Here is a 254082-nt window from a genome sequence, read left to right on the forward strand (position 1 = left end):
CTCTTCTGCCTGGAGACAAGCCAACTGAAGCAACCACACAGCTGTTTCCCAATAAGGCCACATCAGAAACCCACATAAAAACTACATCTGGTTACATTTTCCTGGAGAAATAAACTCCTTTTGTTCCTCAGGCTTCCTGACCCTCAAGATTCTTTCCAGAGGGTTCAAATTACACAAGTAACTACATTCTTTTAAGTCTTCGCATTCTCTTCCTAATTAAAACATCTCTCAGACTTATCAAAGCAGAGATACTATCATTCGAGGCCAGCCACCTAGCAATTCCTTGCTTAATCACAGAGAAAGCCAGGGAAAGGGAAAGAAAAAGAAGAAAAGGAAAGGAGAAAAAGGAGAAAAGGAAAGAAGAAAAAGAAGAGGCAGAGACAGGTTCCATCGTTTACACCCAGATCAGATCTGTTTTGTCAGGCTTTTTCTAAGCTCCCCTATCCTTGATGGCCATCACACTACTTTACAAAGCTGTCACCATATGTGAGAGATTTGGCTTCAGGGGGAAAATGATCAGGATGAAAGAATTACTTCTCTTCAACCAACCTCCTGAATCATTCATGCTCCCCACCTGAATCACAGTCAGCTGCAGGATCTGTCACATTCTGGGTTTAAGCCATGTATGGTCTAACATTTACCCCATGGCCAATCAAAATATTCTATTAACCCCCTACAAATACACAGAGGCAAAAACCAAAGCACCAATTTCTTGTGGAGCTCAGCACCTTGCCGAGTGCCGTTGCTCCAGCTGGAAGCTGTGCAGCCTTCTCTACAGCAAGGAGTCACTTTAGTTCTTATTTTTCAAAAGCTGTATCATAGGATCACAAGATGCCAGGATGTTAGGGGTTGGAAGGGACCTCCGGAGATCTTCCTGTCCAACCCCCGCTGCCAGAGCAGAACCAGAAGAGGTTGCACAGGAACACATACAGACAGGGTTGGAAAGGTTCCAGCCACCTCCCTGGGCAACCTGTTCCAGCATTCCACTACTCTCATGGTAAAGTATTTCATTCTCTAAATTAGCATTTTCATCCCAACCTAAACTAAGGCTAATTAAGATGTTTTATAACTGACATTTATGTGTCTCGACAGGTGATTTATGCCCTGAGGCTTCCATGTTGGTGCTGGATGCATTGCTTCTGCCAGCGATCCCACCAAGGCAGAGTGAGGGCAGCACCTCTTCAGCTACCCACACTTTCACTGCAGTAATGGGATTACAATGAGGATTAGTTCAGAGATGAAATAAAGTGTTCATTTAAAGCCATCAAAAATAGTTACTTTGCTGTCAGATTATTAATCACCTGCCATAATATTCTTAGATGTGATTATCCAAAGCGTCTTTCTGTGCAGTCAGAACGCCCTTCTGTCAGACACCACAGCTACAGGCAAGCGGCAGCCACAAAAGCGCTGCCACCGCACAGAAACACTGCCACCTCTTGATGCTCGCAGTCAGACAGCTGCCAGGCCTCTGCTCAAAACCAGAACTCCTCTTCTAAACCTTAACGAGTGACTTTCTCTAATGACTTTCTCGTGTTAGGGGTAAGGGCTCAGAACGTTCAGCTAATGCAGGATAATTCATTAAGCTACAGTAACCTGCTTTGGAGCCTGAGCTCTGCTGAACCAGATCTCTTTTTCTTTCAGGCACATGATTTTTGTGTTTGATTGTGTGCTAGTTTGAAGCAGGCTAGAATGTTTTGGTGAGAAGAATTAGATTACAGGCTGTGAAAAGAAAACAATGGTGACAGCTACTTCACTCATAGGCTCACTGAGATGAATAAGAACAAGAATGCAAACACAGACAACAGAGTCACTCTCTGTCTCTCCGGGACTCAGTCTCTTTCTCTAACCTTACCTGCCATCTGTGTGGCTAATCCTTCTGCTTCCTAACCCCCATGGCCAACCCTGCAAGCTACTTTGAGTGTAAGGCAAAGTCCTGGGTAAGGTAAAGGGGTGAGAGGAATGTGGCAGGGTGGCTGGGAGCCCCTCCTGGGCACTCTGGTTTCTGGCAGGGCTGCTGTGTTTCTGTATTACTTCTAACTCGTACATTTCTGTAGATATTGTGACTACCTGCTTGTGTCTTGTGCTGAGCTGTAACTATAAAGCTTCATTCAATTTCCAGAGATGCTGAGTCTGGTCTGGGTGATTTTCCAAAGTGTGTGGGGGCAGGCAACACCCAAACCATCACACATTGCTTTAACACCAGTGGTGTCAGCAGTTTCTCCTGATACCAAGACACAAAAAGAGGCTGAGCCTTGGAGACCACAAAAAGATGCAACATGAAATGCTATGAAGCCTAACACATTTTCTTCATGCACAGGTTGTTGCTAAGCCTTCCATAAGAACACAGAGCTAAGATCAAGTGTCAGGTCCTGCACCTGCGTCACAATAACCCAGTGGTGAGCTACCGACCTGTGGATGTGTGGTTAGAAAGCTGCAACTTAGAGAGGGTCCAGGGGATGCTGTTTGGCCATTGATTAAATATGAGACATCAGAGCCCAGGGGGCCAAGAAAGCCAAAGGCATCCTGGCTTGGATCAGAAGGAGGATGGGCAGCAGGGACAGGAGGGGATCATCCCCCTGTGCTCAGCACTGCTGAGGCCACACCTCAAGCATTGTCTTCTGCTGATGAAGAGGAGGCTGAGGGCAGAGCTCATTGTTCTCCTGGGTGGCAAGGGACAGGCGCAGAGGAAATGGTTCCAAGCTGCAACAGAAGAGGTTGAGGCTGGATGCCAGGAAATATTTCTTCCCAGAGAGGGCTCTCAGCCATGGAATGTTCTGCCCAGGGCAGTGCTGCAGTCCCCATTGCTGGAGGTGTTCCAGCAGCCTGTGGAGCTGTGCTTAGGGACCTGGTTTGGTGTTGCCTCTGCAGTGCTGGGTAGAAGGTTGGACTGGAGGAGCTTGGAGGTCTCTTTCAAATGGATATTTTCCATGGTTCTATGAGACGTGCTGGTGCCTCAAGGAGCAATGAGTACAGTGACTCCGTGCTCAAGTCTTCCTGATAAAATCCTTCACCTCCAGACAGGCAGGGGCTGTGTGATAGCACTCACCGTGACTCTATGGGGACTGTTAAACACATGTATCTGCAGAAAACTCCAGCATCTCACTCACTGGAGATGAAAATTTTCTATCATACTCTTTGTGAGTCAGGTAATTGTTTTTTTCACCCCCCTGATTAATACCCGAAGGCTCTTGGCAACCTGAGCTCGTTGAGGATGTCCTTGCTTACTGCAGAGGAGGCTGGACTAAATGACCTTTGAGAGTCTCTTCAAACTAGATGATTCTGTGATTGTGTGATCACAGGAAGGGCAAGAGTACATTTTAAGCCTGGGCTGGTTAATTTTTATTACTGTTTTTCAAGGCATCTGGTCCTGCTGCTGAGGCATCCATGTTCAGCAACAGCACAGAGGGAAGGCGTAAGCAGATACTGAAAATTCTAGTTCAGTGGGAGTAAGAAATTGTGTCAGTGGAACAAATGACTTGTTCCAAATTTCTGGTTAAGACATATAATAGAAAATGTCACAAATATAAACACACCAAAAGAATAAGTTAGAAATACAAGAAAGACAATATCTATCTTAAAATGGTGTGTCCTTGAAAAAGAGAATAAGGCAAAAATACTCATTCCCTTCAGGTAAGACTTGCACCCCATCAGACAAAGGCTACGTTGAGCTCCATCTCCCAGCGGTAAACCCAAGGGAACCTGTCAGATTCTGCTCCTGGAGGACTTGATATTTCTGATGGCCCTCTCTGGGCCCTCTCTCTGCTGGAAACAGATATCAACTAATGCCCACAATACCTTGTAACAGGCCCTGGATTCCTTGAGATTCTGGTTTCCAGACATTTCCAAACTCGCAAGCCCTGGGGTGACATGGCTAGGTTGGAATGCTGTTTTCAGGAGGAGACCACTGCCCCTCCACTTGCAAAGCAGCTCCAACAGCCCCTCAGAACCCTGCAACATGGGCAGGGGGCTTTGAGAAGGGACTGGCTGATGCTGTAAAAAATGGTGCTGCTCATCCTCTGCCTTAGCAAGCTAAATGCTGACGAGCAGCAGTGCCATTATTGCAGGTCTGTTGTTAGTCAAACTGGTAAGTGAACATCTTGTGGAGTTCTGCTTCCCTTCGCTTTGAGCACCTCCAACACATTGGAGTTTGTCTCTTCTGCCCCTCCATGATTTCAGGCATCATGAAATGATTTCACAGGTTGAAGCTGACAGCAGTTGCCTAACTGGAAAAGAATATTTAGCTCTATAAGCAGAAAAGGGTTGGGATACTGAAAAAAATCTTTGGGCTGGGGCATAATGACTGCCAGTGAAGTTGTTAAATTAAATGTAGAAACAAATTGTGTTTGCTTTTATTACTGGGGAAGTCAAGACTGGGAGAAATGGTCTGGAAACAACAGGTTATCTGTGTGCTCAAGTCAAAACCAGCATGAGGGCAGTGGAACAGCGGAACAGGTTGCCAGGGAAGTGGGTGGGATCCCATGCCTGGAGATATTCAAGGTGCTCTGGGCAACCAGATCTAGTTGAGGATGTCCCTGATGATGCAGAGGGGGTTGGACTGAATGACCTCTGGAGGTCCCTCCCAACCCAGACCATCCTGTGATGGTATGAAAAGTAGTTCAGCACAAGGTATCAGGCCCCAAAAAGGGCTCAGTGGGTGAAATTCAGAAACTGCAGCACACAGAGGGTAAGAGCAATGAGTGGTCTCTGCTGGTGATCAGAACCATGCACTCGTACCACAGCAGGTCTCTCACTAGCACCTCTCTAGACAGCATCTCCTGGTCAGATTAAACACCCTTCCATCTCCCGGGGTCTCCCTACTAGGGTGGGTAAAACAGAGCAGCATTCTTTCAGAAATCCCAGGTTGCTGTCATTTCACGTTTCACTCCTCCTGCTCCTGTCCTACAGCATCAAGGAGAACCAGAACCTCATCTTGCCTGCAGCACTTGGCTGTGGTGTGTGGAGAATAAATCTTTGAAGAGTGACTGAAGGAGCTGACACTGCTTAGTTTGAAGAGGAGCCTAAGGGGAGACCTCCTGGCTCTCTACAGATCCCTGAAAGGACCTTTTGGAGAGGTTGGTGCTGGTCTCATCTCACAGGTCATTAGGGTGAGCGCCCAAACACAGATACGATACAGGCTGGGTGGCGAATGGCTGAGAGCAGCCCTGAGGAAAAGGCCCTGGGGGTCTGGGCTAATGCAAGGGAGGGGATTCTGCCCCTTGGCTCTGCTCTCCTCAGACCCCACCTGCAGTCCTGGGTGCAGTTCTGGAGCCCCCAGCACAAGCAGCACATGGAAGTGTTGGAGCCAGTGCAGAGGAGGCCACCAAGATGCTCACAGGGCTGCAGCAGCTCTGCTCTGAGGACAGGCTGAGAGAGTTTGGGCTCTGAAGCCTGGAGAAGAGAAGGCTTGGAGGAGACCTTGGAGTGGCCTTCCAGGATCTGAAGGGGTCACCAGGAGGGCTGGGAAGGGACTGTTGACAGGGGTTTGTGATGACAGTACGAGGAGGAATGGGATTGAACTGGCAGAGGGGAGATTGAAACTGGATGTCAGGAAGAAGTTCTCTACAGTGAGGGTGGTGAGACACTGGCACAGGTTGCCCAGGAAGGTTGTGGCTGCTCCCTCCCTGGAGGTGTTAAGGCCAGGTTGGATGAGGCCTTGAGTGACCTGTTTTTGTTTGGTTGGGGGGGGGGGTTGGAACTGGATGAGCTTTGAGGTCCCTTCCAACCTAAACCATTCTATGATTCTACAATTCTATGATTCTATAACAGAACAAGAGGCAATGGCCTCAAGCTGCAGCAGGGCAGGTTTAGAGTGGACATGAGGAAGGATTTTTCCCATCCAGAGTGGTGAGGCACTGGAATGTGCTGCCCAGGGAGGTGGTGGAGTGCCCAAGCCTGGCTGTGTTTCAAGGTGGCTTTGATGTGGTGCTTGGGGATATGGTTTAGGCTGCACCTTGCAGAGCAGGTTCTGGGCTGGACCTGGTGATCCTGAGGGGCTTTGCAGCCTGAAGGTTGCTGTGGTTCTGTGATTCCCCACAGGCACCACCCTGGTTATGAGCCTGCCCCAGGAAGGGTGCAGCCCCATACATGTGTTTTGTAGGGCAGTCTGGAGCAGAGGAGCACAGACTGTCACACACCATGCAGGGTACATGTTAGCAGTACTCCTAGAGCACACCTCCAGGTCTGGCTTCCCCCAGCCTCTGCTGGCATGGTGCAAGACAGCGCCGCAAGGGGAGATGAAGCTCAGCGCAGCCAGGAGATCCCCTTCAGGAGCACGCTCATGGCTCCAGCTGAAACCTTCCCCTAGATGATCCCAGGGATGTTTTCAAAGGGGAAATGAATTAGAACTGCTCCAGTTAGTCTCTGTGAATGATGCAGATACTACACTTCGCAGTAATTGATGAATAATTTGTTCACAAGCACTTTCTCCATTGTCTGACCCCTCCTGCAATGCAATGAATGTGACTTGGCAACACATTTACTGTGCAGCTTCTACAGAAATACAGCAATTCAAAATGTATTTCCTCACTGCTGGATCAGCAGATCAGCAGATAACACCAAGCTGGGGCAGTGTGGATCTGCTGGAAGGCAGGAAGGCACTTCAGAGAGCCCTGGCCAGCCTGGGTCCATGGGCTGAGGCCAGCAGGATGAGGTTTAACAAGGCCAAGTGCAGGCTCCTACACCTTGGCTACAACAACCCCATGCAGTGCTACAGGCTGGGGGTGAGTGGCTGGAGGGAGCCTGGCAGAGAGGGACCTGGCAGTGCTGGGTGACAGCAGCTGGGCATGAGCCAGCAGGGTGCCCAGCTGGCACAGAAGGCCAATGGCATCCTGGCTTGTGTCAGGAGCAGTGTGGCCAGCAGCACAGGGAGGTCTTTCTGCCTTGTGCTGGCACTGGGGAGCTGTTGGAGAATTCTTGTTAGCTGAGGACACAGAAATGATAATCATGAGCAACTGTGCTAAGAAACGGCCTTGGGACACTGCTAGCCCAGGAAATCAAACTGTAAGCAAGTGAGCACCCCACACACAGCTGCAGTGGGCAGAGGTAGATAGCCAAAGGGGCTGGAGTAGGCGGTCTGGAGGGCTGACCCTTAGAATGTTGTGGTATGCTGACCTATCTATGCCTTACAAGTAACCCTGTACCCTCTGACTAACCAATCTTGGTGGAGCAGCCTCTTGCTAGAATGCAAGTAAGTCACTGTATCACGGAAATAGAGTGGATTTGACCATCTAACCACATTGGTGAGCAAAGAGTCATTGTACCCAGGGGGTCCACCAACAGGGAGCCTCACCTCCAGCACTGTGTGCAGCTCTGAGCCCTCACTGCAAGAGAGATCTTGAGGTGCTGGAGCAGGGCCAGAGGACAGCAATGAGACTGGGGAGGGGGCTGGAGGGGAAGGCTGCTGAGGAGAGGCTGAGGGAGCTGGGGGTGGTCAGCCTGGAGAAGAGAAGGCTCCAGGGGGTCCTGATAGCAACTTTCCAGTACGTGCAGGGGCTAAAAGAAGGCTGCAGAGAGACTGTTTGCAAAGGCTTGCAGAGACAGGATGAGAGCAATGGCTTCAAACTAGAGCAGAGCAGATTGAGATTGGATGTGAGCAACAAGTTCTGCACCAGGAGGGTGGTGGAACACTGGCACAGGTTGCCCAGGTTGATGGTTGTGGCTCCATCTCTGGAGATACTGAAGGTGAGGCTGGAGAGGGCTCTGGGCGACCTGCTCTAGTTGAGGATGTCTCTGCTGAGTGCAGAGGGGATTTTCTGAGGTCACTTCCAGCCTGTACTATTCTATGACTCTGTGACTCTTTTGCTGCAGTACTCAGAGCACATCAATGCAGCAGCTTCGTTCTCTGGTCAGTTCTTCAGGATTCTGTTACCCTTTACTTGCCCCTTCTTACTGAAAACTGAAATACTAGAAAATTTCTTCTGCTAAATTTGCTTGACCAAAGTGACACTGCAAGGCAGGAGCCTCCTGCAATTTACAATTACACTGACAGCTGATTTGATTTTATTTTTCTGGCAGAGGACAGCACATTTGACATAAATATTTAACTAAAAACTCTATCCCTATAAACATGAAGAGTGGCAATTTTGAGCCTCTTCTACATTTAACTAAACAAACTGCTTGTTGGGCTGGCATTGGTGGGCTTGTGATTTTCCATCTTCCTAAAATCCATCAACCATCTGGGACAAGGAACATCATCAAAGGCATTCATGCTCTTCTCAGTCCCCTTTTCAGCACTGCTACATGTGGATGCAGTGGAGCTTCCCCAGGCTGCAGCAGCCTGTTTGGTGGCTTGCTGCTCTCTGCTGGGAAAGGCAGCCCAAGAACATCCATGCACTCTGTAATTTAATACCACAGCTGCAGGTTGAAGCACCTCAGGCTGCACCTCTGGGGAAGGGTATAAAGAGATAAAGCAGAGTGTACACCGGGAATGAGTTCATCTCCTTCATCCAGAGAGTAAATGTTGACTGAGACAAGAACTTTATCCTGCAGGGATCATATATATTCTTTGTCTTTCTTGTACCTATTCCATGCTCTGTCATCAAAAGAAAATCCTAATCATTCCCTTTCCATATTTTGAGCTTGGGCCCAGCTGTGCAGCCTGTCCAGATCCCTCTGGATGGATCCTTCTCTCCAGCTGTCAGCCACACCACACAGCCTGGTGGCATTAGCAGACTTGCTGAGGGTGCACTCAATTCACTCTTAGGATGCTCTTCTCCCAGTATCATTTGCCGTCAACTACAAATTGCCATCTGTTTTCTGGAGTTCCTACTCCCTGTGTTGGCTTGGCATGGCATCCCTTGGAAAACAGGTTTTAAGAATTACAGTATTTAGAGAATCACAGAATCCCAGAATGCTAGGGGCTGGAAGGGTCCAGAGCAGGATCACCTATACCAGATCACACAGGAACACATCCAGGTGGATTTTGAATATCACCAGAGAGGGACAGTCCACAACTTCCTACATGCTCAATCTGATATAGTTTCCTTCTATTTCCCCAAGGAAGAGGAAGAGAAAGAGGAAGGAAAAGGAAAAGGAATGGTTCCTGCTGCACTCCAAGGAATTACTTGTTCTCTTTCCCTGCTTGGTGGCTACTCAGTGGTCAGCGTCAGGACAGCGATGGTCTCTCCTTCTTTTTAGGGAGATGGGCGCTACCCAAAGCAGTGGGAGCAAAGCCTTTGCCCATGTCCAAAAGCACCAAGGTGAGAAAAGCAGGTCTTCAAAGTCCCTCTGGATTTTCACACACACAGAGAATTACTTAGGCTGGAATAGATCTCTGAGATCATTACCAAGTCCAGCTTATGACCTAACATCCCCACCTTGACCAGACCATGGCACCGCATGCCACAGCCAAGCTTGCCTTAAACGCTTCCAGGGATGGTGACTCTACAGCCTCCCTGGGCAGTTCCAGTGCATCAGGAACAGTGTGGCCAGTAGGACAAGGGAGGTTATTCTTCCCCTGTACTCAGCACTGGTCAGACCACACCTTGAGTACTGTGTCCAGTTCTGGGCCCCTCAATTCAAGAAAGATGTTGAGGTGCTGGAACATGTCCAGAGAAGGGCAACAAAGCTGGTGAGGGGCCTGGAGCACAAATCCTATGAGGAGAAGTTGAGGGAGCTGGGCCTGTTTAGCCTAGAGAAGAGGAGGCTCAGGGGTGATCTTATTACTGTCTACAACTCCCTGAAGGGGCATTGTAGCCAGGTGGGGGGTGGCCTCTTCTCCCAGGCAACCAGCAATAGAACAAGGGGACACAGTCTCAAGTTGTGCCAGGGGAGGTATAGGCTGGATGTTAGGAAGAAGTTCTTCACAGAGAGAGTGATTGGCATTGGAATGGGCTGCCCAGGGAGGTGGTGGAGGCACCGTCCCTGGGGGTCTTCAAGAAAAGCCTGGATGAGGCACTTAGTGCCATGGTCTGGTTGATCGGTAAGGGCTGGGTGATAGGTTGGACTGGATGAGCTTGGAAGTCTCTTCCAACCTGGTTGATTCTATGATTCTATGATCCCATTGCAGTATCTAATTTCCCTTTCCAGCAGGAAGTGCTTCCTAACATCCAACCTAACCTTCCTTCCCCTGGTGCAAAACAAATAAAACCCAAAAAAATCCAAACCAAAACCAACCAATCCAAAAACCCAAACCAAACCAAAACCCATAAAAGCCCCCCAAAAAAACCCAAAGCAAAGTATCAGCATCACTTAATATTAATTTACATACTTAAAGAAGGAATCAGGTAACAGGCCCAGGACATAACCAAAACATGAAGCTTAACAAAATCCATGGCAAAGTTAGTCTCTGCCAGTGAAACCCAAATAAAGCTCCCATTTTCACAGAACCACAGATTACTGAGGCTGGAAGAGACCTCTGAGATCACTACCAAGTCCAGCCTATGACCTGACACCACCATATCCACCAGACCATGGCACTGAGTGCCACAGCCAAGCTTGCCTTAAACACTTCCATGGGCAGCGACTCCACCACCTCCCTGGGCAGCCCATTCCAGTCTCTAATTCTCCTTTCCAGCAGGAAGTGCTTCCTAACACTGACTCCCCTGGCACAGCTTCAGGCCATGCCCTCTCCTCCAGGCACAAGTTGCCTGGGAGCAGAGGCTGACCCCCACCTTAGTACAGCTTCCCTTCAGGTAGCTGCAGAGTGAGCTAAGGTCCCCCCTGAGCCTCCTCTTCTCCAGGCTGGCCACCCCCAGCTCCCTCAGCCTCTCCTCAGCAGCCTTCCCCTCCAGCCCCCTCCTCTCTCTCATTGCTTTCCTTGGGACCAGCTCCAGCACCTCAAGATCAGTGAGGGTCCAGAGCTGCACACAGTGCTGGAGGTGAGGCTCCCCAGTGCCAGCACAGGGCAGAAAGACCTCCCTGTGCTGCTGGCCACACTGCTCCTGACACAAGCCAGGATGCCATTGGCCTTCTGTGCCAGCTGGGCACCCTGCTGGCTCATGCCCAGCTGCTGTCACCCAGCACTGCCAGGTCCCTCTCTGCCAGGCTCCCTCCAGCCACTCACCCCCAGCCTGCAGCACTGCATGGGGTTGTTGTGCCCAAAGTGTAGGAGCCTGCACTTGGCCTTGTTAAACCTCATCCTGCTGGCCTCAGCCCATGGACCCAGGCTGGCCAGGGCTCTCTGAAGTGCCTTCCTACCTTCCAGCAGATCCACACTGCCCCAGTTTGTTGTCATTGCCAATTTACTAACAAACACCAGACTCCATCTTCTCATCCAGGTCATCAGTAAAGATGTTGAACAGAACTGGGCCCTGTGCTGATCCCTAGGGGGGACACCACTGCTCACCGGACACCAGCTGGATGCTGCCCCGTTCACAGCCACTCTCTGTGCCCACTCATCCAGCTACGTGCAATTCCCCAGGCCCCGTGGTCTGGCAGTTTCCTCTCTCCTTCTGCCTGCTGGGCATTTTGCTTCAGTGATGGCAGCAAGCAGCAGGAAGCCTCATGTCATAGATGGCATTGAAGAAGCTGTCGCGGAGGGGACTCTGCCACCGACGCCGACCGTGGCAGAGGGGAGACATTAATTGGTGTGAGAGGATATTCTACCAAAATACATATTTATTCACTTCAGCATCCTGAACTCTGCCACCCCCAACCACTGTATTTAATATTAATATGGATCTACCCGGTTATGAAGGTACAGGAATATATCAAACAGTAACTTGTCAACAAGCAGCAAACATTCAAACTTTTAAACAGAGAGAGGACCTTCCCCACAGATTAATACCGCTTGGGGTCAATATGCTGCTTGCCCAGCAGCTGGGCTGAAGCTCCTTCTGCTCTATGGCAGGAGGCAACAGAAATTACAGAGGCATTGAAGCATTTACTTACAATTCTTATTAATTATCAATCCCCCTCTGGGGTTGCATCACAGCCTGTGCCAGTGTCCAAACTTCAGTTAAGGCCATTCTCCAGTGCACGTTGGGCCTGCTCTGCCAAACCCATAAACCATTGGTGTGAACAGGCTGGATTGGAGCATTTTGGAGACTTCCTCTAGGGCAGGCTTTAGGAATGCAAACATGGAGGAGGATTTGTGCTTCAGGCTACCTCCTCTGAACACAGCAACTTCCAAGTTCTTTTTAAAAATACTGCCACAGGCTCCTCTTAAGTTGATGAGAATCACAGAATTTTAGAAATTGGAAGGGACCTTCAGAGATACAATCCCCCTCCAAAAGCAGCATTGCCCAGGGTAGTCCACACAGGAATGCATCCAGATGGGCTCTGAAAGACTCCAGAGAAGGAGACTCCACAGCCTCTCTGGGCAGCCTGCTCCAAGGCTCTGTCACCCTCGCTACAGAGAAGTTTCTCCTCATGTTGAGGTGAAACCTTCTCTATTCCAGTTTGTATCCATTGCTCCTTGGCTTAATGCTGTGGACCATCCAAAAGAGCTTGGCCCCCTCCACTTGACTCCCACCCCTCAGATACCAATAGACACTGATCATATCTCCTCTCAACCTTCTCTTCTCCAGACTAAACAGACCCAGGACTCTCAATTTCTGTTCCTAGAGGAGGTACTCAAGTCCCCCTGTCATCCTCCTGGCTTCCTGTTGGACTGTCTCCAGCACGTCCCTGTCTTTCTTGAACTGGGGAGACCAAAACTGCACACAGTATTCCAGGTGTGGTCTCACCAGGGCAGAGCAGAGTAGGGGAAGAACTTTCCTAGACCTGCAGGACACACTTTCCTTGATGCACCTCAGGATGCCATTTGCCCTCTTGGCCACAAGGGCCAAGAGCATTCTGCATTGTGTATTACACTTAATCTGATCAGGTAGGAGGGGGGGAAAGCCAGCTGTGCTCCCAGTGGCTTTAAATATGTCCTTTTAAATGGAAGACAGTTTATGCTAATGTAGTTTGGCATGAGATAGAGCACATTGAAACAGCCATTGTGACACAATGATATTGTTTCAGCCCCCTTGTTATGGAGACACTTTACACAACAAAAAAAAAAACTAAGCAAAACCTGTGATTGCCAAATTGTCATTTACTGACTCTGAAAAGTGTTAAGGAATTAAAGCAGCAGAGATTAAAGATAACCCACCAAGGAAATGAGCCCTAAAATCTGTATCACCGTGTATTTGGGTGCAATTTCGTTTTGAGGGACTTTATACTTAAATATATATGTATCTACACATAATTTTTTAAATCACAGCAATCCTTTGAAATACAAAAATATATACTGGGAAACCAGGATGGGATTATGTCTCCTGGCCATAGCTTTCATGCACCCTTAGTAAATTTGAATGCACCCTTAGTAAATTTGTAGTGGCCACTAAGCTGCATGGCTGTGTCCATCTGCCAGAGTGTAGGGAGGCTTTGCAGCAGGATCTGGATAGGTCAGACCCATGGGCCAAGGCTGAACATGAGCCAGCAGTGCCTAGGGGGCCAAGAAAGACAAAAGCATCCTGGCTTGGATCAGGAGCAGGATGGGCAGCAGGGACAGGAGGGATCATTCCCCTGTGCTCAGCACTGCTGAGGCCACACCTAAAGTGCTGTGCTCAGCTCTGGGCCCCTCACTCCAGAAAGGACACTGAGGGGCTGCAGCCTGTCCAGAGCAGAGCAGTGAGGCTGGAGAAGGGCCTGGAGCAGCTGGGCTGTGAGCAGGGGCTGAGGGAGCTGGGGGTGTTGAGGCTGCAGAAGAGGAGGCTGAGGGCAGAGCTCATTGTTCTCTACAGCTCCCTGCAGGGAGATTGGAGTGAGGAGGGGGCAGGAGTCTCTTGGTGGCAAGGGACAGGAGCAGAGGAAATGGTTCCTGTCGTGGTAGGCCTGATAGACCCAAAACAGGCTTATACATGTACTGGCCTGGAAAGGCTTGTCTTGCCTCTGTGGTAAACCAGGTACACCTACTTAGCTTGTGCCTGCCTCGTGCAGGGCCTGTGCTTTCCTCAGATTTGGGTAAAGCAAGCCTATAGTTTTGCTTAATATGGACAGGTTTGGCTAACTGCCATTCTGATTGGCTATTCTGTGTCCCAGGGCCCATCAGTCTCGGCCCACACTGATAAAAGAGATGCACAGGTGAACAACATGCTCTGCTGTGCTCTGCCATTCTATTTGTGCCTGCTGTTGCCTGCTGCTGCCTGCTGCCATTGCTTACTGCCTTATTGTTTGCTGGTAAACTCCACTGTCATGAGTTTACCAGGAACAGACTCTAAATGTCTGCACGTGACCATCCTGCATAGCCAGCATGACATCCTGCCTGCACCTGAAAGTCTCCTGCTGAAATGAGAAGTCCTGGAGATGCAAAGATCATCCAGAGGAGCCAGCAGACAAGGTCAGAGGTTGTCTGCCTCCTTTCCCCAGAAGCCTGGGAAGAATCAAGTCTCAGTAGCTGACAAGACAGAGTTCCGTAAAAGCTTTTGGGCACTGTCTGGGTCTGTGGCTGGTCCTGCAAGTCAGGTAATAACAATTTGTGACTAAATGCTTAAGAGCCTCTTTGTAATTCTCCATTGCCTTCTGCCATAAGCAGAAAGAGCTCCATGAGCCCATCTAGTAGGCAAGCGGCACAGCGACCGCCAGCACCATTTAGCCACAGAAATCTTTGCTTCCAGTTCAATTAATGTTTATATATTTTGCTGGTTATTACTAGGTCTAGTTATTATCTGTAAAATGTTTCCATGTCCATATGAAGAGCTCATTATTATTAAAATCAGTGGTGGGGGGTGGCAGAGTTCTGAATATCAAAATTAATAAACAATATTAATTTTGGAAAAATATCATCTGACATTGATTAATTTCCCCTTCATAACAGTTCCATCTGCCCAGAGCAGGTTTGGTCTGGGTGCTAGGAAATATTTCTTCCCAGAGAGGGTTCTCAACCATGGAATGTTCTGCCCACGGCAGTGCTGCAGTCACCCTTGCTGGCAGTGTTTCAGCAGCCTGTGGAGCTGTGCTTAGGGACATGGTTTAGTCTTGCCCTGCAGTGCTGGATCTAGGGTTGGACTGGGTGAGCTTGGAGGTCTCTTCCAGCCAGATGTTTTCTCTGATTCTGAGATTCTGTGACTGTATTTTGCAAAGTAGACCTTACCTCATATAAACATCACTTTGAATCAATGGTCCCAGCTGACTAACTGAACCTTGCAAAAGGTCCCTAGGGCTAGACTGCAATAGTGAAAGCTGCCCTGGTTACAATGCTTGGACATAGCAAGGTCAGTGGCATTCAGGAGGGTTTTGCAGCTCTATTATTACTATTCCTGCTTGGTGGCATCTGTCACTTGACTTTGAGAAAACTAAGTTGAGATTGTATTTTGTTGTTGCTTTCATACTTTTCCTTCCTGTTAGTTTTTGAGCCACAAGACTTGTGTCACTTTAGTCTACCTGATGTCAATTGGGGCACTCCTCTTAAGATAGCTGTTGTTAAGTGTAGAACATTTGGTCCCTTTTCTACACTCTCAGCCATACCCAAACCCTCACTAATTTCTTCAAAGCAAAACTATGCCAAGACTCTAAAAGCTGTGCATAGCACAGTTGACAGGTTAATGCTATGGAGGCTACAGGCTGAAGAATAACACCCATGATTTGTATTGCTACATGTTTTTATCCAGTGCAAAATGGCTCACTGGACCTTATCTTCCATAGCCCAAAGTCCAGCAGGCTTCACTAAAAGCAAATCATGCCTGAATACTTTGGTGGTCTTCTAAGACAGAGTACTAGTTGGCATGGGAAAAGCTACTGACATCATTTACCTGGACTTGTACAAAGCATTTGACCCTGTCTCACATGACATCCTTGTCTCTAAGATGGAGAGATGTGGACTTGATGGATGGACCACTTGGTGGATCAGGAACTGGCTAGAAGATTGCACTCAGAGAATTGTATTTAGCAGCTCAATGTCCACATGGAGACCAGTGGCAGTGGAGCTCCTCAGGCTCTGCTGTGGGCCCAGTGCTGCTCAGCAACATGGACAATGGCTGAGTGCACCCTCAGCAGGTTTGCTGATCACACCAAGCTTGTGCTGTGCTGTGCTGTGTTGCACTCACTGGAGGGCAGGGATGGCATCCAAGGGGGCCTTGACAGGCTGGAGAAATGGCCCAGTGCCAACTGCAGGAGGTTCAAGTCACAGTGCAAGGTCCTGCAGCTGGGTTAGGAAAATCCCAGGCACAAATACAAACTGAATATAGAATGGGCTGAGAGCAGCCCTGAAGATAAAGACTTGGAGATGTTGATAGATAAGTAGTTCCCCAGGAGCCAGCAGTGCCCTCAGGCAGCCCAGCAGACAGCTGAGTGCTGGGATGCATCAGGAGGAGTGTGGGCAGCAGGGCAAGAGAGGGGATTCTGCCTCTTGGCTCTGCCCACCGTGAATCCTGCCTTCATTTCTGGTGTCCCTAGCAGAAGAAGGACACTAAGGTGTTGGAGTGAGTATAGAGGAGGCCACAGAGATGATCCAGGAGCTGGAGCACCTCTGCAGTGAGGACAGGATGAGGGAGCTGGGGGTGTTCAGCCTGGAGAAGAGAAGACTCCAGGGGGACCTTAGAGCTGCCTGCCAGTGTCTGAAGAGATCATACAGAAAAGCTGCAGAAGGACTCTTTACAACAGTGTCCTCCCACGGGACAAAGGGAAATGGATTGAAATTGAAGGAGAAGAGGTTTGGATTGGATCTGAGGATTAAATTCTTCACTAGGAGGGTGGCAAGGCTCTGGAATGGATTGTCCAGAGAGGCTGTGGATGCCCCCGCCTGGAGATGCTGAAGGGCACGTTGGATGAGGCCTTGAGTAAGCTGAGCTAGCTGAGAGGTGTCCCTGCCATGGCAGGGGGTTGGGTTAGATGATCTCTGAGGTCTCTTCCAGCCCAAGGAGCTCTATGATTCCATGCAATGGAGATTACAAAGAGCAGGAATAAAAGGCTCCCTTCCTGGAAAAGCATGGCACTTGCTTCGCACTAACCAGCACAGAGTGCACAACATCTGCCTGACAGCTCATTGAATGCTATTGATTAGGCTGTTACAGAAGCAATTCACCTTCAAAAGTCATGAACATCTAGAACAGTTCAAACCTCCTCAGAAATGATTACAGGAGTTACATTCACTCCCAGTTGGAAATTCAAATTGGACATAACTCTTGAACACCTGTAATTATCTTTATGGAAGTGGAAGTTCCCATTGGCATTTTATATCAGACAGGAATTACAGAATACAGGGAGCAAAACCTGAAAATAGACAGGCTCCACTTCAAAAGCAATACTTACATTTGAAGTGATGACAACAATTTGCTACAGCAACACAGGAATGTGATGAGGTTGTCTCTGCTCTGAGTGAAGATTGGGTGCTGGAAGGTGTCCAGAGAAGGGCCAGGAGGATGATCAGAGGGTTGGAGCTGCTCTGCTACGAGGACAGGCTGAGAGTGTTGGGGCTGTTCAGTCCAGAGAGGAGAAGGCTCTGAGGAGACCTTATTGTGGCCTTGCAGTGTCTGAGGGGTGCTACACTAAAGCTGGGGAGGGACTTTTCAGGGTGTCAGGTAGGGATAGAATTGGGCAGGATGGATCCAAGCTAGAGGAGGGGAGGTTGAGACTGGATGTTAAGAAGTTCGTCAGTATGAGGGTGATGAGACACTGGCACAGGTTGCTGAGTGAGGTGGTGGAAGCCTCATCCCTGGAGATGTTTAAGGCCAGACTGGATGTGGCTCTGGGCAACCTGATACAGTGTGAGGTGAATCAGTTCTGTGATATCCCTTCCAAGCCTGACAATTCTATGATTCTATGACTTTCCCCAGGACCTGTGGTAGCACACACATAGGAGAGGAGCCAAAGAGGAGCTATTTGATTATATTTTTCACTTTCTGTTACACAAGATGTGAACAACTGCAGTGACTCCTCCTGCCATTACTGTTAACCAAATTTGCATTTGTTCTTATCATAACCAGTCCACATTTAGATTCTTCATCACAGGGAAAAACAAAGCAAAGCAAAACAAAACAAACAAAAAAACTAGGAGAGGAAGAGCTGATGAATGGACTGCAGCACTGCCTGAGGAGGAGAGGCTGAGAGGGGATCTGAGCAATGTCTATCAAGAGCTGAGGGCTGGGGGTCAGGAAGGAAGGGACAGGGACAGCCTCTGCTCACTTGTGCCCTGCCATAGGACAAGGGCCAAGGGATGCAAACTGCAGCACAGCAAGTTCCAGCTCAACAGGAGCAACAACTTCTTTGGTGTGAGGGTGCCAGAGCCCTGGCACAGGCTGCCCAGAGAGGTTGTGGAGTGTCCTTCTGTGGAGGCTTTTCAGCCCTGTCTGGATGTGTTCCTGTGTGACCTGTGCTGGATTCTCTGGTGCTGCTGTGGCAGGGGGGTTGGGATGGAAGATCTCCAGAGGTCTCTTCTAACCCCTAACATCCTGGGATCTTGTGAAAACTGGATCTTGATCAGCCAGGAAGCTACCCAATGGAAAAGGAGAGCTAAGGGTTTGGAGGAGAGTTCCCCAGCAGACAAATCTCAGCTGAGCTATTCATGCCCTTGGCTAAAAAGGTGGGTTTGCTCTGAACAAGAGCCAGGGCTCAGATGAAAACACCAGTGCTGGATTCAAGATTAAGATGTAAATTCGGTGTGTGAATATCATACTGTCATCCATGATTCAAAAAGCATCCAGGAGAGCAGGAATCAAACCAAGAAAAGGTATGAGGAGTAATTGTATCATTAAGTATTCTTTATGTGTCCAGTAAGGCACTGAAGTTTTGTTTCTGCTGAGAGGAGAAGAGGCTGATGCTCCACTGGTTGATGTCTCAGTACAAAGGAAGCAGAGAATCCTCCTTTGCAGATAAAAGAGACAAAGCTCTAATGAAGACATGCTTTAAAAACAAAAAGAACCCCCTCCCAGACTAATAGCCTGAAGGCATCTTAACTGAAAGGTCTGGAATGAAAACCGATCTGTGTAATTAATGCTGAGCTCTAATCGTTAACAGCAATTACATAACAAAAACCGTCTCAAGGCAAAGATTCATGCGCTAGGAAATTAGTTACGGCAGAAAAAAAGATCACACAATAATTAAAGAGCTGAACATATTTGCTTCTGGAACAGCATGTAGCACATTTAAGCAAGTGCAAATGCAGGAGGATAGACTTCAGTTGTGGCACAGGTGAACCATCTGGGCTGGTGATGTCTGTGGTGCTGAATTCCGACATGATCGGTGGTGTTCGCTGCTATGGTTTGCTTCTCTGCCCATGCTGAAGCTAGAAGGTGCTATCTGTCGTCCTGTTCTTGTGGCTGGTTTGACCTGGCTGGGCACTGAGTCAGCATCTCGGCTCTGGAGGTCCCCTCCAAGCCCTGGCATCCTGTGCCCCCTGATCTGGTGAGCAGCAGGAGCCGCAGCACAAGGTTTCTTCTGAAGCAGCATGAGAAGCCCTCAGAGGAAGTCAGCAAGTAGCAAGCTCAGAGTGTGTGAGGGGAGGAAAGTCCTTCAAACACTGCAGGAGGCTGCAGACACGGCAGGCAGCTTATTTCCTCTGAAAATAAACCCCACGGGGGTGAAACAGCTCTTTCAGCAATACTTCTTGGAGGTGACTCTGCTTGTGGAAGCTGAGAGATGGAAGAATGGTCTCAAAGAAGATGAGGCTGTGATGAGGCCACTGTGTAGTGTGAGATGGAGGCCTGCCTCTGCTCCTGTGAACAGATGGGAGAGACGTGGTAGCTCAGAGCACCTCCGAAATGCTGCAGAGGAACTTCAGCACGCTGAGTCCTTGAGCAACCTGCTCCTAATGGAAGGTGTCCCTGCCCACTGCAGGGGGTTGGAACTCGATGATCTTCAAGGCCTCTTCCAACCCACACCATTCTATGGATCTATAAGATACTGCAATACACAGAGATTCCAAAAGTGCTGAAATATTCACACCATGGATGCAAGAGGAACTATAATGGCTCTGAGCTGGAAATTGGAGCTGCAAATGCCAGAGAACAGCCTGAAAGCTTAGAAAGCAGGGAACAATTGCCTCATCCTTAAGGTCTTGCCCATTGCACTGACCACAGCTGCACACAAGACAAAGTCCTTTCAAGGCACCCTTTTACTTGGAGACTTTGAGACTGAGTTTTGGTTTTTGCTTTCCCCTCCATTTTTGTGCTCACCCTGGGCCTGCTTGCAAGGCTCAGTGGCATGGTTACAGGCCAGATGTATGGCATTTCATGGCAAACACTGAGGCCATTTGCCTTGTCAGTGCCACACTTCTATACGAATTACACCTCGAGCCCTCTGCGTTTCGCTGCTGCAAAGCTGAGACATGTACAACAAATGGGAAAGGCAACCTGGAGCACTGCATCCAGTTTGGGGCTCCCCAGTTCAAGAGGGACAATCCAGCAGAGGGCTACAAGGATGCTGAAGGGACTGCAGCACTGCCTGAGGCAGGCTGCCCAGAGAGGTTGTGGAGTGTCCTTCTGTGGAGCCTTTGCAGCCCTGTCTGGATGTGTTCCTGTGTGACCTGTGCTGGATTCTCTGGTGCTGCTGTGGCAGGGGGGTTGGGCTGGGAGATCTCCAGAGGTCCCTTCCAACCCCTAACATCCTGGGATCCTGTGTACCTCTGCCTCCACAGCTGCAGTGGGCTCCACTCTCCTGGCAGGGCTGCAATTGCTGATTGCCTACAGCTAAAACAATTTCATCTCTCTTCCACCATAACAGATTGTACAAGAGAGAGATGAAATTGTTTTAGCTGTAGGCACTTGGCTGCCTGAGCTTTTCTTAGAGGAGACCACCTATTGTTGTGGTAGGCCTGCTGGGCCCAAAACAGGCCTATCCATGCCCAAACCAGCCCTATCCATGCCCTGCCCTGCCTAGGCATGTTCTCCTGCTCCACCAGAGAGGCAAGTGCAGGAAATGGGCACAAAAGGTCCTGCAGCCACTGGGTCTGGCCTGCCCAGGGTCCTGTGGTGTAAGGCACACACTTGGCTTGTGCCTGCCTGGTGCAAGGCCTGTGCTGTTCCCAAATTAGGGACAAGTGAGCCTGTGGCTTTGCCTAACATGGTTTGGTTTGGCTAACTGCGTCCTGCTTGGCCCACATTGATAAAAGGAGATATGCAGGTGAACAACCTGCTCTGCTCCCCTGCTCTGTGCCTGCTCTCTCTGCTGTGCCCAGCCCTGCTGCCATTGCACACTGCCTTACTGCTGCCTGCTAAACTCCACTGCTGCCAGTCACCAGGAGCAGACCCTGGATGTCTGCACATGATCAGCCTGTGTGTCCAGCTGACACCATGCTGAGACTGCACACATCTGCCTCTGCACCTGCAGCTCCTGCCTAGAACCCCTGGACACATACACAGATGGTCCAGAAGCAGCCAGGAGACAAGGGCAGAGATTGGCTGCGTCCTGTCCCCAGGAGCTGGGAAGATTCAAGCCTCAGCATCCAACGAGGCAGAGTCCCCTGAGAGCATTTGGGCACTGTCTGGGCAGTGGCCAGCCCCCACCAGGGTAATAATAACAATCTGTGAGTAAATGCTCAGTGTCTCTTTGTGATTCTCTGCTGCCTTCTGCCACAGAGCAGAGAGAGCTCCTTGGGCCCAGCTGCTGGGCAAGCGGCGCACTGGCCACAAGCGGCACTGACCATGGAACCTTCTCTTCCAGTTCAGGGAATGTTTCTGTATTTTGCTGGTTATTGCTAGATCTGGATAGTAGCCACAGAATGTTCCATGACCGCGTAGGAACCAAAATGTCATTAAAATTAGTGGTTGGGGGTGGCAGAGTTCTGAGTGTCCAAATTAATAAACAACAGTAATTTTGGGAAATATCTTCTCACATCAATTAATTTCCCCTCCCCAGCACCTATCTGCTAGTACAGCAACCTGCGTTTCCAGATAGCCAGTGTTCCCTTGCTTTCCCCTCTGCTCCCAGCACCTTTGTTCTCAGGCATCTTTCTTCCTCCAAGAAAAAAGATTGAGCTGTCCAGAAGCAAACAAAACAAATAGATCATTTTCTTGTCTGACACGGATCTCTGCGGCATGCAAAGCTTACACCCCTGCTGACTGGTGGTCCCTAGACATCAAACTGCTGTGTCTCCAGGAGATGCAATATTTGAAGTTATCAAGAAATTGCTGCGCTGCTGTGGCTGATACACTGCACACAAAGCAGTCACCTCCACCCAGCCAAATGCATCACTCTGGATTAGCTTCCTTACTCCCTTCACAGCTCTAAAGTCGCTTGCTCTGTTTATGTCATTTGGCCAGAACTGTTTGTCTCAGCTCACTATGCAAAGCAAAAACCCTTCCTCATCCTCCCTCTCTGGTCATATTCTCTCAATCTCCCCCCTTCCCCCCAGAAAAGCCAGGGCAGAATTGTGCAGAGTCCATCTCCTCCCTTCTGCCTCCCGCTCCCTGCTTGCAGCACAAAAGCTTTCCTTTGTCAGATTTGTTGGCCTATGACTGACAAGCAATTACAATAAGTAATTTCATTTCAGTGGAAGATAATAAAATGTGATACCATAACTACCCACAAAGCCTCCAAAGTATTCATGTTCACTCTAATAACCTGGTGAGATGCTGTTAATCTTGACAGAGGCTGCCCAGCAGGTTCTGGGGAGCTGAATCTTCATATTCTTTCACTGTTTGATGATCCTTCCATAGGGAAAGCTCCAAGCTGTTAAAACGCAACGGCCCTGCTCTATTTTTTAATTACATTTTGTTTATTAGAGGCACAATCAGATGCATAACTAATCCTGGAGCCTGCCCTACCTCACCAAAGAGGGAAAGAGAGGTCTGACTCATTTAGGCTCTCGCAGTCTCGGATGCGTGGAGCAGCTTCCCCCTGGGAAGTGGAGGCGTTGAAGGGGAATGTGCGGCAGAGGGGGAGCTGTTGTTTTCAAAGCAGATGAGTTTAGCTGATATTTCCCTCCCCTGCCCAGGGACCCCCTTCGACACAAGTAGTCTTTGTTTTCAGATTTCCCTACTAAAGCTAAGATGTGCCAAGGAAGGATGGACGATGCTGATTTGCCATTTGAAATTCAGGCTGCCTGTCCCCTCTGGACCAGAGCACTCAAGAGCTGTGCAGGGGTGAGGGAACAGATGTGCCTGGTGCCAAAGAATTATGAGTCCCCTCCCTTAGAAAAACTGCCTTTGCCAGCACTGCAGAAACAATATTCACTTTGCTTCAGATGCCAGCCCTAGGTGCACATCTGTACTGGAGGAGGAATAAGAAGAGAGGAGGTGACGTCAGAAAGCAGAGCAGTATCCCAGCGGTGAAATGCTGCTGCTCACACCTCTCAGAAAGCCTGGATCCTCCTCAGGACATACATCACCTCAGTGCACAAGCGACCTGTGGCCTCCTGTTCCTGAGCAAGCAGAATCCCACCCAGCAGCCAGAAAAAAGGCAGAACTATCCCTCAGCATCCTGTCAGCACTGCAGAGGGGACGATTTAGTGCACACAACTTGCTGAGTCCGCAGAGGAGCTCATAACTAGGGCATGGCAATCTGAACTGTGACCTTCACAGAGACAAACTTGACCTCCCTGAACTCTGCAGAGAGTACAGCAGGGCGAGAAGGAGCAGAGTTCAGGCAGAGAGGTTCTGGCAGCATCAATGGTGCTTTTATTGACAGCCCTACTTCAACATTTCTGTGGCCACAAACACACCCCAGTGGAGGTGAAAGGGCAGAGATCTCTGCTGGAGACTGAAGTGTGAGTGAGGATGCTTCTTTTGAAGAGGGAAAGCCAGAGCTTTCCCAGCTGAAAGTAAAAGAGCTAAAAGGCTGCTGCTAAAACTTCCAGGTCTGTCTGGGAAGCAGACTCTAGCTCCAAAATGAAGTGGAGGGCCAGCACGTTCCTCATTAAAATCCACCTGGCTGCTGCTCAAGAGTCTCTTGTTCTTGTTAAATCCACAGCTGGAATTAGATTGTTTTCCAAGGTCTGGAGAAGTGACTGAAATGCTCAGAAATGTCATTTCCTCTGACGGAAATAACAACTGTGACAGGACTGAGTTCAGAAGATAACCTGCAGATCTTTATCCCAGAGCAGGTGGGCTCCAGGTTGGAAGGGGCCTTCAAAGGTCACCCAGTCCAACCCCCTTGACATCAACAGGGACATCCTCAGCTAGATCAGGTTGCCCAAAGCCCTGTCCAGCATCACCTTGAATGTCTCCAGGGTTGTGGCCTCAACCACCTCCCTGGGCAACCTGTTTCAGTGCTCAGCCACCATCATTGTGAAGAACTTGTTCCTAACATCCAATTTAAATCTGCTTTGCTCTAATTTCAAGCCATTGACACTTACTCTTTGGAAAGGAAACTGTATATGGCCCACATCTCATTCCTTCCCAAACCAAGAGGTGGGAAAGGTCTGAGCAGCAGTTCAGACTTCTGTTCTTCATTCAATGTATATCCAGGTCCAACTGAATTTCAAGGGAACTCAGTAGTCATTCTGGGGAAAGGTCCTCAGAAACAAATGGCAGAGAGGTGTCAGAGAGGTCGATTCTCTGCCTTCCTGTCATTTCTTTACAGCCAAATAAAGTTTTAGCAGAAAGGAGGAGTAATGTATATATCAAAGAGAGCTGAGCTGAGTTTTCCTCCAAACGTGGTTCAAAGCAAACCTATGAGATGTTCCTGATTCGTCTGGAAATCTACTTACTGTGTTCAGCTCTGGGTACCTCACTCCAGGAAGGACACTGAGGGGCTGCAGCCTGTCCAGAGCAGGGCAGTGAGGCTGGAGAAGGGCCTGGAGCAGCTGTGAGGGCTGTGAGCAGGGGCTGAGGGAGCTGGGGGTGTTGAGGCTGCAGAAGAGGAGGCTGAGGGCAGAGCTCATTGCTCTCTGCAGCTCCCTGCAGGGAGGTTGGAGTGAGGAGGGGGCAGCCTCTGCTCCTGGGTGGCAAGGGACAGGAGCAGAGGAAATGGTTCCAAGCTGCCCCAGGGGAGGTTCAGGCTGAATGCCAGGAAATATTTCTTCCCAGAGAGGGCTCTCAGCCATGGAATGTTCTGCCCAGGGCAGTGCTGCAGTCCCCATGGCTGGAGGTGTTTGAGCAGCCTGTGGAGCTGTGCTTAGGGACATGGTTTGGTGTTGCCCCTGCAGTGCAGGGTGGAAGGTTGGACTGGAGGAGCTCAGAGGTCTCGTCCAGCTGGATGTTTTCTGTGATTCTGTTTCATCCTTAAACATGCCTCCCTTTATTCCAGAGAGCCTTCTAAGTTTGTAGAATGAAAATGAGAAAACAATTAAAATTCTGTATTTCTGCAATATTGAAGCCACGAAAAATATAATCCCAGGCTTTCACTTCCCCACCTTCCCCCAGGCCATCCCCCCAGAAAAAACCAAGAGGTGCTGTAAGAGCAAGCTAAGTGCAGCCTGACTTACCTGGGTTCAGAGGTATGCTCCAAACCACTAAAAGAGCCTCTTGCATACAGTAGGAAGGTCAGAGCACAAAGCTGTGCTCTCGGCAGGGAAGAGAGCCAAGAGAACAGTTCGCTATTTAAATAGCTGATCAAACAAAATCTAATTAGGGCTCACTTGGCCCCTTTCCCAGAGTTCATAAACCCACAGAAGGAATCTCCTCTGGGGGCACTCCAGCCTGACACGTGCCTTCTTTAAATCAGGCCATTTAAACAGCTGACCTTTCTCACTGCCAGCTTCTGCTCCTGCACACTCCCACAGCTCTGGCTGGAGCTAACCTTTCGCACTGCTGCCGGCCTGCTTGTGCTGTGTCTTCCTCACCTTCATACATAGCAGGGCCCAAATTAAATAAAGCAGCACGACAGCAGAATGAGGAGCTGCAGGAAACCCTTTGGTGCATTTTTGTTCCTCAGGTCCCATTTGCTGAGTAACAGCTTGCAGGGCTGGGTGACTGCAGCTCCCTCACTGGAACATACCAGACTGTAAAAGGCAGTGTGCTGCAGAGGGAAGCACTGCACAGGTCTCATCTGCTGGGTGTTTGCTCTGTTCTCATCAAGCTCTCATTCTGTGCAACTCCAGCAGCCTGATGTGCTCTCTGCTGGACTGGACCCAGTACTCCACTGTTCTGCTAAGCCTTAGGAACAGGCTTTTTTCAGCAAATTAAATCACTTGGGCATGAGCCCACCCTAACCTGTTTCACAGCTTCCAGACAGGTGGCTTGTATTGCATTAACCCATTGCCCAGGTAGCGTTGGCTTTCCGTGTCAGCACTGACCATGTGGATGCATGATCCTGTGCTGTGGGGCACAGGGAGCCCCTTCTTTGTGCAGAACAAATTACACCTGAAGAGAACCTGCAGGCTCATAGCCATGAACAGCAAGAGCAGGAATAGAGGAAGAGTGGGATGAAGAAGCTTTAATTGCATTTCTCTCTGGAAAAAAAACCCAACAGAACACTAAGATCTGATTCAAAACATTTGAAGTCCTACAGGATCCCAGGATGTTAGGGGTTGGAAGGAACCTCTGGAGATCTTCCAGTCCAACCTCCCTGCCACAGCAGCACCAGAGAATCCAGCACAGGTCACACAGGAACACATCCAGACAGGGCTGCAAAGGCTCCACAGAAGGACACTCCACAACCTCTCTGGGCAGCCTGTGCCAGAGCTCTGGCACCCTCACACCAAAGAAGTTGTTGCTCCTGTTGGGCTGGAACTTGCTGTGCTGCAGTTTGCATCCCTTGGCCTGTGTCCTGTGGCAGGGCACAAGTGAGCAGAGGCTGTCCCTGTCCCTTCCTTCCTGCCCCCCAACCCTCAGCTCTTGACAGACATTGCTCGGATCCCCTCTCAGCCTTCTCCTGTGCAGCCTAAGCAGCCCCAGGGCTCTCAGCCTCTCCTCCTCAGGCAGTGCTTCAGAAGATACCTTCAGCATCCTTGTGGCCCTCTGTTGGATTGAATACAGTAGATCCCTGTCCCTCCTGAACTGGGAAGCCCAGAATTGGATGCAGTACTCCAAGTGGGGCCTCAGAAGGGCACAGTGCAGTTGTAGGAGATCATGCCTTGATCTGTTGGGCATATTCTCAATGCATCTCAGGATCCTATTGGCGTTCTTGGCCACAAGGGCACACTGCTGTCCCAAAGTCAGTGCGAGTTGTTGCACTGCTTAAAGGAAGCCTTGCATCAGAGGTTGATTTGGGAAGAAAGAGGAAAACTGTAGCTTTTCAGAGCTTTCACTGAAGTGGAACAGTGACTCAAGCAAAGAAGCTAGAGTTAATGAAAGAACAAGCTATGATGCACTGCTAAGGCAGACGTGCACTTACACAAGATAAACTAGGCATGTACACTCACACAATGTGCTGTGCAGGAGGAGCATTCCTTCCAGACAGTTTGGATGCTTTTGCTTTATTCTGATGCCTGTCAAAGTTTATTTGCAGGAGAGCAATATAAATTCAGAAAGTGACTTCCCAGCTACACACACTGAGAGGACATCCACCTGGTTAAGTCCAAAGGTTAGTCAGTCATCACCTCCTTGTTATTTACAGTGCTGCATATATTGACCAATACATATATATATATATATAAAATATACTGATTTTAATCTGATTGGACAGTGTACACACTCTGCACACATGGCTGCTTTTCACCCTTCAGAGGAACACCAATGTCAAACACTTCCAGAAGAGCAGAATGCGCAAAATCCAAAAGGAACAGACCTGTTCCAGCAGTGCTGCATGAAGTTGATGGAGAGGAGTTTGTGGCTTTTGTATCAGAGACCCTGGTAAATGGCTCAGGAGTCTTTATTATCTGCATTACAGGACCTGTGAGATGGAAGGCTGTGAACATAATGCACAGAAATGTGGTGGATCTGCCCAAGGTCAAGCAATAACTCAGAGCAGGCCTGCTGCATGTCAGGACCAGAATGGTCACATGAAAACTGACCTCTCTGGCTGGCAGTGTCGCATTCACTTAGCCTTACTTTCAGAGAATTACAGCCCCACACTGGAAAGAGTGGATGGAAGATGGAAAGAAGGAAACTCAATTTCAGTGGCTTGCTGGGGAAACCTAGCTGGGAAAACCTGGCCTCAGGACCTGTGAGCAGACAACATCGTATGCCAAAATTATTTGCAGCTCTGTCTTTCTGCAACTCAGATGACTCAGATGCATCACCAATAGTAATGTTTTCTCTATAATCAACATCTCCTATATTCCCAGGAGGATTTTTGTCTATATTCTCTCCCTTGTTATCCTTTATAAGGGAAGGATTTTCCTGAAACCACTAATAATAACCTCAAAACTCAGATGTTCTTAAGGACACTTATCTCCTCCAAGGCTACAGGAGACTGATTTCCCTGAGGAAAAGGGACCATCCTGAACATCAACATGCCCAAATAGTCTGTTTGGGACCATCCTGATTTTCCTAAATTTCCATGGGCCCATTCTCCCTGAAGTTTCACATGTCTTGGCACCCTGTGGCACTAGAAGGAGAAAAGCTGGTAACAGAATTGTGGAAGAATCAAAGGCTACAACCCACTTCCAGTTCAAGCCAAACCTCAGCCAGGCTCCTGCTCTCACTGCAGGGCAGTTATTGCTTTGCACTTCATCCTTTTCAGGCAGCTTACAAACCTGCTTGAAATATCTGTCGTTGTCCTGAGCCAGTCTTCAGTATCACAGAATCACAGAAAACATCTGGTTGGAAGAGCCCTCTGAGCTCCTCCAATCCAACCTTCCACCCAGCACTGCAGGGGCAACACCAAACCATGTCCCATGGCTCCACAGACTGCTGAAACACCTCTAGGGATGGTGGCTGCAGCACTGCCCTGGACAGAACACTCCATGGCTGAGAGCCCTCTCTGGGAAGAAATATTTCCTAGCATCCAGCCTGAACCTCCCCTGGGGCAGCTTGGGACAGAAAGAAATAAAGACACATTGATTCTGCCTTCATAGAATCATAGAGTGGTCTGGGTTGGAAGGGACCTCCAAAGCTCATCCAGTCCAACTCCTCTGCACTCAGCAGGGACATCCTCGTCTAGAGCAGGTTGCCCAGAGCCCTCTCCAGCCTCACCTTGACTGTCCCCAGGGATGGGGCCTCAACCACCTCCCCGGGTGGAGGTACCCATCTCTGCCGCTCTTTTCTCCCCAGGAAATGGCAATTTTTCCAATCCCAGACAATGACAAACTGCCAAAGTGTCATTCAGCACATCTGGCAGAGCATCCCAGCACAGCAGCACTCCTCCTCCTGGCAGTGCAGGTCAATCTATTCGCAAAGTGGAGAGCACTTCCTTCTCCTAGGCCTTTAGCAGCATTATCTCTGCCGTCACAAGCTCAGGAGCAGAACTTGTGCCTAAGCAGAGCTGCAGCGCCTGCTGCTGCGGTTTTTTTGGCCTGTGTGATTTGCTTTAAAGCTCCCTTACATAACACTGCCTCCTCCCAGCCACACAGGCTCCTTCATGTATATGTATTTAGTATAAAGCATTTGAATTAGTGTTCCCAGCTTGTTTACTTTGAAGGGCTGAGTGCCCCCTCAGGAAGACATATTGATCCTGAAGGAGGCCTTTCTCTGATGAACACAGCTTCCTGCAATATTTATGGCATCTGAGGCCCTTTCTTCACTCTTGATCTTTTGAAAAGAGATCCCAAAGGATGGTGACAAAGCTCCAAGAGTGGAGGAGGGAGAAGAAGTACAAGAGGGGTCCCTTTGCTTCAAGTGCAACATCAGAAGGTAAACAGGAAGGTGATCAAGGGCTGCAGTCATTTCCAAGCTAAGCATTTTGACTGCATATTAGCGAGTGCGAGGGGGAAAAAAATGATCCCACTTTATAGAGAGTGCTGGGATGGGAAGCAAAATGATCTGCAGCTTTCACAGCTTCCCAGCTCAAATCTGCTGATTTAGGCCATATCAGCTGTGAGTCTGGGGCCGGCCAAAAGAACTCATGTGAGCAGAAGCATTGAAAGTAGCCTCTTCATGATCTAATATTTGCCATCTCTCTAATTAGGCCACACCACCAAATTCATTATGAGAAAGAAACTAGTAAAAGCCTTTTGCAGAAACCTGAGTTCCTTGTGCATTTCCTACCACTCTGTAGTAAATGTTTCCTCCACGTGATGTGGTTCCTTAATCCACATCTTCCTTTAGAAAGCCATCAGAGCTCAGTGATATGTCTCCTTTACAATGACCTATGTTTGTTTAAGAAGCAAAACAAACCCAATTTGAAATATTGACTACACGTGTTTGGAAATGCTGGAGATCATCTCCCTTCCAAAGAGTAGGTAAAAGCAGTACACCAGGAGGAGGAGGTTTACTAACCATAGCAAGCAGATAACCAGCATTATTGATCTTAGAGGACTTAAAGCATGTGAATTGCTAGATTTGGGGTTGATCCTGATTTTTTTTTTACTTACATTAGTATCAAACCTCAGAATGCAGCTGAAGCAGTACAAAGGTTTCTGCTAAGCAAGTATACCTTCCCTGTACAGTGTCCAAAGGAAATACTACTTCTGTATGGCGTAAGGAAGTTATTCAAGAAATCAAAATATGGAAGTGTGTGCAAAGCCTCTGACAGAGGCAAAGTGGAAATGCTAACCTTCCAATTTTTCCGAGTCATTGGAATCAGGTTTCAAAAGGCTGGGGACAGGTGAGTTTACTGGATGAGGCACTTAGCTGCATTCTGCTTCCTCGCCACCGAAAGGGGTCATTACTCTTCTGGTTGCAATCACCAAGTGCGTGCCCAGGCTGATCCTCATTCTCAGCTAAGCCCATATTGCTGCACTACAGAGGGTGGACAATACACAGGCAGACCTTGCCCAGACTCCATCAAGCAGCTAATGTTCCTATCCCTATCAGTCATTTAATGGGCAGGAAACATCCAGAGTCTTGTGGGTCAGCTTCCTGTAGCAGGAGAAATTGGTGGTGTTAGCTGCAGCAGCAGCCCAAATTCACTTCACACTAGGACTATAAACAATCCATAGGGCAGTGGTGGCTGGGAACAGCTGGCAGGGCCACAGCTTCCCTCTGGAGGCACCACCACTCTCAATGACAAAAGAATACAAGCCAAACAAGACAAGCAGTTTTGCTGCTGAGATGGTGCCCACTCCCCGGGTGAGCTGCCTTCGTGCTTTTAGCTTGCTTTATCACATGCCATGTACAACCATAGGGCTAAACCACCTACACATACAAGTTCTCTATACACAGATGTATGTATGCATGCACTGAAAAAGGACAGGTGGCTGGACAAGGTGTGCTGCGCTGTTACCAGGCACTCCCTCCACTTTCAGCTCCCACATGGGAAGCAGGAGCACAGAAAATGAGTAAAAACCTCTCTCTTTCTCTTGGTTTTGGAGGATGTGCTGTGATATTCTGCAAAACAGGCAATAAGCAAAGTCATTTGCACTGCTCTGTTGAATGGATGAGGTCTGTGAAGCTGCTAGCTCTGAGCTGCGCCTTCCTCCTCCCTTGATTGAGAATTTGTTCTGTCGGGAAAATCTACACTAATGTCAGAAACCAAGGCTGAGCCACTGCTGGGAAAAGATGAGGCCAGAAGCCAGGGTTACCCTGTAAAAGGTGCACCTCTCAATCAAAGGGCTTTGTTGCACCCAGGTGAAAGGAAATGGATGGAAGGTTTGACCAAACCAAACAATTCATAGGTATAAAGTGATACAAAAAGCAAAGATTCACCAAAAAAAAAAAAAAAAAAAAAAAAAAAAAAGATTATCTTCAAAACAGGTCTGGGAACTTTGACTCCTCAAAAGTGTCCTGGAGATTTTCAAAACCTACCTGGATGTATTCCTGTGTGGACTACCCTGGGTGGTACTGCTTTGGCAGGGGGATTGGACTAGATAATATCTGGAGGTCCATTCCAACCTCTAACATTCTGTGATTCTGTGACCTGTACCTGACTCTTCCTTGCAGGAACAGAGGATGCAGATGGGATGTCCAAAGAGGGATGATGAGAAGGTGCAGGAGAAAGAAGCTGATGATGGCACATGTGCTTTTGTTTGCACCTTTCCCACCCAATACCATGGAGATGTATCTGCCTCCTGCATTGAGATGAGCTACTAACAGAGGCCTTCTCCCCACAGACAACTCATTGCCCCAAGATATTTTGGTGGCCAAGGGCAAAAACTGTCTAAGAAGCTGTTACAAACCCCCATGAGTCAGTCCTTTGAGTGACTGCAGCCTGGATGCAGTCAGCCTGGCTGTAGTTTACATCCTCAGCTACAAACCTCAGGGTGAGTCCTATTAAGGAAACGCCTCTGCGTAGCAACCAGAGCTGTCAGCTGTCTCAGGTGTCCTGCAGTGGCCTGAAACTCGACATTTCCACGGTTCCCCTTATCATCACCTCTACCAAGAGCAGGCTGTAACCCAAGCCCTCTATCTGAAAGGTCTCTCTCAGCTGGGCAAAATAATCTATAGATCTGTGGCTCTAAATAGAGGGGTGAAGAGTAAAGACCAGAAGCTGGATAGGCAAAGTCTGATGCCTGTCAGAGTCAGAACTGGCACTCTCTTTGATTTTGGCAGAGCTGGGATTTCTGAATCCGTTTTGTTTCCATGTCAATGTGAAGGGGAGGGTTATGTGCAGTCAGGATTTCTACCTGAAATAAAAAATTCAAATAACCAATTTCAAGTTAGCTTTTTTTTTTTAGCCACGTGCTGCAGCTTGTCATCAAAAGGCGTCTTGCAGATGTATAAAGCACTTCCCTGACTCAGTCAGGTGGAAGATGGAAGTCGGAGCACTTATGTCATCAAAATATGTTTTAAGGGGAGATCAGGAAACTGAGCCATGGCAAAGGCCCAACAGGAGAGGTGGGAAAAGTAGTATTTACCAAGTAGTTCAGTGCTGGAGAGATAAATGGGCATTTGAGCTCATTTTACTACTTAGTGCTATTAGTTAAATGGAATTAGACTGTCAAATCCAGCTCTGTAAAATGGAAGGGGAATGCAAGAGGGCAAGAAGGAGAATGAGCACACAGGGGACAAATCACTGTCACTCACAAAGGAGTGCCTGGCAGACTAAGAATTAAGTTCACTCCTCAGGGCAAGCCATCCTTGGCTGTTATAAATACATTTTAATGCCCCTGTCAGAGCATGGAAAGAGCGAGCCAGTCTTCCCCGGCACAGTGTCAGGTGCTTTCTGTCATTGAGAGAGCCTGGAAGAGCCACGTTTAGATTGCAGTTTTGTCACTTCTCCCTCTAGCAGTGCCAAAGCAGCCTCTCCGCTGCTCTGTTGGACTCGTCCGTCACACTCTGGGCTGTATTGCAAGCTCTTCGTTTAACAGGAGGCTTGGCTTTTCCTCGGGGGACGGACGTGGCAGGAGGGCTCTGACCACACTTGAGTGGCAGAGGAGAGCAGAGGTGATGGACAACCTGCAAGAGGCCTTGCTGAAGATCACATCAGGCACATCAGCAGCTGTTGCTTGCCAGCAGAGCCACTCCCAGAAGGGTGAGGTGAGGTCAAATCTCAAGTCCTGAGCAAAACGTGACAATGTCTGCAGCCCCAGTGTGTGGTGTTACCTCCTCTTTGCCCTTAGTGCAGGTGCTACTGGCTTCCCTAAGCCGCAGTCTGGCTACAAACAATTCCAGGGGCACTGTGAGCTAGGCTGAAGCTAGTTTTCTTTGCTACCGTTTTGCTTGTCATTCCTGAAGGGCTCTGCAGCACTTCCTTCAGAAATCAATGCTAGGAGGGGACTTTTCCACTTGCTCTCAGCCAGCTGTGCAGGGCTACTGCTGCCAGCCCCAAACACCACCTCTGGCAAAAGCAGAGCCATTGCTGGGGCTCCTGCCAGGCTCCAAAATGAAGACTGGCTCTTTTTGAGATGAGCAGCTCTCAGATACGGTTCCATCAACCCAAGAGGAGTGAAATCACATCCTATCTCCTAAATGAACTTTGGATTTCTGCTGCTTTTCATTTGCCTCTGAAATATGAGTTTGCCCCCAAGTTTGACAATAATTCCAGAACAGGTAGGAAATATACAGTGTTTAGCACAGAGGAGACCAAGCATACAGGGGCAGAATAGGATCTGGCCATGAATAAGCAATCCAGATGGGAGACTTTGGAATGGGAGCTCATTTCACATAGTGATGAATGAGTTACTGCAAGGCAGCTCATGGCCACTGCCCATTGGAGGAGCCAGGCTTACAGGGAAAGACATGCTTCACATTTTCCCTTTGGGCGTGAGGTAGGAATTTGTTCTCTTCCTAGCATCAGGCCAGTGGATGACATGGTGTATTTCTCCCCACTTCCTCCAACTGCAGCAGTGCAACAGCTTGCAAGGCTTTGCTCTAGCCAGAACATTGAAACAAAACAAAACCCCAACAAAAGCAGCAAGCCTTTAAGAGTCAGTGAAAACAGTATTGCTGCACTGTTATAACTGGAGAGTCTGACCCATTTACTACTCAAATGACCACAAGCAGGAAGTGGCAAATATCACTTTTACTGCCAGAGAAAAGCCACAGCCAGCAGAGCCCATTCCTTGGCAGGTAGGTGTTCTGAAGTCCCTCGCAGTCACTGCTGAGGAGGATAAAAATGAGCTTACTACTCTTGCATTGCTATTTCTGTTTGGCTGATGCAAATTTCTGACCTTGGTCTCAAATGGTACAAACTGGCATCACCTGCTTGAAGCCCACGACAGAGATGGATAACTGCACCAGCTACTGACCTGATCTGCAGTGATGCCCAGGAGCAAAGGGCAGAAGCAGCCTTTTGAAACAGAGAGGCTTTGTTTCTGTGATTTGTTTCATTCTCATTTTAGGTCTAAATAGCTCTTGTTTGCCTGCAGTAGTTCATGTGCAGTACTGTGCCAAGCTGCCACAGAATATCTGGGGAAGAGATGTTTCACTCAGCTCAGCAGCCCTTAAAGGAAGCGCCTGCTGTCCGACACGTGGGTGCTCATCACCCATTGATGTGTGGGTCTGTCTGAGGGCAGACTTCGCTTCAGTGCCTACCCCTGCAAGAGTGAGGCTTGATCAGCATGGATGTGACAGCAGTTCTTTAAGAGCCAGAGTGGGCTACCATGTTTCTGGGAGCACATGCCTGCGATGTACAGCCTCACAGCCAGCAGCACCACAGCCGATTACTTAATCCATCATTTGCCACCAGGGCAACGCAGTTCCTAAGGCACAAGGGTGAAAATCTCAGTTGAGTGAAACCTGGGCATTATTTCTAGAAGGAACTGCTTCAGAGAGTATACTCTGCTTGCTAAATTTCTCCTGGGAGCCAAGTTGCATCCCCAAAGCCTGAGTCCCAGTCCTGTACATGCAGCCAAGGATTTCCACCGTCAGAAATGCCACACCACTAACTCCCCTTCTGCATGTTGATCAGGTGCAGAGACCAGCAGTGATCCTCAACAGTCAGCCTTACCCTCCTGAGCTCAGGGACACAGCACTGGGACCAAACCACCCTGTCACAAAAGGCAGACTTCCCTGTTCTCTCCCACGTGCCATTTTACTGCCCTTACAGTTGGAGTTTTGTTCAAACAAGCATAATGGCATAACCACCTAAGTCATTTCAGACTGCTTCTCCACGCTCTGGGATTATAACCAGCAGCAGGAAGAGAAGAGCTTTCTAGGTGCATACTGTCGCTCTGAGAACTCTGCCCACAGGGCTCCATGGGGTCTTTTTCAAGGTTCCACTGTTCTGCTCAGAGATTGTTGGTAGCCGGATTGAGAAGTGACTGTCTCCTCTTCATTGGTGAGGGCTGGGTAGCTTCACTGAGTCCAGGTCTTTTGTCTAAGCTAAACCTGAGGTGGTGCCACCTGATCATCAGCTTGACACTGGGCTCCATGCAAATAATACCACATGCAAAGCCCACACAAGTTATGCAAAGTTATTGTTTTCCAACTCCTTCCCACTGTGTTGGTTTCATTCTCCAACTTCCAGTCCACAGCTACCTAGTTCTCTCCAGGAGCTTCTGCGGGAGCATGCATGCCAAGGGTGCTGGGAGAACAAACACAGCTCGTCGCATGGCTGTCACTGCAAAATGTTGTCACAGAATCATAGAAAGGTTTGGGTTGGAAGGGACCTTAAAGATCAGCTAAATACCCCCTGCCATGGGCAAGGACACCTCCTTCAAGACCCTATCCAACTTGGCTTTGAATAATTCCAGGCTTGGAGCCCCCACAGCTTTTCTGGGCAAGCTGTCCCAGTGCTTCACCACCCTCACATGGAAAAATTTCTTCCTAATGTCCAATCTAAATCTAGCTCCTTCCAACTGGAAGCCATTACCCTTCCTTCTGTCACTCCATGCCTCTGCAAAACATCCTTCTCCAGCTGCCCTTTAAGGCCTCCTTCAAATATTGTAAGGCTGCTCTAAGGTCTCCTGTGTGTTCCTTCTCAGCACCTCACCCCTGCCCTTGCTTTCTGAGAGCTGGCTGCCTGGGGCTGCTACAGCCTCCTTATCACACACAAAGTGGCACCGTTGTCACCACACCCAATGCCCTAATTTTCTAAGCTAGAACTTAACCTCCTCTATATGCAGGTGAAGAAATCTGCCACACATCTCTCCCAGGGCTTGCAGCCACAGGGTGCAGACCTCTGTTAGCCTACTCCTGACCCTGGCACCACACCCAGCCCCACCCAAAGAGGTGCTAGCCTACTCCTGACCCCTGGCACCACACCCAGCCCCACCCAAAGAGGTGCTAGCCTACTCCTGACCCCTGGCACCACACCCAGCCCCATCCAAAGAGGTGCTAGCCTACTCCTGACCCCTGGCACCACACCCAGCCCCATCCAAAGAGGTGCTAGCCTACTCCTGACCCCTGGCACTACACCCAGCCCCATCCAAAGAGGCTCCACTAACTCATTAATAATGTTTCATTACATTTTCAAATGTGTGGGTCACATGAGAGAGCTGAAGGGTTAGTAGGTTACACATCCTTAGCAATGTGTCATCAGCAGTGCTTCTACCCTGCCCACAAAACATCATCAAAATCCCAAAAGCATCAAAATCTTCTTCACATAAGTAGAGTCATAAAATCACAGAATGGGCTGGGTTGGAAAGGACCTCCAAAGCTCATCCAGTCCAATCCCTCTGCACTCATCAGGGACATCTACAGCAGGTTGCCCACAGCCCTGTCCAGTCTCACCTTCAATATCTCCAGGCATGGAGCCACAACCACCTCCCTGGCTAAACCCTCCTGGTGCAGAACATGTTCCCTGCATCCAATCTCAATCTGCTCTGCTCTAGTTTGAAGCCATTGCCCTCATCCTGTCCCTGCAGGCCTTTGCCAACAGTCTTTCTGCAGCCTTCTTGTAGCCCCCTTCAGGTACTGGCAGGTTGCTATTAGGTGTCCCTGGACCCTTCTCCTCTTTAGGCTGAACACCCCTAGCTCCCTTAGCCTGTCCTCATAACAGAGCTGCTCCAGCCCCCTGACCATTTTTGTGGCCCCTCTGGACCTGCTCCATCAGGTCCATGTCCTTCCTGTGTTAAGGGCTCCAGAGCTGGACACAGCACTGCAAATGAGGTCTCAGCAGAGCAGAGCAGAGGGGCAGGATCCCCTCTCTTCATCTCTGGCCACACTGCCTTGGATGCAGCCCAGGCTGCAAGCTCACACTGTCTGCTCCTGTCCAGCTTCTCCTCCACTAGCACCTCCAAATCCTTTTCCTCAGGACTGCTTTGTATCACCTGCTCCCCCAGCCTGTATTGACAGTCAGGGATGTCCCAGCCCAGGTACAGGACCCTGCACTTGGTCTTGTTGAACCTCATGAGGTTCACCTGGGCACAGATCTCCAGCCCATCCAAATCCCTCTGGATGCCATCCTGCCCCTCTGGCGTGTTGACAGCACCACTCAGCTTGGTGGCATTTGCGCACTTGCTGCTGATGCCTCAATTCCCCTGTCTGTAGCACTGACAGAGATATTACCAGTTCCAGTAAGCAATCTGCTAAGTGGGAGCAGGCTCAGCTAGATCCTCAGCACTTCCCACTGAGGAGGGGGGAAGGCTGATTATTCCCATGGACACAGGATCAGTTGTCCTACAATATTCCCTGCCTTACAAATGTTCACTGGGATGGTGGAGACCAAGAACTCCAGATTTCAGGATGGAAACATAGGATGAAGGGGAGAAAGGGAGAGAAAACACATCCAGGCCTGGCTCTATCCTTATGTTTCAGCGTATCAGTGTGCTTCACACTGGAGGCATACAGAAGATGTGCCTGGGCACATGTGCTTTTCCAGCAGCTCTTGTGTAAGATGGACAGCTCCAGCTCCTGGCTCAGTCCCTGGGCCATTAACAGAGTCCTTGAAAGGGCTCATCCTTTTTATTCTTTGTGGCGGTGCTGTTGCTGCTGAAGAATCCCCTGTGAAGGTGATCCCTGCCTGTGTGAGAGGAGGGGGAAGGAGAACATCTTGATTCTGTCGGGTTTAGCCTGCAGCCATTTTAGGGATGGCTGCCAACAACTAGATTGCAGGCTCGGGGCTTAGAAAAAGCACAGCCTACTGGCTCGTTTAAAGGGACGCTAATGTTTGTCCCTGGATCCCCCATTCTGGGCACTCTTTGATAGCCAAATCTCTGCCCTTTCCCTGGAGAGAGCCAGGGATGCCAGTGAGGTGGCATGCCTGCTCTCAAGGAAGTGTGCCCTTTGTCTCTGCCTGGGCTGGGGGCTTGGTGAGATTTCCCATATGAAATCGGAAAGCAAATTAAAGAGTTGAGATTCCAAACTAGAAACCTCTGCAGCTTTGGGGTACTGACATGCACCAGGCAGCACTGAAAGCAGCTGGGCTCCTGTGCTGGGCACTGGGGCACACGACTCGTGGTAAAGAATGCAAGCTTTAGGGAGAACTACTGACTGAGACCACCACCACCACCACCACAACCATCCTAACAGCATCTTATACATAGTGATGAAAATAGTAAGTACAAACACTAATAAAACACACACATCACTATTCCTAACAATTGTGAACATAGTAATTATCATCATAATACATAAAATTGCACTATACCCACATAAGACTATATTGAATAATAACAGCATCACCATGACATGATATTTATACAACTATATATGTAGTGTATGTTGTATATAATATGTAATAATATTTATTGTTATTGTTATTCCGAGGTGCAGAAGATATAACTGAAAAGCAAAGTCCTTTAAGGAAATACATTATAAGGGTCAGTATCCAAAATCATCAGAAGAAAGGAGCCTACAGTCTGTAAGTGCTTGTAATGAAATAATGAAATGCAAAAACTGCAGCTGCTTTTGTTAGAAAATATTGATGAGGTTTTCTGAGAGTGCCCAGCAGCTGCAGCTAGGGCAGCACACCTCAGCAGACACAGAATCCCGCTCCAGTCACTATCTTTGCCCAAGAAATGCAGTTGTTCAGTCCTGCAGAGGACCTGCTGGCCAGGGCTGTAGACTCTCCGTCATGCAAGTCTGACAGATTACGCTAGCTCTGAATCAGAGCTTGTGACTCCCTCAGTGACCCAGCTCTGTGCTGGGGAGCAGAGACATGGCTCAGGAAAGTTCTCCATGGGACAGCAACATGCCCTTGTGACCAAGGAGGCCAATGGGATCCTAGGTGACATCAAGAAAAGTGTGCCCAGCAGATCCAGGGAGGTTCTCCTCTCTCTCCACTCTGCCTTTCTGAAGCCTCATCTCGAATATTGCACCAAGTTCTGGGCTCCCCAGTTCAAGAGGGACAGGGATCTGCTGGGAAGAGTCCAAAACAGGGCTACAAGGATGCTGAAGGGATCTTCTGAAGCACTGCCTGAGGAGGAGAGGCTGAGAGTCCTGGGGCTGCTTAGGTTGCAGAGGAGAAGGCTGTGAGGGAATCTGAACAATGTCTATCAAGAGCTGAGGGCTGGGGGGCAGGAAGGAAGGGACAGGGACAGCCTCTGCTCACTTGTGCCCTGCCATAGGACAAGGGCCAAGGGATGCAAACTGTAGCACAGCAAGTTCCAGCTCAACAGGAGCAACAACTTCTTTGGTGTGAGGGTGCCAGAGCCCTGGCACAGGCTGCCCAGAGAGGTTGTGGAGTGTCCTTCTGTGGAGGCTTTTCAGCCCTGTGTGGATGTGTTCCTGTGTGACCTGTGCTGGATTCTCTGGTGCTGGCTGTAGCAGTGGAATTGGACTGGAAGATCTCCAGAGGTCCCTTCCAAACCCTGTTGTCCCCTGGTCATCATCAACTGGTGCTGCCTTCCAGCTTTAAGGGAGCTCAGCTGCAGCACTAGACCCAGCTGCTAATTATGGCTGAGAAAAGGTATAAGGCTGAGGGGCATTCAAAAGCAAAGCATAGAAATAAAAAATTACAGCATTGCAATAAAAATAAACATCTAAAAAAGGTTCAGATTGCTGCTCCATGCTAACGCAAGTCTGGAGAGTAGCTAGGGTTTATGAGCCAGTGTTTGGTTCAGAGATGCAGTTGTTGCAGCAGCTCTCTCATCTGTTTTTCAGAACAGAACACATAAACTTATCTACAGTTTATCTATTGCCTTGTGACTTGGAGTTTTCTTCACTGCTTTTCTCTTTGCCTCAGGCAATTGTATGATGCTAAAGATTGTGCCAGCTTGATACTGGTACACCCCAACCACAGTGCCATTACTCTGAACTCTCAACAATAAGCTTGGGCATTGTTTGCTGCACAGTGCTCATCAGCTCATACCAGTGTGGGTCAGGGACATGCTTGGGTGACAGAAATTACCCTTAAACTCTCTCAGCTATCTGGGGAAGGAGGACTAGACGTAAGAGGAAAGTGCAAGAAAGCAAATGTGTCACTTTCCCCATCAAGTGACTTAGAGTGCAACAGCTACTGCCCTGCTGCTTTCTTATGCTGATGTTACATCTTCTGTGGGATAAGAGTTTATCCCTAGTTGCCTAATAAGCAATATTTTTAATCTGTGAGCTACTCTTTCTCATTTGAGAGACAAAAGAGATAGAAAACAGAAGCTCCAGGGTGAGAGCTCCGTAGGTTCTCATCATTGCCATGTTGCGCTCTTCATAGCAAAGTGCCCACTGATTCCTGATCTATGTCTGTTTGCTTCTGGTGCATAGCAGTGCCTGCATGCCTGTGCAGTCCAGGAAGTGCAGGCTGAGGAAATGCAAGAGCATACTCAACTGCATAGTAAGGTTATCTGGAAGGAACATTCATTTTGGCCAAGAAAAACATGGCAGCTAATACAGATTATGCAATGACTTCTAATGTTCACACGGGGAAAGTCACGCTTTAAGTTCTAGGGTCTGTCCAAAATTCTTGGCAGTAAATGTGGGCTGGTAAACTCCACTGCTATGAGTTTGCCACGAGCAGACCCTGGATGCTTGTGTGGTCAGCGTGACATCATGCTGAGACTGCATGATATCCTGCCTCTGCACCTGAAAGTCCTGCTTAGAAGTCCTGGACATACAGAGATTGTCCGGAGGAGCCAGGAGACAAGGTCAGAGGTTGCCTGCCTCCTTTCCCCAGAAGCCTGGGAAGTACCAAGTCTCAACAGCTGATAACACAGAGTCCTCTGAAAGTGTTTGGGTCTGTGGCTGGCCCCCACAAGTGGGTAATAACAATCATTTGTGAGTAAATGCTTCAAAGCCTCTTTGTAATTCTCCACTGCCTTCTGCCATGAGCAGAAAGAGCTCCTTGAGCCCAGCTGCTGGGCAAGTGGCACAGCGACTGCCAGCGGCGTTTGGCCGCGGAACCTTCTCTTCCAGTCCAGTCAGTGCTGATGTGTTGTGCTGGTCATTGCTAGATCTGGATACTGCCCATAGAATGTTTCTATCTTTGTGCAAGAACCGAAGCAGTATGAAAATCAGTGGTGGGGGATGGCAAAGTTCTTTACAGCAACATTAATGAGCAGTATTCAGTTTGGAAAAATATTACCTCGCATCAATTAATTTCCCCTTTGCAAGAGCCTTGCACACTGGTGTGAGAGTCTGAATCCTCTCTCTTGGTCATCAACGAAGATAGAGATTGCATCATCCCTCCTTAATCAACAAAGATAAAGAAGATTGCATCATTGCTCCTTAATCTTGTTACTTCTGGGACTCAGACTCTGTGCTTGGCCCAAAAGCTCAGAGATGCAAATCAACAGACAACACCTTTGAAACTCCTGGACCTCACCCTCGACTGCCCAGGAAGCCCACATCTTATCTCAGCTACCCCCAAGGGCTGTGTATGCAGGGTGTGGACAGGTGTAGCCGAGAGAGGGTGGAGGCCCTCCCCCCCCCCCCCCCCCCCCCCCCCGGCGACGCTGGACCCCTGTGAATGCTTGAGTGTCGCGGACGGGAAAGTTTGTTTGGGGGGGAGATTTGGAGGAAATGATATACGAGGCTGATGTTTATAAAAGGTATAAATGATTTAATATTCTATACACTAGAAATCCCCTTCCCCAAACTAATTTACAATTATCCCACGTAAGTTCTTTCTATGCGGTTTGTGAATTAAATCACAGAATGATTATGTACAAGAAATCAGGAATTTAGCAACAGTTGATAAAAGAATTTAGAAAGAGAGTTTGTGGCTTGAAAATGCCAGGATTTAGGGAGAGAGTCTGTGATTTTTTTAGAGAGTTCACTGAAGCTTGAGAGATTATTCAGCCTTTAAATTAAGTTCTTGTCAGTTACTCACTGTTCAAGTGTAGTTCAGAAAAGTTTCAAAGTCTTTATGGATTTTAAGGCGCCGTTGTCCGAGGCTCCGCGGGTCCGGTCGAGCTGAGTGCTGACTCCCAGGGCTCGTAAGGATCAGGCCCTTGCCTGGAACGGTGCTGTCTGGAGCTGGTTATTGCGGTGTGAATGCCGCGGGTGTGTGATCAGCGATCAGGGTATCGAGCAAAAGAGGCGCAAGTAGAGCAGGGTAGAGAGCGAGGGGCTCAGTTAAGTTAAGTTGCAAGGGGTGCAAGGGGGTATTTTTTATAGTGTTTCAGAAGAGGTGTGTTCTGCCAACTCAGGCAGACTTGCCTTAGCTTTACAGATTGGTACAAAGTTATAATCAACTTATACAATTGGCTAATTCTCACCAAAAACAACTTATGGAATCACCCAGGGGTCAGCCCCCAGCAGATGTTTGTCGGGTGGTCACCATGTCTGAGAATTCGAACCTTTTTTCCAAAACATAGCCATGTTTATGTCTTTTGTTTCTCTGAGGGAGAGATTCTCCCAAGGCCTGGACGTCTGCTGGTACAGCAGCTACAGCAGTGCAAGCAGACAGAAAATATTGTTGTGACTTTTTCGACAGAAGGCCTCTGAGCCACAATTGTGTGTATAAATGAAAATTCTGCAATAGGGCAAAAGGGCTCTGATCCCTTCCATGACAGTGAGAATGCATAGGAAGATGCCTTGGGGGGCTGCAGCTGGACACTGATCAGAAAACTTTATAAAAAGGCAGGAGAAATGCCTGCCAAAGTGTGGTATTCCCATCGGACCACCCGTGGCATCCCCATCAGACCAAGAGTGGCACCTCCACTGGACCACCGAGGGCAGACCATCACCAGACCACTGAGGCTGCACAGCACCTGAAGAACCTCTGACAAACTCCACAGAAGATCATCCCTAGGCCACGCACCCGTCTCTCTCCCTCCCCTTCATCTGCGGCTGAGGGTAATATGATCACAGCCTTTCTCCCTTCCCTGCTCCTTCTCTCCTCCATCGATCTCTTTATCTCTCTCTCTCCCCCTTCTCCCCTCTCTCCCTCTGTTTTGCCCAACCTTATCCTTTAATAAACAGTTTCATGGTGATATATGCTCTCGTTTGCACCTTAATTTCACAACACGGAATCCATAAGAACTGGTCTTGCTCCTCTGGACAGAGATACTGTTCATCTCTGCTCCTCCGGACCTTGACAACTGGGGCAGACCACAAGCATGTTAGCCCCTGTTAATGCTGGGCTTTCTCCTACAGCTTGCTTGTAGAAGGCTGGCAGCCCCAGACAGAGAATTGTATAATACTAGAATTATAAGGGCTGGAAGGGACCTCAAGGATCATCCAATTCCAATTCTGTACCATGATCAGGGACAGTTCCCACTAGATCAGGTTGTCCAGAATCACACCCAGCCTGGCCTTAAAAACGTCCAGGGATGAGGCTTCCATCACCTTCCTCAACAACTTGTTCCAGTGTTTCACCACCCTCATGGGGAAGAACTTCTTCCTAATATCTAATCTCAGTCTACCCACTTCTAGTTTTGCTTCATTTCCCCGAGTCCTACCCCTACCTGACATCCTAAAAAGACCCTCAGTAGCTTTCTTGTAGCCCACTTCAGATATTGGAAGGCCACAATAAGGTCTCCTGAGAGCGTTCTCCTCTCCAGACCAACCAACCCCAGCTCTCTCAGCCTGCCCTCAGCAAAGCAGCTTCAGCCTTCTGATCGTCCTCTTGGCCCTAGGCACCTGTGCATAGCCACAGTGGACAGGGAGAGTGGAGGTGAGGAGAGAATAAAACCATCCTATGTCTGCCACCAATCATGTCATATGCAGAAGTGTGAGGTTTTATTATCCGTGTCATTGGCTCAACCTGCCTTAAAAGCAGAGTTTAACAGACACCATTTCATACAGGCTCACTATCTCCTGGCAGATGAAAAAAAAGAGGAGGGGACACTAAAGTATTAGTTATTTACTTATTTGGTAGAAATTAATTTAAAAGAAGTCAGAAGATAATTCCCAATAGAACCATAACCTAGGAGCAAGCAGGAGCAAGCAGGTAAAGCCAAGTGAAGTCCTGTGGTGGAAAAGGTGGGTTTGAAACAAATGTTTAGATAGTGAACTTCCTTTGTCTGGCTCTGAAGTAAGGGAAATGGCAGAAGTTCTTCCAAAAGCAGCAGCCATGGATATTTGTAGCACAGAGAAACAAGGCCCCCTGTGCTTGTGCTCATCTGAGCACTGTGTTTTGCTCAGATATGGAGAGAGCAGCTCCTCTGTCCTCCTGACCTGCACAACCCATCAGTGCCTCTGCAGCCCTGGGATCCTCGAGGGTTTCTATCACACCTCATTCTCCATGGCACCAGTTAGCACTTCAAATGCACTATCAGGGATGAAAAATGGAAAAGCAAATTGAGTTTGCTAGGGCTGCTCATGGCAGCCTAAAGGCAAGAGAAAAAGAAGGGAAGAGAAAACCATTACTGACCTTCCCCCATTGCCAGGACTCTTACTGGGGGAGTTAGGAGACAAGATGTCTCTTTCAGCTTCCTTGGGAAAGCAGGAGTTAAGGGGGAGATTGAGAACCAGCGCTGCTGCCAGACATGATGTGGAGAGGAGCTTCCTGCTACATCTGGGTTGGCTTCAATTCTGTGCTGCCTTGCCAGTGCTAGCCATATTTCCTTCCTGCAGATATAGAGCCAAGCCAGGGGAGATGGAGTCACATTAAATCACTGTGTGATTTCTGTGGCTTGCACAGATGGTCTGGGGGATGGGAGTGAAAATGTCCCATCGAACCCCCCAGGTCTCCGACTGGTTGGGAGCCTTGCACAGCTTTGGAAGCCTTGCCGTGGTGCCTGTGGCAAAAGCTGGAGCACCAGAGGAGTGGGAACAATGAAACACAAAGAGACTCTCATTGGGGTACACCAACCTTGGCCCAGCCTTTCCAAGGCCATTTGCATTGGTCAACCACCTGCCTCAATCACCTATACACAGAACCACTTACAAATGCATCAAAGAATCCCCTTTGCTTTCTGAAGCTGCTTCTGCCACTCTGTAAGGGCACATACCCATTTCCACTCCCTCTTCTCTTCCAACCTCACCTCATAAAGTGCTATTAAATACATCTGACACTGCCAGGAAAAGAAAAAGAAAAGCACATCCCAACCCCCTGCACCTCTCTCCTCTGCTCCAAAGAGCAATTAAATGCTGTTACCCTTCAGCTGGCTCACTCAGGCACAACGGTCACTGCCAGCCTCTGTAGCTGTTATCGAGCCGTCACTGGTGTGGTGGCTCTGAGCTGCTGTCACTGAGACACAAGCACTTCTTGAGGAAGCCTGTAACAGGTTTGCTTCATCTTCACTCCTTATCATCTGCTGGGATCACAGCATCACAGAATTATCAGAGCTGGAAGGGAATCAAGGATCATCCAGTTCCAATCCCCCTACTATGGGCAGGGACACCTTGCACTTGATCAGGTTGCCCAGAGCCACATCCAGCCTGCCCCTAAAAACCTCCAGGGATGAGGCTTTCACCAACACCCTCAGCAACCTGTACCAGTGTCTCACCACCCTCATGGGGAAGAGCTTGTTCCTATCATCCAATCTTAATCTCCCCTCCTCTAACTTGGATTCATTCCCCCCAGTCCTATCACTACCTGACACCTTAAGAAGTCCCTCCCCAGCTTTCTTGTAGCCCCCTTCAGATACTGGAAGGCCACAATAAGGTCTCCTCAGAGCCTTCTCCATTCCAGACTGAACACTCCCAACTCTCTCAGCCCTCTGATCACCCTCATGGCCTTTCTCTGGACACATGGATGACACAAGCTGTTTTCTTGATCCAGATGGAAGCAAAGCACATTCCTGCAGGCACCTAACACCCAAGGCCATCCATAGGCTTGTGGTATCACCAGGCTCCAGCAGCAAAAAGTCCAGCCCAGCAAGGGGGCACGGCTGTGATCTGACAGAAGCAGGCTGCACATGTGGCACTGCTTTCCTTCTGCTTCAGTTAGTGAAGCAGTTTTACCCTGCTTGCTTTGCAGCTAAGTTTAGGGTAGCATTTTGAATTTCCTTAGACTCCTTTGGCCTTTCAAAGGGTTTGCAGCAGGCCTTGTAGCAGTGTCTTCTTTATTAGCCTCTGAACCGCTGTCAGCTTCCATCTGCTGGTCACACAAACACATTTCGACACTTCAGCAGCACCTTATCACGACTCAGACTTCCTGATGGAAGCCAAAACTGCCTTGCAATAAAAACAAAGCCAGCAGCACTACACATCTGACAGAGAACAACGAAAAATGATCTCTACTCTGTCCTAGTAAGGCCTCACCTGTAATATTGCCTGGTACAGGCTGCCCAGAGAGGTTGTGGAGTGTCCTTCTGTGGAGCCTTTGCAGCCCTGTCTGGATGTGTTCCTATGTGACCTGTGCTGGATTCTCTGGTGCTGCTGTGGCAGGGGGGTTGGGCTGGAAGATCTCCATAGGTCCCTTCCAACCCCTAACATCCTGGGATCTTGTGAAAACTGGATCTTGGTCAACCAGGGACCTACCCAAAGGAATAGGTGAGCTAAGGGTTTGGGGGAGCATCCCCAGCAGGCCTTTTCATACCACTGTCTATTAAGGTAGCTTTGCTCTGAGCCACAAGCCACACAGAGATGTGCAGCACTTCAGGAATATGGAAAAGAAAAGGAGAATCAGGTCTGCCCCATCTTGTTTCAGGCAAACTTATCTCAGAGGGTCAGGCTGGTTGGCCCATGGGTCGTAACTAGGAAAAACTGCATCCTTCCCAATAAGAAATTCCCTCTCTGCTGCTCTCCAGCCTCTACGAAGGATTCAGCAAGCAAACGACAGAGGGAAGACAGACATCACTTCTCCACAACCTGCAGCCCTTAGGCTGTACCAAAGCATGTATCAAACAACAGTGACATCTGAAGATTAGCAGTGGCTTCTGAAAGCCTCGCAGTCTATTTTTGGAAGGCAATTCCTTCCCTTAAAGGGTCTTGTTTAAATGAAAATATAAGCAGCATTTTTTCCTGCCTTCTGTTGGTACTTGTGACAGAATGATTGCAAGCTCTCAGTTACTCGGTTTGGTGTGCTAATCCCCTTGGAGACAACATGCTGAAGTCCCTGTGAAACCAGGCTCTTAATGAGATGGTTGAAAATAGTGATCAGGCTCCAAGTGAAATGCCTACCCTCTGGCTGTCTGGGATTACCGACTCTAAAGGAGAAGTGGAGGGTTTTATCTATTGCATTTATTCACAAATCCACATCAGCTTTTGGTCCTGACTTCAACCACCTGTAAGCAGGAGGCTTCACAGAGCTACACTTAGCTGTCACAGCTGAGCCCATAGGTCAGTGTGGCTCAAGCTCTACCATAGAATCACAGAATCACAGAGTGGTCTGGGTTGGAAAGGACCTCCAGAGGTCATCCAGTCCCCAACCCTCTCTGCACTCAGCAGGGGCAGCCTCAACTAGATCAGGTTGCCCAGAGCCCTCTCCAGCCTCACCTTCAATATCTCCAGGGATGGGGCCTCAATCACCACCCTGAGCAACCTGTTCCAGTGTTCTACTACCCTCATGGTGCAGAACTTGTTCCCAACTTCAAGCAAGGGGGTGGATGGACTTGTGAATGCAGACATGAACAACTTGGCAGACCTGTGCCTCCTGGTACTGGACATTTCCTCCCATTAAGTACTCTTGCGGTCAATTCAGATGGTGATGGCAAGTTTACAGACAAATGCCTGCTGCTGAATGAGGGCATCCTCCCCACATTTTCCATGCTGATGTTTTCTACATTGAGATTTTTCCCTCGTTGGAGTAACTCTGACCACAGCTTCAGAGGAACAGTAAGCTTCTGCACAATACCAAAGTCTTCTGATGGAGCAGGTCCAGAGAAGGCCACCAAAATAATCAGGGGGTTGGGGCAGCTCTGCTACAAGAACAGGCTGAAGGAGCTGGGAGTGTTCAGCCTGGAGAAGACAAGGCTCCAGGGACACCTAATAGTGACCTTCCAGTGTCTGAAGTAGGCTACAAGAAGGCTGCAGAGAGACTGTTTGCAAAGGCCTGCAGGGACAGGATGAGGGCAATGGCTGCAAACTAGAGCAGAGCAGATTGAGATTGCATGTGAGGAACAAGTTCTGCACCATAAGGGTGCTGAAACACTGCAACAGGTGGCCCAGGGAGATGGCTGTGGCTCCATGCCTGGAGATAATTGAAGATGAGTCTGGACAGGGCTGTGGGCAACTTACTCTTTGTCGTGGAGGGGTTTCTCTTATTCCTCCTCTGTTAGGGGGAGGTGAGAAATTAATTTGAGGTGGTATTAATTTTTTATAAAATTATTTATTAAAATTATTACTTACAAATCTGTACCACCCCCAACCACTGTGTAATCAAGATCGTTGTACAAGTTTATGAAAACAGCTTGGGATATATTTACAGGGATTGGGTTATTAAATGGAAATATCAAATTATCAACAACTATAGACAGAGAGAAAGATTCCTTTAGGCTTAATGCCTCTTAACAACTATACTGTTTGCCCAGCAAGGGTTGAAACTGTGTCTGCTCTTCAGACAGATGTAACTTATTTTACAAAGGAATTAAAGCTTTCTTAAGTATTAATCATTAGTCACCCTTCCGGGATTGTGTCACAGTGTGCCCAGTATTCGGATCTTGGTGAAGCTGGAATCTGTCCTGGCTTGCAGGGAATGATAATTGTTCCCAGTCTCTGGGGTAAACAGGATTTCTCTGACCTTCTCTCCTGGTGAAATGGTCTCTGCCTCGGTGCTGCTGCTTCTGGATGCTGTGTGTCCAGGGACGGTCAGCTGGCAGGATTTCCAGGTGCAGGAGAAGGATTCGTCCGTGCAGCTTCTGACACGGTCGTCTGTACAGCTGGCAGGCTGTGTTTGTAGGTTAGCAGACAGTCTGGAAGGGTCTGCTGAGCCTGGATCTTTCCAGACTTACAGGACAGCTGGCAAGAAGTGTGACGGGCTGCAGGGAGACTTGAGCTCTGTAGATAAATGCAGGATAGCAGCCAGTGTGTATGGCTGCTCTAGGCTTAGGCAGGGGGCTCTCAGCTCCCCATATGTGTACCAAATGCAGGCGTGCAGGCACTCTGCTGCTCAAAGGGTACGCAGACAGCTTAACTGCGCCCTGAGATCAATGCAAAAGGGCTGAGCCTCAGTACTGTTTGTAAGTGAGTGAGGCCTGACTCTGTGTCTAGGCTGTGCAAGCAGGTCAGGGCAGCAGGGTGCTGCTATATGGATCAGAGAGCTGAGTCTGAACCTCTAAGTCTCAACCTCTGAACACTCTGAACATTCTGAACACTCTGAACACATGGTGCTCCTTTGCACTCCTCTTTATAGACTCTGAGCCGAGATTCATGGCCCTTTTGGCCATCTAAAGTGACCAATCAGGCTGGCAGTAAGCCAAACCTTACCTTAACAGGCAGTAGCTGTTTCCCTGGACCCTCCCAATTAGGGGATCACCTGGGCAGACCCCAGGGATACACGGGCTGGGCGTGTGTGTGTTACACAACCTGTTTACTGCCATAGGTCCCTGGCAAAAAAAACATGTCCAGGCATGTAGAGGCATAGAGAGGCCTCAGTTTTGGGGCTGCTGCCCCTCCACCACACTCTTGTTGAGACTGTCCCTGCTGAGTTCAAGGGGGTTGGATTGGATGACCCTTGGAGGTGCCTTCAAACCCAGAGCATTCTGTGATTCTATGATTCTGTGATACTAGCTCCCTGTAGGCAGAATACACTTAGTGCCATCAGTAGAAGAGCTGTTGGCACTGGTGGAAGCAGATGGGAACCAAATCTAGCAAGAGGGTCATAGCCCAGATTCTTCAAGAGAAGGACTTTATCAACAAGCTTTCATAGCATGCCAGAGAGAAAGAAAGGGGAAAAAACTAATGAAAAACCTACAATGGGTCTACATGGTGGAAAAATATTGCTCCTATCTCCTTACCATGAGGTATGACCAGAAAGAAACACAAGTAAGAAGCTACATGGTCTCTAGGAGAAGTTGTGACAAGATAAGGCAAGCCAAGGAGTCTCCATCAGAAGCTGAAGGGAAGTGAAGAGTGAGAGGCAAAGATCTGCCTTTCAACTCTTTATGTCTATCCCCACCAGCCAAGGTCTTCTGAGGACATTTTCTTCCTGGGGAGACTCCACTATTCAGACTAGCAGCACAAGAGAAAGCCCACAGTGCAATTCCTCTACAAAGCAGGGTGTTGCCTGTTCCCACAAAGGACATCTGCTACATCTCCTGCACCTGGTGGGCTTGCACTCTCCTCACAGTTCTCCTTCTATGGAAGTGAGAACCACCACCAAGTATATAACCATGACATTTCAAGGCATAAATAAGAACCTAAAGCAATAGGACCAATTTCCCCATGAAACGTATATTGCCACCATGAAGCTGAGATGAAGGCCTGGGCCTGGATGTATTGTTGACAGGAATCCATTTCCAGAGGCATCAATTATTTACAAGTGCAATAAATCATTTACAGAGTGCTGTAAATTTCAAACGGGGTTGAGCAAACACAAGGCTTCATCATTACCCACTGCTCTCACAGGCAGAGCTGGGCTGGCAGAGGTGCCTCTCTTAAACAGGATTGATGGGAAGTGTTGTACTCAGGGTACTGTACTCTGACTAAAGGTTTAAACTTTATAAAATAGAGGGTAAATCAAGGTTAAATCTCATGCAGCCTCTTCCAGGGCTGCGGTGTTAACTGGCAGTGATACTTGAAGCAAGCAATTTATAGCCTGCTTGGAGATGCCTGCAGGGGAGGTCCAGACACACCTTTTCTGTGATGGAGATGTGTGTGGACAGAAAAGGTTCTGACACTCCTGCTCCATGGTATCTTCTGCCTGACATCAGAGGGTCACTGTGCTGAGCCACTGTGTGGTGAATCTCAAATCTCTTAGGAGGGTACAGCCCTGACCAGCAAGACTCTGTGCACCAGTAGTAAGACTGGGATTTTCTCTTAACATCTCTACAAACCAGGCTTAGGACATACCTTGCGAACAATGTCATGTCAAGTTCTCATAAGGCACTCAGTGAGCTGCCAAATAGGAGTGAGCTTCAGCCAAGTCCGTTGCAAACCACACAGTGGAATGCTGCAGTCAGTTAACACCAGCACAGGTCTTGCTCACACCCTCTGAGCGCTGCCCAGCTGAAGTTTGAGCCATCTGATTGGACTCGCTGCCGGGAGCAACTTCTGCAGTAGAAGAAGCAGTCTGTTGGACTTTGGGAGCTTCTACAGCTTGGCTGTGATCCTGCAGATCTCTTCCTTACAAATAAATCAATAGATAAATGGCGCAGACACAGGAGAGCGGCAAAAGCAGCATGCCTGCTTAACTGGTTTGCCATTCAGGATATATTTTCTGTACCAAACTGTTCCTTTGAGCCCTGTGCTTCACTTTCCCCCTTTCTGGACTCGTAATAGGCTGCCATTTTCTCTGAAGCTTGAGAGCTGCTGATTCCTTTGTCTGAGACAGTCACCGTTAGGCATTTGGGCTGAGCCCTGCCAAGGTTTTATTCACTGCAAGACCCACAGAGGGATTTTAAGCTTTGCAGCAAGCCACAAAGGCCTTGTTGATAGTTTAGCCAAAACTTGGGCTCTCTGTCACCCACTAGCATCAGCCCAGAGTGACTCAACCAAGATAAAGGGTGATGTGGGACCCTGAAGATCCAGCCTTGTGTCTGCGAGAACAGAGCCTGACCCCCAGGTCGGAGAGGCCATCTGGCCCGAGGAGGTGCAAGCTTGATTTCTCTTCACAGGGGCATCAATGGCAAGGCAGCAAAGCAGGGTCACCATGTTTGGAAGCAATGAAAGCTGTGATCTGATGTCACAGGACTTAGCCTTGATGATGAGACCACTGAGCCAGCAGTGATTTTCCCATATAAACTTACCTTGAAAGATCCCCAGTATGCAGGCAGTGGTTTGGAGAGACCTGCTGAGACATTCTGGATGCCATATCTCATCTTTCTGTGCCATTTTAAGAGCTGTGCTATAAGCCAAATCTCCACAGAATATTAAAAAGATAAAAGGATTTAGAAATATTTCACCTTTAAATTCACTGCTAACCCTTTACAGAATTCCTGCTGCAGTTGAATGCGGTCAGTAGGTCATTTCCACAGCTCTGAGGAATGTTCATCCAGTTGTGTGATCTCCCAATTGCACATGTAGCCTTCTCTGAGGACTATGTATGGCATGTAGCACAGCCATGCCTGGTCCTCAACCTGCCCACTGGGCTCAGCCCTTGAGATCACTGCAGGTAATGAGCTGCTGAGAAAGAAACATGAGGAAGAGCAGCAGGTGTGCAAGCTGCTGTGATGAACAGAGGCTGCTGCAGGCACCAGGAATTTGCACTTTTTCTCTCATGTCTCGAGCCGCTTTTGTGGAAGGGATGTTTGTTTGTGATTCCCAGAATGAAACTAAGAAGGAACCAAGTAGCTGATTTGGGAAAAAAACACTTGAATTTTATTTGGCTTGGTGTGTGCAGGGGGAAAGTTAGAAATACAGAAAAAGAGGGGAAAGGCAAGAGACAGTGAAAGCAAAGGTAGTGACCACCGTGGATCCAGGTGATGGCTCGCCAACCACAGAACAGTCAGGGCTGGAAGGGACCTCAAGGATCAGCCAGTTCCAACTCCTCTGCCTCTGCCATGGGCAGGCACATCTGACACTTGATCAGGTTGACCAGAGCCACATCCAGCCTGGCCTTAAAAACTTCCAGAGATGAGGCTTCCACCACCTCCCTGGGCAGCCTGTGCCAGTGTCTCATCACCCTCATGGTGAAAAAACTTCTTCCTAAAATCTAATCTCAGTCTCCCCTCCTCTAGCTTGGATCCATTCACACCCCCCACCCCCAACCCCCCCCCCCCCCCCCGCCCCGCCCCCTCCTATCACTACCTGATATCCCAAAAAGTTCCTCCCCAGCTTTCTTGTAGCCTCCTTCAGATACTGGAAGGCCACAATAAGGTCTCCTGGAAGCCTTCTCTTCTACAGACTGAACAGCCCCAACTCTTTTTGCTGGTCCCCACAGCAGAGTAGCTGCAGCCCTCTGATCATCCTTGCAGCTCTTCTCTGGACACCTTCCAGCACTTCCAGATCTTATCCTGCAGGTCTTCATGCGTGGGGAAGCTTCAAACTTCCCTATTACCCTTGAGGTTTTATGCATTTCCGTAGTTCCCCATTCATGGCTGCAGCAAGTTTGACTGGTGTCAGCACTGCTCCCACCATCAGCTACCTGCTTAGTTAGGTCTGGTCTCACAGTAAGCTGTGTGCTGTTTTGGCTCTAAACAGCTGTGTCATCTTCAAGGTTCTTCTCTCACAAAAGACCCACAAAACTTGTCACAATGAGCCCCAGCTTCCATCTGAGTGCTCCTGAGAGCAGAACATGTGGCCTTGTCCAGTTATCAGCTGCTGTAGTCACAGAGTTTATGGTCTTGTAGATCAGTAGGGATTCCAGTGGTGTGAAAACACCTGGGGACAAACAATGCTGAGGCAGGCAGAGGAAGGCAAACCTCACTCCTTACATCTTTTTGCCTAATGTTTGCCATGTTTAACTTCCAGCCAGGCTGTCAATAAGCATTGTGCATGTGGTTCCCTGGCAAGGCAGTCCAGTCTGAGCCAAGGAGCTCTCCCCTGTCACTGATTCCAGCCAAAAAGAGCAGGCTGTCCTAGCAGGGACAAGAAGCAGTGTCTGCAGGGGCTCTGGAACTTTCCCTGCAAAGGGCAACAAATTATTTCCACTAGAAAAGGGCAGAAGGATAACCAACTTTCTGTCCAATCCACATGAAGCTATTTGAAAGACATTTGAGGTTTCTCCTTGCTTTTGTTTTGGTTCTGCTTAATTTTGCCAGCAAGTTTCCTTACTGAGATGTTTCTAAGCTGAGGTACAAATTTGTCTAGCTGCCCATCCTGGAGTCCTGGATACCCCAAAATTCCTCTGTCTGTGGTTTGAATGGGAGAAGAAAGGCATGAAAACCCTGTTCCCCCACACACACACACCCTGCAGGTGTGGAGGGGGGGGGTGCAGGGGGCCCTTCGTGCATGAGGGGTGCCCGCACAGTGCCTGCACTGGGATCAGGCTAGGATTGGCTGTGCTCTTTGCGCCCAGGCAGTGGTACCTCTGCTCTGTGTCTAGGGAGGGTATAAATATTGGGGTGCCTGCCTTAGAGTTCTCCCCTGCCTGAATAGTTCCTGCAGAAGGACAAGCTCCTGAGGGACAGGACTGTCCCTGTTTTGGGCAGCTTCCCATCCTAAGCCCCCCCTTTATGCAGCTTGATAGGCCTAAGGAGCCTCAGATGGCTTTTGAAAGAGAGCAGTGGACAAGCACCTGGGTCCCCCTCTCTCTCAGCCAGCCTGGCTCACCTGTGAGTGAGCTTTTGGCTCAGCCTGATTAATAGTGAGGGATGCTATGTTTAGTAGCTTAGCATTCTCCAACTCCTGGCTTCCAAAATAGTCAACTTTACCTACAGTATCGTTGTAGATCTTCTCAATCTATCTGAATCTGCTAATTAAAACTAAATTAACTTCTGTACATAGATTTGGGGGTGGGAGTTGGGAAAATAAAATAACTCTATTTTCCTGTATACTCCTGACTCAGCTGCAGTAATTCCCTGCCTCCACAGCACTGCCCTAAAGCAAAGTCCAGGCACATCAGTATTCTTCTAAGGGATGTTTCACTTTCCATGTGTCCACAGCTGAGTGCATCTGCATGTGCAAATCTGCATGTTCCTACTTAGTATAGTAAGCACAAGAATAAACACAAAGCACATCTAGAATAAATCTTAAATAATTCTGAATAAGTCTAAAATAAATCTAAAAATAAATCTAATCTAGAATTAAATCAGTCTAGATAAAGCTAAACTGAATCTAACCAAACTTAAAATAAATATCAAATACAATCTAATTAAATCTAGAATAAATCCAAATGTGTCTAAATAAATCTAGAATCATGTAAATAAATCTACATAAATATAAGATGAATCTAAAATAAATCTAAATGCAAGAATAACTTTTGATATCTATAATACACCTAGAACAAATGTCCATGAGATCTAGAATAACTCTAAACAGCTCCAGAATAAATCTAAAGGTAGAATGCAGCTGAATAAATCCATAATACATTTAAATAACTCTAGACAAGATCTAAATAAATCCAGGGTATCTCCAGAATTACTCCAAAGGTGCCAAGCCCTTGTCAGCAGACAGAAGCCACCTCACCACTTGTCCTTGCAGGAGTAGCACTACATTGTGTTTCCATGCCCATTGCTGCCTGTGGGCAGGCACTGCTCTAGCTCAGCCTTCCCTGGTTGTTCTCTGCTTCCACTTTTCACACTGGGTCTAAAGGCTACAGAATCAAACAGCTGCACAACCTTTGAAATTTGGCCAATTATCACTGTCTCCTGGGTGGCCTGTTGTCAATTGGATTGCAGCAGGGGCAGTTCTGGGAGTGCTTTGCCTCACTTTTGAAGCATCCCAATCTGCAGCCTTGTTGATTCTACCTAGCTGACAGTTTCAGCCTCTCCAAACAGATGAAAAGCAGCAATCTTTTTAGAGAACAATAGGAAAATGCAGTCCCTCTACTGAGCTGCTGGTAGGTGCCTAAGCATGCAGGAATCTGAAAAGCTTGGTGAAAGGCTTTCAACATTTGTCTCTGGTTCCCCAAACGGGTTTGTCATTTGCCCACAAGATACCATCTTGTCAAACACCTGCTCTTGACCGGCGTCACCTGGCACAGGACGGGATGGTGGAAAGAAGTAGTAGTGACTTCTTGGGTGTAAGTTGTGCAGCTCATTCAGCTTCTGTGGTACCTCACTCCAAGAAGGACACTGAGGGGCTGCAGCCTGTCCAGAGCAGGGCAGTGAGGCTGGAGAAGGGCCTGGAGCAGCTGTGAGGGCTGTGAGCAGGGGCTGAGGGAGCTGGGGGTGTTGAGGCTGCAGAAGAGGAGGCTGAGGGCAGAGCTCATTGCTCTCTGCAGCTCCCTGCAGGGAGGTTGGAGTGAGGAGGGGGCAGCCTCTGCTCCTGGGTGGCAAGGGACAGGAGCAGAGGAAATGGTTCCAAGCTGCCCCAGGGGAGGTTGAGGCTGGATGCTAGGAAATATTTCTTCCCAGAGAGGGTTCTCAGCCATGGAATGTTCTGCCCAGGGCAGTGCTGCAGTCCCCATAGCTGGAGCTGTTCCAACAGCCTGTAGAGCTGTGCTTAGGGACATAGTTTGGTGTTGCCCTGCAGTGCTGGGTGGAAGGTTGGACTGGAGCAGCTCAGAGGTCTCTTCCAGCTGGATGTTTTCTGTGATTCTGTGTGCTCCACTTTCCCTGAGATCTCCTCATGTCACAGAGCTTAGGAAAGCCTGCAGGAAAGCAGGAACAAGGGCATCCTTGCTCCTTTCCCTGTCAGCCTCAGTACAGGAGGTCAGATGCACACAGTCACCAGAGCTGTTGAGAAAGGAAAGCAGGGCTTTATCCAGCAGGAGCCCTTGCTTTGGAGGTCAGTACTTGGCAATAGCAGCCGCTAGTACCAACAGCCACACTCAGTACCATGCCACCTGCCAGATATCCTGGGGTCAGAAGTACCTTTTGGGAATGCAACGCATTTGAGCAGTACAGAATGTATAGAATGTTGGAAATGCAACCAACCAACATACCCCATTGCAGTATGCCTGCATACACAACTTGCAGTAGCCTGCCAGCTTCTGACAACCTCTCTATTGCTCCCCGGTACTTATCTGTCCTGGATCCCCAGGCTGCAGTTTAAATGACCCAAAACATCTTAAAAGTCAGCAATGCAGAGCTATGGCAGAAGTGAGCCACTGGTCCTCACAATCACTTGCAGCTGACAACCCACCAGGTACAATCTGGGCCGTATTTCTTTTTTGCTGCCCTATCTAAATGCAAACCCCCTAGTTTCCCACAAAGCCTTTGAAACTATGTCCCTTCTAGCTTGTGCCAAAATCTGATACTTAGACAATGCCTTCTATCCACTGCATTTAGTGGGAAACCCTAAGGCAGAAAGAAGCAAACCAAAGCTCTAGAGACTGGAAATTTTCCAGTGCAGGCTTTTGTGGCTCCCACCCATCTGCACTAGCACAATTGCTGGCCCATGTTTGGCTCTGTGGTAAACTCAACTGCAGTTAGCAGAAATAGGGGAGGGGGAAAAGATCTAGTTGTGTTTCTCTGAGGGAGCGGTCATTAGGAAAGCATAATCTGGATATGTTATGTAAAGTGTGGCTGAATGGGCTCTATTTACAATAAGAAAAAATTGCCAGACAGTGATCAGAACATCAGCTGATGAAAAGGCTTCACTTGAGCAGCGTGCAAAGCCAATAATCCAGGAGGAAGTGGCTGTTTCATAGCTAGGAATTTTAAGCAGAGATAGTTCTGGTGCAGGGATTTCAAATCTAAGCAGGCCACCAGTTTCAAAATTTCTCAGTAGTCCCCAAAACTTGTCTGAAGTTTGGAGTAGCAGACAGAGAAGGCTGCTGCACCCACAAGCCAGGTTCTCACCTCATCTGTACTTCTTGCAGACCCATGGTGTTTACAGTAGTGCATCCCCTGCCCTTTGGCATGGAGCCTTTTCACACAGACAAAGTCCTGTCTTCAAACACTCATGACCCAGCAGGTCATACACATCTGTGTGAGGGATTATGCAACATTAATAATCTGTATTAATGTTGCTATCCAGGTGATGATGGTTAATAGCTATGAAAACTGTTTATTAACATTAAAACTTGCCAGGAAACAGGTTCAAAAATGCACAGGTTGGAAATCTATACAGGCAGGGCACAGGCAAAACCAGAGCACTTATTTCTTACAGTAGCAAATGCAAGCATTATCCTGGAAGAGGCTTTCACACAGTATAAATCAGACAGTACCCACAGCACATGCAACTCGGTCTTGCCGGCCGCTGAGACTTGATTCTTCCCAGACTTCTGGGGAAAGGAGGCCTACAATCTCTGACCCTGTCTGCTGGCTGTTCTGGATGATCTGTACATCTCCAGGACTTCTCATCTTGGCAGGAGACTTTCAGGTGCAGGCAGGTCATCTTGTGATGTGCAGTCGCAGCACTATGTCTGGCTGGCTATGCAAGCCAATCACATGCAGGCATTTGGAGCCTGTTCCTGGTAAGCTCTGCAGGCAGATTCCGGATGCAAAACGAGGCGGCAGCAGTCCCTGTGCTACCTGCTTATCCCTTTCATCAATATCCAGCCTGAGACTAATGAGGCATTGGGCATACATTAGCCAATCAGAATAACACTTTGCCAGGCTTCATCACATTAGGCGAGGCCAGGGCTTTTGCCCTCCCCTCCCACACTTGCTTCCCCCAGCACAGAAGGAGAGAGGGCAGGGGAACATGTCTGGGTATGGATAAGCCCATGTTTGCTCTATTAAGCCTACCACTACAATCTGAATTCCTAATAGACTGGTCTGGGTTGGAAAGGATCTCCAAAGGTCATCCAGTCCAACCCCCTCTGCACTTAGCAGGGACATCCTCAACTACATTACCCAGAGCTCTGTCTAGCCTCATCTTGAATATCTCCAAGGATAGGGCTTCAAGCACTTCCCTGGGTGACCTGCTGCAGAATTGCACTACCTTCATGGGGCAGACCACACAGTTTGTCCCATTAAGCCACTGTCAGTTATGGTACTTCTGTAACAGCTTGCAAAGGCCCCAGGGCAGTGGATCAGCCAGAGCTGTATTCCACTCGCTGAAAAAGATTGTGCAGCATACATTGGAGGCTTTACCTCCAGTGCCCCTCTTCACTGTATATAGCCCATTCAGCAGCATTTTTCCTTAACTCAACACTTTCTAGAAAGAGGCACCATTTTTCTTAGCACAATCTTTGTGAAGGTGGAAAGGTGTCTCATAGACAGAGACAAAAATATTGACCCACCTGAGGTGCTTCATCTGACAGCTTTGAGATCTTACAGGGAGAACTCTGTAGAGATCTGGAGCTGCCCAGTGGAGCTAGGCACATGCTTTGTTTTCTGCCGTTGGATCATTCATGAACTATAAACCCCCAAACCACCTCAAATGTGTTCCTCCCACAAAAGCACAGAGGGATCTAGCCAAACAATCACCTCCTTACAAGATTTTGCCACAGTTTGTAATTGATGTGAGAACAGAAAGTAGCTGCACCTCCAACAGTTTGCAGCTCATCACCTTCCAGCACTGCATGTGACTGCTGTGTTTATCATGCAGCAGATGTCCTTCCCAGGAGGCTCTTCCAAGCTCCCATGAATATGCCTAAGCTTGTGGTGACCATAGGATTCCCATTCATCTTCTCTTCTTCAGGCAGATCTTTACAGACTACCTCACAAAGAATCAGACCTTTCCATCTTAATCATCCTTAAAATTAAACTCCTGATCAGTCTTGTTGCCTTTTGCTGAGCCTCCCTTCATTCACAGAACTGTCAGGGCTGTGTGGTGGAGGGGCAGCAGCCCCAAAACAGAGGCCCCCCTATGCCTCTACATGCCTGGACATGTTTTTCTGCCAGGACCCATGGCAGTAAACAGGTTGTGTAACACACACACACCCCCCAGCCCGTGTATCCCTGGGGTCCGCCCAGGTGATCCCCATATTTGGGAGAGTCCAGGCAAACAGCTCCTGCCTATTAAGGTAAGGTTTGGCTTACTGCCAGCCTGATTGGTCACTTTGGATGGCCAAAAGGGCCACGAATCTCTGCCCACAGTCTATAAAGAGGGGTGCAAAGAAGCACCACGTGTTCAGAGTGTTCAGTGGTTCAGACTTAGCTGTTCAGACTCAGCTGTTCAGACTCAGCTCTCTGATCCACATGCAGCTCTGACCTGCTTGCAAGGTCTAGACACAGGATCTGGCCCTCACTTACTTGCATATTCACTGAGGCTCAGCCCTCTTGCATTGATCTCAACTGGCAGTTAACCTGCCTGTGAATCTTTGGAAGCAGAGCACTCTCACGCCTGCACTTGATACATATATGGGGAGCCAATAGTCCCTAAGCCGAGAGCAGCTGTACATACTGGCCTGCTATCTCGATTTATCTGCGGAGATCAATCTCCCTGCAGCCTGGCACATTGCATGCCCTCTGCCATAGCCTGGAGAATCAGGTCAGCAGACCTTCCAGATTGTCTGCCATCCCACGAACACAGCCTGCTAGCTGTGAGAAGACCATGCCAGAAGCTGCACGGACAAATCCTCCTCCTGCACCTGGGAATCGTGCCAGCTGACCATCCCTGGACATGCAGCATCCAGAAGAAGCAGCAGCATCGAGGCAGAGACCACTTCACACCAGGAGAGAAGGCCAGAGAAATCCTGTTAGAGAAATCCCAGAGGCTGGGAACACTTATCATTCCCCTGCAAGCCGGGAAGAAGCCAGCCTCACAAAGACCCAAATACTGGGCACTCTGTGACACAATCCTGAGAGGGTGATTATTAATATTTAAGGGCAACACATCTGAATAAGCTTTGATCCCTTTGTAATATAAGTTATCTCTGCCTTAGAGCAGACACACAGCTTTCAGCGCCTGCTGGGCAAACAGCACAGCTCCTAAGCAGGCATTAAGCCTAAGGGAAATTTCTCTCTGTCTTTAGTTGATGATTTGATTCAAATCCCTGTACATAAATATATCATATCCTAATTGTTTTCATAAATTTGCACTAGAACTTATTAATCAGTGGTTGGGGGTGGCACGAGTTTGTAAATATTAATTTTTAATAAATAACTTTATAAAAATTAACACTGCCTCAAATTAATTTCTCACCTCCCCCTAATAAGGGAGGAATAGAGAAATCCCCCCCCCAACAGGCTGGAAGGGACCTCAAGGATCTACCAGTTCCAACCCCCTGCCCTGGGCAGGAACACCTCACGCTAGATCAGCTGCCCAGAGCCACATCCAGCCTGGCCTTAAAAACTCCCAGGGATGAGGCTTCCACCACCTCACTCAGCAACCTGTGCCAGTGTCTCACCACCTTCATGCTGAAGAACTTCTTCCTAACATCCAGTCTCAATCTCCCCTCCTCTAGCTTGGATCCACACCCCCTCAGTCCTATCACTACCTGACACCTTAACAAGTCCCTCCCCAGCTTTCTTTTAGCCCCTTTCAGACACTGCAAGGCCACAATAAGGTCTCCTCAGAGCCTTCACCTCTCCAGACTGAGAAATCCCAACTGCCTCAGCCTGTCCTCATGGGAGAGCAGCTCCAGCCCTTTGATCATCCTCGTGGCCCTTCTCTTGACAGCACCTCCAGACCTTTCCTGTCCCAGGGGCTCCAGAGCTGGGCACAGTGCTCCAGGTGTGGTCTCAGCAGAGCGGAGCAGAGGGGCAGAATCCCCTCCCTGGCCCTGCTGCCCACACTGCTCTGGATGCAGCCCAGGCTCCAGGGATGCAAACTGCAGCACAGCAAGTTCCACCTCACCAGGAGCAACAACTTCTTTGGTGTGAGGGTGCCAGAGCCCTGGCACAGGCTGCCCAGAGAGGTTGTGGAGTGTCCTTCTGTGGAGCCTTTGCAGCCCTGTCTGGATGTGTTCCTGTGAGACCTGTGCTGGATTCTCTGCTGTGTCAGAGGCGCTGGACTGGAAGATCTCCAGAGGTCACTTCCAACCCCAGACTCCTGTCCAGCCTCACCTCAAATATCTCCAAGGATGGGGCCACAACCACCTCCCAGGGCAAGCTGTACCAGTGTTCCACTATCCTCATGGTGCTTGTTCCCCACATCCAATCTCAATCTGCTCTGCTCCAGTTTGCAGCCATTGTCCTCATCCTGTCCCTGCAGGCCTTTGCCAACAGTCTCTCTGCAGCCTTCTTGTAGCCCCTTCAGGTACTGGCAGGTTGCTATTAAGTCTCCCTGGAGCCTTCTCTTCTCCAGACTGAACACCCCCAGCTCCCTCAGCCTGTCCTCATAGCAGAGCTGCTCCAACCCCCTGAGCATTTTGGTGGCCTCCTCTGGACCTGCTCCATCAGGCCATGTTCCTGTGTTAAGGGCTTGGTGTAACACCACACAAGAAAGCCAAGGTAGAGCTTGGTGGTGTTAGAATGGAACTTAGAAAACCTGTGCTGAAATCTGCACAAGGAGCTGGCTGCATGAGGCAGGGTGGGGAGCCTCTCCTTTTTTGCCTCCTGTCCCTACGTCCACCAAATACACCAAAATCCAAGCAAGGTTACAAAGTCGAAAGGGACGTCGCCAGCTGTGAGACCTCAGCAGCCTGAGGTGCTCCAAGGAGACCCGTGGGGAAGGTACATGAATTTTCCTCCCAGGCACAAACACCCACAATTCAGGACTATCAATCTGCTTCCAACAAGCCACAAATGACTTGATGAGGCCAGCAGTGTAACAGTTTGAAGTACCTGCTGCCAAGCTGGCTCCTCACTACCTGGCTGTAAATCTGGACCTGACATATGCACAGGCTATGTTTTCTAGCTTTCTGGCTCCCTGTCCTTTGTTCTGTAATCCCAGAATGATTGCAATTAAGGAATATTCTCTCATCAAAATGCCTCTCAGCACACCAGCTTGTAAACACCCATAATAAGTATGGCTAATAAAATAGAGTTTATTACCCAACCTTGTACAGTATTTTTACAGCCTTTTCCACTCATCATTGAGAAAAATAAATCCTTCACAGCTGTGCTGGAGCTGGCATTGCTGCCAGCCTCCCTTGGTCAACCTGTAATGAGGTGAGTAATTAAAGTCCTTACAGGAGCAGCGGGGTTTTTTATTGCCTGCCACGGTCCTGTCCTCTGCTTCACTGACTGACTCAGAGAGGAGCTGCCACAAATGTCCTTTCCAAAATAGACCAGCAGCGAAACTTGGTCTTCTTGTGATATAAAACAGGAAAATGCAGAATTGCAGCTGCTTGAGTGTCCTTGTTTCCTGCTGCAGGATGCTGAGGGTGACCCCGCAAAAGCATGGTGCTCGGGGGCGTGCAAGGGCTACCTGTGAGTCACTGGTGCTAAAATGGCATCGACCCAATACCTGTAAGCAAGTAGAGCGTGGGGGGGAAGCCATCTCTCTGTAGATTTCCAGGATCAATTAGTGTGGAGTGATGGTAGACAAGTGATGATCTGTTTGGGATTTAAGGGTCTTTTGCTCCCATTTATGCCACGATCTCCTTGTTCTCAGTCCCCATTGAACCACAAAATAGGAACATTGTGAAAAGCTTAAACCAGTGAGTCAAAACAGTAATGCTTTGCTTAGTGGAAAAGCCAGGCAGGGTTTTCTCTGGCACAAAATGCTGTTCCAGCTGTAGCAGAGCCCTTTTTGTTGCTGTTTTTTTCAAAGGCAATCGGTGAAGTCAATTATGATGATATATGGAGTTACTTTCCATGAGATAAACATAAAACCAAATGCCTGGCAGTAAACACAAACCTCCCAAGTATGCCTCCTCCTTCTGTCCTTTTATCTCTTTTTATTGCCACATTCAGAAGTATAAATTGGTAATTTATGAGAAATGTGTGGTTACATTTACCACTGTGGCACTGTTTGCTACTCCTTTTTCCTGTGAAGAGACTCTGGGTTTTGGAACTTCCTGCTCTATGGGTTTGGAGAAGGAAGGAAGGAAGGAAGGAAGGAAGGAAGGAAGGAAGGAAGGAAGGAAGGAAGGAAGGAAGGAAGGAAGGAAGGAAGGAAGGAAGGAAGGAAGGAAGGAGAAAGGAAAACAACTCAAGGCCTGAAATAAATCCATGGCAAGGAATACTATTTCTTTGTGCAAATACTTTTCCCCACCAGGTCCTGCTGTGGCACTCCAGCATTACAGCCTGGAGCAGATATCACAGCTAAAGAGATGTGTCCAGGGCACCTGAGATTCAGGCAGACAAGACTCTCAGCAGCTTCAGCCTGGGGTCTCTATCCAGAGTAACAACAATCCCTGTGACCCCAGGTGTGAATGTAGACTATTGACCTGCTTAAGGCAGCAATGCCATCAAAGGAATGACCTCTCAGCATCACCCAAGCTGCTCGTCTGCACTTACTATTGGGTGTACACCACCTGGAACTGCAGATAATCCTTCAGATAACGGTAGCAGTCATCTACCCAGAGCAAGGTTTGCAGGGAAGATGAGTTGCTGTTAGTGGCACAATTTACACACCTGAGGGGAAAAAAATAATTCCTTCCTACTATTCTAAAATAACACATGTGCTTAGGAGGCACCTGAGAAAACTGCTGAGGAGCTCAACACCCAGCTTGCCCCAGCTGTTTCCTTCCAGAGAAGGGTAACACAAATCATGGCATCCTAATTGACCTCATTCATGTTGATAAAGATGTAAAGGTGAGTGCCCAGAGGCTGGAGCCAGGCTCTGATCTGTGATGCCTAGAGACAGGACAAGGGGCGACAGTGAAAGTTGAGGCATAGGAAGTCCCATGGAACCATGAGGAGAATTTTGTGAGTGTGAGTGTGTGACAGAACCCTGGAACAAGTTGCCCAGTGGGGTTGTGGAGTCTACTTCTCTGGAGATACTCAAAACCCACCTGGATGTGTTCCTGTGTGATCTGGTCTAGGTGATCCGGCTCTGGCAGGGGAGTTGGATTGGAAGAGCTTTTGAGATCCCTTCCAGCCCCTCACATTCTGTGATTCTGTGACTCTGTGATTCTAGAGGAAGGAGCTCAAGGCTGTAATCACTTCCAGCTGGGCACAAAGTGGTTTATGGTGCTGCAAATAACCAAATGCTGTAAAAATCTATTTTACCTGTAGCATCTTTGAAGGTCCACTACAGAGCATAACACCCTGGGCTTCCCAATGCTCTTCTTTACCAAACACCTAATGACAGATCAGCTGCTGAACTGAGGAAGTGTGGGCATTCCTTACTATCATTAAAATATTTATATGAAACCCTTCTTATTGATATGTATATGCATATGTAAAGCAATTCAGCTGGACTGGAAACTGTCCCCATAAGTTATCAGTGGATATGCTACTTCCACTCCAATCTCTCCAGCTTCCTGCTGTGTTCCAGAGCTGGACAGACATTGCTAACTTTCCCTGGGACAGATAACTAAACTAAATCCATTCAGTTCCAGAAATGACTACAACTGAGAGAGTCTATGCAAAACTCTCAATGTTTCTAAGACAGAGCCTAGTACTCTATAATTTCGCTCACCACAAGGGTAGAAAAATGAGAGCAGCATGTTGCATTGAGACAAAACAGCTCCTTGTCACCAAGGCATTCTCTGAAGTACTCTAATCCAAAGAGTGGCTGTCAATGGCTCCATGGCCAAGTGGAGGCCACGGACAAGCAGAGTCCCTCAGGGATCAGTCCTGGCACCAGTCTTGTTCAACATCTTTGTGGGTGCCATGGACAGAGGCACTGAGTGCAGCCTCAGCAAGTTTGCTGCCCACACTAAGCTGTGTGGTGCAGCAGCCAGGCTGGAGGGCAGGGATCCATACAGAGGGACCTGGACAGGCTGCAGAGGTGGGCACAAGCTGTTGTGGAGGCAGGAATTAATGTGTGGCTGAGTCGGGAATTTTATACAAAATAGTTATTTTATTTTCCCAAAACCCACCCCCAAAACTATATATACAAAGATTAATTTAGTTTAATTAGCAGATTCAGTCGCATGAGAATTACCTACAGGGATACTATCAATAATCTGACTATTTTGGAAGTCAGAAGTTGGAAAAGGCTGTAGCTATTAGTTAATAGCGATTTCTTACTAAAGTTGAGCCAAAATAACTCAGGGTCAGGCTGGATTCCTGGTGAGGTTTGTCTCTCTCCTTCTCCTGCAGAAGCTGTTGGAGAGTCGTTAAGAGGTATTCAGCTCTTACAAAGGTGTCAATGGGGAAGCAATCCTTTGAAGCTTTCTGTATTCACCTTAGGCGAGGGGGGGGAGGGGAGTCTCAGGCAGACACGAACGTCCAAGGCAGGGACGGACTTCAAGGCGGGAACCCCCAAAGGCAGGAAGACCCCAATATTTATACCTTCTTTAGACAAAAGGCAGAGTTATCACACCTTAGGCACGAAAGTGCACAGCCAATCCCAGTCCGATTCCACCGCGGGCACTGCATAGGCACTCCTCATGCGGGCAGGACCCCTTTGCTCACCCCCTCCACGGCTGCAGGGCAGGCAAGGGGGGGGGAACCAGGCGGCTTTCCCTCTTTCTCCAAAGTCCGGGCAGGAGAGGAATTTAGGGGTACAGGACTCCAGGACACAAGCCAACATCAGGAGGTTCAACAAGACCAAGTGCAAGGTCCTGTATCTGGGTCGAGGCAATCCCAAGCACAAATCCAGACTGGGCAGTAAGTGGCTGGAGAGCAGCCCTGAGGAGAGGGACTTGGGAGTGCTGCTGGACAAGAAGCTCAACATGAGCCAGCAGTGCGCACTTGCAGCCCAGAGAGCAACCAGAGCCTGGGCTTCAGCAAGAAAATTGTCGTCAGCAGGGCCAGGGAGGTGATTCTCCCCCTCTGCTCTGCTCTGCTCTGCTGAGACCCCACCTGGAGTACTGCATCCAATTCTGGAGCCCCCATTACAAGAGGGATGTGGAGATGCTGGAGAGTGTCCAGAGCAGGGCCAGGAGGATGCTCAGAGGGCTGCAGCAGCTCTGCTGTGAGCACGGACTGAAAGAGTTGGGGGTGTTGAGTCTGGAGAAGAGGAGGCTCCCAGGTGACCTTCCTGTAGCATTCCAGGATCTGAAGGGGGCCTCCAAAAAAGCTGGGGAGGGACTTTTTAGGCTCTGAGGGAGTGACAGGACTGGGGGGAATGGAGCAAAGCTGGAGGTGGGGAGATTCAGGCTGGATGTGAGGAGGAATTTGTTGAGCATGAGTGTGGTGAGAGGCTGGAATGGGTTGCCCAGGGAGGTGGTTGAGGCCCCATGGCTGGAGGTGTTTAAGGCCAGGCTGGATGAGGCTCTGAGCAGCCTGATCTAGGGTAGGGTGTCCCTGAGCATGGCAGTGGGGTGGCTGGAACTGGCTCATCCTTGTGGTCCCTTCCAACTCTGACTGATTCTATGATTCTATCTTCTATAGAAGAGGAAGGGGATAATGCAGAGGGAGAGGACAAGGCACAAAATGCAGAATAAGAAGAAGGGACCACAGAGCAGAGGGTGATGCAGAAAGGATAAAGCAGGTAGAATAATACGATGCAGAGGAAGGAGATGCCCTTTGCCCTCTTCACAGGGGTTCTTCTCCCTCGTCCTCTTCAGTGCACTCCTCCTCTGCAGGAAAAGGGCACAATGTAGAATAGGAAGGGTATGATGCGTAAGGGGATGAGTGGTGAGAAGGGGTTGACACAAAAGGACAATGCAGAAGAAGAGGGCAAAGCAGGCAGAAGAACAGAATGCAGAAGAAGCAAACCCCCTTCTTCTGCATCGAAATTTTCTGCCTTGTCCTTCGACAGAACACAGAGGGAGCAGTGCAGAAGAAGGCAGGCTGGTACATAAGGGGGCAGCGCAGCTGAAGTGATGAGGTGTCAGAGGACAGTGCTGTAGGAGAGGGGGATAATACAGAAGAAGAAGAAGGGAATGATGTAGGAGAGGACCATAAACAAAGGGACAAGGCTTCTGCTGCTGAAGAGGAAGAGGGCAGTGTCCCCTTCTGCTGCAGAAGAATGGGACAACACAGAAGGTGGTCACAAAATCACATTAGCCCATCGCCTCCTGCCAGAGCAGGGTCACCCAGAGCAGGTCACACAGGAACACATCCAGGCAGGTCTTGAATATCTCCAGAGAGGAGACTCCACAACTCCCCTGGGCAGCCTGTTCCAGTGCTCTGTCACCCTCAGAGGGGGAAAAAAACCCTCATGTTTCCACGGAACTTGCTATGCCTCAACTTCCACCATTGCCCCTGTCCTGTCCCTGGCCATCACCCAGCAGAGGTTGGGTTGGTATGGACATTTCAAGATCATAATCTAGTCTAGCTTCCTGCCATGGTCAGAGACATCTTTAACTAGAACAGGCTGCTCAGAGCCCCATCCTACCTGACCTAGAATGGTTCCAGAGGAGGAGCATCTCCCACCACTCTGGAAGTGTCTAAGGGCATGTATGACCATGAGGATGGTGAGATTCTAGCCAATGGTGCAAGGATACCACAAGGACTGAGGGCTTGTTGCCAAGAAAGCAGCAGCTAACTTGGTGTCCTTGATTCTAGGGCTGATGTCACAGAGCTTCTGGTGCCAGGGGCTGGCCTTGGTGAGGGCACAACGTAGAATCATAGAATGGCTTGGGTTGGAAGGGATCTCAAAGCTCATCCAGTTCCAGCCCCATGCCATAGGCAGGGACACCTCCCCAAGAACAGGTTACTCAAGGCCCCATCCAACCTCACCTTGAGCAGCTCCAGGGAGGGAGCAGCCACAGCCTGTGTCAGTGTCTCACCACCCTCACTGTAGGAGTTCTTCCCAACATCCAGTTTCAGTCTCCCCTCTGCCAGTTCAATCCCATTCCTCCTCATCCTGTCATTACAAGACCTTGTCAATAGTCCCTTTCCAGCCCTCCTGGAGACCACTTCAGATCCAGAAGGCCACTTCAAGGTCTCCTCCAAGCCTTCTCCAGGCTGCACAGCCCCAACTCTCTCAGCCTGTCCTCAGAGCAGAGCTGCTGCAGTCTTCTGAGCATCTTGGTGGCCTCCTCTGGACTGGCTCAAACAGTTCCATGTCCTTCTTATTCCGGGGGCTCCAGAACTGCCCCCAGGACTGCAGGTGGGGTCTCAGGAGAGCAGAGCCAAGGGGCAGAATCCCCTCCCTTGCCCTGCTGCCCACACTGCTCTGGCTGCAGCCCAGCACAGGGCTGCTGTCTGGGCTGCACTCACTGCAGGCTCCTGTGGAGCTTTGCATCAGCCCAGACCCCCAGGGCCTGTTCCTCAGGGCTGCTCTCAGCCATTCCCCACCCAGCCTGGTGCTGTGCTTGGGATTGCACCCACTCAGGTGCAGGATCTTACACTTAGCCTGGGCACACTTCTGCAGCCTGCCCAGGTCCCTCTGGATGGATCCCTGCCCTCTAGCAAGTCGACTCTGCCACACAGCTTGGTGCCATCTGCAAAATTGCAGTAAATTGCTCTATGTTGCTGACAAAGATGTTCAATAGGACTGGTGCCAGCATCATGGAATAGTTTGAGTGGGAAGGGACTTACCTCAAAAAGTGGTCTAGTCCAAACTGCTGCAGTCCACAGGGACATGCTGAACTAGATCAGGCTGATCAAAATGCCATAAGGATCTCGGATGTCCCCAGGGATATGGCTTCCAATATCTTTCTGGGCCACCTGTTCCAGTGTTCCAACACCCTCATGGTAAAGAACTTCTTACCAATCCCCAAAGCTTCCCCTAACATCCAAAACGTCTTCCTGATGTGCAAAATTTCTTCCTTATGTCAAAAAATTATTCTTCAAGCAAAAATGACTTTCCAATGCCCAAGGATCTTAACCCAAGGAGGTACATGGAGCCCCAGAGAGCAAAGTTTCCCCAGAGGGGGATGGAGGCTTAACTTTCAGATGTGCAGCAGAAAGCTATTTCCAAAACAATTCCTGTGCAGCTCTCTGCTTTAATGCACAGCTCTGAAAATCAAACCAGAGTGGAAGTGGTTTTCTCCACCTTCTTCTTTGGCAAACTCAACATTTCTGGACACACACTGGGAGAAGCCCTTCTGTTTAGTCAGTGCTGATCTGTTGATCTTGTGTCCAAAGAACCACAGAAAACATCTAGTTGGAAGAGCCCTCCAAGCTCCTCCAGTCCAACCTTCCACCCAGCACTGCAGGGCAACACCAAACCATGTCCCTAAGCACAGCTCCACAGGCTGCTCAAACACCTCCAGCCATGGGGACTGCAGCACTGCCCTGGGCAGAACATTCCATGGCTGAGAGCCCTCTCTGGGAAGAAATATTTCCTAGCATCCAGCCTCAACCTCCCCTGCTACAGCTTGAAACCATTTCCTCTGCTCCTGTCCCTTGCCACCCAGGAGCAGAGGTTGCCCCCTCCTTGCTCCAACCTCCCTGCAGGGAGCTGCAGAGAGCAATGAGCTCTGCCCTCAGCCTCCTCTTTTGCAGCCTCAACACCCCCAGCTCCCTCAGCCCCTGCTCACAGCTCAACTGTTCCAGGCCCTTCTCCAGCCTCGCTGCCCTGCTCTGGACAGGCTGCAGCCCCTCAATGTCCTTCCTGGAGTGAGTGGACCAGAGCTGAGCACAGCACTGGAGGTGTGGCCTCAGCAGTGCTGAGCACAGGGGCTGATCCCCTCCTGTCCCTGCTGCCCGCCCTGCTCCTGATCCAAGCCAAGATGCCGTTGGTTTTCTTGGCCACCTGGGCACTGCTGCCTCATGTTCAGTCGATTGCCAACCAGAACTCCTAGGTCCCTCTCTGAGTTGCAGCTTTGTAGTCATACCTCAGAGTGAACAGCTGTTGAGAGGAATTTTCCTCTGAAAAGGAATGCCAGAGAAAAGGATTATGGTAAATGAAGGAATTCTGACAAAAAGCCCCTCCCAGTTTAAAGCCTGTAGTGAGCACCAAAGCTAGTGTGGAAGCAATTAATTCTCATCACTTATGAGACAATAAAAGTTAATTACTAGCTCTTTCAAACCTAAACCCCCAGCAATTATTGTTAATAGGCTTTTCTTGATGATAGATAGTGAACAGAATTTGTTGAGGCTCATTTTCCTTCAGGCAAGTTCTTTAAATATCAGCCTTTAGGCTGGCTTGGCTTACACTAGTGCCAGAAACAGAGCTGCTGTGCTCAGTTCAGATCCCTGAGGAATTCTTGGATATGCTTTTATACAATGGGCATTCTCCTCTCTGCTGAGGTTTTTCATCTCAGAGCAGCTGGATGTCTGCAGCTTCATTTCAGGTTCATGCTCATAAGAACAGAAACTGCAACCGGTTGTTTTCTTACACATTTATGTAGGTGCCATGTGAGACCTCTAGCTGAGCTGTAACAGTGCTGCTAACCCAGATCACAGCACAACCTGATGCCTCCTGCTCCATGCTGGCGTGCTTGTGTTCCACATTCACTCCTTTCCTGCACCAGGTGCTGCTGCAATGTCACACAGAGAATGAACTAGTGGCCCTCCAGGCTGGTCACAACTCACCCCATCTGAAGTGCGTGAGAGGAGCATGAGGATGGAGAAGAGCCATAGTAGTATTTCTCATTGTGATGCTACACTCGTCTGTTCCTCTCACAGCTAGCTAGAGAGCATGGCTGTCACAACACCTCCCGGCCCTTTCAAAGCCTAGCAGTCTCTGAGGCTATTGTTCCTACCAGCAATGACTTGAAAGCATTCCTGATGAATCTGGAATTTGCCAGGGACCATCAAGTGTCAGCCCTTCTTCCCCGTACTGCCTGTGCCCTTTGCCCTCCGTGCCTAAGTGCCCTTAGCAGTCATATTTTTCTCTGCCTGTTTTGCGCTCTGTTGGGATCACAGAATCACAGAATGCTCCGGGCTGGAAGGGACCTCCAAAGCACATCCAGTCCAACCCTCTCTGCACTCAGCAGGGACATCCTCAACTAGTTCAGGTTGCCCACAGCCTTGTCCAGCCTCACCTTGAATATCTCCAGAGATGGGGCCACAACCACTTCCCTGGGCAGCCTGTGCCAGCGTTCCACTACCCTCACCGTGCAGAACTTGTTCCTAACCAGAGGCGAATGGCACTGCTATACTATATGTTACTGATGCCCCTGAGAACATGGGCATATACCTCACCCTCTCCACCACTCCAGGACTTCTTTGATTACCTGTCCCAAGCTCAAACAGCCATGTTTTGTTGTCCATGCTACTGCTGAGGCTTGGGTATCCAAATGAGGTATAAATGACACAGCACTGCTGAGACTTCGATTTCAGGAGCAGGCTAAGCTGCAAAGTAGATAAATGTTGATGTCTTTACAGCTGTTGGAAGAGCACTACAAAAGCCTTCAGTGTTTATTTTAGGGTATAATAGGCACTGGGCCTTGCTGGCAGTAAGCACACACTATTTATTCGCTTTCAGCTGGCCGCAGCAACACGTTTCAAATTTGACTAAAGACTCAGCTTTGACTCTCTCAGCAAAGGTCACATTTTAACTGCTTGACCTCCAACATTCTGTTTCCTGTGAAGCATGAAAGGCAGCAAACACTTCAACCCATGCCCCACCATGCTTAGTCAGAACGTAACCCACTTTTCTCAGACATGTTCCAAGGGCTTCTATCCTAAGGGGATGGATTGTAAAGCCTTTCCAAGACAGTGAATAGCAGAGGGCGTTTTAAGCTATAATGAGGTCTCATTACTACAAGAGATCTTGAAGGACAAGAGCTTGGCAGCATTTAGCAGTGCTCAGGAAGTCAGACAAAAGAGCAAGATTGTCTCTAGCTGGAAGAGCAAGTGTTTTTCCTGAGAAGGCATCTGGCTCTCTATGATCGGCAATCTCGGGCAATCACTCACACCAGAGGCAGTGTGAAATCAGAACAGCAACAGCATGCTGGTTCTGCACTGGTGTAAGCAACTCTGCAGAGGCTGACAAAAAACATACCCGTAGAACTTAAAAACCTTCACTTTAGGGGAATAAAAAAGATTGACCTTTAATAACAACAAACTTTCCCTGGGAGAACAAACCGTGCCAAAACTCTTGGCACTCCTTGCAGCTCCCTGCAAAACAGCTGCACTTGCTACTCTTGGATACTCTTAAAATGATGCAGAGCGTTCATCCGAGATGATGGCAGCCTCGGAACACTAGCACAACTCCCTAGCAATTGTTCATCTCTCCCCCAAAGTCTGTAATCATAAAACTTGAACTTCATTTGCAACAAAGGCTTCTGTCTCTCCATCTTGTCTTTACAAACTTCCATCAACTCCAAGAGTTGTGCAGTGCTAGACACTGAGATGCAGAAGGAAGAAAACCAGAGGCTTTGGGTATGTTGTAGCATAGCAGCTCCCCACGTCCCGCAGATGGCTACAGCAGCAGCATTTGCATATGCTCCAAACGGCATGGCAGAGCCTCCTGTCCTCGCAGAGATGACAACAGCACTAATTACATCAGCTGAAAGCTTCCCAAGGGCCAGGGCTGTACTGATTATGATTTGGTGTTCTAAATACCACAAAGAGCCAGAGGTGGTCTCTCCTTTTACCAGTCCATCTTGGCTGCCGAGTGAGCCCACCCTCCTGCAGTGGCTGCTCACATCTGACTGGGCTAGAGGCAGCAGCAGCGTGCCGAGCGGCGGGTACCGCACACACACTGCAGATGTGAGGCTTAGGATGCTACTGACCTGCAACTCCTCCTCTGCTTTCATGGATGACTGCATAACACAGAAAGGCACTCAGCTGCCAGACAGACTCCTTTGATGCAGGCACAGAGAACCAAAGCACAAATAGGCTTATAAACCTGGAGGACACAAACTACACTTGGTATGTGGGGGAAGTTCCCAAGAGATGCCTTTCAGGCTGCTGGCAATAAGAAAACCAATAACCTGTAAGCCAAGCAAGGCTGATTTTTCTACACACTGCCAAGAGCTCTCCCTGATCATACCTACTTGGCTACTTTCCAGGACTTTCAGAAACCTGCTTTTTACTGTTTCAGAGCAAAGAGGGTTTTTTAAAAGCTCTTCACAATTTCCCACACACTTATCTAAAGCATATGCTTCCATCTGCCTCTGTTTTAAGATCTCTGCTAAAAAAGAAGAAACATCAGGACCAGACAATCCAGCACAGGTCACACAGGAACACATCCAGACAGGGCTGCAAAGGCTCCACAGAAGGACACTCCACAACCTCTCTGGGCAGCCTGTGCCAGGGCTCTGGCACCCTCACAGCAAAGAAGTTGTTGCTCCTGTTGAGCTGGAACTTGCTGTGCTGCAGTTTCCATCCCTTGCCCCTTGTCCTGTGGCAGGGCACAAGTGAGCAGAGGCTGTCCCTGTCCCTTCCTTCCTGCCCCCCAGCCCTCAACTCTTGACAGACATTGCTCAGATCCCCTCTCAGCCTTCTCCTCTGCAGCCTAAGCAGCCCCAGGGCTCTCAGCCTCTCCTCCTCAGGCAGTGCTGCAGTCCCTCCAGCATCCCTGTAGCCCTGCCTTGGATTCTCTCCAGTAGATCCCTGTCCCTCTTGAACTGGGGAGCCCAGAACTTGGTGCAATATTCCAGGTGGGCCCTCAGCAGGGCAGAGTTGAGGGGAAGGAGACCCTCCCTGGATTTTCAGGACACACTCTTGGTAAGCTGAGCCTCCCGGGATCCCATTGGCCTTCTTGGCCACAGGAGCACATTGCTGCCCATGAAAACTAACCTGTTGTCCACCAGCACTCCCAGCCCATCTTCACTTTTATGTTCTCCTCTTCTGGTTTTCAACATGCCAAACTATCACTGCTTTTTTCCTGCTAACCTCTGCGAGGGACTGAGCAATCTCCAAGTAATTTAAATTGTGTTAGCTGCAGAAGGATAAATCCAGGAAGATGACCATCTGGATAAAGAGTTCGACTTCAACGTTCAGCAGTGACTGGCGGGAAATGGGGCCTCTGGTGCTCCCAGGACATGATACACTTGGAGAGTCTGGCTCCAGAGTGGTTCAGCAGACTCACTACTGAGGAATACAGATAGTGTCTCTGTTACTAAAAGTTAGATCCCTCCCTATTCCATCATGGCTCTTGCCGCCTTTTCTTCTGCTTATCTCCGAAGCTGTGCTTTGTCTCTTGTACCTTCAAGTGTCTCTTTATCAATCCTCTTTCACAACAGCAAAAATGAATGAGATTTCTTGGCTGCTTGTAGATTGGCAAATCTCTTGCTCCGAACAGCCTTCTCTTTCATCTGTCATTGCCACCTTCCCTGAGATTAATATGAACAAGACATTTATAAGGCAAAACCTTTTGAAAGCAGAGATGAACATGGTACAAAGAATACCACTTGTAACTTCCTTCTTTTTTCCTTTCTCCCTTTTAAGACCTGCATCAATGCCAACAACTGTAGATACTAAAAAATCTTTTCCTACAGTGTGCACCTTCATTACCAAGGCTACTGAGGAAGAAACTCAACCCACACTCAGTGTTTGCACAAGGTAAGCTGGCAGATGATTTTCTTGGCTCCTTTGGAGTTAAAAGTTTCATCTTGCATCAGTCAGTTCAAAACCAATGTTTTTCTTCAGTCGGGGAAGGGGAGGAGACATAAAAAGGAGCTGAAGGAAAAGGCTACTAAGGAGACAGAGTATATATAGATAGGTCTGATTAAATGCGGAAGGACATTTGTGCCACTTACTTGAGAGGAGTGGGGAAGGGACCAGTATTTAGCCCCAGCAGCAAAACATTAACACTGCTATGTATTTACAGAGTTCTCAGCATATATTCAGCCCTGTTGTGTTTTTCTGCTCAATTCTATTCTGATTACATGAGAGTCTGTGGACACCAAAGAAGCAGTGGCTTAAGTACCTGCAGCTGCTGCAATAAGGAATGACAGGAGTGTAAAGATATCTGTACATGGGTACAGACACACACACCCCCAGGGTGCAAAGTGGTTAGCACGGCTTTAGAAAGATTAATTAAAAGCAGTAGAGTTTTTCCCCCCATTTTCAGCAACTAGCAGCCCCCTGTTTAAAGTTCCTGTCGTTTGATGTCTCTTAGCCTGCTGCTCTATCACTTGGCTCCTCACTTTTACGTTTCACACTCCTCTCTTGGGAAATCAGGGCTTCTCCTTCCTCTGATGTACGCATGCAGCTGAAGAGAAAGCATTCACTTCATCCTGCTGCTCTCTCACCTCCAAGGCATGCAGCAGCTCTGCATTAACTGAGGCAGATGGGCTTTTGTTTTTTACAAAATACAAGAAAGATCTGGAGGTGCTGGAACATCTCCAGAGAAGGGCCACGAGGATGATCTAGCTGTGGGGACAAGCTGAGAGTTGGGGTTGTTCAGTCTGGAGAGGAGAAGGCTCTGAGGAGACCTTATTGTGGTCTTCCAGTCTGAAGTGGGCTACAAGAAAGCTAGAGAGGGACATTTTAGGGTGTCAGGTAGTGATAGGACTGGGGGGGATGGATCCAAGCTAGAGGCAGGGAGATTGAGGTTGGATGTTAGGAAGAAGTTTTTCCTCATGAGGATTGTGAGACACTGGCACAGGTTGCCCAGGGAGGTGGTGGAAGCTTCATCCTTGGAAGTTTTTATGGCCAGGGTGGATGTGGCTGTGGGTAGCTGATCTGGTGTGAGGTGTCCCTGCCCATGGCGTGGGGCTTGGAACTGGCTCATCCTTGAGGTCCCTGACAATTGTGTGATTCTGTGTGCTGCACTGCCTGTCAGACACAGGAATGATGGAGCACTAACAGACTGGTGCTCATCAGTGCCTTCAAAAATAAAAAGGCTTGTAGAAAGAAAGGGCAGAACCCAGGGCACATAAAATGTAAGGAGCAGCTGTCACAGCCTGAGACTTTTATTTTATTTTCAGGTCACAAGAGAAATGGCAAAATAGAAGATGAGGAAGCTAAGAATGTAGGTGTTTAAAGAAGTTGCTTTCTTCATTACCAGAAGTAAAAGCGGGGTGGGAAAGAATGAGGTGACACCAGATGCTAATGAGACTTTTGCCCCTGAATGAAGGTGCAGGCTGTGTTTAGAGTGCTGCTTCATTAACCTCCCTTAGTCACCCAATGGGTGAATACTTGGTGGCTTCAGGCTTTTATTGAGCTTTGGTTGCTTCTGTTTGTTTATTTGGTTGTGTTATTTTCTTTTTAGGAGCATCTCTGCTCCAGAAGTGCAAAGCTCTGCCTGTGTACAGCAGGCAGGGTTGTATTAAGCATAGAATTTCATCCTGGAGAAATGCTCATACCAAGAGTATTTGGGATGTTAGCTGGGTCAGAAATAAAGTCCATGCCTGGTTCAAAGTTTGACCTTGATTTAGTGTCAGTTGTTCAGAGAGTCCCACGGTGCCAAAAGGCCACACCCTTGCACTCTCCTCCCATCCCCTTGCACTTCTCAGTTGCAGCTCTTATCATATTTTACATCCTTCTTACTTTAGCATCCACTTTAAAAGCACATGCCTATTATCTCTCTCTCCCCATTAAAAGCTCCTTGAAACCCAAGGAACTTCAGAGTGTGTGCAAGAAGCAGCCTGGGTTTGCTCATCTCCTCAATGCAGCCCAAAGGGTACTGCTTTCGGTGTTGATGGCTTCAGGAAAAGCACTGCTGGGTGGCACTGAGTTCCAGCACCATGGCACTGGGTGGCAGCAGCAGTTCTTGGCAGGGCCTGCAGGCACTATGGGATACATAAGAGGTGAGTAACTACAAGCTAGCAGTCCTGGGTCTGGCACCTCAGGCAAATGGAGCATGGCTGGGGCAAAATTCTCTTTCTTAGCTTATTCTAGCAAGTAACAGAGAAGTTGTCCACCTTTGAATCCTAACTCCATGGTGTGCTGTGCACATATTGAAACATGGGGGTAAAAAAGACAGTCACACACGTTACTTAGCTGGAAAATGCTCAGAGGTAGGAACTGGAAATGCTGCAGGGTGCAGTGCCACTGGCCATAGGGCTGCTGAAGTCCTTTGCCATAAGGACACCAAGTGATCACCTGCACCATGTGGCATAGTAGGTGTCTGCTCCAAGATCAGAGGCTGCAGGTATTGTCAGGGTCGCTTAATTGGGAGAGGTAAATCACTTCAACACTTTCACCTTGTTTTGAAAGGATCCTACTTTAATACCCACAATAATGGTAGAAAATGTCAGACAGCAGCACACAAAAGTCCTGGAGGAGTTCTTCACTTCTGAAGGCAGACAGGGAGCTGAGGGAGAGCCTTCAGGGTACAAGGACAGCCACCCAGACTCAGAATGCGGGATCAGATTTATGCACATAAGTTGGACACAATTCATACAGCCCACATCCATTCAGCCATCTTCTCCCAAGACAGGCATCCATGTTTCCATAGGGTGGATCAATCAGGAGTATATTTAATTCTTATAGAAAGTCATAAAATCTTCTATAATCAGCAATGAAAAGAGAAAGCTACATGCTTTTCCATGGAAATACGGGGCCCAGCTCTAGTAGTCAAGCAGGGGAAGAGCTGGGAGGACAGAACTCCCAAGGAATGTGTCTCTAAGGAGAAGCAGCCTTGGTCAGGCAAAGCAGGAACAACCCCTTTGTACCTCATTTCATCTCCTCTGCTATCACAGTGTCTGGGTCTACCCATCTAGTAAATAACTTATCCTAGATGGAAATGGGGTGAAGATCATGGAGAGAATGGGAAAAGGACAGCTTTCCACTATGACATTAAAGCATTGGCTAGGAATTAGTGTGAGCTGGAAAAACAATCAGTGCAGATGCTATAAAACACACAGATGGACGATGTGAGAGCCACTCGCTCTTGTGGTCCAGGGAACAGCAAGACTGCAGGTTGGAGACAGTTCTTCTATGCAGTGCTTCCATTGTCAGACTGCCTGTAGTGGAAGAGACTCTTGGACTCCAATTTCCCACAGTATTTGATAGCTTCAGCAAAAAGCTTTGTCACCTGCCAAGACAAAGCAAAGGGCAACTGAGCATGGAGAAGCGTTCTCCAGCAGGCTGAATAACAGAGCAGACTCCACACTTCTACGCTGGCGCCTTGAAACTGCCCTATGCAGAATCATAGAATCATAGAATCATAGAATCAACCAGGTTGGAAGAGACCTCCAAGATCATCGAGTCCAACCTATCACCCAGCCCTAGCCAGTCAACTAGACCATGGCACTGAGTGCCTCATCCAGTCTTTTCTTGAAGACCCCCAGGGACGGTGCCTCCACCACCTCCCTGGGCAGCCCATTCCAATGCCAATCACTCTCTCTGTGAAGAACTTCTTCCTAACATCCAGCCTATACCTACCCTGGCACAACTTGAGACTGTGTCCCCTTGTTCTATTGCTGGTTACCTGGGAGAAGAGGCCAACCCCCACCTGGCTACAATGCCCCTTCAGGGAGTTGTAGACAGTAATAAGATCACCCCTGAGCCTCCTCTTCTCCAGGCTAAACAGGCCCAGCTCCCTCAACCTCTCCTCATAGGATTTGTGTTCCAGGCCCCTCACCAGCTTTGTTGCCCTTCTCTGGACATGTTCCAGCACCTCAACATCTTTCTTGAATTGAGGGGCCCAGAACTGGACACAGGTCCAGTCCTTGAGTCCATCCAAATCAGAATCAATTTCAAGGTGCTTGCAGGGACGTTGGCTCCAGCTCTTGCAGCATGCCTGTCCAGCTGGAGAGAATTAGAGTTGCTGGGCTTCTGTGGCAGGACAGCTCTGCCCCACAGGAGCTGCCCTTTCCCCCTGCAGCCTGAGCCTTTAAGAGAATACATGGTTGGTTTCCTCTCTCAGACTCAGAAATTAAAACTCCGCTGTCAGCAGAGTTTGAGGAAATGCATTAAAGAAGTCTGGCAATAAATTTTGGCTGGGGACCCCTGTTCTGGCTGTCACTGTGCTTCACCAAGAGACCACAGGTAGGTCTTTAACTTCCTATTCTACAAACTGCCAGTCTGGCATTCTCTCTGCTCTCCACTCACCAGTCACAGCAGAACACTTTGCATATCTGGACAGCAGTTCAAGTCACTGAGTTCCACGTCAGCACCCAGTGAAATCAACTGGAATCTGGATGCTGTGCTTAATGAGACCCATATGAGGCTCCTTTTTGGCAGCTGAAGCACTTGCATATGAAGCCAAAGCACTGATGGCAGCGAGAGTCTCAGTTTACATCACCGAGTATCTCTTCCCCTATCAGTATGTGAAAGGGGTTTGTCAGGAGCCATAAATGCACAGTGACTGGCAGCTGGGGACTACAACAGGACAGGCAGCAATTCCACATGGATGGAGCTTTAGAACTGGACTGCCCTGAGGACCATTCAAGAAAGCCCAGCTACAATCTGCTGTAAAATTTAAGGACCGTGCCAGAAAAAAAGGTCCCACTAAAAAAACTCATCCCATGCATAACTGAAAAGCGTTACAGGCAACCCTGCACAAGAAGTTTGCTCCAAAGCAAAAAAATGATACAGCAACAATGCCAGCTGCAGTGCAGGGCCTAAGGGTTTCTTCTTCTTTTTGTTTTCCTATGAGCAACGTTATTTTCACAGAATAACAGAATGACTCAGATTGGAAGTGACCTTAGAGCTCACCTACTCCAACCTCCCCACCATGAGCAGGGACATCCTCCAGCCAGACTCAGCTGCTCAAGTCCTCATCCAGCCTGGCCTTCAACACCCCCACGGAGAAGGCAGCCACAACATCCCTGGGCAGCCTGTTCCAGAGTCTCACCACCCTCCTACTGAAGAGCTTCTTTCCAAGATCCAGTCTAACCCTGCTCTCCCTCAACCTCGAACCATTCTCCCTTGTCCTGTCTCTAGATACCCTGATGGAAAGTCCCTCTGAAGCATTCCTTACATCCAAACGATTGTGTCACCTTGATTTTTCAGGCACATCCTGTTTTCTCAGAGGTAATGAGGACCCAGGAACACTAGAATTGAAGATCACAAGTGCTGGAAAAGTCTGAGGAGGAAAGAGAAGATGGAAAGTACCTGGAAGTTAGTGAGCAGAGCAATGCCACTGTCAACAGCCATCCTGCGGATCACATAATTGTCATGGGCAAACTTGGTGTTGCTGTTAGGCAGGTTAATCACCAGGTCGATTTTCCCATCCTTCACCAGCCTGGAGAGACAAAGCAGTATCACAGTGTCATGGTGTCTGAAAGTCTGATGGATTGCACAGGCATGCAGGGAAACAATATCCCACACTTCTGCTTGAGTGTAACACAGAATCACTGAGTTGTCAGGGCTGGAAGGGACCTCAAGGATCATCCAGCTCCAGACTTGGACACAGTGCTCCAGGTGGGGTCTCAGCAGGGCAGCGCAGAGGGGCAGGATCCCTTCCCTCACCCTGCTGCCCAGGCTCTGGTTGTTCTCTGGGCTGCAAGTGCACACCTTACTTCTAAAGGAAGGAGAGTTAAGGTGCTAAAGAACTTGGGCTAGATGTCTGTTCTATTCAGCAATTCAAAGCAATATTCAGCCTTCATACAGCTGAGTATGATTCTGTTAAAGGCATGACTGACTGTCATTAAAGGCTAAATACTCAGCTGCCACTATCCTTGCATGGAAATGTACCATGGAGCAACACATCCATGTCATATCAAAAGGCACTGTTCAGTGGAGGGTGTTCATTAATGAAGCTGAAACGTCCCTGATGTGGCAATTCCGGACAGAATCAGCTAACACAAACATTTGAGATTGAGTCCAAAGTCCCATTCAATCACTATCATTGACCTCAACAGGGCCAGCAATCTGTGCCTTGCTGTCCTGGATTGGAACACAAGTTTGACAAGGTATTGCTCTTACTTCCTGACCGGAGGCAAGCTCGGACACTGGCTTTCCTTTGATGGCCATGCCACAGGTGCTGCTGGGATACCATTAGCATTGAGCCACTCTGCGGTTCCTTCTGTGGCATACAGCTGTTAAGGAGGAAAGAAAATTCTTTACTGTGTGCTTCCTAATACCAAAACTTCTCCTCTAATTCACATGACTCTGACCTGACTCACAGCCTGGCTCTTAGAGGTGATTTTGGAGGGCCTTTTTCATCCCAAGAGACATGTCTCTCTCCATACAGAGACACACAGGGAGCAGCAGGAATACCCCAACTTTCTGTTATCTGTGATTTGCTGAGTCTAGGATCACCAGTGAGTAGTAGGAACATACCCAGAAGCAGTTCAGTGGCTTAGGGAAACCCACATCTCTTGGACTTTCAGTGGTGTTTAAATTCAATCACTTATAAACTTTTCATTTGCCCTTTTCCATTTCTTTTTCTTGCCCAGCATTCAGCTTTGAAATGCAGAACTGTAAATCCAGGAGTCACACAGGAAAGCAGCACTGAAATACTTCACACTAAAAAGCTCCTGCCAGTCTCCTGAGCCTGAGTCACCAGCTGCGTTTGGGTGGGAATTACGCAGAAGAGCTACAAATATCACATACTTCACAGCATCACAGAACTGTCAGGGCTGGAAGTGACCTCAAGGATCAGCCAGTTCCAACCCCCCTGCCATGGGCAGGGACGTCTCACACTAGATCAGGTTGCCCACAGTCACATTCAGCCTGGCCTGAAAAACTTCCAGGGATAAGGTTTCCACTACCTCCCTGGGCAACCTGTGCCAGTGTCTCACCACCCTCGTAGAGAAGAACCTCTTCCTAAATCTGCCCTCTTCTAGCTTGGATCTGTTCCCTCCAGTCTTATCACTACCTGACACCCTCAGAAGTCCCTCCCCAGATTTCTTGTAGGCCCCTTCAGATACTGCAAGGACACAATAAGTTCTCCTCAGAGCCTTCTATTCACCAAACTGAACAATCCCAGCTCCCAGCCTGTCCTCATAGGGGAGCATCTCCAGCTCCTGTGGCCCTTCTATCTCCAGCATGTTTCCTGTCTGCAGCTTGAGAATATCACTGATACACCATGAGGACCTTCTCCACACTGTTGTGGAGGGCCTGTAGGCCCAAAAGCAGACTTATGTATTCCTGCTCTGCCTGGACATGTCTCTCTGCCTGCACCAGGGGTAAACAAGCACAAAGGGGCACAACAGACCAGGGCATAAAGTCAGTTGCCCAGGACACCTGATTGTATAAGTCCCCACATGCCAAGCTCATGCCTGCCTGGTGCTGGGCCCACATGATTCCCACACCTGGAGTCCAGGCCTGTGGGTTTTACCTAGTGTGGTAAGGTTTGGCTGGCTGCCAACCTGATTGGTCATTCGAGTGGCCAGTGAGGCCATTAACTCTCAACCCACATTTGATAATCTATCTAGGGGTGCACAGGCTCATGTGCAGTCTGCCCCACATTACTTGCGGCTCTGCCACATGCTTGCTTGCCTGCCTGCGTACTTCCTTGCAGCTGTATGCCTGCCTTTGTGTGAGTGCCTGGTGTGCACATTGCCGTGGGGAGCCAGGAGCAGACCTACTTGTCTGCGTTCGATCGGCCTGAGGAGCAAGCATTGGACCCGTGCTCAGATTGCATGGAATCCTGCTTCTGCACCTGCAGATCCTGCCTGCGTACCCCTGGAGAGAGCAGCCAGCAGGAGCCAGCAGCAAGGTCAGAGACTGCCATTTCCCCTGATGCCACAGGACTCCAGCCTTAAAAGGTCCACAGGCAGAGACCCTGAAGAATTGGACACTAGGCACAGGCTGACACAGCCCCAGAGGGTGATTGATAAGAACTGTGAGTAGATGCCTCTGCAATTTCTATTACCTCTGCCATAAAGCAGAGAGCAGCTTTCAGCTCAGCTTTGCTGGGCAAATAGTGTCAGACCCCAGGCGGCATTGAGCCATGGGGGAAAATTCTCGCTCTGTTAATAGTTTGAATGTTTGCTGGTTATTAATAAGTTTCTGTAGATAGGTATTCCCATAATGTCTTCATAATCGTGCAAAGAACAATTTAATATTAGAGTTCAGTGGTTGGGGGTGGCGAGAGTTGAAAATATTGGAGTTTAATAAGTATATTTTTATAAATATCCTCTCACATTAATTCATTTCTCCCCTCCGCCTAATCGGCACAGGTACTGGGAATCCCCCTCCGTGACACACACAAAGGTCTTCCTTTTCCTTCCCTCCTGTCACACATGGCCTCCTGTGCTGGAATTTGTTTCTTGGAGGACCCAGGGGAATTTATGACAAAATGCAGGCTGAGGTTAGAGCCAGAGCTGTTCTTGCCCTCCTACCAGACCCACAGAAACATAGATTAGCAGGAGCTGGAAGGGACTCTGGAGATCATTGAGTCCAACCCCTCTCCCAGAGCAGGACCACCAAGGGCAGGTCACACAGGAACATGTCCTCGTGAGTTTCCAAAGTCTCCAGAGAAGGAGACTCCACAGCCTCTGGGCAGCCTGCTCCAGGGCTCTGGCACCCTCACAGGAAAGAAGTTCTTCCTCAAGTTGAAGTGGAATTTGCTGCCTTCCAGTTTCTGTTTGTTGCTCCTCATCCTATCACAGGTCACCATGTGTTCAGTTAAACAACCGTCAGGACTTTTGGTTGGGTGATACCTGCTGGCTTCATGGATCTCTCTGCTAAAGATCCCTGTTGTGCTTCCAAAATGTCCTTTTTTCTCTATCTCCAGGTAAGCTGCAGTGTCCTACACTCTTGTAGCAGGCTAAGTATGTTTCAGACCTTGAAAACTCTTCAGCTTGAAATAACTGAACACACCTACCTGAAAACCTTCCTTGTGCAGTATTTCTGCTACGCTGAGGAACCTGGGCCGGAAAGACTTCTGGAAGGAAGAAATGTATGAGATTCAGCATCAAAGCTTGCATTTAGGAGCAGACTTTTGTTGGGCAACACAAACGCACACACTGCAAACTCCTCCTGTGCTGACCACTGCTTGTGTGCACACAGCAGCATCCTAATGTGCATGTACAGTGCTGCTCCAGGAAAGCTATCTGCATCCTGAAGCCTAGCTCACAGAATCACAGAATATGTATCAAGGTTGGAAGGGACCTCAAGGGTCAGTCAGTTCCAACCACCCTGCCATGGGCAGGGACACCTCACGCTAGATCAGCTGCCCAGAGCCACACCCAGCCTGGCCTTAAAAACTTCCAGGGATGAGGCTTCCACCATCTCACTCAGCAACCTGTGCCACTGTCTCACCACCCTCATGGGGAAGAACTTCTTCCTGACATCCAATCTCAATCTCCCCTCCTCCAGCTTGGATCCATTCCCCCCCCAGGCCTTTCACTACTTGACACTTTAACAAGTCCCTTTCCATCTTTCTTGTAGCCCACTTCAGACACCGCAAGGCCACAATAAGGTCTCAGAGCCTTCTCCTCTCTGGACTGAACAGCCCCAACTCTCTCAGCCTGTCCTCATGGGAGAGCAGCTCCAGCCCTCTGGTCATCCTAGTGGCCCTTCTCTGGACACCTTCCAGTTACTCACACCTAAGACATATTTCATCATAGCACCAGGATAAATATTCAAGTCCAACTTTTCATTCAAAGTCAGGATTGACAGCACTCTGAGCAGCCTGAACTAGTTGGGGATGTCTCTGCTTGCTGCAGGGACGTTAAGTTAGATGTCCTCTAGAGATAGCTTCCAAGCCAGTTCAATCTATGGTTTTATGATTCCTATACTAAGCTCAACTTCCACTACAGATGCACTACTGCCTGCAAACTAGCTGAGCAATTGCATCTCAGACACACCAACTAGAGTCTCTTCCACTCTTAAACACCTTTACACTCATGTTTAAAGAGTCGGCCTTCTCTTCTGGCAGAGAACACCCACCTTTGGGCTGCCTTTGGATGTCCTGTTTGCAAACTGACATGAAGAAGAGCCTGTCTGTGTGGGAGTTTGTTTCTAACTCCCATGGGCATATGGCTATGGAAAGCACAAACGTACTCAGGAGACCACTATGCCCTCTTCCTGTGAGGACCTGAATGGCCAGGTACTTAGGGCACCTTGAAAAACTCACATGGTACATAGACAAATCCAACAAAATTTAGAGAACCTTGAACAAGCCATTTTGGAGCAAGAGGTGAGCAAAAATGTGATCCCAGCCCAACTGCTTTCAGGGTGCTGAAGGTGCAGCAACACAAACATCAGATGCAACACAGCAGGAGCAGGGAGGGGATTGTCCCCTTGGACTCTGCCCTGCTGAGGACACACCTCGAGGGCTGTGTTCAGTTTTGGGCACCTCAGTACAAGAGAGACATGGAGGTGCTGGAGGCAGTGCAGAGGAGGGCAAGGAAGCTGTGAAGGGCCTGCAGAATACATCTGATGAGGAGAGGCTGAAGGAGCTGGGGATGGTTAGTGTGAAACAGAGGAGGCTTTGGGGAGACCTCCTGGCTCTGAACAGCTCCCTGAAAGGCCCTTGTGGAGAGGTTGGTGCTGGTCTCTTCTCACAGGGCATTAGCCAGAGAACAAGAGGCAATGGCCCCAAGCTGCAGCAGGGCAGGTTTAGACTGGATATGAGGAAGGATTTTTTCCCAGCCAGAGTGGTGAGACACTGGAATGTGCTGCCCAGGGAGGTGGTGGAGTGCCCAAGCCTGGCTGTGTTTCAAGGTGGTTTGGCTGTGGTGCTTGGGGATATGGTTTAGGCTGCACCTTGTAGAGCAGGGTTCCGGGTTGGACTTGGTGATCCTGAGGGGCTTTGCAGCCTGAGTGTTGCTGTGATTCTGTGACACATTCTTCTCACTGCTACGGTAAGGCCAAACCTTGCCTGTCTATCCACTTCATGTAAGATTACTGCAAGCTCCCTTGCCCCTGCTGGAACTACTGATGCCTTAACCTTCATGGGTGAGAGAGTAATGTTCTGGAAGGTGAATGATCTCCTGTGAAGAAAAGGAGTCAATGGTTGGTCTTTTTCAGGCACTCTGGAAGGAAGGTCATTGTGCAAACCATCTCATTCTGTACAGTAACTGGAAAACATAAATATACAATGTGATAGATTTGGCAGCTTCCCAGGTTCTGTCTTCTGGTGAAGGGGGATTGGTTTTCACACCAGTATTATAAACTTCTATCAAACATGTCCTGAACACTCGTGACACATAAAACAGCCTCTCTATGAAAAGAAATCACTGCTGTCAGCTTGCATCGGAGCAGCCTCAGATTTACAGGCTGGCTGAAAGGACTCGTGTGAACAACCATCAGTTACTAAAGGTGAAAAGTACAAGCAGATTTATTTAGTGGAAGATATTTATTGTAGGAGAATTGTGTCCTTTTTTCCTTTACGGGCAAAGTTCCATTTCTCACAACCTCTCTCTCCTGTTTGCCTTGCTATTTGTAAAGGGCTACATCCCCAGCTGATTCAATACAGCTCCTCCAGTCCTCACTAAGATCCATCTCAAAACAAAGCCAGCTGATCTCCTGTGATAATCTCGAGTTCTTTGTCCAAATCCACTGTGGAGGATGCAGAAATTCTCGTACATAAGGAATAAAGCAGAAGGTTACCTTGAAGCAAGAGACTGGGAGTGCTGGGATTCAAAACTAAAATCCTCCAGTGCGGCTTTCCGCGTGGCATGGCCACCAGCACAGATGTCAGGCAGATGCGCTCCAGCTAGGAGACAGCACTGAATAGCCCAATCAGGGCAGGACATAAAATGAGCTTCTCAGTTCCTCTTGCAGAAATTAGAAATGATTTAACAGCAGACTAAGGGTTTCGGCGGCGTAGACTCCTCTGAGTTGTGCCAAGAAAGAGGCCAGGCGCTGGGCCCACAGGAACCGGCAGAGAAGGGTTTGCCAAGAAAGCCATGCTCCATGCCCTGCGAGCGCGGCAGGCCTTCGAAACCCTGTGCCATGTCAGAGAGTGCTCACAGCTGAAGGACACTCCAGTAGGCTTCTGCTCCCTGCTGCCACCCAAGCGGCCTCGTGCTGTCTTGCTGATGTCAAGGAGTGCTCCCCTGTCTGCCCCTGAAGATGCCCACTTCACCAGCAACATTCCTGCATGGCCCCAGTAACAGTACCTCTGGAACTGCGACCTCTAAGCACACCAACATGGCAGCTTCTCATCAAGGGCACGACCTGAGCATACTGGCACCTGTGTGGACTGCAGGTAGCAGCATGGACATTTGACTCTGGGTTTGCAAAATACTCCAGAGTGAAACGTTGGCAAGAAGGAAAGATTTCCCTCTACTACTGTTAACTACCTCCACTTGACTTCCACCTTCAGGAAGCTTGCCTCCTTGCACCTCAACCTGATTAAGCACAAAGCTGTAGTACACTAAATAATCTAAATATGTTGAGTCTAGATGCTTCCAAGGAAGCAGAACTGAAGATCATTTGGCTTCTTCATTCTCTCTCTGCAAGATCTAAAAGTCCAACCTGAAAATCACAGCAAGCTGCTAGTCATGACACAGCAAAGCCTCTGCCAGCAAGGTTTGCTCTGAGCTCTGCACCCACTGCAGAGGAAACACAGCACCTTACTTGAGACAACCAAGTGGGCTTCTGACAGGAATAAGGCCCAGTGCACCACAACAGCTTGCAAAACCCATCCCATTTTAGAAGGAAGTTCTTCACAGAGAGAGTGATTTCCCATTGGAATGGGCTGCCCAGGGAGGTCCTTGAGGCCTTCAAGAAAAGACTGGATGAGGCACTCGGTGCCATGGTCTGGTTGACTGGATAGGGCTGGGTGCTAGGTTGGACTGGATGATCTTGGAGGTCTCTTCCAACCTGGTTGGTTCTATGATTCTATGATTCTATGATTCCAGAAGGAGCAAGGAGCAGGCTCTGTGTTTTCTCTGGACTGATCATCTATGGGCATTGCTCCCCACAGGAAGGTGGCTTCTAAGTCTGGACCCAGGACTCAGCTTGTAGCAGTCCTGGGGTTTACCCCCAGCAAAGTTCTGCAGCCTGGGAGAAACCAGCAGAAGCCATAGGGGAGGAAAAAAGCCAGGGCCCTCTGGCTGGGGAGGGACCTCCACCTCATCACCATTTCGCAGCAAGGGCATTTAAACATTATGTGACCAGAGAGAGACACAACCTGGTATCTGTCCTTCAGAGCCTGCAATTCCCTTCAGAGGGTATGCCGCCAGCTCTGCCAGTTTGGAGCAGATGAGCTCATGATTACGATTAAAAGAAGAACAATTCTACTGGTGCCGATGGCCCAGCCCTGATGCTGCAGCCCTCTGAGCATTTGTGTGGCCCTCCTCTGGCTCCAACAGTTCCATGTCCTTGTGTTGGGGACTCCAGAACTGCACACAGGACTCCAGGTGGAGAATCCCCTCCTTTGCTCTGCTGCCCACACTGCTCTTGCTGCAACCCAGTACAGGGTTGCTGTCTGGGCTGCATTCACACTGCAGGCTCATGTTGAGCTTTGCATCAACCCAGCCCCCAGGACCATATCCTGAAGAACCACATCCAAATCATCACACAGCCAGGCTTGGGCACTCCACCACCTCCCTGGGCAGCACATTCCTGTGTCTCACCACTCTGGCTGGGAAAAAATCCTTCCTCATATCCAGTCTAAACCTGCCCTGCTGCAGCTTGGGGCCATTGCCTCTTGTTCTCTGGCTAATGCCCTGTGAGAAGAGACCAGCACCAACCTCTCCACAAGGTGCTTTCAGGGAGCTGTTCAGAGCCAGGAGGTCTCCCCAAAGCCTCCTCTGTTTCACACTAACCATCCCCAGCTCCTTCAGTCTCTCCTCATCAGATGTATTCTGCAGGCCCTTCACAGCTTCCTTGCCCTCCTCTGCACTGCCTCCAGCACCTCCATGTCTCTCTTGTACTGAGGTGCCCAAAAGTGGACACAGCCCTCGAGGTGTGTCCTCAGCAGGGCAGAGTCCAAGGGGACAATCCCCTCCCTGCTGCTGCTGGACACAGCATTTCTGACCCCAGCCAGGATGCCATTGGCTTTCTTGGCCCCTGGGCACACTGCTGGCTCACATTCAGCTGCTTGTCCATTACAACCCCCAGGTCCCTTTCTGCAGGCAGCTTTCCAGCCACACTGCCCCAAGCCTGCAGTGCTGCCTGGGGCTGTTGTGGCCCAAGTGCAGGGCCTGGCACTTGGCCTTGTTGAAGCTCATCCTGTTAACGTTGGTCGTGGATCCAATCTATCCAAGCCCCTCTGCAGAGCCTCCCTGTCCCGGTGCAGATCAGCACTGCCACCTCACTTGGTGTCACCTGGGCACTCACTACTGGCACACTGTGTCTGCACCAAGGGCATCAATAAAGATGTGAAACAGAAGTGGTCCCAGCAGTCACCCTGAGGAACACCACTGGTGCCTGCCTGCCAGCTGGGTTTTGCTCCACAGATCAGCAGAGATTCTGGACCAGCTGACCACAGTTTCATCCTGAACTTTAGAACTTTTTCTAGAATGCAAGCAAAGACTTTTCTGCTAATTTGAGGTAACTTGGATCAAAAGCTTCACTCCACAGATGTGTGCACACATCGCTATATCTGAGGGTAATCAGTAATTAGTGTTAGCAGAAGTCATGTTCCTTTCTTGGCACTTTCCAAACTCTTCCTTCGCATCCTCTGCTGGCAGAGGTAGCACAACACATTTTGTACATTCCTGTTTTCTGAGAGGAAAACGAATCCATTCATTCTGATTTTATGATTCTGTTTTATGTGCTTGGTGAAATCATGTAGGACACAAGCTTATTGCAAGGATGGCATCTGGTTGTCTTTATGGAGCCCACGACCATTCTAGCTGCAGTGGAAATGTCTATGTCTTTTTGAGAAACACAGGCATGTCTCAAAGTTTACAACTCTGTCTGTGATAAAGAAGAAACACATTTTGACTTTCTAACTAGCTGCCTTTCCATCCTGGAATGCAAATCCTCCTAGTGACACAGACCTGTGAATGGTGCAGGGCTCTTACCAAGGCAAACCTATCAGGAACTCCCTCACAAAATGTTGTCTGCAAATCCTGTTGCACTTAGGGACGTTTCCATAAAGACACCATAAAAAATTTCTGTCCCATACAGCAACTGTGAGGGATGCTGTCAGCCATGGAACACCACACCTGCAGAATATGCCCCTAAGAGCAGGGAGCTCTGGCAAGATTACTACAGAAGCATCACCACACAAATGTTACATTGATTTTTTCCTTCCTGAGGTACTCACTTATCCTGGGAGCCGATTAGAGCTGCGTGGTATGTGACAACGTTGGCCATGAACTGTCAAACAGGGACAGGAATAATGGTCGCCATGTCTCTAGGCAGCCAGAAAAGCAGGCTGCAGGGTGAAGACTGTTGGTCTTCCCTTCCCCTGCTGCCTCCCATCATGACTCCAATGAGGACAAGAACGTGACCATGCCACACTTGGTGGAGATCTCAATGCCTGACAGTACTACACCAATAATTAGCCCTCAAAGACCTTAAACTCATCATGCTTTCTGCCCTGGCAGATGCCACTGCAGCTCTGCCTGCAGTGAAATGTGTGTGCCTGTGGGTCCAGCTGTGCAGCGTGGAAACCATTTCAGTGCCTCGGGACAGCACAGTGGAACTGGTCTGCAAAGGGCAAAGAGGCAGTGTACAAATTAATGGCATTTACATGGCAGGATTAAAAAGCAGCATCCATAGGACTCCCATTTCAGAAGGAGCAGGAGCAGATTTTCTCTGGACTGATCATCCATGGACATTGCTCTCTGCAGGAAGGTGGCTTCTAAGTCTTATCCCAAGGCTCTGCTTGTAGAAATCCTGGGATTTGCCCCCAGCAAACTTCTGCAGATCAGTAGAAACCACCAGAAACCAGAGGGGAGGAAAAACAGGCTAGCCACAGGGAATCCAGTAAAGATCTCTCCAGGTCTTTGCTCCTCACTGTCTTGCTCCACTTCAAAATGGATTGCAGAGGGACTTTTTTAAACCACAAAGACACATGAATGAAAACAAGGCAACAGTTACAGAGTTTCTCTCAGTATTTCTCAGCTTCCATTTGTAGGACTCACCTGGATTCCAATCAAAATTCCTTCCTTAGGGAACATAAACCCTGTGGCCAGCATAGCCTTCTGGAAGGCAGAGTACATATCCTCACCAAAGCATGCAACCTGGGAAAAGGCACAAAGCAGGCAGCATGAGGCTGAAGAATGAAAACCAATCCAAAATATTGCTTTAAAAAGAAACAGGAATGAAATCAAATCAGCTCTTTTGGCTTCTTTGTGCAGAATCAGGCTTCCTTTGCATGGAGCCTGCAGGCACAAGAAAGAAAAGAGAAAACAACCAGAAAATCCTTGCAGACAGATCTCATGCCTTTAGTGAGGCAATAGCCAACACTTCAGCTTCAAACAGCACACCAAGGAGTAACAACAATTGATTCTGCTGAGTTACAGGAATGTTGTGCACAGCCTCTGCTCTGGAAGGTGTCCAGAGAAGGGCCATGAGGGTGATCAGAGGGCTGGAGCTCCTCTCTCATGAGGACAGGCTGAGAGAATTGGAATTATTCAGTCAGGAGAAGAGAAAGCTCTGAGGAGATCTTATTGTGGCCTTCCAGTACCTGAAAGGGGCTTCAAGAAAGCTGCGGAGGGACTTTGGAGACTGTCAGGTGGTGATAAGACTTGGGGGGAATGGATCCAAGCTAGAGGAGGAGAGATTGAGATTGGATGTTAGGAAGAGGTTCTTCCTCATGAGGGTGGTGAGAGCCTGGCACAGGTTGCTGAGTGAGGTGGTGGAAGCCTCATCCCTGGAAGTTTTTAAGGCCAGGCTGGATGTGGCTCTGGGCTGATCAAATGTGAGGTGTCTCCTCCCATGGCAGGGTGGTTGGAACTGGCTGATTCTTGAGGTTCCTTCCAATCCTGACAATTCTGTGACTCTGGCCTAACATTTATGAGTGCACTGGAAATTGTTGAGCATTATGCAATGCTTACAGACCAGGGAGTGTCCTGCACACAGGCATCTTCACTGCACGTGTGGTAAACTGCAGTTAGACAGTACCTGTCCTGGTACATCCTGCTGGCATTCCTTGTGGACACAGGACATCCACAGACATAGGAAATTCAAGGAAAACGAGAGTGTGTGCTTAGGAAACCAGCCAGCAGTCACAGCAATTCAGCATCATTTGTTTTATGTAAAGAAGAATGTAATAAAGAAATCACTACAAATCATTTAGCAGCTCTCCACCACTCAGCACTGCCTGCAGCACCTTACAGACTGCCACACAGTAACGACGCACTCAGACAGTGCTTCCTGACAAGGTCTTGCTGGTGACAGAGCGGAGGGGGAGAGGCAAGGACAGGACTTTTTTCGTGTGGGGGGAAGGGAACTGGTAAACTCCACACTTGTTGAAAGAACAGAAGTAGAAACTCATCAGAATTTTCTTATTCAAGTCACAAATCTGCACTCATGTAAGATGGGGCTGTGAGTGAGAAGCTGGACATGAGCTGACAATGCCCAGTTGCAGCCCAGAAGGCAAATCACATCCTGGGCTGCATCAGAAGAAGCCTGGCCACCAGGTTGTGCCAGGTGATTCTGCCACTCTGCTGGGGTGAAGCCTCACCGGCAGTGCTGTGTCCAGCAATGGGATCCCGGCACAAGAGAGACATAGACCTGTGGGAGCTGGTTCAGAGGAGGCCCACGAAGATGATCAGAGGGCTGGAGCACCTCTCCTCTAAAGACAGACTGAGAGAGCTGGGGCTGTTCAGCCTGGAGAAGAGAAGGTGCCAGGGGGCCTTTATTGTTGTGTTTCAATATCTGAAGGGGACCTGCAGGAAGGCTGGGGAGGGACTGTTCAGAAGGGCTTGCGGTGACAGGACGAGGGCAATGGTTTGGAAGGGGAGAAGGGGAGATTTAAGTTGGACATGAGGAAGAAGTTCTCTACAGAGAGAGTGGAAAAAACTGGAACAGTTTGGCCAGGAATGCAGTTGAGGCCCCATCCATGATGACATCCCCTGCGTGGCCCTGGACAGTTTGATCTAGTTGAAAGTGTCCCTGCTGGGCGCTTGGGCAAGATGACCTTTGAGGGTCCCTTCTAATCCCATGCAATCTGAATTGTGAATTGCTCTCCCATTTTCCTCTTATGGTCCTTCCGTTACAGAGTGAGCCCTCACACTCATGGTCTCACTGTTACCAGAGTGAGCAGACACCAGGATTTCAGGTAAGAAGAACAAATCTTAACTTGACATATCTTCTGAACTGAAGAAAAAAGGAAAGAAAAGAACAATCAAGCAAGTAAAAGTCCCACAAGGGAAGAGATAAGGAAGGGATAAAAAGAATTAGGACAAGTATCTCAGCTGTTCTCTAAAAACTCATCCTTCAGTTCAGGTTGTTCTACAGTGTGTCTGCCTGGGGGGTTTCTGTGTGCCCTGGACTTTATAGGGTAGTGGACAGAAACCAGCTGGGTAAGCTTGGGCCTGGGTTTTCCAGCCTGCTCAAAGAGGGTTCTGGTTGGCAGTCGATTAAATATGAGCCAGCAGTGCCCAGGCGGCCAAGAAAGCCAAAGGCATCCTGGCTTGGATCAGGAGCAGGGTGGGCAGCAGGGACAGGAGGGGATCAGCCCCTGTGCTCAGCACTGCTGAGGCCACACCTCGAGTACTGTGCTCAGCTCTGGGCCCCTCACTCCAGGAAGGACACTGAGGGGCTGCAGCCTGTCCAGAGCAGGGCAGTGAGGCTGGAGAAGGGCCTGGAGCAGCTGGGCTGTGAGCAGGGGCTGAGGGAGCTGGAGGTGTTGAGGATGAAGAAGAGGAGGCTGAGGGCAGAGCTCATTGCTCTCTGCAGCTCCCTGCAGGGAGGTTGGGGTGAGGAGGGGGCAGCCTCTGCTCCTGGGTGGCAAGGGACAGGAGCAGAGGAAATGGTTTCAAGCTGTAGCAGGGGAGGTTCAGGCTGGATGCTTGGAAATATTTCTTCCCAGAGAGGGTTCTCAGCCATGGAATGTTCTGCCCAGGGCACTGCTGCAGTCCCCATGGCTGGAGGTGTTTGAGCAGCCTGTGGAGCTGTGCTTAGGGACATGGTTTGGTGTTGCCCTGCAATGCTGGGTGGAAGGTTGGGCTGGATGACCTTGGAGGTCTCTTCCAACCAGATGTTGTCTGTGATTCTGAGAGTTTTATCATAACACTGTGGTCAAAACAGCCACGACACTAAAAGGGACTCCATCATTGTACTTTCTACTGTCATGGGAACCAGGACTCTCAGTAAAATATCTCTCTTGTGACAAACTCAAGTCTAAATCAAGTTGTGGTGTGAAAAATGTTTTTGAGGAATAATTGAGCATTTTACTCAAAGCAAGTTGTTATCCTTGCCTCACTCATAAGAAAGACTTTCATAACTGTCACATTTTATGGCATCTGTGAATATGGTTCTTTTCAACTCATAAAAGTTAATAATCCCTCCTTTATGACCAAGGTAATCTCAAACTTCATATCAAGCTCAGAAAAAAAAATTCTTGCCCTTAGTTACATTTATATTCCTTTTATTTTTTTAGGAGTGGGTGATGTCTCTGTAGTTAATCTTGTTCTGAAAATAAGGAAGTCGCTCGGCTTTCTTCTGCCCTTTAACTACACTGAAAGGAAATCTTCTGCAATACTGATTTTCCCCACATTATGAAGAGCCAAATAAAGTAATGCTGGAGAGATGTCGGAGACTTAAGGCTGTTCTTACTTTGTATCAGGGCACAGTGCTTTATTCCTGCTGAAATTGTAAGTCTCTCCTAAGGAAAGCAGCTTGCATAGACATACTCAAGCTCCTATTAAACAGAGCAGCCCAGGCTCTGCCATCTGCATAGCTATGGTAGAGCAGAGTTAAAACTAATCCTACTGTCCCAGTATTTACCCACTTCCTAAGTGAGCTTTTTAGCTCACAACAAGTTTCTTGCTACTGTAACACTTTTCCATCTGTGGCAGAGCAAGGATGTTGAAAGGTAAGTTGGCTATATCTGCAGAAGCTATTGACAACTATCAAAGAAATCTCTTTCTTCTAAATAAGTTAATACCTTCAAATAATGCAGATGGAAACCTGCACCCCTTGATATGCAAGGGCTCCCTTCAGTGCTGAGCCTCTGCAGGAAGAGACAGCTCTGTGCCTTTAGGGTGTGCCATTAAGAGCAGATTTAGATCAGATGTCAGGAGCAAGTTCTGCACCATGAGGGTGGTGGAACACTAGCCCTTGCCTGATCAGTGCTGGGGCCAGTCCTGTTCAACATCTTCATCAACAGCATTGATGTGGGCACCGAATGTCTGCTCAGCAAGTTTGCTGCTGACACCAAGCTGGGAGGCTTGGCTGATACAGCTGCAGGCTGTGCTGCCATCCAGAGAGACCTGGGCAGACAGAGCTGAGCACAGAGGAACCAAAGGAAGTTCAACAGGGACAAGTGCAGAGTCCTGCATCTGGGGAGAAATAAACTGTGCCAGTACAGGCTGGGAGGTGATCTGCTGAAGAGCAGCCCTGTGGAGCGAGACTTGTGAGTGTTGGTGGAGAACAAGTTAACCACAGCACAGTAATGTGCCCTTGTGGCCAAGAAGGCCAATGGGATCATGGGGTATTAGGAGGAGTGTGTCCAGCAGATCAAGGGATGTTCTCCTCCCCCTCTACTCGGCCCTGCTGAAACCGCATCTTGAGTACTGCCTTCAGTTTTTGGCTCCCCAGTTTCAGAGGGACAGGAATCTGCTGGAGAGGGTCCAAAGGAGGGCTACGAGGATGATGAGGGGACTGGAGGGCATGGCTGATGAGGAGAGGCTGAGGGCCCTGGGGCTGCTTAGCTTGGAGAAAAGAAGACTGAGAGGGGATTTGATAAATGTTTATAACTATCTGAGGGCTGACCAGGAGGGGGGGACAGGCTCTGCTCACTGCTCCCTGGGATAGGACAAGGAGCAATGGGTGTAAGTTGCAGCAAAAGAGGTTCTGCCTCAACACAAGGGGGTATTTCTTTACTGTAAGGGTCCCAGAGCACTGGCACAGGCTGCCCAGGGAGGTCATGGAGTCTCCTGCTCTGGAGACTTTCAAGGCCTGTCTGGATGTGTTCTTCTGTGATCTGTGTTAGATAGGATTGTCCTGTTCCAGTACAGGGGTTGGACTGGATGATCTTCTTGGGTCCCTTCCAACCCCTGATATCCTGTGATCCTGTGAACACTGCAACAGGTTGCCCAGAGAGATGGTTGAGGCCCCATCCCTGGAGATATTCAAGGTGAGGTTCAACAGGGCTCTGGGCAACCTGATCTAGCTGAGAATGTCCTTGTTGACTGATCTAGAGGGATTAGATGACCTTTGAAGGTCCCTTTCAACACATAGAATTCTGTGATTCTATGTGTACACCAGAGAGACTTCTAAGAATCCTCTCACAGCCCTGCTGCAGGAGTGTGTAAAGTAGCCCAGTCTACTCCTCATCCTACCAACAGTCAGTGCTCCAGCCATCACATTTGATTCACTCTTTGTCCCCTTTCAAACCTTGGGACATGCCTTGGTGGTTACCAGGCAACAGAAAACACCAGCACACATATTTGTTGCCTTTAAGCAAGTAGCATGTTCCAAGACCAAATGCTGATGACCTGGAGTCGCGATATTGCTGTTCTGCCACGTGTCAGTGGCGGGGCTGAAAGCTGCAAGAAGCTGTGCAGCTAGAAGCAGGTGATTCATAAAGCAGACTGGCGCACCAAGAACCTACCAGAACGTGACAGCTCTGACATAAACTCACTTCAGGTGCCACACCAACCAGGTCCAACCCAAGAATCTGACAGGCAGGTGAAGAGGGCCATGCAGTGGCCGAATGAACAGCATGTTCCAGGACAAGGTCGCTTTACTTTCAAGAAAGATGCTTTCAACTCTCTGAAGAAGCTAAAGATTCCATCACCATTAAGACAGTAATAAGATCAAAGTTTTGTGATGCTTAAAGGTAATTTGGTTAAAAATAGATAATTAAATAAATAGCAAATGTAAAAGATACCTCCCCAGTAGAGGCCATTTCACACCGGAGAACAGGGTCGGCGTCTCTCAGCCGTGGCCAAGAAAACATGGGGGCCTGGGTAAAGGAAGAGAGAGGAGGGAGAAAGAGAATGAAAACTTTATGGATTGCATTAAAAAGCTAACATCCAGCTACACTTGGAAGTGAGAGAAAGAAACAGAAGTGAATTAATGCCCAAAAAAGCACTGGTCTAGGCTGATAAGCAGCAGAGCACTTGGCAAATCACAGAATAACTGCCAGGGCTGGAAGGGACCTCAAGGATCATCCTGTTCCAAGCCCCTGCCATGGGCAGGGACATTTCTTACTAGATCAGGTTGCCCAGAGCCACATCCTGACCTTCAAACCTTTCCGAGATGAGGCTTCCACCACCTCACTCAGTAACCTGTGCCAATTTCTCACCACCCTTATGGAGAACTTCTTCCTAACACCTAATCTGGATCTCCCCTCCTCTAGCTTGGATCCATTCACCTCAGTCCTATCACTACCTGACTCCCTAAAAAGTCCCTTCCCAGCTTTCTTGCAGCCCCCTTCAGATACTGGAAGGCCACAATAAGGTCTCCTTGGAGCTTTCTCTTCTCCGAACTGAACAACCCCAGCTCCCTCATCCTGTCCTTACAGCAGATGCTGGAGATCCTCTGCCATCTCGGCTATGGAATGAGAGAAATGGACATGTCTTTCACCAAGAGATCAACTTTCTGCCTCTTGCAGTCCTGCTCACCTTCTGATGGCTGATATCTAAGCTGTGGTAGCCCAATGTTACTGTCATCTTTAGGACACTTTTTAAAACAGAAAAGCTGTGAAGCACTTGCCTTGAGCACAGCCCTACGAGGAGAGGCTGAGGGAGCTGGGATTGGTTAGCCTGGAGAAGAGGAGGCTCAGGGGAGACTTCATTGCTGTCTACAACTACCTGAGGGGAGGTTGTGGCCAGGAGGAGGTTGCTCTCTTCTCTCAGGTGGCCAGCACCAGAACAAGAGGACACAGCCTCAGGCTGTGCCAGGGGAGATTTAGGCTGGAGGTGAGGAGAAAGTTCTTCCCTGAGAGAGTCATTGGACACTGGAATGGGCTGCCCGGGGAGGTGGTGGAGTTGCCGTCCCTGGAGCTGTTCAAGGCAGGATTGGACGTGGCACTTGGTGCCATGGTCTGGCCTTGAGCTCTGTGGTACAGGGTTGGACTTGATGATCTGTGAGGTCTCTTCCAACCCTGATGATACTGTGATACTGTGATACAAGGAGAGATATAAACTATCTGAAGCCAGTTTGTTTCTCTGAAGACACTGTTCTCCAGCAGGAATTTTTCATCCACAGGAATCAAACCATTCCACAAGCACACACTCTTAGATTTTGCAAATGCAAATGCAACTTTGCATGTGATTGTCCTAATTTCCCTCTCCTCACCAAAAAATACACCCCAACAATTTCTCTTTTCACCTGTTGTATGAAAATGTTAGAACCTCTGATCACTGAGGACAAGATGACCTTTGGAGGTCCTTTCCAACCCCTAACATTCTGTGATTCTGTGATTATCATTACATGAGGTTTTAGCTCTCTGAGATCACTGAGTTCTCTCATTTTTTCTAAGTTAAATTAGATTTAAAAAAAAAAAAACAAAAAACAAACAAACAAACAACAAAAAAAAACAAACACCAAACCCATGAGGAATAAACTCTGTTAAAGATCCAATGACCACACGTGGCTAACATGGAACAAATTTCCTGCTAAGGAATAATTTTCTCTAGGGCTTCTCTACTGATGCCATTTGCTTGAAGGCAGAATCCTTGCTGCTTAACAAAAAGAAGCTATTTTTAACTCCAAAGATGTAATTCTGCTCTTGGAAGTCTCTGAGGGTGAGACTGCAGATGAGACAGCTCTTTTTCCATGACACCTAACAACCATCAACTGAAACATAACAGGAGAAATCCATTGCAAAAGGTTTCTCCAAAAAGGTCATGTGTCATCAGGACTTTTAGATCAGTCTTGCTGTCTCTGGAAGTAAAGAGAATGCTTTCACAGTGGCCAGCTCCACAGTCTCAAGCTGAGATGTAGCAGTCAAGGTGGATTACTTTTAATACACACATTGTCCTGAAAGGTAACAAGCAATAAAGCCTTCCACCAGCTCCCTAACTTTTGTCTGCCATGAGCACAAAAATGCATCACCAGGAGCACACTCTGGCACTGCAGATAAATCCTGCTTAAAATTTAGTCAGTCATGCTCTATCTGGGATTTAACCTTGGTCAGGCCACCAAACTTGCGTCACTCTGCAAGCAAACGTGGCAAGACAATATTTCAGTCACTAAAGCTGCTGGGGCTCCGAACCCACAAAGGAGCAGCTCTGTCGAGAAAGAAGAGTTTCACATTCTCAGAGCATGTAACACCTGCTGAAGACACAAAATCCCATTCCCAGGAAAATATTCCCAGCAATAAAAACACAAGGGGACAGAAAATATGATGCATGAATAATGAGAGACAGGTTTAACCAGAATAGCTTTCAAAGGTTAGCATTTCCAAAGGTAATAGCAGGGCTTTCTAGTTCACAAATCCCCCCAGAACACAGGCAGCATAAAAGGCTTTGCAGCGACGTTTTCAGGAGTACTGTTGGGTTTGCCTGCTGTGCAGCCAGCGTTCCCGGGCGAGACAGACCTCCTGGCAGTTTCGCTAACAACAACACAGAAGCCCAGTTCTAAATAACAGAAATGTATAAAAATAACAATGGCTTGCTGACAGAAGAAACAAACACGAATGTCCACCTGCAGCATCAGAACCTCAGCATCACAGCAACACTCAGGCTGCAAAGCCCCTCAGGATCACCAGGTCCAACCCAGAACCCTGCTCTGCAAGCTTCACCCTAAACCATATCCCAAGCACCAAACCCAAACCACCTTGAAACACAGCCAGGCTTGGGCACTCCACCACCTCCCTGGGCAGCACATTCCAGTGTCTCACCACTCTGGATGGGAAAAATCCTTCCTCATGTCCAGTCTAAACCTGCTCTGCTGCAGCCTGAGGCCATTGCCTCTTGTTCTCTGGCTAATGCCCTGTGAGAAGAGACCAGCACCAACCTCTCCACAAGGTGCTTTCAGGGAGCTGTTCAGAGCCAGGAGGTCTCCCCAAAGCCTCCTCTGTTTCACACTAACCATCCCCAGCTCCTTCAGTCTCTCCTCATCAGATTTATTCTGCAGGCCCTTCACAGCTTCCTTGCCCTCCTCTGCACTGCCTCCAGCACCTCCATGTCTCTCTTGTACTGAGGTGCCCAACACTGGACACAGCCCCTGAGGTGTGTCCTCAGCAGAGCAGAGTCCAAGGGGACAATCCCCTCCCTGCTCCTGCTGGACACAGCATTTCTGACCCCAGCCAGGATGCCATTGGCTTTCTTGGCCCCTGGGCACACTGCTGGCTCACATTCAGCTGCTTGTCCATTACAACCCCCAGGTCCCTTTCTGCAGGCAGCTTTCCAGCCACACTGCCCCAAGCCTGCAGTGCTGCTTGGGGCTGTTGTGGCCCAAGTGCAGGGCCTGGCACTTGGCCTTGTTGAAGCTCATCCTGTTAACGTTGGTCGTGGATCCAATCTATCCAAGCCCCTCTGCAGAGCCTCCCTGCCCCAGTGCAGATCAGAACTGCCACCTCACTTGGTGTCACCTGGGCACTCACTGCTGGCACACTGTGTCTGCACCAAGGGCATCAATAAAGATGTGAAACAGAAGTGGTCCCAGCAGTCACCCTGAGGAACACCACTGGTGCCTGCCTGCCAGATGGGTTTTGCTCCATTGAGCACCACTTTTTGGGCTCGTTTGCCCAGAGGCCTTTGTCCAGCAGAGCTGTTCTCAGCCAAGCCATGAGCAGCCAGTTTGCCCACAAGAATTCTGCAAAGCTCCTTCTATGCTGACTGGCTTGCCACTAACCTGAGCTTGTTCATAGCATAGATCTAGCTTGCACTTTAGCAGGTCTGAACATGGTGTTAGTAGAAAGCTGCTAGGTGTTTTCCATTCCTCCATTTTCACTTGGTGTGGAAAGCACTAAAACTTGAAAGTCTCTGCACAACAGTTCTCATTACTGATTGTATTTTCGGCACTGCTGTTCTATATTGTTGTGATCAGGAACTTCAAGTATTTTTCTCTTCCAGTAAGAGTTCAAAATTATCTGCAGTACACTTTGGAATTTTGGGTACTACCTAAGTTTAGTAGTTAGGAGAAGTAAAATCTTGGCCCCACTGGATCCAAGATTGTCATCCCCATTTTGATGCATTTGAAGAGGATTCCACACATTCAACAGCCTACAACCCAAGATAAAATCAGGGGGTGGCAGGGCCACTCAGAACATAAACTTGTACCTGTCCTCATATATGTGCATTATGAAATGGCCTGAACTTCAGTGTCCAGTTCTGCAAGAACACATGTTATGCAGCTCATAAATGTGATTCAGAGGGGGTCAGAAGGAAGAAATGAAGGAAGAATGATTTTCTTAATAATCACAGGATCAGTTTCCTTTTATTTCTTTCTCTAAAATTCCCTGCCTACTTTATCTTGACAGAGACTACTAAAGGTTAGTTTGGCCTCTGGCCAAGGAGTAAATTGCTCTAATTGTTAGTGTGCTATGTGCTGGCTCTGCCATGCCATGGGAGCTTTTGGCATTCTTCCCAAAACCATACCTTAATCCCAATGTATCTGGATGGAATAATGGGGTGCTCCAGTGTGGGGAGGGATGACTCATTAACCTCTTGTCCAATCATCACTTTTGTAGCCACGTCAATGAAATCCACACCCAAAGTCTTCGATACAAAAGGGAAGGAGCGCGAAGCACGCAGGTTGCACTCTATTACCTGGCGGGATTGGAAAGGAGAAATGCAAGTGCTGAGCAGTGGAGAAACAGTGTTTCATAGTTCTGCAATCAGCCCATACTCCTCTTGGCAGGGAGGCTCTTCAGTTTGCCACAGAAGAGACACAAAAACTGTGCTCAATATTGCAAAGAGCAATGAGGGATGGGCTGCTGCCATCTTGAGACACAAGGAGTCCATATCAACCCAGGTGATTCTATGATGTTCGGCAACTCAGTTTCATCTCTAACGTGCCAGAGGCACAGAAACCTGTGCACAGGCATTAGGTACAACCTTTAGAAGCCCATCTTGTTCTTGTTCCATGATAGTGGCACCTCTTGAGTGACTGGACTATTCTTACCAACTGTCATGGAAGGCCAAAATAGGCCTAAACATGTCCTGGCTTGCCCATGTTTTCTGCTCTCCCTCCTTCTGCTGTTGGGGGAAGCAACCACAGGAAAGGAAGATAAAAGCTTTGATATCTCCAAGTCTCCTCCATGTCCCCTCCAAACTTGCAAACAGGGCACCTGCGCGTGTTTATACACTTATTTGTGTTCTGATTTAAAAAGGTCAAAGTAAGCCCTGACTTTACTTAATATGGTCAAGTTTGGCAAGCTGCCATTCTGATTGGCTAATCTGTGGCCAAAGAACCATTAGTCTCAGGCTACACTGAGAAAAAGAGATGAGCAGATAAACACAATGTGCTCTGCCTCAATGTGCTACTGCCTTGTTGCATCCTGCCACGCCTCTGCCATGCTTCTTCCTTATTTGCTTTGCAACATTATGTATGCTAAGCCATAAATCCAGCCTGCTAGATGGTAGCAAGCCCTAATACTTTGGGTTTAGATACCTGGAAAATGCCTTGTCTCAGTTTACCAGAGAATAAGCGACAAAGTGCTTTCACTTAGCTAGTGCGACATTGTGCCCATCTGCACATCTGCAAGACATCCTGCCTGCACATCTGTAAACCTCTATGTGATGGTTTGGGTGTTACCTGCCCCTCCTCCCCCCCTTAAGAAAATCACCCAGACTAGACTCAGCAGCTGGAAATTAAAGAATGAAGCTTTATAGTTACAGTTTAGCACAATATACAAGCAGATATATACAACATATACAGCTATAGACAGAAATAGACAAGTTGAAAAAGTAATACAGAAACACAACAGCCCTCCCAGAAACCAGAGTCCCAAGAAGGGGCTCTCAACCACCCTTCCACCTCCCTTCTACCCCTCTACCTTATCCCAGACCTTGCCTGACAATCAAGGTGAGTTTGGAGAACAGGCCAGGGAGGTTAGGAAGCAGAAGGATTAGTTGCACAGTTGACAAGTTAGGGAGAGAAGGGAGGCAGCCAAAGCCAGAGAGCTATTGTGTTATCTATGTTTGTGTTCTTGTTCTTATACATCTCAGCAAGTCTACAAGTGAAGTAGCCATCACCATTGTTTCCTTTTCACAGCCTATCATCTAGTTCCTCTCACTTAAATATCCTAGCTAGGCTCAAACTAGCATGCTCTGTGCCAAGTCTGAAGTCTAAGAGGAATCGGGCACTCAGTGACAGAACAAGAGGACACAGTCTCAAACTGTGCAAGGGCAGGTTTAGGCTGGACATTAGGAAGAAATTCTTCATGGAAAGAGTGAATGGCATCGGAGAGGGCTGCCCAGGAGACTGGTGGAGTTACCATCCCTGGAGGTGTTTAAGAGGAGGCTGCATATGGCACTTAGTGCCATGGTTTAGTTAATTAGAAGGGTTAGGTGATAGGTTGGACTTGATGATCCTGGAGATCTCTTCCAATCTGGTTAATTCTGTGATTCTATGAGGATCAGGTCAGAGATCTTCTGCCTCTCTCCCAGCACCCTGTTCGAGCCTGGGAAGATCTACAAGCCTGAACAACTAAGAAGACACCAACAGAATTCCCTTCAAGTGTTTGGATACTGCAGTTAACTCTGGGAATCCAGAGATACCTTTTGTAAGTAAACACATAAATACTCAAAGCCTCTTTGTAACTGAATCCAAGACCCTTCTGCCTTAAGCAGAAAGGAGCTTCTCAAATGCCTCTAGTGGACAAGTGGTATAACCAACCACAAGGACCTCTTTCCAGTTCTAATAGCTGAAGGTGTTATATAATTGCTAGTTATCTCTTAAGTGTTCTATATCCTCTGTTCTCATCTGTGTAATGATTGCATGCCTGTGCAAAGAACCTATTGTTAAAAATGATGGTTGGTGGTGAGAGTCATCAATAAAAAAATTAATAAACTATATTAGGTTTGAAAGGAAAATCTTGCATACTCCTGCAGCCATGCCAGCTTTCCTCAGCTACATGAAGAAGTCACTCAGTGAGCCAAGCAAGGAACAAAGGAGTTTTGCATCCTGCTGAGAAGTGAACCATGGAGTCCCTTAGCAAAAGAGAATGAATGCAGGGTGAATGTGGGCAAGAGTAGGTAAGTTAAGACAAAATGAAAATGGGGATTTATGCAGACAAAAGGCAAGCACAGCTGCAGGAAAGAAAGGAAGGGAAAGCTCCATACTGTCCCTCTGTGGAGTTTCTGAATACCTATGTGTGAAGCAGAAGAAAGGTGAAGAACAGGAAGTATATTTTTGCCAACCAGTATCCCAAACAGAATCTTTTAGCACTTATGCATCTTTTTTATACCACCTCAGGTTTTCTCTCCATTCACCAATTCCTCAGCCATACCCTACTGACATTCCTCTGACCTCCTTCTGTTAGCAACAGAAAGCCAACTGTCCCTCTTGAACTGGGGAGCCCAGAACTGGATGCAACATTCCAGGTGGGACCTAAACAGGGCAGAGTAGAGAGAGAGGTGAACCTCCCTTAATCTACAAAGCCTTGGAAGACTCCTTTTAATGATCAAAATAGCTAAAGATGAAAGAGAATATCAGAGATCTACAAGCAATGGCATTCAGTTGTAGGATGAGGTGCAGGTCCCATTGCTCTCCATTGTGTTCAGTATTACTCCTTTTGCGAAGGACAGCAGCCCACAATGCAGCCAAGCTGGTGCTGGTGCAACCAGACTCACTTCCCCCTCAGTGTGAAGGCAGGGGAAGAAGATCTCTGTCGCAGAGAAAGAGAGAGCTGGGTGCCTAGGAATGGCATAGCTGAGATACATATTGTCAGACAATTCAGGTTAGACACCTACAGCTGCCACTGCCACAGCCTGCCCGTGGCAGGCATGACAGGAGCCATGCATCTGGTGCTCCAAAACAAGAGCCTGACTCCCTTCACCAGCCAAAAGAGGTCTTACCAGCACATCATTGCCTCGCACCAAGAACTGAATGTTGAACGGGCCAGAGATGGCAAAGGCATTTGCAATCCTTTTTGTAGCAGCTTTTACCTGCCAAACCCAAACAGATAAGGTTAAAAAAGTTGTAAATAATAAAAAAGAAATAAATCCCTCAAAATAAAGAGCATTCTGGCAACAAATCCTCTCACAGGTAGATTTCTTTAATTGTGGTGTTGCTCTACCCTAGCAAATTTTCCTCCATAGCCTGATTTTGGCAATACCATTATGTTCAGAACCAAACACTGAGTTTGCCTGCTAACCTTGCAGAGTCTAGCTGGAGGCCTGAAGCTAGTGGAGTCCCTCAGGGGTCAGTCCTGGGACCAGGACTATTTAATGTACTCGTCAGTGACCTGGATGAGAGCACAGAGTGCACTGTCAGCAAGTTTGCTGCTGACACCAAACTGAGTGGAGTTGCTGACACACACCAGAAGGTTGTGCTGCTGTTCAGGCAGACGTGGATAGGCTGGAGGGTTGGGCAGGGAGAAATGGAATAAAATTAATCAAAGGTAAGTGTAGAGTCTTGCACCTGGGAAAGAACAACCCCATGGACTGGGATAGGTTGGGGACTGATCTGCTGGAGGGGAAGGCGAAAAGGACCTCTGGGTCCTATGGAATGGGAGCCTCACCACGAGCCAGCAGTGTGCTCTTGTGGACAGGAAGGCCAAGGACATTTGAGAGTGGATTAGAAGGACTGTGTCTTCTAGGTTGATAGAGGTTCTCCTGCTCTGCCTAGTGAGGCCGCATTTGGAACACTGTGTCCAGTTCTGGGTCCCACAGTTCAAGAAGGGCCTCAGGAAACTCCTTGAAAGAGTCCAGCACAGAGCTACAAAGATGCTGAAGGCAAAGAAACATCTTCCTTATGAGGAGAGCCTGAGGAGCTGGGTCTGTGCTACTTGGAGAGGAGGAGCCCAAGAGGTGACTCCATTCATGTGGATAAACATGCAAAGGTGAGTGCCAGGAGGGTGGATCCAGGATCTGCTGGGTGATGCCCAGTGGCAGGACAAGGGGCACTCGTGGAAGTTGAGGCATAGGAAGTTCCATGGAAACAGGAGGATTTTTTTTCCCCTGTGAGTGCAGTATCTAACAGTCTCTAGCCCTTCCTCAGCACCAAGCTGCCATGCGATCTGGAGATAATATTCACAGTGTTTTGACACCGTGAATATTCACTGTGATTTTCATTCTAAAGGAATCTCCTCTAAGACAATTTCTGTTCCTCAGCTTTAGCATGCTCTTAACTGGTTGAAGCAGAGGCGATCGCTTGGTGGACTCATCACTGATATGCATCAACACAACTCTGGGAAATGCAGCAAAAAGGACACCTTGGTGGCTCAGTTCGCCCAGGCAAAGGGAGGAAATCAGAGTCAAGCTTTTATTTTTGTTTCTCTTCTTAGTGCCAGTGCAACACCTACCTTCTCCAAGGCTCCCTGGCTAATAGTCTGTGTGGGTAACACCAGCGTAGCATCTCCGGAGTGAACGCCTGCATCCTCCACGTGCTCTGAAATGGCATGTGAAATAACCTGCGTGCAGCAACAAGAGAGCACTTAGCCACCTCACTCCATCCTGGAAACTGCTTCCCCATCTCCAGCCCCCTGCACAGAGCTATAGCCAAAGGAGGGTAACAAGAAAAAAAGGAATTTCCCAAGATTTTGGGAAGAAGGTGCCTAAAGCAGACACAAGCAGACTCCCTGCAGGTATTGGAAGGCAGCTCTAAGGTCCCCATCAGAGACTTCCCTTGTCCAGGCTGAACAACCCAAGCTCCCTCAGCCTGTCCTCGCAGTGGAGGTGCTTCAGCCCTTGGACCAGCCTTATGACCCTCCTTTGGAATCGTTCCAACAGCTCTGTGTCCTTATGCCGAGGACAGCAGAACTGGACACACTATAGGAGGTGAGGTCTCAGCACAGCAGAGTAAGTAGCAATACCTCTGGCATCCATAGACAGTTTTGCTTTTGGAGAGTTCCTGATGGACCATTCCAACTCCCATGGTTAAGCAAACTGAATGTGATACAACCTACCACAGCCTGGAGGTCCTGTGCTTTCCTTTCTCTAAGAGACACTGACTCAGGGAAAAGCTAATTATGCTGATTAGGCTTTAAACCAGCTCTCTAAGCTCTGCTTGCCACAAACATAAACCAGTTGTCGCTCCCCACTATAAACAAGCATGGACTAACATCAGTTGTGCATTTTTCCCCTACCCTTTTGGTTTATTTTAATCATGGAGAAAAGTAAGTAGAGGATATTCAGGCCTAGGGATTTAATCTGAACTAATTTCAGCAAGGTGCACAACCTCCATACCAAAAAAAAAGTTGTCTGCTGGTTAAAGACGAAAATTGAAACCAGAATATTGCTATTAAATAAGAAGTTTGAGATTTTTGTGTGTGTGAAAACAGTCTTTGATTAATAATGAAATGCAAGCTGAAGCTGTAATAACAAAATAACAGTGACCATATGCTAACACCTGCTGATACAATGCTGATGAAAGCAATTTGTGAAGCCAGTGGATTCTAAACCCAGCCAAAATTATATTCTAAAGGCTTCACATGATTAAGCAATGCTTAAAAACAAGAACTGCTTAGATGTATTCAATAATGTAGGTTGAGCTTTTCAAGCACAATGCTTTTACATCAATGATGAATTAATCTTTTTGTGTTTCTCTACTCTTCTCAGCATGAATCCATGGCTGCATAATGTTCCGGAGACTCCAAATTCCTTTCTCCTCCCTCACCCTGGGTTTGAATGGGGAGGAGAAGGCGGCATAGAAAACTGCTTTCTCCCCTCCCCGCCCTGCAGGCTTGAAGGGGGAGCAGCAGGAGGCCTTTCCACACATGTGCGGACCCGTGTAGGAGCCCATGCTGGAATCAGGCTGGTGCTTGGCTGGGTTTTCTGCCAGTATAAAATGGCAAATGGACACTTTGTCTAGAAAACAATAAACAGACCAAGGGAGAATAGGAAGAGATTCCCACCTCAAAAAGATTCCCACCTTGAAAGAACTCCTGCCTTGACAGAGTGCCCAACAGGACAGGCTCCTGCCATGACAGAATTCCCATTTGGACAGTCCCCATTTTTGGACAGCTCTTACCTTTTTGCATGGCTCTCAGCTTTATGCCATCCCTCATTTTGGGCAGTTTTCCCCACTTTTGCATCATTCTGAGCAAACTTGTAGGCTTGGCAAGCTCTGGGGTCCATTGGAGAGAGTTGCCAGTGGCACCCAGAACCTGGCTACGCTTGGACCATATCACAACCAACTTCCTGACTGCTGTTCCAAGCAGGGAAGATGGTAATAGTTTGGCTCTCCCCTGCTGCTGCTGAGGCAGCATCATTCCACAATCATCCCATTTGTGGAAGAAGTGCTTGAGACACTTCTGAGTTTCGTAGCTCTGTCACTCCCTTCTTGGGCTCCTGCCACTTGGACATACACTGCTGGCTATTGCCTGCAGCGTCAGAAGGCTGCTTCTGCAGAGGGATCCAGCAAGGGATCACTGTCAAATACCTACCTCACCTCCGTGAGTAAAGCCTGCTGTTCCCTTCATTCTCTGCTCAGCCTGATTGATAGTGGGGTAAAGCTGTGTTTATAGCTTAGCCTTTTCCATTTCCTGACTTCCTAAATCTCTACATTTGTCTGTAACATCCTTTGGAAGAAACTCCTGATTGAATTGAATCTGTAAGTAAACCTAAACTAGTTTTGTCTATATTCTGGGGGCAGGGTTTCAGGGAAAGGAAATAATTCTATTTTTCTAATTCCTGTCTCAGCCACATTAATTCCCTGCCTCCATGACGCATAGTAAATCATTCAAACCACATGTTTCCCCAAGCCTCAGATCCTGAGAAACAAGTTTAATAGTAAAGAAAAGTGAATGTCTTACTCTTCCTGCCTTGGCTACAGCATCCATCTCCACCTCACGGGCATCTTCAATAAATTTGGTGAGGACAACAGGGTGATCCTGTCAACAAGGCAAGATGAAAGAATAAAGGTTCTGTTTGAGAGCATTGGGGGGCAACCCAGATACTCCACTCAGCCTCACCGCAAAGCCTGTAGGAGTAGAATCCACCAAGTCAAATTTACTAATATCCTTATTCCCATATATAAGTGAACTTTGAAGAGAAATAAAGGGAGGAAACTTGGCACAATTTCCCCAGAGTCACTGATGCATTAATCTGAGCCCTTCATAAGGTCACCATGGCAGCGAAATTTGGGCAAAATCAAAGCCCCACACTGGACACATTGCTTCCCAGAGGAATTGGTTCCTGGCATACTTAATGACTTTGTCCAAAGGCTGTTTTAAAGAGCCATGTATTCTGGGCAACTGATCCATTTCTTTCTCATTTCTCTGCCTGGTTCCTAAGCCTCCTAGGGAAAAGCTGCCAGGAATTATAGCTGGCCAGGAATGACCTATCCTTGACTTTCAGCATGTTCTCTGGTCTGTGCTGTCTTCCTTCCTCTGCTTCCTGCCTGTCTCCAAGATTTCAGGACACACTTCCCACTCTCCTCTAACACTTTCTCCTTCCAGCCACCTGCTCCCACAGACAGCTAAAAATCTAATCCGTATTCTTCCTGGCCAGCTTTATGTCTCAACATTTTACCTGTCCCATCCACTATTAACTACCCTTTATTTATTAGAGAATAAAAAGGGGGAAATGGCAGTCTGTGCACGCTCAAAAGGCTCCTTTGAAAAAACATAAAGCAGCTCTGAAAGTCACAGGACACAATTTCTTACGTTTTATCAGTGCAAGAGTAAATTCGCCAGCAAGGACAATGCCACAGCCTGCACTCTTTCATAAATTTAGTGGCTTCTGTCCTTTAGCTCCCTGTCTGGTGGCAGTTAATCACCAGAAGATTTTATATGAGCACACAATCTTGTTTACTTCAACCTGCCTCAACTCACACTAGAGGTCTGACAGCAGAAATGCCAAGATGACACAACACCATAACAGCAAAGCAGCTGAAACAACAGAACAAGGCTTTATCTAGGGATGCTCCTTTGGTTGGAGCAGAATCTAAGTAAGGCTTTTGTGACCAGAAGAATGAAGTTTGTGTCCCACATAGGTGTTCATCTGCAGCTGTATCCTCACAACTCACAGTGCTAGGATCTGTGGAACTATTTGTAGACCACAAAAGCCTTGATAAGACTAAAAAAAACCCTTCCCTAATCTAGAAGCTGAGGACAGTAGTTTGTTCTAGTTTGCTTTTTGCTACCTTAACTTCAACTCTACTGGTGTCTTTTGGCAATAGAAAATAGTGAGTGAAGAAAGAAGTCTCCTCTTCCCAGCTTGACTACACTAGGAGAAATCTATCATGTAAATCTAGTGTAAGTCCCTGCAGGACCAGGGCCAGACCGGTCAAAGAGCAATGGGGAAACTGGTTGTGCTTGCAGCAAGTGTCAGTGCCTTCCTGGTGCAGCAGAACTGGACAGCTTAAGGATCTCATGGGAACATTCTCTCTTTCTCCTAGGTATTCATCACTCTACAACTCTGACCTGTTGAGAGCAGTGAAGGGGAAAAGGCCCTGTGGGTCCTAGGGGATGGGAGGTTGACCATGAGCCAGCAGTGTGCTCTTGTGGACAGGAAGGCCAAGGACATTCGAGAGTGGATTAGAAGGACTGTGTCTTCTAGGTTGATAGAGGTTCTTCTGTCCCTCTACTCTGCCCTGGTGAGGCCATATCAGGAATATTGTCTCCAGTTCTGGGCCCCACAGTTCAAGAAGGGCCTCAGGAAACTCCTTGAAAGAGTCCAGCACAGAGCTACAAAGATGCTGAAGGTCGTGGAAGATCTTCCTTATGAGGAGAGCCTGAGGAGCTGGGTCTGTGCTACTTGGAGAGGAGGAGCCCAAGAGGTGACTCCATTCATGTTGATAAACATGCAAAGGTGAGTGCCCAGTGGCAGGACAAGGGCACTCGTGGAAGTTGAGGCATAGGAAATTCCATGGAAACATGAGGATTTTTTTTCCCTATGAGGGTGACAGAACCCTGGCACAGGCTGCCCAGGGGAGTGGTGGAGTCTCCCTTTCTGGAGATATTCAAAACCCAGCTTCATGTGTTCCTGTGTGATCTGCTCTTATTGATCCTGTACTGCAGAGAGGTTGGATTGGATGAGCTTTCAAAGTCCCTCCCAACCTCTAACATTCTGTGATTCTGTAACTCCCAGCAGCATCTCTTCTGCCAGGGAAGAGATCTCTCAGCAATGAAGAACACTGTCCACTTCAAGTCAATCAAGCTGCCACAAATTAAGCTGATCAAAGGTCACTCTCCTGGGCTTCATCCCCCATAGGCATATCTGCTGCCATCATAAACCCATACAGTGGCATAAGAAAGAGATCTGTTCCTCTGAACATGGCTTAAAGCTGCTACCTGGTCTGTTCTGTGGTATGTGGGGAAACAGGGTGCTCAAGATTAAGCTGTTTTGGAAGGATCAGCAATGCTAAGAGTTTGGTTTCTACCACAGGCTGATCCTGTAGTTGTCTGAGAGTCAGCTAACTAATTCCTTCAGATGAAAATAACAGTGGTGCTCTCCCACTTTCAAAAATCCCTTTAAAGTGTGAAGACAACACTAAGTGGTCTGCCTGCCCCACACTAACCTGTCCTTCAGGGTGTTATTACTTTGTAAGACATCGCCCTTGTGTTCCATCTTTTCTTGCTGAAACACTTCACTTCCCTCATTCGCCTCACACACTGAAAACTCACATGGATGTTCTTGTTCTAGTTCTAACCATCTAAGTAATAGGTTCAGTAAATCACAGAATGGCTTGGGTTGGAAGTGACCTCCAAAATCAACTACTTTAACCTCTCTGCCATGGGCACGGACACCTCTCAACTACACTTGGTTGACTACGGTTGTCTCATCCAGCCTGGCCATGAACACCACCAGGGAGGTGGCATCTGGTAGTCTGGGCAACTCATTCCCAAGTCTCAGTGCCTTGATGCTGAAGAACTTCTTCCTAAGATCCAGTTTAAATCTATTCTCCCTCAGGTTCAAAGCGTTCTCCCTAGCCCTGCCACTAGACACTCTCATGAAAAGTGCCTCTACAGCCTTCCTGCAGGCTCCCTTCAGGTACTGGAAGGCAGCAAAGTCTTCTCTTCTCCAGGCTGAACAACCCCAATGTCCTCAGCCTGTCCTCATAACAGAGGTGCTTCAGCTCTTGGATCATGCTTGTGGCCCTCTAAACTCATTCCAACACTTTTATGTCCTCATGCTGGGGACACAAGAACTTGGACACATTATTCAAGGTGGGGGCTCACAAGAGCAGAGGAAGCAGCAATAGCTCTAGCTTCCACAGACAGTGCTGTTTAGAGAGAGTTCCTTTTGGACTTTTTTTACTTCCATTAATTGCTGTGGCAGTAGTGTTTATGGTGGTAGAGCACTGTTCTGGGCAGTGACCATTCCAATTTCAAACAAAAGAGGACTCTGTGTGTGTGTGTGTAAAACCCTACAAGAAAACAGACCAAAAGGTGAGCCCAAACTGCTGAAAAGTCAGACTTTGGGTTCTTTGTACAACCTTGATGGTTTATGTTTCTTGTCCTCCCACGTCCTCATCTCTCCAGGCATCTCTTATACAATTACCACTGATAGAAAGTAGAGAAGAAATTCAGGCTTTGAGCTGTGTACTGTGTTCTGAAGAACTCCTGTCTTTGGGAAATGGCTCTGATTTTTCTTGCCTAAATTTCAATGTGCTAGATCAAAATCTTACCCTGTGCTAGAAAAAAAGCCACTTCAAAAACATCCCCAAATTACCTTCAGAAAAGAAGCATTTAAAATAGAAACCAGAGCTTTCATCTCCTGCACTATATACTCTGCAAATCAATAATCCCACTGGATTAACAGTAAGCAGGCAGCAGTCCTGCTTTTGTATCAGAGGAAAATGAAACTCAGGACATGATTTAGAGAGTTAAATGTCATAGCAAAATCTTACAAATGTTCCTGCACTTAAAAAGGTATGGGAAAAAATAAAAGTCATTGGTGAGAGAGAAGATGCCAGGAGTAGGGCAAAACAGCACAGAAACTGAGTGAATGATCTGCCCTATGCTGGGTGGCATAACCTGCTACTAGCCAGCCTGGGTAGGAAGAGTCCCCAGCCCATTAGCCTACCCCTGTTAAGATAATTAACTGGTCAGAGATGGGTGACTGGGTACAATAGCTAACTGCTGTCCATGCTCCATGAAGATGGCAGTGGTATCATCAAGGGTGCCTGCACAGGCTCCCATGGTCTGCCTGTCAGGGAACAAACTGAGTAGTCAAAATAATTCCACCATCTCCTCCCCAGACAAGGAAGGGAAAGAGTGTAGAAGACACGCCACACAGAAACAAAAGAGATGGAAAACACCATAGAGGAGGAACAAGTAAAACACCACACAAAGAAAAAGCAGTAGCAGCACAAAGACTGGTACCTGAGAGACTCTGGTGGCTTCTGCTAAGAACTTCTTCATTTCTTCTTCATTGAACACCACATTCATTGCAGATCCACTGTGAGAATGACACAGAAAGGAGAGCAGGTCAGCTTTCCTCCTGAATTCAAGGGACATAGCAGGGTGCCAGACAGCACAGGATCACCATCTGCCTTTCTATGCCAGAGTAGCCAGGCAAGCTCCTGATTCAAGCCACTTGCTCCACTTTTGACTGAAAGAAAGGCTGACCTGGTACCTAATGAGCCTCCATTCACCTTCCAGCAAAGACAGGTGACCTCCAGAACCATACTCAAGAATCAAATATAGACCTGTTTAGCCTTAGCACTGCTGCCAAAGCCCTTTTATGACCAAAGCCTTTAAAGCTCCCTCTGTGCTGGAAGAGGCAGTTAGTCAGGCAGACAGCCCTGCTCAGGACCCAGACTTTCACCACATCTGCAGGTTAGCTGTGAGCTCAGGTTTTCAGATGATTTGCTGACTTCAGCATGAAGTGAGGCACAGCAGATATAAACACCATACCTGAAAGCTACTTTGAAATGTAGCTGTCAGTAATAACAGAGAGGGGAATCTGGGAGGATATGAGCCGAGAATCATCCAGGACTGTTTAAAGACAAGAATCTTTCAACAAAGGTGTCAGTGTGGTCATTTCCATCACAGATGCTCACCTGGTCCTTTGTGTCAGTGTGGTCATTTCCACCTGTGATGGTTTGGGTGCTCCCCGCCCCACACACACTTTGGAGATCACCCAGACTAGACTCAGAAACACAATACCCCTCCCAGCAACCTGAGCCCCCAGGAGGGGCTCTCAACCACCCTTCCACCTTCTCCCACTGCTCTCTATCTTACCCTAGATGTTTCCTTGTGCCCAAGGAAGAATGGAGGGTCAGCCAGGGGCATTAGGAAGCAGGTGGATTAATCAGGTCAGGTTAGACAGAAAAATGCAGTCCAGAGCCTGGACAGAGAGCAATTCCCTTATCTATGTGTGGTCATTTCCACCACTCATGCTCACCTAGCCCTTTGTGTCAGTGGGGTCATTTCCACCACCTTTGCTGTGGTGGACAACCCCACGGAGGTTGTGGGGAAAAGTGAAGGGAGAGTCGATGCCATGAAATCAGTCACTGCAGCCTAAGACAAATAGACACAAGTACCCAGGGGATTACACTTATTAGACTACCTCTTCAGCTGATGTACATCAACAGAGTTCAATTAAATCCATGGGCCTACCCCAGCAGCAGCACTGAGGATATGAGCTGGTGCCCAAGCAGATGGCTAGTGGGGAAATGTATGTAGTTTTCAAGCCAACTGGCAAACACTAAAGACTGTATCCATTCAAAGGATGGAGTCTAGCAGTGGACCTGCTGCTGTTCTGCAAATAGAGGCCAGACAGTGTGCTGTGGCTGTTCATTTTCTGTCCCCTCGAGTTCGACCTTCTGCAGTTTCATCTTTCTCCCTGAAGTCTCCCTAACCTGACCAAACACCTTTTAGCAAATGCTGACATGGAAAGCAACTGTACTCAAATTAATGCAGATGGAAACGACAAGCTAAAGCAAGTGTGTCCTGAATCTCTGGAGAATGGTGTCAGGAGCAGTTTCTAACTTATCTTTCTGATCAGAAGCTTGATTGCAAGCTTCCAAAACCTGACAGAAAGGCCACGTGGAGCAGTTTCCTGAACAGGCCATTTCCTAGAGTGCTGAGCACACAGGTAACCCTTCTTCTTAAACAAAAAGATTATTTTCTTTTCCCAAAAATTACTATCATGCCTCTTCAGTTTGGTATGTGTCTCTCTTCCACATGAAGAGGATCCTGATGCAAATTTATTCTCACTTGTAAATTGTGCCCAAACTGCCTCTCTGTGTCACCTGGCCATAAAGAAACTCCTCACTGGGAGTTTGTTGTGTGCATGCACTGGTGTTAACTGCTTCAAAATGTCAAACTGTTTGAGAAATGTGTGTCTCTGTCCAATAGCTGTTGGCAGAGGCAGCTGCCACAGCAGGGGTACCTAAAACATGCCTAGAAGCAGAGAAGCTTAGCAAATAAGAAGCTGAAAACAGATTCCAGCCCCACTAAATGCCTTCAGCATCCTCACTTCCCCTTTTCCTGGTGACAAACAATATTGTAAAGGTAGTATTCCCAAGAAACTTAAGGAGCTTTGCAAGTGGATCATCTAATTAGCCTTGAGATATGGAAAAGGTAATGCAGCTAAACAGACATTCCCATGATTATTGTTCTAGCTCTGATCTCTGATGGATCTGACGGATCCATTGATTTCCTTTATTGCTTTCAGCAGCTGTCCCCAGTAAGATGTGCAGCTTGAATCTGCATGCACCTGTAACAGTGTTTTCCACACAAGCCCTGAAATTACTGTCCTGGCCTCACAGGATCACAGGCTGTTAGGGGTTGGAAGGGACCTCTAGACATCTTCCAGCCCAACTCCCCTGCCACAGCAGCACCAGAGAATCCAGCACAGGTCACACAGGAACACATCCAGACAGGGCTGCAAAGGCTCCACAGAAGGACACTCCACAATCTCTCTGGGCAGCCTATGCCAGGGCTCTGGCACCCTCACAGCAAAGAAGGGTCCTGCTCCTGTTGAGGTGGAACTTGCTGTGCTGCAGTTTCCATCCATTGCCCTTGTGCTGTGGCAGGGCACAAGTGAGCAGAGGCTGTCCCTGTCCCTTCCTTCCTGCTCCCCAGCCCTCAGCTCTTGACAGACATTGCTCAGATCCCCTCTCAGCCTTCTCCTCTGCAGCCTAAGCAGCCCCAGGGCTCTCAGCCTCTCCTCCTCAGGCAGTGCTGCAGTCCCTTCAGCATCCTTGTAGTCCTTTGCTGGACTCTCTCCAGTAGATGCCTGTCTTGAACTCAGAAGCCCAGAACTGGATGCAATATTCCAAGTGGGGTCTCATTAAGGCAGAGTAGAGGGGGAGGAGAACCTCCCTGGATCTGCTGGCCACATTCTTCTTAATGCTCCCCCCTCCACAGGCCCCCTTGGCCTCCTTGGCTACAAGGGCACAATGCTGTCTGATGCAGAATTTGTCCACCTGCACTCCCAGGTCCTTTTCCACAGGGCTGCTGTCTAGCAGATCACCTTGCAGTTGATAACCCCAAGCTGATGAGCTGGTAGCTGAGCCTTACCTCAGAACATAGGAAGGCCTCAGCAAACATGGGTAACTCACAGAGCTTGCAAATTCAACCGCATCTCTCTAGATAAAAAACAGGAAAACCAAGCTGTGAACAAGAGCATTTTTAAAGCCTCACCAAAGTGTCGTTATGACTGCATGTGCCTTTCACTAGCCATTAAGAGTGGGGAAGGGGCAAGGTGGCAAAGTCAGGGTCTGCAACCTGGGCTAAGTACAATTTACAACGTCTTGGTCTCAGACTTGTCATCTTCAGACCTGCCCTGGCCATACAGCTTCACCAGGAAACCAACAGCAGTGTAGACATATTCCTGCTGCTTTGCAATCTCCACCTGCTAGAACAGTTTTCAATGCCAGCAGGATAAACTAGCTTGACTGTGGTGCTAGCATTGCTGAGCTTATACCTCACACAATGTAAAGGTGACTTAAAGAGTTCTCTTCCAGTTTCCATCCCACTTCCAGTGATGCTACAGAACCACTTTACAAGGATTTAAAAGTTCTCCAGCACTAGCAATAAAACAACCTGCCAAATGTCTTTGGATTCTCAGAAGGTGTCAGTAAGCCATCGCCCCTGAGCTGACATAGTAACTCTTAACAACTTCCAGCAGCTCCATCATTTCCAGGTGCACACTGCAACTTACCAGCGTGCTGACTGCCTTCCAGGGAGCCTGGGGCACATGCAGCTCATCCAGAACAGTGGAGAATGCGGAGCGGTCTTCAGCCCTGTCGATCTGCAAGGGGTTTGTGCCAAGGATGCTCACTCCACTCTGTTGCAGTGGCACTGCCAAGTTATTGGGAATTTGCCCACCTACAGAAATAATGCAGCCAACGCAGCCCTGTTGGCAGAGAAAGGAGCAGGGTCATGTCCCAGCTAACAACATTAGAAACTGTTGCAATGAGGAATCTAAGACTTTGATTACATCACTCTTCAGGCTGCTGTGAGAAAAAGGCAAATCAGAATTGTGCTGAGCCAGGGCCACTTAGGCTGCCCAGTGTGTGGCAGAGTGTGCAGCCTCTCAAAACCAACAATATTCTCCTTGAGGTCACTCAGCAGACAGCAGTAGCTTGAGGTCAAATTGCCCAGGAAACCAAAGACATTTCCAGTGTTCACTTGTCTTTTGCTCACAAGCCAAGATTTTCACTTCTGCTAGACTCACAGACTGCTGGAACCTTCTTCACAAGCCAAGATTTTCACTTTTGCTACAGCTGTCTCCTCTAGAGCCTTATCTACACAACATGTTCAGTGTCTCTGCTTTCCCAGAGGGATAAGCACTAAATTAACATGTCCCCTTCTCTATGGAGTCAGCTCTTCCTCTTATGTTCTCCTACATATGTGGATATGGGCACCACCACTGAAACAAGCCCATCCCCCTTCTGCAATCTTTAGTCATGGCAGCATGGACAAACACAACATTCTAGATCACATTTTTCTCTCACTGCAGATCTTTCAAGAGAGCAGCCTCTGCTATGCTCACAGTTAGAGATTCCCAGAGAGCAGCCTCTGCTATGCTCACAGTTAGAGATTCCCAGAGAGCAGCCTCTGCTATGCTCACAGTTAGAGATTCCCAGAGAGCAGACTCTGCTATGCTCAGTTACAGATTCCCAGAAAGCAGCCTCTGCTATGCTCAGTCAGGCCCCCAGAGAAAAGCTTCTCCTATGCTCAGAGATGGACTCCCAGAGCAGCAGGCGTTGACAAACTCTTCCCTACAGTAACCCCTGTTAGAGAGATAATGGGAAAAAACTACAGGCACTTTGCTGTTGTCTGCCAAGCAAATATGCCTCAGGAGTGCTCACTGGTGAGCTCTTGCTGATGTGTATAAAGCAAAACAGAGTCTAGTTCAATAGAGCCCAATTAATGGGAGACTCTGTAGTGATGAATTACTCTGGATACACATAGACCTTTATTTTAATTCATCCTCATTGATCCTGCTTAGCTCTTCACTCTTGGCAATCCATTAGACACAGAATATATTGGTTGGCAGAGCCCTCCAAGCTCCTCCAGTCCAACCTTCCACCCTGGTGCTGCAGGGGCAACACCAAACCATGTCCCTAGCACAGCTCCACAGGCTGCTGGAACACCTCCAGCCATGGTGATTGCAGCACTGCCCTGGGCAGAACATTCCATGGCTGAGAACCCTCTCTGGGAAGAAATATTTCCTGGCATCCAGCCTCAACCTCCCCTGCTACAGCTTGGAACCATTTCCTCTGCTCCTGTCCCTTGCCACCCAGGAGCAGAGGTTGCCCCCTCCTTGCTCCAACCTCCCTGCAGGGAGCTGCAGAGAGCAATGAGCTCTGCCCTCAGCCTCCTCTTCTGCAGCCTCAACACCCCCAGCTCCCTCAGCCCCTGCTCACAGCCCAGCTGCTCCAGGCCCTTCTCCAGCCTCACTGCCCTGCTCTGGACAGGCTGCAGCCCCTCAGTGTCCTTCCTGGAGTGAGGGGCCCAGAGCTGAGCACAGTACTCGAGGTGTGGCCTCAGCAGTGCTGAGCACAGGGGCTGATCCCCTCCTGTCCCTGCTGCCCACTCTGCTCCTGATCCAAGCCAGGATGCCGTTGGCTTTCTTGGCCACCTGGGCACTGCTGGCTCATGTTTAATTGGCTGCCAACCAGAACCCCCAGGTCCCTCTCTGAGCAGCTTTCCAACCACACATGGTCAAGTCTGTAGCTCTCCATGGGGTTGTTGTGACCCAGGTGCAGGACCTGGCACTTGGCCTTGTTGAACTTCACAGAGTGAGCCTTGGCCCATGGGTCTGACCTGTCCATGTCCTGCTGCAAAGCCTCCCTGCCCTCTAGCAGATGGACACAGCCACCCAGCTTGGTGCTGTCTGCAGACTTACTGAGGATGCCTCAATGCCTCACCCAGATCACAGAATCACAGAATTAACCAGATTGGGAAAGATTTCCAGGATTATTGAGTCCAGCCTATCACCTAACCCTTCTAATTAACTAAACCATAGCACTAAGTGCTCCTTTCAAATGCCTCCAGGCATGGTGACTCCACCACATCCCCAGGCAGCACATTCCAATGCCATGAAGATTTTCTTCCTCATATCCAGCCAAAACCTGCCCTGGCATAGTTTGAGGCTGTGTCCTTCTGTCCCTGGGTGCCTGGCAGCAGAGCCCAACCTCACCTGGCTACAGCCTCCCTTCAGGGAGCTGCAGACAGCAATGAGCTCTGCCCTGAGCCTCCTCTTCTGCAGGCTGCACACCCCCAGCTCCCTCAGCCTTTCCTCACAGGGCTGTGCTCCAGGTCCCTCCCCAGCCTTGCTGCCCTTCTCTCAACACCTTCCAGCACCTCAACATCTTTCTTAAATTGAGGGGCCCAGAACTGGACACAGCACTCAAGGTGTGGCCTGAGCAGTGCTGAGCACAGGGGCAGAAGGGCTGTCCTGGTCCTGGTCATGTTCAGCTGCTGTCAATCCCAGCCACTCTGTACCCAGCCTATAGCACTGTATGGTATTGTTGTGGCCAAAGTGCAGAACCTGACACTTGGCATTCTTAAAACTCATGGCACTGGACTGTGCCCATCTGTGCAGCCTGTGAGGATCCAAGAGGCTCAACAAGTCCCTAACTACTTCCTCCTGGATTACGGGGGTGGCATTCCGCTCCCCAACCACACCTAGCAGCTCAGGAGGCAGCTGGCCTGAGGACAACCTGCCTTGCTATTGAAAATTGAGGCAAAGAAGGTGTTAAGCAGCTCTTTTTCGTCAACTCTTGTCACTCCATTCCCCTCCTTGTCCAATGAAGAGTGGAGGTTATCCCTGCCCCTCTTTTTGTCATTAATATATTTACAGAAACACTTCTTGTTATCATTCCCAGCAGTGGTCAGGCTAAGTTCTAACTGGGCTTTGACCTCTCTTATTTTCTTCCTACACGACTTAGGAAAATCCTTACATTTTTCCTGAGTCACCTTTCCTCTTTCCCAAGGTGATCTGTCCTATTTTTTTCCTTTAATCCCTTCACAAGTCCCTCATCCATCTGCCCTGGTGGCTCTGCTTTCGGCACATCAGCACAGCCTGTTCCTTCAAGGTTTCTCTCTTGCAGTAGCTCCAACCTCCCTGCACCCTTTTATTTTTAAGGTTTTTTTTCCCAAGGTATTCTTCACGTTAATTCTTTGAATAAGTTGAAATCTGCCCTCTGGCAGTCCAGTGTGGATGCTTTGTTGATGCTCCTCCCAGCTTCACTGCATACTGAGAACTTTATTATTTCATGGTCAGTGCACCCCAGAAAGCCTCCAACCACCACATTTCCCACCAGCTCTTCTCTATTCATAGACAGCAGAGCGAGCAGAGCCTCACCCCTGGCAGGCTGCACAGCAGCTGCGTCAGGAAGCTATCCTCTATACTCTCTAACAACCTTCTAGACTGCCTCCTCTCTGCTGTGTTGAGTTCCCAGCAGATATCTGGCAGGTTAAAGTCACCTACAAGAACAAGGGCTGGCAGTCTGGAAACATCTTGTAGTTGTTTATAGAATAACACATCCACTTCCTCTTCCTGGTTGAGTGGCCTGGAACAGATTCCAACCAGTGGATCAGTCTTATTGGGCTGCCCTCTGACTTCTACCCATAGGCACTCAACCTGATCATCAATAGTTACAAGCTCCATTTTGCCAAGGGCTTCCCTAACACACAGGCCACCCCTCCAACCCTCTTCCCTCTCCTGTCTTTCCTGAAAAGCCTGTATCTGTTCACTGTGGCATTCCAGTCGTGTGATGCATCCCACCACGTGTCTGTGATGGCAACCACATTGTAGCCTTCCTGTTGCACCAAGGCTTCCAGCTTGTCCTGCTTGCTGCCCATACTGAGTGCATTAGTGTCCATGCACTTCAGCTGGGCTGCTGCTTTTGCCCCTGACACTGGCTTACCACCCTCAGCTTCCTTTGTTGGGAGCCTGGGTCCATCCCCTTCCTCCCTCAAACCTAGTTTAAATCCCTCTCAGTGAGTGCTGCCAGCTCATGGGCCAGAATTCTTTTGCCCTTCTGTGATAGTTGGACTCCATCTGAGTTTAGCAGACCAGCGCCAGTAGAGGCTGCTCCGCGGTCCAAGAACCCAAACTTTCATTTCAAGGACCAGCCCTTGAGCCACTTGTTGATAATGCTGTGTTCCTGTGCCTTTCAGCGTCCATCCCTGCCACAGTGGGGACATAGCAGAATGCCACCTGTGCTCCTACCCCATCAATCAGTTGAACCAGAGCTTGGAATTCCCTTTTAATTACCCTGGTACCCTTTATGCCAGCCTGGACAACCAGCAGTGGGTAGCAATCAGAGGGACAAACTATCTTGGGCAGCCTCCTTGCAATATCCTTTACCCAGGCCCCAGGCAGACAACAGACCTCCCTGTAGGATGGGTCTGGACAACATACAGGGCCCTCTGTTCCCTGCAGAAGGGAATCACCAAGTGATTCCTTCTTTCCTTTTTAATACCAGAGCTTGTAATGCAGGGGGCTCTTGGCCTAGACTTTGGTGACACCTCTAAGCTGGAAGAGCCATCACCCTTGTCACCTGTCCTTGTATTCATCTTCATCCTCCTGGCTGTCAATGCCCAAAGCCTCATACCTACTGTACAATGTCAACTGGATAGGTGAGGGGGGCTGAGGAGGTTCTTGCTTACCTCTCCAAGGAGGGACCTTTTTCCATTCTCCCTTGTTTGTCCCTTATGTCTGGCGACAGGAGAGGAGGTCCTCCTCTGCTTGTAGAGTCTCTTCCTGCTGCTTTGGACCCAGAGTGTGGTTCCACCAAACTCTCTCACTTTCACACTCCCTGGCTGTTCTCAATCTCTCTACATCCTCTTTCAGTACACCCCCGTGCCTGACCAGATGGTTTACTTGGTCACACAGTACACAAGTGGTGTCTCTGACCCTGTCTAGTTCAGGCGCTCACTGCATCCAGAAACCTGCACAGCTGCATGTTTGTGCAGGAGCATGGTGAGTTCCCTGTGCCTCTTGGCTGTGTTGTGACCATGATCTTCTGTCTGCCCAGGAAGGAACCTACCACTGGTTGCTGCTTCCCACTCATTGCTAAAACATTAAAGAGGACAGGCCCCAGCACTGAACCCTGTGGGACACCACTGGTGGCTGGGTACCAGCCAGGTTTAGCTCCATTCCTACTGCTCTTGGGGCTGAGCCAGTCACACAGGTTTAAGATGGTAATAATTATTTCAGCCAACCTATCATATATGTTCATTTCTACACAAGTTATGCAAGTGCTTCAATCCCAGAGGTGGGTGAGGCAGGGCAGGTGGAACAGCATCCTCCAGCCACAGTGGCACATTTCATGTTCATCACTGAATGACCACAACGTTCTAAGCGGGTAAACAACAAACAGCAAATAAGAGACAGGTCAGCTCACTTGAAAACACATCCTTCTTCAGGGCCCTGAAGAGGCCTGCAAGAAGGCTGCAGAAGAGACTTCTTGCAAAGATCTGCAGGGGCAGGACAAGAGCAATGGCTTCAGACTAGAGCAAAGCAGATTGAGATTGCGTGTGAGGAACAAGTTCTGCACCATGAGGGTGTGGTGGAGGGGCAGCAGCCCCGAAACAGAGGCCTCCCTATGCCTCTACATGCCTGGACATGTTTTTCTGCCAGGACCCATGGCAGTAAACAGGTTATGTAACACACACACACCCCCCAGCCCGTGTATCCCTGGGGTCCGCCCAGGTGATCCCCATATTTGGGAGGGTCCAGGCAAACAGCTCCTGCCCATTAAGGTAAAGTTTGGCTTACTGCCAGCCTGATTGGTCACTTTGGATGGCCAAAAGGGCCACAAATCTTGGCCCACAGTCTATAAAGAGGGCTGCAAAGGAGCACCACGTGTTCAGACTTAGCTGTTCAGAGTATCCAGACTCAGCTGCTCAGACTCAGCTCTGGTCAGATCTGTTCAGACTCAGCTCTCTGACCCTGCCTGCAGCGCAGCTCAGCTCTCTGATCCACATAGCAGCATCCTGCTGCCCTGACTTGCTTGCAAAAGCCCAGACATGGAGTCTAGCCCTCACTTGCATGCTCACTGAGGCTTAGACCTCGTGCATTGATTTCAGCACGCAGTTAACCTCTCTGCATACCTTTAGAAGCAGAGCACATTCAAGCCTGCACCTGATACATATATGGGGAGCTGATAGCCCCGTAAGCCTAGAGCCAGCCGTGCACACCGGCCAGCTATACGGAGCACAGGCTCCCAGCTTTAGCCTGGAGAACCAGGACAGCAGACCTCGGAATTGTCTGCACCCACACACACAGCCTGCTAGCTGTGCAGAGGACAGTGCCAGAAGCTGCATGGACATGCATTCTCGTGTTCCTGGAATCCTGCCAGCTGATCATCCCTGGATGCAGTACCCAGCAGCATCAAGGCAGAGACCATCCCATTCCAGGAGAGAAGGTTAGAGAAACCTGTTTACCCCAGAGACTGGGAAGATATATCATTCCCCCTCAAGCCAGCAAGATTCCAGCCTCAGAGAGTCCGGACACTGGGCATAGGTTGTGGCACAACCCTGGGAGGGTGATCAATAATTAATAGCAAAGCTTCTAAGTAAGCTTCAATTCCTCTGTAATATAAGTTGCCTCTGCCTTAGAGCAGATACAGTTTTCCACCCCTGCTGGGCAGACAGCATAGTTCTCAAGTGGCATTAAGCCTGAGGGAAATCTCTCTCTGTCTATAGTTGACAATTTGACAGTTATTAACCAGATCTATATATATATATATATATCATATCCTAATTGTTTTCATAACCTTGCACTAGAACTATATTTTATTACACAGTGGTTGGGGGTGGCAAGAGTTTGTAAGTATTAATTTCAATAAATAATTTTTATAAAAAATTAATACCACCTCAAATTAATTTCTCACCTCCCCCTAATAAGGGGGGCATAGAGAAACCCCCTCTGTAACAAAGGGTAGTAGAACACTGGCACAGGTTGCCCAGGGAGGTGGTTGAGTTCCCATCACTGGAGATGTTGAAGGTGAGGCTGGACAGGGCTCTAGGCAAACTGATTTAGTTGAGGCTGTCCCTGCCAAGTGCAGAGAGAGTTGGACTGGGTGAGCTTTGGAGATGCCTTCCAACCCAGAGCATTCTGTGATAAGGGTAATGAAATAACGGGCACCTCGCTTCCAAATTAAATCTGGTGAAACTTTGCCCAGAGGAGAAGGATGCCCACAGCATAGCTGCAGTGTTCAGTGCAACCAAATGTGCTTTGCACAGTTTTACCCATCTCTAACAAACCAGAAGCCAGCAATCCATGGTTTGGGTCTATCTTTCAGAGCACCAATGTGCTTTTAAGTAAAAAGTGTGGGGTTTTGTGAAAGAGGGTTGCCTCATTGGCCTTCCTAGAAGAGGAACTTCTTAATGAGGGACTTAAAGGGATAAAGAATGGCAGATCTGTAGTCTGAGAGCAGGATGGACTAGAAGTGACTGAAGGGAAAAACAAATGATGAGTGGCAGTACAAATCCTGGCCAGTTTTAATGTGGTTCATTTCCTACCACAATAAAAAGTCACTAAAAGTCTGCCATTTAAGCAGCATTTATTATCCCAAGGCCTATAAGATTGTTATTTGCTGCTAATATACAGCACTGCAGATTTATTTCTTCCTTCTTGCCATGCAGTCGTTTATGGGATGGCATGATGCTACTGGCCAACAGCAGCTAGCTGAAAGTTCTTAGGAGGAGGAGTGAAAAATGCCTCTTTAGTAGAGAGTGGAGCAAGGAGAGGCTGTTTTGTGCCCATATGTGGTTATCTCATCACTTTGGTGATCCAGCTCAGAAGGAAAATCAGTTCCTTACTGCTTCCAGTGCCATTCAAAATACAGCACTTCTCTTTAGTCTCTGGATCCCTTATAATCCCATATGGACAACAACCTGAGAGTGAATAAATCAAGCTTGCAGCTTGGCACAGTTCCTGTTTGATAACAAGTCAGCCCAGCTTTGCTGCCAAGGTCAACCAACATCTTAATCTATCCTCAGTACATTTGAAATGTGAATGTCCCAGCTAACATCTTCTCTTCCACTGTCACTCATCCCTTCCCCTCAAACAATTCTGCTCACTGAGCCTCTAAAATCCAAATTGTGCCTGCTTCAAAGCTGGGATGGCATCAGGGATTTCAGCCCCAAGGAAACAGAGGAGACAGCTCATCCAAGCAGGGAGCAAAGAATCACAGACTCATTTAAATCAAGACCCAGCTGCTGCTTACTTTTCCCTCTAAAATTACACTCTTATTTCCCAAAGAGCCACCCACTGCCCTGCTAGGAAACAGGGACAGAAAGGGACTCCCATGCACACTGCTTTGTCCCCAGCTCTATTTTAATTAGAGAGACAATGAATATCACCCTTGCCACTAGACAGCTTTCAGATACAAGCTACCCATAGCCTGGTGAAAGAAACCTAGAGAGAATTCTTTTTCCCTTTATAACAAAAATCAGACTTCTTATTACTACCTTGCTTTTACACTATTAGTAATGGAGCTGGGTTTTCTGTCTCCCTGAGTCTGAAAACAAATTAAGACCATTCAAATGGTACCTAAGAGCCTCCTTTAGTTTTATGAATTGTTTCAAAATGATCCTAGAAACCAGAAAAAGAGTCAGAAGAGGCCCTCGAGCAGGCAGATATTAAACTGAAAAGAGAACATCTTCTCTGGAAACAAAAAGCCAATAAATCTGAGGGAAGGATCTTTTGTTTTTTTAATTATTGTCCTGGTTAGGCAGCTGAGGTATCTCCCAAGGGTGAAAGGTTGTGTCCCCTGCTTGCTGATGCTTTTATCAGTGGTTTGCCAATGATCCAGGACTTGTCAGTGTTCATTGCACGCTCAAATACAAGAGGAGGCTGATGAGCAGGAGGACTTGGAGATTAAAATTGTATCTAAGAGTCAGGGCGATAGTTTTATAGTGGAGCAGGGTAGACCTAGACTGGACACTAGGAGGAAGTAGCAAAATACTGGGACAAGTTGCCCAGAGATGTGGATGCCCCATCCCTGGAGGCATTCAAGGTCAAATTTGTTGGGGTCCTCAGCAGCCCAATCTAGTTAAAGATGTCCCTACCCCCTGCTGGGGGGTTGGATAGATGACCTTTGAGGGTTCCTTCCAACTCAGTGCATTCTGAGAGATTGTCTGTGGTGCTATTGATGCTTTGTATATGAAGCTGTGATATATGAAGATTTGGTAAGGAGTCTCAGAACCACATCTTATATTTTTAACCTGGACATATGCTTAGGGACTGAATTCCAACATCATTTGCCTGAAGAAGTATTCTGTTAACAGGATATTAGCTTTTGGCTTACTCATTTTTCAAGATAACAACATATAAGTCTATTTTTTATATATATTTTAGATGACACTCTGCTGGCAGGCTGGGGTCTCTCCCCAGGCTTGGCCTATGTCTTTTTGAAGGAACCTGTGCTATGTCTCTGTTCCTCAGAGGATAAGTTTCCCTGCCTGCAAACCATGCATTATGATACCACTCTTTTTGTCACTACTGAAGTACTCTAAACCACAGCTGAGTAGGTATTATTCATCTTGGGATTTATTAGACAGCACAACCCTAAAACTTTGGATGTTTAGGCTCACACTCTGATGGCTTTAACACCTCCAGAGCAGACATCAAATTGGTTGTTTACATATCCAAGGCACAGTAGCAAAACGTTCTGCAAAATCTCAGCATCTCTCTTCCTTTTTATTTCCAGCACTTCAGCTCCTGCTGCACCCTTCCTGGCCTCTCTCCTCTCACAGTCACTTTTGGCTTTACTTCACAAGCTGAAAAAATAATTCCAGAAGCATGAGCACAGTCCAGCTGATGGGCATGGCTAGCAGAGCTGAGGAAACTGCCTGAAGTGTCCCTCTCCTCCAGCTCTGGGTACCACAGGACACTGCCACTAGATGTTGAGATGTGCAACACCCCTCATCGAACCCAGTAAGCCCTGCTGCAAGGAGCAGGATAATGCAAGTTTCAACATGCATGCATTATTCTTTGCACATATTTTTCTTACCCACCTTGCTAATCACTAGCACTACACATTTAAATGTGCAGTTGCTCCCTCATCACCTATTTCTACATTCTCTTTGATTCTGCAATAATTAGATGTTGTGTTTCATCAGTGTGATTTGTCTGATGAACTGTCACACTAGCTTCTCCCATGCCTCACAATCAGAAGTTCAGCTTTGCTTAAGAAAACAAGAGTTCAGTGCTCGCAGAGCTGAGCCCTATGGATAATCTTAAAGCATTCAAAAATCAGCCTTTAAGAGCCCAGAGAGTCATCAGAGTCTTTTGGCCTGTCCTGAATCATAGAAAAGTCTGGATTGGAAGGGATGTCCAAAGCTCATCCAGTCCAACCCCCTCTGCACGCAGCAGGGACAGCCTCAACTAGGTCAAGTTGCCCAGAACCCTCTCCGGCCTCACCTTCAATATCTCCAGCAATGAGGCCTCAACCATCTCTCTGGGCAACCTGTTGCAGTGTTCCAGTACCCTCATAGTGCAAAATTTGTTCCTCACATCCAATCTAAATCTGCTCTACTTTGAAGCCATTGCTCTCATCCTGTCTCTGCAGGCCTTTGCAAACAGTCTCTCCACAGCCTTCTTGTAGCCTACTTCAGGTTTTTTATTAGGTGTCCCTGGAGCCTTCTCTTCTGCAGGCTGCACACCCCCAGCTCCCTCAGCCTGTCCTCATAGCAGAGCTGCTCCAACCCCCTGATCATTTTCATGGCCTCCTCCGGACCTGCTCCATCAGGTCCATGTCCTTCCTGTACTGAGGGTTCCAGAGCTGGATCCAATTCTGCAGGTGAGATCTCAGCAGAGCAGAGTAAAGCAGCGGAATCCCCTCTCTGGATCTGCTGGCAGTGCGGCTTTTAATGCAGCCCAGGATGTGATTGGCCTTCTGTGCTGCAAGCTCACAGTGGCATTGGGAAGGATCTATGCTTTTCAGTAAGAACCTCAGTAACACTTTTAATGAAGAGGTGAAGCAGCATCTACAGATAAGGAAGCATGAACAAAGTTGGTCCTGGGCAGTGTTCTGCAGATAACTTAAGAAGATAGCCTAAAGACTGAGTTCAGCTTGACTTCTGATGTGCTTTTGCTTGGTTCCAGATTTGGGGATGGTCAAAACATAGCCAGGTTATAAAGTCACTTTAGAAACTTGCAGCTGTTCACAAAGGTGATGAGCTCAAATTGTCAGAAACTGGGGAAAAAAGGCAAGATAAATCCAAAGTTTAACAGGATCTGTTGTAATGATTTGAAGCAAGCAGATGAACCTGTCTGCTCCCCCAATGCACAAGTGAGGAAAAGCAACACATGAAAACCTGAGATTGAGACAAAAAAAGAGCTACAAATAGAGTTTTCTGAGCGTGGTGGAAGGTTACAAAGCCCTCTTGCAAGCCCTCATTTATACAGAATTGTGGCTCAAAGACCATCAATCGAGGAGTCAAAAGCCCATGGCACCAGCCCTGGGAACTGACTAAACCACCGTTTCTAGCTGTGGGAAGATTTCTCCCCCAGAGGGACATAAAGCTGTAAACATGAGCCATTGTTTTGGGAAAAAGACCTTGGGTCTGAGACACTGTGAACACCCTACGCACACCTGCTGGGGGCTGACCCCTGGGTGGTACCACAGGTTGTGTTTGGTAAAAATAGCCTATCTCTGTGAATTACACATAACTTTGAACCAATCAATATTGTCCAGCTAGCATCAGTCCGGCTGGATACACCTCTTCTGAAACACTATAAAAGGTACTGCATTGCCTTGATGAAGCACCCTTTTCCTTTCTTGCACCGCTCGCTCTCACACACACACACAGAGCGCGGCTCCAGACGGCACGGTTACAGAACCCACTCGTCAGCGCTTCGATCTGCGCCAGCCTCCGGACGGAAGCCAGCACCCAGCTTGGCTCGGACCCGTGGAAGCTCAGACAGCGCGCTCCAATCCACAATATTCAGGATTTTCAGAACTGAATTCGGACAGTGAGTAACTGAGAAAACTTGATCTAAAGCCAGAATAATCTCTCAAAGCCTTCCAGTGGAACTCTCTCAAGCCACAGACTCTCTTCATAAATTCTTTCAAACTGTTGCTAAATTCCTGATTTCTTACACATAGTCATTCTGTAATTTAATTTGCAACTGCATATAAAGGACTTACATGGGATAGTTATAAATAAGTTTGGGGAAGGGGATTCCTAGTGCTTATAATAATAAATCATTTAAATTCTTTCAAATTCGGCCTCACATTTCATTCCCCAAAACCCAGACAAACTCCACTCCGCAACACTGAGCAGACTCAGCCAATAACAGTTCAAATGCACAATTCCCTCAGTCTGTTTGTAGACAAAGGACTGTGCAAAGCATGTAGAAGCAAGGCAGCCAAAAGCCCAAGCTAGAAAACTGCTCCCCCTTCCCTCCTTGTCCTGTCGCCATCCCAGTGGAAAAACCAACACCCAAGAACTTACAACACAGAAGCAGCAACCGGCACAGGAAGCCTCGCGTGTTGCAATCTGAACAAGGTCTGTAACACTTTGCTCCAGCCAGCACTTTCATTATTGGGGCTGGCATGACTGCAGTGTGGGGTAACAGCAGCAGGTTCAACTCAGCCTGTTTCAGCAATCACAGCATCAGCTCACACTGAACTTTAAGAAAGAGGAAGTTCCCATAAGTACCTTAGAAAGCCTCAGCTGAGTGTGTTACCAGTTAGAAACCAGTGTTTTCCACACGGGAGCCAACTGGTTACATGATACATCCTCCCACTACCCAGCCTGCAGAGACCTCTTCTCTGCCTCTTGATATCAGCACTTCTGAGTGCCTGGAAATTCTTAACACACAAAAGCAGTGTTTGGATGAGGAGCCGGAACATGTCTTGCTTCAATGGCAGCTCCAGCGGCCCATCCTGATCTACCTGCCTGCCTGCAGGGCCACAGCCACCACACTGCCACTGCATCCCAAGGCCAAGCCTGCAAGTCCCTGAGCACATTAATGTTACATACATAACCTGTTCTGCTGCTTCTGGGGAGTACTTGTGCTAGAAGTCAAGGATGCATTGAAGTGCTATAGCTCAGCGCTGCCAAGGCAGAACAGTTTGTGCCATAAATGGCTGCACAGCAAATTAAATCTGCTTGTAAGTATTGCACAATATGGCATCTTGCAAAATAATTTAATATTTATTTGGCATTCATTATTGAGCAGCCTGCTAGGAACATCAATGATGTGTAAAATGCAACCCTGGGATCCAAACCAAACAGCTTTTGCTAGCAAGCTCTCCCTGCCTCACCCCCAGCTGCTCTGCCAAAGCAAGCTGGTGACAGGAATTTTGAAAAGGTGGGGTTGCTTCATGGCTTTTTGTCGTGCTTCTGGTTTTCTTTACCTCGTATTGGTAGATGTCCAGGATCCTTTCCAATGACAGCTCCTCAAAGTACAGTCTGTCACACTCATCAAAATCTGTGCTCACCGTCTCTGGGTTGCAATTCACCACGACGGTCTTGTTGCCAAGCTGACGCAGTGTGCGGATGCTGGAGACAGCACACCAATCAAACTCCACACTGCTGCCTGACAGGAGACAGAAAGGTAGGCAAGGAAAGGAAGGAAGAAGAGAAGAAAACACAAACAGGTGTTCTCAGCACTCAGGCTTAAAAAAGCAAAAAGCAGAAAAACCCAAACATTGTTGCCTCCTCTATGCTTAGAGCCAGAAGCCTAACTGTCCTCCCACAGAAACCTATCCCTCATCCAAGTGAGCCTCCAAACACAGCAGGGGAGCTGGCTCAGCTGCTCAGCAGCAACAGGCCTCCCTCATGCCTCTGTCATCCTGCACACACAAACACTCACGGCTACTCTTGCTGCCCATCCAGCTGCTGCTGCTGCTTCCCAACCAACGTGCTTGGAGATTAACTTCAGAGGCAGAAGCCTAGAGGTGCCTGAACTGAGTGCCCATTATTCTAAGACAGTGCTGCTTGCAAGCCCCACGAAACGCAAAGCATTTGTACAGCTCTGCTTCAAAACCAGAAGGCTGAAATGGTTTTCGCTTCCCAGAAGAGCAGAGTGTGGCTAACCTAACAACAGAAAAACTCAGTGGGTTTGACCTTCCTGTGCACAGGCTCCAGATAAGGCAAATCAGCAGAACAACACTTTTAGAGCCACTCTGTGGTCCTTTTCTCTTGGTTCTCTTGTGGCAACACTGTGAGGCAAGCACATCCTCATTCTCCTAAACCCTGAGTAAGCGCTGTGAAAAGCGGTAAAGGAAAGAGCTGCAGAGGGAGTCACCTGAGCACCAAGACTTGATTTTCATTCTTGGACAAGCTGCAGGAATTGGAACTTGGGTAATGCTGCAGACTTCAGGCAATGCTGGAGTCCAGATTACGCTCAAAGCTACTGTCCCCTAAATATGCTCAATCATCTAAGCTGAGTGCCATAATCAGAGAATGAAGCATATTAAAAAACATCATTAAATGGTTATGCTTACAGTCTACAGGAAAACCCTGACCTCCTCCTGATGTGTTCACAGTCATTACATGATCGTTAACCACTGAAATAATTATTTTTATATATAATTGAGTGGCAAGAAACACTGGAAATCGAGGCTGTGCTTAACTGCTGCCTCTGCCACCTACTTAGAAACAGAGGGCTGCCACCGGTCTCTCACTGACAGGCACACCCTTTATTTCCTTACTTCCCACATCTATTGCCGAGGCAATAGATGGAGAAGGCGAATCCAGCCAATATGCTGAGGTAAAAGCCATCCAGCTGGCCCTGGACATTGCAGAGCGAGAGCAGTGGCCAATGCTATACATCTACACCGACTCATGGATGGTAGCAAATGCCTTATGGGGGTGGCTGAAGGAGTGGAAAAGAGAAATGACTGGCAGAGAAAGGGGAAGCCTATTTGGGCTGCTGACCTCTGGCAAGACATTTCTGCATACCTGGACAAGCTACCAGTTAAAATCCGACACATCAGTGCTCACATCCCCAAGAGCAGAGCCACTGAGGAGCAACAGCACAGCCACCAAGCTGACTTGGCTGCCCACATCTCCCAGATAGACCTGGACTGGGAACACAAAGGTGAACTGTTCCTAGCTTGGTGGGCACATGACTTTTCTGGCCACCAAGGAAGAGATGCCACACACCAATGGGCCAGAGACAGGTCTGTGGACATACCCATGGATGCCATAGCCCAGGTTATCCATGGCTGTGACATCTGTGCTGCCATAAAGCAAGCCAAGCGCATGAAGCCTTTGTGGTACAGGGGAGGGTGGTCAAAGTACAGGTATGGGGAGGCCTGGCAGATGGATTACATCACTCTGCCTCGGTCTCGCAGTGGCAAGCAGTATGTGTTAACCATGGTGGAGGGAAGCACTGGGTGGCTGGAAACCTGCCCAGTACCTCATGCTACTGCCCATAACACCACTCTGGGTCTGCATAGTCACAGGAGTCCAGAACTGGATGAAATATTCCAGGTGGGACCTCACTAGGGCAGAGTAGAGGGGAAAGAAAATCTCCCTGGATCTGCTGGACACACTCTTCTTAATGCCCCCCAGAATGCCATTGGCCTTCTTGGCTACAAGGGCACATTGCTGGCCCATGCAGAACTTCTTGTCCACCAGTACTCTCAGGTCCTTGATTTGAGGCTACTCTCCAACAGATCACAGACTGGAAACTGTGTTCAAAAAAGACACATCCTACAAACAGCATCGGGAGTGCAGCATTTCACTTGTGCATCCAAGCAAAACAAATGCATGCAGTTTGGAATTTCACCTTTCAAATACCATCAGCACTACTTGTGAGAGGCAGAGCAAAAATATTTCTGTGTAACAAGTAATTTTTTTCTTGTCAACAGTTTCAAGCTGTTTGGAAAGGTCCATGGAAAGGAGTGAAAGTTATCTGCAGTCTGTCTACTCATAGCCATGAGGAAGCTTATGCTGCATGATCATCTGAGTGGGCTGAAAAGACAGCAGAGAATTGCTTATAGAAAAGCAGCTGAAGATACATCAAAATATTTCCAGTTACCTCTACTTACAGCAGTAAAATGCATTGTATATAACAACACAGTCATGAGCTGGTAGTAAACATGTAAGGGAGTTGTGGGAGCAATGAAATTCCACACAAAGTATTGGCCTCTTCAGGCAATAGCATGTGCAAAAAGAGAGAGCCCAAAAATTCCCCAAACCTGTGGAAATGACAACTAAGTGACAAGTGAAAAGTAATCATATTCTCCTGTTTTATCCAGGGCATGAAATGAAATCTCCAAGCAAGTGTAAAAGGCAAACCTGTTGCTGGGAACTGATGTCCTGTGCTCTGTGCTCTGGAGAGTGTTGTTGCCATATGAGAAGAGGAATAAATGAACCACTAGACTATCTAAAGAAGGCTCAAGGGTGCAGGAAGAGAGGAGTTGTGAGAAAGATTTACCTATGTGATATGGTCCACAGCCCAATACCATCACTCCACAGTCATCAAATTTTATATCATGCTCCTGAGAAGGGAGGGAAAAAAGTCATCAGGATTGGTACTCCACAGCACCTAACTCCAAGCTTTAAAGAATAAAGAGTTTCTGGTTCTCAGCCCATATCCAACAGTCTGACCCTTCAAGGGCTCAAGGCTGATCTCACTGCAATGGAAATCAAGTGCAGCTCTGCTGGAAGGTAAAGGAGGCAGCAGCTCTGCTTTGGTTGCTCAAGTAGCCTAAGGAGCTGTTACGTTTCACATCTAAATGAGTACTAGGATGAGATAAATCATACAAAAGCTTAGGCTGGAAGAGACCTTAGAGATCATCTAACCCAACCCCCTGCCATGGCAGGGACACCTCTCAGCTAGCCCAGCTTACTCAAGGCCACATCCAACCTGGCTTTCAATGTCTTCAGGCAGGGGCATCCACAGCCTCTCTGGACAATCCATTCCAGAGTCTTGCCAGCCTCCTAGTGAAGAACTGATTCCTCAGATCCAATCTTAACCTCTTCTCCTTCAATTTCAATCCACTTCCCTTTGTCCTATGGGTGGACACTCTTGTAAAAAGTCCCTCTGCAGCCCTCCTGTAGGATCCCTTCAGGTATTGGCAAGCAGCTCTAAGGTTCCCCCAGAGTCTTCTCTTCTCTAGGCTGAACACCTCCAGCTCCTCACCAACAGAGGTGTTTCAGCCCCTGGATCATTTTTGTGGCTTTCTCTGGACTTCCTCCAACAGATGTGTGTCCCTTTTTCAGTGGGGACACCAGAATTGGAGGCAGGATTTGAGGTGGGGTCTCAGCAGAGTGGAGAATGAAACATGAACTCTGCACAACCAGCACTCAACCTGTGCAGGTGCCAGAGAACAGAGTGAGAACAGCACAGAGGCCTTCACATCAAATGAACTAGAACAAGATTTGAGCAAAACCAAGTTCCAGGCCTGCTGTAAGGAAGTCATACCCAAAATAGCTGCTGCAGAGAACGTGATATCTACAAGGCCTGCAGCAATAAGGCAGCCTAGGGCAGAAAAAGGATACAGCACTGGCACTGTTGTTTGCCAAGGTACCTACCTGTCCATTGTAGGTGGTATAAAGGTAATTAGTGACCGCCGGGTACTCTGCCGCCAGTGTGTCAATCTGTGCAGGGAAGAAGAGGGAGGATTGAGTCTTGGACAGTGCAAGATCTTCCTGACATGCAGGTGTGTCAGTTTGTGGCTTTTTATCCCCTCTTTCTTTTTCTATACCTATTCCTGTCCTATCAATTTCCCATCCTGTCCTTCCTCAAAAGGAGATGATCTGAAGTGCCATATCATAGAAGCATAGGAAAGTTGGAAGGCATCTCCAAAGGTCATCCAGTCCAACCTCTCTGCACCCAGCGAGGACAGCTACAACTAGATCAGGTTGCCCAGAGCCCTGTCCAGCTTCACCTTGAATATTTCCAGGGTGGGGGCCTCAAACATCAATCTGGGCAACCTGTTGCAGTGTTCCACCACCCTCCTGGTGCAGAACTTGCTCCTCACATCCAATCTCAATCTGCTCTGCTCTAATTTGAAGCCATTGCCCTCGTCCTGTGCTTGCAGGCCTTTGCAAACAGTCTCTCTGCAGCCTCCCTCACTTCAGGTACTGAAAGGTCACTACTAGGTGTTCCTAGAGCCTTCTCTTCTCCAAGCTGAACACCCCTAGCTCCCTCAGCCTGTTCTTGTAGCAGAGCTGCTCAAACCTCCCAGTTATCTCCATGGCCCTCCTCTGGACCTGCTCCATCAGGTTCATGTCCTTCCTGTGCTGAGGGCTCCAGAGCTGGACGCAGCACTCCAGATGAGGTCTCAGCAGAGCAGAGCAGAGGGGCAGAATCCCCTTACTCCATCTCTGGCCACTCTGCTGTGGATGCAGCCCAGGCTGCCATCGGCCTTCAGTGTCGCAAGTTCACTCTGCCTGCTCCTGTAGAGCTTCTCCCCCCCCAACACCTCTAAGTCCTCTTCCTCAAGGCTGCTTTTCTAACACCTTCTCCCCCACCTACCCACCCACTCATTCATCCATCCATCCATCCACCCAGACCTTCCTTCTTGCTGAGGCACTCATTCTCTAGTTAGTTGAGCACCATGATACAGATCTCCACATCTCCTGTCCCCCAGCTGTGTGATCTGGGATCTTCATGCTATACTCTCAACCCCATGTTACAACCACACCAAATCACACATGCACAATATTGCTTTGACATCATGTCAAGCAGCAGCCTTGGCTAAGTCTGTCACCTTGCTCTTCTCTGCTAAGACCTGGCCTGGAGTACTGCATCCAGCTCTGGAACCCTCAACACAGGACAGACATGGACCTGATGGAGCAGGTCCAAAGGAGGGCCATGAAGATAACAAGGCGTTGGAGCAGCTCTGCTACAAGGACAGGCTAGGGGAGCTGGGAGTGTTCAGCCTGGAGAAGAGAAGGCTCCAGGGAGACCTAATAGCAACCTGCCAGTACCTGAAGTGGGCTAAAGAAGACTGCAGAGAGACTGTTTGCAAAGGCCTGCAGGGACAGGATGAAGGCAATAGCTTCAAAATAGAGCAGAGCAGATTGAGATCGGATGTGAGAAACAAGTTTTGCACCATGAGGATGATGGAACACTGGCACAGGCTGCCCAGGGAGGTGGTTGAGGCCCCATCCCTACAGATACTCAATGTCAGGCTCAAAAAAAATCTGGGCATCCTGATCTAGTTGAGGCTGTCCCTGCTGACTGCATGGTGGCTGGATCAGATGACCTTTGGAGGTCCCTTCCAACCCAGATCATTCTATGATTCCAAGTAGTACATATTTGTTTTACTGCATAGCTCATGTTTTGATAATTAAGCAGTACACAATGCAAGAGTGATTTTCAACCACCCCTTACAAGCAGTTTTCAACACTATTTTATGTAATTAGTCACCAGAGGGCCTAGGAGAATAATTTCCCCACTAGGGTTTTCACAAACTATTTGCATCAACTACCCATTGCATATTCTGTGTGGCAACCAGTCCAGCCAGGTCACCAGTGATTACTGGAGTGTCCTGATCGACTAGCTGAAACACTTCTTCATAGAATACTGAGGAGGGGACAATATCCGAGCAGTCTTGGCAGGGATTTTTACATGCCATATCATGTACAAACCTGCCCAGCCTGGAGGAGCTTTCAGGAATCCCCTCTGGCTGTCCAGATCCTTGTGAATCATGAAGAATGTGACCTTGCATCATTAGCTCTGTGTAAATCTCTGCTGCTCATTACTGTTGCTAATATTGCAACTTGTACTTCATGACTCAAGAAGCAGCATATGCTTTGAAGCTACAAATGCAGGCACGAGCAGAATGACCTCATTAAGGGTACCCTGGCACACCAATCAATTCAGCACTGCAGTGCCATATGCAGCTGAAAGAACTCAGAGCAAGACCAGGCACAATTCTGTGGGCCAGGTGAGCCTGTAGAAAGAAAACAGCAGCTGGGGAACAGAAGGAGATTTGGCACCTGGAATTGGGCCTGAGGATACAGATGGGCTCTTTCAGAAGTATTCAGTAGTTTGGGCTGCTTGAGTTGTCTCTTTAAGGACAAAAAAACCAAACACCCAGCTGGTGGCAGTTTAATGCCCACATACCTTAAATGCAGCAGTAGAACAGGTAGCAAAGCACTCCTGACACTGCCCGGAAAGCTAGATGAGCTCATTAGGCTTGTGCCATCACAGCAAACAGCAAATGAGCCCCTAACAATAGCATACTGCCAGCAAAGTATTACTCTGTAAGAAGTTACTAGCAAAATAAAAGAAATATTGGGCTTTTCATGGTCACACTGTGGTGGGCTAGCTTCTGAGCTTTCTGCTAAAGCCAGAGAGCTGCTACTCCCTCAGCACACTCACAGTGAACAAGACCATTCTGAGCTGATCTCTGGGGACGTTCCTCTCCTTACATTGATGCCTGCAGTGCTGAAGTCACAGGTACATGGCTGAAATTTGTTCTTCTTTAATGGCAGTGTCAAAACTCCCATGGATGTTGACAAAGCCAGGTGTTCCACTTTGTTTACCTCAGCTGTTCTAAGGCCTTGAGGGTTCCCTGATCACAGGATGTTAGGGGTTGGAAGGGACCTCTAGACATCTTCCAGCCCAACCCCCCTGCCACAGCAGCACCAGAGAATCCAGCACAGGTCACACAGGAACACATCCAGACAGGGCTGCAAAGGCTCCACAGAAGGACACTCCACAACCTCTCTGGGCAGCCTGTGCCAGGGCTCTGGCACCCTCACACCAAAGAAGGGTCCTGCTCCTGTTGAGCTGGAACTTGCTGTGCTGCAGTTGGCATCCCTCGCCCCTTGTCCTATGGCAGGGCACAAGTGAGCAGAGGCTGTCCCTGTCCCTTCCTTCCTGCCCTCCAGCCCTCAGCTCTTGATAGACATTGCTCAGATCCCCTCTCAGCTTTCTCCTCTGCAGACTAACCAGCCCCAGAGCTCTCAGCCTGTACTGCAGTCCCTTCAGCATCACTGTAGTCCCCCCTTGGACTCTCTTGCACCCCTGGCAGCCTCCCACACGAAGAACCATGTTTCTCACGTACCTGTTTCACCCATGGCATTATATTCATCTTCAGTCTCAGCTGACGGCACTGGGCTTGAGTCAGCCCCATGCATTTCCCAATCTGTCTGTCTGAGAAGCCTATCTGTTTGGCTCTCCTCAGGGTCTCTTCTGGAATGGTTGCACTGGGATTAAAGGAGAGAAACACCTCTGCGTGAGGCTTGGCAGGAATTCTTGTTTCCCACACCGCATGGAGCTGCTGTAGGATCATGTGCATAAAGGCAAAGAAAGGAAGCAGACCCAGCTGAGCCAGACAGTCCTCAGCTCTTCTTGCACTGGTTATCAGTCACAAACACACACAAAGTAAAGTCTACAGGCAAACTGCTGATGCTAGGAAGTGATACACTTCATTTTCTTGCATTTTTGAGACAGGAATGAATGGTCCATGATGAGGCTCCAGTCAGCATTCTCCACCAGGTTAGTACAAGGTCATCATATCCACAACGATTCTATGGTCACTGACCCTCACTATCAGTACGGACTGGGGGAGGAGGTGATAGAAAGAAGGTCTGGGAAGAGGAACTTAGGGATGCTGATGCATGGGATGCTGGACAGGAGCAGGCAGTGTGAGCTTGCAGCACAGAAGGCCAATGGCAGCCTGGGCTGCATCAAAAGCAGCGTGGCCAGAGATGGAGAGAGGGAATCCTGCCACTTTGCTCTGCTCTTGTGAGACCTCATCTGGAGTGCTGCATCCAGCTTTGGAGCCCTTAATACAGAAAGGATATGGACCTGATGGAGCAGGTCCAGAGGAGGCCATGAAAATGATCAAGGGTTTGGAGCAGCTCTGCTATGAGGACAGGTTGAGGGAGCTGGGGGTGTTCATCCTGGAGAAGAGAAGGCTTCAGGGACACCTAATGGCAACCTGCCAGTACCTGAAGTGAGATACAAGGCGGCTTCAGAGAGACTGTTTGGAAAGGGCTGCAGGGAAAGGACAAGGGCAATGGCTTCAAACTGGAGCAGAGCAGATCTGGACTGAGTGTGAGGAACAAGTTCTGCACCAGGAGGGTAGTGGAACACTGGCACAGGTTGCTCAGGGAGGTGGTTGTAGCCCCATCCCTGGAGATATCCAAGGTGAGGCTGGAGAGGGCTCTGGGCAACCTGCTCTAGTTAAGGATGTCCCTGCTGAGTGTAGAGGGGTTGGACTGGATGAGCTTTGGTTGTCCCTTCCAATCCAGCCAGATTTTAAAACCCCCAGCCCTGCAAGTTTGAGTTGAAAACATTTTGAAATCTGTCAGAGGAAGAATCTTGACTGGATGACCTTTGAGGTCCCTTCCAACTCAGACAATTCTGTGATTCTATGACCTGCAGTGATTCCTTCCTTGGTTTCAACATGTCCACATCTCCACATCCAAACTTGACCTTGATCTCTCCCTTACATTCCTCCTCCCAGCCTAAATTTTGAAATGTAGACCTCAACAGAGTAGTTGGGTCAGTAATTATGTAGGTAGATGCATCTCCTACCTCTAGTTGCAGCTGTCCACTCCACATGAAGGCAGGAAATATCTGAGGCTCTGGGATGACCCCAACCCTGCTGAGGGACAACTTGCCTCAAAATATGTCCCAAAAGCAGCCCTTTCCTGTGTTGCTGAAGGTGCTCTGTTTGCCTTCAGACATGGGCAGGCTTTTACAAAAGCATGCATAGCAGAAGTGACCTCCAGAGGCTCACTGCCAGGGAGCTTTTTCCTTCGGACAGTCTCAGCCATATTTTTTCCTTATCATTTCTGCTGCTTCTTTCATTCTGAAGATGAGGAGAAGGGAACAGACATGGTAAAGAAGAGAAGAGACACCTGGTTTTATTTGATATTTGCAGTTAAGGTCTCTCAAAAGCTACAGAACCATAGAATGCACTGGGTTAGAAGGGGCCCTCAAAGGCTATCTCATCCAGCATCCCTGCAGTGAGCAGGGACATCCCCAACTAGATCAGGTAGCTCAGGGCCCCATCAAGTTTGAAGCTGAGTGTCCATGGATGTGGTGTGGTGGTTTGAGGGGTTCCAGGTTATCCCAGACTTCCTAAAAACTCTACAGAGACCAAGATCCATCACAGGGAATGAATTTGACAGCCACAGATACTGTCATTTTGTTATTCAATGCCATAATTCTGCAAACACTGTAGAAGTAAGCAGCAAGGTCAATTTGCTCTCTTTTCTCCCTCATCCTTTCAGCTCTCTGGAGGGATTCTTATCTGGTAACCACGTAGGAGTACCCTGTAGGCCGTGGGACACAGTGAATCTGGCCTGCTTGGGGCCTAAGAGGGAGACAATAGGGGATGGGAGAAAATGAGCACTGGGATTGAGGTTCTTTTGTTTGCCTGGGGGAAGGTGTTGGGCGAATTCTCATGAGTCTTCTGCTTGTACTAAGTGTTAAGGACTTACACATCCTGTATCTCGCTTAGGTGTCAAGGGTTCAGCTATGCCCTGTCTTTTCTTGCACATTTTAAAATACAACCTTTCTGTATTTTCTTCTCCAGTTCAGTGGGAGTGTTATTATTTGACTACCCCTTTTCCTTAGAAAAAGAGTTAAGTAAGATAATCTCAGTCTGTTGTGCTCCTACACAAAACCCTATGGCCCTGGCAACCTGTTCCAGCACCTCGCTCTCCTCGCTGTGAAGAGCTTGCTCCCACTGCCCAGAACTGCTGTATGTTCTTCTTTCCCTGCATTTGCTTTGCAGAAGTCCTAGTTTTTGCTGTTGGTTTCAAGTGCATTTCCTTCCCTAGCCATCTCTGCAGCTCAGCACTTTCTTGCCCATTTTGCATCTGTTTTGGGTTTTTTTTTCCTCCATCTTTTCCTTTCTCTCCTTGACTCCCTGTGCTTTTGTCTCTCCCAAACTATCTTGGTTCCACTGTGATCCCACCAATGGCCTTTATAGCTTCTGCCTGCCTCTGTTTCTAAAATACCTTTTCTCAGCTTAGCTTTTGCCCAAACATCAACCAGCCTGTGTATTTTTATCAGCACTTTTGCTTTTCATCTTCATCGCCAAGAGCATTCTTGCCTGCCTGATAAATCAATAGTTTATGAGCAAGCAAGCTCTGAATCAGGAGAAAGAAATGATTAACAAACAAGCAATTTTCCTAAATCAGAGCCTTTGAATTATGTCCTTTGCTTGATGGTATTTTTAAATAAATAGCATTATGGTATTTGAGGGAGAGGAGGGGGGTGAGGCCACTTTATGGAATGTGACAGGAATCTGAAGCATGAAAGAGAGTCGTTGGATTGGATCTTCTCCCCCCAGCTCAGGCACAGAGCATCTCTGCCGCCCTCAGTACAGTCAGCATGGCTTAAAAGAGGTGAGAGTCACAGATGTGTCTCGATGACTGCTCTATCAGGTGCCTATGTAGATGGGCTTTCCTCTATGAACTCCCCAATGCCACCTCTACTTCCCCTGCAGTGTGAGACCAGAACTCTCCACTTGACCATAACAGCACAGCAGAGAGCTGGTGCAGAAATGCAAGGCTGACTGTAACTGCTGTCCCAGACGGGCACCAGCAACCAGCTTGCTCTGCCCTGAGGCAGCTCCAGGCACCAGCAACTCCTCGGCAATTCCCCACTGCATCTCACTCTCACTCCTGCAGAAGGATACAGTCCTGCCTACTCCAGCAGGCTGAGCTGCCCAGTCTTTGGACTTTGTAGTGGTTTAAGGCTTATTGGAATATTCTAAGAAGAGAAATAGGATTGTTGGCTGTAAAAGAACAATAAGGCTAAGGTCATTCATTGGTTTGCTAAGAGGGATAAAAAGCCCAAGTACAAACAACTTTTCTTTTTTGCTTTTGGCCACTGGATCTGTTAGCTTCTTTGTTCCACTCCAATGTCTTCCACTAGCCTTGGCTAACCAGATAACAGTTGAGCTTTGCTGGTTGTTTTCTAGCTGAGGGGAGAGAGAGGGTGGCCTTGTCCCCTTCTGGAGTTTCTTTGTCCAAGGTGAAAGATTGGATTTCTGTATTATCTCTAAACTGTACAGAATTGTAAATACATGTCAATCTATTGTGTCTAGATGCGTGTAAATTTAGCTCTGCTGTAAATAGAGCTTTAGCTTCTATGCCCTCTGAGTTGGTCTGGTTAATTTCAGTTGAGGGGGTTGGGCAAGGGAAGTTCCAGCCCACCACAGACTTAGTCCTGGGTGCAGAAAGACTTTCCAAAACAAGACCCACTGGGTTTGCTTTTCAGAAGTCCTAGTTTTTGCTGTTGATTTCAAGAGCATTGTCTTCCCTGGCCACCTCTGCAGCTCAACAATGTCAGAAGGCAACGGTCCTGCTTAATCCAGCAGGCTGAACTGCCCAGCCTTTGGACTTAGTTCTGGCTGCAGAAAGGCTTTCCAAAATAAGACCTGCTTTGGTCAAAGTCTGCAGGTCCCATGCACTAACACCTCCGCCACAAAACTCCTCTGCTTTCGCTCAGCCCTTTCTGCTTGCTGATCTTTGCTCTGAAACAGAACTTCTTCATAAGCCATGAATGTCAGAACTGAAGGCATGGATGAGCATTTCACAGAAGGAAACAAAGCAAAACCTGCCAGTTCTCTGGCAAAACAGATGCTAACTGTCACCAGCTGTTAAGAAGGATGCACCCACATTAGATTTGTGTCCTGGATTCAGCATTCCCCAAGCACAAGTGAGTAGACCTGACACCAAAAAAAAGGAGCCTGTTTCAGTGCAGGTTACTCCCTTGCTCTCCCTCCCTTCTGCCTCAGAAGCACACAAAGCTGGCTGTCCTTTGATTATTGACAGAGAAAGAACACTGCCTTAATTCATACCTTGTTTCAGTTCAGCTTTTACTATCTCATTATGACAATACATTCTCTCTTACACACACACACACAACCAGCAGGGTGGGCAGAAGAGAAGCAGTGATTATTTGGTGACATGTTTTCTTTGCCTTGGGCTAGCACCTTAAATTAGGCTAGGATACTTACATGAGAAAAGGTAACCACCTTGTACAGGATGCAAGACAAAAGATGAGCAGCTCAAGAGGAAATGAAACTCTGGATTTTTACCTCTGCTACTCTCAGCGCATGATAAAGAAGAGACAGGAGAAGTAGCTTTCAGTCACAGAATCACAGAGAACATCTGGTTGGAAGAGGCCTCCAAGCTCATCCAGTCCAACCCTCCAGCCAGCATTGCAGGGGCAGCACCAAACCATGTCCCTAAGCACCGCTCCACAGGCTGCTCAAACACCTCCAGCCATGGGGACTGCAGCACTGCCCTGGGCAGAACATTCCATGGCTGAGAACCCTCTCTGGGAAGAAATATTTCCTAGCATCCAGCCTGCACCTCCCCTGGGGCAGCTTGGAACCATTTCCTCTGCTCCTGTCCCTTGCCCCCAAGGGAGTCAATGCAGCTGCTAAGAAAGGTGTGGTGGGAGCCTCTACTCCAGCAGCACCTCGGCAGAAATTCTTTCCTTTCTTACTGCCATGGAGGCAGTTCAGTATGGAGGGAACTTACCCAGCTTGCTACAAGGCAGGAAAGGTTAGAAGTGACAACCCAGCCCTGAGGATGTAACAGTTTTACCGTTCAGTGTTGACACAGAAAATTATCAAGAGTCAAACATCCAGCAGAGCTGATCCCCAAACACCCTAAACCAGAATCTGTCACAAGGTAAGAAATGGCCAAAAGCCTCTGAGGGCAGGTCCCAGGCCAAACATGCAAACAGTATGGTAAGGTGGTGCTGATCTTCCAGACAGAAAACTAAGAGGCAGAGAGTGATGACTTTTAAGATCCAGCTTCCCCACTGCCTTTGTTCAGGGAGCCCTTTAGACTTGCTGGAGACACGGAAGCCAGCAAGAAGGCAATCAGGCTGATCTTTGTGAAAGTAAATGGCCCTCTCAAGAGCTCACCAGAAATCCAGAACTAAAAAGGCTATTTCCAAACACATGACCTAGGTCTCCATCACAGCCTCCCACTTTCCCCTAGAGCTTCACTTTTCAAACACAGAGCAAAACTTTGTCTAGAGAAGTTCCCTTGCTGGTCTGTGACAAACTCGAAGGCAAAGTCTGAGACAAGGGAAGACTCTTGTAACGCTCCTGTTTCCTTTGCAGCGTGACCCAAGTTCTGGAGCTTCAGAAGCCGACGATTCTGGTTTTGCACACTGCCATAACCCCTCAGTGGCTCTTTCCTTCCTCGGTGGCCAAAGCTGCCTGCACATTTTGTGGTCTATGAACAACACAGACCTTTCCCAGCCCTTGCTTGAACCTCTGCATCAGCTTCCAGTCTTGATTTATTGATCCTTTTTGCTTAAAAATTGCACCCTGTCATCTTTGCAATGCCATCCGCTCACTTCTTCAACAACAAAAGATAAAAGGAAATGGAATAAATTCCCCTTAATGAGGAAATTTTTACCTGGCACAGAGAACCTGGGAGAAATCTGTTAACAGGCTGGAGCAACACCGGCAGCACTGCCAGGAGAGCCTGCTTGTTTCAGCAGGGCCTTCTCTTCCACTTGACCAGCTTTCATCTCATCTGCCAATCTAGGAGTGATGCTAAATAAGCATGCTGGCAGGCAGCCCCAGCTTGCTGTGGGAAGAGGCACTGCTAGTCTTGTCTTTCAAAATCAGGCTCTGCTGCACTGTAGATACATTGTCAGGCTTGTGCCTGTCCATGCACTGCTTAGCTGTGCGCTGTGTGTCTTGATGAAAAGAAGCAGGAAAGTTTTTGCAACAGAAGGCCAAAGCCTGAGCTGGTGGTGTGTGGTACACAGTTACTGCATCAGTTAACATCTGCACTGCAAGCCCACAGGCTCGGCCCTGCAGGTCACCTCTGGTTTATCTCAACAGCTATTCGTGTTGCTTAAACAAACACAGAGGAGCTGCAAAGATAAGCATGCTCAGGCTCAGCCCAGTAGTCTAGAATTCAGTTCCTCCTAAATCCAGAGGGGATGGATTGAAATACTGCATCCAGTTCTGGGCTCCCCAGTTCAAGAGGGACATGAATCTGCTGGAGAGAGTCCAAAGCAAGGCTACAAGGATGCTGAAGGGACTGCAGCACTGCCTGATGAAGAGAGGAGCCTGGGGCTGCTTAGGCTGCAGAGGAGAAGGCTGAGAGGGGATCTGAGCAATGTCTGTCACTAGCTGAGGGCTGGGGGGCAGGAAAGAAGGGACAGGGACAGCCTCTGCTCACTTGTGCCCTGCCATAGCACAAAGGGCAAGGGATGGACACTGCAGCACAGCAAGTTCCAGCTCAACAGGAGCAACAACTTCTTTGGTGTGAGGGTGCCAGAGCCCTGGCACAGGCTGCCCAGAGAGCTTGTGGAGTCTCTTTCTGTGGAGCCTTTGCAGCCCTGTCTGGATGTGTTCTTGTTCTCTGGTGCTGCTGTGGCAGGGGGGTTGGGCTGGAAGATCTCCAGAGGTCCCTTCCAACCTCTAACATCCTGGGATGTTAGGTTTCTGTGATTTAAGACCAGGCTACATTTTTGCTACGGCAAGCAAAGTGAACTGAAAGGAAAAAGAATGGGAACCAAAATGCCTAATGACCTGAAATCCCTCTTCCTTTCACAGCATTTGGAAACCTGGTGGGTTCCCAGAGCCTTGCTTTCAGGCTGGATTATGTACAAAGACATATTCTCCTTCTTTCCTTCACCGTCCCACTCTGCTTCAAGGCTCCTACTGGCTTCCTTGATTGCTCCTGATGTTTTACAAGTTTTGAACAAGCTACAATTAAAATAATGAGATCAGTGTATAAATTCTCTGCCTGTCTCTCTTCTGAAGGAGACAGATTGTTGCTGTTTTCCCCCTTCTGAGAAACTCATGAGATGACTAACAAAAAGCTGTCAAACGAGGGTTCAGGGGAGTGGCAGCTGTAAACCAACAACTCTCACTCACTCTAGTTCTCTGCATCTTGAACATTCAGGTCCCTGGGCTAATAAACCTCACAGTGGAGATCTTGATTTAAGTACCACAAACCTCATGCTGTGTCCTAAGACCTAAATGACTCACATCTATGACAAAGTGATGCACTGAAGCAGCAACTCACACCAAAACACAGCCAAAAAATGGGTCATACGTGTGGCCCTCCAAGCCTGTTTTCTATCTCCTGGTGAAAGACAGCTTTGAGGTCTTTGCTGGGATGCCAAGGAACAGACCATTCTGCTTCTGATACTGTACATAGCAGTTACACAAATCCCATAATGGCTTCTAGAGGGTGGTCTCTGTACATCCTCTGTCGAGGAAGAAATGTCTTCTGCATTCTTAGAGATATACAGATGTTTTGAAAGAGATACAGCTGTGGGATTACTGCCAATGTCTGTATAAGAGAAAGTATTTTATCATGGAATCACAGAAACATTCACATTGGAAAAGCCCCTCAGGATCAACAAGTTCAACCTAAACTCTGCTCCACAAGGTTCACCCTAAGCTATATCCCCAAGCATCACACCCAAACCACCTTGAAACACAGCCAAACTTGAGGACTCCACCAGCGGCCAGCTTCAGTGCCTCACCACTCTGGCTGGGGAAAAATCCTTCCTCATGTACAGTCTAAACCTGCCCTGCTGCAGCTTGAGGCCATTGCCTCTTGTTCTCTGGCTAATGCCCTGTGAGAAGAGACCAGCACCAACCTCTCCACAAGGGCCTTTCAGGGAGCTGTACAGAGCCAGGAGGTCTCCCCTCAGCCTCCTCTTCTTCACACTAACCATCCTCAGCTCCTTTAGTCTCTCCTCATCAGATTTATTCTGCAGGCCCTTCACAGCTTCCTTGCCTTCCTCTGCACTGCCTCCAGCACCTCCATGTCTCATTTGTACTGAGGTGCCCAAAACTGGACACAGCCCTTGAGGAGTGTCCTCACCAGAGCAGAGTCCAAGGGGACAATCCCCTCCCTGCTCCTGCTGGACACAGCATTTCTGACCCCAGACAGGATGCCATTGCCATGTGCTGGCTCACATTCAGCTGCTTGTCCATTACAACCCCCAGGTGCCTTTCTGCAGGCAGCTTTCCAGCTGCCCCACGCTTTGCACACTGCCCCAGGAGTATGGACAGGATGTTTCAGACAAGAGACTGCTGTGGTCTCCCTAGCAGTGCAGTACAAGATGACACTGCTCTCCTCTCTTACTGCTGTGAAGCTAGGTACATGTCAGATCCATGCAAAGTGGTAATTACACCTGGGCAGCTGCTTAATTCTCTGGTACAAAATTCCCAATTTGGCCCTGAGTATTTCCTGCCCCACGGTTCACAGAGAAAACAAAAGCACTCACCCCAGTTAGAAAGAAGCTATCGTGGTAGGCCTGATAGGCCAAAAATGGGTTTATCCATGCCCTGGCTTGCCCAGGCATGCTTTTCTGTTCTCCCCTATTCTGTGGTGGGAGAAGCAATTGTGGGGAAGAAGAAAACTCTGGCTTGTCTGGACATGTCCCCCTGCCCCCTCCTTCTGTGCTGGGAGAAGCAACCATGGGAGGGGAGGGTGAAAGCCCTGGCTTCACCTAATATGGTCAAGCTTGGTAAAGTGCCATTCTGATTGGCTAATCTCTGTCCAAAGCCCCATTAGTCTTGGGTGGATGTTGATAAAAGAGATGAGCAGGTAGCATGGAGTGCTGCATCCTGAATTTGCCTGGAAATTCCAGCCCTGGAGACCTCAGCAGGAACAGGCTCCAGATGCCTACATGCGATTAGCATCCATAGCCAGTGTGACATTGTGCCAAGACTGCACACGGCATTGCATCCTGCCTGCCCCAGTGCAAGGCTGATGCTGAGTTGGGAATCAAGAGGGACCAGGTCAGAGACTATGCTATAGACTGCCAGCTTCCTGAGAAAAGAGCCTGGGAAACTCAGCCAGCAACCCTTCCACGTGCTTTGGGTACTGTCTGGTACTATTTTGTGAGTAAATACTTAAAAGCCTCTTTTAAGTCACTAATCGCCTTCCGCCACAAGCAGAAAAGCGCTTCCCGTGTCCCCTAGTGGCTAAGCAGCACAATTAACAGCAAGAATCTTCTCTTCCAGGATAATGCTTGCGTTTGCCACTTTAAGAAGTAAGTGCTCTGGTTTTGCCTGTGCCCTGCCTGTATAAGTTTCCAAACTGTGCATTTTTGAACCTGTGAAAAAGTTTTCTGGTGAGTTTTAATGTTAATAAACAGTTTTCATAGTTAATAACAATTATTTGCCTGAATATCAAAATGAATACAGGTTATTAATGTTGCATAATCCCTCACACAAGCACCACAAATGTGTCAGTGTCAGCTCCACAAAAGTATAGAGCAGCACAGTCTCATTTAGCATCACTGGACCTGTTCTGCTTCATATCCACACAAGATCTGACTTACATTCTCTCATAGCTCATTCTTTTCAACCGGGAATAATCCTGTAGCCCAGGTAAGACTCATGCCAGGCATGCTGGGGACTGGAAACAGATGACTGCAGGAAGAGCACATGTATGCCAAGTCTCATTTGCATCACTCAATTAGCTTTCCCTCAGCTGCTGCAGAGAGGTTTCCTGATATGGTTCAGGGAACTAGTCTCAGCTGAGGTAAGGAGTGCATTTCTCTGTCACTTTGCCTTTGTGCCAATGTGCCTTCAACACAGCACAAATGGGCATCCCTTTCCTCCAGCTGTGCAGATTGTGAAAGCCTGAGTAACCTGCACTGGTAAGTAAATGAGACTAAGTTTAAAGTGCCTGAGTTGAATTGCTGGAAGCCACTTACAAGGGACACAGCACTGTCTGTGTATGATACAAACACAAGGCTGCAGGCTGCAGAAGGGCTTGCTGCAGCAGGCCACCTATACAGTCTGCTGCCCAGTTATCAGAAGGGTGAAAACTACATGGTCTGGTGCCACCTCCTGATGACAATACTAGTGCTATTCTCACCTGCCTCCCACTGCAGGCAGCTCCATGATAAAACAGCCCCAGTGATAAAAGGACAGCTTGGCAAAATTGGCCTCTATCGAGTGATGATGAATTTATAGCAGCTAAAGCTGAGGCCAGCCTGTGGGGTCCCAAGTGCCTCATTCTACAGCACACCACTGCAATAGTGAGGAAATATACTGCTTCTGCCTTGCACTACCTTGCTTCCTTAGGAGCTGCACATAGGTATTTAAGGCACTCAAGACAAATGCAATTACAACACAGATGTGAAGAGGGCAAAAACTTGTGCAGCCAAACCATAGATTTTTGTAACTAAGGCAAGCTACCCCTTCTCTTCCACATCTCCTTCCAGGTTTTTGTGCAGCTCCAGCTCCAGCTTGTTCCGGGGGACAAGAGAGAGTAAGAGCTTCTCAATTAAAAGCGTGCAGGTGGTCAAAGAAGCACAAATCACAGCAGATGAAGCAGCCGGTGCTGTGCTGACTACGGTGCACCCCCAGTGCCATCCTGTGGTGGAACTGGTGAGCACAGTGGGTACGTGGCCAACACAGACAGCAGCTCGGGAAGGAACTTCTCCCAGTCTGGTCAGGCTGGAAGGAAAAGCTCAAGTCCGCAAGAACCCAGCCCAGAGCCTTAATTTACTGTTAGCCTTCCGACTTAGTTTGTACATGGTTAAAGATTTCTATTTGAATGTGTCTGGAATTACGGATGTTTGAAAGTGAAGTACAAAGGCAACTTGCTGCATGATCATAGCAAGGCACAGAAGCTTAGAAATCAGTTAACCAGGGCAGAAAAAATGCAATGCCCCTGACCCCTGGTTCAGTGAGCCAAGACAAGTCCTGTGTTTGAAGGCTGACTCTGTCCTGGGGGCAGCTTGCAGTCCGTCCACATTCCCAGCCTCAGCCTCAGATACACAGTGAGGATTTTTCAGAATGAAGAACTGGAACTTCCATAATCCACGAGAACAGACAAGGGACCTGCACTCACAAAAGAGTGTTCTCAGGAACTTCCTGCCCGAGGCACTGAACTAGCTTTCAGAGCAGCAGCACTGACACAACCTTCTCAGCAGTGACTGCACTGGTGCCCAGGGCCAACTAACCACAGCCTTCCCAGCAGAAGCATGCCCAGAAGAACTGTTGTTTCCTAGGACAAGGCTGTTGTCCCTTCACGACACTTACCTGTTCACTTCCTTCAGGATCTTTTCCATGTCGATAATGTTGCGCATCTTACACAGGAACCATTTGTCAATGGCTGTGAGCTTGTGAATGACATCCACTGGGACTTCATCATCCAAGGCCTGACAAAAGGAGGACAACATCAAGTAGCCTCTTTAATGCATGCTTCACAAACAGATTCAGTCTGCAAACGGGTAGTGGCAACTCTATAGCATAAAGACAGCAAAGGTACTACAGACTGAGTGGTACAAATTGAAGCTTCCTTTACCCCAGATCCTGTCTGCCACAGCAGCAGGAAACGTGCCCTTCAAGCAGTGTGGGGAAGCACCAGCCATGTCTGCACATGCTTTGGTACCAAAAGCTGTGTTCTCTTTGAGCAAGGGAGAGAGAATTTGCTTTTCACTGAGTCCACAGATAAGTTGATGGCCGTTGGGAATAGTAGTATTAAATGTAATGATTCTATAGAAATGTCTGATTATGGTATACGGGAACATAAGCCATGGACAGGCGAGAGTGTACGAGCTCAGAAGTGCGGAGTTGAGATAAATGGAAGGTTGCAATGACCTTAGAGAATGGTGTAACAAATATAAGCAAGTGTAAGGCTGGAGCCTGTGTACGTGTTGTTGAGAGAATATGATGGATGTCTACGCTAATTAGGATGTAATTTCTAATGCAAGTGCATGTAACCAATTATAGTTTAATACAATGTGTAGCCTTCTGAAGAAAGGTATAGAAACACATGTTTGAAATGCAATAAACAGATTGGATTGCACTTGCTTACATTAAACAGTCTCCCCATCTCTTCTGATGCCTATGGCATTCAGCCCATGGCAGATGGCAACAAGGCTTGGCAGCCACTGAGGATGTGCATTAACTATTCACAGCAAGCCATACTGAGCCCTTCACCTGCACCCCTCATTGCTCACATCACCTAGATCTGGTGGATGAGAAGCTCACTATGAGCCACCAGTGCACTCTTGCAGTCCAGAGAACCAATCAGGTCCCTCCAGAGGGCTGGAGCTGCTCTGCTGTGGGGAAAGGCTGAGAGAGTTGGAGTTGTTCAGTCTGGAGAGGAGAAGGATCCCAGGAAACCTTATTGTGGCTTTCCAGTGTCTAAAGAGAGTTACAAAAAAGCTGGGGAAGGACTTTTTAGGGTGTCAGGTAATGATAGGACTTGGGGGGGTGGATCCAAGCTATAGTAGGAAAGATTTGGATTAGATGTTAGGAATAAGTTCTTCCCCATAAGGGTGGTGAGACACTGGCACAGGTTGCTCAAGGAGGTGGTGGAAGCCTCATCCCTGGAAGTTTTTAAGGTCAGGATGTGGCTCTGGGCAACCTGGTCCAGTGGGAAGTGTCCTTGCCTGTGGCAGGGGAGTTAGAACTAGATGATGCTTAAGGTCCCTTCCAACCCTGACAATTCCATGATTCTGTGATCTCAGACCCACTGCCAACCTTCTAACTGCACATGACAAAGAGCGAGGTCCAGATTCTCAGCAGTGGAGGAATCTTTTTGCTTTGGAGCATAGATCTCTATTTACTCTTGAAATACAAGGCTGAATTAAAACACATGGCCTTGAAAGAATCCTGGAGCAAGGGAAGGTCTAGGCCTGGGTAACACACTGCAGCTACAGCATAGCTCAGGTTTCTCTCTCTGTATCTCAAGTTAACATCAAGACCATTTAAACTCCCCTGCTTTGTCCCGGTGGAGCTATTTTTTTACATGATTATTTTTATCCAACTGTTTGTAATCATGGGGCAAAAAGGAGCCCACCTCCAGTTGATAACAGAACAACGTTTTATAGGGCACTGCAGTATTAAAAATACATCTCAGAGGAATACAACAGAGAATCCTCCAACGGACTTGCATTGGGGAGTAGCTGTACCTTGAGGCATCGCAGTTGGGTCTTCTATCACCAGCATATTCTGAGTGTCACCAGTGGTGCAGTTACAATTCTCCTGCTGTAATCAACCATAAATAACACCTGCAAGGTATCTTTGCTGAGCTGAAGTAATCAGCCTCATTAATTTGTTACCACACTTAATTGTTTTCTTACAGGGCAGCATGCCTGGTACAAAGCCAGGGCAGTATCACTGAAGCAAGCTCCAGCATTTGTCCAGGAATTAGTCTGACACACTGCACTAACTCCCCTTTGATAGCTCCTCAAACTGAGGACCCAGGGCTGCACCATCACCTCAGGCTCCAGTGTTGCTCAGCTTTATGCCAGCTGACAGAAATGCACAGGTCACCTCACTGCGTGCTCCAAGAAGTCACCTCCCAGATGGGCAGGGGATGGGGAAGATCCCCCATTGGGCACTGCAAAACACCCACACCACCTTCCATCTTCTCTAAAGTATTTCCAGGCAGCTTGCCAAGCTTTTCTCACAATTAATTCTCTTGTTTTAAGAGGTAATAAGCTGTCAACTTGAATAGTAGCAGTGAAAAAATCACTAATGCACGTTTTCCTCCTTGAGAGTAGCAGTCGGTTGAACCTCCAGCTAGCTCTTGGCATCCAAGAGCCACTGAAAAGAGAAGCCTGGGGCCATCAGTGTGGTCCCAGAGTCCTGGCAGTAACCAGGGTGGGCATCTCACATATTTCTGGTTCTAATATTGCTACGAGGCAACTGGTAAGCAGTCCCTCCCATCCCAGCTCCTCAGCACTTGGAGGGTCATGCTGCCCTATTAGTGGAACATGAGCAGGTCTTTCTTCTGCCCATCTGTTTTAACAAAGCTTATGCAGTCTTGCACATCTTGAGGATCTCCTACCTTCACTCAATAGTCCAAGTCACACATGCACATGCAGCTCTTGTGACCACACACACTCAGCCTGCTCAGGACACTTGATTCAAAAGTCCTTCCCTTCAAGGGAAGGTAAAAATAAACAAACAATCAAAACCAACTACCCCCCAATGACCTAACAAAAAAAACAACATCGAAAAACAACCCACAAACAAACAAACAATCCCCAGATTCCTTCCCCTCCTTAATCAGAGAAGGGGTGGAGAAAACGAGCTGGCATAAATCTGGAGACTTGGAGAGAAGAGTAAGTTTGCAGTTGGTTCCTGCTCCCAGATCACCACACTACAGAGGTAAATCAGGTTCTCAGGTATAATATCCCTGTAGGATTTGATCAGGGGCCCCGAGCAACACTGCAATGGCTCTACTCTGTTTAAACCTCAAACACACAGTGGAGACAGGGGAAGGGAGCCACAGCAGACAGCATCACTTTGGAGCCCTGCTCATCACCAAGAGCATCCAATCCAATGGACCCATGCTGAGAAACTAAGGGACTGTGTCCACACCATGAGTCAAGGAGCAAGCCTGTTCTGGAGGCCAAGTTGTTTCTAGGGCTTGCATCCTTGTTCCCTCTGTCCAATCTCTGCTTCTCAACAAGGCAAGTAGCCAAGCTGCCTGGACAAGAGCACAGGTACAAACTACCTTGTCTATAGTGTGAACAACTCACAGATCAGGGCCCTACCATGAAACAAAGCAAAATCCACAGCATAGGTCTTCTGAGGTCACTTGTGTATAGCCTGTAGGAGGGCCCAGAAAAGATCCAATACAACCAGTGCAGCCATCAGACTTTTATAGCCTTGCAGCATTCAGCCGCTCTGGTCGAGGATTAAGTCTCTTCTGGTTTGATCCTTCTCCTAGTGCCTTCTTTTACATTACAACTGGAAGCTCTGTTCCAACACCAACAGCTCTGAATGGCAGCTGAACTGCATTTCCTTTCACCTGAGCAGTTGCTGTTTGCATCATGCAACAGGCAAAGGAGAGAGAGAAGAAGTGAAAAGCCTCTGAGATTTGACTAGAGGGGCTTTTGTGGGGGGAGAGGACAAAGCTCCACCTTGTTTCAGACAAAGCTGACTGCTCATGGGAACTGACTGTTGGCTTTTAAATGTCAGCAAGCTGGAAAGATATTTCCACTCAGGAGGTCCCAGCTGCCAGAAGTACCTCTTGCTGATATTGCTTGCCTCAGTTCTTAACCAGCATGAATTAGGGCACTGTGTTAGACAGAAGCAGTCCTTTACAGGGAGGGATTAAGACTTTGATCTTGGCTTTTTCAACAGCTCCTAGTGAAAATGCCACTAGCAGGGAACACCCAGAGTGCCCAGTGGTGCCCAAACTCACCTTCATCTCATCAGATCCCCTGTGTTAACATGGGGCTAAGATTAACTTTTCTTGAAAGCTCTCTGAGCCACACAGAAAGACAAGAAGCAACATTTTTCTCTCAGCCACCAGAGCAAGCTGCTGAAGGATGTGCCACACTTATGAAGACATACATTTCCCTAGCCTGAAAAGCAAGAATCACCAGCTGGCCAAGCCTCCCCTTTGTAGAGCAGCTTGTGCTTTTCCTTCGGGCCACTTGTAAAAGGAGCAGCTCTGTGAAAATCTTGTCACAAATACAGCACAGCCTCAGCTCCCCACTTTTCTGTGGAGGATGTCATGAGATGTACCCAGACATGAACAGAAAGTGCTTCAAGACTCCTCTATGCAAAGTCAGGAAGGTTTGCAACCTGAAAAAAAATAATGGATCAAGTATCAACTATATGAGACAGCTGTCTCCAACTCTTCAGAAGGGATGGGCAGATGGACAAGTTAGCGGCAGCAAAACTAAAGGGTGACATTGCACCTACCTTGTAAAGTAATTAACCCCATGTTCACTATGTGACATACACAGGCAGACAACATCATGGAGTTGAAGGAAGGAATAATTTCACACCCTATGTCCCCTTACAACAACATCCCACATCACCCAGGTGCCGTGAAAGACAAAGTGATTTTTACAGAGTGACTGTGCTGGTTTGAGGCTAATTGGAATATTTCAATAAGAGAAATTAGATTATAGGCTGTGAAAATAAAACAATGGTTATGTCTACTCCATTCATAGGTTTGCTGAGATGCATAAAAGCAAGCACACAAACATAGATAAGACAGCCTGTCTGTTGGAGTCTATCAGTGTCTGTGTCTCTCCCTGGATTCTAACGGGATCTGTGTAACCCAATTAACCATTCTGCTTTTAACTCCCCTTGCTGACCCTTCCAACTGACCTTGCACATAAGGCAGATTCTAGGATAAGGCTGGGGGGTGGAAAGAAGGTGGAAGGGTGGTTGGGAGACCCTCCTGGGGACTCTGGTTTCTGGGAGGGGTATTGTGATTCTATAATATTTTTAATTGGTACATTTCTGTCTATAGTTGTTTAGATTTGTGATATATTTTAACTATCTGCTTGTGTATTGTGCTAAATTGTGAATGCAAAGCTTCATTCCTTAACTTCCAGACAGCTGAGTCTAGTCTGGGTGATTTCATTGAGGCAGGGGGAGGGTGTGCAGGTAACACCCTAACCATCACATCTTTATTTTAGTGCCCAACATGGGGCTAATTCAACTTGATTGATTGCTAATTAAGTCTGGAAGTTGTTATACCTTATTTTCTCTATTATTTGGGCATTGTTTCTTTGGGTTTTTTAATCATTGGATGACAGCCAAAATTGGTGCCCTTCTGTTTGATCTAGTATGGAGAAAGCTTAAAGGAACTTTTTTGGACTTCAGAGGATATTGTCTCAGTTGCATTGGCTTTAATATTACTTACATTGTTACCAATTCTGTTTTTAATAAGTCAGGAAATATTACAACTGCTGCAAATTATTCAATATCCCTGATGAGAGTAGTTCTACCCAAAACTGAACTTCCAGACCCCTGTAGCGAGTTCTACACACGTAATACAGTGGAATATTTATCATATGTGATCTTAGCCCTAACAATCCTGGGTTTATGTCTAATTACTGTATTAAGTGTCAAGAACTTGGCTGTCATCTTCTTTAAAAACAACTTGGGAAAGGCAGGAGGCAGTGTTTGAAGAGTTTGCAAGTTGGGGGAAAGGAGTTAGGAGGACTTGGCCAGAGTCCCAGAGGAGATAGTGAGCAACTTTCTCAAAACTATTTGTCTGGGGGTAGAGCAAGAGGGGGCAGCCATGTCCACTGCTACACCTCCTCCCGTAGGTTGTGGGACAACTGCCAAAGTCTCAGTTGTTGACAGTAATGTGGCAGGCAGCCAAAGACCAGGTCTAGCTGTGCAAGTCCCTGCTGTTTCTTCACCTAGTTCACATCCTTAAGCAGAAGTTTCTAACCCTAAACCAAATTCAAACTCACAGGCAGCAGTTCAGACCCTCAGTGACTCAGAGCTGCTAGAAGGAACTTCTACCACCTTTTTGGCTCCAGCCAAAGATAAAGCTAAGACCAAGCGTTTGACAGAGAGTGATTCAAGACAGGATTTAGGAGAGGGGACCTCTGGTACACAAGAGGAAGAAGAGGAAAAATACAACCTTAGAGATCTGGCCAATATACTCAAATCGCAATACACTGATGAGAGGAACTTTGTGAGATTGGCTGCTGAGAGGGAGGATGGCTCTGAGGAGTTTAAGAGTGCTCTTAGGAAAGTTCTGTTTCTAGGCCAGGGACAACCAGAACAACAAGAGGAAGAGAAGGATGACATCAAGGATTCCAATGATCTCCTCAAAGAGATCAGGGAGTTTAGAAGGGAATACTCAAGGGAATCAGGAGAGGCAATCCCAAGCTGGCAAGTGAGATGCCGTAGCATTGGTGCCAATGCCCTGCAGGTAGGAGACAAGTCTGCCAAGCAGCTAGGGCCACTCACCAAGGAGAGTGGAGTGGACAAATACCTGACAAGTCCTCTTGGTAAGGTTAGCTTGTGGACACGCCTTCTGTTGGCTGTGGCTATGAGATATCCTTCCCGAGATGATCTGCCATGGGCTGCCAAGAGGTGGAACACCACTGAGCAGGGAATTAAGCTTCTGAAGGAGTTTGCTGTGAAGGAAGTGCTCTGTGGAGATCATGGCACACATGAGCCTGATGACATTCCTCCTGGGACAGGTCTCACAAAGCAGCTTATTAAACTCGCTCCTTCGTCCTATGTTTACGTCCTATAGCTAACCTGCTATTGGGTTTCTATCAAGGAGTGATAGTGGAAGGCCTCTCACTGTTGGTGAATTCATTGACCAGCTGAAACTGATAGAGTACAGCTTGTCATATTCTGCCCTAGTCTCTGGCATGGCTACAGAGATAAAGGATGACATTAAAGATAGCATGAAAGAACTGAAGGAGGATCTTAAAACCTCAATTTCCAATCTGGTAAAGGATACCGTCCCTGCATCATCTGAATGGGTGCATGCTTCTGCAGTCAGGAACAGACACCCACCTCCTGCAAGGCAATTCCAGCCCAGCAGGAGATGAATTCCACCCAGACATCAGCAATCACCTGGGTCACTGTTGATAATCCTGTGTGACCAATTTAGTCAGACCATGAACAACTGGGATGGTCAACCTACTTCAGTTCCTTTGAAGAGAGTCAGGGAACTGCAGAGTGGCAGAAACAGAGGCAACAATGCCATAAAAGTAGCTGTCACTTCTTCAGCTCCTCAGATTAACTGCAATTCATAGAATCTTAGAATCAACCAGGTTGGAAGAGACCTCCAAGCTCATCCAGTCCAACCTATTCCCTAGCCCTATCCAATCAACCAGGCCATGGCACCAAGTGCCTCATCCAGGCTTCTCTTGAACACCTCCAGGGACTACAACTCCACCACCTCCCTGGGCAGCTCTGCCAACAACTTCCTCCTAACATCCAGCCTGGACCTCCCCTGCACAACTTGAGGCTGTGTCCCCTTCTTCTGTTGCTGGCTGCCTGGCAGAAGAGACCAACCCCACCTGGCTACAGCCTCCCTGCAGGCAGCTGCAGGCAGCAATGAGCTCTGCCCTGAGCCTCCTCTTCTGCAGGCTGCACACCCCCAGCTCCCTCAGCCTCTCCTCACAGGGCTGTGCTCCAGGCCCTTCCCCAGCCTTGCTGCCCTTCTCTGGACATGTTCAAGCACCTCAACATCTCTCTTGAATTGAGAAGCCCACAACTGGACACAGCACTCCAGGGGTGGCCTGAGCAGTGCTGAGCACAGGGGCAGAAGAACCTCCCTTGTCCTGCTGCCCACACTGCTCCTGAGCCAGCTCAGGATGCCATTGGCTCTGCTGCCCACCTGGGCACTGCTGCCTCATGGCCAGCTCCTCTCTACCAGCACCCCCAGGTCCCTCTCTGCCTGGCTGCTCTCAGCCATTTTGTCCCCAGCCTTTAGTGCTGCTTGGGGTTGTTGTGGCCAAAGTGTAGAATCCTGCACTTGGCTATGTTCAACCTCATCCCATTGGCCTTTGCCCAGCCATCCAGCCTGTCCAGGTCCCTCTGCAGGGCTCTGCTACCCTCCAACAGCTCCACAGCTGCTCCTACCTTGGTGTCATCTGCAAACTTACTGATGCTAAACTCAATCTCCTGCTCCAGATCATCAATAAAGATACTGAACAGGACTGGGCCCAGCACTGATCCTTGGGGGACACCACTAGTGCCAGCTGCCAACTATATGTGGCACCATAATTCCCAAACCACCACAATGACAGGAGAGGGGTTCAAAATATGCTTGGAGAGCTGTCAAAGAACAAGGCATTTTCTGTATGCCAAATATAACAGAATGTTTTTTCAGTAGTTTCAAGCCCATAGCAATGCACCAATTAAGACTGCTCTCACAGCAGTCTCTGCTAGCCTTTTCTCCAGTTCTCAAGAGGGTCTTCATTTTTGCCTTCCTCCCTTCTTAAAATCTAAAATTGGTAATCCACAAAACTGCCCAGTTTCGACTGCCATGTAAGTCAGGGCTGAACATCAGCCAATATCTGTCCAACAATTGTGTTACAGGGTCAAGCAAGGGAAAGTGATCCAGGACTCCACTAGCACCCAGCTACAAACTGCTGCTGAAGTGCCCCAGGAGTGCACCTGCTGCTGAGTGCAGTGGGCATTGGCTAAGGCTGTACAGAAAGGCAAACACATACATGAACACAGCAGGGAAAATCAAAGCCATTGTGCCCACCCAGCTGCTACTTGATGCAGAGGAATGTAACAGAGAATATTTGTACTTTGAGAACAAGGATCCAACACAAGGTGCTCCCAATATGACTGACTCAGGGAAGCAAGGGGGTGAAGACTCTGAAGTTGACCCAAACTGGTACCTATGACCCAAGAAATATAGGTCACAGGCCTGAAGTTGATCCAAGCTGGTAGCTATGACACAAGGGATACAGGCCACAGAGTTTCTATCTTTAATTACCTTGGCTATGGCATATATTCTAGTGCTGGATGGTTCAGAGAGTTCCTTCTGGAGATCTACAAGGGCTGGCCAGGCTTTATTCATGGGCAGATGTGAAGTGAAGCCATCTACAGATGGGTGGCACATCCTCAGGGCCTTTTGGAAGCTCTCTTCAAAAGTGCGCCCAATGGCCATGACCTGCAACAGAGAGCACAGAATCACAGAACACTTTGAGTTGGAAGGAACCTTCAAAGATCTTCCAGTCCAACCCCTCTGAGGTCAGCAGGGACACTTGCAACTAGATAGGTTGCTCAGAGCCCCACCCAACCTGACCTGGAACAGTTCCAGCACTTCTCTGGACCAGCGGTTCAGCACTCTCAACATAAAGAAAAATCTTGCTCATTTCTAGCCTGTATGTCCCACTTTGAGTTTAAACCCATTAGCCCTTGTCCTGTCACAGCAAGCCCTGTTCAAAAGATCATCTCCATCTTTCCTACAGGCCTCTTTAAATACTAGAAAACTACAATGATGTCTCCCCAGAGCCTCCTTTACTCCAGGCTTAGCTTTAGCTTGAAATTATTTCCTTTTAACTCTGTGACCCAAATGACCTCCAACGTAAGTCACTAACCACTATTTTGCTTTCTTGTCTGCCAAGAAACTGTCTTTTTCTGCACTAGACTCATCCCTCTAACCCTTCTTCTGCTGGACAGAGGGAATTCCACATTAGCCAGGTGAGCTACTGATCAGCCATCGGCAAGCAACAGAGAGGTGAAAATATAAACCAGGGAGACAGAAAATTACAGACTTTGGACCTCCTCCCTAGGACAGTCCTGCTAGCTTCAAGACAAGCACAGCTGGCTGAGCTTTGAGAGCCTCACTTCTAGGCCTAACTCTGCCAATATCAGAATCATTAAGGCTGGCAAAGCCACTCAGGATCACCAAGTCCAACCCAGAAAGGTGGACTTGGGTGTCCAACCCACAACGCTACAAGGTTCACCCTAAACCATATCCCCAAGACCACAGCCAAACCACCTTGAAACACAGCCAGGCTTGGGCACTCCATCACCTCCCTGGGCAGCACATTCCAGTGCCTCACCACTCTGGCTGGGGAAAAATCCTTCCTCATGTCCAGTCTAAACCTGCCCTGCTGCAGCCTGAGGCCATTGCCTCTTGTTCTCTGGCTAATGCCCTGTGAGAAGAGACCAGCACCAACCTCTCCACAAGGTGCTTTCAGGGAGCTCTTCAGAGCCAGGAGGTCTCCCTTCAGCCTCCTCTTCCTCACACTAACCATCCTCTCTCCTCATCAGATTTATTCTGCAGGCCCTTCACAGCTTCCTTGCCCTCCTCTGCACTGCCTCCAGCACCTCCATGTCTCTCTTGTACTGAGGTGCCCAAAACTGGACACAGCCCTTGAGGTGTGTCCTCCCCAGAGCAGAGTCCAAGGGGACAATCCCCTCCCTGCTCCTGATGGACACAGCATTTCTGACCCCAGCCAGGATGCCATTGGCTTTCTTGGCCCCTGGGCACACTGCTGATCACATCCAGCTGCTTGTCCATTACAACCCCCAGGTCCCTTTCTGCAGGCAGCTTTCCAGCCACACTGCCCCAGGTGTATGGACAGGATGTTCCAGACAAGGGACTACTTTGGTCTCCCCAGCAGTAAAGCACAGGAAGACACTGCTCTCCTCTCTGACTGCCTTGGAGTCCTTTAAGAGAAGGAAGCATTATGCAGCAGCATGGGTGCAGTAATGTAGAAAGATATTTATTTTTAACAACCTGTTAGAGATAGAAACTCCTTGTGGGAATTCTAAGGTTCAGAAGAAATCTTCTCTCTTCCTTTAAATTACCTTTAACAGCAACTCTCCCCTACGAGGGCTCACTCACAGCATTGCTCCTCCTTGGTCTAGCAGCAGTGGGGTTTTCCTCCTTCACTCTTGACACCACTTCTAATAAGAAAACGAAGCTTTTCTCTGTGTAAATCCATGAGGCAGCAGAGCCCTTTCTCTAATTTCTACATTTTTATTTCCCAGTGCATTGAAGGCCTAACAGCAGAAAAACCTTCTTCAACATGGTGCTGAAAAATGTCAAAGCCAAATGAAGTTTTCCTCTCTCCCCACAGCTCCACACGGACTGCCCAGCACAACAAAGCTCAGACGGAAAACAGGCCAGGCCAGTCTGCTTGGGGAAAAACTGCAGTGAGCGCTGCTGGCCGGCTTCAGCTTCAGGCCTAGGGGGACCACTAGGCAGGACTCTTGGCCTGGCTTACTGCTCTCTGCACTGGATAACAAACTGACTGACAGCTGAGCCCAAAGAGTGGTGGGAATGGAGCTAAACCTGGCTGCTGTGCAGTCACCAGTGGTGTTCCTCAGGGTTCAGTGCTGGGGCCTGTCCTCTTTAATGTTTTAGCAATCACCTGGGTGAGGGCATGGAGGCACTATCAACAGTCCTGCCCCTGTGCTCAGCACTGCTCAGGCCACCCCTGGAGTGCTGTGTCCAGCTCTGGGCTCCTCAACTCAAGAGTGATGTTGGGGTGCTGGAAGGTGTTGAGAGAAGGGCAGCAAGGCTGGGGAGGGACCTGGAGCAGAGCCCTGTGAGCAGAGGCTGAGGGAGCTGGGGGTGTGCAGCCTGCAGCAGAGGAGGCTCAGGGCAGAGCTCATTGCTGTCTGCAGCTCCCTGAAGGGAGGCCGTAGCCAGGTGGGGTTGGGCTCTGCTGCCAGGCACCCAGGTGTTGGAGAAATTCTTGCTAGCAGAGGACAGAGAAATCATAAACATGAGCAACCTGTGCTGGGAGCAACCTTGGGAGTTAGATACCAGGCACAGGGAGCTTCCCCCCACATGCGGCTGCAGGGGGTGGAGTGCAGCTGCAGGTGGGCAGAGTTTAGCCAGCCCCAGAGGCTGACCCTCAGATTGTTATGGTATACTGCATGATATATCCATGCCTTACAAGTAACCCTGTACCCTCTGATTGTAACCAATCTTGGTGGAGCAGCCTCTTGCCAGCATGCATATAAGTCTCTGCATCATGGAAATAAAGCAGACTGTGACCATCTAACCATAGTGGTGAGCAAAGAGTCATTGTACCCAGGGGCTCCACCAGTTACACCAATACCCAGGGACAGAAGGACACAGCCTCAAACTATGCCAGGGCAGGTTTCAGCTGGATATGAGGAAGAAAATCTTCATGGCATTGGAATGTGCTGCCTGGGGATGTGGTGGAGTCACCATGCCTGGAGGCGTTTGAAAGGAGCACTTAGTGCTATGGTTTAGTTAATTAGAAGGGTTAGGTGATAGGCTGGACTCAATGATCCTGGAAATCTTTCCCAACCTGGTTAATTCTGTGATTCTGTGATCTGGGTGAGGCATTGAGGCATCCTCAGTAAGTCTGCAGACAGCACCAAGCTGGGTGGCTGTGTCATAGAATCAACCAGGTTGGAAGAGACCTCTAAGCTTATCCAGTCCAACCTAGCACCCAGCCCTAGCCAATCAACCAGACCATGGCTCCAAGTGCCTCATCCAGTCTTTTCTTGAAGACCTCCAGGGACGGCGACTCCACCACCTCCCTGGGCAGCCCATTCCAATGCCAGTCACTCTCTCTGCCAACAACTTCCTCCTAACATACAGCCTATACCTACCCCGGCACAACTTGAGGCTGTGTCCTCTTGTTCTATTGCTGGTTGCCTGGGAGAAGAGGCCACCCCCCACCTGGCTACAACCTCCCTTCAGGGAGTTGTAGACAGCAATGAGCTCTGCCCTGAGGCTCCTCTTCTCCAGGCTGCACACCCCCAGCTCCCTCAGCCTCTCCTCATAGGGTTTGTGCTCCAGGCCCCTCCCCAGCCTTGTTGCCCTTCTCTGGACACCTTCCAGCACCTCAACATCTCTCTTGAATTGAGGGGCCCAGAACTGGACACAGTACTCAAGGTGTGGCCTGAGCAGTGCTGAGTACAGGGGAAGAATAACCTCCCTTGTCCTACTGGCCACACTGCTCCTGATCCAGGCCAGGATGCCATTGGCTGTCTTGGCCACCTGGGCACACTGCTGGCTCAGCTTCAGCCTACTATCTATCAGCACCCCCAGCTCCCTCTCTGCCTGGCTGCTCTCAGCCACTCTGTCCCCAGCCTGTAGTGCTGTTTGGGGTTGTTGTGGCCAAAGTGTAGAACCCTGCACTTAGCCTTGTTCAGTCTCATCCCCTTGGCCTCTGCCCACCCACCCAGCCTGTCCAGGTCCCTCTGCAGGGCTCTCCTACCCTCCAACAGCTCCACACCCGCTCCTAGCTTGGTGACATCTGCAAACTTACTGATGTTGGGATCAATCCCCTCGTCCAGATCATCAATAAAGATGATGTCCATCTGCCAGAGGGCAGGGAGGCTTTGCAGCAGGACCTGGACAGGTCAGACCCAAGGGCCAAGGCTCACTGTGTGAAGTTCAACAAGGCCAAGTGCCAGGTCCTGCATCTGGGTCACAACAACCCCATGGAGAGCTACAGACTTGGTAATGTGTGGTTGGAAAGCTGCAGCTCAGAGAGGGACCTGGGGGTTCTGGTTGGAAGTTGACTGAACATGAGCCAACAGTGCCCAGGTGGCCAAGAAAACCAACGGCAGCCTGGCTTGGATCAGGAGCAGGCTGGGCAGCAGGGACAGGAGGCCAAACCTCCAGTGCTGTGCTCACCTCTGGGCCCCTCACTCCAGGAAGGACACTGAGGGGCTGCAGCCTGTCCAGAGCAGGGCAGTGAGGCTGGAGAAGGGCCTGGAGCAGCTGGGCTGTGAGCAGGGGCTGAGGGAGCTGGGGGTGTTGAGGCTGCAGAAGAGGAGGCTGAGGGCAGAGCTCATTGCTCTCTGCAGCTCCCTGCAGGGAGGTTGGTGTGAGGAGGGGGCAGCCTCTGCTCCTGGGTGGCAAGGGACAGGAGCAGAGGAAATGGTTCCAAGCTGCCCCAGGGGAGGTTGAGGCTGGATGCCAGGAAATATTTCTTCCCAGAGAGGGTTCTCAGGCATGGAATGTTCTGCCCAGGGCAGTGCTGCAGTCCCCATGGCTGGAGGTGTTTGAGCAGCCTGTGGAGCTGTGCTTAGGGACATGGTTTGGTGTTGCCCTGCAGTGCTGGGTGGAAGGTTGGACTGGAGGAGCTTGCAGGGCTCTGCCAACTGGACGTTTTCTGTGATTCTGCAACTGTACCTTACCAATAGAGACCTAGTGGCAAGATGCTCTTTTCTTCAAATGCACTTTCTCTTAGAGCTCCTGGAGACCTTTTGCTGACTATTTCCACCAGTTGCAAAGCACTACATCTGTTCAGCTTCTTTGTCCCATTTCAGGTCACATGCCCGCAGTCACAGACCTGCCCAGCTGGAGGACTTCCTCTATCTCCCCTCTCCTTTTACTAGCATCCTGCAGTTCTGCTTTTGTGACGTATGATCACTGGCAAGACTTAATGCTTCCTCCTGTGTGAGGCCAGGAAGTATTTACAGCACAAGGAACCCCAGCTCTACAAAACCCCCTAAGCAGAGAGGGTTAACCATCAGTAAGCATCAACTCACTGAGAAAAACCCAAAACTCATTGTCATTATAAAGCAAAACCTGCCACTGGAAAAATGAGTTCCAATTAATCCTTACAGTTGTTATGAAGGTTTGCTGTCTGAGTAAGGTAGAATTGATGTTAGGAAGGTCTCCTGTGTCAAAATAATTTAATAAAATAGCTACTTGAAAAGCAATAGGAAAGAAAGGCAGCTGAAAAAAATACACAACTAATTATTTTGCTTTGATGGCTGATCTGTAATTAACTAATTAAGTGGGTAATTTACTCATTTTGCTTCACTTCTCTCCTCTTAACATACCATCTGAAAATGCCATTTTTGTCCCAGAAACCTTAAATCAGTGTTTAGAAGTCACACTGTCACGTCCCAGATATAAGAAACTTAATCACTAAGGGAAGTCAAAGCTGCAGAGCAAGATTATAGGTTGTGTTCAGATTTCCAGAGCAGAAGTAGGCTGAGACTTGGCAAATGGTTTTAACAGAGAAGACAAATAACTTTGGGAACAGTGCGAGCTGTGGCACGATTGAAAACCTGAACAGACTACCACTCCAAGTTATGCTTTAATTAACCACCACTACAGAAGTTCCAATGACAAATAAGTTCAGGAGTCGACTTCTGAGTTTTTTTCCTGGGAGTCCTCTAGTGAGTGTTAAGAATGAAGTCAAGCTCAGGTGAGCCAAAGTGGTCTCCTCCCTTAGGAGCCAAATTATTCACAAATCCACGCTGTGACACCCAGGAAAACCATCCTAACTAATTTCAATTAATTCTAGTGCTGGGTGAAGGTCATTTGATCTGAGTAAACATCATCAGAAGCCATTAGCTCTCTGAAGACAAACATTGTGAGGGTTTCCAAGGAAGAGAAATGACTTTCCATGTGGTGGAATGGAAGAGGAGAAGACAGTCTCGCACACTCACCTCTCCCACACTCTTCATGGAGCTTCCAATGCGGTTGGACACATGATGAAAACGGTCCAGATCCCAGCGGGGTATCTTGGTAACAACATAATCCAGGCTGGGCTCAAAGCAGGCAGAGGTTCTTCCTGTCATAACATTCTTGATTTCTGGCAAGGGGATCCCCAAGGCAATTTTGGCAGCAATGAATGCTAGTGGATACCTGCCACAGAAGAGAAGAGAGAATAGTGGAGTGGAAAGTGCTTTTACAGAACTGCAGAATTACTGAGGCTGGAATAGACCTCTGAGTTCATCACCTCCAGCCTATGACCTGACACCACCACATCCACCAGACCATGGCACTGAGTGCTACAGCCAAGCTTGCCTTAAACACTTCCAGGGACAGCGACTCCACCACCTCCCTGGGCAGCCCATTGCAGTCTCTAACTCCCCTTTCCAGCAGGAAGTGCTTCCTAACATCCAACCTACCCCCCCCACCCCTGGCACAGCTTCAGGCCATGCCCTCTCCTCTTGGCACAAGTTTCTTGGGAGCAGAGCCTGACCCCCACCTTACTACAGCTTCCCTTCAGGTAGTTGTAGAGTGTGATAATGTCCCTCTTGAGCCTACAGTATTCACAGTATCACCACGGCTGGAAGAGACCTCACAGATCATCAAGTCCAACCCTTTGCCACAGAGCTCAAGGCCAGACCATGGCACCAAGTGCCACATCCAGTCCTGCCTTGAACAGCTCCAGGGACGGCGACTCCACCACCTCCCTGGGCAGCCCATTCCAGTGTCCAATGACTCTCTCAGGGAAGAACTTTCTCCTCACCTCCAGCCTAAATCTCCCCTGGTGCAGCCTGAGGCTGTGTCCTCTCGTTCTGGTGCTGGCCACCTGAGAGAAGAGAGCAACCTCCTCCTGGCCACAACCACCCCTCAGGTAGTTGTAGACAGCAATAAGGTCTCCCCTGAGCCTCCTCTTCTCCAGGCTAACCAACCCCAGCTCCCTCAGCCTCTCCTCGTAGGGCTGTGCTCAAGGCCTCTCCCCAGCCTCGTCACCCTTCTCTGGACATGCTCAAGCATCTCAATGTCCCTCCTAAACTGGGGGGCCCAGAACTGGACACAGTACTCAAGGTGTGGTCTAACCAGTGCAGAGCACAGAGGCAGAATGACCTCCCTGCTCCTGCTGGCCACACCATTCCTGATGCAGGTCAGGATGCCACTGGCTCTCTTGGCCACCTGGGCACACTGCTGGCTCATGTTCAGGCGGGTATCAATCAGCACCCCCAGATCCCTCTCTGTTTGGCTGCTCTCCAGCCACTCTGACCCCAGCCTGTATCTCTGCATGGGGTTGTTGTAGCCAAAGTGCAGAACCTGGCACTACTCTCCCCTCAGGCTGACCACCCCCAGCTCTGTCAGCCTCTCCTTCTCAAACTCATACAGTTTGACTCCTAAGGAGGAGACCACTTCAGATCACCTGAGGTTCACTTAATTTTTAACACTCACTAGAGGACTCCCAGAAAAGACTCAAATCCCAGGAGTGGATTAAATTAAACAGCTGTGAGGGGATTTTCCCTCCTCAACACAAGAGGTTACTGTGCTTGAAGACAGCAGGGCCTGTCTAGCTTCCTACTTTAACATAACATAACCTACCTAGACCTGAGAATTGCTTTGCTGTCTGCAAAGCCATCACTGTATCTGTCAGCCCTACAGTGAGATCACATGAATAGATAGGCCTTGGTGTGAGTCTGTCCTCCAAAAAGAAAGCAATTAAATATCCACTCTTCAACACCGTGGCTGCTATGGTGCATCAACAACCATCAGAGTGGTTGAGGATGGCAAATTTAAGGTCAATTTGTACCTCTCTACAAACAACATCTGCAAAGTGCAATTATGCAGCCAGTCTCTAAGCAGCCTGCTCTGACCAGCCTCACCTTGATTAGTTTATTATTAGCCACCAAAACAAAGGCAGCTAGCAAGCCCATTTGCATCAGTCTGACAGGCAGCTCACCAATAACTGTGTTCTTCGGTTCCCAGAGATGATTTGTGGTCATCATATGGATACAGTGGATACACTCTGCAAGGACAGCTATTAGCCTCCTTCACACGCTCCTCCTGGGACCTTCCCCATTTGGAGTAACAGCATTGGCAGGCTGGGATGGACCTGCAGGGCTCACTAATCCCTTCTACTATCTCCCAGCAGGACCAGTTCTCCAAAGGTCAATCCTAGCAGATGCTGACAAGAACTGTTCATAGAAGCTTCCCAGGCAGGAATCTCCACCTTACTGACCTGACTTCTCCAGAGTTCTCCCTACCAGCCAATTTCAGTCTCCTTTGCTGCAAATTAAGCCTGTGCCTCCTTGTCTTAATTGCATGGAGAGTAGCTGCAGTAACCTTTCCTTTTAGCTGTCAGGTGTTTAAATACCACACAGATTCAAGGCTCTTACTGCAGTTCTCTCTTTTTGCTCTTTTGCCCTTGGTTTTTGTTTATTGATTTGGTTGTTTTGCAGTAGTTTGGATTTTTTTAAGTAATCTTACCCTGTAGCCTTGGAGGCCAAAGCTGAACTTCTCGAGAGCCTGGCATTGACTTCAATGACGTAGTACTCCAGGGAAGTTGGATGCAGAGCAAACTGGATGTTACACTCTCCCACAATGTCCAAATGTCGGACAACTTTGATGGCACAATCCCTCAGCATCTGAAATTCCTCATTAGTGAGCGTCTGGCTTGGAGCCACTACAACAGAGTCTCCTGTTTGCCACAAGGTAGCACAGAAAGAAAGTGAGAAGCAGCTGAGCTGCAGTAAATTCGAGCCACACAGGTCATTTTCTCTCCTAATCCACTGCCAGTAATGAAGTGAGCACAGACATTCAAAACAGTGGAGACATAGCTGATGAAAAGCACAGCTAGTTAGAAGCCCAGAGCAGGAGAGGCCAGGCAATCCTAAGGAAAAGGAGACCATAGCTGGCTGTATCCAAGAGCTAAAGATGATTTCTAGAGCCCACTTCACTGATTACAAAACCATATCAATAATACAAAACTATGTCAACAACAGCAGGCAGAAGGGCACTGCAAGAAAAAGGTAATGAGCTGTTCCCAGTAAGCCACCCTGTGCCCAGGCCTACCTGTGTGGACTCCCATAGCATCAATGTTTTCCATGTTGCAGACAGCAATACAGTTATCAGCAGCATCTCTCACCACCTCATATTCTATCTCTTTCCAGCCAACAACTGACTTTTCCACCAGAACTTGGCTAGTCATTGCAAATGCCTGGGAATGTTGCAGGGAATGAAGAGTAAAAAAGAAAGCCTTATTAGAACACATCTAAGACCACCATGGCTTATCAGAGAATCACTGAGGTTGAAAAAGACCTTTAAGATCATTGTGTGTGACCATAAATTATCTCCAGACATCTCAGACCAACATGAAAATTGAAAGATGAAGACAACTGGGGCTATGTAGTCTGCAGAGCAGAAGGCTGAGAGGGGATCTGAGCAATGTCTATCAAGAGCTGAGGGCTGGGGAGCAGGAAGGAAGGGACAGGGACAGCCTCTGCCTACTTGTGCCCTGCCACAGCACAAGGGCAATGGATGGACACTGCAGCACAGCAAGTTCCAGCTCAAAAGAAGCAGGGACCGTCCTTTGCTGTGAGGGTGCCAGAGCCCTGGCACAGGCTGCCCAGAGAGGTTGTGGAGTCTCCTTCTGTGGAGTCTTTGCAGCCCTGTCTGGATGTGTTCCTGTGTGACCTGTGCTGGATTCTCTGGTGCTGCTGTGGCAGGGGGGTTGGGCTGGGAGATCTCCAGAGGTCCCTTCCAACCCCTACCATCCTGTGATCCTGTGCAAGTGAAGTTCATAGAAGCAATGTCAAGCACTTTCTCTTTAAAAATAAAATGACTAACTTGCATTGGCTTCCATTGAGCAGCACAGAAAATTCTGCTGTGGTCTGATGAGAAAACCACAGGAAAGGCAGGGCATGGGACGTGAGAGCTTGCTGTGGCAGATAAACAACAATCAGGAATAATAAAAACATCTAAGGCTTCAATCATGCAACAGACACGTGCACAGGTTTCTGTATGTGGGCAGCCCTACGGACTTCAGCAGCAGAGCTCTGCAGGAAGCGAAGTGACTAAGTGATAGGGAGTGTGGGTGCCAGCAAGAGCTCTGTCATTAATAGCACTAATAATGCTGCTTATCACTGGCAGGCCAACCAGAAGCTAGGGTTGTGATTTATTCTTAAACTAATCTTGAAAGTGCTCCTCAGTGCAAGAGACAAAAATGAAAAATAGAGTTTGTTCATAAATGAGCATAATCTAAATGAATAAATGGCCTTAATGTTAGCAGATAAAAAATATCAATCAAATCCTAGGAAGTAATGGGCACATTATCAACCCATCCTTGAGCAAAACTTCTCATCTGAATGCTGCCCATGAGTCAGTCCTCAATCTGGTCCGCTCTGAAGTCAGCTCGAGCTGTTACTCAAATGTTGCCCTTAGCTCAGTTGCCAAAGACATATAATAAATAAATAGATACATAAATTAAGTAGTTTGAGGAGTGCATCTGACATTCAGGCCCAGCAGATGTTAGACTTGTGGTGATTTAGTGGATAAGGTGGATCAGGAACTGGCTAGAAGATTGCACTCAGAGAGTTGTATTTAGCAGCTCAATGTCCACATGGAGACCAGTGGTAGTGGAGCTCCTCAGGCTCTGCTGTGGGCCCAGTGCTGCTCAGCAACATGGGCAATGGCTGAGTGCACCCTCAGCAGGTTTGCTGATCACACCAAGCTTGTGCTGTGCTGTGCTGTGCTGCACTCACTGGAGGGCAGGGATGGCATCCAAAGGGGCCTTGACAGGCTGGGGAAATGGCCCAGTGCCAACTGCAGGAGGTTCAGCAAGTCACAGTGCAAGGTCCTGCAGCTGGGTTGGGCTAACCCTAGGTACAAATATAAACTGAGTACAGAGTGGGCTGAGAGCAGCCCTGAAGAGAAGGATGTCGCCGTCCCTGGAGCTGTTCAAGGCAAGGTTGGATGTGGCACTTGGTGCCATGGTCTAGCCTTGAGCTCTGTGGTAAAGGGTTGGACTTGATGATCTGTGAGGTCTCTTCCAACCCTGATGATACTGTGATACTGTGATAAGCTCCTCAGGAGCCAGCAGTGCCCTCAGGCAACTCAGAAGGCAGCTGAGTGCTGGGATGCATCTGGAGGAGCGTGGGCAGCAGGGCAAGAGAGGGGATTCCACCCCATGGCTTTGCTGAGACCTCACCTCAAATACCAGGAATGGAGGCAGTGTCCTCATTGTAAGAGGGACACAGACCTGTTGGAACAAGTGCAAAGGAGGCTACAAAGATGATCCAGGAGCTGGAGCACCTCTGCTGTGAGCACAGGCTGAGGGAGCTGGGGGTGTTTAGCCTGGAGAAGAGAAGACTCCAGGGGGACCTTAGAGCTGCCTTCCAGTACCTGAAGGGAGCCTACAGGAAAGCTGCAGAGAGACTATTTACAAGAGTGTCTATCCACAGGACAAGGGGAAATAGATTGAAATTGAAGAAGAAGTTTAGATTGGGTCTGAGGATGGAAGGATCCTTCAGTAGGAGGGTGGCAAGACTCTGGAATGGATTGTCCAGAGAGGCTGTGGATGACCCTGTCTGGAGATGTTGAAGAGTAGGTTCAATGTAGTAACCTGGGCTAGCTGAGAGGTGTCCCTGCCATGACAGGGGATTGGGTTAGATGACCTCTGAGGTCTCTTCCAGCCTAAGCTGTTCTATGATTCTATGGTTTTCATTATCCAGCTTAGCAGGAATTATGAGAAGAGGGCATTAGTAGGAAAGAGGACAACTTCTAGCAGACAAAATGAAGGATGCACAGTTTCAGTGAAAGACCATCCAAGAAAATCAGATGATCAGTTCTGTGCCTAAAGTTTGTAATTGCTGACATACCTTTGTCCCAAGGTCCAGCAGACTTTCCTTACCAGAACATATGCCTGACCCCAAACCACCAAGGGCATAGGCAGAACGTATCATGACTGGGTAGCTGATCTTTTCAGCTGCCCTCAGAGCATCTTCAATCTTTAAGGTAAGGGAAATACATTTCAGGAAAAAAAAACAATTAAGATTAATAAAGACTTCAACTCTGCTTACACAGCTAACTGGCAGTCCCATCAGGAGGTCACTAAGCTGTCTGCAGATAAAATGCAAAGAATAGAAGTCAACTTTGTAACATGGCTTTGCTCTGCCAAACAGCAGAACACTGCAACATGGGCTCACCCAGGTGACTTCTCTTACCTGGTCTGTCTTCACAGACTTTAGCTAGAAAAAAACCCTTCAGCAGGAACTCTGGTTTAAGACCTGCGTGGTTTCCTCCAGACTCAACATCCTTTCCCACCAAACCAATCTTTCATTTTCATATTCATGTCCTCAATAAGGATTTCAGCGCTGCTGATTTGAAGACCTGAAATCCTTGTCTAAAAGGCCTGTGCAGAAGTAGCCACTGCCATGTTTTGTATTCTTGTGCTGGAGCATGGAAGTCACCACAACCTAGTTCCCTTCTCTTGTCAATGGATAAATTAGCTTAGGCTTTCCAAGTGCTTCAGTGCATTTTCACTCATTTGAAATCCTGGTGGACCAGCATCGGTCCTTGTGGAGTCCTGATGAAAGGCTACAGACTACAGTAGCCACATCTCTAGCCAGCTGCCACTCAACAAAAGCAGGAAATTTTGGTTTTCAGTAACTCAAAGGGGTGATCACATCCTCCACATTGTCTGACTTACTGATTCCACTGCAAAGCTAGGAGCAATCTTTTCGTTTAGCTCAGTCAGCTTAGCAGAGAAAAGCTTTCTATCCTCCGTGGCCATGATGGACTCAACTGATGTTCCTAGGACCTTCACACCATACTTCTGCAGGACTCCTTCCTTGAAGAGTTCCACACCTGCAGAATAAACAAAACCATGCTTTGGAATCACAGAATACTCTACATTGGAAACGACCTCCAAAAGTCATCCAGTCCAACTCCCTCTGCACTCAGCAGGGACAGCCTCAACTAGAGCAGGGTGCCCAGAGCCCTGCCCAGCCTCACCCTCAGTATCTCCAGGGATAGGGCCTCAACTATGTTACTGGGCAACCTGTGCCAGTGTTTCACTATCCTCATGGTGCAGGACTTACTCCTCACATCCAATCTCAATCTGCTCTGCTCTGGCTTGAAGCCATTGCCCTCATCCTGCCCCTGCAGGCTTTAGCAAACAGTCTCTCTGTAGCCCTCTTGTAGCCCACTTCAGGTACCAAGGAGGCTACTATAAGGTTTCCTCAGGGCTTTCTCTTCTACAGAGAAGACTGTTGGTAGACAAAGAGGAAAGTACTTCAAAGATGTCTGACTAGCAGACAACTTATCTGGCCTCATCAACAAAGAATAATTTCATTGTTCTTTGTCAGTATTAGAACTTAGAATAATAACATGAAAGCTTCTGCCCTCAAATCTAGAAAACCTGGGATATTAGTAAAGTTACTGCCCGGCTGTCACCTGTGACACAAACCAGAGCAGTGCAATTGGAGACTGTTCCATGAAGCTAACTTCCAATCTCTGCCTCAAAATGTTCTGAATATCCACCAGTCAACTATGATAACTAAGACTTCATCTATAAAGTAGGATATGTGAATCACTGTTAAGTATCAAAGACAGCAAGGATTTATGTTCACATCTTAGCAGTCAGTTACTGCTCCATGGTCTTTGTGCTAGTTTGAAGCAAGCTGGAATGTTTTGGTGAAAAGAACTAGATAATGGGCAGTGAAATGAAAACAATTGTGTCTCCTTCTCTCACAGTCACGCTGAGAATTCTGGGAAGAAGAAGTAAACATTTGATAGCATTCTCCATTTTGTCTCTCACTTTGCTTCTGGGCTTTGACAAAGCTGCATCTCATTAACCTTGCTGCCACTAACCTTGCTCCCTAACCTCTTGGCTGCACCTCTCTTCTTTCTGAGAACTGGGGTAAGGTTGAGAGGGCAAGGGGAGGTGTTGGGGTGATTTGAGAGCCCCTCCTGAGGGCTCAGATTTCTGGGAGGTGAGTTGTGCTTCTGTATTGTGTATCCTTTTTATATTTCTGTATATAACTGTATATATTGTAAATAGCTGCTTGTATATTTGCTGCAGTAAAATAAATTGCTTCATTTATATTCCTGGAGTCCCTTCTGAGTTAGCTGGGGCAAATTCAAAAGTGTGGGGGGGCAGGTTAATGCCCAAACCATCACATTTTTAATTGGCTTTCCCAACGTGGGGATAAATTTATTTGAGTGACTGTTCATTAACTCTGGGAATTAAAATGAAGATAATAAGGCAGCTATTGTACTTGTGTGGGGAATTACTCTGGTCTGGTTTCTTTTTCTTGGCATTTAGTTGGATAAAAGCTCAAATTGTTGCTTATTTTATTGATTTAGCTTATAAGAAGGCTAAAGCCAAAGTTTCAAGCATGTTCTGGGCCTGGGGTGATTTTATCCTTGGTTATGCTGGTTTTAGTTCACTGAAAACCTTACCAGTAACATTATGGGAGCACTTATCAATAATGTTACAATCAATCGAAATTCTGCTTTAATGAGAGTAATTTACCCTATAACTGAAATGCCAAATCCATGCAAGCATTTTTACACAAAAGAGACCCTGGTGGGATTGCTGTGCTCTCATGATTTTAATATTCATATTAATTTTGGCATTACATGTGAAAAATTCAAAACCAGCTTCTGTAAGAACTAGGAAAAATTCTGTGTCTCAAACGCAGTCTCTTTCACAGCAAAACAAGGGAACACAGTTATCGGCTTCCCCCCTGCCAGCCTCTGCCCCTCCTTCTCCAGATTCTAGGAAGGCGGCCAATGTTCCTGGAGGGAATGTAAATATAAACAACGGGCAGAGTTTGGCAGGAGTCCCAGGAGCACAAGCAGGTACCCAAAATCAGAATGTTCCTAGCAACAATGATAACATGTCAGGGTTGGCAGGCATCCCAGGAGGACAGGCAAATAATCCCACTAATGCTAATAACATCAGCTCAGCCAGTTCAAATCCCCAGCCAGCAGACCAGAATCAGAGCCCTGTTAAAAGTAAGGCAGATTTGAACTCACAAGCTCGAGGTCAGACCCCTAATAATTCAAACCCTCCAGCAGACACGTCCAAGTCTGTTGCTGTTCAGGTCCTTCTGGCACCTGCTAAGGCAAAAGCCAAGACACAGCATTTGACAAAGTGTGGTTCACAGGAGGATGTAAGAGAGGGGACCTCTGGTGATCAGCAAGAGGAGGAAGAGGACCTTGCAAATGTGCTGAGACATCAATACTCAGATGAGAGGAGCGTTGTGAGGTTGGCTGCCAAGAGAGAGGATGGTTCCAATGAGTTTAGGAGTGCTATGAGGAAGGTTCTGTTAGGCCCAGTACAACCAGATCAACAGAAGGAAGAGGAGGATGACATCCAGGGCTCCAAGGATCCACTCAGAGAGGTCAGGGAAGTTAGAAAGGAATACTCAAGGGAATCAGGTAAGCCAATCCCAAGCTGGCTAGTGAGATGCCGTAGCATTGGTGCCAATGCCCTGCAGGTAGGAGACAAGTCTGCCAAGCAGCTGGGACCACTCACTAAGGAGAGTGGAGTGGACAAATACCTGGCAAGTCCTCCTGGTAGGGTTAGCTTGTGGACACGCCTTCTATTGGCTGTGGCTATGAGATATCCTTCCCAAGATGATTTGCCATGGGCTGCCAAGAAGTGGAACACCATTGAGCAGGGAATTAAGCTTCTGAAGGAGTTTGCTGTGAAGGAAGTGCTTTATGGAGATCATGGCACACATGAGCCTGATGAAATTCCTTTGGGAACAGGTCTCATGAAGAAGCTTATTAAGCTTGCTCCTTCATCCTATGCTAACATCTTGGCCAGCAAATTTCTATCAAGGAGTGATAATGGAAGATCTTTCACTGTTGGTGAATTCACTGATCAGCTCAGGCAGATAGAGGACAGCTTGTCACATTCTGGCCTAATCTCTGCCATATAAACTGTGATGACAGAGATGAAAGGGATAAAGGATAGTATTGAGAATGGCATTAGAAATGGCATGAAAGAACTGAAGGAGGATCTTACAAACTCAATTACCAATCTGGTAAAGGATACCATTCCTGCATCATCTGAATGGGTGCATGTTTCTGCAGTGAGGAACAGACGCCCACCTCCTGCAAGGCAATTCCAGCCTAGAAGGAGACAAATTCCACCCAGACAGCAGCAATCACATGCGTCACTGTGGACACTTCTGCGTGACACATATGGTGAGAACATGAACAAATGGGATGGTAAACTTACTTCAGCTCTTTCAAAGAGAGTCAGGGAACTGTAGAGTGGCAGAAACAGAGGCAGCAATGCCAGGAAAGTAGCTGTCACTTCTTCAGCTCCTGAGAGCAACTGCAATTATTCCAATAGTTGCAATTTCTCTCACAACAATACCAATCACTGTGTACACCCCACATGCCATGTTCAGCATTAGGGGTGCCCTGCCTCCAGCCAGGAGGAGGAAAGGGATAGCAGAGAGAACCAAATCTATTGGAATGTATTCATTAGGTGGCCTGGCAGTTCAAAAGTTGGGCAATACAGGGCTGCAGTTGACACAGGTGCTCAGTGTACTTTATTGCCATCCAATTGCAAAGGGACAGAGTCCATATCTATTTTTGGAATCACTGGTGGATCTCAAGAGTTAACTAAGATACAGGCTGAGATCAGTTTAACTGGTAAAGAGTGGAAGACACATACTATTGTAACTGGTCCTGATGCGCCTTGCATTCTGGGAATTGACTTTTTGAGACAAGGTTGTTTCAAAGATCCTAAGGGTCACAAATGGGCTTTTGGAATAGCATCTGTAGAGATTGAGGATGATAAATTGAAATTGTCCATTAGACCTGAACTTTCTGATGAATCTGCAGTTGTGGGACATCATGACATAGAGGACCTGGAAGTGCCAATTGCAACTCAAACTGTTCATCATAGGCAGTACAGAACTAACCGTGACTCTTTGTTGCCCATTCATCAGCTGATTCGTCAATTGGAGAGTCAGGCTGTCATCGAGAAAGCTCATTCACCTTTCAACAGTCCCATCTGGCCTGTGCGTAAACCTACGGGCGACTGGAGACTGACAGTTGACTTTCGTGCCCTCAACGAGGTGACACCACCCATGAGTGCAGCTGTGCTGGACATGCTGGAACTCCAGTACGAGCTGGAATCGAAGGAGGCTAAGTGGTATGCAACCATAGACATTGCTCATGCTTTCTTCTCTATTCCCATAGCAAAGGAGTGCAGGCCTCAGTTTGCATTCACCTGGAGAGGAATCCAGTATCAGTTCAATCATTTGCCTCAGGGGTGGAAACACAGCTCAACCATCTGTCACTCAGTCATCCACAATGCACTGGAGAAAGGTAAAGCTCCAGAGCACATCCAGTACATCGACAACATCATTGTGTGGGGCCAAACTGCTGAGGAAGTCTTCGAGAAAGGTAACAAAATCATTGACATTCTGTTGCAAGCAGGTTTTGCCATTAAGAGAGACAAGGTCAAAGGACCTGCCAAAGAAATTCAGTTTCTGGGAGTGCAGTGGCAGGATGGTCGCCGTTACATTCCTCAGGATGTGATCAACAAAGTCTCCACCATGGCAGTTCCTACCACTAAGAAGGAGACTCTCTCTTTCTTGGGTGCAGTGGGATTTTGGAGACTACACATTCCTGGTTTCAGTCAGATTGTCAAACCTCTGCACGATGTGACTCGTAAGAGAAACAATTTCGAGTGGGGACCTGAACAACACGCAGCCTTTGATCAGATCAAACGAGAAGTAGTCCATGCAGTGGGCTTGGGACCTGTGAGATCTGGTCCAGACATTAAGAACATTCTGTACACAGCTGCCAGTGACAATGGTCCAACTTGGAGTCTTTGGCAGAGAGCTCCAAATGAGACACGTGGTCATCCTCTTGGTTTCTGGGGACGTAGTTACAGAGGTTCAGAGGCAAATTACACCGCAACAGAGAAAGAGATTCTAGCAGCCTATGAAGGAGTGAAAGCAGCTTCTGAGGTGATTGGCACTGAGTCACAATTGCTTTTAGCTCCTAGACTGCCAGTTCTAAACTGGATGTTCAAAGGCAAAAGTTCATCACTACATCATGCCACAGATGCAACCTGGTCTAAATGGATGGCTTTGATAACCCAATGAGCACGAATGGGTAATCTTGACTGACCTGGTCTGGTGGAGGTGATCACCAACTGGCTGGAAGGCACAGACTGTTCCAAACCTCCAGAGGAGAAAATAACTCGTGCTGAGGAGGCTCCTCCCTATGGTGATCTCTCTGATCAGGAAAAGAACTATGCTTTGTTCACAGATGGTTCCTGTTGTCTTGTTGGGAACAAGCGAAGATGGAAGTCAGCGGTTTGGAGTCCAACCAGGAGAGTTACCGAAACGAAAGATGGGGATGGAGAATCCAGTAAGTTTGCTGAGGTAAAAGCTGTCCAACTTGCTCTTGATGTGGCTGAACGTGAGAATTGGCCTATCCTTTACCTCTACACCGACTCATGGATGGTAGCCAATGCTCTATGGGGTTGGCTAAAGGACTGGAAGAAGCATGGTTGGCAGAGGAAAGGAAAGCCTGTTTGGTGTGCTGATCTATGGCAGGACATTGATGCATGGCTGGAGAAAATTCCAGTGAAGGTGTGGCATGTAGATGCACACATGCCTAAGAGCATAGCCACTGAGGAACATCAACACAACCAGCAGGCAGACCAAGCTGCTAAGATTGCTCAAGTTGATACCAACTCTGAACTTGACCTTGACCTTGATTGGAAACACCGAGGTGAACTGTTCTTAGCTCGGTGGGCCCATGACTCATCTGGACATCAAGGCAGAGATGGAACATACCAATGGGCTCGTGATAGGTCAATTGACTTGTCCATGGACGCTATCACCCAAGTCATCTATGACTGTGACATTTGTGCTGCTATTAAGCAGGCTAAGCGAATCAAGCCCTTATGGTATGGTGAGAGATGGTCAAAGTACAAGTATGGTGAAGCCTGGCAGATTGACTGCATCACTTTACCTCCATCTCGTTCTGGCAAGCAGTATGTGCTAACGATGGTAGAGGCCAGCACTGGATGGTTGGAAACCTATCCAGTTCCACATGCTACTGCACGTAACACCATTGTTGGTTTGGAGAGACAAATCATGTGGAGACATGGAACTCCAGAGAGAATCGAGTCAGACAATGGTACTCATTTCAAGAACAACCTAGTGAAAAACTGGGCCAAAGAGCACAGCATTGAGTGGATCTATCACATACCCTACTATGCACCAGCTTCAGGGAAGATTGAGCGCTACAATGGTTTGCTGAAAACCACCCTAAAGGCCATGGGGGGTGGAACTCTGAAAAACTGGGACAAACTGGTAAATAGTAGAGGTTCAGTAAACAGAGCAGGACCTGCACAATCAGATTTGGTCCAAACAGTAGATGGTGATAAAGTTCCTGTTGTAGGTGAAAAGAATCTGTTAGGGAAAACTGTTTGGGTATTTTCTCCTTCGGGCGAAGGGAAACCTGTCCGAGGGGTGGTGTCTGCTGAAGGTCCTGGCCATACATATTGGGTAATGCAGGAGAATGGTGAAATCCGGTGTATTCCACAGAGAAATCTAACTTTAGCTGAGAGAGTTTAAATTCAGAGTGTATAATACAAGCTGTTAGGAGTTTTCTGTTCTAGGTACCATCGGCGCCCAACACTGGAAGAATCTATGATAGAATCTACAGTACGTGAGCACGAACCCAACGTCACCTGGGAGTCCCTGTTCTGAGCTTTTGAATCACCTACATCTGATTGAAGTGTGAACTGAACTTGTATATATTGTTTTGGTGTAAATATTGGTTTAGATTAGATTGGATAATTCTCAGCGATACTCTGAGCGAAGTAGACAAGGGGTGGATTGTGCTAGTTTGAAGCAAGCTGGAATGTTTTGGTGAAAAGAACTAGATAATGGGCAGTGAAATGAAAACAATTGTGTCTCCTTCTCTCACAGTCACGCTGAGAATTCTGGGAAGAAGAAGTAAACATTTGATAGCATTCTCCATTTTGTCTCTCACTTTGCTTCTGGGCTTTGACAAAGCTGCATCTCATTAACCTTGCTGCCACTAACCTTGCTCCCTAACCTCTTGGCTGCACCTCTCTTCTTTCTGAGAACTGGGGTAAGGTTGAGAGGGCAAGGGGAGGTGTTGGGGTGATTTGAGAGCCCCTCCTGAGGGCTCAGATTTCTGGGAGGGGAGTTGTGCTTCTGTATTGTGTATCCTTTTTATATTTCTGTATATAACTGTATATATTGTAAATAGCTGCTTGTATATTTGCTGCAGTAAAATAAATAGCTTCATTTATATTCCTGGAGTCCCTTCTGAGTTAGCTGGGGCAAATTCAAAAGTGTGGGGGGGCGGGTTAATGCCCAAACCATCACAGTCTTCATCTCTGCCTGCATCCTGTAGTTACCCAGGCAATGTATCAGGCACACAGGTCTTGCCTGTCTATACAAATAAAGTCTGCTGAACAAGTGGTAAAAGCTACAAGTATTCCTGCAAGGAGTGCCAAGCAGTCTGTATCATACCACAGTTGAGAGCAGTCTGGCCACCCATGCCCAGAATTAACCCATCAGGACGCTCTGCCTCGATGACCTCTGTGACAAACTCTGGAGTGATGGGGAGGAAGTAGACAGCATCAGCCTGCTTTAGGCCAGTTTCATTGGTCTGCACTGAAGCAATATTTGGGTTCATGAGGACAGTTCTCACATTTTCCTCCTGAAAAACATGAAAATCTGCATTAAATTGGGCATACGTAGAGAAGCAGCTGACAGCAGGAGCAGCGACGAGGGCAGATAGGGTTCAATGAGCAATTCACCACCAGCAGAACTCAAAAAGCCTGGGTCCGTGTGTACTCTCCCTCAAGGGCTTGCTGGCATTTGGTACCTGTTCCTTACTGCCATTCCTCTGCCTGTCTCCAGACCGAGGGACTGCAGATTCCCACCTGGTTCAGAAACTTGATTGAAATTGTTCAACATGTTTAGGAGTTACACAGGGGAGACAAGAACAAACTGCAGCATAATCACATCTGTCTTCTGGTGGTCTAAAGTCAGGCTAAAAGTGACAAATCCATTAAAAATATCAAATGAAAAATGGTTCTTTTCTTGCCAGACAGTAGAGCTTTGTTTGTGAGTGTAAACCCATGGTTTAGCCAGTTGAATCTGCTGATGACTATTCAGTGCCATGGTGGCATCATGCCAGATTAAATGAAAGTGCTGGCTGGAGAAAGTGCCACAGAGGTTTTCAGAGTTCCACAGATTTCATAGAATGGTTTAGGTTGGAAGGAACCTTGAAGATCATCCAGTCCCAACTCCCCTGCCATGGGCAGGGACACCTCCCACTAGCCCAGGCTGCTCAAGGCCTCATCCAGCCTGGCCTTGAACACCTCCAGAGAGGGGACACTCAGAGCCTCCCTGGGCAACCTGTGCCACTCTCTCATCACCCTCACTCTAAAGAATGTCTTCCTAATCTCCAGTCTAAATCTGCCTTTCTCGAATTTAAAGCCATTCCTTCTCATCACTGCAAGTCCCTTCCCAGCTTTCTTGTAGCTTCCTTCAGGTACTGGAAGGCTGTTCTAAGGTCTTCATGGACCCTTCTCTTCTCCAGGCTGTAGAATCTTAGAACAATCTAGGCCAGAAGGGACCCTTAAGGTCATCTAATCCAGCCCCCTACAGTCAGCAGGGACATTTCCTATCAGATCAGGTCGCCCAAGCCTCACCAGGGAAGGGGCTCCAACCACCTCCCTGGGCAACCTGCTCCAGTGCTCCACCACCCTCATAGTAAAGAACTTGTTTCTAACATCCAATCTAAATCTGCTCTTCTCAAGCTTGAAGCCATTGCCCTTGCCCTGTCACTGCAGGCCTTTGTAAACAGCTTCTCTCCATCCTTCCTGTAGGCCACTTCAGGCACTGGCAGGCTGCTATTTGGTCCCCCCAAAGCCTCCTCCTCTTCTGCAGGCTGCACACCCCCAGCTCCCTCAGCCTGTCCTCACAGCAGAGCTGCTCCAACCCTCTGATCACTTTTGTGGCCTCCTCTGGACCTGCTCCATCAGCTCCATGTCCTTCCTAGAATGAGGGTTCCAGAGATGGACACAGTACCCCAGGTGAGGTCTCACCAGAGCAGAGTAAAGCAGCAGAATCCCCTCTCTGCCTTTCCTGGCCACACTGCTTTTGATGCAGCCCAGGATGTGATTTGCTTTCTGTGCTGCAAGCTCACACTGTCTGCTCATGTCCAGCTTCTCGTCCAGCAGCACCCCCAAGTCCCTTTCCACAGGGCTGCTCTCTAACACCTCCTTCCCCAGCCTGTACTGGCAGTGAGGATTGGTGCAGCCCAGGTGCAGGACCCTGTGCTTGCTCTTGTTGAACATCATGAAGTTCACCTTGGCACTCCTCTCTAGCCTGTCCAGGTCCCTCTGGATGCCATCTTGTCCCTCTGGTGTGTCGACAGCACCACACAGCTTGGTGTGATCTGCACATTTGCTGCTGCTGCACTCAGTCCTACTCTGTATGGCATTGACAAAAGTATTAAAGAGCACAGGTGCCAGGGTGGACCCCTGAGGGACACTACTTGGCACTGCTCTCCAGCTGGACTTGGGGCCACTGAGCACCACCCTCTGCATGTGACATCCAGCCACTGCCTTATCCACTGCTCATCAAACCCCATCACTCCACATCCCTCTGACTTGGTGAGCAGGATCTTGTGGGGGACCCTGCCAAAGGCCTTGCACAAGTCCAGATGGGTCACACCCATAGGGTGTCCTTTAATGACTTCACCACTTGATCACAGAAAGCCGCTGGGTCAGTCAGGTAGGACCAGCCCCTAGTAAAGCCCTGCTGACTGGCATGAATCACCTCCCTGTCCCTCAGCCTGGCATCCAGGAGGATCTGTTCCATGATTTCCCCAGGCACAGAGGTGAGGCTCACAGGTTGGTGGTTCCCAGGGGCCTCCTTTCTACCCTTTTTAAGATGAGTACAATGTCTCCTTTCCTCCAGTCCCCAGGGACCTCACCTGACTGCCAGGACTTTTCCAATATCATGGAGAGTGGCTTGGCAATAGCATCAGTGAGTTCCTTCAGGACTCTGGGATGTATTTTGTCAGGCCTCATGGGCTAGTGGATCCTCAGGTTCCTCACCTGATCATGCACCCTGCCTTCACTTACAGAGGGAGGGACAGCCCAACTCTTGCAGCAGTTCTATGTCCTTCTTATGCTGGGGACACCAGAACCGGATGCATTACTCCAGATGGAGTCTCATGAGAGCAGAGTGGAAGGGTAGAATCCCCTCCTGTGCTGCTGCTCTCCCTGCTTTGGATGCAGCCAGCACACAGCTGCCTGTTGGGCTGCCAGCGACCAGCACTGGCTTCTGGGGAGTTTGACACCAACTGACATCCCCAAGGCTTCACCTTAAGACTGCTCTCCAAGCCATTTGTTGCCCATCCTGCATTTGCACCTAGGATAGTCCCAGTCCAGCTGTAGGACCTTGCACTTGGCTTGTAGTTCAGACTGCAACATGAGGGATTTCCCATTTCCATTTGCTGCTTCCAGTTTCCAGTTTGGGTTGTTGGTCTTTCCCACAGGGCTAGCTGCAGGCTTGGGTGGCAGCTGCTGCTGCTTTTGCTGTGCTTGTCTGTGAAATAGCTGAGGAAAGTGTCCTTTGTCATATTTCCAGCAAAGTCCATATCTCAACCTGGTTTTTTTTGTGGTTTTATCCCTCCCAGTCTTTATGTGGGGGGCTTGCTTGTGAGAGCAGAGTGTATTACACCACTGTTCAGAGCACTCAGGGCTGAGGGAAGGTTTCTGCAGGCAAATTGGCAGGCACAGGGGCTACTCACAGCAAAACAGCAAGCATGGCAGCTGCACCAGAGAACCAGCCTGCACCAGGATCCTTCTCTCCTGTGCAGAAGAAGAAATATCCAAGGAAAGCAGCTCCTCTGGCAAAGGATGAGGGTGAATCAAGGTCATCATGGGAATAAGAGGAACAGCCAGAAGTAGTCCCTCAGTCTTTACCCCTGGCCTCAGAAGATGGTCAAGGACAAAACGTGGCTGAAATGGCTGGGGGGCTCTGGCAAGATGAAGTAAGTCTCTCTTCCTCTGTCCAAGCCTGTGCTTCAGCTGTGTAGGAACTGTCCCAGGGGGTCCATCAACTCTACATCAACATGTCCTGTTCACACTGCTATGGCTCTGTGTTTCATCCGTGAGGAGCAGGTGCTTCTTGTCCAGAGCAGAGGATCCGCGAGGTACACACCACAGCATACCCTGTGGCTGCACTCCTGTGACTATGGAGAGGACACAAGGAAGTGGAGCCCTAGATGCACAAGAATGTGAATTACAAGGAAGTTCTCTCCAGAACACTGTTGCAGTTTTCAGTGTCAGGTAACCCAAAAGGAGTAGAGGTGATGATGCTTCTGATCCTCTCAAAGGCACCTCTAGCACATTCTTGCAGCACACAAGTGATATGAAGCAGCATTAGAGGGGCCCAGCCAGGTGGTTCTCAGATTTTTGCATCAACCAGTAACAGTACAAGGGCACAGTTTTTGCTTTGATTTTCCATAAAGATACTTAATCTTTCCTGATTTTTCACTGTAGACATTATCCCACAACTTTTTCATTTGACACTGCACACCCTGAAAGACCAACTCTGCCTCCATATGTGCAAGAAAAGTTAGCAAAGGCTGCACACTCTTTCTGCTCTGTTACAGATGAGAACTTGAGATAGAGTGATGATAAAGCTTATGCTTCCTGCTACACCAGTGTGAGGTTTGCTACTCTGCTCACAACAGAGAGAAATTCACTATGGTTTGCTCATTAACAGAAAAGTCTAAGTCAGAGCTGGGCACGACAATTCTCCTCACTCTTGAAATAATAGAATCACAGAAGGGTTGGAAAGGACCACTGCCTGATGAAGAGAGGCTGAAAGCCCTGGGGCTGTGTGGGAAGCTTTCTCCTGCAATGAGGTATGGAATGTAAACATCAGGCCCTGTGGTGGGAAGTGTCCTTGGAGTCTTACTGATTCCCAGGGGCCTAAGCTAACAGACCCATGAGCAACCCACGCACAGCTGTCAGGGGGTGGAATCTGCCGGCCCCTGGGGCAGACACAGCCCCAAGGGGGCTGACCCTGGCCAGCACCCCTGGGTGGTACTCACAGGTTGTTTACCACAGGTAACCTATCTCTGCCTTACACATAACTTGGGGCCAATCTGTACTGTCCACTTCTGCCAGCCCCAGGCTGGCTGGAAACACCTCCTTGGAGACACTATATAAGCCACTGCACTACCCTAATAAAGTGGTACTGATGCACAGATGCCTGGAAGCTGCTGTCTCGAGTCGTCAGTGCCCCGATCTCGCCTCTCGCCAGCCTCCGTACCCCAACAGGGCTGCTTAGGCTGCAGGGGAGAAGGCTGAGAGGGGATCCGAGCAATGTCTATCAAGAGCTGAGGGCTGGGGGGCAGGAAGGGAGGGATAGGGACAGCCTCTGCTCACTTGTGCCCTGCCACAGGACAAGGGACAAGGGATGCAAACTGCAGCACAGCAAGTTCCAGCTCAACAGGAGCAGGGACCGTCCTTTGCTGTGAGGGTGCCAGAGCCCTGGCACAGGCTGCCCAGAGAGGTTGTGGAGTGTCCTTCTGTGGAGTCTTTGCAGCCCTGTCTGGGTGTGTTCCTGTGTGACCTGTGCTGGATTCTCTGGTGCTGCTGTGGCAGGGGGGCTGGACTGGAAGATCTCCAGAGGTCACTTCCAACCCCTCAGGTCCTGTGATCCTGTTAGCTGTTTTAGATGTTGGATTTAAATCCACTTGCTTTTGACCTTGCAATTCTTCCCTTCAACTTCTGCTTTTCCAATTTTTGATAAGCACATTGCAGTGGGCACAGCAGCCACCAATTCTGGACTGGAGACTTTGGTTACAACTTCGACAATGCAGTGAACTCATAATGGTGCAGGAGGGCTCCGTTCCTCTTTTTATGTAACATCCACCTGTATCCAGAGAAGCTGGAAGAATCTCTATGGCAAGTAATCCAAAAGTTTCTCAGTTCTTTATTCTTGAAAGAATTGCCCACTTAACTTTCTAAGACCAAATATTAGTGACAGCACTCTTTTAGCAATGAATCAGCATCCAACAGATGAGGAAGAGCAGCCCAGATATAGCTAACAAATCCAGCAGTGAGAATGAACACAGATTATTGATAATAAAAATAAAGGAAAGGTGAAAGAAATCTCTTTCAGTTCCTGTTCACTGTCCCCATTCTCTAGCACCCCTGCTCTCTCACTCCACTGTAAATCACCCTGCCAGAGGCAAGGTCAGGCAGTGCCAGCACCGCTGCTGGAGTTGCTGATTAGCTTGTAGATCAGAGCAACTGCCTGCTGGCCACAGGAAGGGAAAGGGCACTGTGGGAGGTCAAGTCAGGGAAATTTATCATTTAAAAACCACTTTCTTCCACAAATCAAACCTGAGTTTGAAGGACAAAAGACAAAATTGGAGATGCTTCCTTTCCAAAATACACACCTGGGCACATTGTTATAAGATGATGAATCCTTTGGAGAAACAAAACTTGGCATATGTGACCTTCAAAAAAGATAATTTCATTTAAAATAAACACCATTTAGCTACCTGCCTGGATAGGGTGTTCAAATATTTTTGCACAACAGTCCTAACAGCAGCTAACCATTCCTTTGTTGTTGCTTTTTTCTGCCTCGCAGTGCATGCCAGTAATGTCAGCTCAGGTGCAGCTGCCTATATTCTTCCTCTTGATTTCCATTAAATCTGACAGGCCTGGAGTAACTAGTCACACACCAAACAGCTTGGAGACTGCAGTGAGGACCTTGAGAACATCTCTTTTTGGAAGATAATTTTGAGTGGTTAACCCACATCACTCAAACAGCAAGTTCACAGACAAAGGATGGCTGAATTTCCCTCCAGCCATTCATTCTCCCCAGGCTCCCTGCTCCAGTGATAGCACAGTTAGATGATCAACTGTAAGAAGAGAAGTAAATTAAATTAGGTTGGTGTCTTCAGAGTATCCTCTCACCTTCATGGCTTTCACAGCCTGGGATCCAGAGTAATCAAATTCCCCTGCCTGACCAATTGACAGACCCCCGGATCCTAGAATGAGAACTTTGGAGACCTGGAGGTGTCAAAGAGCACAAAAAGAATCAGTGGTACTGTAGTGGGTATTGAAATCAACAGAGGCTGGGCAGCAGCAAACAGTCTCAAATAACAAAACTAGAGTTCTAAAAGGAGACGAAAAGTTACCTCCAAAATCACTGAAGTTCCACTTTCAAGAGTATTTCTGCTGAACTTGTCCCATCTACGTGTGCTTAGAGAAGCCATGACTTATGCACAGGGCACAGAATAGATGTCTTACGAATCGTGCTTAAACACGACCATGCCTCACCTTGGCTACCCACAAAGGCCAGCTGTCTTCTAAGACAGCAAAACTCATCTCACATTAGGAATTTCAGACTTATTTGCTAAGCAACCGAGTACCAGCATTATGCTGCTGGCACAAAATTCCATGGTCAGGATTATCCCAGGGCACCTGGTAACCTGCTACAAGAGTACCTGTCTGGGGAGAGCTACATGAACATTAGATCTCAAAACGTCCTCAGACAAAAGGGAGTTAATAACAGGAGAGAAGCCTCTTTTGACTTCCACAGGCAGCTTTTTTGTGCCATTTTTGCCCTGTAGGTTGAGCAGGCTTAAAGAGCTGATAACCTCACTGGCAAGAGTTAATAACAAGTGTCCATACACTGACCTCCACTCTGGAAGCTGGCACTGCAGCCTTGGGCAGGACTGAAGAAACGGTGATGTCTTTCCTTCTCTTAACCAGTGAAATGAAAGAATCAAACAGGAACTAGAGAAAACAAACACAGGTGTTTAAATACCAAGCTGGAACTAAACACATAGCAAGTGAAGAAGGGAAAGCCAGGCCATTTGTGAGCTCAGGCTATCAGCTGCTCTGCTGCCTTCAGAGGGCAGATTCACACCATCAGAGGCATACTTGAAATCTGTTTATCAGCTCTGACATACCTGACAAAGCTGCATTCCAGAGAGTGAGGTCCCAGCAGGAAGCAAACACCTCTCAGTCATGCCTGCATGCTTTGCTTGTGTACAGCTGGCAGCATAAGGGACGAGGCTGCATGCAAAGCCAACATACCACAGAGTGCACACTTAGTGAGTGTGCAGGAATCATTTGGGCTGGGGCTGGCTACAGAGTTGGGACCTAAGCAGGCATATCTAAACACCACTTGTGCTAAATCAGTGCTGTCCTTCCAGAGGAGATCCCAGTGGAGCTGTGTGAAGAGTGTTCTCCAGCCATGCCAGGCAGGGGAGGCAGCATGATCACTTCTGGCATGCAGGCAGCTATGCTCAGAGGGACAAGCTTCCACCTGACCTCTCATTTGCAGAGTCTCTGCCCAGCTGGCTGCTGGGAGTTACCTATAGAGGAAGAAGGGATGGGTCCTGCCAGCCTATCAGGAGAAACATTATGTGACAAAACCCACCCCAGCAGTAGGGGTGCATAAACCTGGAAAAGACACAGCTGAGGGCTGCCAGGAGTTCTCTGAGATTCACTAGCCAACCAGCTGGCCATGAAATGTCTTGGTATCAAGAGATTTACTTGCAGGGTTAATCAACAGCATCCAATTAAGACTAAAATGAGCACTTCTCTGTGTTCTTCCATCTTCCTTTCCCAAGAAATGCTAAAGAGTTTATTTATGTTCAGACATGCCTCCTCTGCCTCCCCTGTTGCTGCTTAGTCATACTCTGTGGCTATGCAACCAGTCGTTACAGAGTCTGTGTGGAGTCACAGATGGGGGATTCAAATTTCATTTCACTTAGGAGAACCAGAGTGAGGAAATGAGAATCTATTTGCATAGCTCTACAGTAATTATCAAATTTGAAAGTGGAACTGAAATGTATTAGAAAGTTAATGATTTCATTACAAAGCATCTGGCTAGCATTTTTTCTCCTATTTTGGTCAAATTTTGTTTCCTTTTCGCAATCACTCCAGGTACAAGAGATTTGAGCCTGATCCTGCAGAGGCTTAAGCACTTCAGTAACTTTCAACACAACTAATCCCACCAGGACTCAAAGCATACACATCATATGGATGGGATCATTGATCCAGAGCACATAGAAGTCAATAGGAGCCCTGCTGTTGATTACAATTAGTTGCAGATCAAGCTAAGCAGACACAAGCCTATGCATGACTGGGCCCTCTGGTAAGATCCTGACATTCCCAAAACCAAGGCTGAGGACCATCACCATCTTGTCATGGTGGCTGATACACAAACCATAACATGGCCGGAGTTGGAAGGGACCTTCAAAGGTCATCCAGTCCAACCCCTCTACAGCCAGCGGGGACAGCCTCAACTAGGTCAGGTTGGCCAGAGCCTTGTCCAGCCTCAGCAAGGGTGAGGCCTCAACCACCTCCCTGGGCAACCTGTTGCAGTGTTCCAGCACCTTCATGGTGCAGAACTTGTTCCTCACATCCAATTTCAATCTGCTCTGCTCTAGTCTGAAGCCATTGTCCTCGACCTGTCCCTGCAGGCCTTTGCAAACAGCCTCTCTGCAGCCTTCTTGCAGCCCCCTTCAGGTGCTAGAGGGCCTCTATTTCGTCTCCCCAGGGCCTCCTTTACTCCAGTATCACTGTTCAGAATCCATCACATAAGAATTACTTCACAGAAGGGAAAAACCCCTCAGCAACGCAGACCTAGTGAGTTTCAGACTCCCAGACACACGTCTCTGCTCTCTATGCCATCTGAAAGCAAGCCCAGGCCAGGCCTCATACTGTACCTCTGTGTCCCTTGGCCCAGGGTTGGCATCAGGGTAGAACTGTGCTGTGAAGATTGGTTTGGTCTCATGCATAATGCCCTGCAGGAGTGAAAACAAATGTCTTAGCCACCTCCTCGCAAGGAAGGAGAACAAGCCACAGCTTATCCCTGTGAGCACTGAAGGCTAAAGGACTGTTGTGTTTCCAGGGGCTGCCAAGCTGACACCTATTTCATTGCCAATGAAGCAATGCCTGACCTGAGGAGTCACTGAGCCTCCTGCTCTTCTGCAGACACATCACTGAGCTGTGTGTGAGCGAGAAGCAAGGCACAGAAGAGAGACTTCAGGGCCTTGGGTCAACTGGTCAAGGGAGCAGGCACACAGGTAGTGTTCTCTTCTGTCCTCCCTGTTGGAGGGACTAACCCAGAAAGAATGAGGACTCACCTGCTCGGCTCTCGGCTTCCAGCCTGCTGCCTCCAGCAGCTTTTGGGCTTTTCTGACCAGGGGTCCCCCCACGACGCCAGGTCTGCTGGCAGCAGATGGCTGCACCTCTCTCCAAGTGGAAGAAGGTTTACATCACAGGCGTTGGCTGAGATCATTAACCATGCTTTAGACTACGTTGGAAGGGGGGGAGGGTGAAAGCCAGGCTTACTGTAAGCAAGCCTGAGACAATTGTGGGGCCATGTGTCAGCTCCACTGCTATCTCAGGGGAGGTGGATAACAATGAGTTGTGTGCTGGAGAAGACACAAGAGATGGCACACCAGGCTGGAGGCCAATAGGAGCCTTCAGCCTGCTACCTTGAAGTGTGCTGGGGACACACAAGGACTCTTTAAGTCTTACAGAGATGGGACACAGAGATCAAGCAATGAGGAATCAGCACACGCAGAGCTTACTGCTAGGTTGGTGGCCATGGAAGGGGCTGGGAATGGTCAGACTGCAGGAGTGAAAGCCAACAGATGAACTCCCTCCCTGAAATGCTTACACACCAATGCACAGGGCATGGGGAATGAGCAGGAGGAGCTGGAGATCTGCCTCAGGCTGGGTGACTATGATATAATTGCCATCACTGAGGCATGGTGGGACAGCTCCCACAGCTGGAATGTTGCCATGGACGGCTCTGGACTGTTCAGGAAGGACAGCCAGACAAGGTGGGGCAGTTGCTCCCTATGTGTGAGAGCAACTGAAATGTGCTGAGTTCTATCCAAGGGGGGAGGCAGAAGAGGTTGAAAGCTTGTGGGTAAGAATTAGGGCATGTGGGAAAGGAGATGAAGTTGTTGTGGGTGTCTGCTATAGATCACCAAACCAGGAGGAAGATGTTGTCTACAGACAAGTGGAGGTAGCCTCTAGAGCTAGCTCCTTGGTACTCATGGGTGACTTCAATCACCCTGATGTTTGCTGGGAAGCTCACACAGCCAGGCACAGCCAGGCCAGGAGGCTCTTGCAGTGTATCAGTGATAACTTCTTGATGCAAGTAGTGGAGGAGCCAACAAGGAGAGCTGCACTGCTGGATCTTGTATTAACTAATAAAGAGGGACTGGTTGGGGACATTAAGGTCAGGAACAGCCTTGGGGACAGTGATCATGACATGGTGGAGTTCAGTATTCTGCAGGGTAGAAGCAGACCAACAAGTAGAATTGCAAGCCTGGACTTCTGCAGAGCTAACTTTGTGCTCTTCAGGGACATGCTGGCAGCAACCCCATGGCTAAGGCTCTGGAGGGGAAAGGAGCCCAAGAAAGTTGGCTAATTTTTAAAGCCCAAGCCAGGTGTGTGCCCCTGAGTAAAACATCAGGTAGCTGTGCTAGGAGGCCTGCATGGCTGAACAAGGGGCTCCTGAAGGAACTCTCAGGGAAGAAAGAAACTTACAACTCATGGAAGAAAGGATTGGTCACTTGGGAGAGCCACAGAGAAGTTGTCGGAAGGCAACAAGGAAGGCCAAAGCCCTCTTGGAACTGAAGCTGGCAAAGGAAGTAAAAGAGACCAAGAAAGGCTTCTCAAACCTCTCAGTAGGAAAAGGAAGCAGAGGGGAAGGTGTGGGGCAGTGCTGAGCCAGGAGGCAGCCTGAGAGCTGAGGGTGCAGAGAAGGCAGAGCTGCTGAATGCATCTTTGCTTCAGTCTTTACACCTAAGGCTGAACTCCCCTATGGACTCCAGACCCTGGGTGAAAGAGAGAAAGCCTGGAGGAGGGGATGCTCCCCACTGGCCAGTGCAGACTGGGTTAGGATCAGTTACACACATTGAACATTCACAAGTCCCTGGGCCCTGATGAGCTGCACCCAAGGGTGCTGAGAGAGCTGCCTGAGGTTGTTGCTCTGCCACTCTCCATCATCTTTGCCAACTCGTGGCAGACAGGAGAGGTGCCTGAGGGCTGAAGCAGAGCCAAGGTCACTCCAGTTTTCAGAAAGGGCAAGAGAGAGGTTCCAGGGAGCTACAGACCAGGCAGCCTCACCTCCACCCCTGGAGAAAAGATGGAGCAGATCCTGCTGGAGGGCATCTGAAGGCACTTGGAAGAGAAGAAGGTTATCAGGAGTAGTCAGCATGGATTTACCAAGGAGGAGTCATTCAGCAAGGACAAGTGCAAAGCCCTGCAGCCCTGCACCTGGGAAGGAATAATAAACTGCACCAGTACAGGCTGGGAGGTGATCTGCTGGAGAGCAGCCCTGTGGAGCAGGACCTGGGAGTGCTGGTGGAGAACAAGTTAGCCACAGCACAGCAATGTGGCCTTGTGGCCAAGAAGGCAAATGGAATCTTGGGGTGTATTAGGAGGAGTGTGTCCAGCAGATCAAGGGAGGTTTTCCTTCCCCTCTTCTGTGTCCTGGTGAGACCTCATCTTGAATACTGCCTTCAGTTTTGGGCTCCCCAGGTTAAGAGGGACAGGGATCTGCTGGAGAGGGTCCAGCAGGGAGCTACGAGGATAGAGGACTGGAGCACTGCCTGATGAGGAGAGGCTGAAGGACCTGGGGCTGTTTAGACTGGAGAAGAGAAGACTGAGAGGGGATTTAATCAATGTTTATAAATATGTGAAAGCTGGGGGTCAGGAGGGGGGGACAGGCTCTGCTCACTGCTCCCTGGGATAGGACAAGGAGCAACGGGTCTACGTTGCAGCACAGGAGGTTCCAGCTCAACACAAGGAGGAACTTCTTTACTGTAAGGGTCCCAAAGCACTGGCACAGAGAGGTTGTGGAGTCTCCTTCTCTGGAGACTTTCAAGGCCTGTCTGGATGCATTCCTCTGTGATCTGTGCTAGATTGTGTGGTCCTGCTCTAGCAGGAGGATTAGACTCAATGATCTCCTTAGGTCCCTTACCCCTAATATCCTGTCAGCCTGTGACATGACTTCCACTACAACAGCAAACACTACTCAGTTGTCAGCACTTAACCAAGCAGACAGCACAGACTCCCTCCAGAGGTAATCCTTGCACAGGCACAGAAGAGAGCCATACACAGAAAGAAAAGCTCAGCTTGGACAAGGCTGCTCTAGAATGAATGGGCTTACTGTGCTGATCTGGTCTGTTCCATCACAGCAGGAAGGGACTTGATGTAGTGTATAGGTGTACTGGCTTTGATAGAAAACTATTCCATTTAATTTATTTAGTAAATATCTGAAAGAATAATGCTCTAAACCTCTGTTAACATGGTCTTTGTGGTTAAAATTGTGTTCCCTATTTGAAACCCAGTAAAACCTACTAACAGCTTATTTATGTGCTTTTGTATAAGCTTGATAAAGGGACCTGGACAGGTCAGACCCATGGGCCAAGGCTCACTACTGTCTGAAGTTCAACAAGGTCAAGTGCCAGGTGCTGCACCTGGGTCACAACAGCTATGTAGCTCCCATGGGGAGCTACAGACTTGGCAATGTGTGGTTGAAAGCTGCAACTCGGAGCAGGACCTGGAGGTTCTGGTTGGCAGCAGTGCCCAGGTGGCCAAGAAAGCCAAAGGCATCCTGGCTTGGATCAGGAGCAGAGTGGGCAGCAGGGACAGGAGGGGATCAGCCCCTGTGCTCAGCACTGCTGAGGCCACACCTCCAGTGCTGTGCTCAGCTCTGGGCCCCTCACTCCAGGAAGGACACTGAGGGGCTGCAGCCTGTCCAGAGCAGGGCAGCGAGGCTGGGAAAGGGCCTGGAGCAGTTGAGCTGTGAGCAGGGGCTGAGGGAGCTGGGCGTGTTGAGGCTGAAGAAGAGGAGGCTGAGGGCAGAGCTCATTGCTCTCTGCAGCTCCCTGCAGGGAGGTTGGAGCAAGGAGGGGGCAACCTCTGCTCCTGGGTGGCAAGGGACAGGAGCAGAGGAAATGGTTCCAAGCTGCCCCAGGGGAGGTTGAGGCTGGATGCTAGGAAATATTTCTTCCCAGAGAGGGTTCTCAGCCATGGAATGTTCTGCCCAGGGCAGTGCTGCAGTCCCCACTGATGGAGCTGTTCCAGCAGCCTGTGGAGCTGTGCTTAGGGACATGGTTTGGTGTTGCCCCTGCAGTGCTGGGTGGAAGGTTGGACTGGAGGAGCTTGGATATCTCTTCCAACCAGATGTTTCTGTGATTTCATGATGTCCATAACTCACTTTAGCTACTGACACAGGGCCTGGCACATGATCTCTGCCCTGGGCTGTTTTCAGGGTCGTGATAAATCGCTTTGGACAAACAACAGCTATGAAGCATCTAAGATGAGTTTGCAGACAGTGCTTGTAGTTCCAGCTGGAGATGGGAAAAACAGAATTCTCATTTGCATGGCCTGATGGCATCAAGCAGTATGGTCCACTGGGAGACTGGATCGTTCCTGGCACTGCATGGCCCCTGATTCCAGATGCAGGTTGAGAAATCCCTCAAGAGGAAATCCAGGAAAGTAGTTCTGATACAACCTGCTTCCCTTAGGAATGAGCAAAGGAGTCTTAGCAGCTTGTATAGATTGCCATCCAGAGCTGCAGGGTGGGGTGCTGTGATAGGACAGGAATGAGAGATGAGCTACTGGCCACAGCTGACACATTATGGTATGAGTTTCTGCCTTCAGAGTAAAGCCTACCATCAGTCTGTCAGCATTCCCTGAATGCTCAGGTCACCTCTTGTTACACACAAACAACCCTTCAAACCTGCTCCAAGCCTGGGCAGTAATCAGGCACATTAAAGGACTTTTATTTTTCAAACACAGAGATGCAACAGAGAGAGCCCTTCCAACCCTGCTCTCTGTGCATCCCATGGTAAACCAGCATTGCTCCTTCCCCCCCTCTCCACCTGTGCAGGTTTGGGAGAGTAATGCTTCTCTGCAGTTCAAAGATATGGGCCTTTAGCTCACATAAAAGAATGCCATGCTTCTAGATTCAGAAGACTTATGTCCAACCTTAGCACCTGCTTCATGCAAGAGATTGTCTCCAATCTTCAGCTAAAGCAAACATGAGAGACCTTGTGGTAAAGGTGTTCAGTTTGTCAATACATTTGAAACTAAATCATTTCAGAAACTGAACCAGAGAGCTCTGAATTTTTCCTAGTCTCTGTCTCTGACAAACAGCAGCATTTCTAAAACCACCAGCTGGAAGTCACTGCTCCTCAGTCCTGCAAAGTACAGCCAGGATGTGCCAAGCATAGCAGTGTGCACTCTCCCAGGCCTGAGGCAGGGCATTTCTCTACAGAACAGAAGCACAATCCCATGGAGGGAGCTGCTTTTGAGAATCCCTTGCTGGTGAATAAAAAGACTGCAATGACTTGCACAAAACTGAGCGCAACAGATAAGCTTTGAAACAGGCAATTACAAAGCCTGAGCTCCGTCTCAGCATCTGTCAAAACTGAGTATTGGTTTCCTTTCTATGCTACTCCTTCTTCACAGAAGGGACCTCTCCAAAGGTCACCCAGTCCAACTCCTCTGCACTCAGCAGGGACATCCTCAACTACATCAGGTTGCCCAGAGCCCTGTCCAGTCTCACCTTGAATAGATGGGCCCCAACCACTCCCCTGGGCAACCTGTGCCAGTGCACCTCCAGAGGCCAGCCACTGTGATTTTTTTTTTCCTTACATGGATGTCACTTGTTGCTGGAGCTCTACCTTAGACCCTCAAGTTGTTCTCTAGATATGACTGCCCCTCTCCCTCATGTCTTTAGTCCTTGCAAGTCTATCTACAATAAGACCAAATCAGACTGCAATAATATTCCTTTTCTGTGCTGAGCAACATGGAACAAGCACAAGGAAACAGTGACACAGGCTAGCACACCTGTGGCACAAGCCCTGAGACAACAGCAACTGAGTGAGCACTACTAATGGTAGAAAAACAAAGAAGTAAGGCAACTGTTGAAGGGAAATAAAACAAATAGATCCCAGTCTGGGTTGGAGAACAGTTGTAATGGCTCACTCCTTCTTGGCCTTCAAGGCAGGGCCTAAAGCAGAGTAGATGGTCAGTGCATCAAGTTTAGTCCTGATAACTACCTGTAATCTAAAAGCAGGCTTCCAGAAGGTGAGATAAACCAAGAGAGAGTATCTGTAGGAGTGTCTGAAAAGCATGAGCTCACCTCATTTGTTTGATCATTGGCATTCACAAAGAGAGGTTTCCAGCCTGGTGGGAGGGTAGAGCTGTCAATGGCATAGCCATGGTTCTGAGCAGTGATGACAGCCTGCCCATTCACTGTGTTCAGGACAGGCTGGTTCTGGCTCCTGGAAGAGAACAGAGGACAGAAGTGCCAGATGTGCCCCACTGCCACAGCTAGGAAGAGCTGCTAACTGCGGGGCTTTGCACAAGAAGTCAAAAGCAGCTGTTCCAAACTGACAGCCAAGCTCAGAATGCCACATCCCATGAGAAACTTTGCTGCCCTTCAGTTTGATAGGCAAAAATAACATCAAATACTTTCAAAACCTCCCCAGAAAAAAAGCACCGCATGGCACTAGCAGTTCAAATCACAGGCAAGGAGAATGGCTGGACTGATGACGCAATCTTACTGACAGGCTAGCTCCCAGTAAGGCAGGCCAGGAGCAAAGCAGGGCTGCTCTCCAGCCTTTTGCAGTGCTGAGCTGATGGAAGCGGGTCCTGGGGAGCAGAAGAGCTGCCGCACCTGTTGGCCATCTGCATCTTGTAGGAAGTAGCTCCAGCTGCTATCCCAGTGATTAGATGCCCCATGCTAATTCCAAACAAGGGCTCTGGGCGATTGCTCTCCAGGACCTACAATGAAAACGTTTTCAAGAGCTGATGAGTGTTCTCATCAGTAGTGTGATCATAAACCATGCCAGCCACCTCATAGACTTGGGGAAAAGCTGAGTGCAAGGATAGCAACAGCCTACAAAAGAAACCTTCCTCTTCTCCTCTGCTTCAGAGGGAAGCTTCTGAGCACAGCTTGATGTTCAGGTCTGATGGATGGGAATAAGCAATGGCACTGCACTGCAGCCAGTGAGTGTGAGAGGAGTGGGAGTGCTGTGAAATCAGGGCTGTTCTCTCATAAGGTCCCCAAGGTCCTGAAAGAGCACACTGTGCCTTAAGGCACCAGTAAGCTACTTGTGGTAATTATATTTACCATAGATTGTTCACCAAGGTGTGCACAGTCTTTGTGTAGCTATTAGTCTGGAGACAACTCCCAGTCAGCCAAGCTGAGGAATATCCTGGGCAGCTGAAATGGCTGAAGGACATTTGGTCTGTCACAGCTTAGAGCTGCTTAGATTTCAGGCACTTGAACAGGAGGTAATTAGACAACAACAATCTGCCTATGGCTCCTGCACTGTACCTTTCTGACATTCCAAATCAGCTCCTGGGCCGTCATGGGATCCCCTGGACCTCCGGAAATTATAAGCCCATCATAGTCCACGCTGGTGAAATCATGGTCCCATGGAACCAAATGTACTTCTGCACCTCGCTAGGGAAAACAAACAAACACGGGAACAAGGAATGAGGAGAGGAGGGGAACATGCTCTCGTGCCTCAGAGGGTGAGTCTGGATTACAGTCATCCCTTTGCCAGGGAGGCTTCTCTCCACTACCTGACCATCTTCACAAAACTGGTAGCTCAGTACCTGAGAGGCATCTTAGTGTTTGTCACATCAGTCTGGAGTTTAACCATGAGATCAAAACTTACCAATGGAATGCAAAATATATGTGCCTGCATGCAGGCAAAATAAGTTCACCTTTCCAATGTGCAAGGTCCTGCATCTGGTTTGGGCCAACGCCAGGCACAAATCCAGCCTGAGTGCAGAGTGGGTTGAGAGTAGCTGTGAAGAAAGAGCCTTGGGGGTGTTGGTTGATGAGAAACTCAACATGAACTGGCAGTGTCCCTATGCAGCCCAGGAGCAGTGTGGCCAGCAGGTGAGGAGATATGATTCTTCCCCTTCACTCTGCTCCTCTGAGACCCCTTCTCAAACAATGTGTCCAGTTCTTGTGTCCCCAGCATAAGGACACAGAGCTGTTGGAGTGAGACCAGAGGAGGTCACAAGGATGATCCAAGGGCTGGAGCACCTCTGCTGTAAAGACAGGCTGACCAGGCTGTGGTTGTTCAGCCTAAAAAAAATTCCAGGGCCACCTTAGAGCTGCCTTCCAGTACCTATAGGGTTCCTACAGGGAGGCTCCAGAATGGCTTTTCATGACAGGACAAAGAGGTTTGAAGCTGAGACAGACCAGGGCTAGACTGGAGCTAAGGAAGAAGTTTTTTTCAGTATGAGGGTGGTGAGACTCTGGAATAGGCTGCCCAGGAGATTGTGGATGCCTTCTCCCTGGAGTGTTCAAGGACAGGTTGGATGAGGCCTTGAACAGCCAAGTCTAACTGAGAGGAAGGGTGGAGTAGATGTTCTCTGAGGTCCCTTCCAACCTAAGCCATTCTATGATTCAACATGATGCATTCATCCTAACTGCTGAACAGGGCTTCACAGCCTCATTCCATGCCATGGCAGTAGCCCTGCACATCAAAAATGGAACAAACATCCACATAAATTAAAAAGCAGAAACAGGGAAACCCTGTAACACCTAGAGAAAGAGAGGACATGGCCTTCATTCCTTTCACGTGGCAGGAGCAGAGGACTGCTACAGCAGCCACGGAATTGCAGAGTAACTCAGAACTGAGGAACCACAGGAGGTCAGATGGTCCAATCTCTGCTTTGAGCAGGGATAATTTCCACTTCAGGACAGGTTGTCAGAGAAGCTGTGCCTCGTGTTTCAAAGGTCACCTTCTAGGAATTCTTCTCCTAGCTGAGAGGCTGCTGCATAAGTCCTCATCCTTGTCCCATCAACACAATACACCAAGATCAGCACATACAGAACAAGTACCAGGCCATAAAAATCACCCTAAAAGCTGCACCTCATTTGAGGAGAACTGCTGCTAGAGCAGGTGTGTCCAGGTGAATGGAAGGCTGGCGAGTACAGGAGAGGCTCCTACCACAGCCAGACAAGAGATGAAGGGCACAAAGCAGCGACCAACCTTCACAAGCAGACGGATGACATTGTGCTTCAGCCCACAGTCGACAGCTATGACTTTAATTGGATTCCCTCTGCCATAGACCTTGACTTCCTACAAAAAGACAGACCATGCAATCAATGACACAAAGCACAGCAAGATGTGTGGCAGAAGAACTGCACCAAAATGCAGCACTTCACAGTCAATTTACATGGAAATCTCCAGAAGTAAATCAGGCATCAAAGCTTCCTTCATTTGTCTGAGACAGCAGAAGCTGTGATGCTCTTTTACATACCCTTGATTACAGCAGTAGCAGCAAGCCCAAATCTACAGACATGGGGATGCGACTCAGAGAGGGACCTGATTCTGGCTGACAGTTGACTGAAAATGAGGCAGCAGTGCCCAGGTGGCCAAGAAAGCCAACGGCATCCTGGCTTGGACCAGGAGCAGGGTGGGCAGCAGGGACAGGAGGGGATCAGCCCCTGTGCTCAGCACTGCTGAGGCCACACCTCCAGTGCTGTGCTCAGCTCTGGGCCACTCACTCCAGGAAGGATATCGAGGGGCTGCAGCCTGTCCAGAGCAGGGCAGTGAGGCTGGGAAAGGGCCTGGAGCAGTTGAGCTGTGAGCAGGGGCTGAGGGAGCTGGGCGTGTTGAGGATGAAGAAGAGGAGGCTGAGGGCAGAGCTCATTGCTCTCTGCAGCTCCCTGCAGGGAGGTTGGAGCAAGGAGGGGGCAACCTCTGCTCCTGGGTGGCAAGGGACAGGAGCAGAGGAAATGGTTCCAAGCTGTAGCAGGGGAGGTTGAGGCTGGATGCTAGGAAATATTTCTTCCCAGAGAGGGCTCTCAGCCATGGAATGTTCTGCCCAGGGCAGTGCTGCAGTCCCCACTGATGGAGCTGTTCCAGCAGCCTGTGGAGCTGTGCTTAGGGACATGGTTTGGTGTTGCCCCTGCAGTGCTGGGTGGAAGGTTGGACTGGAGGACCTTGAAGGTGTCTTCCAAACACCTCTCATCTGTGATTCTATGATTAATCCCTTAGAGATCTCGTTTACATAGTTAATGGTAGGATTTTTTCCCTGTCTTTCGCCACATTATCAGTGGAGCAGCTAAGACAGTTCTCACAGATTATATCAGCCCAAGAGAAAAGCCAGTTACACAGCTAGAGGTTTGCATCTGAAGGGAAAGCATCCTTCTGATGTCAGCAGAACAAGACTTCCTTATGTAGCTACAGATTCATCACATTAAACACCACTCTGACCCTCCAGTCACAGGAAGACCAAACCACAGCATGGCTAGAGACATCCTATCACAGAATCACAGAATGTTAGGAGCTGAAAGGGCCCTTGAAAGCTCATCCAGTCCAACTCCCCTACCAGAGCAGGACCATCTAGAGCAGGTCACACAGGACTGCATCCAGGCAGGTTTTGAATTTCTCAAGAGAAGATGACTGCACAAGCTCCCTGGGCAGCCTGCTCCAGTGCTCCATCACCCTCAGTCTAAAAAAAAAATTCAATTGGGTTTAAGTAGAATCCCCTATAAGTGCCTTCTAGTGCATGGCAGCAGTATAGGTCAGGCCAAGCACACCACTGAGCATGACCTGTGTTCATGTGGACCTGATAGACCCCACCCCCAGTCTTATGAAATCACCCAGACTGGACTCAGAAGGCTGGGAGTTAAGGAATGAAGCTGTATTTACAGCTTAGCACAATTCACAAGCAGATACAGACACAAATATTTACAGTTATATACAAGTTAAAAGTAATACAGAAACACAATACCCTTCCCAGAACAATCAGATTGCCAGGAGGGTCCCGACCCAAACCTCCTCCCTACTCCCACCCTTCCCCTCCCTTCAAAAATAACCAGATCAATGCATGTATATCTCATGTGACACACCTGGAGATCGGAGGTGAGATGTCACAGACAACAAGGAGGTTAGAGGAGAAAAGGGTTGGGCAGAGTTAAGGCAGAGGCAACCACAGAGACCAGACTGCCAGAGAGAAGGGTGAGCTAACTGAGCAGCGTGTGAGCAGTGCGTGTCTTCTCTGGATTCTGACAAGCCGTGTTCCTCAGCAGAAGAACGAGGGCACTGCTGGGTTTTTTTTTCTTTCTTCTCACAGCTAAGGATTTGATTTCTCTCAGTACAACGTTCTGATTCAAACCAACACACAGACATATCAGACAACACATCTCCACTTTCAGCTGCTCTTCTTTAACCTACCCCACAAAGTAAATTGTCTCCAGTGGACCACTGTGCTTTGTGCACACACTTACCTCTTGGTCACACTCAGCATGGAAGAGAGTGCAGTCCAACCACTATATGTTATCTGGGCCTCACTACTGCAGCCTACAGCACTGAGGTCAAGTTAGTTGTGAACAGCTTCTTTCGGAAGCTTGCTGTCCCACGGCTGCAGTTAGCACAAGGCTGGCACGTTATTCATCAGTAAGCACAAAAGACAGCCTCCCTCTCTCGAAAACAGACTCTGTGCTTACCTTCGGTGACATTCAGCCTCTGAGAGTGTGCTTTACCCAGGGGGGCTTTGGATAATGCACCACCTGACAATACAGCACTAGAAAAAGAGTAGGTTTTTTTCTCTTTTTTTTAATTAAGTAACTCCCTTTTAAGCACTTTCCCTGGCATTCATAGGTCACAGCTGGACCTTTTCCCAAAAGATGATCAAATTTGTGCCAAGTATGCTTGCTGTGGGGTGACAAACTGACAAACTCTTTTCAGAGGGATTAGGACCATCCAGAAGGAAAGATATTCCCTCCACAGGAAACTCAAGATGAAGCTTCTTGGCAGAATATTATAAGTCCTCCCTCTGACTTACCCTAACTCAGTTCTTGTTCGAACTTTTATGTTCTCAAAACTTAAGATGCAGGTAGGATGCAAGACCATGTCCTGCATGAGGACATCAGGAGTGACTCACTGCCATGTCAGGAGCAAGGATGGAAGAGATGGGGTGCAAGGAGCCACCAGTGGTCCCTAATCCATCTTGGAGGCCATGACTCAGTGAAGAGACAGCAGTGTTACCAGTACTCTGTACTGCCAAAAGGAGACTTCCGCATGCAAACAGATCTTGTAGTTCACACAACATAAGCAGATGGCAAAGTGTCCCACAGGCACTTTGGGAGAATGAGCAGGATGAAAATCATATTGAAACAAGGTCTTGGTAAAAGGTCATACTGAAGCTAGGTCAAGGTTTGTGATATGAAGCTGTGCCTAACACCAAGCCTGGCAGTATCTTCACGGTCACCAACACACAAGTGGATTCTGCCTCCACTTGTGCAAAGGAATTGTATGAGTCTCCTACCCGCTGTCCCCTTCAGGCTTCTGGGAGGTGGGTTTCAAGAGGATGAAGGTGCTCAGTTCTCACAGAAACTCACCTAGTGTCACGTGTCAGAGTCCCTTAAGAAAACTCCACTCTTGTAAAAGGGCTTTTGGAGACCCTGTGGTTACTCACCACATCCACCCTTACAAACCTGCCAACATCTCCCTCAAAGGTTCTCTTTTGGTGTTCTAAGGGCCAGAGGGAGCTGAGGGACAAAACCGCTTTGAGGCACTTTAATTACCTCACTCTCAGAACTCTTCCCTGTCCAATTAATTAGGCTAATGATTTGTTACATTTCCTTCAGCAGCAAGATTGCTTTTGGGTGTTCTCTTCACAACCCTCCCCTCATTTCTCACACATTATTCTTCTGTGCTGAAGAGAACTGGCCAAGTGTATGTCTGGACAGATGTGCTGGCTTGAGGCTAATTGGAATATTTTAATGAGAGAAATTAGATCATGGTTGGAAAAGAATAATAATGATCAAATCTATATCATTCATTGGTTTGCTGAAAGGGTAAAAAGCCAAAATGTAAATGATTTGTCCCTCTTTGCTCTGGGGTGCTTGTCTTCACTTCTCCTTTGCTCTACTCTAATACCTTCCACTAACAGATAGAAGTAAGCTTTGCTGGTTGGTTGTCTGTCTGGGAGAGAGGGAGATGCTTTCAGCCCCTTCTAGGCACTTTCTTTGTCTGAGAGGGAGTTTGGATTTCTGTACTATTTCTAACTGGTCCGGTAAATTTCAATAGTAGGGAGGGGTAGTTCCTTAACCCACCACAGAAGAAAACAGACTGAGAACTGGATCAGGGAGCTATTGAAGTATATTCCTCCTAGAGTCAGAGGATATCCATCACCTCTTCACTGCACAGCCTATAAAAACTGTCCCACTCTGTAGGGCTGATGTGGGAAGGCTGTGAGCCAGCAGTCAGGGAGACAGAAACTCCTGAGGAAAACAAAAAGAGCACAGGTGGATGGATGTGTGGACAGAACTGACCTTTTAGCTTCAGGTAGCTCTATTGTTCACATCTACTCTGAGACACTGACTATCACATGCACTAAAACAAGCTCCTGCAAAACACTGGCAGTTTTCTACCTTTCCTGCCCCATCGAGGCGATGCCAGCAAAATGGAGTCTATGCTGCTAGCAGCTGAAGGCAGTGGGCTAAAAATAAATCAGTCAGTCTCTCCTGATCACAGAACCACAGAATGGTCTGGGTTGGAAGGGACCTCCAAAAGTCATCCAGTCCAACCCCTCTCTGCAGTCAGCAGGGGCAGCCTCAACTAGATCAGGTTGCCCAGAGCCCTCTCCAGCCTCATCAGGGATGAGGCCTCAACCACCTCCCTGGGCAACCTGTTGCAGTGTTTCAGCACCTTCATGGTGCAGAATTTGTTCCTCACATCCAATCTAAATCTGCTCTGCTCTAGTCTGAAGCCATCACCCTCGTCCTGTCCCTGCAGGCCTTTGCAAACAGTCTCTCTGCAGCCTTCTTGTAGCCCCTTTTGCTGTTAGGTCTCCCTGGAGCCTTCTCCTCTCCAGATTGAACACTCCCACCTCCCTCAACCTGTCCTCATAGCAGAGCTACTCCAACCCTCTGATCATTTTCATGGCCTCCTCTGAACTTGCTCCATCAGGTCCATGTCCTTCCTGTACTGAGAGCTCCAGAGCTGGACACAGTACTCCAGATGAGATCTCAGCAGAGCAAAGTGTCAGAATCCCCTCTCTGGGTCTACTGGCAGTGCTGCTTTGGGTGCAGCCCAGGATGTGATCGCGTACAATTAATAAGCACATTCCTGATGTCACTGTATCCTGATTTACATCAAGATAGCTGTTTGACAACATAGATGATCAAGTCCAGTAATTACCATCACTAAAAATCTTAGTTCATTTTCAGCTTTATTCATGATGTTGCTTTTTAAGCCCATAAGATGAAGTTATAAACATGAGACCAGAAAAGCTCTGCTGATCTTGTTGTATCTCCCTTTTAGAAGCTATCTTCATCGTCTTTACAGTGACTCTTAGTAATTGCATATTTAGCATCAGCAACCTTATCTGTATCTGAGTCACAGCTCAAAACAGCTCCACCTGCATTTTGCAATCACAGATTGCAACCTCAATAAGCAATTGTCAACCCTCTGTGTAGCAACAAGGCCCTGGCTCAAAATACACTGGAGGCACTGGCATGATTTGGTGAGGTTTGCACACAGCTCGTGTATTCCAGTGGCATCCCAGGTACCTAGTTCATACTGTAAAACCAAGTCTGGATGGAGACTGTGCTTCAGATTCCTACTTGCCCCTCTACCACTTTGTTCAGGCCTGCTTCTCACTCGTGCCACTAACACACCAGCTTCTGTTCAGAACAGCACACAACCATGGGCAGAGCTCTTCTAGAGATCTTGAAGGAGCTTCAAACATAGTAAGCACAGAATGTCTGAAAGGCACTCAAGGCACCTTTGTCCCCCCACTAAACCTCCCAAGGGGTACCAGAATAATGGTACCAGAACAATTACTCTGGGCCTGGTTTGCTGCATCCTTATGGTTTGTAGCAGTGTTTTCAGCTCCTGGGTGAACACAGGTGGTATGCCCAGCTAACAGAGCACAAACTTCACTGCTGTTCTGCGGAAGTCTACAGGCAAAGCTAATAACAGTAATATTGGCTCCAGAGCATTCCTAACTCAGTCTTATTTGGAAATCCAGAGATATCTTCTGGAATCACCTGCAAAGAACCTTGTCTAAACACAGACTGTCCTATTGTGAGCCTTCCTGACATTTAGCTAAGGAAAGCAGCCATTCTTGTTATGATTCCTCTTATGTTGGATAACATCCACCACACACTAGGTCTAAGTATATCCTCAAGACTTCTTCATCCTGTCTTTGTAGCACATGATCAAAGTGTCATTCAGACTACATCCAGCTCAACACAGCTCACTTTATATCTTCAACACTGCACAGAAGAAGCCATGAGGATTCTACCAGGATGATCAAGAGAGGTTCTCCTTCCAATCTATGATGCCCTAATGAAGTCCCACCTGGAACACTGCATCCAGTTTGGGGCTCTCCAGTTCAAGAGGGACAGAGATCTACTGGAGAGAATTCAGCAAAGGGCTACAAGGATGCTGAAGGGACTGCAGCATTGCCTGAGGAGGAGAGGCTGAGAGCCCTGGGGCTGCTTAGGCTGCACAGGAGAAGGCTAAGAGGGGATCTGAGCAATGACTATCAAGAGCTGAGGGCTGGGGGGCAGGAAGGAAGGGACAGGGACAGCCTCTGCTCACTTGTGCCCTGCCATAGGACAAGGGCCAAGGGATGCAAACTGTAGCACAGCAAGTTCCAGCTCAACAGGAGCAACAACTTCTTGGCTGTGAGGGTGCCAGAGCCCTGGCACAGGCTGCCCAGAAAGGTTGTGGAGTCTCCTCTGGAGCCTTTGCAGCCCTGTCTGGATGTGTTCCTGTGTGACCTGTGCTGGATTCTCTGGTGCTGCTGTGGCAGGGGAGTTGGGCTGGAAGATCTCCAGAGGTTCCTTCCAACCTGTAACATACTGTGATGCTGTGATCACAGCTCTTCAAAGGTCTAAAAAGGTGAATTGTTTGTTGAGACAGACTGAACCATCTCTAGGGCAAACAGGTAGCAGTTACTAACTAGAGTAACTAACTAGAGCTTTGGGACCACAGAAAAAACTTCTCACCTTTGTCGAAACTTCTGCAATCAAGTTTTGTTTGTTTGGGTCAGCAAACTCCACAGGCTGACCTTCAAATTCAATCTTCCCAAGTAGTGTGCCCTGTGGAAATAGACCAGTAAACAACAAAGCAGGAGCAAAGCAGAAGCTGTGAACACTGGGACAAGATGCTGACAGACACATAAACTGCAACAGCTGCTTAGAGATGGTTTCTTAGCAGTTGATAACAATTTCCACCCTGCTCAGAAGTTTATGAGTTTTCTTTGTATCAAAAATCTGCTTAAAATCCTTTGTTCAAGGAAGAATGGCATTGGTAACAGCAAAATTTGTCAAATGGTGACAGTAAAATGGGTTGACTTCCAAGAGGATCAGAATCTCCAAGTATCTGTTGTGTAGCCTTGAGAATAATCCAAAAGGCAGTTTGAAGCCCTTTGGTTTTGGAAACCCACTGTGAGGTCTTCAGCCGCCTCCTGTGGACAGCTACAAAGCAACCAAGCTGGCGTAAAGCAAATCTATGTGGGGGGCAGCTCAGCACAGCTGTTTTCTGAACAAACTGTTAAAAAACCTGAAGCTCAATAAAATACTTCCAGCAGGCTCAACTCTGTTGCTCCTACCACCTTGCAGAAGGCAGTACTCCAGCAGCAAATCCCTCTGCACCTTCTGTTCTCTAAAGTTCTCAGTGGAAAAATCCCTGGTGTGGCTTTGTCTCACTTCTGGAGCAAGTGGAAGTGAACCTCAGGTTACTAGGGTTACCTTCTTCTCCCCCTGGGGATAGAGTGTGTGGTACAGGACTTTGCAAGGATGGATGGGGAAAGTGAAAGACAAGAAGCCAATGGTTTGTTGTCATTTTCACACACAACACGATGGTGATAAACAATGTTAACCTCATCTTCCCTTGTGGATGTGACACCAGCATGCACACTGGGGTTGCTCATTGGGTTTAGCAGTACTCCCAGGAAGTGCTTCCCTGCTGAAGAGCATAAATCTAACCTGATAGAATGCTGTAAGTAAAAAGATAAATAAAAAGTCTCTATACCCAGGGTTGTTCAGCCTAAGAAGGCTCCAGGGGGACCTTTTAGCTGCCTTCCAGTACCTGAAGGGATTCTACGGAAAGGCTGGAGCAGAACTTGCCATAAGGGTGTCTAGCCACAGCACAAGGGGGAATGGTTTGAAGCTGAGGGAGAGTAGGTTTAGACTGAATCTTAAGACAAAGTTCTTCAGTACAAGGGTGGTGAGACTGCAATAGGTTGTGGCTGCCTCCTCCATGGGCATGTTCAGGGCCAGGTTGGATGAGGCCTTAAGCAGATAAGTCTAGCTGAGAAGCATCCCTGCTCATGATGAGGAGGCTGGAGTAGATGATCTCTAAGGTCCTTTCCAACCTAAGCCTTTCTGTGATTCTCTGGTTGGCCATACCTTGCTGTTTCTCTAGGGCAAGAATCAGCTTCTTACATTGCCACGTGCACTACAAAGGGAAAGATGACATCCTGTCTCATCTTAAATAGCATATTACACCAAAAGCTACTCCAGGCTGCTTTGCCTGGAGCAGAGCTGACAAGGTCAGCAGCATTTTAAACAAATCAAGTTCCCAGAAAGTAAGGAAATTGAGTGCCACCATGCAGTCAGTCCCAGAAACACTGCTGGCAAAGCCCTAAAGCCCTTGCTGTCAAACAGGAGCTCTGTGTCTTACCTTGCTCCCAGGTTATGCAGCCAAGTGGCACCCTGCATTTATCTTTACATTCCAGTTTAAGAAGTCACTCTTAACTTCTGCAAGTATCATAATGAAGCCCTCTTCTCATCCTACACTTACAGATGTGGAATGAAACACTGAGGTGTTTTCTTCAGCCTGGTGAGAAGACTAAGGAAAACCTTCACTATGTTTCATTTCAAAAGCTATAAGCCGGTACCTCCCAGCCCCGGTATGATGGACATTGCTACCAGACACTGCTAAGTTATAGGATAAACATGGGAAATATTTGCTCTGGATAAAAGCACGCTGGTCCCTCAGGAAAGCAGAAAAATCACTGCCATTTCTATGGTGTTGAACTGCACCTCTCTGCTGTCTGTGTGAGCAGGACAGCACTTTGCCTTCCCACAAGAACTCTCAGCTCTCCATTCAAGCTGAGTCCTTCATAGTTTGCTCTGTGGGATGGAAAGGGAATGTGGGCTTGGGCTGTGTACTGCAAAATCACAGAATCACAGAGCTGCCATGGTTGGAAAAGACCTCAAGCATCATCTAGTTCCAACCTCCCTGTCATGGGCAGGAACACCTCACAGTAGATCAGGTTGCCCACAGCCACACCCAGCCTTGCCTCACAAACTTCCAGGAATGAGGCTTCCACCACCTCCCTCAACAACCTGTGCCAGTGTCTCACCATCCTCGTGGGGAAGAAATTTTTCCTAGCATCCAATCTCAATTTTCCCTCCTCTAGTTTGGATCCATTCCCTTAGTCCTATCCCTACCTGACACCCTAAAAAGTCCCTCCCCAGCTTTATTGTAGTCCCCTTCAGACACTGCAAGGCCACAAGAAGGTCTCTTCAGAGCCTTCTCCTCTCCAGAATGACCAACCCCAACTCTCTTTGCCTGTCCTCATAGCAGAGCAGCTCCAGCCCTCTGATCACCCTCGCGGCCCTTCTCTGGACATGTTCCAGCACCTCCAGATCTTTCTGACCACCTGAAGAGAAGAGCAGTTTCAATGAATCCATTAGAAAAGAAGAGCCTCCAAGGCACATTTCCATTCAGACTGGCTTTGATCAGTGTTTTAGCAAGCAGAAGTGTACCTTAGCATTAATATTCCTGCTGGTGTCCTTCAGTTGACAGTTCTTAGAAACAGAGAAAATAGTGACTAATAAAAATAATCACAGTCTTCAGCCAAAGAAAACCAGCCTGAAATAGGGATCCAGTTGAGGTTGTTGTGGGCATTCCTTTGTCTCCAAAGAGCAGGAGAATCTCCACTGACTAAAGGTGGTGCTGCCTGTGAACTAAATATCCACAACATCTCACAGAGTTGTTGACACTACTACCTGTTGTGTCTGACACAGCTACCTGAGGCCTTTCACTTAACACTAACTTAGGCTGGTTTGCTTAGATAGAACAGGAAACCCAGAGCAGATCTAAGGAGAGGGAACTCCCTGAGATCAGTGTTGCCTTCTCTGTATCTTCTAAAGCCACAAAGCCTTTAGAAGAGCATAAGGGTCTGAGCAGCTTCTGAGGTCGAGGAGGTTTGCTCCATTGTTAGGGCCCAGAAATAACAAATCTAATGCAACTGGAACTTACCTTGCCACAGATTAGTTTGGACAGCATTCTGGTATCAATCCCATACAGTGCAGGTACCTGAGAAAGCACAAGAGAAGGACAAGTTAGAGAACAAGCAGCTAAGACAGCAGGGAACAAGACAGAGGAAGACAACAGCCAGATCACCTCGCTGAGATATGGCCCTGTTTAAGGAGCTGTGACTCTTACTAGCACTAGTATCTTAGCGCCTCACTTCCAGCTCTTCACTTTTCCCTCTTTCCACCCTTAGATACTTCAGTTCTTCAAACCATAGACTCATAGAATGTCTTGAGTGGGAAGGGACCTTTCAGGGACACCTGGTCCAAAGTCTGGTTTCTTTACTAAAAAGTACAAAACAAAAAAATGATGTGGCAAGTATCTATCTCAGTTCTGAGCCCCGTTTTGCCTTGCCTGGGGGCACCTAACTTTGCCATCCATCAGAAGGCAATCTACTGACACATCCCTGACTCCCACAGCTTCAAGGCACTGTGGCTCTCAAGGTTACGATTGTGGCAACCTCCAGGAGCAGCAACATAGAAACATTTGGTAAGAGAATAGTGCCTGGTCTAACGTCTTTATGAGGAACCAACCATTCCCCTTTCATCAACATTCCTTCTGGCCAGAGCTTGGAAATACCATTGCACCCTGAAAAAGAGAAATGGATGAAGAGTCAGAGAATGAAGGAGCACAGTGAGCCCAGTACAGACTGGTGAAGACATATGAGGAGAAAAGTGGCTATCAGCTCAAAGCCAGCAGTCTTTTTCTCTGTCCCTACAGTTACAGGTCTGTTCCCAAGAAGAAGTTACCTCTAGACTGCTCACCTGTTCCTCCTGCAGCCACTCTCCTAGGCTCTGAACAGCCAGCCAGTGGCTGTACTCATTGCTGTAGTCCAGCACCAGCAAACCTGAAACCTGCAGAGAGAAGAGATGTTGTTTTCCACTGAATGAGCACTCTGGGATTGTCCAGGACCTTCTGAGCTCTCACTCTTCATCCACTGCAAACCTTATCCAGACAGGACACAAGGCTTGGCAGACACGGCATGGCCACGGTAAGGACAGCAAACCTGAATCTTCACAGGTAGGGTGCACAGAACACAGCCTCAGCAAAGAGGTGAAGTCCTCCTGCTCATTCATGATTGTACCTCGGTCCTTTTATTTCAGAAATTACAGAATCACAGTATGCTGTTGGAAAGGACCTCTGGAGATCACCTAGTGCCACCGCTCTGCTAAAGCAGTTTCACTTAGAGCAGGTTGCACAGGATCATGTCCAGGCAGGTTTTGAAAGCCTCCAGAGAAGGAGACTCCACCAGTTCTCTGGGCAGCCTGATTTAGTTCTCTAACATCCTCCCAGCAAGGAATTTTCCCTTATTTTTAGGTGGATCTATTTGTATTCTTGTTTGTGCCCATTGCCCCCTTGTCCTGTCACTGGGCATCACTGAAAAAGTCTGGCCCCACCCTCTGCCCTTCAGATATTTATTAATAAGCATTGATCAGATCCCCTTTAAGACTTCTCTCCAGGCTAAACAGCCCCAGGACTCTCAGCCTCTCTTCATCAGGCAATGCTCCAGTCTCCTCATCATGTTGGTAGCCCTCTCTTGGACTCTCTCCAGTAGTTCCCTGTTGAACTGGGGAGGCCAGAACTGGACACAGTACTCCAGATACGGCCTCAGTAGGGCAGAGCAGATGGGGAGAATATTCTTCCTCATCTTAGTGCACCCCAAATTGGTAGACTTCCAGGTAAAAAAAGCTTCAAATTGCATTGAACCAAGGAAACAGTTCTCATTAGAAAGGAAATGGAACTTTTAAACAAGACAAAATGGGAAGTTTTGATTCATTTTTGGTTAAGAAAGCTATTCACTTTCAAGTGACATTTCATTTCAGAAGCCACCTCTGTTCTCCAGAGGAGCTAGATTTCTTATAAAGGAGTCATTTCACCTCAGGACAGATAAAGCATTTCACTGGCTCTGCAGTTTCATGGGTTTGCTTTGCTGTCCAGTACTGCCTCCAGGGGCTAGCCACAGCCCTGCTCCTAGCCAACATCCCTGGGCACCGCAGTGTAAATACTGGTTCCTGTGTGGCCTTCTCCCCTGTCACCTCCTGTCTGTGCACAGACATACAGAACAAAGTATCAGTACATAGAAACTTCTCATTCTCACTGGCATTTGTCTGTCTGTGACAAGCAGTCCTGGCCAAATACAGGTGAGTATGAGGCAGCAGGGAACATAGGGAAACAGCCATCCAGGAAAGCAGCATGTCTGTCGCTGGTAGGAAACACACCACTTCCAGACAGTAGATGTCCTGCTACCAAAAGCAAGATGGGTTCTCTCCTACCACTATTCCTCAAAAGGACAACATCCAGAAGAAAAAGAATGGCTGAGTACTATCAAATCCTAACTCCTAGGAGGGTGCCATTAAGCTCTTGTGTGCACACACACTCAGGCTACTACTCCTTTGATCTGCTCTGCATCTCCCATTGTTACCTTGATCCCATCAGACTCCAGAAACCTCCTGAGGCCCATTTCATCCAAAGCAGCTGTGTCAGGCACTCCACCATTCCCAACTATGGGGTTAGCCAGTGCAAGAATCTGTCCTTTGTAGCTAGGATCTGTCAATGTTTGGGTGTACCTGGATGAAGAAGCAATAGAAGAAAAGTACATTGGGCTGGAGTTGAAAGGAAAACCAAAGAAGGCAGTGAAATCAAGGTTTGATTTCCAAATATGGCAAAGAGACAGGAATGAGGTTCACATGAAAGCATTTTCAGAATAAGAGCAAACCCACCTCTGCATCTGCCCTGACTTTGCCATCTGTGATTAAACATTTGACACTGAGCTCAAGGAAAGACTCTGGCTGCTCATGTTTGGTTTAAGCTACGGGCAAATTCAGCCTCCTTGTGATTGAAAATAAGGCAAATGGCTACACAAAATGCAGAGGGATCACAGGACTGCAGTGAACTCATGGCCTGTCACTTGACCTACAGATAACAGCCAGGGCTTGGTCACTCCCTGCACATTTCAAGGGGCAGTGTTTTGCCCTTGCCGTATCCTTCCCTCTCTGCAATGTAGAGACTTGCCCCTCTTCATGGCAATAGAAGTTCAAACTGAAAAGCCAACAGATGACAGAGCTGTTCACCCAGACCTGGTCATCCCCTGGTCTGGGGCTTGCAGGTCTTGAGATGTTCAGGGCTGTACCTGATTTTTCTGTGGAGGAGCTGGTAGACAAACTTATGTCTGTCTTTCTGTTTCAGGACCAAGGGAACGGCTGCGAATTCCCCACTGCTGCTCTGGGTTCTTCTGTCCTGCATGCTCTGTCAGTAACACTGCCATGATACTCTCCCAGCAGAAGCCTCACTTCTACACAGTTTTCAGGTACCCACCCACAGGACACCATACATTTCAACTGGCAAGATGCCTAAGTGCTTGGAAGTTAGATTGTGTGTCTCTGGAGAAGGCAAGCTGAAGGCAAGGCAGTGCACCCTGGTCACAAGGCCCCAAAGCACATCCTTTCATTTTAGACCAGGAAGAAAGTCCTGGAAACAGCAGCATTGTTCAAGCACCTTCCTGATCACCTGTCTCAGCAAGGGCAGACCTGACATGCAGTGAGATCTTCTTCCACAGGAGCGGATCAAACCTAGAATTTTGCAAAACATCAGCTCTGCCTCCAGTAGATCCATGCTTGCTTCCAACCCCAAAGGAGGGGAGAGGGTAAACATGCTCTGAATGCTCCATGGGCCACTGATTTCCCCTTGAGAACAAGGAAAGGCTTTAGCTTCTCATGTTTGAGGTAAGAAAAGCACAGGAACTACTGGCAGGTGTAGCCTCCTTGTGACTGAAAGTGAGGCAAACAACTAGGCAAAGTGCAGAGGGATTACAGAACTGCAGTGAGCTCCTAGCCTACCACTTGACCTACAGGCAACAGCCAGGGCTTGCTCATTCCTTGGTAATTAGAGGGCCTTCATAGAATCATAGAATCAACCAGGTTGGAAGAGACCTCCAAGATCATCCAGTCCAACCTATCACCCTGCCCTATCCAATCAACCAGACCATGGCACTAAGTGCCTCATCCAGTCTTTTCTTGAAGACCTCCAGGGACGGTGCCTCCACCACCTCCCTGGGCAGCCCATTCCAATGCCAATCACTCTCTCTGTGAAGAACTTCTTCCTAATATCCAGCCTATACCTACCCTGGCACAACTTGAGACTGTGTCCCCTTGTTCTATTGCTGGTTGCCTGGGAGAAGAGGCCACCCCCCACCTGGCTACAATGTCCCTTCAGGTAGTTGTAGACAGCAATAAGATCACCCCTGAGCCTCCTCTTCTCCAGGCTAAACAGGCCCAGGTCCCTCAACCTCTCCTCATAGGGTTTATGCTCCAGGCCCCTCACCAGCTTTGTTGCCCTTCTCTGGACATGTTCCAGCACCTCAACATCTCTCTTGAATTGAGGGGCCCAGAACTGGACACAGTACTCAAGGTGTGGCCTGAGCAGTGCTGAGTACAGGGAAAGAATAACCTCCCTTGTCCTGCTGGCCACACTGTTCCTGATGCAGGCCAGGATGCCATTGGCTCTCTTGGCCACCTGGGCACACTGCTGGCTCAGCTTCAGCTAATATCTATCAGTACCCCCAGGTCCCTTTCCTCCTGGCTGCTCTCCAGCCACTCAGTCCCCAGCCTATAGCGCTGCTTGGGGTTGTTGTGGCCAAAGTGCAGAACCTTTCACTTGGCCTTGTTAAATCTCATCCCATTGGCCTCTGCCCACCCATCCAGCATGGCCAGGTCCCTCTGCAGGGCTCTCCTACCTTCCAACAGCTCCACACCTGCTCCTAGCTTGGTGTCATCTGCAAACTTACTGATGCTGGACTCAATGCCCTCGTCCAGATCATCAATAAAGATATTGAACAGGACTGGGCCCAGCACTGATCCTTGGGGAACACCACCAGTGCCAGCTGCCAACTGGATGTGGCACCATTCACCACCACTCTCTGGGCTCTGCCATCCAGCCAGTTCTTGATCCAGCACAGAGTGAATCTGTCCAAACCATGAGCTGCCAGCTTGGCTAGGAGCTTCTTGTGGCAGACAGTGTCAAAGGCTTTGCTGAAGTCCAGGTAGACTACATCCACAGCCTGCCCCACATTCACCAGGCAGGTAACCTGATCATAAAAGGAGATCAGGTTGGTGAGGCAGGACCTGCCCTTCCTATACCCATGCTGGCTGGGCCTGATCCCTTGGCCATGCTGTAGGTGCTGTGTGATGGCACCCAAGATTACCTGTTCCATGACCTTGCCTGGCACTGAGGTCAGGCTGACAGCTCTGTAGTTTTATGGCTCCTCCTTTTGACCCTTCTTGTGTATGGGAATCACATTGGCAGCTTCCAGTCTTCAGGGACCTCTCCAGTGAGCCAGGACTGCTGATAAATGATGGAGAGTGGCTTGGCCAGCTCAGCTGCCAGCTCTCTCAGCACCCTAGGGTGGATCCCATCCAGTCCCATGGACTTGTGAGGATCCAAAAGACGCAGCAGGTCCCTTACTGCTTCCTCATGGATTAGAGGGGGACTGTACTGGTCCCTGACTCCATCCACCACTTCAGGAGTCCAGCTGTGCTGGAGACAACCTGTCCCACTAGTGAAGATTGAGGCAAAGAAGGTGTTAAGCACCTCTGCCTTTTCCTCATCCTTTGTCACTATGTTCCCCTCTCTATCTAACAAGGACTGGAGGTTGTCCTTGGCCCTTCTCTGCCATTCAGATATTTAAAGAAACATGTTTTATTTTCCTTGGCAGCCGTGGCCAGCCTGAGCTCCAAGTGGGCTTTTGCCTCTCACATTTTTCCTCTACAAGACCTAGCAACTTCCTTGAACTTTTCCTGGGACACCTCCCCTCTTTTCCAAAGGTTATACACTCTTTTTAATCTTAATTCCTTCAGCAGCTCCCTGCCCATCCAGCCTGGCTGCCTCCCTCCTCGGCTCCTCTGCCGGCTTCAGGAGTTCTTTCTTGAAGCAGCTCCAACCTTCCTGGACCCCTTTGTTTCTAAGGGCTATTTCCCAAGGAACTTTCTGAATTAGTTCCTTAAATAGGCTGCAGTCTGCCCTTGGGCAGTCCAGTGTGGAGGTTCTGTTGATCCCCTCCTGGTTTCTCCATGTATTGAACACTCTATAATTTCATGGTCACTGAACCCCAGGCAGCCTCCAACCACCACATCCGCTACCAGCCCCTCTCTATTTGTGAGCAGCAGGTCAAGCAGGGCTGCCCCCCTGGTAGGCTCACGTAACAGCTGGGATAGGAAGTTGTCTTCCACACATTGCAGAAACCTTCTAGACTGCTTCTTCTCTGCAGTGGTTAAGTCCCAGCAGATGTCTGCTAGGTTAAAGTCGCCCACCAGAACAAGGGCAGGTGATCTTGAGGCAGCCTCCAGCTGCTTAAAGAGCAATAAATCAACCTCTTCTTCCTGGCTGGGTGGTCTGTAACAGACTCCAACCAGGATATCAGCCTTGTTGGCCTTCGCCTTAAGTCTCACCCATAATGACTCAACTTGATCATCTTTGATTTCTACCTCCATGACATCCAGAGCATCCCTAATATACAGAGCCACTCCCCCACCCTTTCTCCCTTGCCTGTCTCTCCTGAAGAGTCTGTAGCCATTGATCACAGCACTCCAATCATGTGAGCCATCCCACCACGTTTCAGTGATGGCAACAATATCATAGTTTTCCTCCAGCACCAGAGCTTCCAGCTCCTCTTGTTTGTTACCCATACTGCGTGCATTAGTGTACTGCACTTCAGCTGGGCTGCTGCTTTTACTCCTAGCTCTAGCCTACCATCCTCAATTCCCTTTGATTTATCTCTGATGCTGTCATGTTTAACCCCCCCCCCCTTCCATTCTAGTTTAAAGCCCTCTCAACAAGCCCAGCCAGCTTATGTGCCAGAGTCCTTCTCCCCTTCTGTGATAGTTGTATCCCATCTGCTGATTGCAGACCTGTGGCAAGATGAAGTTCCCCAAGATCTTTGTTAATTACAAAGCTGTTGTAGGAAACCTTTGCTTGTTATTCATGATCAGCATACAAGGACAGACCCCGCTGGCTTTGGCTGGGGTATGGAGGCACATCTCTGCACAATTTAAGCACAGTTCCTTGTGGAGCACAGAGAAGCAGACAGGAACAGGAGCTCCAAAGATACTGCAAGATCTAATCCTTGTTGTGCCTGCCCAAAAGCCTGCCTGATTTCACTAAATTCCTGTCAATAAGAATACCAAAGGAAACAGACACAGACTTATTTGAGGCAAGTGCATTTACTGAGCTATTTGAAACACAGAAATATTTAACATAGGTTGCAATTCTTTCTTAATTGAAAATCCCCTTTCTTTCTTTCTTTATGCTCATACACCAAATAGATGGCTGCAACACTAGGATTAGCTTTGTTTTCAGCAAATGGGTCTGAAAAGTTAACTTTTGTGCTGTTCTAATGAAAAATCAGCATTCCACCCACAGAACAGTGCCTTTTGTCCTCCATTCCAGAGTAACATGACATTTCAGCCAGTTTTAGCTCCTTCAGGCCTGGAATCTCCATGCACATGCAGTGCTTTGACTTCTGGTTCTAGGACACTAATCAGAATGTATGAGCAGAACTGAGGACACAGGCTGCCAATACAGAGCCCACATTGACCCCACAGGAGCCCAGGATGTTAGGGATTGGAAGGGACCATTGGAGAGCTTTCAGCCCAACCCTCCTGCCACAGCAGCACCAGAGAATCCAGCACAGGTCACACAGGAACACATCCAGACAGGGCTGCAAAGGCTCCACAGAAGGACACTCCACAACCTCTCTGGGCAGCCTGTGCCAGGGCTCTGGCACCCTCACAGCAAAGAAGTTGTTGCTCCTGTTGAGCTGGAACTTGCTGTGCTGCAGTTTGCATCCCTTGCTCCTTGTTCTATGGCAGGGCACAAGTGAGCAGAGGCTGTCCCTGTCCCTTCCTTCCTGCCCCGCAGCTCTCAGCTCTTGACAGACATTGCTCAGATCCCCTCTCAGCCTTCTCCTCTGCAGCCTAAGCAGCCCCAGGGCTCTCAGCCTCTCCTCCTCAGGCAGTGCTGCAGTCCCTTCAGCATCCTTGTAGCCCTGCCTTGGACTCTCTCCAGTAGATCCCCGTCCCTCTTGAACCAGAGAGCCAAGAACTGGATGCAATATACCTGGTGGAGCCTCACTAGGGTAGAGGAGAGGGTGAGGAGAACCTCCCTGGATCTGCTGGACACACTCAGACCTCACTCAGCATCCAGCAACACACAGTTCACAGAAAACAGTGGTTTGAGGCAAAATTGGTCTCTACAAAATACTTTGTTCCCAGAGAGCCTGCAAAAGGCTCCAGCCCTGTGTGCCTTCTTCACACAAGCACATAGCCTCTCCTGGTGTCCACCAAAAGAGAGAGATGGGTTCCTCTGTGCTCCTGATCTCTATGCTCAGAAGCACCAGGCAGAGTTCCAGGATTTCTTCTTCCACTGGGCAGTGCAACACTGATCTTGTAGCAAATCTGTTAATGTTTGTTACCTGCAGTAGCAGAAGTTTTTAAGGCTAGGCTGGACATGGCTCTTGGCAACCTGATATAGAGTGAGGTGTCCCTGACCATGGCAAGGGGGGTTGGAACTGGAGGTTCCTTGAGGTCCCTTCCAGCCCTGACAATTCTATGACTCCATGAATGCTGCTTCTCTTCCTCTTCTCTGAAGCAATAAAGGCTGTGTTCTTGGAGAGAGCTCAGAGGATACAACGCTAACATTCTGAATGCTCCTTTCACATCCATATGCTCCCCAGAACAGACAAGAACTCTCTTTCACAGGCATCCTCTCCAAATCATTAGAAAATGAGCAAGCACAGCTTCTGCTGTCAGAGTTAGCACATGGAGAAGAAATGAATCCACCAGATCCTCCCTGACTTTTGTGATGTGACAAAATTTATTGCCTATACTCTATTACCACAAAGAGAACTCTGGTGCCCTTCATCATTCTGATCTCCATTAAACAGTTGCTTGTTGGCAGGTATATTAACACAGCCAGTAATTAGTGCTGCCAAAAGGCTAAAATAATTGCTTCCTAACACAAAACTTTGCAACAGATTCCCCTCTGCAGCAATTTAATGTTCTCACCAGTGAGATCATTTGAAAACTCATCCTGAAAGTACTGGTTCCTCCAAAGGAGAGCAGAATTTGCAAGGCAGCCTGGCAAAGACAGTTGTGACTGACTGCAGAAAAAGCTCAAGCACCAACAACCTCACAGCTGTCTCAACTCTCCAAGAACATCTTTCTCTCAACCAAAAGCCTCTTTCCTCTGGGTAGATTTCCTCTGCTCACAGTTCAACAAAAGCACTGGCAGCATTTGGCTGCCGTCCTAAGTCAGCTGCTGACTTCTGCCACTCAAGAGGACAGAGAGCCATGCTAGGTTAGTTATGAATCTGACTGTACCCTTTAGCTGGGAAGGGCACAGAGTTTAAATGTATCATTAACCACGGCATGACACTACAAATGTCACGAGGGTCATATAGGTGACCAACTTGGGAGCCTTGAGATTTACAAATGCATCACTGGGAAGCCAAGTTCCACTACGCAGAAAGCTGCAGACACTCCAAACCTCTGCATTTGATCAGGGCACGGGGGGAGTGCAAAGGCAGCTCCTCTGCTCCAACTCGGCATTTGCTGCAGTTTGACAGGAAGCAGTCAGATCCCCACACGAGGATCTCAGTCATGAGTAGTCACACAGCTGTTCATCATCACAAATGCTAGAACAGAAGAGGATTGCCTGAATTCTCTTCATTAACTGTATCTATGTATCCCTAGACTAGAATGGTTTCTCAGAGCTTGGATCAGGACCCTGCAAGCCTGCAAAATGTTTTCACACTTCACCAAACTCACAGAGACCTTTTGGTGCTCTTGTCTCATTTCCTTTTGTCTTACCCAGAAAGACCAGTGTTGAATATGACTTCTCCTGCCGTGGAGGATGGATGGCCAAAAGAATAGCCCTTCATCTTCGTCCCATCTTCCAGCACCAAGTTGGCTGTCTGCACCTAGAGAATTGCACAGGAAGAAACTCAAATGCAGGAAGGCTTGGTGTTTACACAAACCACACCTAGGGCAGTTGCCTTTCACACCTCACTCCAAGTATTCTTGCCCCTCTCCCATTCCCAGCCGCCCAGACACTGTCTCTTTTACTGCTCGCCTGATGATCTTTTTCTTTCTAGCACTTAGAAAACGTGCTCCGAAAGAGGGCAAGGCAGCTGGCTCCCTGCGAGCAGAGCAGGCACTGTTGCTGCAGGATCACCCTTCTGAACCCCTTTGTTCACTTCTTCCATGCACTGCATCTTGGATTGCCTCTTTCCTCAGTGTTTGCTTGAGGCTGGCTGCTGAGCATGCTGGCTCTGACCTTTGATAGGTTGTTAACTTCTTTTGCAACTGCACAGCTAAGCTGCTAATGAGAAGTGTATGCTTAGCTGGGCTGGTGCCAGAACAGCCCATTTTGCTGCAGGACACAAGGAAAGAGGAACTCAGGGGTCGTACAGCCACTCGTGGTCTCAGTTACCTCAAGGATAGGTATAAATTGTGCCGCAAGAGCGTCATGGAGGGCCTGTAGGCCCAAAAATAGGCTTATTTAAGCCTTGCCTTGTCTGGACATGTTTTTCTGCCCAAACCAGAGGTAAACACATTAAATGGATAAAAGGGGCACAACAGACCTGGTGCCATAAAGTCTGGTCTGCCCAGGACCCTTGTTTGTAAACATGTTGTGTAAGCCCCACAGGCCCAGCTCATGGCTGCCTACTGTAAAGCCCACATGTTTACCATATTTGGAAGGTCAGGCCTGTGGCATTTGCCTATTATGGTAAGGTTTGGCTGACTGCCTACCTGATTGGTCATTCTAGTGGCCAAGGGGCCATTAGCCTCAGCCCACATTCAGTAAATGGGGGCACGCAGGTAAACAACGTGCTCGAACTCCCCGCATTGCTTGCCTGCCTGCGCACTCACTTGCAGAGCTCACTTGAGCCTGTCTGTATGTATGTGGAGCCCATAGTCTCCCAGCCAGCTGTGCACACCAGCACACCACTGCAGTGAGTTATCAGGACCAGATCCTGTGTTGCCTGCCTTTACCTACGGAGCTCAGTCTTCCGTGCAGCCATGCATACCATTGCACGCCTGCTGCCTTATCATTGCCAGGTAAGCGCCACTGCCGCTGTCACCAGGAAGCAGACCCTGGATTGTCTGCACACAATCTGCCTATGTAGCCAGCGTGAGACCGTGCTGAGACTACATGGCATGTACATCCAACTCCTGCACCTGAGGTCCTGCCAAGAGTTCCTGGACAGAGCATCCAGAAGAAGCCAGGAGACAAGGTCAGAGATTCATCCTTTCCCCAGAAGCCAGGAGGATTCCAGCCTCCAAGTCCACGGGCAAAGACTCCCCTGAAGTTTGGACACTTGTATAGGCTGTGATGTAGCCCCAGAGGGTGATTGATAATTAATACGAATTGTAAGTAAATGCTTTAATGCCTCTGTAATTTCTATTGCCTCCTGCCATAGAGCAGAAGGAGCTTTCAGCCCAGCTGCTCAGCAAGTAGTATATAGACCCCAAGCAGCATTAAGCCATGGGGAAAGATCCTCTCTCTGTTTATAGTTTGAATGTTTGCTAGTTATTAATAAGTTACTGTAGATATTAATGTCTTTCATAACCATGTAGAATCCTTTAATATTAAGTTACAGTGGTTGGGGGTGGCAGAGTTCAGAATATTGAGTTTAATAAATATATATTTTTATGGAATGTTATCTTGCACCAATTAATTTCTCCCCTCCACCACAATCGGCGTAGGCGGCAGCATCCCCCTCTGCAACCAAGAGGTAGCTGTACAAGGTGCCTAGAGGACAACTTCCCATAAACCCACACCACTCTCAGAGAGTGATTAGCAGAACAGAGTCCCGTTCTAACTATGGGGTCCTTTGCAGGCTTTGACACTGTTTTACAGCTGAGGAAAGTGTGACATAAGAGAGTTATGAGATTCAGTGGCACAGCTGGGCCTTTGCACATACCAGACTAAGCACACCCTTCTTTGTCTGAACTCAACTCAACCTTTCTTGGCCTGACCACAAATTGGATTTGAAACCACTCAAGAACTACCATTTCTACCAAAACACCCCACAAGTATATGCACAGCAGAAATGTCCAAAAGGGTTGGGAGATTCCTTCAGAGACCAACATCGCCGATGGCATGCAGAAGAAAGAAAGCATGTAAGCATGGAAATTGATTTGCCAATGAGTTTCTGGGCTCAAAAAAAATTGGAGGATGAATATTTTGGGGCCTGAGAAACTTCCACTTCTGGAATGCAAGCACAGCTGCCTCCAGGGCACAGAGCTGCAGTCACAGGCTGCAAGAAACCCCAGCGGTGTGCACCACGGGAAACATGCCAAGCTTGTCCACCAGGTTCTCACCATGATGGAACCTCATGGGGTTGTTTTTTTAAAGAAGAATCAAGAGGAATTTGTAGAAAGGAGCAAAAGAGCTACTGTCCATTAGCTGTGGATCAGATGAACAATCACAGCAAGGAGAAATTTCAGTCCCGGTATTGAACATTTTGTACCAGGCATTGCAAATACTCATTTAGGGCTGCTCTTCAATTAGAAATACCACAAAGATCAACTCCTAATGTACTCAGAAATACACTAAGAACCAAAGAGCGCTGCCCAGTAACTGAATCCTCTGCATCTGGGATGCTTTTAGTATTGCCTTTTTTTAACTCATTCATGTCAAACATCCAGGCATTTTCAAAAGGTTTAGACAACATTTTCTGCACCTTCTCAAACCTCCCTCCCCAGTTAGAAATACAGAGGGGTGCCACCAAATCCCATCAAAGCCAGGGTTTGGTTAGCTACCTAGCCTCGCTAAGTCTATCGTTACAGAAAGCTGCCACACGCTCACAGCATTACAGAGCATCGGCCTCACGGCTACATCCAACTTGGCTTCAGTCAGGAGCTCTGCCTTTTCTGAAGCCTGCTGATACAGCAACCTGACTGTAGGAACCGGTTTCTTGGTTTCAGGAGGTGAATCCCTTCCCCCAGCAGGCCACATATCTGAATCCAGTTCACACAAGCTCTCCCCCTCGTTGGCATGGGCTGGGACAATGGGCTAAACTGCAGTCTCAGCTGCAACGTAGCCTGGAAAAATCCTTCAGGAAGCAAAGTTCACAGCAATGGAATGACCGGAAGAGTTAAGATTCACCTGGCAGCCAAAACCCAGAGCAATCTCTAGGACCTTTGGAGCCTCCTCCTCAGTACAGCACATGCCAGGAATCTGTGCGGTTTTCCTTCTGCCGCAGAGCACCTACTCTTCTACACATCAGAGCAGCACAGAAACCATTTCTGCTGCACAGAAGCCTCTGTTGTGCTATTAGGGCCTACGCAGTGCTCAAGTAGAGCAAAACAACGCCCCTGAGCGACCATAGCCTAGCTGCAAGTTCAGCAGTAGCAAGGGGTAGATGTCCAAATGTTTTGCTCCCTTACTTGATTTATTATTCTTAATTAAGCGCTGCCTTGTTTATTGAGCATTCTAGAAGCAATTACTCATGCTTCCATTTCCACATCCCTAAGCTGTCAGTCTACCTTGTCTGTTCAGTTTGGGTTTTAATGTGAAAAGTGATTTACAGGCTACAGAGAAGGCCAAGTTGGCTCAATCAGGGATTAGCTGGGAGAAGATTTCGCTCTCAAAAAAAACAAGAAGTAAGAAACAGACAAATCCCCCTGAGCTTCTGTGAGGTCCTTTTGTCTGCACCCTTCTCAGAAGCATCTCAACACAGTCTTGAATAAATCCCTGTTGCAGTCTCAACTGAAATATTTCACAGAGTGTTAGGAATCACAGAATGTCAGGGGCTGAAAGGGACCTTGAAAGCTCATCCAGTCCACCCCCCCTGCCAGAGCAGGATCACCTACAGTAGATCACACATCCAGGTCGATCTTGAATATTTCCAGAGAGAGAGACTCCACAATCCCCCCAGGCAGCCTGTTCCAGGGCTCTGTCACCCTCAGAGGGAAAAAATTCCTCCCCGTGTTTCCATGGCACTTCCTATGCTTCAGCTTCCACCATTGCCCCGTGTCCTGTCACTGGGCATCACCCAGCAGAGCCTGGCTCTAGCCTCTTGGCACTCACCCTGCACATCTTTATAAACATCAATTTCTTCTACCCACACCTCACAATGTGAGATACACCATTTGCAATCGGATTTCTCCTTCCTCCATGCCAATAGCTTTACCTTTAGTTTTACCTGCTTGTTCTTAGAAGGGGATGGACAGCTCACGGAGAGCTTCAAAGACACAGCTGGCTAGCAGACAGGGCCATGCATTTTGCTGTGCACATTTTGTCAAAGAGTTTGGAAGACTGAACCAGCTCAGGTCCCACTTCACTAAGCACTTCACACAAGAAGTAAAAAAGCACTGCGGCAGTTAAAAATAAACAACAATCAACAACATAAAAGTAAGTGAAAAACAGATGAGTTTGGTTCCAATTAGTTCCCTGCTCTAGCAGTCTCTTCCCTTCTACAGGACGGATGACACAGATTTGCAGCACAATTTCCTTTTTAAAGTGTGTCTGCTGCAAACCCAGCAGATGATTCATAGAATCACAGAATCATCCAGGATGGAAAAGAGCTCCGAGATCATCAAGTGCAGCCATTTTGCCTACTCCACCCAGCCTGTCACTGCACCATGTCGTCAAGCACCAGATGGCTTTTGAACACCTCCAGCGATGGTGACTCAACCACCTCCCTGGGCCACCTGTGCCAGTGCCTTACAACCCTTTCTGTGAAAAAGGAATGAGCAAAGTGAAAAGCAAAGACTAATTCTTCCTCTTCTCTACAGCTTCAGAGTAACCAGCCAAGGAAATCAAGTTTTTTACCCTCCAAACATATCTCTCAGTTTCTCTTTGCAAGGCCAAACCAAAGTCTGAAGGCTAGGCTGACCGAGGACTACAAGTATGAAAGGCAGGCTGGGAACCAATCTACAGCTGAGACACAGCTGGCACTCAGTTTCAGTGCAGGCCAGGTTATTTCTCTTCAGCAAGAAGGTGAAGAAATGTCTCTTTTCTCAGTCAGACCATGATGCCTTGCAGCAGGACAGCCTCTATCCCATTTCTTGGCACACAAATCTGGCTGGCTGCAAAACAGGCAACATAGACATCAGAAGCACAAGAGGAGCCAAAGGCCACCAGATTTCTTCTACAAGAGGAAGCTGGCACCAAGAGTGTGCTGCATCAACCCTCTGAAGACCAAAGAGCCAGCAACAAAGGAGGAGCTTTGTCTTTGACAGAAAAGTGTCTTCTGCTGAGGCATCAAGGATGGAAATCAATCTGGCTGTTGCTAACAGTCAAGGCTTTCTTTGCCAACCCTTTTAGAGGTGTAGGTGTGATCAGGTGGTCAGAGCAGCCTGAGGGAGCTGGGGGTTCAGCCTGGAGAAAAGAAGGCTCAAGGGAGACCTAATAGTAACTGTTGAGTACCTGAAGGGGGCTACAGTTAAACAGTGGAACAGATTGTCCAGGGAGGTATCTGAGGTCCCATCCCTGGAGATATTGAAGGTGAGACTGTACAGGGCTCTGGACAACCTGATCTAGACAAGGATGTCCCTGCTGAGTGCAGAGGGGCTTGGTCTGGATGAGCTTTGGAGGTCCCTTCCAGCCCAGGGCATTCTGTGATTTCCACATAGATAATTTTATTTTAGCACATTTGCTTCTTACTAAAATTAAAAGGCGAATAAAGGGCAAGGCCAAGAAATGAATCAAAAGCCAGGTCAGTGTCTTGGATACACTCATGAAGATCCACATTTACACAAACTTTAGGGAGAAGCTTTGGATTAATTCCTTTGCCAGCCAAGTGAGAGGAAGCAAATCCAGAAATAAAACACAGGTAGCATGGCCAAAAAGTTACACAGCTCCTAGAACCTGAACTGCTGCTCACAACAATGCCATGACAGAACTCAAAGGATGAGGTGGCATCAAGACTAGACACCTAGCAGAAGTCACTGCACACTGGAGGAAAGGAGCATTCTTTCCCTCCCCTTCTACAGCAGCTCTTTAAGCTCTCCTCAGGTCTAAGGGGCCTGCTTTTACCTCCACTTCATTTTCACTTCCAAAGGCAGAGGAGTGGAGCAGTTTGGGACTTATCTTTCATCTCCTCACCCTTCTCTGCTCCCTAAGCCATCACTTTCCTTCTCACTTGCCTCACAATGGACCTGAAGAGCCCTTTTAGAGAAATTTGAAAGAGTTTCCAAAGTCACTGACCAAATTTTTTTCTGCTCTCCCTCTCAGCTCTATTCTTTTTAGCTTGCCCCTGGTGATTTTTATAACCCTCACCTTACTGGGCCAGCTATATTATTACTAGCCATCTATTTATTGCTCATACTGCTCTTTACATCCCCATTTAACTGCATTGGCCTCAGACAAGCACTAAATGCTAAGAGCTTCCAGCTGCAGTCTCTCTGCCCATTCCTGAATTATAAAGAAGCTTGATTACCCTGAAACCAGTGATGCTAAGCAGCCCTACAGAGCCCACTAGGGTCTCTGACCTGCTCTCTCTGCCCTTCTTTCACTCAAGAACTGAAGGATGGAATGCTGTAGGGAAATACACACCTGCAAGTCTCTACATCTCAGCTTCACTTGCAGTCATGTTTCCCCACATGGAGTTTAAGTGGACAGAAAATAAGAACTATTAGGCACTCTACTAAAACTACTACCTCTCCCTCAGGCTCTCAGATCCTTTACTTAGCCTACACATAGGTCAGAAACATGATTCCACCAGCTTTTGTTATGCTCCCTAAAATAGCCCACTGAGAAAAAGCAATAAAAGGCAACTAAATGCTCATTTAGCCTGCAATAATGGGAGAACGGGATCATTACCTCTCCTGCCATTAGCCCACACACCTTAATGACTCTGCTGCCTTTCACTCCTTCTCCTAACTTCTAGCAGACATCCATTACCTCTAATGACGCCTACAACACCAAGGCCAGGTGTAAGTCACTACTTGGTCAATTGTCTCACAACCGCAGTTAACTGCTACACTAGCACAAACTTACGCAATATGGAACTTTACGTCCTGGAAGGTGTTTAGTCTGGAGAAGAGAAGGCTCCCAGGAGACCCTATTGTGGGCTTCCAGTATCTGAAGTGGCCTACGAGAAAGCTGGTAAGGATCTTGTTAGGGTGTCAGTTAGTGATAGGACTAAGGGAATGGATCCAAGCTAGAGGAAGAGAGATTGACATTGGATGTTAGAAAGAAGTTTTTCCCTTTGATGGTGGTGAGACACTGGCAGAGGCTGCTGAGGGAGGTGGTGGAAGCCTCATTCCTGGAAGTTTATAAGGCCAGGTTGGATGTGGCTTTGGGCAACAAGATCTAGTGGGAAGTATCACAGTATCACAGTATCACCAAGGTTGGAAGAGACCTCACAGATCATCAAGTCCAACCCTTTTCCACAGAGCTCAAGGCCAGACCATGGCACCAAGTGCCACGTCCAGTCCTGCCTTGAACAGCTCCAGGGATGGCGACTCCACCACCTCCCCGGGCAGCCCATTCCAGTGTCCAATGACTCTCTCAGGGAAGAACTTTCTCCTCACCTCCAGCCTAAATCTCCCCTGGCACAGCCTGAGGCTGTGTCCTCTCATTCTGGTGCTGGCCACCTGAGAGAAGAGAGCAACCTCCTCCTGGCCACAACCACCCCTCAGGTAGTTGTAGACAGCAATAAGGTCTCCCCTGAGCCTCCTCTTCTCCAGGCTAACCAATCCCAGCTCCCTCAGCCTCTCCTCGTAGGGCTGTGCTCAAGGCCTCTCCCCAGCCTCGTCGCCCTTCTCTGGACACGCTCAAGCATCTCAATGTCCCTCCTAAACTGGGGGGCCCAGAACTGAACACAGCACTCAAGGTGTGGTCTAACCAGTGCAGAGTACAGGGGCAGAATGACCTCCCTGCTCCTGCTGGCCACACCATTCCTGATGCAGGCCAGGATGCCATTGGCTCTCTTGGCCACCTGGGCACACTGCTGGCTCATGTTCAGGTGGGTATCAATCAGCACCCCCAGATCCCTCTCTGTCTGGCTGCTCTCCAGCCACTCCGACCCCAGCCTGTATCTCTGCATGGGGTTGTTGTAGCCAAAGTGCAGCACCCTGCACTTGGAGCTATTGAACACCATCCCCTTGGACTCTGCCCATCTGTCCAGGTGGTCAAGGTCCCACTGCAGAGCCCTTCTGCCCTCCAACCCAGCCACATCTACCCCCAGCTTGGTGTCATCTGCACACTTGCTGATGACTGACTCGATGCCCTCATCCAGATCATCTATGAAGATGTTAAAGAGGATGGGGCCCAGCACTGATCCCTGAGGGACACCACTAGTGACCAGCAGGGTGTCCTGGCAGGGGACTTGGAACTGGATGATCCTTGAGGTCCCTTCCAAACCATCCAATTTTGCAATTCTGTGACACATTGGCTTTTTGGGACCATTAATCCTTACATTTTCCCTCCGGCCTGCTGCTTTCCTGCTTGTACATTGTATATCAGAGAGTCTCTTCTGCTTCTGTGTGTCCCATGGAAACTGTCACTGTCTTAAAGCAAAAAGCCCAGGTCAGGAAAGGTTCAAGTCTCTGCATTCCAAGTTCTGAGTCCAAACAGAATCATGGTGCCAGCAAAGGTGGAGTTCAAAATCTAAGCTGAGACCTCAAAGAGCCACAAGATCCTAAACTACACTGGGTATTAGAATCACAGAGTTACAGAACCTTTTATGGAAGTGACCTTTCAGATCATCAAGTTCAACTCTTAATTCAGCACTTCCAGGTCACCATTAAACCATGTCCCACAGCACCATGTCTACACAGCTTCGAAATCCCTACAGGGATGGAGACTCCACCATGTTGGGCAGCCTGTTCCAGGCCTTGACAACCCTTCTGGAGAAGAAATGGTTTCTCATGTCCAACCTAAACATCCCCTGGTGCAACTTGAGGCTATTTCCTCTTGTCCTGTCACTTGGCTCTAAACTCCTTTCAGGGAGTCATAAGGAGCAGTCTTGCTCTCCACAAGTCTAAACACCCACTCTGACAGCACAAACTCCTGCAGGTACCACTCAAATAAACAAGGAATTGAGTTTCCTCAGTGTCACTCCCAAGTCAGAAGATGTCACATAATTCATGTCACAAAGAGACGTCTGGGGCTGGTTGGCATCATAGCTTGTGGTGAGCCAACTAGTCACAGTGTGGGTACAAATGCTGCCCCTGGCTCAGCACTTCAGGACCACAGCAGGTCTTGGCCCTACACACCTTGAAACAGAAGGAGGCCCCAGTTCCTTCTTACTCAGCTTGGCTGTATTTGCTGGACTCAGTTTCTGGGACTGAGGTTAAAAGGTTTCATGGGGAAGGTGCCTTTAACTGCAGCAGGCTTATAACCACAGGCTAAAGTGTCTTTGAACTGAGCTTTCTGTGCATCACAAGGCTTCAGCTGCTGTACTCTACAGACCATTGGAGAAATAACAGAACTAGCTCCAAAAAAATTGTATCAGAGGCAAGGATGGCACTCCAGCAGAGCTCCTCTGTCCTGCTTGCTTGGGTCAACAATTTCTAAAACCCCAGTGGACTTGAGTGCACCTGCACGGACTCCTCTTCTACTACACAGAGCATCAGCATAGTGATGCTACAGACCAGCCACTAACCAAGCAGCCAGCTACAAATCCTTGGCTCCTACCCTGCAGACACAGACATTTGCCAGCAGCACCTCTAGTACATTCACAGGTTCCATTGATGCAGCGGTACTGTCAGTAAAATTGTCTCCATGTTCCCTAACCCCATATCAATTTGACTCATAGAATCATAGAATCAATAGAGACACTGTTCAGGCTGTGTGAGAAATTGGCTTATCACACCAAGAGTTGCTTTCTAGCTCAGTGGTGAGATAGACTGATAGAAACTGGCACCTGCTAGGAAAGAAGTGAGAGATGGCACTGCCCTATCTGAGGCCTCTGACACAGTTTTAATGGGTGGTCAGTGTCAATCAAGATAACTTCACTAGCCTGAGGAACAATCAAGAAATGTGCTCATGCTGGAGCCCTGCTTCCACTTCAAATGGTGCAGCTGTGGGAACTGGTAACCATGATGGCTTTATAAACCATAAGTTGAACTCCTGTTGTCATCACAAGAAGGAGTAACATTCCCGTAAGCCAGATCTGATTGCAGAGACAGGATCAGTGTGCTGAGAGGAAGATCATAGTGCTGTGCTTTAAGACAGTGAATGAGGTAACAGTTGAAGCCTGATGCATGCTCTCAAGAAAGGGAAGACATCAGCAGGAACATCTCCCAGACCACAGGCTCTATGAGGGAAAGCTGAATTGAGAACCCCTGTGTTGAAGAAATGGATGGAAATAAGGAAGCCTCTTTCCTCATTCAGTTTCTCCTTGCAGCCAATTTTTGTTTTGAAAGTAATGGTTCTGTTGCTCAGAGAACTCCTGAAAAACTGTGAGATGGGTAAGAGCAGCTGTGAGATAGGTAAGAGAAACTCTAGTCTTCTGTGGACAGAAATGATACTGGTGAGCCCTCTACTCCACCCTGACAGGTAAAATGGCATCCACAGAGTACTCACAGCCCAAGACTCCAAGATCTCATCCCTGCTGTCAAACGTGCCTTTTGAACACAAAGTGTTCAAAACTCTGTCAATGGCTACAGAACTCACCAGGTCCCCTCTCACCACTGCACCCTGCGTTCCCTGCCTTAGCAGCACTGCTCAAAGGCAGCTCCTGTCAAACAGCAGGAGGAAGCTGGGGGAATGAGCTGAGGACTCCCACCTTGGCAGATCAAGAGATGGTGCACTGAGGCATTCACAAAGAGTTGTCCACCTCTTCCATTAATCTCAGAGCCATCATAATTCCCAATACGTTGAAAATGGATCCTTTGCAGATCCAATAGGATTCATCCCATGCTTCAAAGGCTGCATGTTTGTTAATAGCTGGCCAGTTTGTACTTGTATGGACTGAAGGACCTGCTCTGTTAGCTACCAGTCCTGGAGAATGCTGGTGTCTTCCTGAAGAAAATACCACATAGTAATTATCAGAAACCCTGAACTTCCACCTTTTTGGTGCAATTTACTTTATAACTTCCACCTCAGACTACACAAAATGTGTATTTGCTTAGCCAATAAAGCCACTTCACCAACTCCCCACTTAGGGTTCAGACAGATTTCCTTTTCTGTGTCTAGGCAAGCCCTGTTATCTGCAGCAAGCCAAACATCCATTAAACCACAGCAGCTCAGTTACTGTTACCTTGATGCTCAACAACCTGGTACCAGTCCTTGAGAAACTCCAGGGATCAGCAGACACATTGCAAAATTCCAATCTGCCTTTCAAAGCCTTCAGCACTTTGCAAGCTGTCAAAATTCTTGTCATCTTGAAAAGCCTCTACTGGGTAACTCGAGTTCAAAGCAAACAAGATAACCCCAGAATCTGCTTGTGTGTCTTCCTCCAAGACTTAATGCAGATAACTGTCTGGCAGAGCCACAGCTGGTGTGCTGGACTGCACAGCACTCCCCTACCCCTTCCTATTTATTCTGCCAGTCAAAGTCTCAGGTGCAGCCCCACCTCCTCCCGCCCCTCCTTGGAGGGGTGCTTGCTGAGACACCCTTGCAACACCTTTCCCTAGGTGGGTCTCTGAACACTATTGTAGGGGTTGCACCACACAGGCCTGACACCAGCTCTGCCTACTGGAAGAGAGCAAAACCTGCTAAAGAAATCACAGAGTTACTGAGGCTGGAATAGACCTCTGAGATCATCACCTCCAGCCTATGACCTAACACCACCACATCAACCAGACCACAGCACTGAGTGCCACAGCCAAGCTTGCCTTAAACACCTCCAGGGACGGTGACTCCACCATCTCCCTGGGCAGTCCATTGCAGTTTCTAATTCCCTTTTCCAGCAGAAGTGCTTCCTAACATCCAACCTAACCGTCCCCTGGCATAGCTTCAGGCCATGCCCTCTCCTCTTGGCACAATTTACCTGGGAGCAGAGCCTGACCCCCACCTTACTACAGCTTCCCTTCAGGTAGCTGCAGAGTGTGATAAGGTCCCCCTCGTGTCTCCGCTTCTCCAGGCTGACCAATCCCAGCTCGCTCAGCCTCTCCTCAGCAGCCTTTCCCCCCAGTCTCCTCACCAGTCTCACCACTCAGTCCTCATGCCCCAAAACAAACACTCCCCATGTCAGTAAGAGATGAGGAAAAAGCACCACTTGTTCCCCTAACAGTTCTGTGGGCTGTTCATAGTGTGTTTTTGAGTGCTCTCTGATCTGGAGGAGATGGATCTGGGGTGCATCCATCAGCTGGTGAGCCAGTCTGTGACTGCTACAAGCATCCTTGTACTGAAGGAAGCAGGAAGGTCAGGTTATGTGGAAAGGTGTGGCCTTTTTGTTCTGTGTTTGGAGAGTACAGGAAGCCCTTGGACAGGCCCCCGAGGGCTGCCCCTCTCCAAATAAATGGAAAGAACATCTCCAGGATAAATAAACAGCTGCAAGAGAAAAGCATCTTTTGGTAACACTTCCATGGCGAGCAGGTGAAACAAGGTGAAATATTCCATATGCTCTCTCCTGACCTGTCACACCTATTTCCTATCACCCTGTAGTACTGCCTGCAAAAGAAAAGCTGTAACTCATCTATCAGACATGAAAACAAAGGCTGTGGGAGAAGCCTGCACAGTATTACTCCTCAGGAAGTAAAATGGTGAGGCATCTTTCCAAATACAGGTGATCAAAGCTTCAGTTAGCTCAGAGGACTAAAAGAAAAGATATACATGGACTTCTCTTCTTTGCAGCTGGAAACACTGCTCTGAAGGATTTAGATGACCTTTTGTAATTACTGACAGTAATAATCAGGACTTCTTTATATAGAGTGGTTTGAAACCAATCTAAATTGATGCCAGCATCAGACAAAAGTATTTCCTGCACAGCTCATTGTAGCACCAGGTTGAACAGTCACATACATAATGAAAGAGAGAGAAGAGAGGGCAATTGGTTTGATTACCCTCTGTGATGTGCAGTTTAGTGGAGACCTGGATGAGAAACATATGAGAAAGGTTTGAAAGCAAGCTGGGTCTAGAGAAGCTCACTGCTTTAACATGAGCTCTACAAGTGTGCAGACCAGGGAGAAGGCAATCAGCGATGTTCTCCTGTCACTTGACTGCAGTTTAGGAAAGATAAAACTATTTTTTCCTACAAGAAGATACCTGACAATCATTCTGATTCACAGAATCACACAATTGGCAGGGTTGGAAGAGACCTCAAGGATAATCCAAGTTATCACCTAGTTCCAACCGCTCTGCCAGGGCAGGGATGCCTCGCACTAGATCAGCTGCCCACAGCCACAGCCAGCCTGGCCTTAAAAACTTTCAGGAATGAGGCTTCCACTGCCTCCCTGGGAAACCTGTGCCAGTGTCTCACCACACTCATGGTGAAAAAACTTCTCCTAACTCCCAATCTCAATATTCCCTCCTCTAGCTTGGATCCATTTCCTCTCAGTCCTATCATTACCTGACACCCTAAAAAGTCCCTCCTCAGCTTTCTTGTTAGCCCCTTCCGGACACCGAAAGGCCACAATAAGGTCTCCTCAGAGCCTTCTCCTCTCCAGATTGAACAGCCCCAACTCTCAGCCCGTCCCCATAGCAGAGCAGCTCCAGCCCTTTGATCATGCTCATGGTCCTTCTCTAGACGACTTCCAGCACCTGCAGACCTTTCCTGTACCAAGGGGTCCAGAACTCGACACAGTACTCATAGGAGTACTCACTTTATTCATAGGAGGAGCCTGAAATACCTGGATTTCACTTTGTCCAAACAAGAAGATACAGAGAAGTGGGAAATGGTTTTGTCAGCCGCTCCTCTATTTGTTTGGCTCCAGCCTGCAGCAGTCGAGGTTGGAGACCTGTGAGAGATACAGAGAAGGCAAAGGCACTTTCTGTGTGAATGGGTTGCAAAGATTTATGCCTTGTACCAGAAAGGTCATCTTAATACACAAACAGACACACATGTGCCCACACATGCAGATCAGGAGCCAGCTCGCTTCCAAAGTCACACTCCACTGGAGGTTAGCCTCACGCCGCCACCAATGCCGCACGTAGCGCTTGGAAAGTTACAAGCACTACCCTTTGTTTTGGCTACACTGGAGGGCAGATCCTGTGCTAGCTTAACTCTCTAGCAACAGCAGGAAGCGATGGAAGGAAGGTCAGGAGTAAGTAGGAACAGATCATGAACAGGATTCAGTTTGCAGTACATACACAGATCTACTGTGGCAGCAGTACGTTAAGGACTAAATATAACACAAGGGAACAGCAGGCAAACAACTACCTTCCTTTATCTCCACAGCAAGGACACCCCAATGACTGACTGCTACTACAGACTTAGCACTGCTCTCTTCTCTTTGGTTTTGGGGTTTTTTTATCTATGTTTTATAATCAAAACGGATTAAGCCCAGCCCAGACCTTCCAAGATTAGGAAACATATCCCTCCAGTCTAAGAGCCACCTTCCTTTGCATAGCTTCCACCAGTAAGGAATTCCTTTTGCCAAAGCCAGGGGAAATCATTTAAAGCTACTTTTTGTCTCACCGCCAGCCTGCTAAAAAGAGGGCAATGACCTGTTGACTCTTTAAGACCAGAAAAAAATACATCAGGTATTCCTGGGAGAAGCCTCAGTTCAGAAAAACCTGTCAGTGTACAAACAACCCTTCTGTGTTTTGGACAGATCTTAAGTATGTGCTTTGCTTAACATAAAGACTGGAGGAGGTAGAATCACTAAGAAACAGGGAATCAATAAGGGAAGAGAAAGCAACGATAGAAGAGTGGAAAAAGGTGACCAGAGACCAATGATTTTAGGCAGCTACAACCACACTGCCTGAACTTAAAACTAACCTGTCAGTGCATGACTGGCAATCAGGAAGGAAAGTTGGGCAGGGGTTCTGAAGGAAGGACAGAGAAATAAGGAATTGAGGCCTTGAGCAACCTGTTCTAGTGGGAGGTGGCCCTGCCTTGGGTGGGGGGGGGAGGGTGTTGGAACTGGACGGGCTCTGAGATCCCTTCCACCCCAAACCATTCTATGAATGAAAAGCCATGGAGGCAGAAGATTCATGCAGAGAAGAGCAGTTCAGCACAGTGGAAAGGGGGGAAGTACTCACAACCTGGCTGCTGAACATGGCCTTAGGCTTGGCATAGCCATTTGGAGAAAGGCAGCCTGCCTTTTATTTTGCATTCACTTACACTTTTTTGTGCACAGATAGGGAGAAGAAAAAAAGAGAGCAAAGTGCTTATTGAAATGAAAAGCTTTTTCTTACTGTTTACAGGTGAAAACCAGCAGAAATGAAACTCAACACCCACTGCCAATGCAACCTGAAAACCAAACAGGATCAGTGGTCTGTGCCTTTGCAAATGCTCAGGGCCAAGATACTCTAAGAATGCTAAGTGCCTGCATTTTCAGGTGATTAAGCCAAACCACCTGACTTTCAGAAGAGAAGCGCTTACAGCGTTTGAGGCCCTGCTTAGGAACCCCAGGACTGGCACCCCAACATAGAAGCTCCCGAAGCCACTCATCCCAGCTGGGAAGCTCCGCTGTAAGCAACCAAGCTCCGCAGGACTTTCCGTTTTCCAGCTCTCTGTACACCAGCGCCTGACAGTTATGCTCTTACTTGAAAAGCAGAAGAGCAGAGCCACGTCGGAGCTGGCCGAAGCTCACAGCAGCGTAAGTCCCAAGTAACTGCCTCCAGCTCAGAGCAGCTCCAGTGCCATAAGGCTCCCTCGGACTGGGATCAGTGTAACTAGCAGCTTGACTCTTCTTGTACCTGAGATCAGAGCAGGGATTTGTCCCCAGGGGTCTCTCAGATGCTTTTGGACATCGTCCTTGACATCTGTCAGGTTGTGTCTGATTTCTGACCACCCTGTCTTGCCCCAGCTAAAAAAACATTTCAACGATATTGAGCGGAAAAACAGGTGAACGAGCCAGCAAAACTGAACCTGTCTGCTGCCACAGGGAAGGAGACAAATACTTATTGGAGTATTTGGGATGGAGTCTAGCTGGAGGCCTGTAACTAGTCGAGTCCCTCAGGGATCAGTACTGGGACCAATTCTGTTAAATACATTCATCAACTACCTGGATGAGGACACAAAGGCACTGTCAGCAAGTTTGCTGATGACACAAAACTGAGAGGAGTGGCTGACAGCCCTCAGGCTGTGCTACCATCCAGCCAGACCTAGACAGGCTGGAGGGGTGGGCAGGGAGAAATGGAATAAAATTCAACAAGGGCAAGGGTACAGTCTATCACCTGAGAAAGAACCAGGGATCAGTATAGACTGGGAACTTACCTGACGGAAGGCAGACCTGGGGGTCCTGGTGGATGGGAGATTGACCGTGAGCCAGCAATGTGCTCTTGTGGACAAGAAGGCCACTATCATCCTGGGGTGGATTGGAAGGGCTGTAGTTATCAGGTCAAGAGAGGTCTTCCTCCCCCTCTACTCTGCCCTGGTGAGGTCATATCTGGAGTATTGTGTCCAGTTCTGGGAACCTCAGTTCTAGGACATAAAACTGATTGAGAGAGTCCAGCTCAGAGTCACAAAACTGCTGCAGGCAGTGGAAGATCTTCCTTATGAGGAGAGCCTGAGGAGCTGGGGCTGCGCCACTTGGAGAGGAGGGGTCTGAGGACTGCCCTCATTTATGTGTACAAAGATGTGCAGGGTGAGTGCCAAGAGGCTGCAGCCAGGCTCTGCTGGGTGATGGTCTCACCAACCTGATCTCCTTTTATGATCAGGTTACCTGCCTGGTGAATGTGGGGCAGGCTGTGGATGTAGTCTACTTGGACTTCAGCAAAGCCTTTGACACTGTCTGCCACAAGAAGCTCCTAGCCAAGCTGGCAGCTCATGGTTTGGACAGATTCACTCTGTGCTGGGTCAAGAACTGGCTGGAAGGCCAGGCCCAGAGAGTGATGGTGAATGGTGCCACAGCCAGTTGGCAGCTGTCACTAGTGGTGTTCCCCAAGGACCAGTGCTGGGCTCAGTCCTGTTCAATATCTTTATTGATGATCAGCAAGTTTGCAGATGACACCAAGCTAGGAGCAGGTGTGGAGCTGTTGGAAGGTAGGAGAGCCCTGCAGAGGGACCTGGCCAGGCTGGATGGGTGGGCAGAGGCCAATGGGATAAGATTTAACAAGGCCAAGAGGAAGGTTCTACACTTTGGCCACAACAACCCTAAGCAGCACTACAGGCTGGGGACTGAGTGGCTGAGAGCAGCCAGGAAGAAAGGGACCTGGGGGCACTGTTAGATAGTAGGCTGAAGCTGAGCCAGCAGTGTGCCCAGGTGGCCAAGATAGCCAATGGCATCTTGGCCTGGATCAGGAACAGTGTGGCCAGCAGGACAAGGGAGGTTATTCTTTCCCTGTACTCAGCACTGCTCAGGCCACACCTTGAGTGCTGTGTCCAGTTCTGGGCTCCTCAATTCAAGAGAGATGCTGAGGTGCTGGAGCATGTCCAAAGAAGGGCATCAAGGCTGGTGAGGGACCTGAAACCCAAACCCTATGAGGAGAGGCTGAGGCAGCTGGGGGTGTGCAGCCTAGAGGAGGCTCAGGGGTGACCTCGTTGCTGTCTACAACTTCCTGAAGGGACATTGTAGCCAGGTGGGGTTGGTCTCTTCTCCCAGGCAACCAGCAATAGAACAAGGGGACACAGTCTCAAGTTGTGCTGGGGGAAGTGTAGGCTGGATGTTAGGAGGAAGTTCTTCACAGAGAGAGTGGTCCCTGGGCACCACCTCCCTCCTTCCTCATGTCCAGTCTAAACCTGCCCTGCTGCAGCTTGAGGCCATTGCCTCTTGTTCTCTGGCTAACGCCCTGTGAGAAGAGACCAGCACCAACCTCTCCACAAGGTCCTCTCAGGAAGCTGTACAGAGCCAGGAGGTCTCCCATCAGCTTCCTCTGTTTCACACTAACCATCCTCAGCTCCTTCAGTCTCTCCTCATCAGATTTATTCTGCAGGCCCTTCACAGCTTCCTTGCCCTCCTCTGCACTGCCTCCAGCACCTCCATGTCTCTCTTGTACTGAGGTGCCCAAAACTGAACACAGCCCTCGAGGTGTGCCCTCAGCAGAGCAGAGTCCAAGGGGACAATCCCCTCCCTGCTCCTGCTGGACACAGCATTTCTGACCCCAGCCATTGGCTTTCTTGGCCCCTGGGCTCACTGCTGGCTCACATTCAGCTGCTTGTCCATTACAACCCCCAGGACACTTTCTGCAGGCAGCTTTCCAGCCACACTGCCCCAAGCCTGCAGTGCTGCTTGGGGATGTTGTGACCCAAGTGAAGGACCTGGCACTTGGCCTTGGCACTTGGCTCATCCTGTTAATGTTGTCCATGGATCCAAACCATCCAAGCCCCTCTGCAGAGCCTCCTTACTCTCATGCAGATCATCACTGCCACCTCACCTGCTGTCACCTGGGAACTCACCGATATGGTCACAACACTGAGACCTGAGGAACATCACTTGTACCTGCTGCCAGCTAGATTTATCTCCATTGAGAACCACTCTTCAGGCCTGTTCACTCAAGCAGTGCTCTGCCCAGCGGAGCTGTGCTCAGCCAAGCTATAAGCAGCCAGTTTGCAATGATAATTCTACGTGGAACAGTGTTAAAGGGTTCTCCAAAGTCTAGGTAGACAACATCCTCTGAGACCACAACTGCCTTGTTCTGCAGTGTCTAAGAGGAGTTCTAAACTGAAGGTATCTTCTTTGCATGCAAATGAGTTAATAGCATCCAGGCATCCTCTAACACCTGGTCCTCTTGGATTGTTGCAGAAGAGAAAGCAATCTTGGTTGCACTTTCAGGTTTGCTGCTCTGAGCTAATCTCAGATCACGTGAAGCATTTAAAGCAAACCCCACAATTTTTAGCACACACAGCAATGGTGATGCAACAAGCAAAGAATTAAAAACACTAAGCTGACCTTCACCTGGGTATATGGAAAGGAACTGAAAAGAATAAGGAGTGCAGCTCTCCTGATTTAAGCCACAGCCAGAACATCTAGTTGTTTGTTTGTTTGTTTCACATAGTTCATTCTATTTCCAAGGAGAGCTGTGGGAAAGGTGTTTTAAATTTTAATGGTAGAGGTTCATAGCAGATCAAAACACAGTTTTCAGATTCAGGTCCTGCATTCTGATTCATTCTATCCAACTCCCATAATTGCAACTCCTGACATTTGCTCTTCTTCCTCAACTCCAGACAGACAGTAGCAGTTCATTATTGAAGGAGTTCAGCCTTCATATGAAGTAAAAATTGTTTGTAGATGTGATAAAAGCTTTTAAGACACAGTTCTGACATCAGCACAGAAGATAGATTTTTGAAAGTCACATTTTGAATTACAGCAAACTAAAGTCTTGTCAGCTGCTATCTTTTTGCAGACAGAAATTCAATATCAGCAAAAATGGAGAGTTTCACCTATTCAGTCAGGATCTCTGGGCAGCTGAGTGCCCACTCTGCCTGCACACATTGGCTCTCTGCAACTCATAGATGGAGTTCAAAGTCTTGTGGAAGCATCAGATCTGCTGCATGTGTGTGGCTCAAAGGCACACACGCCCAGAAGGCAAGCCTGGCACTGCCCTGCAGGTGGGAATTCACATCACCTGAATCACACCATATGCACAGAGCTATGGCTGGGAATGTATGCAGGTGAGTGTGGTGCATGACTTGGGGGAATGTTGAATCCACTCTGCAAGACTTGGGACCAGAGAGCTCCTGCCAGCTGCTACCTGGAGTGAAGCATACTACAGATGTGTAGAGGTGAAAAGAAGATCAAAGTTTGACCACAGTGATTCCTCTTCCCTTTCAGTCTCAGATTTTGAGTAATCAGCAGACATGCCAGCCTGTGTACTCTCTTACTGCTTCAGAGTGCCTTCATGTGGCATAAGCATCCACAACCACCACCACCTTTGCTTGCCTAACTTACTGAGAAGCCAGATAAACCCTATTAAGACTCGTCCTGTTGAGTTCCTCAGAGATGGAGAGGCTGGTTGATATCCAAAAAAGAAAGCACTGCTGAGTGCTGATTTTGCTGTTGCTCATTGTTCTGTCATAGACTTGAATGTATTTGGGTAAAACTGAACTTTCATCCTTCTGTTCCAGCTCCAGTGAAGAGTAGTATGGATGTGACTATAGCCCAAGTAAAACAGACTTCACCCTAAACTTTTTTCCCAAATAATCCCAATTAGCTTTTAAGGCAATAAAGCACAGGGAGGATTGAATATAAACTCAGCTGACTTATTTTTTCAGATGGAAACAAGAACAGGAATTAAAAATGGCCTGCTTTTAGCTGCCCAGTGTCCTCAGCTGTGTGCTCTTGCTCTGAGTTGTCTTCCACTCAACTCAGTGCCTTTCTAGGAAATTGCCCAGTCCTCACCAGTCCCTAGTTCTTTCTACCCCTGAGACCTGGTGTTTTGCTCTCTGTTTCCTTCCTCAGTTTCTCATATGACCAACTTTCTCCTTGATGTCACTGCCCTGCCCACCACACTTCATGGGTGCTGAAAGTTGCTTTCCCTTGAGTGTCCTTAAGAAGAAAGAAGTTCACAGCATCACAGTATGTTAGTGGTTGGAAGGGAGCTCTGGAGATCTTCCAGCCCAATCCCCTGCCACAGCAGCACCAGAGAATCCAGCACAGGTCACACAGGAGCACATCCAGACAGGGCTGCAAAGGCTCCAGAGGAGACTCCACAAGCTCTCTGGGCAGCCTGTGCCAGGGCTCTGGCACCCTCACAGCCAAGAAGTTGCTGCTCCTGTTGAGCTGGAACTTGCTGTGCTGCAGTTTGCATCCCTTGCCCCTTGTCCTGTGGCAGGGCACAAGTGAGCAGAGGCTGTCCCTGTCCCTTCCTTCCTGCCCCCCAGCCCTCAGCTCTTGATAGACATTGCTCAGATTCCCTCTCAGCCTTCTCCTCTGCAGCCTAAGCAGCCCCAGGGCTCTCAGCCTCTCCTCCTCAGGCAGTGCTGCAGTCCCTGCAGCATCCTTGTAGAGGACTCTCTCCAGCAGATCCCTGTCCCCCTTCTCTATAGTTTCCTCCAGTAATATGCACTTACAGGAACACAGCAAAAAGTAAGAATGAGCAAATCAGTTGCTGAACCATTTTGGTTTAATTTCTGATTTGCCTGTGTGATAGCAGGAGGCACTTCTCTGGTGATTCCTTAAATCCTGTGCTCCCCCTGACCTGTCAATGAGTAACGCATCAGCCTGACAGGGCAGCTGATGTCTTTCTTTACAAAGAAGGCTGCTGTCTTCACCAGGAATTGTTTGCTTCCTAAACAATTTAGTAAGCACAGCAGCACACAGCTCTAAGCTGCTACGTAGAGCTTTAGCTGCCAGGTCCAAATGGATCAGGGCACTATGATCACTCACAACTCTGCTCCAGTGTTTCCTTAATGCTGATCAGCTTGCTTTGAGAGAGTCTCAAAATATCTACTCTTTTCAGTTCCAAGTGCTACTGAGAAAGGCCTCCCTGATGAAAACAGAAGAGCTGGTGCTCAGTAAAAAACTGCTAGGGAGAACACCCAGAAAAAACTAACTCACAGTCATAGCAATAAAAATCTGCATCAGCTCAGTTGCTACATGATCACATGTTTCATGTGGGGATGTGGTTTTTTCACACTCTTATTTTTTAAATCCTTTTAATCTACTGGCCAAAGACTCAGCTAAATATGAAGTGAACACCAGGGCAGTTTTATGTGCTCCCAAAGAAAAAGCTGTCAAGATTTTCTTCATAGCTGTAAGTGGATTGTAGGCCTCAGCCTGAAAAGCAGAATTAATTCCTGCCTTACACCTTTTCCCTTTGTTGCTACTTGATTCTCTTTCTGACTGCCATCTCTGCTAACTTGCACTTGACTCCAGAAAGAACAAGGATCCTACAAAAGCTCAATGACTTCCAGAAATGCCCAAGTGGAGTCCCTCAAGGATAAGTACTGGGACAGGTCTTGTTTAACATCTTTGTTGTTGCCATGGACAGTGGCATTGAGGCAGCCTCAGCACCAAGCTGTGTGGTGTGGCTGACAGCTGGAGGGAAGGATCCATGCAGAGGGATCTGGACAGGCTGCACAGCTGGGCCCAAGCCAACCTCACGAGGTTTAACAAGACCAAGTGCAAGGTCCTGCAGCTGGGGTGGGTCAATCCCATGCACTGATACTGGCAGTGCCTCTTTGAGGGCAGCCCTGAGGAAAAGGCCCTGGGGGTGCTGGTGGCTGAGAAGCTCAGCATGAGCCAGCAGTGTGCACCTGCAGCCCAGAGAACAACCAGAGCCTGGGCTGCATCCAGAGCAGTGTGGGCAGCAGGGCCAGGGAGGGGATTCTGCCCCTCTGCTCTGCTCTGCTGAGACCACACCTGGAGCACTGTGCCCAGCTCTGGAGCCCCTGGGACAGGAAAGGTCTGGAGGTGCTGGAAGGTGTCCAGAGAAGGGCCATGAGGATGATCAGAGGGCTGGAGCTGCTCTGCTGTGGGGACAGGCTGAGAGAGTTGGGGCTGTTCAGTCTGGAGAGGAGGAGGCTCTGAGGAGACCTTATTGTGGCCTTGCAGCATCTGGAGGGGGCTACAAGAAAGCTGAGGAGGGACTTTTTAGGGTGTCAGGCAGTGACAGGGACACACACACACACACACACATCTAAACTAGAGGAGAGAAGATTGAGATTAGATGTTAGGAAGAAGTTTTTTCACCATGAAGGTGATGAGACACTGGCACAGGTTTCCCAGGGAGGTGGTGGAAGCCTCATCCCTGGAGGTTTTTAATGTCAGGCTGGGCAACTTGATCTAGTGCGAGGTGTCCCTGCCCATGGCAGTGGGGTTGGAACTGGATTATCCTTAGAGTCCCTTCCAACCCTTACAATTGTGTGCTTCTACTATCTATTCCCAGGTTAGAGAAAGAGTCACTTTTGAGCAGATTGAACATTTCTTTAGGGCTTGTACAGCCCAGGGTACACTCACTTGCTGTCTGGGCTACAGAGTCCATGCTTCACCCAAGAAGGACAAACATAAGGCACTTATCTGCAGCAAGAGAAAAAGCAGCAAGGTTTTGAAAAAGGGTCAAATTCCATTGCCACTGGGATTAGCAGCTCCTCTTGGATCAGCTGACTCAGAAGAAATAGAGAAAAGCCTTGCAGTGTCTGAAATAGGTTGACATTACTGCAAAAGGCCAGTTTCAAAAAGCCCTTAGTTAGCTAAACAGTATGGCCTGAAGAGCAGAGCCCAAGAAGCAATAAAGCCCAGCCAAAGGGCAGCTTGCTTCCAAGGCCACAACTGAGACCACACTTCAGATACCACTCTTACAGGATCACAGAATATTAGGAGCTGGAAGGGATCTCCAGAGATCATTCAGGCCAACCCCTCTGCCAGAGCGGGATGACCTAGAGTAGGTTACACAGGAGCACATCCAGGTGGGTTTTGAATGTCTTCAGGGAAGGAGACTCCCCATCCTCCCTGGGCAGTCTCCCTGCTCCAGTGTTCTGTCAGCCTCACAGTGAAACAGATTTCCCTTATGTTCTCATGGAACCTTCTATGCTCCAGCTTGCACCCACTGCCCCTTGTACTACCATTTGGCATCTCTGAGAAGTACCTGGTTGCGTCCTCCTGATGCTCACCCTTCACATGGTCCTTCATCACACAAGCAGCCCTACTAACCACAGTGCTGGGTTGCTCAAAGGCCATTCGAGAGACCAGAAAGACTCGAGCTTCCACCAATCTGATACACAGAAGGTCAATCCAGTTACTGAAGCTGACACTTCTACAGTGGACTGGGTACAACCATACCTAATTCTGACAGGCTTTGCTAGCCACAACAATTCATCTTGTTCCCAGGGCTGACCAGCCTGCCTCCCTTCAAGGCCCCCTCACACAACTCAGCTACAAGATAGCAGCTAAACTTCTACCCAATGCCACTTCCCCCACAGCTGTGCCAGAGTGACTCGAGTCTTACCCTGCTTGTTCTTCTCACTTCTCAGACTATTCAATTCTACTCAAACCCCAGCACCCCAGAACCATCTGCGGCAAGTACAGGGCTCAAGGGATCCCATGTAACATTTCCACTGACACAATTTGGATCTGGAATAGCCTTTTTGACAGCATAGGTGATCCTGCTCGGGCAGAAGGACTGGACTAGATGATCTTTCGAAGTTTCTTCCAGCCCCGACATTCTGTGATTCTGTGATCTTGATGCAACCAAGGAGTCTAAGAGCTACCTGATAGGAGTCTGCAGTGTCTGGGAAGTCCAGAAACAAGCTCTCTTTACTGGAAGATGCTTGGAGGCAGCAAGATGCCTCCTTCTCTGACATTCTCTAAAAAACAGATTGTTACCAGTGGAGGCTAGGAGTAGGGAGTCATTCCTTTTCACTTGTGACTCCAGAAGCTCATCCGGTCTGCAGGCTTAGAATCATAGAATGATTTAGGTCAGAAGGAGCCTCAAGGATCATCCATCTGCAACCCCCACTGTAGGCAGAGACACCTCCCACTAAAAGAGGTTGTTCAAGGCCTCATCCAACCTGGACTTGAACACCTCCAGGAAGGAAGTACCCACATCCTCCCTGGGCAACCTGTGCCAGTGTCTCACCACCCTCACTGGAAAGAACTTCCTCCTAACATCTAGTCTAAACCTCCCCTCTTCAAGTTTAAATCTATTACCCCTCATCCTGTCATGACAAGACCTTGTCATTAGTCCCTCCCCAGCCTTCCTGTAGGCCCCCTTCAGATACTGGAAGGCCACTATAAGGTCTTCTTGAATCCTTCTCTTCTCCAGGCTGCACAGCCCCAACTCTTGTAGCCTGCCCTAATAGCAGAGCTGCTGCAGCCCTCTCAGCATCTTCATAGCATCCTCTGGACTTGCTCCAACAGTACCATGTCCTGCTTGTGTTGGGAGATCCAGAACTGCATACATACTCCAGGTGGGGTCTCACAAGAGCAGAGCCAAGGGTAAGAATCCCCTTCCTTGCTCTGCTGCCCACACTGCTCTTGCTGCAGCCCAGCACAGGGTTGTGTCTGGGCTGCACTCACACTGCAGGCTCCTGTGGAGCTTTGCATCAGCCCAGACACCCAGGGCCTATTCCTCAGGGCTGCTCTCAGCCATTCCCCACCCAGCCTGGAGCTGTGCTTGGGATTGCACCAACCCAGGTGCAGGACCTTACACTTGGCCTTGTTGAATGTCATGAGGTTGGCCTGGGCACACCTCTGCAGCCTGTCCAGGCCCCTCTAGCAAGTCAACTCTGCCACACAGCTTGATGCCATCTGCAGACTTGCTGAGGGTGCACTGATTCCTCTGTCCCTGTCACTGACCAAGATGTTACACAGCACTGGTGCCAGCACTGACCCCTGAGGGAGCCACTTGTCACCGGTTTCCAGGTGGACATTGTGCCCTTGATCACTGCTCTGTGCCTGCCACCATCCAGCCAATTCTTCACCCAGCAGTGCTCCACCCATCCAGTCTGTGTGTTTCCAGCTTGGCAACCAGGATTTCACCTGGGACAGTCAAATGCCTTGCTCAGGTCCAGGCAGATGATGTCAGTTGCCCTTCCTTTGTCCACTGTTGCTGTGACTTCATCACAAAGAGCCATCAGATTTGTCAGGCAGGATCTGCCCTTGGTGCAGCCATTGCTGGTTACCATCAATCACCTCTGATTTGTTTTCCATTTGCCTAGCAGTGCCCTCAGGAGCATCTGCTCCATGATCTTGCCAGGCACAGAGGTGAGACTACTTGCTCTGTACTTCCCAGGGTCATCCTTTTTTCCCTTCTTGAAGATGTGTGTTTGTCCTTTTCCAGTCAGCAGGAACTTCACCAGCCTGCCAGGACCTTTTAAACAGGATGGGCTTCACCTGCCAGTGCCTTCAGGACCCGTGGGTGGATCTTTCAGATTCCTTAGGTGGTCATGAATGTGATCTTCATTTATTGTAGGCAGATCTTCCTTCTCCCAGTCCTTGCTGTTGCCCTCTGGGACTTGGACATTGTGGTTGGAGACTGTGCCTTTGAAGGCTGAGGCAAAGAAGTCATTGAGCACCTCAGCCTTACCCATGTCTGTTGGGGTACGGAGGCTGGCGAGAGGCGAGATCGGGGCACTGACGACTCGAGACAGCAGCTGCTATGCATCTGTGCATCAGTACACTTTATTAAGGCAATACAGAGGTTTATATAGCCCCCAGAGGGGGTGTGCACAACCAGCCTGGGGCTGGCAGAAGTGGACAGCACAGATTGGCCCCAAGTTATGTGTAAGGCAGAGATAGGTTACCCTGTGGTAAACAACCTGTTGTTGCCACCCAGGGGGCTGGCAGGGGTCAGCCCCCTGGAGCTGTGCCTGCTTCAGGGGCGGGCAGATTCCACCCCCTGGCAGCTGTGTGTGGGTTGCTCACTGTTCTCAGCCTAGCTCCTTGGGAACTTGCAAGGCTCCAAGGACATCTCCCATCACAGGGCCTGATGTTTACATTCCATACCTCGTTGCAGGAGAAATTCTCCCACACATGTCCTTTGTCACCTACTCTCCATTTCCCTTCTGGAAGGGTCCCACATTCTCCCTAGTCCTTTTCTCACTGATACACCTGAAGAATTTCTTCTTGTGCCCCTTACTGTCTCCAGACAGATTCAATTCCAGCTGTGCTTTAGCTTCCCTAACCTGAGCTCTGGTGGCACAGACAATTCCTTTGGATTCATCCCAGGTTCCCTGTCCTTGCTGCCACTCTCTGTAGGCTTTCTTCTTGCATCTAGCTGTGTCCAGGAGCTCTTTATTCATCCATGCAGGCCTCCTGGCATTCTTACCTGCCTTCCTCTTTTTTGGGATGCATTGTTCCTGGTGCTGGAGGAGGTGATCCTTGAACACTGAGAAGCTTTCCTGGGCCCCCCTTCCTTCCCGAGTTTTTTTTCCCATGGCACCCTGCCAAGGAGGACCCTGAAGAGGTTGAAATCTGCTCTTCTGAAGTCCAGAGCAGCCAGCTTGCTGTGCAGCCTCCTTGATTCCTTGATGCCTTGAGGATCTTAAACTCTACCATTCCATGGTCACTGCAGCCAAGGCTACCCTTCAGCTTCACTTCAGTCACCAGCCCCTCCATGTTGGTGAGGACTAGGTCCAGCATAGCACCTTTCCTTGTGAGTTCTTCTACCACTTGGAGGAGGAAGTTATCATCAATGCATTCCAGGAACCTCTTAAGATTGCTGGTGCTCTGCTGTGATGTCCTTCTAACAGATGTCAGGGTGGTTGAAGTCCCCCATGAGGACCAGGGCCTGTGATCATAAGGCTTCTCCTATTTGTTTGTAAAGGGCCTCATCTTCTTTGCTTTCCTGATCAGGAGGTCTGTAACAGATTCCTATTATCATGTCCACTTCCCCGGCCTTCCTTTTAACCTTTATCTATAAGCTCTGTGTTTCAGCATTGCACATCCCCAGGTGGAGCTCCAGAGATTCTGGTTTATATTGATGTAGACAGCAACATCCCCTCCACTTCTCCCTTGCCTGTCTCTCCCGAAGAGCCTATAATCATCTACCCCTACACACCAATCATGAGATCCATCCCACCATGTCTCAGTGATGCCATAACCCTGGAGATGTGCACATACTTGCAGTTCTTCCTGTTTGTTCCCCATGCTCATTGTACTAGTGTAGAGGCATTTCAGTTGTGCTTGTGCCTCTATTAGAGCTGACTTACTGATTCTCCCTTACCCTGTTCTTTGGGCACTCTTTTCTCAGTCTGTACTCCAATCCTAGGGTCAGATCCCACCTGTCCATGCTCAGGCATCTCTGTAACTATCAACCTTTTTTTTATCGAGCCCATTTGGAGCTCAGGCTGGCCACAGCTGTCAAGGAAAATAGAATATGTTTATTCAAATATCTGAATGGCAGAGAAGGGCCAAGGACAACCTCCAGTCTTTATTAGATAGAGAGGGGAATATAGTGACAAAGGATGAGGAGAAGGCAGAGGTGCTTAATACCTTCTTTGCCTCAATCTTCACTAGTGGGACAGGTTGTCTCCAGCACAGCTGGACTCCTGAAGTGGTGGATGGAGTCAGGGACCAGTATAGTCCCCCTCTAATCCATGAGGAAGCAGTAAGGGACCTGCTGCAACATTTGCATCCTCACAAGTCCATGGGACCGGATGGGATCCACCCTAGGGTGCTGAGAGAGCTGGAGGCTGAGCTGGCCAAGCCACTCTCCATCATTTACCAACAGTCTGGCTCACTGGAGAGGTCCCCAAAGACTGGAAGCTGCCAATGTGATCCCATTCACAAGAAGGGTTGCAAGGAGGAGCCATAAAACTACAGAGCTGTCAGCCTGACCTCAGTGCCAGGCAAGGTCATGGAACAGGTCATCTTGGGTGCCATCACATAGCACCTACAGGATGGCCAAGGGATCAGACCCAGCCAGCATGGGTTTAGGAAGGGCAGGTCCTGCCTCACCAACCTGATCTCCTTTTATGATCAGGTTACCTGCCTGGTGAATGTGGGGCAAGCTGTGGATGTAGTCTACTTGGACTTCAGCAAAGCCTTTGACACTGTCTGCCACAAGAAGCTCCTAGCCAAGCTGGCAGCTCATGGCTTGGACAGATTCACTCTGTGCTGGATCAAGAACTGGCTGGATGGCAGAGCTCAGAGAGTGGTGCTGAATGGTGCCACATCCAGTTGGCAGCTGTCACTGGTGGTGTTCCCCAAGGATCAGTGCTGGGCCCAGTCCTGTTCACTATCTTTATTGATGATCTGGATAAAGGGATTGAGCATCAGTAAGTTTGCAGATGACACCAAGCTAGGAGCAGGTGTGGAGCTGTTGGAAGGTAGGAGAGCCCTGCAGAGGGACCTGGCCAGGCTGGATGGGTGGGCAGAGGCCAGTGGGATGATATTTAACAAGGCCAAGAGGAAGGTTCTACACTTTGGCCACAACAACCCCAAGCAGCGCTATAGGCTGGGGACTGAGTGGCTGAGAGCAGCCAGGAAGAAAGGGACCTGGGGGCACTGTTAGATAGTAGGCTGAAGCTGAGCCAGCAGTGTGCCCAGGTGGCCAAGACAGCCAATGGCATCCTGGCCTGGATCAGGAGCAGTGTGGGCCGCAGGACAAGGGAGGTTATTCTTTCCCTGTACTCAGCACTGCTCAGGCCACACCTTGAGTGCTGTGTCCATTCTGGGCCCCTCAATTCAAGAGAGATGTTGAGGTGCTGGAAGGTGTCCAGCGAAGGGCAACAAGGCTGGTGAGGAGCCTGGAACATAAACTCTATGAGGAGAGGCTGAGGGAGCTGGGGGTGTGCAGCCTGGAGAAGAGGAGGCTCAGGGGTGACCTCGTTGCTGTCTACAACTTCCTGAAGGGACATTGTAGCCAGGTGGGGGTGGCCTCTTCTCCCAGGCAACCAGCAATAGAACAAGGGGACACAGTCTCAAGTTGTGCCAGGGGAGGGATAGGCTGGATGTTAGGAAGAAGTTCTTCACAGAGAGAGTGATTGGCATTGGAATGGGCTGCCCAGGGAGGTGGTGGAGGCACCATCCCTGGAGGTCTTCAAGGAAAGACTGGATGAGGCACTTGGTGCCATGGTCTGGTTGATTGGCTAGGGCTGGGTGCTAGGTTGGACTGGATGAGCTTAGAGGTCTCTTCCAACCTGGTTGATTCTATGATTCTATCTGCACCCTTCCTGTCATCACTACCACATGATGTTTTCCTGTTGGCAGCTACTACCTGAAGGGGATATTGCTCATCTCTGTAAGACTTTGCATTATTTTGTCCCCAGCATGCTTCTGGGCAGCAGGTTGAGAGCCCTTACTAGTCTCCCATTGCTTCCACAGTGGTGTGTCCTCCCACACCTTACCATATGAAAGCCTGATGACTTTATTCCCCTCCCCCTTCACATCCCCTTTAAAGCCCTGTCAACTAGCCCTGCCATCCCCTCTGCAAAAACCCTCTTCCACCTTCGAGAGAGCTGTCTCCTGTCTGGAATCAACAACCCTGGTGCTGTATAGCTCATGCCATTGTCAAAGAAACCAAATTGATGGTGGTGACACCATCCATGGAGCCATGTATTAAAAGACTGTATTCACCTGTTCGATCCAATGTCTCTACCATCGGTTGGGATAATAGAAGATGATTTGTGCCCTTCAGTCTCATACCACTCGTCCCAAGGCCTTGAACTCTTTTTTGATTGTTGTAGGACTAACAGTCATTATTTCTTCTCCTACATGGAAGATCAGTAATGGATAGTAGTCCCTGGAGCGCACCAGGTTAGGGATTTTCCTAGCAACATCCCTAACCTGGGCTCCAGGCAGGCAGCACATCTCCCTGTGAGAGGGGTATGCCCCACATATTGGTCCCTCTGTTCCTCTCACTAGTGAATCCCCTACAACTATCACTCTCCTTTTCTTCTTCATTGCTCTAGTCGTAATTCTTGGTGCTGGCTGACTTGTGCTGGGCAACTGAGCAGGTGGACTTTCTCTTCCATCCTCCTCTGCCTGATTCTCAGTTTCTAGTGCCTGTTGTGTAAGGGCAGCTGGTAAGACTGAGAAGACTTAAGAGACCTGAAGGGGGCTTTCCTGCCTCTGGAGGGAACTGCCTCCAGTGCCCCTCATCTCCTGTGTCTTCTCCTTTACCCGTTTTGTCTGGGTAGCAAGAGGAAATGGCATCCTCTACTACCTGTACAGCCCTCACCTGCTGCCTCTCCCTCAGGGATGGTACAGCCTGGCTCCGCCAGTTGATTTCCCTTTCACATTCCCATACAGACCTTCGTCTCTCAACTTCCACCATTAGCCCAGCCACCATACTAAGCAGATCACTCACCTGTTCACACCTCACACAAGTTTCATGCACCACCTTCCACTCCAAATGCTAGGCTCCAGCATTCTCTACAGCTAGGGGTCTGGACACTCACATGTTCGCGTGAGGCACCAGTCTGGGTGCCCAGATTTTCCTAGCTGTAGCATCTGCCTAGGTTTCCACCACAGCTAATACTCTGGTGATTGGGCTCGCCGTGATTTCCATTTTTTTGTCGACGGGGGGTGCTTGCTCGCCGCTTGCCCGGGCTCCCGGAGCCGCTGCCACCACCGCTGCCAAGGCGACTCTGCCCCTGGCACGCTCTCATTCGCATCTCGCGCCACAGCAGTGCACTGCCCCCGTGCGTCAGTGCCTGTGCGCAGGCATGGAGGGCGCCACCCTGCCGCCAAGTCTTGCACCCTGCAGCGCCAGGCCTGCTCCCGGTGCCGCTGCCTCTCCGTATGCATGCGTCTGTGTGCACCTGCAGAGGCACTTACCCGGGCAGCTTTGTCATCTTAGTTTGCCCTGAGAGTTCTTTTCTTCCAGGTAAATATAAGTTCACTAATACCAAAACTTCAGTGATCGTTTGGTTTTTTCCATGGCCTTTTGCTGTGGGACAGAACACTTTGTCCAGCCCTCTTGGTGGACACCCAGAAAGAATTTCAGTCACAGAGAATCACAGAATGCTAGGGATTGGAAGGCGCCTTGAAAGCTCACCCAGCACAATCCACCTGCCAGAGTAGGATCACCTATGCCAGATCACACAGGAACACATCCAGGTGTGTTCCGGGCCCCTCAATTCAAGAGAGATGTTGAGGTGCTGGAGCATGTCCAGAGAAGGGCGACAAGGCTGGTGAAGGGCCTGGAACATAAACTCTATGAGGAGAGGCTGAGGGAGCTGGGGGTGTGCAGCCTGGAGAAGAGGAGGCTCAGGGGTGACCTCGTTGCTATCCTCAACTTCCTGAAGGGACATTGTAGCCAGGTGGGGGTGGCCTCTTCCCCCAGGCAACCAGCAATAGAACAAGGGGACACAGTCTCAAGTTGTGCGAGGGTAGGCATAGGCTGGATGTTAGGAGGAAGTTCTTCACAGAGAAAGTGACTGGCATTGGAATGGGCTGCCCAGGGAGGTGGTGGAGGCACCATCCCTGGAGGTGTTCAAGAAAAGACTGGATGGGGCACTTAGTGCCATGGTCTGGTTGACTGGCTAGGGCTGGGTGCTAGGTTGGACTGGATGAGCTTGGAGCTCTCTTCCAACCCAGCTGATTCTATGATTTCTATGATTCTGTGATTTTGCTATTGTACACTGGGCTGCAGTGTTTGGCTGTTGCACACTGGGCTCTGTACTGCAGCATTTGGCTGCTGCACACTGCCCATTTCTTGCTGCATGGGTCTGTAATATCAGTCATCTGGGAAAGGGGGAAGGGGCATGATTTGACTGACTGAACATTTCTAGGGCAGGAGAGCAGAGAGGTTTGGAGAAGTAATTGCTGCTGTCTCGTTTGAGGACTTTAGCCCCTGAACTCAAACCATGTCCATTTAGCTCCTATTTTTGTAAGAAGCTTTGTGAGACAAATAATTATAAGAGTATATCATACTCCATGGGCATAAGTGACACTTGATATAATTTTGTCCCCATCAGTACACACTGCTGCTTTTCAGTAAATCCAGCTCTTCACACTAACAAAACCCCCAGAAACAGGCTCCTATCCTCAAAGACCACATGGCTTCAAGACAGCCTGTACTTTCGTTTTATTGATCTTTGGCTTCTATTGCACAGCTTAAAATAGGCCACACAACCCTGTCAGGCACTTGAGTGTGAGCAGCTCTGCAGGCTTTGGGTGCAGTAAGGCTGCCCTTTCCCTGCAGATATTCTGTATTGTAATGCCTGTGTCACTCATTGCACTCTGACACCTACCAGAGTTCATGAGGGCTTAAATTAAGCACACCATGGGAAGAAATCACCAAAGACAGCAAGGTTAAGGTAGGGTTAGCATTAAGCTTACACAGCAGGGTCCTCGTTCTTCATTTGAAGAAAGCAGGATCTCAAATACTAAACCATTTTGACTCATTCAGCTTCAGGAAAGATGAAGCACACTGTGAGGCCAAGGTAACACAGGATACTTTGGGGCCTAGAGAATAAATCTGATTAAGAGAGACTGAAGGAGCTGGGGATGGTTAGTTTGAAACAGAGGAGGCTAAGAGGAGACCTGATGACTGTCTACAGCTACCTGAAAGGACCTTGTGGAGAGGTTGGTGCTGGTTTCTTCTCACAGGTCATTAGCCAGAGAACAAGAGGGAATGGCCTCAATTTGCAGCAGGGCAGGTTTAGACAGGACATGAGAAAGGATTTTTTCCCAGCAAGAGTGGTCAGGCATTGGAATGTGCTGCCCAAGGAGGTGGTGGAGTCACCAACCCTGGAGGTATTTAAAGCTGGTTTGGATGTGGTGCTTGGGGATATGGCTTAGGGGTGAATTTGTACAATAGAGTTCTGGGTTGGTCTTGGTGATCCTGAGGATCTTTTCCAACCTGAATGTTTCTGTGATTGTAAGCATACAGACCTCACCTCCTTTACTCCAGGAGAACTGGGGACACCAAGAAGGCCCCCATCTGCCTCATGCTCCTCCAACAGCACTCTGAACTGCCTATGTGTTCTGGTAGGGCATAAATCATGCCAGGCTGGTTTAACCCTTGCTCTCCTCCTCCTGTTGCAGGTCCAGGAAGTTGAGTCAGATGAGCAAAGACTTGAGGGCTAGGGGCTTAGCACTACGTGTCAGGTGTCTTGTGCTGCCCCTCAACATACAAACGAGGCATGAAGCTTTGAATTCATTGGCCAGAACAATTATGCTAGTGTCTATTGGCCAGTTTGAATTTCAAAATGAACTATTTAAAGGGGGGTGATTGAGAAACCGCCTTTCTGCTCTCTGCAGGGAGCCTTCCTACCTTTCCTCATTCACGGCTTGTTAGCTGGGAATCAAGGTGGCCACATGTATGCAGCTTGCCCAAGTGGCTCAGAAGCAGCATCTCTTCTCTCCTTCCCTCTGCCTGGAATATATTGTATTTTACCTCAGGATCATTATTGTGAGTTTGAAAGCGTCTTTGTATAGGAGACTTACTCAGGGACCAAAAAGCATCATGAATACATATGCTGGAGTTAATGCCAAGATTCCATAAGCACAGTTAGAATTTCTCCTGTTTTCACATTCCTATTTTCCAAGTTCTGATTGTTTAAACTGTTTAATTCTGTGCAACTATTTCCTGTCGACCGAAAATCCAAACAATCTCAGGGAATTTTCCAGAATTGTTGAATATTAATAATAAAATTAAAATTAATTTTAAAAATATTAATTATTAATAACCAATTATTAATTTCAGTACACTGTGATCAAGTTCCTGGCTCAGCCACACTCAAGACAATGTCACCATAGCACAGCACTGTCAGGAAAAC

General features: G+C 48.5%; 1 protein-coding gene across 1 annotated transcript; it reads right to left on the reverse strand.

Annotated features, from left to right (window-relative positions):
• Nucleotides 1-77805: 77805 nt before the first annotated feature.
• On the reverse strand, nt 77806-231309 carry CPS1 (carbamoyl-phosphate synthase 1). The gene is made up of 38 exons (XM_064163922.1): nt 231184-231309; nt 219833-219942; nt 212395-212539; nt 210737-210826; nt 209919-209975; nt 206654-206746; nt 199674-199763; nt 197996-198124; nt 197333-197439; nt 196796-196937; nt 190344-190421; nt 188302-188400; nt 187576-187671; nt 181085-181274; nt 173236-173393; nt 172406-172534; nt 169602-169746; nt 169017-169227; nt 166502-166700; nt 160086-160262; nt 150932-151050; nt 138968-139109; nt 135480-135545; nt 134380-134443; nt 131348-131529; nt 117676-117870; nt 117033-117100; nt 113886-113961; nt 109371-109448; nt 106920-107027; nt 105472-105561; nt 102049-102219; nt 97389-97463; nt 91471-91569; nt 84303-84362; nt 81455-81567; nt 80642-80771; nt 77806-78617 (listed from the first exon to the last, which is right to left on the reverse strand). The coding sequence occupies exons 1-38, from the start codon at nt 231304-231306 to the stop codon at nt 78519-78521; spliced, it is 4503 nt and encodes a 1500-aa protein (XP_064019992.1). The 5' UTR covers nt 231307-231309; the 3' UTR covers nt 77806-78518.
• Between the last annotated feature and the right edge of the window lie 22773 nt (nt 231310-254082).

Source organism: Pogoniulus pusillus, chromosome 24 (assembly GCF_015220805.1).
Source record: "Pogoniulus pusillus isolate bPogPus1 chromosome 24, bPogPus1.pri, whole genome shotgun sequence".
Lineage (NCBI taxonomy): Eukaryota > Metazoa > Chordata > Aves > Piciformes > Lybiidae > Pogoniulus > Pogoniulus pusillus.

What these genes read in the sequence shown, in the direction of transcription:
- CPS1 (XM_064163922.1), bottom strand. Translation starts at nt 231,306, where the DNA reads ATGACAAGAATTTTGACAGCTTGCAAAGTGCTGAAGGCTTTGAAAGGC. An exon ending in TGCTGGACCTTGGGACAAAG is followed by an intron (nt 169,747 to 172,405) that starts GTATGTCAGCAA and finishes CAACATTCCCAG; the next exon opens with GCATTTGCAATGACTAGCCA. An exon ending in CCAGATACATTGGGATTAAG is followed by an intron (nt 97,464 to 102,048) that starts GTATGGTTTTGG and finishes TCCTTTACCCAG; the next exon opens with GCCCCCATGTTTTCTTGGCC.